This window comes from Telmatherina bonti (assembly GCF_933228915.1).
Source record: "Telmatherina bonti genome assembly, chromosome: 5".
NCBI lineage: Eukaryota > Metazoa > Chordata > Actinopteri > Atheriniformes > Telmatherinidae > Telmatherina > Telmatherina bonti.
Genome location: NC_136623.1, coordinates 14401971 through 14670582, shown reverse-complemented (window position 1 = coordinate 14670582; position 268612 = coordinate 14401971). Strand labels below are relative to the sequence as shown.

At 39.4% G+C, this 268612-nt stretch overlaps 4 protein-coding genes across 10 annotated transcripts in view; 2 read left to right on the top strand and 2 right to left on the bottom strand.

The window, feature by feature from the left end:
* Positions 1-17073, top strand: part of ago3a (argonaute RISC catalytic component 3a) — a 25909-nt gene extending 8836 nt beyond the window's left edge. The window contains exons 2-19 of one of the 3 annotated variants that reach the window (XM_079241201.1): positions 3319-3487; positions 3729-3849; positions 4071-4279; positions 5044-5180; positions 7739-7873; positions 8029-8116; positions 8398-8545; positions 8723-8842; positions 10217-10360; positions 11178-11311; positions 11834-12018; positions 12356-12515; positions 12681-12771; positions 12906-13100; positions 13297-13431; positions 15055-15156; positions 16256-16455; positions 16568-17073. In XM_079241201.1, the coding sequence (XP_079097327.1) occupies positions 3319-3487; positions 3729-3849; positions 4071-4279; positions 5044-5180; positions 7739-7873; positions 8029-8116; positions 8398-8545; positions 8723-8842; positions 10217-10360; positions 11178-11311; positions 11834-12018; positions 12356-12515; positions 12681-12771; positions 12906-13100; positions 13297-13431; positions 15055-15156; positions 16256-16455; positions 16568-16676 (2582 nt within the window). In that variant the 3' untranslated portion in view covers positions 16677-17073. Of the gene's footprint in view, positions 1-3315; positions 3488-3728; positions 3850-4070; positions 4280-5043; positions 5181-7738; positions 7874-8028; positions 8117-8397; positions 8546-8722; positions 8843-10216; positions 10361-11177; positions 11312-11833; positions 12019-12355; positions 12516-12680; positions 12772-12905; positions 13101-13296; positions 13432-15054; positions 15157-16255; positions 16456-16567 lie in introns of all 3 variants that reach the window. The other 2 variants (XM_079241202.1, XM_079241200.1) reach the window with 2 other exon arrangements.
* A 17603-nt stretch (positions 17074-34676) lies between these two features.
* LOC306755843 (uncharacterized protein) lies at positions 34677-42649 on the bottom strand. Of its 5 annotated transcripts, XM_079240396.1 has the most exons (7): positions 42638-42649; positions 42351-42431; positions 41825-41884; positions 40960-41325; positions 38961-39200; positions 37021-37120; positions 34677-36722 (listed from the first exon to the last, which is right to left on the bottom strand). In XM_079240396.1, the coding sequence occupies exons 3-7, from the start codon at positions 41874-41876 to the stop codon at positions 36662-36664; spliced, it is 819 nt and encodes a 272-aa protein (XP_079096522.1). In that variant the 5' UTR covers positions 41877-41884; positions 42351-42431; positions 42638-42649; the 3' UTR covers positions 34677-36661. The 5 variants fall into 5 exon arrangements, with proteins under 5 accessions (XP_079096522.1, XP_079096521.1, XP_079096523.1 ...); XM_079240395.1 differs by lacking the exon at positions 42638-42649 and having other exon boundaries at positions 42351-42596; XM_079240397.1 differs by lacking the exon at positions 42638-42649 and having other exon boundaries at positions 41825-41881; positions 42351-42596.
* A 30789-nt stretch (positions 42650-73438) lies between these two features.
* On the top strand, positions 73439-74431 carry LOC306756268 (free fatty acid receptor 2; the record flags this gene model as incomplete). Its single annotated transcript, XM_079240991.1, has 1 exon — positions 73439-74431. The coding sequence occupies one exon, from the start codon at positions 73439-73441 to the stop codon at positions 74429-74431; it is 993 nt and encodes a 330-aa protein (XP_079097117.1).
* Positions 74432-93732: 19301 nt separating this feature from the next.
* iglon5 (IgLON family member 5) lies at positions 93733-212375 on the bottom strand (the record flags this gene model as incomplete). Its single annotated transcript, XM_079240274.1, has 8 exons — positions 212268-212375; positions 117551-117629; positions 113469-113701; positions 112045-112164; positions 100333-100464; positions 99946-100066; positions 98485-98636; positions 93733-93836 (listed from the first exon to the last, which is right to left on the bottom strand). Exons 1-8 carry the CDS (start codon positions 212326-212328, stop codon positions 93733-93735), a joined length of 1002 nt encoding a protein of 333 aa, XP_079096400.1. The 5' UTR covers positions 212329-212375.
* Between the last annotated feature and the right edge of the window lie 56237 nt (positions 212376-268612).

Here is a 268612-nt window from a genome sequence, read left to right as displayed (position 1 = left end):
ACAGTTTTGTGGGTCATATTGATTCATTTATCGGTCAGATTTGTGAAATGGCTTTCTGAAAAATTAAGACTGTATATCTGTCTCTTCTGTAGTTTAAATGGAACGCAGCAGTTTTGTCAAAGAAACTGAATGTGATTCTCTTGAAGGTTGATAAGACACAAAATTGTATCCAATTGCTGATGGCATCCACTCATAAACAAAACGTGCTGGTCATTTTAGCAGCCATAAGACACTAACACACTGACTTTCCACGCTGTTGCTGCGGGAATCATCAGCCATAACAATTGAAGGCTGATTTTAGCTTGCGTGGTATGTATTGGAACACATTGAAGAGGAAAAGATAATTGTTTTTTTTCTTTTTAAGAATGGAACTTCAACTTTCCTCTCAAACCCTTTCTCTCCTGCTTTGGTAAATACTCAGATTTGTTATGTCTCTCTAAGAAGAGCTGGAGGAAATGAAAGGGAAGTTATTTGACATGTTTCCGAACCAGCAGAGCCAAGCTGGCTGTTCATAAAATGCGCTGACACACATCTGGGTGAGGTAATGTTGGTAGAATTGAAAAATCTCATTTTGTTGTCTCCCATATGGGTAATACTTAAAATCCCATCCGTGTTCTCAGGCAGCAGTAGATACTTTGGCTAAAAGCGAATTTTCTTAAGCAGCAGGTTTTTGGAATGGCCTGTTTTTCCAAAAGGAAAATCACATGCTTTTTTCTCAGGGGATTGAAGTATCTATTTTCTTGTTAAAATTCTGTTTAAGATTACACCAAATTGATGATCCTTGGACAAAATATTAGTTCTTCTATCTTTAGGTTTTCTAGATTCAGATTTGCATGAAGCCAGAAAATGTAGAAGGGAGTCCATTTAAATCATGCAGTGACAAGGCCTTGGTTATAATTATACCAAGACAAGTTTGTTTTTGATGTTTGTTTGCATCTTGTTTACACAAACCGTCGCTGCATGTGCGAGGTTGCATTGTGAAGAGGAGTTTACTTTAATGTGAACAGTTTCATGAAAATCACGTGATTTTGTTTGTGCTAAAGAATGCTAAGGAAAATAGCTGTGATGGTAATTTTCAGTAATATTAAAAATAACCTTTTTAAATAGACTATATAATACCACAGCTACAAATTTCTGGATATCTTTGTGTGGCGTTTGTACTAAAATATAACCGACTGTGTGTGTTCTTGTGGGTGGAATATCAGAACTTGCCTTTGGTGTGGTGGTTGTTTTTTTTCATACTTTTTCTTTGCTGTAAGAGCTAGTCATTGCTATTAGTAGGTACTTCATGCTGAATTCAGCAGCTGGATGCTCCTTTGTGTGATTCTTTGACTTTTGATTCTGTGACTCACATTGACTGTAGGCCAGCTGCAAGAAGCAAATGAAAGCTGGAAAATGCCAACCTGCCCAGTCTATAATCCTGTCGTTCCCTCTTATCCCAGTCTGGCATGCCAACGTAACCAGGGCCATCGCATCAAGGAAAAATGTCTTTTTATGACTAGTAATTTCTTGAAGGTTTTTTATTTGGGACTTGTGTGGCAGAAAAAGAGGTTTCATTGCAGTCTTGTTTCTTTAACTTTCTCTAATATCTGTCTGTCTTCTCTTGGTCACTGTTGTGTATCTTAAATTGGGCACACCTCAACCACACAAGTTGCACTAAAAGACCCGAGGGAATTACAGTAACAGAGTTAGCATGCATACAGTTTCTATGACTAAGCCAGCTGTTGCTGGTATGCCAGACTCTCCTCCGTCCTTTAGCATTTTATCCCAGCAGGCAATTTCAGTGGAGTAACGTCAACCCCTCAATCAGCCCTGTTATGTTTTACTCTGTAGTCCACCAGAGGAGAAACCCTTCACAACCCGGCTGTAAATAAACAAGCTTTTGTAATCTATCACCCCACACGCGGTTTCTGTTTTGTTGAGGGGAGATTTTTATGAACTTCCCCTTGGCAGAGCTCTTAACCTCTGGTTCACCTACACATCTGGTCCTCTGAGTCAAGTCTGCGATGAATCACGCTCAAGCATGACTCTAATTTATCAGTGACACATTCAGAGTGGTTTTTGAAGAGATCATTAAGACTGTGGCAACAATAAAGCAAAGAAGCGTCTTGGAAGTTGAAGCCGGGGGCATACACAAAGTACCACAAGCCAGACTAATGAATGAGTTTGACTTCAGTTTTTATGTAACAGTGTGTATTTCATAACCATCACAGAATGCTTTATGAGTGTAATCCAAACACTGCTTTGGCTAACCCTTTTTTTTTTTTTTTTTTTCCCCCACGTATAATGTGGAGTCAAGCCTCAGCAGACCCAAAAATAGCATCAACATGACTGTGCCACTTTAAGATGAAAAACTCACCATTTCTGGATTAAAGTGACTCATGTTGGAGACATCTCATGGTGTTTGTGCGATTGTGATCATTGTGTGGCAAATGTGTACAAATGTGTGGCCTTTGTCAACTACTACTTACTTACTAGTAATACACATACAAATATCATTTGTTATATCGTCTTAACCAAGAACAGATGTGCTGTTTTAGTATAAACTTAGTCTTTATGCACCTTAAAGTGTAAATTCCTTTCACGTCTAACTCCTCAGGGATTTTTTTTAACCCATAAGCACCCAGTGTGATACATGTGATACATACAGTTTCTGAGACATTTAAATCACTTTATAGCAAAAGTTTTTTTTTTTGTTTTTTTTCTTCTTCTACCCCGTAATACACAAAGTAGAAGACCCAAATAATTTGATCATATTACATGGTAATAAATAGTAAATACTCTTAGAAGAAAAAAAAAGTTTTTTTTTTCTCTTTTAAACGTTTTGGTTAAGGGACAAATAAGACCTCTTATGAAAAAAAAGACTTTTTTTTTTTTTTTTTTTTTTTTTTTAAAATGCAGGAGGCATATATATATAATATGTGTGTGTGTGTTGATTTGAAATGTCAGTATCTGATGTTTTTGTTGGCATTTCTGTCGTACAGACAACACTATCTTGACATTTGGAATTTCTGTGGTGTTTTTATCTACAGTCAAGCTCTTGTCAGCTTGTTTCGTGAACTTTTTTTCTTTTTCGTACACCTGTGTTGGCAGAGTTGTTGAAAGACAATATTATGCCCATTTTATGTTATAACATTTATTGTTTTTTTCTTTTTTGCTGAGTATTTTTTTTTTCTATCACACTTTTTGCTAAATTAGTTAAATTTTTAACTGAAGAAAGTGACCGTTAATCCTTGATTCACTGTGTTAAAACTATACCAATATGAGGTTGGTTTTTATTTAACTTTCTCCTCTTTATTTATTAATTTTTCTTAGCAGCCGTTGGGGCCCAGTCCCTATTCTCCATGCCTCGGCGGCCTGGCTATGGCACCATGGGGAAGCCAATCAAGCTGCTGGCCAATTGCTTCCAGGTGGAGATCCCAAAGATGGATGTCTACCTCTACGAGGTGGATATCAAGCCTGACAAGTGCCCACGGCGAGTCAACAGGTAGGGTGGCTCTCATATTACATTCTCATGTGTTACTTTTACATGAAGCCCAAAGTAGACAAGTAGGATTAATTCCAATATTGTGAAGCTTGTGGTGAAGGAACGAGTGCATAAGATTGTTGTGATTTGTTGATTTTTCTTTCTTTTTATTGAAACCGCTTAAAATTTCTTGACATCCTCAATGTTTTTTTGTTTTTTTTAAAAATCTAGCACAGCTAATCTGTTTATGTGCATGTTACAGGGAGGTGGTTGACTCTATGGTGCAGCACTTCAAGGTGACCATTTTTGGGGATCGGAGGCCAGTCTATGATGGGAAGAAGAGTCTGTACACAGCCAATCCACTGCCTGTGGCCCCCACAGGGGTGAGCTGGACAAAAACCTAAAACACTCACAGCCACAAATGTAGCACAAACATTCCTCTTCAATACATCTGGAATACAAACTATTTGCATGGTTTTTAGCGGCTTACAACCTGAAGCTAGAACTGCTCTACACCGAATGCGGAATAAAAACACACACATGTAAACCCACAGCCAATCAAACCAACCCCTACCTTACTGTTTGTACTCCTTTTGTCCCACAGGTGGACCTTGACGTCACCCTTCCAGGCGAAGGAGGGAAAGATCGACCCTTCAAAGTTTCCATCAAGTTTGTGTCTCTGGTCAGCTGGCACATGCTCCATGAGGTGCTGACTGGCCGCAGCATGCCTGAGCCTCTTGAACTGGACAAGCCTATCAGCACCAACCCTGTGCATGCAGTGGATGTCGTGCTGCGACACCTGCCCTCCATGAAGTGAGCAACTAAGGTTTTAAATTTGGGGGGGGGAGAAGGTTAATTTAGACCTGTAATGCAGGTTTTATTTGTAGATCAGTTGCAGATACTGTCTTTTTTATTAACCAATATCTGCAGTATCTGAAATTGCCTTTTTCAATCAGGTAATGTATTCGTCAACCATTGAATTATTTTCTCAGTTATCAACTCTGATTTTTCTCCGCCATCACCTCCCCCTCTATGAAGTCAGAAGACAAACTAATTTTAAAAGTGGTCCCTCTGATACTCTTTGTTACTACTGTTCTTTTGTTGTCATAGTAACACCAATATCAGCTCTCTGATCCTAACGGAAATCAAACCCATTTTATGTGGACTCTCACAAAGCACTGCTTCACCTTCCACACAATATCACTTCCTGAGGCTTGGCAAAAGACGCAAACACAATATCACCGCTGCTGTAATGAAAATCTCTTTCAAAGCTTTATGAAAAGGTGGTTTTTATCAACACCTGCCGTTTAGCTCTGCTCGCAGGTGCAGGAAGCACACTGTTGCATTGGCATCTTGACAGACTTTTTAGCCAAGGATTCACAAAGGAAAATGTGGCCTTCATGTCCTTTGTGGACAGTAATAAGAATTTGATGAGTCCAGATGATGTCACCACCACCTCATTCCTCTTCTGGAGTCTTAGACTGATGAAACCAGCTGGTTGTGAAAAACATACTGACTTATACACAGAAGTCAGGATGTCATTCGTTCACTAATAAAACCTGCTTCTCTCTGTGTAGGTACACTCCAGTAGGCCGATCCTTCTTCTCAGCTCCAGAGGGTTATGACCATCCTCTGGGAGGTGGGAGGGAGGTTTGGTTTGGCTTTCACCAGTCTGTGCGCCCTGCCATGTGGAAGATGATGCTCAACATTGATGGTGAGAAACAGATCTCGCTTCTTGCCAAGCTTTTCATTTTTGTTGCCAACTGCCTGAAACTCTAGAAAACAAAGTAAATTAGTCTTGCCATGTTTAAAAATATTTGCACAGAAATTGATTTTTTTTTTCTTTCTTTTTAGAAGTGGGGGAAAATGATTTCAATAATATAACAGATGCATTGGTTTTATTATCTTTGAAGAAAATAAATAGCTGGATTTAACGTAAATCTATGTGTTACACTTTTGTAAACGCTGCTGAGGTTTGCAGAAACAATCTCTGTGCTTTTTCTATCAGGAAATATATTTATCAACCATTCAATTATTTATTTTTTTTTTTTAATAGAATTGGAGCTTTTTTCTGTTGCCGGTCCTAACCTGTGGAATGAGCTCCCCCCCCACATTAGACAAGCTTCCTCACTGTTTTAAAACTTATCTTAAGACCCATTTTTATTCCTTTGCTTTTTACCCAGTGTGAGTCTGCTTCTGGTCAGTGTGCTATATTTTGGTCTTAATTTAGGTTTGATTGGTTTTATTTACTATTTATTCATTTTGTTTTATTTATTTATTTATTTTATTCCTTGTCTCATCTATTGTTTTATCATGTTATTTATTTGTATTGTCATTTGGCTGATGTACAGCACTTTCTCATAACTTTGGTTATTTTAAAGGGCTTTATAAATAAAGTTGAGTTGAGTTGTTGTAAAAAGGTAATAAATGGAAACGCCGTTCAAGATCTGATAAAAGACAAGGAGCTTATGCCCCTGTTTGATAACCTGGAATGTATGGTGATACAATAGCAGTTTTATCATTTTTAGGAAGTATGTGACAGAACTGAGAGGTTTTTTTTTTTTTGGTTTTTTTTTGGGGGTTTTTTTTGCCCCTGGAGGCCGAAAATACTGCTGTGGCATTAGAGAAAATGAGTGTGTAGTGAGAGAGATTGTGTGAGGAACAAGGCATGAAGGTGGGTGCTTGGCTGGATGGGAACGGTTGCTGTGGAGACAAAATGGTAGAGTGTATGTCTGAGTGTGTGTACGTATGCGAGTGCTTTGCCTGGGTGATTGCAGACTTGTGGGTGTTGCTGGGGTCAGAAGAGTAGCTCCACTGGGTATTTTCCTTGAGACGGCTTTTGTTTGGCTGAATGTTCGAAGCCTCCGAGTGTCTTTTGAGATTTTGCCTCTTAACTCTGATTCAGTACTCTGAATGTCTCGCTTTCTCATCCTTTTATAAATGAGTTGGCTACTACATAACTGCAACTTGGACTGATTGCAAAGCAATACAATATGGCTACATATGCCTTCAAAGCAATGTAAAAACCCCTTTTCAGGTTATTTTCTCCAAACCCTTGTTCCACAGGGTTTGCATCATGGGTATAAAAGCTTGTATAGCAAATAACGCTAATTTTAGGGAATTTGGACCTTTTTCCGTTCGACATTTACATGAGTGATTTAGTTATTTTAACACGAGTATTAAAAACTCGATGAAGGGCAAGCACAGTTGCAGCAGGAGTAATATCACTTCCTGTATGTCATGATTTAGTTTCATCGCGCACATCAGAGGCTCAGGAGTGTGTCTACAATACATCATCTGCTCTTTTGTTTAGCATCACTCATGCATGTGTATTTTAAGTGCTTACGGAGAAGCAGTATTTTTTTTTCTTTTTTTTTCTAACAGTCCAACAGCTGAAGCAGGTTACGCACTGAAACTTCCTGTGCCTCAGCTGTCTACTTTCATCATCTCTATTTTTGGATTTGTGTTATTTGCTTTCTCTCCTCACATGTTCTCTTACTCGCTTAAAATTTTTAATATGTTTAGCATCTCACCGAGCATACTTATTGTCTCTGTGTTTCTTTATTTTTCTTCTATTTGACAAAAACACATTATGGTTTACAAAAAGTAACTGAGTGGTGAGATTAGGAGACCCTCCACTCTTGACGAACAGCAATGTGTGTGTTCAGTGCTTCTTTGGCATTCATGGAGCATTGTTGGTTCATAGTCCTGCAAATGATTCAAGGCTATTTGTTCTGTGTTCTGAGTTGCATCTTGGTATCCATTAGGGATAGAAAAATTGAACTGAAAAATCAAATATCAAGATTTTTGCTTCGGTATTATAGCAGCAGAATGATGGTCTAGCTACTGTGTTGTTTTTTCCTAATTGAAATAAAAAAATAAAAATAAAAAAAAAATGAGCAAAAAGAAAAAGTTTTATACATTTTTTTTGTTTTTAATCAACAAAAATCAGCAAAATCGAAAAATTGTGAGAATCGCAGTTTAAATCGAATCGGCACCCAAAAAAAAATCGCAATCGAATCGGGACAGCATATTGTCACAGCCCTAGTATCCATGCAAATGATGTGACTGGACTTAAAATACCAATTTATAATTGTGCTTCTGCACAACTGCCAACAAACTAATGTTTGTGCCTGGTTAACTGTATTACTACCCAAAAACCTTTTGACCACATTTCTATTCAGGCAGATGGAAGTCTTTCTATAGGCATACATATATACATTTAAAATGTCTTTATTGTCTTAAATGACTCCGTCTTGCTTTGTCTTGCAGTCTCTGCCACCGCGTTCTACAAAGCCCAGCCAGTTATCCAGTTCATGTGTGAAGTACTGGATATCCACAACATCGACGAGCAGCCTCGCCCTCTCACAGACTCTCACCGAGTCAAATTCACCAAAGAAATCAAAGGTGGATTAAAGTTGTTTCTGCTTGTGGAAAAAATTGGGTTTAACCAAGATCAAAATATGTGTGGGTGGAGGGAGAGTCTGAGCACATGTCACAGCCGTTCACGCTCAGGCAGAAGTTTTTAATAGGGCTCCAACACGTTTTATATTATTCAATAGGTTTGAAGGTGGAGGTGACGCACTGTGGAACCATGAGGAGGAAGTACCGAGTTTGCAACGTGACCCGTCGGCCGGCGAGCCATCAAACGTGAGTCAGTCTCTGGTTGTGTGAGGGAACAGGACACCCCTGGCTGTGTGAGCGGATGGGAAGGGAGTGGTGAACACAGACCAAAGAGGAGGCAATCACCAATTCACCAAACGCACCAAAAAAAAGGCTGACTCATATGACAGCCATGCAGCCAGCATTAGTCATCCTTCACTGGAGTAGCCTAGTGTGTGGCTGTTGATCTATTACCGTGTTGGACTGGGATTGTATTTTAATACTATTGTAGCTGTCCTTTAAATATACATTACTATTTTTTGTTGCAGGTTCCCTTTGCAGTTGGAGAACGGTCAGACTGTGGAACGTACTGTAGCCCAATACTTTAGAGAGAAGTACAACCTGCAGCTCAAATACCCACATTTACCGTGTCTACAGGTGGGCCAGGAGCAAAAGCACACCTACCTGCCTCTAGAGGTGAGGAAGAGCAAGCATCCTCCCCACACAATGTCTGGCATCAACCATTTTATCACGTCAGCTGTAGTGTCCCATTTTTAGTGTTAAACTGAGCAGCTGTGGGGAAAGCTCTTGTATGCAGAAAGTCATTTACTGGCTTGATAAAAAATAATGAATATTGCTTTTGTCTCCTGGCAGGTGTGTAACATTGTAGCTGGCCAGCGGTGCATTAAAAAGCTGACAGATAATCAGACCTCCACAATGATTAAAGCCACAGCTCGCTCTGCACCTGACAGGCAAGAGGAGATCAGCAGGCTGGTGAGTCCTGAAGTCTCATTTGTTATCTAGTTCCCCAAAAGCTGGGATTGAATTTTATTTATTGAGATGACAGTAAATGGTAATTTAGTAAGATTTGTTCCTGAAGTTCCTATTGTCCTATAGTTGGACTTTGTGATTTCAGTATTGATTTAATTTCATTTCAAGATGTAATTTTTATTTGCTTTAATATTAAACAAGCATCTTTTTGGTTTTATTTTTGAGCCAAGAGGCAGTATTCTCAATTCTCTTTTCTGATATATTTAGTTACAAAAACAAAAATAATGAGGTTTGTACAGACATCTAGTTATTTTGACATATTTTGAATAAACTTTAAAGTTAAATAAACATAATTTCCAAACATGTTGAAAGAGGTGGGCAGAACCACAGCCAGTGATGGATGTCCCTTCAACATAAAAAAAAAACCCAAAAAAAACAGTCCCCGTTCACAAAAATGATTAACACTATAAAGCCCACATGTAGCATAAGATGATTTATAGAATATTTTAGCTGAAGTAAGTATTACTGTTGTAGAAATTCAGTGTCAGCTCTTTGCTGTGCTGTTCATCTGCATGTCATATTACTGTTTTTATAATCACCTCTCCCTCCTTCTTGTTTTCTGTTATTAACAGAAGCATGTCTGTGTGCTTCTCTGCCACATTTTGTCATTACACTGCAGACCTGCACAGGGTCATCAAAATGCCACAGTCGTAATGGCTTTAATGTGAATCTGCTCCACTGTGCACTGGCTTGTTTCTGGATACACTGGAAAAACTGCACACCAGCTGCCTCTGGCTACCATCAGATTAGCAGCACACATTTCATACCTGTTACCTTATTAAACTCTCTATCTCTTCACCAAGAAGCAAAATGGTTCAGCTCTAGTATAAGAAATCATTGTATCACTGTGTGTTTTCATGCACCATTGGCTGAAACTGGCAGGACAATGTGGGTGGAAAACAAGCTGATAAGCTGGTGTCTGTCAAGTACAAAATGAATTCTGTAATACATTTTGATATCATGGCAGCGAGGCTGACTAGGGTACTGACACCAAGCTTTTTGTTATGTGTCTGTAACTGATCCATCTTTTTGTAGCAACACAATACAAAATCTATGGCAATAGAAATGGTCCAATCGGACAGGTTCTCTTTAAGACTTGGCCAGTTTGCTTTGTTCTGCATTTTCTTTTTATAATTATAGATAAACTAAGCTGTTGAATAATGACCTTTTTGCTTGATGTCACACCTTATAAATTTCACTGTGGCTTTCAACAAAATAATATGGAAACAAATGAGCAGGCAAAGGAAAAGTTCTGGAGAACTTCTGCAAGGAGTTTTGGCTGTGTGCTTAATTTTTCTTTCTCTCTTTCCCCCGTAGGTGCGCAGTGCCAACTATGAAGCGGATCCTTTCGTGCAGGAATTCCAGTTCAAAGTGCGCGACGAGATGGCCCATGTGACGGGGCGAGTGCTACCCGCCCCCATGCTGCAGTACGGCGGCAGGGTGAGCACAGAGCACTTTATGGTACCCTTCTTTTAAATCACGCCCATTCTCTCTGTTTGTCTGACACGCTCTCCCCTTTGGCATACTTTTATTTCATCGTCTCTGTGGGGAAACTAACTCGCTGGCTTCTGTTTGTATTTTATGGTGTCTTTATTTGAAGTTTGCTTGTTTTTTGTTTTTTTTTTGTTTAGTTGAGTCTCAATAGTGCAACCTTTTATTCAAAATCATGTGTTCTTAAAAAATGTTAAAAAAATTTAAAAAAAGTGGCTAGTCTAGACGCTAAACATTTTGCCCCAAAATATTATTTTGAAGACAAAAGATTATCTAAATTATGATTGGGTTTCTTGCAAAAAAATTAATTATTAGAAATTGCAAAACAAATGTTTGATTATTAATTGTTTCCTCCTAAGTTGAGAAGCAATGTGTTCAAGAAGCAGCTTATTGAGACTAAAGCGCGACTGGCATTAACATCTGTTTATTGTCTTTGAGACACATCATACTGATTTGTACTTCTTAAAACTACATCAGTTATACAGAAAATGCTGCATATGACAGCCAAACTGCATCTTACATACTGTAGTCTGCAGAACATCTTGCACAACAAGATAACATTCAAGTTTCACACTGGGAAACTAGATTTTAAAATAGTTTTTGGCTTTGTGTGACTATGAATTTGTGTGCAGAAAATGTGCGGATGCATTGTGCATGTGTGTTTTTACTTGTGTTGTGTTCATGTTTTTTGGTTTTTTTTTTGCCTGTTTAAGCTTGAGTCATATATACATGAACGTTTCCCCTTGTAATCATAAGTACATGTGTTGAGGCTGCGATGTTGTTTCAGAACCGCACTGTAGCCACGCCCAGCCACGGGGTGTGGGACATGAGGGGAAAGCAGTTCCACACTGGGGTGGAGATCAAGATGTGGGCCATTGCTTGCTTCGCCACACAGAGGCAGTGTCGCGAAGAAATTCTCAAGTGAGATCATATTTAATATGACAAGTACAGGAAATGCGCTTCACCTTTCTTCAGTATTTAGACTTGGTGTTTATACTGGCAGTTTTTTTTTTTTTTAAGCTTAATCTTAGTTTTGCTAGTAAATACCAGAGGGACAGAGTATGTTCACAAACAAAGAGGACGAATGCAGCATTTTTATTTAAAGTTTAAAACTTCCTAATAGCTAGTGTTGCGTTATCAAAGGATTGGCATCAAACTATTACACTATTTACATTTCGGCTTGTCATACATCTCTCTTAAGCTAGAGTTTCAAGTATTCCAGCAGGATTTTTGAACTCTAAGGCCTCCAAAGTACAGTTGTGAGACACGGTGTCTGCATGAACACAAGATCTCAACTAAAAACATGACTGTAGATTTAAATTTCTAGTTTCACATGAGCTAGTCAGCCACAGAAAAGTTTCCTGTGCTTGGCAGGAGATGTGTATGTGCATTCGTGTTGCTCAGTGATTGTTTACCCGTTGCTCCCTTCCCTCCGTTCTGTAGGGGTTTCACTGATCAGTTGCGTAAAATCTCAAAGGATGCTGGGATGCCTATCCAAGGTCAACCATGTTTCTGCAAATACGCCCAGGGAGCGGACAGTGTCGAGCCCATGTTCAGACATCTGAAGAATACCTACGCTGGACTGCAGCTCATCATCGTCATCCTGCCGGGAAAGACTCCAGTCTATGGTTAGAAAGCTGTTTTTAAAAAAAAAAACAAAAACAAAAAGTAAACAAGCATCCTGCATTTCCGAGACATGCTTCCAAGAAGAAGAAATGATGCAATTTATTGTCCTCTTAAGTGTTTCATTGGGAAATATTGCACAAGGAATTATTTTCTTTAAGTATTGGATATTGTTGTTTGTTTATTTGTCACATGACACATTTAAACATGTTTAAATTAGATTTCTGTACAGGAGATGAATGGTATTCTGGGCTTCAGTACTGGAAAAAAAAATGGTATCGAAAAACTTGTACCAGTTTTATACTGAAGATTTTTTTTTTTTTCTTTCAAAACCACCCACAGCTGAGGTAAAGCGAGTGGGAGACACTCTTTTGGGCATGGCAACCCAATGTGTTCAAGTGAAGAATGTGGTGAAAACATCACCTCAGACACTCTCCAACCTCTGCCTGAAGATCAATGTGAAGCTGGGAGGCATTAACAACATCCTGGTGCCTCACCAACGGTTAGCCACCCCCTTGTCTCGACTTACTACATTTTGCAGTGATTCAGTAAAACTTGTTTGGAATCAATGAATCTTCTCAGTTTGTTTTAATTTCAGAAGGATATTGACCACAACCAGCATAGCCTCTGCATAAATGATAGAATGTCTTTGTCTCTAAATCCACAGACCATCAGTGTTTCAGCAGCCAGTTATCTTCTTGGGGGCAGATGTTACACATCCACCAGCCGGAGATGGGAAGAAACCTTCAATTGCAGCAGTTAGTTTTTTTTTGTTTTTTTTTTTATTTTATTTACACAAGTTAATTTTTGCATGTTGCCTCCTTGTTCAGACTTTCCTTTATTTTTATTTTTATTTTATTCTCTTCCATTTACCCTCACTTGTGTCTTTCAGGTGGTCGGCAGCATGGACGCCCACCCCAGCAGGTACTGCGCTACAGTGCGTGTCCAGAGACCCAGGCAGGAGGTTATCCAGGATCTGGCCTCTATGGTGCGAGAACTTCTAATCCAGTTCTACAAGTCAACCCGGTACAAACCCACCAGGATAATTTTCTACAGGGATGGAGTTTCAGAAGGCCAGTTCAGACAGGTCTGCTTCCTCTTTTTATCCTTGTTTAGTAAAACAGGTTTAGTTTAACGTCAGATAATCTCCAATATGGCTACATGAAATCCTTCAAACTTTTGCACATGGAATATTATTTATGTAGATTCTTTAAACTCTTTTTTTTTTTTTTTTTTTTTTTTAAGGAATGTCTAAGCAGAAATGTTTCCCTCCTCCTCCTCAGGTGCTGTATTATGAGCTGCTGGCCATCCGTGAGGCCTGTATCAGCCTGGAGAAGGAGTACCAGCCAGGCATTACTTACATTGTCGTGCAAAAACGCCACCACACACGCCTCTTCTGTGCCGACCGCAACGAGAGAGTAAGTCCCCAAAAAACACAAACAATAGCTCAATAGTGACTTTTGTATGACTAGATAAGGATCCTCATTAAAGCAGTGTTATGTTTTAGTCCATATTCTTTTAATGCATCTGTACTATTTTCAGGTTGTTTGTCCAACCAATTTGTGAGGGACAGATCATATTTTTACTTTAACTTAACAACTTTATGACAACTTAAACTTTCCATAATCCGTATCAGTGGGGTATATTTTAACAATGCTTTATGCTAATGTTGAATAAGATGAAAAGAATATATTTATATTCAATGAGGAAAAAAATTAAATTCACAGTGAGGGTTGAAGAAATGACGACACATAAATCTATTATTCATTCATTCATTCAGTCTATTATTTATTCAGTGAATGAAAATATTTGTTAAATGAATTATATGATATTCTTCAAGCCAAATTCTGTAACTTTTTGACCTTGAAACGTTGCATCCCGGACTTGTTCGATGACACAGTGACATCTGTCACGTGTATCTCTGGACCCGCTGCTACTCAGCAGCGTCCCGAGGCTGAGAAACCGTAATATACAACTTTTACATCTGGGACGCAACGTGGCGTTTCACTCCAGTTTAATAAGGAACTGGCCTTTTTAAACACGCAATTGCGCTGATTTAGCAAAGAAACGCAAGAAGATTAAAAGAGAGAAAGGGACAGACAAGAGTCATTATAAGATCATCTTTTGCTGGCTGTAGAAAGCTCACAAGTCGGGAAGGATGCAAGATGGATGCCAAATGGACCGTCAATCGGGGACACGTGACGGTGAAAATGGCAGTGGGTCTTTAAAGACCTCCTCCAAATGAAATCAATATTCATCCATTACTACCTTTTTAATAATGGAAAGTTGAAGAGTGACAAGCACAAAGCGAAGGAGTTGTGGAGAAGAGCTGTATGGTGATAGATGCAGCTGCCTCATTTGTTTTACTTAATTTGCATAGATATGAGTTTGTGCAGATGTAAACTTAACTTTTAAGACATAAAGGGGTTCATAGGTAGTTCAAAGCATGTTTTTCCTGGAATTTTTAGTTTTTTTTTTAATCGTTTAATCAATTCCAAAATAAAAGAAGAAATAACTATATAAAATGAGCCTGGAGAGGCATGGATATAAACTCCGTCTCTGGTTAGAGGAGTCAGAAAACTATTGGATAGTAATTCAAGATTATGATCTTTATTAGGATGATGAGAACTGAATGTGGGCTTCTTTAGTTACCTTTTGTTGTCGATTATTCAGTTCACCCCCATAACCTGTGTAATTACATTCGATTAAAGCATTAGGGCTCCACACAAAACCAATAGCTCTCGAGTGGCACTCAAGGCCTCCTGAATAAGACCAAGCCAGTAACAACCTTATTTTGTGCTCAGGCTCTTTGATACACAGCATTAAGCTCCCAAGTGCATTAGGATTTTAATTGGTTGTTTTGGAAAGCACTGAGTGAACTTCTGCTCGGGTTGCTTCAACCAATTTTTTAAACTTTTTTACTTCCTGTTTTACTGTATAATTTGGTGATTTAAAAGCCTTGTGTCGGATGTTTTTAATTATTTTCATGATCAAACATGGGCATCAGCTGGGAATAACTGACTCAAACTCTGCTTCGTCAGGTTGGACGTAGCGGAAACATTCCTGCTGGTACCACTGTGGACACGGACATCACGCATCCCTATGAGTTCGATTTTTACCTCTGCAGTCACGCTGGAATACAGGTCAGAGTGGCGTCTTATCTTTTTTGCCTCTGCTGCCCCCCCTCACCACATTTTTATTCTACTAAAATATTACCAGAGAGCCATGTGCTATTGCAGACCTCTATAGAAGGCGGTAATGACAAAAAAAAAAAAAAAAAAGCAGCTGCTTATTGGCTACATATTTCAGATTGAATAAAAATGTCAAGCTCTGGCTGTTAAAAAGGGTTTGCTGCAAACCTCTCTTCTCTTTGCAGCCCCACATCTTCCACCCCACCCACCTTTAGTTACAGCAAAGGGATGTTTTAATGCACCCATTGTTATTAATTCCTTCCCTCCTTTTGAGATCTAACAGTATTTAAACTGAGCCTACAAAATTCTGCAGCAGCACAGAAAGTTTCTTTTGCTCTGTTACATCCCCTGGGAGGGGTGCAACCTGACAACCACAGAGGGAGACAAGACAAGTATAGAGGGTTGTCACATTTATTTACAGGTCTTGGATATGGCAGGATTATGGAACCTGTGGGGGAGGATGGGACGTTAGGCTGTGCCAAAATCAAAGAAAACAGTTAAACAAAACGAGGCCTAACTCAGACTACCTGTAAACCAAAACAAAACCAAATAAACTCCTATCTAACTGATCTAATAACCAACTTGACCAAAACGTTTACAAGGGGTGGCAACAGCCTCTAGCCCTAGTGTGTCTATACAATGCTTTTCTACATGTGGAAATGTAAAGGGCGCCCCAACTTACCTGGTCCTCATGCCTCCCCACATACCTGTTCCACCACGCCATTAACAAACACAGGCAAAACAGAAGAGAGTGACGGCCTCCAGGTGCTGCTCTTTTAAAGGATGATCTCTAGTGCTGATTGGAGCATCTGAATTTGAACCAGCCAATAAAGCCCAGGCTAGGCAGATCTCCACTTCAGCTACTTGGAAACACCTGGGGATAACAGGGATGACAAGTTTATACAAGTGCAAGTGATGCACGTAACATGCTCTTAAATCACCATTATGTCCTTTGTTTTTTTTTTTAGTTTTTTTTTTTTACTACCAGAGTAAATTCTTGTTATCTTAGTAAAAAGATAAAACAATGAGATCTTTCCTTTCTGGCTCTCAGGGCACCAGCCGGCCCTCCCACTACCATGTACTGTGGGATGACAATTGTTTTACTGCTGACGAGTTCCAGCTGCTCACCTACCAGTTGTGCCACACCTACGTGCGCTGCACCCGCTCAGTCTCCATCCCCGCGCCAGCCTACTACGCACACCTGGTGGCCTTCCGTGCCCGCTACCATCTGGTGGACAAAGAGCATGACAGGTGAGATGTGGAAACCAGGCCTTTCTATGAAGGCTCGTACATTCTGTAAATGCTGATTTCATGCCATTATTGTTTGCCGTGCGTCACAGTTGACCTGTTCTCCTCTCCGCAGCGCTGAGGGCAGCCACGTGTCTGGTCAGAGTAACGGTCGAGACCCCCAGGCGCTGGCCAAAGCTGTTCAGATTCACCACGACACACTGAGGACCATGTACTTCGCCTGAGCGAACAACTACCCTCCCAAACCATTACCATCCTTAACACATTTACACACAGACATACACACACGAAAACCATGCACGCTGGGCTTGCCAGTCAAGGAGTCCTCATAGGTGCATGTCCCACGCCCCACATGCCCCGTCAAATCCGGACCTGACACTGTGCAGAGGGAAGCAGGGAGGAGGGAGGGGAGGAGGCACCCCCACACTGGACTGAAGATGCAAACGCTGCTTTAAAAAAAAAAAACACACAAAAGAGAAACTCAGCACTATTATGCAATATTAAACCAGCCAACTAGTTTATTTCCACCCTTATCAGGCCCCCTTTCAAAGCCCCTCCTGTCTGTTTTTCACTGTCTGTCTCCATGTGGCCAAATGGGTGTTTTTTTTTGTTTTGTTTTGTCCTTTGACTTCTCCCCTCCTTCAGCACAGTCTTTAATAGTCTGTTGTTCTGCTTCTTTTGCCATTTCTAGTACCTCAAGTCAGTTTGAGCAGCAGCACTTTTACATTCTTTTAGTTTTACTGTAGTTTGTCGGTAGTCCCTGAGATTTGAAACGAGGGAGAGATATGTTGAATTACTTTTGGAGTAAAGTTTCACGGACCACAGGTCCTCCCGGTTGCCACTTTTATTTTTCCTCTGTATTTCTGTCACTTTTCATCAACGTGTTAACTTGTGTGGAGCCACATGTTCTTTTGAGCACACTGCCATCTGTTGGCGACGAGGTATAAATGCCCCCTTATAGTCACAACGAGAATTTGTTGTCCTATAAGTTTTTAGATGAATTTCACTTACTTGTAACAGTCAGTTGTTATATTTTTAACTGGGGCTGTTTTATATTGGCTGATATACCAATTGCTGAACTGCAGCCATCTATGGAGTTTATTTAAGTATAACACTGTTTTATCCTCGGTTATGTTTGTTGTGTATTATGTGAAACATTTTAAGATTCTTCTTCTTTTTTTTAATTTTTTTTTTAATGAATTAACCATGTAAGCTTTCCTTTTTTAATCTTGGCAGTCACCATGCATCCATTTCTCTCAGTACTTCACCTTGCATTTCGCTCAGATGTTTGGAACAATAGATGAGTGGATGACTTCTATAGTTTCTTTTAGTGCAATAACCAGCTGAACGAAGGGAAGAGGATTTTAGGGGACTTAAATGACTGAAAAGTACAGTTACGGTTTTCATTTTGTAAGAGAAGAAAAGTTTCGCCACTTCTACGACACTTTCGTGCGAGTCGAATGAGCATTGTATTTTCGGAGTTCGGCCCTCGCTTGTAGGCAAAGAAAAAAAATGGTGCAACTGCGATTTTGTTCATTTTTCATGTTTTTACTTGAAGGATTTTTTTTTCTTTTTTAGCAGCCCTGTGGTGTCAGGCTATGATTGATTCCTGAATTCCTGATAATCAGTTTACTAATGAGGTTTTTATTTTAATTCCAGAAGAATTACTGGGCTTTTCACCTGAAAATGGCCATAAAGAGGTAGTATTCAAGTGCCTGGTGGAAACGTTTCATTGTAAGAAGGATATAATAATAATAATAATAATAATAATAAAAGAAGCTTGGAATAGGGGATCCGAAATGATCAAAAAGCTTCAACAAATGGATAAAGCGAGACTGTTTGAAGCAAGAAAGTTTCACCCGTTGCCTCTTATTCCTGTCAGCAACCGTAAACTGACTTTTTCTATACATCTCATTCAAATCAACCATGGATCAATATATTTATTCTATTCGCCCGAACAGCGGTGTTGGCTGTTGGCTTTTTTCGGAGCAGTCTTCTTGCGTCTGAGTTGTCTTTTTTGCTTCATTTGATCCAGACATGAATCCAGCTGCTACAATGTTTGTAACTCGCTGGCCGGGTACATGGGCACGGAGTTCGCCTCGCTATAAACAAACTGTTTTCTGCAACCCTTTTTTTTCTCTCAGTAGAAATCAGAAGGTGTGATTCCTGCCCTTGTAACTGGCCTGCAGTTGGGACTGGCTTCAATACTCGGCTGAGGAGTCAAGTGGATGACCAGCATTTTTGCAGCAGAAGCGGTGTTGTCGTGACGTGTTTATCAGGATTACGGTCGCCACGTAGCTCTCCTCCTCCGCTGATGACGTGAAGCTTGTTTTTTTTTTTTCCGGCGCGGGTTTTTACAAAAGTTATCTGCACTAATAGAAGCGTGTGTTTCGGGAATGAACACAGGCATGGTGCTACTCTGTCTGAAGAAGAAAATGTACCTGAGCCTCTGTGTATGAGACTCTGTATGAGCAGGTGGATAAAGTAAAGAAACAAACGGTAAACCTCACTAATCGAAGGACAGTAAAAGGTGCCTCTGCTGTAGTTGGTGAGGGGAGTTCTAGATTTGATTTCAGTCAGATCAGCTTAAATTTCAGATTTTGTTTGGCTTAGGTTGGCATTGAGAACTAAACTGTACAACGGTGGACGTTCCCTTGGACGGTGAGGTGCAGTCTAGGGTCCGGTCTCCAGTTGCACTCGTCTGCCTTTCACAGGCGAGCCTCCCAGTGCGGAGGCCAGTGGGTTTGAGCCTTCATTGTTTCACCAGTATCTGATAGCCTTTTAAAAAAAGCCAGATCAAAAGTATATTTGTATATTTTAAATTATGTAATACACACCACTTATTTTTGCTAACAGAAAAAAAAGTAGTTTAATTATTAATCTTAGTAATAAATGTATCATTATACGTAATGGCTAAAAAGATATAACAAAAGTTTATTATTGCAATTGACTGTTGATTTGTTCCTGTGTCACTGTATAACGTATAGTATATGTGTGAACAGTGTTGGGATTGTTAAAACTAGTGACGTGTGTTTGGACTGTCATACTGTTATTGATAGGGATGTGGACTTCAACCACCTCTTGCTTTGCTGTCTGGAAAAAAACAAAACATTTGCAAGTTGCTGAATGCTTCTTTCTCTCGTGGTTTTTGTGGATTCTCTCACAGGTAGAGGCTTATCGCAGTGGAGACAATGTAAATGTAATCTGAAAGTCTTTGGAGTTAGACTTTACAACATTATCGTGAGGACAAATGGAAGAGTCGGATGCTGTATTGAGCTCGGGTGCTCGAACGTTCTCAGTTTTCCTTCAGCTGGTGCTCCCTATCGATATGGGGTGATGGGGCAGAGTGCAAAGAAAACAGGCAAGTGGTTAGGAAAGTTTTGGCGATCTATTTCAGTCACACGTGATCAAGGAATAACACAACAAGAAGTAGTAGTTCTCCATTCCTTTTGTGTTAAATCCCTGAGGGATTTTGGTCAGATTGCAACTTCAGGCTGGCTTCTTTTTTTTTTTCCGAGCTGCTTTGCGAGCACACAAATCCAGAGAGTTGGCCTCCCAGTAAATCCACGGTGTGACAAAGCCAGTAATCTTATTTTCACTCCTGAACATTTACTCCCCTGTGCCAGAGGACTACATTCCACAGCTGTACAATTGCATCCAATCCCCCACAGGAGGTGTGAATAAGGTTAGAGCTAAAGGACAATTTAGTGGGCTCTATGATTAATTCGAGAATGTGTGTGTATTTTGGAAGGAATTTAAGCTTATCTGTGAAAGCTGTACATGGTAGGTTACGTTGAAAGTTGAATTAGGGTGTGTGTATGGGGGGGGGGGGGGGGGTTGATTGACTTGCTATATCTGTGCTGTCTGAAATGGATGTTCAGGTTGTGTAAAGTACACATGGAGGGCAGTTAAACACATGTTTACATAGCAGATGTGTTTGCTTGGCTTACATTTGAAATGTCATCGACGCAGCTTTGCAAATATCAGCTAGTAGTGACCTTACATAAGCAAGAGCGTTCTGCGCCCATGTAACTGAATGTCTGATTGGATGTGTAGTTATTACTTATTTGGCCTCCTATTTCTCTTCTCCAAACATTTTTGTTGCATACCAGAGGTAAAAATGTTTTGTTTGTTTTTTTCCCCCTCACACTCCTAGTAAAATGACCAGTTTGACACACTAGCAAACTTGACATGAATTTATGAAAGCTAAAGCAAGACGTGTTGCCCTCAGATTGACTTTAGAGAAAAAGGAAAAGGCTAAATTTACTGCAGGAGGCCGGCGTCCCCTTTTATAGATGGAAGTAAAGGCGTTTTACAGTTTTAGTAATTGATCAATCTTGCTGATTTTGGTTGCTTTGTTTGTACTGGAAGGTAGCAGAGGAGTGAAATAAAAGTCCACAGAAAGTGCCTTTCCTCTTGATGGTGCTGTAAATTGAAAATGTAAACTCGAAGAAATAGGATCTCCTGTTCAAAAACATGTCGCAATGCAACTATGGCTGTATTTTACACACACACACACACACAAACTCACTGTACATGTTTTAGAGATGGCAGCGCAAACGAGTTTCCTGTATTTAGCTGGTAAGCCGACATAGAAGTGGAATTTTTATGCCAAGTATGTGGTCGTAGTTGAGCTTTCGCTTTGTAGTGCATTTATTTGTCTTGGACCAATGGTGTTGTTGGTACAGTGGAATGTGGGTCTGGGTGGGTTTGCGGGGATCAGGCGCGCGCGGAGGGGGGGGCGGGGGGGGGGGGGCGGTGTTACGGGGCAGTCATATCTGACACTAGCGTGGTATGACACACCTCAGCCCATGAATGACAAACACGGCACAGCACTTTAGAGACTGCCACTCTCACTCAGACACATAGCCAAGAGGTTTTACTCTCTGTCCCTCCAGTCCCCCTTCTTCCTCCTGGTCAAGGAGGAGAGGATCCAAGCCTCAGAGTCAACAAGGAGTCGATGGGATGCACGTTGACAAACGATGCGATCGCTCATGAGAAGTGTGCCTCTTATTCTTTGAGATTTCGGCATTGACTTGGTTGAGTCGGCCTGCTCTGAGGTGGCATTTTCCTCTTTGGATCTGCCACTCGACATGTTGTCACAGCTCGGGCTGGGCATCGCAAGCAACAGTCACCTGCACATCCTGGATAGCTGACCTAATTTTTGGAGCAAGTGAAGGAAATCCAAACTTTTCATGCTTGCATACCAGTTTCACATTGAATAGCAGGTTTTTCGAGTGTTTGATAAAGTAGAAGAAAACAACAAATGGCCAAAAGTACTTAAAGCAGTCGCACAGTGAAGTGTCTTTTCTTGCAATACGCCATGTGGACAAGAGATGAACAGATCTGGTGTCAGAAGTGGGACTTTCTTCTCGATGCCCAGCCCTAGTCTCAGCCTATGGCATTCTTTCATCCTGCAATGCCCAGCCACGTGTCTTCGTCCCTTGTGGAGGGAGCACATGGCCAGCAGTTTCCCTTTCCTGAGCCATTTTGGCGTCGACTGAAAGCTGAGGACAGTCTGTAGTTCTGTGGGTACCTTTTCAGTCCAGGGTGTGAAATCTTTCTATTACAAGAAATCTAACAAAAACAAAAAAAAAAAACACTGCACCTCACTTACCTTGGTATGCTGCATATGTTATACTACATGAAAGAAAACTGCAAATTGCTTTTATTATTACATATAAATGCTTGAGTAATGCCTGATCGCGATATTCTTATACAGTAACTATTTTAGCCAGAATAGGTATACCTGTAAAAATATTCAGTTTTGTCTTAACACTTATTCGATTTTTGAGGAGTTGTTCTTGAGCCGACTTTTGTTGTCCTATTTAAATGTGTTGTTCTTTCAAGATAAAAAAAACAACAACATATATATATATATATATATATATATATATAGATAGATATATATATGAAATATATGCGGAATATTTTATGGTGTATTTATTGAGAGTGCGTTTAAGCGGCTGGAGTCTCCGCATCATTTTGCAGTATGGTGGGGGGGCGGAGCCAGGAGAAAGAGGCCTTTTTTTTTTCTCTCTTTAAGCGCCTCCCCCTTCATGTTGACGCCTTATTCTTAGACACGCAAGCACAACAACATGAAGGGGGTGCGATGCTGAACAGGAGGTGGATTTGACTAGTATTTCTCTGATATTACAAGTCAACTCTCAACTTCCTTTTTTTGAGATGCTTTACCCTCAACTTTGACTTTTTTTCTTTTTCTTTTTTTAAACCAACTGAGAGGGCCAAACCCCCCCAACCCCACCCCTTCCCACCCCCACTAGTTTGCAGCTCATCTCTCTGACGAAGGGAACCATTTCTGAATTACACTGAGTGTCGAAAAGCTGACTTTTTTTTTTTTTTCCATCCCAAGCTGCTAATTGGTACGCTAGCCATGTAAATTCCCCGAGCCAGTACAGGACGAGTGGAGTGGAGTGGGGGAAGGATGGAAAGATAATGGAAAGGCAAGTTTTTTTTGTGGGTTTTCTTTTGGATTATGTTGAGCTTAGCTTCTTTCCTCTTAAATAAATCATCTCCTATTGAGTTTTTATCTTTTTTTGTGCCAGAATATTTTACAGCAGGAACAGGTCTCATTCTGCAAGAGAAGACGCGCCTCAGCCTTAAGTATGTTCTTGCATAACCGTCAGAAATCTACGTGACCTTTGGAAAAGCCCTACTTGGGTAGCCTACCAAGAAAACTAGCCTGTGTACTTGATCTGTCCTGACTCTCAACCGGCATCCTCATCTCTTCTCACTTCTCATGTAAACCACTGACATTGTTAGAGAACCCAGTGAACTCTCTGTGGTGAAGCCTCTGGAAACTGCTCTGTGTCATTTATACTGATGTCAGAACAGAAACCGGGTCTGGGTCAAACGGCATTTGGAAACCATTCTTGACATTTGTTCTCACCAGTTGAGCAGTGCCTACTGCCTCAGGACAACTCTGATATCGGCCGCATTTAACTTCTGAGTGTGCTACTTGTGCTAATTCGACTACATTTTCACTTGAACTTGATTATCATGGTCTTGTCATTGATGGCAAATCCAAAGAGTATTTTCAGATACAGTTTGACCTGGGCCTTACAAGAACCTGAATGTTCCCAGCGTTCTGGATCATACAGACCTGTGCCTGTGTAATGAACCAAGGATGAAATGTGATGAACTGTTTTCTCATTTCCTTTTTTTTTTTTTTTTTTTTAAGCCCCTTCCTGTTGGTTTGTCCCTCAACCCATCGGATGATCAGAGACATGGACCTTTTGAGTGTTGTCCACCCTGTTCCAAAGCAAATAGGCCGTCAGTCCTTTTAACCAAATAATTTTTGGTCAAATAGATGTTTACTGTAATGTTTACTCCCATGGCCGATGTGTAACGCGCTCCTGCTTTTGCATTCCAGCAGATTTCAACCAAATATTGCAGAAGAGATTAGGCTCCCGATGCCGTTTATCACACACAGGGGTTTCGATGATCGATATTTGACAGTGGCCAAGGATTTAAAATACTTTATGTACTCAAATGTGCTCAAATTTGTCTTTTTTCATTGTAGCAATCTAAAGATCATGAGCTCTGATACCGCTGAGTGAGGCACCAGCAAACGGATGTATGTGGAAAAAGTCAACACAAGATGATCCATGTCTCAGTCTCTGTATTTTGCAAAAGGCTCTGTTGTACCAACAGCTCTATTCCTTTCAGTTTTAAATGTCTTTCTTTTGTAACTCTCCTATAGTTTGTTGGCCTTTTTAGTGTTGCTTTGCTTCAGTTTGAAGTGTATCTTTGACTAATACTTGCAATAAAATGCTTTGCTTTACTTTGGTTCCCTTTGTGAGTTGTCTGTGTTGTACCAAAAGTAGGCTCCAGAAGTGTTTCAGGTTTTGATACCTGAATAATTTATTTAGGAAAATATGCAATCATATAATAATGTTGAGCAGACACAGCCCTAAAATACATAAGAGGTTTAATTCAAATGTTGTCGTAAAAGAAATGATGAATCATACATTATTTGTTTTGCAATGTAAATTACAAATCCAGCTTTGGTACAATGTCCTGTGATAAACTGGTGACCTGTCCAGGGTGTACCCTGCTCCTCACCCAATGATTGCTTGGATCGGCTCCAGCTTCCCTGGAACCTTTAATTGGACAAAGTGGTCAAGAAAATGGATGATTGGCACAATAATAATGTTTTTACTGGTATAAAACATTATTATAATAATAGGATTGTTGGTATTTGACAGATGGGAAGATTCTCATGACAATTTTGTACACTCAAGGGTGCATTATATAACGAAGTGCTTCCATCTAATAAAACTAATGAAAACTTCCATTCAAGTTTATTATGATATGAAGTGAGTTTTTTTTTTTCTTTTTTCTTCAATTATCAGCCAAAATGATTAATTTATAGTGTTTTTCAAGAGGGTGATGAGTCCTGGAAGGAATAACCTCAGAGGGCCTGAAGAATCCTCTGACTAAATGCTGTTTCCTCACTCTGTTGTGTAGAGGGACATGTTCAGCAACTTTAGCATCATTCATCTCCGACCCCGCTCCAGAGTTATCCCCAGACCCAGCATCTCTGATGCCCCAAAACAGATTTGACTTTCCTGCAGACTGATAGACGATCTGCGACATGTTGGCGTAGACACTGAATTATCTTTGATATATTATAAAGTAGAATCTTCTCTGGCCTTTCCTGTGGAGAGTTTCTGTGTTTCCAGTCTAGTCTGGTGTCCAGCTGAACTCCCAGTTGTTTGTGGTCCCCCTACACCTCTTGTTTCAGTATGTAAATGGTGATTCATTTATTCCTCTTCTAGAAAATAAGTTCAACTAACCAAGTCTAAAAGAAACTCTGGGTTAATCTACTCTGAGCTGAGCAGCTCTGAGATTTTGGTTCCAGAACAGCTGCCATGAATTGGTTCAATCACTTCTAAGTATTGTGGAAGAAAAATAATTTTTCACTATCAGAAGTGCCTGGGTTATATGGTGGAGGTGCAGAGCAAAGCCCCGACCCGATACAGACCTGAATCTGGAGATTCGGAGACACGTCGAGCCACACACAGACAGAACGAAGAGTCTGAACTAATGCTTGAGATACAGTTGTTACATGAGGGATATTACACTCAGGATAAGTATCACAGAGTGAAAGATGCAGCTGTTCCTCCAGCCTCTCAGAGACTGAGGTTTATATAAATATGCCATAGACTCACAATCCTAATAGACACTTGTGTAATTTTTACACACCAAGAGCTACCCACTTTCCAACAAGCAGGTAGATTAGACATTTCTTAGATTATCATGTTATATTTTTCCTGACTTGGTGTCTTCAGAAGACAGAGATCACTCCATCACAAAACCCCTTATCTGATCTGATCTGACCAGGACTAGGTCACCGTATTCCCTCAGTAATTTCACACCACAGAATCTTCACCCAGAGTTGGAAAACTCAGCAAAAATCATTAATAGAGCAGCGATACCTGGATTCACCATGCCAGCCGCTTACAATAAGATGCTTGTCTTACCTAATGGGAGCATGAAACATTCTTATTGAAACATATGAACAAACGGTGTGGTACTTCATAAAGAAGGGAACACTAATGCTGCTGCTGCAAAGGAGAAGAAAGAAGCATGATGGAAGAAAACTGCTTCCTGAATCAATGTGGACGTAAGAATCCACTGGCCTGCAGGCTGAATATTTAACTTCAATAAACTGAATATTGATGGATAAAACTAAATCTTAGCTTTGTGTAGGTCGTGTATTGTACTAGATCATGAATGTACTTTTCTTTTATGTCTATTTCCCACTATGTTTACACAATAAACACTCTATGGCTGTTTATACATCTAGTGTCTTAAACCCCCAACTAGGGCTCATACAGTATTTACACACACATATTGTCAGCAGCAGTGTTCATTGTGGTAAAATTTGCTTTTAGGATGATGGTATGCAACTTGGCAAAGTGAATAATTTATCATTTCTATAAAGCAGTATAAATTATTGTCAATTCTGCAAATTGTAAAAGCAAACATATGGAAGAAAATTAAAATTAAAATGCTGGACTGATCATAGCAATAGTTATAAAAAAATAAAAAATAAAAAAAAAATCTGAATACTAAAATGACTGATACCTGCATTCTATCAAGTCCTCAGCAGAGGGAGACTCGCATGGTTGAAGTTTGATATCTTTCACATCTGAGAAGATGATCCTGCTTCTCTGTCTGATCTGATCTCAGTCTCACTCTCAAATCTGAACTCCTCTGCTACACAGCATGAGTCAGGTTATTAATTATGGTCCCATTTCAAGCAGACAAAGTGCTTTAGGGTAGGGCTTTTTAGTGATTAACTGACAGCAGGGGTGCCAAGGATTTTCCATCCTGCAACTTTTAGATGCATCCCTTCTTCAGCACACCTGAATAAAATGAGTGGCTTGTTACCAGGCCTCAGCAGAGCTGGATGACATGCAGATGAGGGAATTCAGCCATTTGATTCTGGTGTGTTGGAGAAGAGGTGCAATTGAAAGCTGCAGGATAGTGGAGCTTGAAGATCGGACTTTGACATCCATGACTTACAGGTATTCAATGAGAGTGAATGATTCTGAGTTTTTTTTGTCTTACCTACTACTTGTTTATCACCTCTGGTTAAACAAAAGAAGTGTGGGTGTTAAACACAGTCACATTCTTTTTCTTTGTTAAACTATAGAGTCAAGCATTGGTGGTAATTTATACCACAAGCTCATATCACTTCTGACATCAGCCACTTCACAGCTGATCAACATATCCTAAAATAAGAATAAACGGCACACTTTGACACTGAATGTGTGCACACAGCACAAACAACTTGGACAGGGAGCCAGAAGCGATTTATATCTGTCAACATCCAAAAGGAGACTATCCTGCAGAGCTCACTGGATCCCAGTAACCATTGCCTAAAAGCATTGGCAACAAATGGGACTAGTGTTCATGTGTATCTCACTGTAGCTTCAGTATAGCTGCAGGTGTTCTCGCTTATTTCACCTGATTGGTTTGCGCTGTTGTGTACAAACTGTTATTGATCTACATAGCCCTCCTTCCCCAGACTCAAATTATACCATTACTGTCAGGACATAAAGTTTGACCTCACATAATTCCCAACATGACAAACCTGAAAAGAGGTTAAACCAGTAGCTGAAAACGCCTGTCAAAACCCTTCCCATCTGTTTCATGTGTTTAATTTGCAAAGTTTATTTAGTAACCGATAGTCCTTTTTAGTCTCTTAAAGGCTCATGAGTCTGTCATGGTGAGGTATCATTAGTAAATTTGAGAGGATTTTTAATGAAATACCCTCTATAAATAGCTATTTCACAATCAGACATTTAGTTTAATTGTAGTTCATAAATTGATAAACTAATTCAACAGTATTCTGGTTTATATCCAACTACATCCATGTCCAACATTACAGAATGATCAGCTGGTAAATTTAAATAAAAAAACTAAAATAAGGAAAATTGCTTTGATAAAAAAAAAAACTGCACTGAATTTTTTGCCGAATTTCTCTGTCTTCTTTTAGCATGACTTTGGATTCTGAAAATAGAAAATGGAAAATTTATCACATCCAAAATGAGCAAATACAAAAAGTATCAGCTGAATATTTAAGTAGTATAAGTATAAGCTGAAAATTTAAATGAAAAACTCATTTAGAAACCCACCAGCATGCTCACTCCTTTGTTGGGGATAGAATCTATTTAAAAAGCCATTTAATTAACAAATCCTGTCTTATATACAAGGTTACACAAAGACACTGATTATAGTTACAGCGAGTGTGGAATTTGAAGCAACTTCTGATTGTTGAGCATCTGTACGCATCTGCTTATCAGGAACACTTCCCATATTTCTTCTCGTTAATACCATTATATCAACCCTTCTTTTACTGTTAAGTAAGCTTAAACTAGAAGAAGAATTTTGTTTTTCATCACTTAACATTTTAAAATTTTGCAGGGCACTGGGGAGTTATAAGCAGCATAATGAGAAAACAATAACCAACATGAGCCCAGCTCTGAGCTGCAACATCAGTTAAAAGAAAAATGGGACGTGACAGATTCTCTGACACCAGATGCTCTGCAGGGTGGGACTAAACACTGATTATGTTCGCATCCTAACTGTCAGTCCCTGAGCGGCGAGCCACATCCATTTGACAAAATGATGGTGTTCATTTCCGAACATCGTTTGAATAGGAGAGAGTCACTGTTTAGGCAAACAGATGTCCCTCCGAGGGCCCTAAATGCAGCTGTCACAGTTTCCCTCTGCCGGAAAACAACACATTTATCTCTCAGTTGTGTGTCCGAACCAACAGCTACGGCTAAACCGGCTCTGAAACCCGATTAGGATCTCCTCTGAATGTCAAAGCATTCAGGGCACCAGCGAAACGAACACATGGGAAAACCTAAGATGCTCTCCACACTGATGCAGGTAAGTTTAGTGTTCTCCAGGAAAAGATGGAGGAGGTAGCCAGCGAAGGGGACTCCATTGCCCTTCATGACCTGAACCCAGATAAGCTGTAGAATATAGATGATGTGTGTTTTCCCACCGCTGAGAAGCAGGACACATTAATGCCAATGTCAAAGGTTTGACAAGTGGTGTTTGTGTAACCTTAACCTAAAGGGGGGCGGATTGTAAAGCACTTAAAATAGCATCAGTTAATCTTCTCCCCTCTTGGGAGCATCAGAACAAGCTGAACGCTGACACCCCATTGCATTAAAAATGACAGGAGGTGTTGGCAAATAGGTGCCTATTTACCCAGACAGCAAGGATTTTTTGTATCCTATGAGATGTTTCTCCGGCTACCAGATCAATATTCCCCTTACCTCCATTTTTTATTTTATAGCATTCTTGTGATTTAGTGTTTATGACAGATTGTGGGCAACAATAAGATAGAGTCTAAATACAGAGTTCATAGAAATATGTTTTCTATTTTAAAAATAGGGTAAAGAATTCAAGCAGGAAAGGCATGGAAAGCTCCTGCTTTTACTCACACTTTCGCAGGAAAAATGAACACAATCGCTAACACCGCTGCACAAATGAAGGCAAACACTTTGGCTGCTATTTAAACAAAATACTTTCCAAAACAGCAACAAGTCTAATTCTTTCTGTTATCAGAGGATGTGTTTTTGGTCATTAATCAATATCAAAGGTTATTAATTCAGTCATGTTTTTTTGAGGCTATGCTTTGCTGAGTTGTTCATCCACCTCCCAGTCAGCATCATTGGGGACCTGTCATTTGTTAAAGCATTCGCCACGTTACATAACATCGCAAAGTCAAACTGACGCATCCCCAACTCAGACAATCACGCTTTATCATAATTACCAAAGCAGTGACATAACTACTTCTAATCACAATGAATACCAGCCGAAAGTGTGCGTCAGCTTTCATAACTATCTTAATCACCATTTCCGTGGATTAGTTTGCAAGCCAAATAAATATGCAAACAATTTGATAGCTGCTTTCAGAACTGCAGCTCAGTGAAACAGACAGCTACATGTATTGGACGTAAATTGTCTTCTCATTACATGTTGTTTTGACAGCAGATTTTATACAAACACGGCTGTGTTTTTTTTCTCTGCTTGGGTTCACTTTACTGTCTGCCCTTCTTTGTTTTCCTCTATTGCTTCCTGCCATCATCTCAGCGGGTTAGCTTGATTAGCTAATGATGATTAGGTGCATCTGTAATGCTTTGACCTTGTAGCTATAAAAGGAACGACTTGGAAATGAGGGATGGAAACACTCTGATGTCTCTGCCTGTTGTAGCTGCTGCAGCAGTTTTGTTTGCAATGTTTGGTTGTTTTGAACATTAAATCTCAAGGCTGTTGATGAGCCTGCTGCTGGGGGGAAATTATGCATAAATACTTTCTTTTGGAAAAACAAAACAAAACTGGAGCATTGAAAAATTAAAGGCTAAATGAAAAGCATGTGATGTTTTGTTTAAAACCAGAAAACTGGGTGTTGCTATGTTTGTCAAAGAAGTAATAAAAGCTCTAACCTCAGTTTATTTTTGCTGTAATATGAAATGTAACTCAGTGAAATGAAAATGAAGTATTAATTCATCCCAAAGGCAGAAAAAATCTTAAGTTTATCTTTAGTTCGATGAATTGTGGTTTGATGAGAAATGAATATAAAATCTAAAATGAGGACAATAATATGTTAAATAAGTGAATCTTGAATGTTTTACTTCCATTTCTTGTCTTAACAAATGTGTCTCGCAATTCCAATACTGACCAGAAGTGGGAATAGTTTCATAAGAAAAAACCTGGTTAGTTGAAGACGGTATGGAAAGCTCAGTTCTCTGTCGTGACTTGTGTGGACTGTGTAGAATAAAGGAAGTCAGAGTTTGTGTTAAACTGGATACATAAAGGCTGGGGGACATGTGGACATGGAGGTAGAGAATAGATCAGTCGTGATTGAGAGATTGAAAGGTTCTAAACTAATACTTTCTCACTTTTTTTCCCTTTGTTTTAACATAACTGGATGTTGCTGGATATTTTTCAACACTATCTCGAGTGTGACGTTTTCAATTTTCACCTGACCTCCCTCATTGCTTCTGTCAGGAGGGTGGATGATATAAAGGGAAAACAACTTGACTCCCGGGCTGCATAGCCCTGTCTCCTGTCCTGTAAATGACAAACGACCTGGTAGCACAGGGAATAATCAGACGTCAGCCTGCAGAAGAAAATCCACCAACAGCTGGAGGCTCCTTCTATAAGATTTGGCATATACTGGACACAGTCAGCAGTAAATATCTATTTAATAACACTAATATGTGATTGACTTATCCAGCGTTTATCTGCACTTTGTACAAGATTTCTCAAAAGTGGTTAAATAATCAAGAGTTTCACAAACTTATTATATTTTATGTAAATTAAAATAAAATTAGAGGAAATACTTTTACTTTCTTCATAGAAACTACATGAAAAATCTATATATGTCTTACTAGGAAATGTGTGCAAGCACTCAGCATTTTATACTGGATATTAACTTTTTACTTAACTGCATGAGTTATGCAATGCTGCATTCAATGCAGTCTTTAAATCATCAAACAGCAGCTGTGACTATTGCCTCTTTCTGGTCACACTGGTACCTTTATTTTCCTTTTGTTTGACTTTTCATCTACAAACATGAATAAGTATAGCTGTGTGAATAACTAGTCACTATTTTACATGCATGGGTCATGGATCAGTGAACTGCTCCGCACAAAAGGTACAGAGAGCAGAAGCATGTCTGAATGTTGGGTGTGTGTCTTTGCACAGCACTGTGAGCACACACAGTGACAAGATAATAATGAGCTGTCAGGGATCAGCAGGCAGTCCAGTTTTATTGACTGTTGGAAAGCTGACCATTTTGAACATTTCTTTCCAGTTATTAAACATTGTTTACTTGTCAATCACTGCACCAAGAATTGAAATGTATCTCCAAACAATCAGTTTTTTTCTTTTTACTGAAAGATTTGTTTGACAATGCTCACATTATAGCTAAATACTGTCCATTGCATCACTTCTGTGGTCAAGACAAAAATAACAGATTTAACTACCAAATGCATTTTCTTGAATTTTTAATGAGATATTCTTGGAGATCAGGGGATGAAGTCAGATCATTTTGATTCCTTGATACAGATAGGTTTATGATCAAATACGCGAAACTAATCACGAACCTGTCGGTTTTTTTGTTTTGTGTCGTTTAGGCAATGTAGTGATGATAACTACTTTACCTACTAACCATCAGCACATAAGATTTAAGCATGAGAGCGCTGATTGAAGCTCATGCACAGTGTTTAAGTAGAACAGGGATGACCAAGTCTGGTCCTCGACTTCTACTATCCTACGACTATACAAACTTTTAGATGCAACCCTTATCCATCACACCTGAATCAGATAATCAGCTTGTTTGCAGGCCTCTGAAGAGCTGAATGACATGCAGAAGAGGGATTTGAGCCATTTGATTCAGGGTATGTTGGATATGGGTTGCATCTAAAAATTGCAGTTCAGTAGATTTAGGGCACCCCTGAAGTAGAACCTTTTTTTCCTCAGTTGTAGCTCTTAACTATTATATTTTTGATTAAAGGCGAAAACATGAAATATGACTTTTTATTGTAGATTAAAAGAAAACAGAGACAATGATAAGATTGGAGAACTGGACTGTTATTGTGGTACAGAGACTCTCTCCAAGCCTGATCAATTCATCTTCACATACAACTAATCTTAAAAATGTAAAAATGACTGAAATACCACCAATGCGGCTAATAGAATGGTATTGAATGCAACCCAGTGCTCAGCTAACGCTGCTTCAACAGAGAGAATTGTTGGGCTGGTCCCTACAGATTTTTTACTGTGTATAAGTTGTTGCCAGACAAAAGATTTCATTCATTTTTTTGGAAAAAGCAAAAACAAACAAAAACATTTTTCCTGGGAAGATGCAATGCAAATAAAATTAGATTGTCTAATGAATATATGGTAATATGGCCTACAACATCCATGGTTGCTTTTTAAAAAAGCAGCATAAAAACCATAAAAAATAAAATAAAATTAAATGAAATGAAATAATAAAATAAAATAAACTCTAGTTAAATAGGTAGTTAATTGTTGGTCAATGCTCATTGTCGATCCATCTGGATGTCTTCCCATATACTTTCTTATCCATGTCCAGCCTGGACTTTGGAACTCCCAGGTTCTGTTTCATATAATGTACCACCTCAGCGCCTCCATCTCTCCACAGCCTGATGTGGGGCAGATGAATGCAGGGGAGCAAAGGGCAGGCGAATTTTAAAATAGGAACAAGACTAATAGCCTAGTGGTGAAAGGGATTTCAGCATGGATCCAGGTGAGGTAACCATCTGAGATATGCTCTGCATTCTTTCAAAGCTTTACTGCCAAAGCCCTAAAACCTGTACTCTGATAAGTCTGGTTTATTTGGTGCATTATTTGATACATCGCCTACATTTGCAACTGTGCAGGCTTATATGACATGGAGAAAGCCGCTGCATACCTACTCAGCCAACCTGATGAGAGTAGTGCTTTGTATTCCACACATCACTCAAAGTTTTCTTTCCATTTTCATAATATTTCATCATTGTCTGTTTCTCATCAGGAAATCACCTCAGGGAGCTGTGAGTCTTATCAGCAATTATTCTGACAGTTTACGGTGTTGCAGTATTATGGCATTTTTTTTTTTTTTTGAAAATGTACCAATTTCTTTTGTTATTTTGAAATATCCATATAGCAGTAATCAATCTTTGTCTAAAAGTCCCAGAGGCACACTTTAACAACTCAGCAGATGTTCCATTCGCTTTTCCTTCCACACCCAACTTGTCCTCCTCTTGACCTCTTTGGTTCTGTTTCCTCCATATGGTCCACTGTGGCTCTATGAAGCACAACCATAACACTGGAGGAGACTAGAAGGTTGGAGTGCGATATGATTTGTTGAAATAGATAATAATAGGTCCAATCTTATTATGCACACAAATCATGTGCCAAGAACACTTTGTTCACTTCAGAAGCAAAACAAAACTGTAATAAATAAGGAGGGAAGACAAAGATGTATTCCAAATATCACAAGTTGAATTGAGTGAAAATGTCATTGTAAAAATAACATTTTAATCTGCATTTAGTCTTTAAAGTGAATCCAAAAAGCCGACGATATGATGTAAAATACATGTCCAGCAAGTTAAAGTCTTTCAGCAGATAAGTTTAAAAGCAGTCGGCATCATATGCCGTGATAGAAACCTGGTAGACGCCAGTCAGGAGTTTAACAATGCATATGATCGGTGTATTGATCATATGATCAATGAGGAAATGACACTGATCCAAAATGCAAACACTGTTCAAAAATTGATACAATAACAATTTATAAAACACAATTTAACTTTGGAAATGGCTGCAATTTGAATTCCCCTCCCATGTCCTTTTCCATTTATTACTAGTGTAATTTTTATTCACATTGATTAATTTAAATATCTGAACTCAGTAGTAAAAATGTTAAATAATATTGTAGTTGCTGTCTTTGACATTGATGTAAATGCAAATGACTATTTCTAACTACCTATGATATCGTTTCATATTGATAGGTGGACCCTAAATTGAATTGAATCAAAATCAGATCATGGCTGGAGATATCAGCAAATATTGAACTGCTATCTCTTAACCCTTTAAAGCCTGACCAAAGAAGAGCTGGGAAGAAAAGTCTGATTTTTAAAATTTAAAGTTTTTATTTGGCCCTGAAACAAAACCTGAAAAACAAACAAAGAAAAAAAAAACCAACAACACATTTTTAGCATGTTTTTTTCTTTAACTATGTGATGAGTCAAAATTATTGTAACATTATGGCCTGCTTTCTGGTATTTGCCAAGAGACCAGTATCATCCAGTGCACAACAGGGTTCTGAGCAAAGTTTCTACCATAAAGTGATGAGAAATGTCTCAGAAACTGAATGTATCAAATATGATACATTTGGTTTTGTAGGGTTAAATTGATATCATGTTGTATCATGTTACTGGTGACTTGTAGATGCCAGGCTTTATTAGTGCATGGGAGTCATGCCAGAAATTTATTTTGCAGTTTAAAAAGAGACAGAAGAATATTCTGGTCTTCCTTTGCACATGCACTCATTGAAAATACTAAATTCACACCACAGTGTGCTCAGTGTATTTACACAAGTGAACACTTACTCCCCTTTTTAAACAGTGTCTATATATAGTATGATAAAAAGAGCAGAACATCAATCACAGCCTAAAATACATCAAATAAAAATCAGACTATAGATGAGGTGTTAATATTAAAAAAGTAGTCATCGTTTTTGCACATGTATGCTCTGGTATTCTTTGCTACTTGTACTCACACAGAAACTAAGAGGCTGTTTAAGACTTTAAAAAAACAAAGCTGAGTCCTACAAAAGGGCTTCTGTTCAAAAAACATCATGACAGCAGTGAACATATGTGCAAAGAGCAGACATTTCCTGGAATACTGTTGTTTTTGACAGAACAATCAATGATGGGTTCATTTGGCCTCAGTAAAGACGACGTGTTTGATACTGACAAAAGATATTTCACCAGGAGAACCAGCTGGGAAGCTTTGTAGATACATCTTGTTTTGAATTTGCTTTGCTGCTTTAGAGACCCGACAGCTTTATGTAAGTGATTCAGCTATGAAATCTAAATCGTACTACAGATCACTGCATAACAATGCAAAAACATCTATTCGAGAGTTAATGTTTCAATAGAGTCCATGAGCACCAAAAAATATCTAAAAAAAAAAAAAAAAAAATGGGATGAAAACAGAAGGTAATACAACAATGGTGAATCAAAGCCTTAATTCAACTCCCACTTAAAGAATATGGGTAATTTAGAATAGGCAGCACATGCATAAAAGCCCTCACACATTTCAAAGAGTTTTGCTTGTAGAAATGGGAGAAAATCTCAGCAGAGTCTAGTGGATAATTATACAAAATACCTGCAAGAAGCTATTTCTGTTTAAAACAAAAGAAAAAGCTTCTAAGATCAAGGGATTACTTACTTTTCCCGCAGAGGAAATGATATTTTTGTTCACTAAAAGACTGATGAAGGTTGTTTTCCTGATGAAGCTTCTGTAGAAAATCATTTTTCATTGTAGACATTGCTTCTCAGAGAGTCTGAAAAATTGCTACTCAGCTGCTTCATGTCCAGTCTTCAAGCTTTATTAGTCAAGACCCTTCAAGCTTGCTGCTTAGCTGCACAGTGTATGCATGAAGACACAGGACTAAACATTAACATTTATAGTGGGAGGGAATAAAATACAACCCATAACTCCATCTGGACAACCACATAACGGACCTTTCAAAGTGAAATTGACCTTCAAAATCTGTTCGCACGTTGCAGAATGAGTATATATCTGTCACATTACGCAGAGGGATTCCTGTATGTTTCGTTAAAATGCAAAGTGAATACAAGCTTACAAAACGAGTACTTTAAAATAAAAAAAAACAAAACAGCTTGAGGTGCAGCCAGCAGGAGGCAGTGGGAGGACACTGCTTTTGCTTCATAGCCACTCCCTGCTTTTTTTTTTTTTTTTTTTTTTTTTTTTTTTTTTTTTCCAGAGAGCAGTTCACTCTTCACATTGTTCCAGTACAGTGTAAGGTCACACAGCTCGCAGGACAGGAAGGTCCTCCATTGTAGTCCAGTCCATTTCCTGTTCTCCCCAGAGACCCCTGAGTAGCAGGTTAAGCCTTATTTTAGATGCCGTCATCCAAATGTTCGTGCAGCCTTTCTCCCCTGTGACCGCACCTCTGTCTCCTGAAAAGAAACATTCAATTTAGATCAAACAGCGGTGAAAAACTGAACAGACTCAAGTAAAAGGGACAATTGTTTTGTCAGCAGACACGGCTGAGCCTGTCATGTTGCATATCGCGTAGGAGGACACCGTGTTTTGCTGTTTCACTCAGTACCCTCAGCTTTTTTTTTTTTTCCTCTTGTCCTTTTCAAAGCAGCTACTACCAGTGTGCTGTTTTCTCACAGTGTTAGTGTTATCATCAGAGCATAGCCTGAAATGAGATTTGTGTCTTGACACAGTGTCTTTGTGCATTAACAGTACCTCCACAGAAGAAACGCCAGCACTCCTCCACACAGCAGCAGCAGCAGGACAAGACAGACTACAGCCACTGTCGTCCCTCTACCCTGAGTCTCACAAGGTGCTGTTAAGCCACAGAAAAGAGTGGGGAAAAACAAAAAAAACAAACAAACAATGACATAGTTGCTTCAAAAAGACCACAAAGGTCCATCGCAACAAGTCTGCACACTCTCAGCTGTTTGGAACAACATGAGATAAGACGAGGTATCCTAAAACACCCTGACCGTCTGAGAATCATCATGGCTCTTGGCAGATACGAGGAAGTGCATTTGTCTCGCCTGTTTAGCAGCAGCAGCAGTAGCAGTAGCGCCGCTAGTGATTTATCGATCACACTCTGGAAAATCCTTTATCAGTAAAACACTGCAGCAGATACAATACGCGGAACAAAGCTCAGATAGACGTACAGCTTGCTGTGAAAGGATCAAACTTCTGAATATGCATGACAGAAAACGAGAAGCTGAATTTAAATAGGATGCAAATAGGTATAGCCACCTTCCAGCTTGCTTCGTCAATTAATATTATACATTACCAAAACTTCATAATCTCACAAACGTATTGCTACTTTAATTATGCCGTAAAAACATTTTCTCATTTGCATGAAGCTGAATATGTTTTCTACAAATCCTGCACTATGCTGGAGGTTATTTGTGCATCTGGTCTTTTTATCTGTTGCTGCTCAGGGCTTCAATGTATTCCACAGCTTGTTTCTGACATTTCTCTGACTGCATTTTTGGTCTTGTTCAGGTAATATTCAACTTATTTATAAGGTGAAAACTGCAGGAACACAAAATAAACCAACCATCCACCACCCGTCAAACTTGTGGGTCATGTTACGACCCAGCTCACTGAGCTGAAACAAATGGAGACTGAACAATAAAGGTTTGTTATTAAACACAATGCTGAAGTAAAAGTCTTAACAAAAGAGCAACCATGAGCGTGGTGCACAGCAGCAAGAGTGGTGATCTCTCTGCAAACTGCAGTGGGTTTTAAACAAAGCTTTCGCAGGTGCAGAAAATGAAGCTGATGCTGAACTTGAAGACTGTTGCAACGCCACTGCAGAGCCAGGGAGGATGCAGAACAAAGCCAACGTCGTGAGTTAGGTGTTCTTTGGATGCAAATGTGGTTTTTATGTATCCATGGACACAAAAATACACATTTGCACACATTTTTTCTTTTTTAATTACATATAAAAAAACAAATCCATATCAGTCCCTTTAATTTTCTTTCTGAATAGATTTAGTCAGACATGTACATTGAAGGTGATCACAATGAATGTCGTGTTTTTGTTTCATTTAGCTTTTTCATTTCAGTTTATATTAATTCTTGTGTATTTAATATATTGCTTCTTATTTTATTGCTTATTGCTTATAATGCTTTTTGTTTCTAAATTTCTATTGCTTCTTATTTTAATGTTTTATGTAAAGTACTTTGAGTTGTCCATGTTGGAAGACTGAACCCTGGTCTCTCTACTGTCCTTTTACACTTTGATTTTAAGTGAACTTTGCTGTTTGGCCTGGTTGAGGTATCAAACGGAGCATTTTACTATTATTTTACTATATCAGGAAAACATCATTAATTTAAATATTGTCCAACTCCATGTCCAAAAGACACAACTGTGGCATCTTACAGAAGTTGCATGAAAATGATACTCTTTATTTATCTGCAGAAATAATCATCCATTTGTTTTGGGCTTGTTTCACAGTTTGCCCTCAGTGTGAGGTAAAATAGCTCAGAGAGCTGAAGGCAGCTTTTAACTGGGAAATAATCACAAAAAGACTTTTGTTTACACTACAATGTATTAATGGGCGCAGCTCCTCATAAAATAAATTAATTTAACTACAGAAAACAGTGTTTAAAGGTTTAGGATATTATTAATGTTCACACAGAAGCGCACTCGCTCGTACCTGCTGTGTATGTTGCAGAACTGTATCCCAGCTTGTTGCTCACCATGCAGGTGAAGTGGCCACAAATGGGAGTCATGGTCACGATTAATCTCGTTCCATCTTTGGAAACTTTTCCCACCGTCTGAGTGATGGCGTCTCTCTCGTGAAGCCAGCTAAAGCGGGGGTCCGTCCCCCAAGCCTCGCCACAAACCAGCACGGAGTGAGACACATTAATGCTGACGGATACATGATGAACTGCCTCTGCAATAACAGATGGACAGAGATGTGGTCAAATCTGAGTCTGCAGGTGAAACCTGCACGCTAGATTGAAACAAGAAATGTGAAGCGCTCAGCTGTGGCCGTCTATCTGTTTCAAAGTAAGAATAATTCTGCATGTTTGTCCAAGAGGGCCCAAGACAAAGAATCATGAGAGACATTTAATACAGTCAGAAGAAACTGGCTCAGGTACAGAGACGATAATGAGATCAGAGAGTTTAATGCTGGAGAAGAGGATGATGGAAAACCCTGGAAGCAGAGAGAGCAGAAGGAAGAGAAGCGCTGATGAACTCGTGCCATTATGGCCAACAGATCTGAGGAGAAACAGAAAAACTCGAACCTAAAACGAGACCGAAATCATCCAAAGGGACGGAAACAAAAGCAAGAATGGGAGAGCAAAGCCTTTAGGCAAATTTAATTTCAAGTGTTAAATTATTAAATTAGACATCCACCTTCAGAGGAAAACAATGTGTGCTGGAGTGAGATTAAAGCATATTCATTATACTTCTATTGATGTCGGACATAACACCACAGCAGCCAGATCATATCAGCCAAGGAGTATTTAACACACTTCCACTTTCATACCATCATTCGGAATAACATACATGCACATATGTGCAGAGACAGATTTTCTTTTTCATAAACAGCTGTTGCAGCATGTTGAACCTTCATGCAAGAACAGATTACACAAATTCACCAGCCACTACATTAAAACCACAAGTGATTGTGTGACGTGAGTGACATTGTTCTAATACAATGGTGTGCCATAGAAGCTACATCCTGGCACTTAAATGGACTTTACTGTGACACTTAACACCTGAAAGTGTTTGTACACAACCCAAAATCATTGTATTATAAAAGTACCTCCCTATAGCAAGCGCCTCCCCCAGCAGGACAGCACAGATCAGGTAAAAACTACTCAAGAAGGACACACCAAAGAGCCTGAGCCTGGCATCCAGACTCTAGATACCAATCTGATGGAATCTAATAACATCTGTGGGCAGCAAGCCCAGTTTATGAATACCCCACTCCACAACCCATAGAGCTGAAAGAACCAGAATACATTTTCCAGGACAAGTTGGGATTTATCCACACCTAGCTGGTTGCATTTTTTTGGTCATGTGGAGGATCTACTCAACATTATGTAGACTGTTGTTATGTTACAGCTGATCAGTCAACGTCTGTCATATTTCCCTTTTAAACGTGACTCTTGGCCTCTAACAGGCCCTGCATTTACCAACTCTTTATATTAAAACTGCAACTGCTGTTCAATCAGTATTGCTTATTCAATAGGCTTATTTTTGGAAGTACCAGACTGTCTAGTTTATAAAATTTACAAATCCCAGATTCACAGAAACCCAGAGGTTGCCTCTAATTTATTTATTTTACCAGATAAACCACAGCTTGAAAAGAATTCAATAGGGAATGTTTTCAGCTCTGCTCCTTAGTTTTGTTGCTCAGACTGTTTATTGAATGACTCTTGATATCTCTTAATTATATAATTATCAAAACCCCAAAGCTATAACATTCAAATATTGGTAGTTTATAAAAGAAAACATCTTGAAGCCATTCATTTTTCTTTTTTCATTAGTATATAGATAAAATTTCTAACAACAAAAAATCTCTTCCAAAGAAGAAAAAACTTCCTGGTATGAAAAGTCTTCATCTTTTTTTCTACCTTGGATGGTGTTACAATATGACTTCAAATAATTTATAATGACTTATCTCCCATGCTGTACTGTACCATATTCCCTGACGATGCATTGTGCAGCGGTCTTGGCTCCTGTGTGATCTGTCACAGTCACGGTGTACACACCGCCGTCCGCTCTGCTGTATCCATTAATCTGAAGTGTCGTCTCTTGCTGCTCCATGCTCATTCGGACGTTTGGCCTTGTACCAACACACTTCAGGCTCCTGCCAGGGCATGTGGCCAGTGTCACTCTCACCGGATCACTTCCAGTTTCAGGTTCCTGTTCCCAGGTTACCATGGAGATCTCTTTCATGGGTCCCAGCTCAATCTGGGCTTTCAGAACCAGGCTGGATCCGGGGATTACATGCACAGGCTGCTCGTTGATGACGTGCACTGACACAGACAGTAGCCCACATGGCACTAAGAACAGGGAATGGGAAACCAGTAAGGAGAATTATGTATAATGTGCGATCGCCTCACATCTATGTGTACGAACATACAGAATTTAGCTACTTTCTGTCAAGTTGTCAAGTGATGATTTATAATGCATGACAACCTTGGCCAATGTGATATCCATCAAGCCCCATCAGTATCCTAGAGTCTGTGTCAAAGCTTGGTAAGCCTGTGTGCATTCAATGCAAGAGCTATAAATCATGTGTCGACTTGATCGGCAAACTGTGGAGGAAGTGTAAATAATGCAAGTGTGGTTAGTAATGCAAGAGGTCGTTCACCAGAAGTGTTTTGTATGAACAGCGTGTAATGGTGCAATATCTGAGGCTGAGTTCTGTGTTCTGAGAAAATTAAAGCAAAAAAAAAAAAAGAAATTCCATTTTCTGTCTTTAGGTTAACAGATTTTTTTTGGTGTTTTATAACAAGTTATCAGGATGATGGTTACAACAACAACAACAACAAGCCTTACTCAAGAAAAACAGTGGGGCAATTCTCCAGCACAGGATACACTGCAGATCCATAGCACCTGCTGATGTAGAAAGAGAGCAGAGAAAGAAGAATTTGTCTATGACCTCAGCAGCAGCTCGCTCCTTTCCTCTGTATTTATGCAGCAGGGGTGCCGCAGTTGCAAGAAAAATAACACCTCAGGAGAAAATGCTAAATTAAAATGAGAGCACAAACCAGTCAAAGCAGCTTGCGCCACTATTAAAAAATGTAATCTAAAAAGTTCTGCTCATCCCTTTCTTCTCCTTTAATTCATTTGTGAAGTATCCGAGAACAACAGGATTGGCACCGCAGAAGTTGGAACAAAACATCGATGAGTCTGCAGCTAAAAAAGATTAACCCACTCAAGCGCAGCGGGAACAACACAACACACAGAGAAAATACTCACGACAGCTCAGGAACACAACCTGCATACATCAAATCTGGAATTTTTGGTGTTTTTCACATTTAACTTTACCAAGTCAAAGTCCATGAAAGTGAAAATCACCTACCTGTGCACAGTTGTGTCAAACTGAACAGAGTTCTCCACACTTTGTCCCCAGTTCTCAGCGTTTAAAGTCAAGTAGTTCAATCTGCAAGTAAAATTATGGCCTGAAATGAAGTAATACCTCCAAAGCACTTTCCATTACAACATTAGAAAGGTTTAAATTCAAACTAGAGTAAAGATACATAAATGTGGACCTTCCACTTGCTTGTCTGGGCTGTTACAGACAAGGAGAAGTTAGGTCTTGCTTTAGATCCTGTCTGTGTGTGTGTGTGTGTTCTACGTAGGCGTCACCTTGTTTTCAAATAGTTTCCTCCCCTCTGTACCCCCTCCCACCCTTCCTGAACTTTCAATACTTCTTTCTGCTTTGTGCTTTTAATAAGTGAACTTTTCCATTGTAAAAATCACTCCTCCTCCTTTCTCTGCCCCAGACTCCCAAGCGTGCGCTCCCTCAACAATGCAACATGTTCATTTCTGGACTTTCACACAGCTGTTGTTGTACTTTTTGCAAACAGAGATAAAGCACATTAGCATTCTTGTAAAGGAAAAGTCCAGCTTCATGAAATGGGCTTTTGTGCTTCAGGCTTCTTATCCAGAACAAACACTTTTTGCCCCGCAGACACAGAACATTGTCTGAGCTTTGCTTTGCAAAGAGCATTTATTACAGTGCGTGATTTTCTCTATTCTTAATTGTCCCTCGCCCGCAATTGAGAAACATCTTCAAACACGTAAAGGGGAAAACCAACAATCTTATTCCCTGGGAAATTTCTGAAGTCACACTGAAACTATATTTCAGCCTTATGTAACAACCTCAGCTGCTTGCAAGAAACAACATGATCAAACAATGGAAAGCTTCAGAATAGCCAATAAAACGACCTTGAGATGAGATTGTTTTTATAAGCTACACATACATTTTACACCGTGGTACCATAGAAGCATAATGGCATCACTTATTCAAAGGTTAGCACTGCAGTTTCTCACTTCAGGAGGCATGTCCTGGGGTTCAGATACAAGCGATTTAAAGCTGATTATAAATCCATTTGGGCTAGCAGAGGATTTTCAAATAATCATGAAAATCACAGCTGTGGATCCCACAGAGTTCACTGTCAACAAAGAAGTGCTGTTAGCTGGAATTATCCAGTGGGTGGCACTAATACAACAGCTGAAACCTATCTACACGCCTGGCCTTCATATCAGCAAACCTTATGTGGATTACTCTTTTTCCATATGCCAGATTAATGAGCATCAGGTTGTGGTTCACATTAGCATACCACTGAAAGATGAATAACTTCATCACAATGTTGACGCCTCGTCTGTATTTACTACAATCTAATCACAGCAGGGAACCAAGTTACAAATTAATATATAAAGAAAATACGGCTTATACTTTCTTAATTTATAAAACACAATCATTAAATAAAAAAAGTATTCATAAATCCAAAATGGACTTCTTTACCTAAGTGTGTGCTGGCTCTTTAAGAGAACAGGTGTGTTGTCGACAGGTGGTTCAAATACCGGAAGAAAGAACATAACTATGTAAACACAACCAATGCAAAGCCTTGTCACTGCTCAAAATGAAATTGAGAGAAGGAGGGAGTTGTTTTGGTAAGATTCACACAGCTTCTTATTTTTAAAAAAGAAAAAAAAAGAGTAAATAATGGAGTTGTAAACTGAGCCGAATAGCATACAAGCTAGCATGCTATTCTGTCAGATTGTGATCGCGTTTCTATAATGACTTAAATGGATCTATAAACAGCTAAAATGTGTTAAAATGACTAAATCTCTAAACGGATATTATTTTTCATATTAAAGTGAGTAATTTCTTTTCAGACCGGCCCGACTGACGACATGAAAAGACCTTTTCTCCTCGTCAGCCTGTTCCTGACAGGTAAAACTGTTTACTCCGTTTCATCTCCTCTTCATCATTCAAACAGCTTTCACTCGTCTCTGAGGAGTATCGGCAAAGTCTGTAGTGTGAGAAAAAAGATGAACAGGGCAGGGAAGTATCGCTGTACTATTCCAGGCACGTAAATAAAACAATTGCATTTCAGCTCTTAAACCTGTGCGGCTGCATTCCTGTCTGTGGAGACGGCTGGGTGACGTGCTGCCTTCAGGGCCTTCTTACAGCCTCTTTCATGACAATTTCAACATGTAACTCAGAATCACATTTTATTGTTAAACATTCTTATTACCTTAACATTCTTATTATCTTTCAGACTGCTAAAATAAAACTTAAACTTATGATAAAGCAGTACTACAGTCGTGTATAGATTACTCAAGAGCCCAAGTAGGCATTTTTCCCTTTGATAAATCCCAGCGATAAAAAACCAGATGCAAATATGTCAATAAGACGTACTGTAAAGAGATAGTCAACAGAGACTGAGAGCAAAAGTCCCACACAAAAACCATGTTCAAAATAGTTAACATAAGATACAAACTGACCAATATTGGACAGAAAATAAAAATACATAATGTCTCTAAAAAGAGAAAATTTTTAGACACAAAAATGAAGAAGGAGATGCAAAATGACCCAAAGGAGAATTACTATAAAATCTCACAACCAAAATGATAATTAAATAAGCAATTTTAAAATGTAAAACGAGACTAAGGGCCAGCAGTTATACAAAACATGTGTGAGATACTCAACAGGACACACACAATCACCCAGGTTGCACTGAGATGACATAGCCAGGGAATCATGCTTCATAATCAACCCAGCTATGACTAGTGTGCAGACTTGTATTTCTTTATTATTTCAGTTTTCCTATGGTCTAGCACCTAGGTTTAACTTTTCTTAGGATGTGCATGATTTTGAACTTTTTTCCTTGCCTTTTGGGTTCTGTCTGTCTGTCTGTGTGTGTGTCTCTGTCGACTATGCAATAATTACTATTATGAATAAGTCAGTAATGTCTTTTTTAAAAAAAAAAAATCTAAGTGTTTATGCTGCTGCAGAGAGATGAGCAAAGGAAATTAGCTCCAGGAATGTAAATTATATTTTAATTTGTTCATTAACTAAAGGCTGTTGTTCATGCATGAAAGATAATAATTAAAGTAATAATCAGCAACACTTTCAAATGATTAAATAATCATTTTGCTGCAGTTAAGATTATAAACAACAGTGATTCTACCGCCAGTGTCCATTAAAGCATTTTTTGCTTTATTGGCTCTAAATGTTTGTGGTGTCTCTCTTATGCGTTTCAATGGATGAATCCCTCATAATACCTCCGGTAAACACAGCTACATGTTATTTTAGGCCTTGTAGGCCTATATATACATTATATATCTATATGTAGTTACAAATCAACTGTTACTTACTAATATCTGAAACATAGTGATGACTTAAGTACTGCATATTTGATGTTTCCTCTTTTTGGGCAATCTAAAAATAATCCAACAGCACATGAAGGCATCAAGATTCTGCTGTGTCACTCTGTTTCTCACTCCTGACTTTACCCACATCACAAAGCACAAATAAAAGCACTTTTTCTGCCTTTAAATTTTTAAATCCATGTCTTTGTGGTCATTTTCTTCTGCTCTCCTGTGAAGGTCAGTCCAGTGAGACTGATCAGGACCATATTAATGTTGATTCACTGTAACTTATTGGGAAGAGCATTCGTTACTTGCTTGCCTTGTGTGCTAGTAAAAAAAAACAAAACAGTTTTGTTTCTCTTTCGGGCTTGACCTTTAATACCAACACAAGTGTCTTCACAAAAAAAAAACCCAACAGATTTTCCTCTTCACTTTACTTACTGTGCAGACTACAAATAAGCAAGAGCATGCAACACTTTAACGGCTGAATGCATAAAATCAATGCATCTTCACAACATAGATACCTAGAATTTCTTTCCAAGGGAAGACGGGAAATACAATCGTGACATGGCTTACTTTAAGTCGAACTATCAAAACACAAAACAGAAGTTTAACTTTGGATCACTTGCAATCTGAAAAACATGTTGCGACATCTATGAGGAAAGAAAGAGTGTGTACCTTTTTATTCTCAGGTTTTTGCCTCCTGAGCCCCGTCTTTGTATCTAAAGATTTTCTTCTGTGAAGTCATGGTGGATACACATATTTTAAGAGTACTTGAGTACTTTTTTTTTTTAAATTAGTAACTGAAATAAAGGGAATTGTTAAAGCTTCAAACTAACATGATGCACATTTTTACTAAAACAATCTTTTTCTTCTCTACTTAGTTCTTCTCCTTGCCAGTGTGAAAGCACAGGACCAGGTGCAGATCCAGTTCCAGACGGACGGGGTCCTGGCTCAAACTGGCTCTGAAGTAGCGTTCACGGTGCTGACTGTGTCTGATATCCTGTCCATGACGTGGACGTACCAGGGAGGAGTCACTCTGGGTTTGTGGGCTGGTGGAGTGCCCACAATAAACCCAGTGCCCCAGTTCCAGGGTAGAGTCACCATCTCTGCCAACCAGCTCCGTATTGAAGGCGCCCAGCTTCGAGATGCAGGGAGCTACACTGTGGCGGTGATCCCCTCTGCTACTACAGGCCTGTCCCCCAACTCCATATCAACACAGCTGAGAGTGTTTGGTGAGAGACAAAGAAGTGTGCTTGATCAGAGGGGAAGAGGAGGACGGGAGGGACGGTGGTGGCGGTGGTGAAGTGTGTGAAAGAGGGAAGTTCTGAGAGAAGTGATAATGTTAAGGAGGAACATAGGGGAGAGAAGAGGGAGGATTTGGGGAGTAACAGAATTAGTCTGGGAGGTATAATGAAATTAGTGACCCATAGAAGGCGAGGTAAGATTAATGAGAAAGGAGGAGGGGATGAAGCAAGTGGCTCAGGGCTTTATGCTAATTAAAACTCATTTGATATGCAGCACTCATGGTCTTAGATGTTTGATATTGTCTAAATGTGGTACTGCAGTTAGGAGACAGTACATTCTGCATTTGCATTCATTTATATTCCGTACTGTAATGGAACCGGAACAGCTGAGTGTCTCTTTATTTTCAGTAATCAGCCCACGCTGGAAAGATGACGTACAGCCACCCTCGTCCTTCCTAGCCCCAATGCTAATGGGGTGCTAGGGTGACCGAATTGTTTGAAGCACTAATCTATTGCTTAAATGTCGCATTTTCTCACCTTGTGACTGCTGCTTCTCATTATGGGACGGACAAGTCCTTGACCACAACTCTAAACCTCCATCTTATTCTCGATTTGAGCTGCTGCTTCAAGCCTAAAATCTGAAACCTTACTGCTGAGTCACAGGGAAGCAGATGTTTTGCAAAAGTGCAAGTAATTAGAGGTATTTAGTAGTAGCTCTAATGTTTTTGTTTGTTTGCTGTTGCTGCTGCGGTTCTCTCTTAGTCACTGCTCCCTCCTCCATCCATACGCCCCCTCTGCTCCCTGTCCAATTATTTAACTTAGGCCGCTCGCCAAGAGGCATCTCGGCTGCCGCTCACGCCGTCTGCCCTCTTATTCACCATCTGTGCTTCTATCTGAACACTGTCCCTTCTCAGTTCTCGCATGCTTTGATTACAACAAATTATCCTCAACAGAAACATCAAACTGCTCTCTATTGTTCTGTCACTCCAACTTGTGAAGTGTCCTCTCTCCGAAACTCTCAGGCTCCATTTCGGCTGCTGTAGTTACTTTAGAAACATTTTCTCTGTGATTCTGTTGTCGGAGCTCTGAGGTAAAATCTATTTTTTTTTTTGTGTTCTCTTTCTAGATGGAGTCGCTGGGATAAATCTGTCCGTGCCTTCAGTGGCAGTGGAGAATGGAAATGTGTCTCTGAGTTGTACATGGACTGCTGGGACGGAGATTACAGTCCAGTGGGGCAAAGGAGGCTCAAGCATCACTGCTGACTCCAGGATCACCATCTCAGGCGGCTCTCTGGTCATCAGCCCAGCCAGACGGGGTGATGCTGGGGAGTACACATGTACAGCCAGCAACCTCATCAGTGCCCAAACTGCTACAAAGAGCCTAACTGTCTACTGTGAGTTTACACTGACCGAGACAAGAGACAGCTAATCTGCTGTAACCATTGCAAATAGCAGTAGCTTATCTTCCTATCCACATTGCACTGCACACAGTGTGCTGAACTGGGCTTGCACAAGACATTTTCCTTCAAGCTTACAGAGCTGCTTCTGCCTCAGTCCTGATCACATCATTAATTCTGATATGGCCCTCACACAGCAGTGTCCCACACTAAAATATCACAGCCCTTTTAGAATAAAAAAAGGGTTCTTTGACCAAATCAAAAGCACAAGATATTAAATATGTTTGTCCTCATGTAAATGTAGGCCATATTAATATGGAGTTTCAATCACCATAACTGGTTGCAATTGTCCTCATTATCAAACTGATATCCTGCAGTTCTGCTGTCTAATTAAAATTGGCAAATTTAGAAGAAAATGAAGAATATAACATTAAAAAAATAGCTTACCTTTTTATTTATTAAAAAAAGGGACATATTATCAAAATTCAAGTTCACAGAACAGAAATATTGTGAATTTATTAAGACTGAAATATTGAAATTAAGTCTCCAGACAGCAGATTTTTTTTTTTTTTTTTTTAAAGTCCACTGCATTTGTTTGACATTACAGATAATCTGTCTGAGATGACATTTCTTGGTTTTTTATCTACTCAGAGTTTGAAACTGTGGTTAGATAGTTACATTTTTACCTCCAATGAGATAAATGTTGTTCAAGTATCTCTTAAAAATCTCTCCAAGCAGTTTTGTTGTTTTAGAATGAAATTCCATTGTTTTCCACTTTTTTACAAATGCAGTGATGAGAGAAGGTTTGCACTGATTGTTTCTGAAAAGTACCTGGACCTCATTCACGAGTCACCGTGGGTTGTTGGCGAGCTGCCTGAACAAGGCCCTTTGTTCCTCATAATTCACTTTGCTGGTCTATGGACAGTTCTCTTAACCTCGCACAACTTTCCCTCCAACATGCAGTGCAAGCACTGTAAGACCTCACCACCAGCTGAATTCCTTGTGCATTATGTCTGGTGAATTAACCACAAATGGACCTCTATAACTTATAAAACAAGAATAAATTACAATATGAAGTCTATGCTGAGCTACTGAGACTTATTGACCCAGGAGTAGGTTGACGCACCGCTTCGCCAGACTATAATAATTCATTTTCCACTCAGATTTGTTTAGTTGAAGGTTCAGTCATAATTTATTCCTTTGATCGTGTATAATATTATCTTTGTGGAAAACAAACAGCCTAAACTCACACTCTTGTGATCAAAAATCCTTTGCCCTTCTGGGCCAAACAGCAGATGACCCAGGGACATCTTTCCCTCATATACATATACACGTCACCTGCCCAGGTAACAATACAGCGCCCAGATAACGGCAACAAGGTGAATTATAGTCAAACAACTGGCTCCTATAAGCAGCGTCTACATGTCTTTATTCAGCCACTGTTTGGGATTGAAAATGCAAAACATCCCTTTAATACCTCTCAGATCCCACTGCTAATTAATGCTTGAGACATGTTGATCTAGCAGGTTTTTTAAGAGCAGTCATTGTGATCTTTAAATTTAAAAGCAAAATAGAAAGTGGACAGTTCTCTCATTAGCTGATTAAGATCAAACGGGGTTAACCACAGTGATTAAGCCTGATGAGGTATCTTAAGCCCCAGACCTCTACAACAGTAATACCCCTTTTAACATAACATGTAATTTGTCTATTATCACTGCTTTTTTTTTTTTTTTTTTAATTTAAATGATCATTGCTGTGAAATCTATGCTCTCTTGCTAACAAATGTCCTCTAATCATCAATGAACCAGATGGACCCGACACCCCTGTGCTGACTATCGACAAACCAAAAAACTGTTTGGGGGATGGGGACGTGTTGGTGGGACAGACGATACGTCTCACCTGTGCGTCGGACTCTCTGCCCCCTGCCCTCTTCTCATGGCAACGTAACGGACAGTCAGTCGCATCAGGCCAGCCAGACAGCGGCGTACTCAGCCTTCAGACTTTCTCAACCAGTGAGAGTGGCCAGTACGTGTGCACAGCTAGAAACAGCATCACTGTAGGCACATCGCAGCAGCGCACCGACGTGGCCATCGTAGGTGAGTTATGGTGCAAAGTGACCTCTCTGTGACTGATAATGATGACAGTTGGTTTTGGAGTCTGTTGCTATATCTGTCTTCAGGACAGCAGAGGGACAGAAAGTATCCTCAGAGATTGATCTGATGAGGATGTGGTCAAAGTCATTCAGTGACCCATTCTCCCTTTATTTTCCTTCTTTTACCCCCGTCTCTTTCTGTCTTTTATTACTTCATCATCCTTTTTTTAGAATCTTACCCCCCCCCCCCCCCCCCCCTCCCTTCGCCTTTATCTTGTTTTTCTTACCTTCCTTTTGTCTGTCTGAGCTCCAGACTCATTATCTTTATTAATTCTCTCCCCTATGACACCATTCTTTCTATTTCAGATGTATGTCTCGATGGAAGGGAAGTTGCTGGGATCGTGATTGGCTGTTTTCTGGCCACCATAATCATTGTGCTGCTCATCGTGTTTCTTGTTGTTCTTGTGCGAAGGAGGAAAAGTAAGTTTGTGTGAACACTGAACTTGTGTCTGTGTACTTTTTTTTAAGATTGAAATAATTGTCTTTTTCTAAAAAAAAACAACAAAAAACCAAACTCTTAAACTGACCTTTTTATGATTTTATTTCTAGTTTTAAAAAGCAGCACAGGCTTGTTTTAATGCATTATAGTCACATTTTGTTATTTTTCCCAGCACAACAAAGGAATACTGTGGTTGTTCTGAAGACGAATCCAAATCCTCTAGTAAGCTACTATACTGGTTCATTACAATTCATTATTGATTTTGTATTTGTCTTGTGATGGCTGTGAAGGTCTTTTCAAATTAACCCACATTATTCCATTTTTTTTTTCTTGCCCTTATTTTTACTTTCTCCCATCAAGCCTCCAGATCCACAATGTAATGCTGTGAGGAATTTGGACCAAGGTTCTCAACTGCCTCTCTATACACACCGCCAAGACCATTTATCCAGAACCCAACGTGGAAACAACTCACACACACAGCCACTGAATGGGCTGCATAATTCCAACACAGACCAACACAATGGCCAAACTCAAACAAATAGACTCCTAAACAATGCTATTCAGAACACCAATTCATATCCGCACAATGGCATCGACAACCCGGCTTTTACACACACCGACGCTCAGAATGGAAACCCATTCTTAAACACACAGCAGCCGCAAAATCCTAATGTTCTTATCCAAACCAGCCCTGGCCAGGGCGGCACCCAGCCACCAGCCGTTCAAGTCAGCCTCAACACGCTGCCGCACACTACACAGTCAAACAACAACGCACAAATGCCCACCATTCATGTCAATCTTAACTCATTTCCAACCAATGGCCAACAGGCTCAGCAAGACAGCTCATTTCCGTTTACTAATCCAGCCAATAGTACTGCTTTACAAATGCAACACAATCCAGCACACACAAGTCAGTCAAACCCCACAATGCAAAATGGTCAGTCCAATCCAAATGTCCCTCAGCTGGATGCTCACGTGAGCACCGATCATCAAGGCCCGTCTGGACGTATCCCAACAGGATATACGCACGTTAATAGTAATGTCACTTCTCAGAGAAATGCCAACACGCAGACATACCAGCAAGACCCACAGCCTCATAGGAGGTCTGATAGGAACTCGAGAACACATGAGGCCACTCCAAGCTCCACCCATAGGCAGATGCCTTGGGATCTGCTCAGAGGGACACCAGCATATCCCAGCGTTACCGTTCAAACACCACCTGAATTCACCTCTGACAGCACAGACTATACCACAGGTCACACTATTCGTCCTCCCTTACGAGAGGCAAGAACACAAAACAGATCTCAGCCTCGGAGTCAAACGGTTTCGCGCAGGAGAACACCGCCCAGATTTGATCCACCATCAACAGACACAGACACGTGGAGCCATTCAGCTCATCCTCAGGATCCCAATACTACCGCTGTTACACAGGCTGAGCCCTTACACCGCACACAGAGAAGCCCACATACACAAAGGGAAAGTGCTCCACGAGACATTAGAGGTAGCCAGAATGCCCTCAGGCGGGAAACAACTCACAGCAATAACCCCCAGGCACTGACTATCACGAGCCAGCAGGCTTCTGCAGGACACTCTGTTGTGCCACAAAGATCCACAGCACAACAGGGAGCAGCTGCACCACAGGGTGCAGATACAAGAGCTTTGGCTGATCCCAATCACCTTCAGCAGGCGCATATGGCCCAGCAACAAATAGCAGCACCGGTCCAAACACCACAAGGCCTGGGCACACACACACAGCCTGCCATGCATGTTGCCAGTCAGCCTCGCCTTGGGGCCACTGCAGCAGCATCACATCCTTCTGCCCAGCCTAATTCCAGTGACCTAACCCAGGCTGCGCTTAGAGCCCACACCGAGAGGGCTCAAGTATTTCAAAATCGAAGACAACAGACTCAGGCTGCGCTGCGTCATCCCGGTCCACAGCAGGCTCAAGCTCCAGCTGCCGGTGCTCAGCGCCCACCAACTCCCCCTCCTGTTATCCCCCTGGTACAATTCCAAGCCCTCCCCAAGGATCGAAACCAGCACAAATCTCCAGCTAGAGACCCACAGACGCACAAACGTAACATACCAGGAGGTCAGCAACACTTACAAGCACAACAGAGGCCTAGCCATCTCGCCACGATGCCAACCAATCATCATCACCTTCCTGGAAATGTTCACACGCATGTCAACGCACACAGGCATGGCCATGTTCATGCCCGCGGCCATGGGCATCCTGCCCATCTCACCCACCCATGGCAGGTGAGTGAGACACAGCGCGATACATTGAAATGGCAGCCAACAGATGCCATATGATAGAACTTATTGATAGAACTGATTTCTGGCGTGGAGCTCTCAGATGTGAAGCTGCTGTGTGGTGTGTCCTGTGTGTTATAAGCCTCCTTCTATCTGCAGTGACTCAAGAACAGATTGTACTTTAGTCTGTTGTGTGTTTGTCTTCAAAGATACTTGACACTTCCTTTTTAAGTTGATTTTTTTTTTGTGTTTGTTTGAATTGACAGCCACTCCAATGCCAAAAAAAAAAAAGAAAGCCAAAATAGCATCCATTCTTGAGTTCTTGCAGAACTGAAGCAGTGTTGTGAAGTAGCTCAGTGTGTCAGAGGTTCTGCCTCTTTTTCTGCATGACAAGTTGGCAATGAAGACCTTGTTGTGTCTTTCCAGCAACAAGCCCACAGAGGAAGACCAAGATGATGACGGATGTCAGCAGACTTTGCTCTTCAGCCGTCCCGCATGCACTGTCACAAACAAACAGCTGACAAACTTGATCCGATATTCCAACAAGCAGCACTGACTGCGCAGGGTTCTGCTGAAAACAACAGCTGTCATACCCTGGTATGTCAGTCCTAGTCAATAGTTTTTTTTTATTTTTATATTTTTTATAAAAAGAAGTGAACATGTCTGCCACAGGGAGATAAAAATGAAAGTTTCTGAATACAGTTCTACTTTCCTAAAAGGCTACAAAGGCTCTTACCCAAACTGAGCTAATTGAGCTAAATGATGCTTAAATTACTGAAGTCAAAATGCTTGTCCATCAGCAATATTTCTAAAAACACACGCATACACACACGTATTGCGCTGTTTTGACTTCGGAAGTGCCAGTCATATATCAAAATTTTCCCATAGCTTGCACAAAAAAGTGCAGTGATCAATGGCTCGGGACCAAGCTCACATCCTATCGGCCATTCATCAACAAAGCTAAACAACATTCCCTTGATAAATTGCACATGAGGCGGTTCCATGAATATCTGTGAGCACCTGAGCCAACAGTGACAGACAACAAGTGAAAAGAGACCTGCGGAACGCGGCCCTGGCAGCTGGGAACGGTGACGGCTATGAGGGAAGAAATTAGTAGTAGGGGTGGTCCTGATTTACTTGGAGCTATTTATTTTGTGTCTCCTGTTCGCAGATGCCTCCTATGACACTTCTCAATTAGGAGGATTTGCCTCAGTGCTGCTCTGAAACAACGCTCAGCTTACTATGATGGGGATCCCACAAATGGATGGGAGCTTATTAATTAAATGCTTTGATGGGACTTAAATGACTTGGAAAAATAATCACAGCACAAAGACCCAAGCTGCCACAGTTTCTGCTGAAATGATTCACTGGGTCAAAAGCATGTTTTTGCTACTTTTACAGATTATGTATTTATTGATTTATTAACTCAGGAATATGGATGGACCTTGTAGGCTGAACCAGCTGTTTCTGCTAGGTTGAAGCCAACGACGTTCTATTTTTTATTTTTTTTTTCTATATTGTCAGTCAAGACGAAGGCAGCATTGAAGAAAACCTTTGCCACAAAGTTGGAGTGATTTTATATTAGCTTTATCCATCTCTAAATGCATCTTCCAAATATGTCTAATGAAATGTACATGTAGTCCCAAATGAAAGCGCTTCTGTTTAAGTGACACAGTTTTAACTTCTAAAAGAAACAGACTGACGGATCAGATTTACAAACGGTGTCAGGAAATCAAAAGTATTGTAATTTTTGTGGGACTTGCTGAAAACAAGCAAGAGAAGACCAGAATAAACTATCCTTAAATATGATTATAAATAACCTTGAGCTCTATATTTAAAAACCAGTTAAACAAACACAAAACACGCCTGATGGCTCCAGCTAAACACCCGCAGCGTAAGATTTACTTATTTACTGCCATAAAAAACCCGTTTCTCTGGACGACTGGGCTTAACATGCACATGCAGCTGCTACAAACACATTGTTTATCTTTGCTACTTGTAAGGGATTTGTATTGTTTGGGGTTTATGAACTTTCTTTTTCAGATTGGATCAATAATAAAGATTTGGGCTTTTTTTTTTTTAATTTCTTTTTTTTTTTTTTGTGTGTTTTCATGCAGCCACAGAGGATTTTGATATCTGCCTGCTGTCACAGCAGGCTCACTTGTCTAGACTATTCACAAGAGAATGTGCACAACTTTATTTTTACTACTTTCAAAGAGAACGCAACCCTCCAAACATGGTATTTGTTATTTTTTTTTTTTTTCCTTTTTCAGTACAAAATTTCCCCTCAAGCGTGTTGACAGCAAGTCACTCCACAAAACCACCCATTTATTCTGGCGCTCCTGTGCGTCACAAAGCTGTTTGGAGTCTGAGCGTATTTCTGCTTGCTGTGTCTATAGTGCTAATTATTCATGGTGCCTGTGTACACCCGGTGCTGTTGTTGACTGTCTGCAGACAAATCTGTTACTCGGGCTTGTTGTGGAGGTACAGAGTGTGTTTGGATCACAGATCCATCCGTCTCCCAATCTCTTGCTCCCACTTTTACGTCACCTCTGATGAAGAGTCCTGCTGCTCACTATTGGAGACACTTCACGGTACTCTAGGACTGTAATGAGGCGAGATGGAGTGCACTTGAATACCCATAGCAGACAGGTTAGAAGCCTACCTGTTCCACATGAAAGCTGTGATTTATGAAAAGTTTGGAGCAGCTTTACAAATTAAGTACTTTGTATACTACTCTGTGCCGACTGTCTTTGCAGTGAAGTGTGTTGTTTATGGCTGAAGCAGCTGAAATGAAATTGCAAGACATTTTGTAGTGAAAAACACAACACGGTAAACCTCAAAAGCTGATGTGGCCACTTTTCCTGGGACAATTTGCATGCAAATCTGCGTGTGTTGCCTTAGTGCACTGATTTACTGTGACTGCCACAAGTAATTGTAAATGTTTACGCATCCCTTTGGAAGCATAAATTAAAGTAAAATGAAACTCATGTGCCCTGCATGTAAATAGGCTTTTTTTTTTTTTTTTTTAAGTTTACCTTTTTTTTTCTTTTGCATTAATGGATGCTGGTTTTGGTGGATGTCGACTTGCAAACTTTCCCTACTTAAGCATCTACAGATTCAGTACTGATTTGACTAAAAGAACTTTTAATATTGCAACATATCCAATATATCCTAATCCAATTTGAACTGAAATCCCCTTTAGCTCAGCAGAAACATAATTTCTCCTTTCCACGTCTTGACAGCATTTTACGGCTTGGAAATAATGCAGGCGATGCCGTGCAGCAGAATTAATAGAACAGAACAGAATTAAATGCAATCAATTAATACCATGTACATAAAAGAAAATATATAAATAACGATACTACTTTTTTTTTTTTTCCACAGCAGTGATGGTGCTTTTTCACTACAAGGAAAAGAAAAATAGCGTGTCAAGCAGCTCTTTTTAATTTATATTATCCCTGAAATGAACCCAAGACGTAATATGATTCAGTATCAATATTTTTAACCCTGGCTACCCTTTATACTCTGTGTAAAGCCACATTTTAATATAACTAAAATATGACATCTGATTAAACTGTACAAACAAGTGAACCTGAAGAATCCATTATGTATTTTAGAATAGATTGACTCGGCTCACTAGCTGTAAATTGTTCTGGATGAAAGTTTTTCAGTTGTAAATCATGCGGCAAAAGGCTCAGACTCGTGTCTCTTCTCCCACGAGGGGGCGCCACGTGAGAGGACTTTTGATGCCTATTGATTACTTTGAAACTTTAAAAAAAAAAAAAAAAACTTCCTCTAGGCCTTGACCATCTGTGTAACTTTGATGGTAAGTCCTGAAATTAAAATGCAACCCACAGGCAGAGTTAATTTTGTCAGTTGTCCAACTATGAATTAGTAACACACACACACACACACACACACACACACACACACACACACACACACACACACACACACACACACACACACACACACACACACACGTATAATAAATAAAAAATACGATCATGCAGTAGTAACGAGGAAACCCTCAGATGGCACTCTTTATTTCTTTTCCAAATGTTTAAAGGTGAGCTGCTGCCTTCAGGGATAGAAATCAAACACACTTCCTTCAAAGAGTTTTGTATTATTGTAATCTATTGTTAAAATGTTGAGAGTATCATGTTGAATTTGTTTTGTTCACCATGCTTTCCCTTTTAAATAATCTGTTGGATTCATGTTCTGCGGTGAAACATGTCAAATAAAGCTCAAATTATTGAGAAAATTCAGCATTTAAAGCCTTTCCAACAGATTATTTCAATGCAGTAAAATATCCATTTTTTAGAAGCAGAGTTGTAGAGCTAGAGATAACCCTAAATATAGGTAACATGTAACACAGTAGACTGAAAATAAATATGCACCAATGCATCCCCCCCTTTGCAACACTGACACCAACATTTACACCAATGAATGTCAAAGGAGCAGCTCATGCTTTAAAAAGCCAAACCGCAAAGAAAAAGTATGCAAAAGGTATTAAAGGGGGAAGTAGGTTTTTTTTCAAGGTGCAGAGCGTATAGCTAGGTTCTGAAACTGATTCAGGCGAGGAAAACTTGAATATCAGTAGAGGGAAGAGAGAAAGATGAGCTGACATGCAGGTCAATTTAGCAGGCTCCAGTAGGGAACAGTGAAACTTGTAGCATCATGATTATATGCATTCAATGTCGAGATACCAATAAAATGGGTTAAATGGGATTCTGCTTTTGTTTATTCAGATTTTTTTCCCCCTCTTTAGTTCCTTTTTGTTGAAGTTTACTAACTTTTTTTTTTTCTCATTTTTCGTTTATTACTTGAATGTCAGAGATTGTCATTGTGTCAGAGTGTTCCCTAAAAATATGAAATGGAGCGTTTGTCTGTTGACAGCGTGGCTGTCTCTAGCTGTCTGTCACAATGGCCAGAAATAATAATCACAGGTCCGAGTGTTGAGGTTAAAAATGTAACAGTAGCACACGCTGAAACTGCTCATGCAAGTCACACATTGGAAAAATTGGAGCGCATTAATTTTAGCAAGCATTTTTTATCGCAAACAATCTTGATTTTTTTAGAAAAAGGAAAAAAAAAAGAGGAAACTGCAATTATATTCTGTTTACTGTTGCATCTGCAAACACAGCAAACCTAATCATGTGTTGGACTGTACAACCATATTCCAGTGAACACAGACCCTCAACTACACATCCAGTCATACCAACCAGAGGTGACAGCTATCAGATGATCCATCCAGTAAAGGATCTGCAGCCAGGTTGCTTCATAGTCTGCTTACAGCTTATTCAATTTGTACTCTTCTCCAAGTTGTGTTAATAATTATGGGAAGAGAAGTTAGATTTTGTTTTATCTATCAGGTAAGCTCCATTCTTTTGACAGCTGGGGTGAGATTGGCAGCTGAATATTGCAAAGGGAGCATGATTAAACAAGCAGTCCGCTTTCTTTTCTGAGGCGCGTGTCATGCCTGCAGTAAAGGTTCATATAGCTTAAATCAAAAGACTGCCTGTGAGACTTTACACACCCTGTAGGACAGAAGTTAAACTTGGTTATTAGCTAGATCCTAATCCCACCCGCTGGATGGATTTCTGGTCATCTTTGCTGTTTGCTTTCAGACAAGCAAACACAATCACAATATGTCAAATGCTAAATTAAAGCGAGTTTTTACGTGTTTATTGACGTCTAACTGAAACAGAAAACAGGAAAAAAAGAAAAGAAAAGATCCTTCACACATGCTTATCAAAGAATCATGACAAAGATACAGTGTTTGTCTTTGGAGCAAGATGTGCCATATCTGCACTCTGTAAGCTCATGCACCGTAGATTGAAATGAATTCTGTCAACAGACTTCCTAGTGCACCTCATTGTGTATTTCTGTCTCCTGGTTGCTTGTTAGGATAGGAACTTCTTTAAACTGGCAGCACTGGTCAGGTTTTTGTGTACGTTTCTGCCTCCTTTTTAAATATTGTGACATGTTCATGTTTTCATGCTTATTTGCACGGACTATTTTTAAATTCCAAATATATCTTTTACACCCACTGGTGGAAATGAATCTGTTTTAAATTTATCTTAATTTTAAAAACCTACTGCAAATCTATGCTGAGTTTAATGTATTGGCAAGACTGTCACAGTATCTGTGTCGGGTAAGAACAACACACTGTCATTGGGGAAATATTTAATGCTTTTTATACAAGCAGCACATTTATAAAAAACACTGTACACTCAACAAATTGCATATATTAACATTTAAGACTTGGGATGTTATTGGATTTAAATACGACTGTGTTTTAAATCATTTACTAACTTGCAACAGTTATAATGGTCGAGGAGGTTATCTATTCCTTCATTAACACTTTTAGTGTCTTATCAGCTTATAATTATTGTCAAGTGTGAAATGCTGTTCAGAAATTAAAAATGGAGTTCAAATAAAGTGTTACTTAAAAAAAAAAAGTGCTTAAAAGTCTGCAAAGAGCTTAAAAGTTATGGTTGATTGATAGATGTGAATGCTTCATATCTTCATATGCTTGGTGCTTTTTTAAAAATGATCTGATGAAATATGAAATACTGCAGGTTTTTTTTTTAAAAATAATATAATGTGAGTAAACCTATTAGAGGAAATCTGAAAAGTCTACCTTGGTTGATAGTGTTTTATTCACATAGAAAAACAAAAATGGCCTTTTTTTTGCGCTTACTTTGCTTAATTACTTTACCCTACATTATTCACAGACACCACTTCAGGCTGTGCAAACCTGTGATGAGCTTTTGTAATTAATTCTGGCATTCAAGATGTAATGATTAGACAAAATAAATATCTGGTAAAAGCAATAACAATGTTTCAAGACAACTGGCCTCATTTGGTTTTGCTGTCTGAAGGAGCTCAGAGAGTATTTCTGCCTTCATTGTGCCATGTGACCTGATGCTAAGCAGGCCAGGAGTTAAATGGGACATTTCCAAAAATGGTTTTGGTTTTCAGTTCACATAAATAAAATTGCTGTCTCTTATGTATTATTGAAATGCTGTTGTCTAAAGGATTTTGAGGTTCCTTGGAAAGAGCCATTTTTGCTGACGTAAAATAAATGTTTTATTTTTTTGTCCGATCAGTTAAGAAAGACCTGAATAAGCACTTCAAGGCTGGAGACACTGTAATATAAATTGTTTTTTTTTATTTATCTATAAATTCTGCAGTGACAAGGCTTTAAAAGGGCACATACAGAGAACCTTGTAGGCCTTAGTCTTTTGTAAGCTAAATAAAAATGTCTGGTTTTTATAATATTGTATATTTGGCACCATCAGAGAGTTTCTATGTTGATCCTTCAATTAACTCAAAATAAATTAATTAAAACTGCTATGTTAAATATGTTTATATTAATCACCTTAAAAGCATGTTTTCTCATAAACACTGAATGGACTGTTTATGAGAAAATGGCTATTGACTTTCTGCTTTTTGTTTTTGCTTAGAAAGCATGACAAGCTTATTTGTGCAGCACATTTGAGTGATTCAAAGTGCTTTATAGAGACATTAAAACATCATCATGCAGCAGAAAATAAGAAGCATAATTTACAATTAAAAACAACAGATAAATGGTGGAGAAAGAACTTTAAATAAAAACAGTAATTTCTGGGATTGTGTGAACATATTTGCCCTATAACAGTAACAACAACAGACCCTTAAGCTGAAGCTCTGCACGGGACTATTTTTTCAATCTTGCATTGGGTCTCATGGGACACAAATGACCTGAGGGATCCCAGTCCCAATGCAGGACTCTACCTGAAGCATAAGTTAGTGGTAAAAGATGATGAATATTTGTAATCAGTTCAGGAATCGTTTGATTGTGGTACAAGGAAAACAAGGTAAAACATAATTTTCTAACAATAAAATAAAAGTTTTGCTTATATTGTTTGACTGATGGCTAAAAAAAGTCGTATTTTGTTAGAGAAAACCAACTTTGACACATTAGCATATTGATATGACGTTTTTAGCCCATCTCACCAATAAGCAGTTAAAGCAGCATCACTGGACTTTGGCAGATTTTCGCACGCTGGATCGCCTCATGAAGGCTATAATTGCACCCTGTTTTCTGAGCTCCCTCCAAACAGTAATTGCCAGTCTGATGTTGACTCACACTTTATCCCTTAGGCTGTCACTTTTTTTTTCCCTGCTACCTCCAATAATGTCGTCTTGTTTCTTTGCTGCATCGCGGTGTAATGCTTGAAATAGCCACTGTGTTGATATCCAGTTGCTGGCATGTGATGTGATGTTGTGCTTTAAATCTACATGCAGATGTAACATGATGCTCCACGCTGAACCAAAATGGTACAAAACTGCGGTTTCTCGGCAACGTAATGAATGTCAGTATTCCATCAAAAGCACAAAGTCGAAAGGTCAGAAGCTTATTATGTAGTATTACTTTTATCCGGCAGTCTCCCTACAGTCTATAAAGAGACATTATAAGGTGGAATTTTAGTGAATTGGATTTTAGTTTGAGTGTGTGTATTTTGCCCAAACAGATGAAAACATGCATGCACGCACAGACACACACACACACACACACACACACACACACACACACACACACACACACACACACACACACACACACACAAAGATCTAATTAGCAGTATTATAGCACTGTTCTTTAAAACAAACAAGTGGTTGTAGGTACATTGAAATTCTATTCATTAATGTCAACGATATGTTTTGCAAATTTATCATTTTTTAAAATTATTATTTTTTTCTTTTAAAAAACAACTATTAATATAATAAGATGTCAAAACTGTATTCAAATCCAAAAGTATTTTAATACAGGTTTTAATTTAGTTTAGTCCTAAACACTTTATGTAGTACATTTGCAGAAAACAAAGTATCTTGTTGTACTTTTAGGGGAATAAAGAACTGTCATTGTGATGGTACTTTTAAAGATACTACTGTTGTACCCGCAACATTGGGTAACTATTTGTACCCTGTATGGAGTTTATGTTTTTTTTTTGCACAAATTTAGATGCTGGCTGGATGAGAACCCACATTTGTTTTTATCCTTTTGTGTCTGTTATTTTGTTTTTGGTATGTTAGATTGCCTCTACTTTTTACCTGCAAATGTTGTTTAATTAGGACAAAAAATGGACCCCAAGGGTCAAATACTAGTACAACAGCAGAAGAGTACCCTACTGAGAATCCTTTGTATCCCTTAAGGCACAGGGAGGTACTTTATTTTCTTATTGTGTGGACTTAGTCCAAAATCATTATTGTATGAAGTCATTTAATGTTTTTAATGAAACCTGACCAATTTTTCATCTGTAATGGTGAAGTGTGCCCTCCAAAAAAGATATTCCTTAATTATGCATAAAAGTATTTTCTATGGCTTTAAAATCCAAAAGTCAAAATTTCTCCAGTGAAGAAAATCAAGCAATTAATTATTTTAAGTGCTACTGCTGTGAGGTCACCAGCAGCTGACTTCTGGTCTAAATGCTCCCAAACACATGGCAGATGTTTCCCTTGACAGTCATTAAAATTTCATTTCATATTAACAAAAAACTACAGCTGCCTTTCCAGCCTCCTTTGCATTTAACTGCCTAACAGAGGAGTTTTTTTTGTACATCTGTTGAGCAATTTCGTGCTCTGATCAGAGGAGATGTGACTTTTAAGTGAAATTGACAACAAAAGAATGAGTGTGATGCCTCCATCTTATGGCCCCGGCCCAAAGGGAAGTTCCTTTCATCTCGCCAATCACACACTGTTTGATAAAACCATCAATTCACCTCTTTGCCCACAAAATGAAGTGCATTTTAAATTATGTGCTTTTTTAAAAATCTTTTCAGACATTTTTAATCACATGATCCAAGCTTTCTTCTATGAGGATTGGCAGCTTTAGGCCATCCAGTGTGGTATATTTATTTCAAGTTAAGCTGTACATTGAAACATAAACCCTACAGCATTTTGTTTTTATGACTTTGAATCACACCTGAGTAACTGGAATAGATTTTGTGTGGAAGCCAGAACTAAAGCCTTGATGTTGTGAAGGATCTGGCTGTGTTGGAAATAAAAACTAACCAATTTTGAAAACCAATTTTTTAGCTGGTTTATGAACAAGTAAAATACATAATAGGCAGAGTTCAGCAGCTCCTGCAAGCAGTCAACAAGCCGTTTCTTGTTATGCATCTTTATAATTTTCCACTTTATTAAAAAGTGTGACTGAAGTGAACCAATTATTACTCTGGACACTCAAAAATGAAGACTTGGCCCCTTTCAAAACAAATCCGGCAGGCTTGTTATTAGCCATGCTTTTACAAATACTTTGCAATTTCCCGGCAACAACAACAACAAAAAAAAAATCCAATAAACTCCTGACTGGGTTTGTTGTACAGGTGTGTGGTTTGGCTTTGTTCCCAGTTGTACAAGAGCTTCCGCTCTGTCTTGGTGTATGTATTTAGCAGAGCACACACAATCACTGAAATATTAATTGCACATATTTCTCAAAGCGAAAAGGCAGTTTGAGGGTTGTCTTTTGGTGGTTCTGTGCAAAAGGCATTGATTTAATTATAATGAAAGTGATTAGTTGGTATGGGCAGGGTGCCAGGGATTGTAAAGCTATTTTATATCCTTGTCCTTTAAACCATTTTATTTCTTTTTCCCCACAAAGATCTCTGTCTTCCAACACTTGGTCTTTGGACTTGGGTCATTTTTAATTAGGCTGCCAGCAAAATGTACAGGATTATTTTTCCAACACAGCAAATTTTATTTCATGAAAAAGTCTAACCATGTCGGCCAGAAAAACACTCTTCAAATAGCAACATGGTTGCTCAGCAGCGACTGAACTCTTCTGTTGGGACGAGAGAATTATGTTGTCATTATTTTCCCTCTGCCACAAACACAAGGAATCTTAAAGGTTCATGCCCCGGATATTAACAGAGGGATTAACAAGGAGGCTTCTGGGATATGTGCGTCCGTAAAGCACAGAGCACCAATCTCTTCATTGTTGATATATCTCCTCGATGTAAGACACTTAGCTTTTTATTTTGAAAAGCTCTGAGGCATGATGGGAGTGTGCAGTCATTCTTTATGTGTAGTACACAACCTGTTAGTCCGCAGTCTTGCTTCAGACAGGTTGATGCTGTCTGATCTGGACCTGAATTTATGTACTGATAAGAAGAAGTGGAGTCTGCAAGATGTGGGTCAAATAAGTTTGTCTATCAGGTTTTTCTTTTTTTTTTTTTTTAAGGTGGGGAGGGGGTGTTTTGGATTTTGCAGGTGGGCCTATAAAGCATCTGTGTGTCTTGAAAAAGTATCTGATAACAAAACAAAAACAGATAAAATTAAACATATTATTTTAGGTTAGAATAATCAACAGCACCAAACATTTGGCCAATATGTTCAAATGTTATCAAAAGAAATTCAACTACATTTAATACATTAATTCATTAAATGGTACACTTAAAAGAAATATGCTGGAATTTTTTTTTCTTTAAGAAATATAGTGCATTTTTTATTTGATACCAGGATGTGAAGCAGTGTGTTGCATCATTTAGCTTTTATGATTTTGAAACAAGTCTCATTTTGATGTAAACAACAAGGAAGGACTGCAGATGAACCAATACATATGAACTTTTATTATTAACAAAGTGTGACATTTTGCTTTGTATGGAAAAAAGCAGAGTGATAACATCGACAATCTGTCAAATAAAAAACCCACAGAGTAAATCGTGTATGATTGATGATTGGTGAGAACCCATCCTGAGTCCATGCAGAGAAGGAGTCAACATGTCATGTCAGGTTTTGTGCTGCATGATGATTTCAGTCTTTTTTCTTTACTCATCTATAGATTTCCACTCATTTCTTTAAATCTTTGGACAATTTTATGCACAACATAGATGACAAAATACCCCATTTCTTTAGTTTTACATTGAGATTCAGATGAATCATTTCTCAATAATTCGTTGTCACCATTTAAACTAGTATGTCAGAAAAGGATAATTATCACTGCGTTTCCTCTGTGTGCTTTTTAAAAAATCCATCCGTGTTATTGACGTTCTCCCAAATAATTATTTGCAAATTTAGGTTTTTATTTTGCTCTGCAAAGCCGTTTCAGCCTTTTGCTGTTCCTCATTTATCCAACACAAAGTTTTTTGTTTAATTCTGTTTTGAAGTTCTTTTATACACTATTAAGGTTTCTAAACTTTGTAAGGTTTTAATTTACCTATGGATTTTAATGGAGTTTTATACATAAGTGTTTATTTTAGATATTGATTGATTTATTTATTTTTAAGGAATTTATAATTTGGGGGTTTGTCGTGCATCCACAGAAAGCTCTATTTGGAAGTCTTTTCAGTGAGGCACCCCTAACAGTGGCTGAATAAGCATCCATCTTGCATCCTGCTTGTACTCTGAGTTCTCTATTTATAGTAAAAGTCGCTACAATGTTAACATGTCCGATATCTTGCTCTGCCTTCTTTTCTTCTTATAATGTTCCTTGAATCAGCCACTGGGATTAAAACCAGTTTGGGGACATGTAGATCTCAGAACTAAAAAGTAAAATTAAACCAAAGTATTAAACTACAAACTAAAAGCAGATCATAAACAAATGAAGCCAGGGAGTATTTGACCTTAGAAGCTAATGACTAATGAAATGCTGGTGAGCATGGTAAAAAAAGAAAAAAAACATTTGGCTCAAATATAGCCCACATCTGCAGGTTTGTTTGGCCCATTCAGGCAAAACTTACAGTGTAGACTCTAATGATTCATTGTTTTTGAGCCAACAGGATGGCGACCGATGCAGGGGGAGTTCGCTGGTTAAATGGAGATGAAAGTATTTGCTGATGGGAAGAAGGATTACATAAAACAAAACAAGCATGGATCTGTCAAGGTTAACAAAAAAACCTCAAATGGTAGTAACAAAATCAGAATTTTGCACTTATGTGATTTAGGCTGTTTTAAAATTTAGTGTTAAGATTTAGTGTTTAAATGTTTGGTGCTCAACTAACATTTTCATCTGCAAATTAGTGTCTGCTGGAGGTGCCTCAACAATAAAGACACTCAGTATAAGAAAGTTAGAACGGCACAAACTCAATGGAATCATGTTTTAATTAGAAAATGATTTTATTATGAAGTTCTCTGTTGAACTCAAATGAGAGCCACATATCAGCTTTATTTATCATGTTGAGAAATGCTTTGTGCTACTCAGCAAAACTACTTTGATTTGTTTATTCCAATAATGTGATTTGAAGGGCCGTTCTGCATGCAGGTCATCCAGCTGATGGCCCAGCTAAATGAAAGCTCGGTGAGCTGCTTGGTTTCCCAGTAAATGGTGAAGACACCATTTGAGTGTGGCAAAACCACATGATCACCACATTTAGCTCCAAAGGAAATTGCTACTATTTATGTATATCATATACAGGCCTGTACATATTAAGATCACTTCTGGCCAACAAAATGTCATACCTGAGCCATAGTAACTCATCTTAGAACTAAATGTGTCTGCTGTCTGAGAAAATCTTATTTTTTATTATGTTAACTCCAGCTCTACAATCACCACACAAAGAAAGATGCAGAATTAAAGGAGGAATGACATCTTTCTGAGTGGACAGTAAACCAGTGAACATATGCAGTGTAATGAACGGGGCAGTCATTTTTCAGTCCAGCAGTTCATGAAGTCTTTCATAAGTTAGCATGACACCTGGAATCTGTTTCAATTTGTTGCTTTCTACAGTCACGGGCTGCTAACATTTCGCCAGGTGTCATCAATATGCAGCATGCACACATCAAATAGGATGTCCTTGCTAGGATCATCGGCGCATGGCGGTGCGGTTTGCATTTAACTTACTGCTTAGAGATGATCCTAGGAACAGACTGAAGTATAAAGGACATAAACAGATGAAGAAACTCAGCACGACATTGATGATGATGATGATGATGATGATGAGTGATTTTATTTTTAAACATATTTTAGGCAAACAATATCAGTAAATTAATGGGCAGACATACATTATCAGAAATAAATAAATAAAGCAAACATAACTTACATTTACATATTCAATTTACATATCTGATAAGGAGTAGGAGGAAGTACAAACTTATATTGTCCCACCTCCTTCCTAGTAAATCATTAATATTTAGTTACTTATTTTCCTATCAGTCTATTAATATTCATAATGATACATCATTATCCATAAAAATAATAATAACAGTACTTTATAATATTAGTAAGCATTGGCTTAGCAAAGCGTGAAATCTAAGAAAATCATTGAAATCAGAAGAACCAACATGAGAATAGAAATGTAAACTTTACAAAAACCCAGGAACCATGACAACCTTCTAATAAAAGTAACTTAGTCATACTTCCTCTCATTTCATTCAAAACTTTACATTTCTCCTTGTTTTATTTCTTTGTCTTACTGAAAAAAGTCCAAAAGTCTTCAGACTCACTTTTAATAAAAGCCTGAGAGATTCATACGGTTGTTACATTTATAATAATCAACTGGATTATTGTTAGACATTTGATTTCTACTCTTATGATCAGAATATATCTGTAGTCCATTAAGTTTACTGAGGGGGAGAAAACAAAGAGATTAAAAGTCAAAATTGCATGTGGTGCTTGTTTCTTCAACAAAAACTTTTTCAGTTAATTTCCTTCCTCTTTCTCTGAAAAGTCCAGGAAGCTGAGTCTTCATGCCGTTTACAGTAAATGCAGACAACGAAGCACACACTTGTGCAGGCTTTATTCCCTCACATGACCACCTTCAAACTCCTCCACTTGCCTTTTAAAAGGTTGCTGATAACACAGCGAAGTAGCTTGCATCTCTGCTGCTCATGCTTGTGCTCTTCAACAACAAAAGCAGCCTGACGCTCTGCTAATAATAGCCATGGCAACTGAACTTTAAACTGGCGTTTCCCAGCGAGCACTAAGCAAATTAACAGAGTAGTGAATGGTTTGTTTACAGGACAAAGTCATGCAACAACACGTGGAACTGGAGCGGCCTGTAGTACAATATTTTTCAATTAACAAAGCACATTTGTGAAGCTAATTTTCAGCCTCTCTACCTTTTTAAGTGTCCCGAGACTTTACAGGACACTAAAACAGCCCATTAAAAACCTCATTAATTTATTTCAGTTCTAGTTAGTCGCTCCATTAAGCATCACAGCTGCACCTTTCCTCAACCTCTGGACCACCAAAGAGGGATAGAAATAAAAATCAAGGGGGGGCAGTATCATTTTAGGAAAAATTAAAAATGAATTTATGATTTTTCTGAAATTTTTTCCCCCCTTTGAGTCAGTTTTGATCCTAAAAGTACAAAATGTTCATGATGCATTCACACCAATATTTCCCACAACTTCTCCTATATAAAGCCTGACTTTACTCCTGAAGTCTTCCCTCTGAAACTCAACAGTATCCATCTCAAACATGTCCCTGCTCTGTTTTTCTCTGTCACAAATACTCTTGCATCAGCTTTGTCTGAGTACATTCTGAGAGCTAAAAACAACGTGTTGGGGCTGTGGATGTGTTGCAGTTGTTCCACTACGTTTTCACGCTACTCAACCCACCCGTAGCTCCTGGGAAAATCCCTGGTTTCCCTTTGACACACACCTGCAACATATGCCTGCAATTCCAACCTTTGTTTTGCATAATTACAAGCATAAAAGACACATGAGAGCTCTTTTAAAGTTAAAGGTGACTGACACATAGTTTTACAGCGGCTATTCCCACTACTGCTGCAGCCATACAAATTTTATTAGCAGGGATGACTGTTTTTCAAACGGCATCGCTGTGTTGTACTCGTGTTTCCAGGGAGAGTCAGCCACAAAATTTCACTTCAGTACCTCTCACAGACCTCTTGTTTTCAACTTCAATTTTCACTTGCAGCTCAGTTATGACAGATTTAGGTAATATAACTATGAAGTTGAAAAAGGTCCTGGTTTGGTAGAAAGCACGTAACAAACCAAGTTCCCTGCCTTGTGTCTACATGAAATTTCACAATACGCCTCGTCACACCATCATCACATATTGCACATTTTTTAATGTAATATTATGTATACCAAAAGTTAAGATATTCAAGCACTAACACTTGGTTAAGTTCAGAGAAAGAATTGTAGCATATAATTACAGAAAACATAAAAATGTGATCAGGTAAGAATAATTCTTTAGGAGTTTGTTCAAGCTGTAATCATGACCTGCATTTAAGTTTCAACAGGAAGTGCCCTCTAGCAGCTGTATAAGAAAAGTGTCTGAGAGACTCGACAGCTTTGTAGTATTAGAAAAGTGAGAGTGACATCTTTCTATTAGACGTTGGGGACAAGCCAGTAAAACAACAATAAAACCTACAGACATCTTTGGACATAAAAAAAATAGTACAAAATTTTTATACAATGTCTTAACAGTAGAGCATCTGAAAATTGTAAATTAGTTTTAAATCTGTGTTTAGTTTCTGGGGTTATGTACGACCAACCTCCTCCTCATATGTGTAACTTTGTGTATACTCATGTGGCCTCTGCTGTCAGATCCAGTGGAATATCCTTTGCACCAGACTGTATAACAGCATTTTGCCGCAGTGTTCAATGTTAACGGACACTAATCAGGGAAACAGGTTACCAGTTGATGGTTATTAGCAGTCCCAGTCCAGCACTCACTGACACTGTATTCATGCTTCGTTTGACGATATACCTCTCGGATATGTTAATTTGTGCAATTTAACTTTGCTTGCACGTATATTTTATCATTGTTGTTGTTTGTGTTTGACTTTTATATTCACCCTGCCCTTGCAAAGGGAAGACAGATTACAAGTAGCGTGTAGCTTTAAGCTTGTATGCTGCATCAAATGCAAACACTGTATAAAAAAACTGTTCAATGCCCTTTTAAAAAGAGAAAAAAAAAGCCTTGATAAATGGGTTTACTTTGGCATTATCTCAAAAATCATCTTGGTCATTTTCAGATGGTAACTAGTTTATTTTTCTCACCTTCTTGGTAATTTAGCCTTTTCTCAACATAACCATCTCCTGTTAAAGATTATCACAGAGTAAGAAGCTTTGTTTTCTCAAGATGATGAAGATGAGCATCGAAACCGAGCGGTTAGCATCAAATGTAATTGGTAATTGTAGCAGTAAGTCAGAATCTATTAAAGTAGGCTAAGAGATGCACGTGCTTTACAGTTCACATCTCTGCAAGGGCTTTTCTTAATGTTTCCAAGGAAACATCTTTTAATTTCATCATGATTTTTGAAAAATGTTTCAAAATATCAACTTGATAAAGCAATTTTCATCTCAATATGTTGCGAAAGATAACCACTATGTTGAGATAATGATGTTACATTTTTTTTCCAACATGGCTGCTCATCATCTCTCAAGCCACATTAAGTATTCTGCATCCTGAATTTAGGTGAGTAATCTGTTTTCTAAGCTTTATCAAATGGTGGGCGAATATAAAACTGAATAAATAAAGACATGATTAGATAGTAAAGGTTGAAGGACCCATTGAACAAAACATGGTGGAGGTCTTCAGAGTTGTTCTGCAAGTATTCACAAATGTCACTTGTGAGAAATGGAAAAAAGTTTCAGTATTTTACCACTGACAGTGTTTCGTTTGGTGACAAATTGAGTATTTAATATATAATAATATATAAAACATAAGAAAAAATACTGATGAGGTAATATGTCTTTTATCAAATAATAACTGGATGATAGAAATAAGAAAAACTTTTAAATAGTTTGGAAAGCTCAGTCTTTGGCCCTTCTTCTTTTTTGGTTTGTTTTTATTGCGTTGTCGTGGCAAAAACTGATTACTAAATACGGAAATGCTTATTGACCAGACAGTATGTGTTTCAAGTCACATACTCCGTGTTATGTATAAGGCTTTCCGCGGACAGCATCAATGACAAAGTAATTCTCTGGCTCAGAAACCATTTCTGAAGATAAGAAAAGATTAAACATAGAACACAAAAGTGTAAAATGGGACTGTGTACATATGTCTCTTTGAATTTGTTCTCCGTCTCTTTCCCAAGGGCTGAATTGCCTCTGCCTTACGACTGAAGCAGGCTGTCCTGCAGTGATGATGAAATATCACCAAGCATTACAGACAATTTTGCGGTCAGATAGTATTTTTTTTCAAACTCGCTGATGTCACTCTGTAAAACCAGCCCTTACAGTGGAGCGCCCCAGCTTGCTTAATGCAGGCAGATTGACCAAAATTTATGCGAGGAATACGGAATCAATTTCAGACACAAGCACAATTTTATGTTTCTTCACACGTCTAGGGTGCAGAAGAACTTGACAGAGGGGTTTTTACATGATAGCAGTAGCAGCAGCAGCTGCAAGAAGTGACATAGTAAAGAGGATTAGTATCTAATATGGAGACAGGTCAGGCACAAGCAAAATAGCAAAGACCCACACATGGGAACTGAGTGTTTAAAGACTAAGCTCAAGTGAAACTAGCTCAGACTGATTACATACATTTAGCAACATCAAAAGAATTCTGTACACCCCTGAGTCACTGTTACTTCTAAAGCCTGTGTCTGGGACTTTGTAAAAGATTAACCAGGACTATTTGCATCTCATGCGTCACCTGTTTGAGACCAACTTGATCCTGTCTCTGGGATATTAGGTGATAATTGCAAAAAAAAAAAAAAAACTCCCCCAAAAAACCAAAACAAACTAATTTCTCAGAGTTTTTCAGATCCAGATGACTCAATGATAATGTAGAATGGAGCTCTAATCAGTCTCTTTTCTCTGAGCTGCAAGTAAGTCAGGGTTTATAATTTTTTATGACAATTATGACTATACAAACAGCAAGCCTCTGTTTAATAACCATATAGCTGGCTCTGCTGCCTTCATCACATGTTGTACAGGGAGGGACGCTTCTGACTACAGGTTGCATCTTTTATCTTGCTCAGTAGGTTTTCATGAAGAATCATTTGGCACGGATAACAAAATTTAATTACCTACAACCGGGAGGCGTTTGCAGAGACCAACTGCGACACACGTGCCGCAAAAAAGGCCAGTTGTTACCTGAGAAACCATGTTTGGTGAGTGTGGGAGCAGCAACTTCCCCTCTAATAATAATCCCCATTATCTACATCAAATGTTTAGATTATCATGTAAATAAGGGGATGCGCCAAACTACGCAGGTTGGAGCTGAAGGCTGGCGAGTTTAAGAGATCAAACAAGACAGCTGAGCAATCACCACAAGCTGGTGTGCCAAGAAACACACAATGGAGGTAAGCCACAATAACCTCTGTAAATCTTTTTAAATGGACTGAAACTAAAAACTTGAGGAGGTAGAGTGAAGATTTGGAAAGTTACTAACCGCCACTGCTGGACAAAGAGGAAATCTTTAGGTTGCTTGAGTAAGTGGTACTTCTTTAGTTTCATCACATTCCGCTGCGAGCCAGAAACAAAAACATACTTCCTCCTGCTCGGTGACGGAACTATAAAAGCTGAACCTCTGTCACACCTCTCTCATTTGATGCAGCTCTTAAATAACAAGGGTAAGAAACCAGCTTTCTTGATCTCACACAGCCGTTTTTCCCCCCCCCCCCACACTTATTTAAATAAACTTGGAAAGCATTATAAGGTGAGCAAATAGTAAAAGTGAGCTGTGATGCTCGGATGCATTCATTTTCCAGTAGTTAACTCATTAAGTTTATGAGGGTCATCGTTTTCACAGCATGTCTAGTAGTTGTGGATATACTAACAACAGGGGCTTGGAGTTAATGATAAAAGCTCTGTTCCATTGTATTTACAGCACGGTGCAAGCAATAACATAGCATTAGGTTCGTATACAAACTTGTGACTTCTCATTATAAGATAATGCACCACTTCTATAAATTCTGAAAAAGGAAAAGGAAAGAAATTAAGAGCCAATACAAGCGAAAACGCATTACAGTTTTATCTATTAATGCTTTCTATGGTCTTTCAGTTCATGTGCTAAAATTTAATGTATGGAAATTACAGCAGTGCATATTTAAATAAAGCATCCAATGAACTGTGGTTTGAAATACTTTGTGGTGCAGTGCAGTAATCATTCACCAGAGTAATATTTCTTTTTTTCTTTATCTGCAGAGCTCGGAGCCTTCAAGGAAACAATGAGTGTTGGATTATTGGTGAGGACAGGAAAGCCACGCTGTCTCATTTGGTTTGTTCCGTTCCACTGACCCAATAAGAAGCCTTCGTTTCTCGTGGTTCAGACTACACGACAGATCGAGCCTCTCTCTGCTCTAGTTTATTCATCCTGAAGAGTCACACACCAGGACACAACAGGACACATTTCAATCTCTGACTGATCTGAGTGACTTACCGAGCCAATACCATGGAGGAGTGCAGCACTGCTTTGTGTATCTCTGTCTACATCATTACCTTTGTGCTGGGATTCCCAGCAAACGTGCTTGCCTTCTACACTTTCAGCAGGAAGGTGAGGCAGAAACCCACACCGATTGACATCCTGCTCCTCAACCTGACCATCTCCGACCTCCTTTTTCTGCTCTTCCTGCCCTTCAAGATGCAGGAAGTGATGAACAACATGCTCTGGGACTTGCCCGACATCCTCTGCCCACTGTCTGGCTTTGTCTTCTACATGACCATCTACAACAGCACTTTCTTCCTCACTGCTGTCAGTGTTGAGCGCTATTTGGGGGTGGCATTCCCCATTCAGCACACGCTGAAGCGCCGACCTGTGTATGCTGTTTTTGCCAGCATTTTTTTCTGGATTTTCAGCTTCCTTCACCTGAGCATTGTGTATATTGTGCCCTTAATTGGCTCAGAAACCTCAAATTCAACCAACAACACAAGTGAAACCACAAAGAAGTGTTATAAAGATTTTACCGAGGCTCAGCTCAAGGTCCTCCTCCCTGTGCGTCTAGAGCTCTGCATAGTGCTTTTCTGTGTCCCTTTTCTTATTTGTAGCTTCTGCTACATCAACTTCATCAGGATCCTCTCTAAATTGCATCACATTGACCGGCGCCGGCGTCTCCGAGCTATTGGCATGGCTCTGGGAACATTGTTGGTGTTTGCTTTATGTTTTGGCCCGTACAATGTCTCGCATGTTGTGGGCATTATTACAGAGAAAAGTCCTGCCTGGAGAGACAAAGCCCTCCTGTGCAGCACCTTTAATGCTTGTCTAGATCCTATAATTTTCTACTTCTCCTCCTCTGCTGTGAGAGGAACGGTCGGCAGTGTGATGAAAGGGGTTAAAAGTCGCTTCAGCAGGTGCATGTTCTGTCACACGCTTCAGCCCTCCAAGGGGAGAATTAACAAGACTGCAAAAGATAAGGAGCACAAACAAGAGGAGATCAATACTATCTGAGCTGACTGGAAGGGAACTGTGAGCAGCTGCCTCTACTAATTTCTTCATCCATGCAAGCAGGAAATTAATGCCGTGTTCATGTTTTTACACGTGAGAAAAGGACTTGGCTGTATACACTGCTGTGTGTTTTTGCTTGACTCTCTGATGAACTTCCAATTAGAGACAACCGACTGTTTGCCTGAACAATCTTCACCAGTTTTAATGCAGTGTTCTGCATAAAGCTGCAGAGACAGGCCACTTTGAACTGTCACATAAAATAAAAAGGTATTTCGTGCATGAAAAGTAACAGGGTTTCATAAGAGCTGCTGTAATGCTGGAACATTTTGTGGGAACATGGTGGTAAGAAAATTAATTCTAAGCAACAGCCCTGGATGTCATCGCTTCACAGCAGTAGATTAAGCTTTTCTAACAACTTTAATGTCATTTAAACACACGATAAGTTGTTTATTTGCAACACAGAGTTCATTGTGCGTCAAAATAGTGGTGGAATAATGAAAATAGATTTCAAGATGTTGCAGATACCATGGCTTTATCTCATTTAAAAAGTGCAAAATTGAATGTTGCATTTGTTTTATTTATTGTTGTATCACATCATCCTGTACATATTTTCATTTTGAGTGTGTGTATTGATTTAGAATGTGAGATGTCTATGTTGCAGAAATCCTGGGTAACAAATGCAATGTATGAGAGCTTTAAGGAACATATGTAACACATTTGAAGTTACATCCTTTTACTAGGCATTGTATAAAATAACTAAAGGAAGACAAAGTGTGGAATTACATGTAACTGTCAACAGCATAAGTCCAGCCCGGCATATTATGGTCCATCCTCTGTTGTGGAACACCAGAGAAGATTGCTTTCACATGGGAAACAAAAAACACCTCAGCACCACTGATTACGTACACAATACTCTGCTGGTTGTCTTTTGATAAAAGGTCCAGAAAAAGTATGAAATGTCATATCAATCAATCAATCAATCAATCAATCAATCAATCAATCAATCAATCTATCTATCTATCTATCTATCTATCTATCTATCTATCTATCTATCTATCTATCTATCTATCTATCTATCTATCTATCTATCTATCTATCTATCTATCTATCTATCTATCTATCTATCTATCTATCTATCTATCTATCTATGACTCAGTACCTACTACCTACCACTGGAAGAATGATCCACACCATGTGTTATTATTATATTAGTGTTTAACAGAATATTTTTCTGAACATGTAATATTTGAAGTCTGATTGACAAATATTGTAATTTTATAAAGTGAAAAAGAAAACTTTTCCTTATGCAACATTTCCTTATGCCTATAAACAGAAATTTTTACATAATTTATGACTCAGGTTATTTTGTAAAGGTATTAGTGTGGTACAATTCCTGTGTGTTCATGTGAGGCTTCATGACGCAAGTGGAAGAAATACAAGTCTCTATGCAAACACCATTTTCATAGAATAATCTGATAACATATTTACGCAATTATTAAAATAATACATGAGTCAGGAAAGGGTTAATAACTGGGACTGATCTGATTGTCTGTGAATGACTACTCACTGCATTAGATGAATTTAGATGTCATAATCAGATCACTTGTATTATATAAGATCTAAATTATGTTTATGTTGCATCGTATTCATACAAGTTGTTTATGGAGATTTTGAGCAATAGGAATTTCATCGTTAAAAAAAAAGAAAAGCAAAACAACAATGTGGTAACAGTGTAGATCCATCATCATCCTTTAAATGTCAAAATCACATATGCCCTCGGCATAGTAGGCAGGACTAAATTTAAAGTGAACTTCCTCCAATATGTGCCTGAAGATCTCACTCCACATGCTGCAAACATAAACAATACCATCACACAAGCAAGTGCTGGCGTCGGATGTAATCCTGTTTTGTGAGGATTAGTCCCATACGGAGGTTGAGCTAATCACTGTATCTGTATGACAGGTGGATAGAAAATGCCATGAAACATTTGTTTTGACATACAAATGCCAGCAAATGACTCAGATGAGTGGGCTACCTGCCACTGATCCAATGAAATAAAATCAAAAACCCGCTAGTCAGCGTGGTGCTGCGATAAAAAGTTTAAGACATAATCAGCTTTGATGTGTTGAAAGAAATGAATCATGGCTTATGAGACATGTATGGGAAACTAAAGGAAAATATGTGTTCAATGAACAGGCATGTGGCTGAAAATGAAGAAAAACCTCCATCAAACATGACAGAGAAAAGGATCTTCGTATGTTACTTGATTGGGCGTAGATTTAAATGTAATTCATCCTGTTCTTCTTGTGACGTCTCTGGACTTGGTTTGCATGACGTTGTTTGTCAAAGAGGTGTGCTGTGCACCAAAGGTGCTTTTTATCTCCTCTCCTATTTCATTTTGTGTTTCCTGGAAGACTGTAATTGGTGATTGTTGACTTTTTCCTTACAGGAACAAGACAATAAGACACACACAGTCCCGTGTTGAGCTGGGTTGCACGTGTCTGTGTGTCCATCGTGTGTTTGCCAATGGCAGGAGGAAGCCTTGCAATTACAAGGCAGGCATCACTTTCCCTGCGCTCAGACATGTTTGAAGGCTGAAGAGTGACTGATAACACAAATGAGCCATGGCCCTTTAATAACTTCCTACCATTCTTTTTAAAACGTTTCCTGTCTCAGCTCCCAATAAAAACACAACATATCATCCTAGATAGGAACATAAAGATATTCTAGTATGTGCTGAACAGACTGGGAGTGGCAACTGGAAAGTAGAACAAGCACACGCACAACAAATAGAAAAGCCATCACCGATCACACCGTCTTATCACGTTATTGGGCATGGCAAAAATAAATCTGAGAGGCTGAACTGACTTTGGCAGATGGATGCTATCCTCCTCCCTGGGTGGAGAGGAGTTTAAACATTGACTGGAAAAATCATTAATTTCTTCAAGTATGCAGTACTGCAAGCGATCTGTTGCCTTGGACTGATCGATGTCTGAGCCACATTAACAGTCAAGTACGGCCACTGAGCAGGCAACATTTTACTTTGTGAGGTCATGCACTCTGTGCTCCATGCAGAGTGGGCCGTTTTGACCTACAAAACTCAAACATGTTGTTTATATAATTCAGAACTGCTACAGTTTGTTTACCCTGCAGATATGTTGAAACTCCCGCATTGATTGGTTAAATCTGAATATCTCAGAGACCATATATCTTTTATTATAACGTACTTGGATGGTAAAACATTTAAGATGAAGGCCTCGGTACATAAAATCCTGAAGAAGTTTAAATCAATAAATCTTATAACTCTGTAATGAAAAATGATTTAAAAGGCTGACAATTTAATAAAGAATGAAAAACCTGAACTTCATAATACAAATAGGTTTCCTCCTTAAAACCAACAGTGATACAAAACTACCAGCAAGTAGGTATATGATGACAGATGTAAAACAAAATGTTATTCTAGTCTCAAAGTAGATATGTTGCCATTTCCTATTCCTGTACACTGAAAGGTAGATATCTTGTACATGCGTAAATTAGTTCAATAGAGCAAGTGTTTACATGTTTTATTGACATATTTAGATTTCCTTTTTTTCTTTTTTTTACAGCTTTGTAAACTATACTATGACTGGTCATATGCTAATTTCTTATTAATCAACAAAATCCTGTCAACACAAGGCATTCTTTTCTTCCAATACCTTTGGTAAATTTACAAACAACGAAAAAAGTTCACAAATGAGCCAAAGCACCTTGCTTGACCTTTGGGAAATGAAATACTTGATTAGGTTAAACTAAATGGAGATATGTAAAAGAAAACCAAGCCTAAATGGCTGCCAAAACTGTACATATGCATATATTCATTAATTATCTGAACCACTTAGTCTGGGTTACACCCTGGACAGGTTGCTGGTCCATCACAGGGCCAATACAAAAACAACCTTTCACACTCACACTCACTCCTACGGGCAATTTAGAGTAATCGATTAATCTAACATGCAGGTCTTTGGACGGTGGGAGGAAGCTGGAGTACCCAGAGAGAACCCACGCATACATGTGGAGAACATGCAAACATGCAGCGCATGCGTATACAGTCATAAAACATAAAATGCCTGCAAATATACATCATATGTTTTCTTTAGATTCTAAAAACTAAAACAGAAATGCATTTTCTTGAGGACAAAATAAATATTTGAATGGGTAAATAAAAGAAATAAAAGACATATAACTCAAATGCAGACACTCAACTGTGTGAAAATCCCGGGAATATAATTGCTATTTTATTTAACTCATGGAGGCAAACTAGAGCTAGTCAGACATTTGACCTCCTTGCAACAAACTTTTTCCTAATGCTAGAAAAACTAACTTCATTGTTTTCCATTACTACAAAAAACCTGAAGCAAAACAAATTATATTATAATAAATGGACAGGAAATTACAGGTCAGCTCTACAAAGTTCCTGGGGATCCTAATTGATGATGAATTTCTTACTTTCAAACATCATATTGATGATGTGACCGAGCAGACAGCGTCCAGAGGACCACAAATATTGAATGAGCATGGTAGGAAATTGAAATTGAAATTTGTTCAAGAAAACCATAAAAATGCCGCTTTTATTATAGTAAATTTAATTCTGTGCAAACACTTGGCTATGTCAAGAAATTTGCCTATAAAGGATTCGATTTATTTTTTCCGTTGTGCTGAATTGTTCTGTTACATCTGACATTTATGTAAGTCTAATGTATGTAGACTGCTGGGATTATTTTTGTGTGTGTTAGATGTTTATGTTGTTGAAACAAAGCAACGAGTGGTTCGTATTCTGTCCATTACCATTTTATTTGACGAAAACTGCCCCCGATTTTAAACTTAAATAGTTTCCACGGAGTGTGACACTCCTACCACTGTAAAAATAAATGCTCACTTCAAATATTAGATTTCTGTGTGAATACACTAAACTAAATCCAAGCTAAGCTTATTAGGATTCAGATTTGAACCGGCAGGCAGGCAGATAGCAGGAGCGAGGCGGGATCTCCTCAAAGACATGGAGAAGTCAGGGTCTGGAGCAGTTTCCAAGAGGGGAACAACAATCGGCGAGGAGTGGGAGATTGACCAGATAGATAACATGTCATTGATGAAATGATGGAAAGCAGGTGCAGTCAAGGTTTCCATGGAGACAAGCACACCCAACACATAGATGGTGAGGCATATACCTCTAGAACTACATCCACTATTGCCCTTCTGCATAATGTGACTGAGAAACAACACTTCACAGCGCCATGACACCGTGTCACACATCAGCAACTGGTTATTAACACACTGGCCATTTTTTCCAGTACACCATAACCCAAGCAGTGAAGAATCACAAAGAATGAAAAGAAAGAGAGAAAGTGACAAAGCAAGATGTAAGACAAGAGTCAGAGAAGAAGAAACAGGATGCAAGAGGGATGTTGGATTAGCCTTCATTAGGAGGCACCAAAGAACAAGAATCTTCCAAAGTTCAGTGGTGAGATTTAAGGTATTTGCAACGGGGGAGTTGAAGGTTTAGAAAAAGTCTGTTGTAAATCTGTGGCAGCCCTGGCTTGACGTGAGATGAAGCTGTAGGGGTGAACTGCCATTTTCTTTCAGGATATTTTCTCCTGTTCATGTGAAGGAGGGAGTCTTTTTGAGAATGTTTTACTTTTTTGTTTCCATTCAGGGTTCAGGTTGCCCCTTTGGGTTTGAGGGCTTACTTTGGTTTGTTATTTCGGCCTTGATTCCCCCTGAAGTTTTTGCTTCACAGTTTTGCGAATTATTTAACTTAATGCAAATAAATTGTGGTGGATTGTCAGAAAGATGCCTGACTTTGATTTGAGGGCCTGGAAGGGAAAAAACCTTTTTTATGTTGCGCTCTTACGTCCCTGGATGGGATGAAACAAAATCTTTCATGTATTTCAGTCAGAAAAGCACCAATTAAAGTCCTGATGTTGTTGTTGGGTGAAGATAAAACGTGATCTTTGAGGAAATCTGAAAATCCATTCAGCTATTGAAAATCCTTCTGTTTGGCACTGTGAGTTGATGTAAAATGGACCAGGAGCAGAGTTTGTTCAGTGTTATGTGCTGTACACTTGCTACAGCAGTTATTATAAAAGCTAACAGCCTTAACAAGCAGAAGAACATAATGCTGCCATACTGGGAGAAAAACAAACCTATTTTTTTTTTAGCAATTACCTTGGTGACTTTAACATAGTCCACAATTTTCTATGTTTAAGACAAAAGAATGATTAATAGAAAACTTAAAAATGGAAACTATAAAAGCTATAAAAATAAAATCTATCTAAGCATTATATGCAGGAAATTAATTGATGTTGTCAGAGCAGTGGTCTCAGCAGGGTGGTCCTGCACTCCACATGAGAATGGTATGCCTGCTTTGATGGACTGCTATTTTTTTTTTTTTTTGTGGGGGGAGGCTAAAAATCATCAAAGAGCTACATATCTGGGCTCTGGCTGTCGGGCACCAGGAAACTGACTAGTTTGAAGAAATGGAGTTCGCTGAACAACCTGAAGACAGCAGGGCATTGTCAGCGGGGGGGGTTGGACAGGCTGCTGTGAGGGTTGTTGGAAAGTGGGGCGTCGCTGGTGACTGACGTGATCAATATCAACTGTTGCACTTTGGCAGGTCGGGGTGAGAGTACGGCTGAGGTGGGGCTGAGGAGAGAGACTCGTATGCAGGTCTTGGAGGACCTGGAGGTGAATTTGAGAGGCAAAAGGTGGAACTGGTTTATTGAATAAAGACAAAGCATCAAATGAGATCCATTCACTTAAACTGTGTAACTGCAGACAAATAACGATAACCAGAACGGATGTCAAACACTGGTCCTCCAGGGGCACGGTCAATTCAATTCTCAATTCAATTCACACAATTTATTTTTACAATGACACACACACACACACACACACACACACACACACACACACACACACACACACACACACAAACCTGCCACAAAAGGAACACCCTTTGAAGCGTCAAACTTGTAAAACAGTGGTCCCAGTACACCACCACATGACACATTGTATAGCATTGTCTTAATTGAAGCTTACTCAAATCAACACAACCCAGTAATACGGACAACCCACTGTGGGAGCTACATATAATGGGTTTCCTAGGACAGCTGTCCTGCAGGTTTAAAATGACTCCCCATTTTAAAACCCCATGATCTGTTAAAATAGATTAAGTTCTGCAAGCCTGTTATTGGCCTGTTATTTGAGTCTGGTGTTCTGAAACAGGGACAAAATGTAAAACCAGATCAAGGACCAGGTTTTAACATCAAGAAAACAGGAAAAAAGTTGTAGCCTCTTAAAATCCTTCCATTTTTGCCTAAAATAAGTTTGTTTTTGGGTGAAGGAGTTGCTGCATACCAACTTCTTTACTGGACAACGTTTATGGGGACCATGCTGATGTAACAGGAGCATTTTTGTTTCAGTATAATCTACTACTGGAGTACATTATGGCCTCAACGATGAATCGTCTTGGTGACTGGTCAGAAATAAGTGTTTACAGAAACTACAGTTATCATGGGGGCTTTGAGCGGTATACATCACTCACATTTTAAAGAATATTACCTTTCCAGTTGTGCATAACATGTGTAGGTACTTGGAAGGAAGACTGAGTAAAAAACATATTCATTAGTCATGTCCTGCCCATGAGACGTTTGGTACTAACGTGTTCATTGCAAGCTTGTTAATGAGTTTTTCATTCCAGTCGGGTGTGTTTAAGTATGGAAACTTATTTAGTGCAAAATTAGAATGCAGAGCAGTGGGTGCTGAGGACAAGAATTTAGAAACACTACAGAAGAAGTGGATTGATAGGAGGATATAAATAAAAACGTGGGACATAGAAGACTATTTTCCTTTTTGTCTGCACCTAAAACATAAAAATCACCACTTGAAAATAAAAGTTACAACAAAACTTTACATGACACAAAGCAAATAAAAAAAAAAAAGGAAGACATAGAAAATAATTAAATTAAGAGTAAAATGCATTAAAGGATGCATTATCGGTAGATATTCGGTGGAGGCAACATTGCTTTCAGGTAAAAATCAAAAGAAAGCATTTCTTCCACATGAAGGATTTCCACATAATAATTTGGCCATTCCTCCCTGCCTTGTTTTCTGGTGAGTTTCAATTCTCTGGGCTAGATCGATACAAGGCACAGCGAATGGTGCCGGGTGATTATTTCTAGATCTGTCATGAAACTGGTCAGGCAAAAAGATGAACTCTGAAGGAATTTCCCCGTCTTGAATTTTTATAGATTGGTCCTGGCCATTGGTTTTATGGTGATTCATGGCCCTCGTGGGGCCCAAGCTACGCTGTGCGAATCAGAAAATACAAATGAGACATAATTACCAGCGAGGCTACATCTCCCAAACACAGCAAACCTAATGAATTGTGGGCATGTTCATTTCTGAAACCAGCTATTTGTTTCTCACCCAAGATGAACAACTTGGTGCTGTTTCCCCACTCTGGGTCTTTCTGCAGGATGCCTCACCTCACAGTAATACCACCCAGAATCCTCCAGAGTTAGAGCAGGTTGATTTCTTTTACAAAAAGATCTGCCCCAGTGACTTTGGGATGAGCTGCTTTCCTGACTTCATTTTGAACCGCTGAACCTCGTACTTGAGGGATTTTAACTTTGAGATGACAGGACAGGGTTGCTGTTTTGCTGGGCATGACAGTGAAAGATGGAAGATACTGTCTAACCCTCGGCCCCTCTGGGGTCGCTGTCAGGGCGAAAGACACAACCATTAATATAATGTGTCATACAGGGAACTTTAAGTATAAATACTTTAAATGTGTATTGCTGGTGCCTGGGTGACAGCTGGATTGAGGTCAAAGTCAACTAAACTCCAACGACAGGGGAATTAAAATACAGACTTTTTTTCCTAAAATACATTTAAAAAGTTTAACGCAGACACTGAAAAGCAATGCCTGATTCTGACGTCTCTGGCAAAGATTGGATTTTTGGGACAGATCGTTAGGCCATGTCCGATGAAAGGATAATTAGTGCAGCTGATAAACAGCACAAAACAGATGCGAACAACTGCTGCATGGACAACAACGACTAAAAACCCACCATTGTCCGGAAACAGGACTCAGACTGACCATCTGTTTACAGTCATTAATGAAAATCAAACAAAACTGTGTTACAGATTTTCTTGGGAGGAATTTATGTTAAACACTTTGATAAAGTTCCGGTTTTGTTCATGACTTACATTTGGAAAGTTCAGCCCCTTATAGGAAGATTTTTTTTTTTAAAGCATCACAAAAGATATTCCTTCACCGGGCTGGATAAAAGTTTTTACTGAATATCATTTAAACTCCAAAGAGGATTAAAAATGACCGCTTTCTGTCAAGGTCCATGAGTTTGGTTTAGTTCTTGTTGAACTTCTGCTGTTGTCTGCTCTTTTGCTTCTGGTCTCAGTTATCTCTGATTGCTTTGTGTCGTGTTTCTTGTTTTTATTTTTAAGTTTGTTCCCCGTGTGGTAATCGGTTGAGTTTACTTCCTGCTCAGCTTTTGTCACATGTACTTCTTCTTAGTGATTAGTCCATCATTTTGTATGTTCCAGTTTTCATATGTTCATGTCCATTTCATCTTTTGCCACATTTGACTGTCATTCTGATGTCTTTCTTAGTGATGTTGTTCCTCGCCAGTCAGTCTTTCAGTCAGTTGTCTTAAGATTTGCCTTTTTGTTTAGTCTCTGGAACTTCCTGTATGTTTGATTAAACTATCTGCATCTAACATGTCTCAGTCTTCCATTTGCGTCCCTACATCTCGTCTTGTCTCATAATGCATCAAGTCACTTACATCTGACTGTGTTACAGTCTGGGTTTTCCACATAGATATTTATTGATGAGTTCTCTATAGGTACTCCGGCTTCCTCTCAGAGTGCAGAGACGTGCATGTTATGTAGATAGATCACTCAATCCTGGTCCTTAAGGTGTCCTGCAGGTTTTAGAGCTTTCCCTGCTGCAAATTCATGTATTGATGGCTTTAAATTTAGAATGGCGTAAAACACAAGTAACAACACAGCATTTTTTGACAACAGGCAAACGTAAGTAAAAAATCATTTCTCTGTAACTCTTGCATCTAAAGTTTAACCAACATTACGGCAATCAGCCTCACACACACTGTGGTCTGAGGTTGAGTTCTTTTAATAGGTCATCTCTCAGCAAAGACCTGAATTTGTGACTGATGGAAAAAATAGATTCAAGATGAGTTTGAAGTGCAAGCTGAGTATGACAGTTTACAGAAAGAGGAACAAACAACAAACCATAAGACGTGAAGGAAACTTCATGCAAAGAAAACATTTGCAGCATGTCCTGAATGTGCTGATATATTCCAAAACTCTTGTTTTGACTTTGGTTTGTTGATTTTTTCGTCTTTTTTGGGGGGGAAAACTGAATATAAATGTCCTGCATGCTCTAATGAGCAACTGTATAATGAATTCAAACATGTGCCCTTTGAGAGGAGAAATGCTAGGTGAAATTCTCATCATCAAACTAGAAAAAGAAACTTTGGAGTTTCAACTTGAAGAAAAAGTCTTCTGCATGGAATTTAGTTTAATGAAATTTCATTTGCTTAATGGAAACAGCCGTATCCACTAAGCAACATCATAATTGCAGTGATTTAAAGGGACATTGCTTTAGTTTATAGAACTAAAAATCAGGGACAGGTGGGACTAATGCAATGTTTAGCGATACTGCGAGCCAGTATTGTAACATGATATTCATTCATTCATTCATTCATTCATTTTCTAAACCGCTTAATCCAATTCAGGGTTGCGGGGAAGCTGGAGTCTATCCCAGCTGGCTTTGGGCGACAGGCAGGGTACACCCTGGACAGCTCGCCAGTCCATCGCAGGGCCATGTAACATGATATGTTAAACATAATCACAAATACATTTTACATTTCACACACTAATAACACACACAGACATCCACATGTCCAGTGGTTTTTACCCCGTTTCCGACATGGAAAGGAATATACTGTGCAAACTTGGTGTAGCGTAGGTTCAATTTCTGCAGTACTCTCAGTTTGACTTGAAATGTAAACAATTCAATTACTCATTTTTAAATAAAATGTTAATGTTACACTTTTAAAAATAGAGCCTTGAAATCAAGTGTTTGACTTTGTCAACATGTCTATCAGAGTGTTTTGTAATGTCTTATAAGATACTTTTTGAGGAAATTCAGTACTATGGCTAGGTGTTTCTACCAATCTATGGAGCCGCACCTTTGGCCTGCTGTCAGAACTAGAATAACAAGTGGCAGAATCGTCTGAGTCCATGCATGTCATGTGGTGCAGGAAGAATCTGTTTGCAACTATAGCATGGTGCTGTACATAAATAGCCATAATGCTAGCTGCAGTTAGCTTATACAGGTGAAGATCCTCATTCTGTGAATGAGGAAAAGGTTTAGTCACACTTCAGTCATTTTGTAGCTGCATTATGGCAAAGCATTTTGTGTAAAATTTGACTTTTTTTTTAATTTTTTAATTTTTTTTATCTTTGCTTTGTCGAGTCAAGTCAAATTAATTTCTACAGCACATTTAAAAACAGCCTCACTTCACAAAAGTTTCGCTCAGTTTTATAATTTAGTGTTTAATTTATATTTTTTAATAGATTCAAAACTGAATACTTTACCACCACACTTTAAATAAATACTGGATCATAACATATGATGAGGAGCTGTTTCTCAGGAGGAAGACCAGTTGTCTCCCAACGGGAATGTCGATGGATCCATTCCAGGCTTCCTCTGACTTGTGTCCTTGGGGAAGACACTGAACCCCACATTGCACCCTGATGTGTCTGTTGTTGTTGTTGTTGTGTGTGTGTGTGTGTGCGTGTGAGTAAATGTGACATGCAGTGTAAAGTGCTTTGACTGGAAAAGCACTATATAACTACAGTCAATATACTGTATGCTGTTAAACTGCATAACGTCGACAGTTATCCCATTTACTTTGACCGACTGCAGAATAACACTACAAGAGGAATGAATCAAAGTAAAATAACAGTGAAATGCTCTAACCTGCCAGTAAAGGATGGATGGGTGGACACATTTAATGCATCCACCCTCTTGCAGTGGTTAAGTACCATAAACTAATTCAAACACTCTACTGACTGCATTTATTGAGCCTTAATAATACTACTATTTACAGGAGTTTTTCATTCTTTTTGCAGACTTTGTACTACACATAATATTTCACATATTAGATTATTGGCAGAAAATTTCAGAAGAGTTTTCTCTCTGGATAAATATGCAGCTCAAAGTATGTTACCATAATTAATTAGAGTATATTTGCTCCGAAAGATGGTTTGCATGAATTTGATCCTTTGCAGGTGTGTTTAACTTACAGATGAGGAGACACAGATGTTTGTCTCTGACAGGAAGAGGAAAGTCCTCATGACTTTAAAACCATCCATTTGATGTGAGCTTTTTATCATGGTGTCTCATCAAACTAGATGTAGCAGTAAATATCAATGAAAAAAAGAGACAAATGTGCAAACAAAACAAAAAACTCAGACTATCTACTCAGAATGAAGGATTTACCTAACTCGCCTCTTTTCTCACCAAAACCTTGCTTCCAGCAACAAACCACACACGGTAAGTTTAATTAAAAACAAAACAGAGTTTTATTTTTTGTGTCCCTCCACTTGATATAATTTTAACTCCATGGATTTCGAAGAAAAAAAAAAAGACAACACTGATATGAAAGTAAATAAAAAACAAAAAGAAAACTAAATTCAGCAACCAAATGAATTAAAAGAAGTACAATCATCGGTTCATCGCACAGAACATCTGTCAGGGTATTGGATAAATGTTTTCGTGCTTTCATTCTGTTTTCTGTGTTTACATTGATAAAATCTCCAGACATAAATAAATGTCTATAACAGACGCCTTTAATCCAGCTGGGTGTTACGAATGAACCACACAACACTGGCCTGTGGAAAACCAGAGAATACACACACAAACACACAGATGCACACTAACTGCTTGCACTTGAGGCTCCTTGAACTGCTTATAGTTGAGCATAATGCACACTTCAACATACACCACTCATATATACACACACACACGCTATTTATATTAACGACAGCAGTGTGAGCAGACCTAGAGCACTATGACATTTTTACAGAATATCTACAAAAAGGACAGAGGATGGCAATTCCAAAGGAACCTAAGTGTGTGTGTGTGTGTGTGTGTGTGTGTGTGTGTGTGTGTGTGTGCTCAGAGATAAAGAGAGAGAGAAAACACCGAAGAGGAAGAAGAGACAGATGGGCTCCACATTCAACCCTAACCAAAGTCAGCTCATTCCTGCAGTTGTACATGGTGAATCTCTTCTAGTAAAGTCTGGTATTAGTTTCCAAATGAGACATTTTCTATTTCTGCACTCAGTAGCTATTTTTCTCTTGCGGCACATACGGCCCCTGACCAGTCCCTATAACACATCCTGTCACGTATCCCAGCTTCCAGTGCAACTTACACAACACTCTGTGGCATCTGTGGCTTCACCTCAGCCTGGCATCCCTTCTGTCTCATAACTACAGTATTAAACAGCACAAAAACACCAGTTGAGACTGTCACTCGTGAAAGACATCCAACTTTTTCCCCGTCAGTTCTCAGCACCACAACCGATATTTATTCATCAGTTGATTGACAGGGAAAATGCCAAGCGTGGGATAGTAATTCACAGAGGCCAAGAAATGGGGCTCTTTCTATGTTGGAGATGTGAGGTGGGCGACTTAATGACTAGGGGAGACGTGGTGGGCGAGACGCGTCCTTTGTGTTGTAGGGTCTGTGTGAATGTTGCTGTTGCTCAGCTGGTGGAGTGCAGCATGCTGTTAATTAGGCAGACGCTCCTGTTCTTAGAGAGGTAAGTGATTGACAAGACACCATCTGTAGCTGCAGTAAAGACGATGGCGAGACCCGCGGTTCTGTGGGCCAACATCGTCGAGGGCAAGCCGAGGTTTTAAATATATACAGAGCACCTGAAAAGATGCTGCTGCTCTTATCCAACTGCATTTAAATATGCATCTATCTATCTATCTATCTATCTATCTATCTATCTATCTATCTATCTATCTATCTATCTATCTATCTATCTATCTATCTATCTATCTATCTATCTATCTATCTATGACTCAGTGTCAAAATCAAGAGGATTTGTCTCATCACAATGCTGTCTAGCGTGCTGTAAACCAATGCATACATTAGCTTTGGTAATGAATCAGCACTGGAACTTAATACATTTGCAACATTGACTGCCCATGAGAGCTAAATGAGCCTGTAGATAGTTGGTAAACAATGGATAATTAGGATAATATATGGGAATTAGGGATGCTTTGCAATAAAGGACATGAGCAGGGGATTTGGAATAATAATAATCACATGTATAATTGTCACTCTAGTGTATCATATCCTTGTGGTATACTGGCTCTGGCGGTGAAATGTCTGCAATTTCTCGTAAATAAAACCTAATCTGTTACATATAATTTAATATTATTGTGCAGTGCACATACACCATACGCATATGTTTGCCAGATATAAGAAAAGCTATGACATTAACAATTGCTAATCTCCAAGTTAAATCTGTCAGGACGGATAAATTATTGAAAATACAGCGCACACTAAATTGTGCATGCAATGTTAAGGGGATCATGCACTTTTAACAGTGTATTTTGTTGCAAAACAAACAACAAATACCAGCCTGGATTGACTTGAAAAGAAATACAAATGATTAATTCTCCACTCTCTGGATCTGAGTCATGGCTCTGAACACATAGTTTACTGAGCTGACATTACAGCTTGCCCAAATAGTTGCAGAGAAGGGCTTAAAATCAATGTGCAATTAGGGGTGTCTTGTATCAGGCATGATGAATTATGCTCTCTGTTCTAAGGCTGCCTCATAGACACTTGATCAATCCAGATTCTGGGGCTTGGGATAAATTGCTCTATTCCAAAGCCATTCAGTCGAATGTATTGATTAACCATTGCCTTCTGAATTGAAAGTCTGTCCCTTCCTGTTCTAAGCAGGGAAGGTGCTGTAAGAAAGGGTACAGTTTGAGCCCGCTGACATATCAAACAAAGAGAGTAATACATTCACACCTTATCTGAGCCAGTTTATTGTAAATTTGCTTCTCTAAAATCTTGACTAAAATATGAACTGTACCCTTTTTACTGCAACCCTTCAGGTCAGTACTTTTCCTTGCACCTGAAAGAACTTCATACCTGGCAATTCTTGGTACAAGCACTGTCCTCTCCATGGCTGTAAAATGTTTAATATCTCAAAAGGTATATTAACAGGAGATGCAACTGTTAATTTAACACTTATTAATAAAACCTCACCAAAAGCACAAACTAAGGAAAGAGCAGCCATTTAAGTGCAATACTATACCATGTCCATGATGCTGGCATTAAATCTGTGCACTCCAAACCAATCTCATGGCATGTTGCTAACAAAGATTCTGTAAACAGATCAGCATAACCTTGAGCTACAGGAGCCAATCAACACTTTCTCATCAGGGTGCACCATATGCAATTAGGGGCTGTGGAATCGTCTTGTTTATATCACTGTAAACTCATTGAACCCCAGTTGGGGTGTTATTTACACACTCGAAATAGGCCAGACTGTGTTTGTGATCAAGGCTATGTTAATAATATTCATATTACATGGTGAAGACATAAATAGTGTGTGCAACACCTTCCCTTAGGGAAGACCACAGTGTTCAAGATTGGAAATGCAATATGAGCACTTGTCTGTCTTCTTCCTCTAAATGGAGAGTTCACTGTCTGGTTAGTGTCATCCCATCTCCCTTTTGGATTTGCATTGTCAGGGTATCCTCCCACAGGCCCGTTGGACTGGACGCTCTCTCAGTAGGAACCTCATCTACCCTAAAACTCTGCACCAGGGGGTATCTGGTGCCTTCTTGCCGACATACTCTTGTTGCGCCACAAGTCGTATACAGGACTGTGCAAAGGCTCTTACTTTAGCTGTTTAGATTTTTTATCACAACATAATTGCTGCTGCCATAAAAGTCATTAACTAGTAACATTAGCAACAAGGAGAACAGGGAGTCGTGCAAAGGATGCTGTGGCCTATTTAACTTTAGAATCAGCAATGGCTGAGGCTGAATGTCAGGGAAATGTGCACCAGTGTTCTCAGGAGAAATGCATTTTTAAAAGCAACTCATTTAGTTTAGGTTTCTCTTTTACTGGATCTTTAAACTTGCACAGCGCCGTACCTGCATCACTACCTCTGAAAAAATGTTGTATTAAAATACAGATTGTTTGTACAAATGCTCACATTCCCCTAAAACCACTCCACCGTTTCAAGTTATATTGCCCAATTTCCTCTCCCTTCAGACGTCTTACCAGCAAACCTGAAACACAACAAATCAGATTTTTTTCTCCAAGTCCACCCATCCACAATTATACCGACGTGCTATTTTCAAACCCACACTGACAAACATGACAGCATTTTACTTTCTTGCCCCCATTTGTCTTTTTTAATCTTTTTTTTGTTGCTTTTTTTCTTTTTTTTTTTACTTTATCAAGGACAGATTATGTACATACAGATGTTATATGCCACTGATAAACCCAGTGGGATGCTGACATTGAACAAGCAGCTTTTGAGAGACAAAAAAAAAAAAAAAAGAAAAACTGGCATGACAGACAGATATAGTGAGAGGATGGAAATGTGATTGCGGACAAAAGAAAAACCGAACAACTTGCTCTTGTGCTTCATTTGGAATCTATCGGTGTTTTAGGAGCAAACAAGATTCATGCATCATGGGGATTTTGTCACACAGATGATCCAAATTCATTCCAGAGAGCTTGACTTCTTTGATACAACATGTATTGTAGTACAAAGAGCCATTCAAACAGAGTGTCACCATCATTTTAAAGGACTGTACACAAGGAGAATACAACAGACTTACTTGATATGAGTTTGTTAATGGCAGATAATTTTAGATATTACACCACAGCTTTAACCATGACTGATATCTCTTGCACAGTAAAATTAGGGGTTATTGCTGGTTTGAAACAAAAAAAAAAGAATACAACACATTCAGACATTTGATCCCCTGTCAGGTCGCAGTAGACGGGGGTTCGGCCGGGGTGAAGTCATCCCTCCATGCAGGCTTCTCATGGCATGTTTGCATATAGTCGCTGCATCTTAGTGGTACAATGTTCTACAGGGGGGTGTTGAAACACAGGCTTTCCTCCGTCTGTTTGTGCTGTGGAGGAAAAGTGGCTGAATAATTGTGCCATGAGGGGGTTTTGTAGTGCTCATGCCTGCATGTCACAGGTACGCACTGGAGGGAGTAATGCCGCACCAAGGGGAGGTTGTCCTTGAAGAGGATTCCTGTCAGTGGTAGGATTGAGCTTGATTTATGGGGGGCATAACTGAGCGGCGGGAAGGACAGGTGGAGCCTGAGCTCCTTCACTTAGCCAGCCGCAGGTAATGGCTAATTACATCTTTATCTCCCTGTGGTCCGGCCGAACGGGAACCGACTTACAGACGCAACCAGAGACTGACATGGATCCAAATCATTTATCTAGCTGGTTGGAGAGGATGCACTATGACAAGTTGGACAAATGTGCTGTAAATGTGCGTTTGATGCAATTAACAGCATGACAAAGACAGTCAAATACATAAACTGCTTAAAATGATAAATTACATCACCAGTCACTGCCTCTGGAGTCAAATGAAATGATCCCTCAAAGACTTTCAAATATGTTTTTAAAAAGCTTGTCATGGCAAAATAGAGCACATCACTTTGAAAACTTTACACCATTTTTTTTCCACTGAAGTTGTTCAATGTGTGAGTAAAGTACAAAAAAACGATTTTTCCCCACGCACGGCTCTTTACCATCAGGATTTTGTTCCTTTTTTTTTTTTTTTCTCACATGGAATTAATATTCATAGTTATTCAAATACTTATTAACATCATCATCATCATCAGTAGTATTATTAACACCAAAAAAGTAAAAGCAGGTAATCTTGCAGAGTCAAACAGACACAGTGCAGGGAGGGAAGGAGTGTATGGACTCACAATAGGAACATCTCTAACCAGAACATGCTATCAACAAGCGACAAAGAGGATGGAGCCGCAGCTTTGAAACAGAAGATGTTGTTGTCAGTTGACAGTCACTTGCTGCTTCAGAAAGCTGGAGCGTAGTCGAGGCTTGGTGGGGATGTTGTTCGGCGCGAAGCAACTTGAAGTCGCCGCTGTGGCCTCTGAACTGCTTATATTTACACTGGGGGGGAAGAAGAGCGAAGGGAACGGGGTAGGGGTGTGACACAGCAGAGAACACTACAGCAATGCAATAGGGGACTAGACAGAGCACTTTGAACAGAGGGGGCTAAAAAGGCTTGGGTAGTGAGGGAGTCTACATGCGACACCTTAGTATAAACTCCCCCAAAATTACATAGGTGGTAGTTAAGATCGACACCATCACCACCACCTGTTTTTTTTTTCTTTTTATACATTTTGACATCATTCATAGCAGGTTCACTGCTACACAGTTAAGCTCATACATGTGTGTCAGTTGGTGTGTGTGTGTGTGTGTGTGTGATCAAAGGGTGATGCTTCACATGCCCACCAGTTGGACAAATTTCAGCAGGTCACATGACCGCCTGTATCACATTATAACTATCATATTCATAAATATCCACCAAAATACTGTGATTTCATGTGTAATTTCCATAAGGCAAACATTTTAGGTCAGTCAATAGTCTGTGTAGTATCTTACATACATGACCATCCAGGTGTTAGATTATCGATTTTCTCATTGATCACCAACACAGTCATAATATAATATACACTTTCTATTAACATAAACCTCGTGGTAATAATGAAAACACAAGGTCAGAGGGGGAGGGGGGGGTTGAGGGATGGGAGGGGGGGTATTTCACTACCAAGTCAGACAAATTCTGCAAGGCATTCTGTGAGACAATAAAAAGTAAAACAAAGAATAAAAAAGACAATTTGTACGGAAGAAATAGAGAAAAGGATATCAACAATGATTGACTTCGATATTGACTTGAGGATGCAAGGGTTCTGCAGAGGGGGCAGGGAGTCGTGTGTTTGATGCAATGATCAATGGCTCCAGGAATAATGCATATTCTTTTAGTTCACAGTGATGGGTTCATAATTAAAGAATTTCATTTCCTTTGTTTTCCTTCCGTAGTGGGGCAGAGAGGGAACGGAGGAAGAAGTCGGACTTTCGGGGATGTTTCAGGACGATTCCAAACAGAGCATGATCATTACACCTTTAGCAGAAGAACAGCAGAGAAGGAAACCCACGCACACATGGTGACACTCATTCCTGCATGTAAACCTGCCCCTCGCCCATGTAGGGCCCCCGGTCCTGGAGAGAAAAAAAAAAAAAAAAAAACAGAAAGAGAGGACAATGTAAAACCAGTTTTCACTTTTAAATTTTGCCTTGTTTTTATTTTTGCATCTAACGGCTTTGTTTTGGGACCTACTTGCATCAACCATCTATGTGATTATTTACCAATTATCTTAGCATGATCCTTACACAGAAGACACGATCTATTGCCATTCCAGATCTGTCACACAGACTCCAAAGCACAAACAGTCTGCTTTTGATGTTGTGCAGTCTCGTCTGCTGCAACTTAAACTGGTGCTGGATGCAGACAAATTTATATTCATGTTTATTTGCCTTAGGTGAACAGGCGCACTGTGAAGCACAACCTTAGCATCACAAGCTACCTAGGTTTTCTAATTAACAAGAATTTACTATTAAAACAGAACACAAAATCTGGCATCCAAAATTGAGTTGAAACTGGGTTTCTATTTCTGAAATAAATCCTGTTTCTCTCACAGTGTGAGGAACTGTCATGTGTCTTTAACCTTTTGGCATGATTTTGAATTATCATGACCTAGTTTACATGGAGACTTCAAACAAATCTTTACAATCTAAACTCTGTGTATTATTCTATTTGGAGTTTCATAACCGGTTTCAATTTTCTAATTCAGCACTGTGAAGTCTATGCTATACTGACTGGCTAACCTTAAACAGTGCCCTGGCTGACGTTAACAAAGCTCTGGCACTGGTTCATGCATATTTGCGGATTTGTTTTCAAAAGGCTCAAAGTCATTATAACCTGTGCTGTTGTGATCTCTACAAATTTACTGTCCTTCGCGTATTTCTTTCATTTTAACATGTTTACTACAGTAAATATAACCTGACTTTTTCAAATATTAAAATAATTTTGTAAATTGGCACAAAATCCTTAATAATGAAACCTTTTAAACACAAAAGCAAAAGAAAGTTAAAAACATCCCTGCTGTGAAAAGCACCCAATCCCAAGAAGCGCATCAGTATCTTGCCTGTAGATGGCACGTATTCATTCTTTTTAAGGGTTATAATGAATGCACGTCATCTACAGGTGAGATGCTCATACTGCACTTCTTGCTATGAGGTGCTTTTTTTATGGCAGGGGTGCAACACCATCTCCCTCTTTCTATGTCACTTCCTGTCAAATGGTTTTAGATGCAGTAGTAAAATTCTGACAGAAACCTCTCCAAAAGCCCAAACAGTGTATTTATTAGCGTGTCTTTATTTAATATTGGTTTCTACAATATTTTTATACATACCAATTTAAGGAGGGCTCTAACCTGCAACATGCTCTTTAATTTAATATATTCTCATACACTGCTATAAATGTTGTGAGTTAGAAGTGCTTATATGCTGTTGGCAGCATGTTTTTCCTCTAGATTTAGTAATTTTGTACAGGATCTAAGCAGCTATGAATATGTGCTAAGAATGGGCAGCTCATGGTAGGGTGTGACACATGTCACCACTAATAGCCATGCTACATATATTAAAGTTAGTTAGAAAACATTTAACCATCGATGGACAGTGGAGGTTTTGCATAAAGCAACACAAAATTGCAAACACAATGAAGCTATAAAGCACCAATATCTTTTTAAAATTTGAATAGTTTTCTTTGCGTGTCTTAAAATGTCATAATAATAAAGATTAAGTGTAGCAGTAATTTATGTGTTTTACTTGCAAAAGCTTGCAGAGCTTTCGTGAACATATTCTGAATTGTCATTTTAACTCAAACATGTTGCATTTTGACACACGTTAAAACGAATTATGCTCATAGACCGTATATGAAAGATCTTTTTATGTACAGTCTATGATCATGCTCCAGCCCATTTAGATTTGCCAGTAAAACAGCAAGACCAATAATATCCCAACCTAACTGATTTATCCTTGTTACACCACTGTTCGTAAATGTGAAGAGACCCATTGTGACAAATATATGACATAATGTTATATATTATTATAGTCTATTTGAAGTTACAAAGCCACAGAGTGGTGGAGGTTAACCCAATGACGGATTAATACCAGTATATGACACAGTTTAATGAGAATTGTGTTATAGACGTGTCAGTAGTGATAAGATGGTTGTGAGAACTCAAGGAATGGCCTAAAACTGCAAATAAATATTATACTAAAAAGCTGCAAACAGAGATAGGATTAAAAATACAGCTAAATAGTGAACCAAAACTGCAAATAATGAGAGCACATGCACTGGAAGTAACCTAATGTACATTGAAAATGACTCCTCAGGGCACTAAAACAGTGATTAACAAAACTGGGACAAACTTGTTGTGGTGACTCATGAAGCTGCTGCAACAGACTATTCATAAGTACTGCTAATAAAAGGGCTGAAATGTGTTTTTCAGTTTGTAGATGCAGACAGAACAGGATTTTAAAAAGCAAGACATCAGAGCTTTTTTTCATAAATGAAATGTTTTTTTTTTTTCAGAAATCACTGCATTATCATTTCTGTAAGCGGGTCAAAATTGTAAAAACAGCACATGCTATTATTCCAGGTCCTTTAGCAAGTTGTACTTTGGCCAGGAATCCTTGGTAGTTCTGAACACACCTCTGGTAGTTTGATTTTTGACCGCCCCTTAAGCGGAATTGTAAAAGTTTAAATGAGGCTGTTTTATTACATGGCAGTGACGTAACTTAAAGCCAGTCCAGCACGTGTACCTTTGTATCACAACTCAGAGAACGCTAACACAAGTGCTTAGCGTTAACTGTATCCAGTAAATCTCTGCTCTTTTCTCTCTCTGTCTACGTCTCAGCTGTTGAGATGATAGTTTTGCTGATGGTTGTCTTAAAGAACTCTGAGATAGTCTTCCTTCTTCATCCTTTCATGCACTTTCTTTCATTCGGAAGATGCTTATTTTGGGACACAGGCTTCAACTCTAGATAGAAATCTGTCTGTTTATAGAAATCCCCTTGACAGTCGACAATATCAGTGGCATTCCAGCAGCTTAGGTCAGACCATTGCCTTAGTGGTTCTTAAAGGGTACCTGACCTCCTTAACTTATTTCCTCTTAGCTGAGGGTAAGAGTCTTCGTCATGTGATTGGCAAAGCGGCAACACCTCAAAATCACTTGTATTTATAGCTGCTTGAACGGATGATATGAACAGCCATCATTTATGATCTCCTACTAGATCTTAAAAGACTCTAATGTAATAAATGAATAAAATAACCTACTTAAGTGGAGTTTAGTAAGTGTGTGTGTGTGTTTACAATTTTACTGCTGATTTTATTGGGTCAAAGGAAACTAAAAAGTTATATTACTCAGTGTTTTTTTTTATTAAACATATATTGTACAAACCTTCTGGCCATGAAAAAAACAAATATCATTTTAATTTTTATTTCTCTGGTGCCACAACTTCATGTTGTGGACAACTTGTAGAAATCTCAGTCTTTATCTGTACTGACAACCTAAACTAGTTAACATGAAAATGTAAATGCGTCTGTCCAGGAAGCAAAATAATAGCTATGACTTTGCACTGTTTAATCAGCAATATGTTCTGAGAGACTGGGCACTGGATAATACTTGAAAGGACAACTGTGAGCTTAATTAACCTTCAATCTTCCTGTTTTGTGCAGTATTGTAGTTACTAGATTAAGAAACATCTAACCTGGTGCCTTACACTGTAGCTATGATGTATAGCAAAAGCTAGAACAGATTACCCGTGGTCTGCGTAATGGACTCATTGACAGAAGGTAATTACAATAATGTACCTGTTTTGATACTGGGTTGCTGATGTTAAAATGCTACACGGGGCACCTTTAAAATGATGAACAAAAAGGTATAAAAGTGAGAAAATACAGTGAGGAGAGGCAATGAATATGGGGAACGGCATATGAACAGACATACCGCAAAAGTATTTGATTATGGTCAGATTTTCTGTGCCCTGTCCAGGACAGAAAGAGGTTTGTTGTGTTGTAATGATGGCAGGGGAAGAATAGTAGGGAGAAAGAAGGCAGAAGGACAGATGATGGAGAGATAGGCTGACAGAAGTGGCAGCAGTAGTGGAAAAAAAAAGAGTAGGAAGATGTATGGGTCTGACAGAGGAGTGAGTCATTGAAGGGAGACTGGTCTAAGATAATGGGGAAAGGAATGAAAGAAGAAAGGGGGATAGATGAAGGACTCACTTAAGATGGTAATGCCAAAAGCACTAAAGGGGGGGTGTACGGAGGGTTACGGGAAATGAAAGAGTAGGAAATTGCTCATTGGGGATGGTTAATGTGAATTGAGCTCTGGGAGAAATGAAAACTTCTTGGGATCCAGGACAGAGCAGAGCAACAGTGTGAAGGCAGGAGTGTGCGTGGACATGAGATGGAGGGTGAGAGTGTGAACGCTCAGAAGAGAAAAAGCTGAAATATGGGCAAGCAAAGCTTTAATGGGGCGGAGAATGAAGAAAATGGGAAAAGGGAGGGAGGGGAAGGCTGAGAAATTACTGTGCAGTGTGCAGATCAAAATCAGACTGGGTGAGGACGTTAGAGCAGTGACATTGCTTTCCTTTTTGGAGTAAAGCGTCCTGTCTGTTAGAACTCTTGATAGTCGCACGAGATAAAACACAAGTGCGTTTGCAAGTATGTGTGTTTGCAGACACGTGTGTACACTGCAGTGTTGTTCCCCTGCACACAGTGAGCTCTGTGATGACTTACGGAACAGCAGCATGCTGGCGTTGGAAGCACCCAGACGGTTCGAGGCAAAGCAAGTGTAGTTGCCAAAATGCTTCTCCGTCACATTGGTGAACAACAACACCGAGCGAGTTTTCTCATTCTTGATCCTCAAGGTGTTGTCAATCTCTACTGGCCTGGGTGGCAGCAACGTTGGTTCACAAGCAAAAGATGCAAAAATTGGAGAATAAAGTGGAGAAAAAAGATGAATAACACAACATAACATCATATCCAGAGACTCAAGCTCGCATAAGAGAATTTATTTCTCTGTTTCTTCAACGACAAACATGCAACTCAGTCCCCTCCAAACTCACCTTGTACTAATAATTAAACCTCACAGTTCATAAATATTAAGACATCCTATTGGGACTTATTAAACTCTATTAACAGTTCTCTCTGGTGGGTAAAGCCTTGTCTAAATACCTCTGTGTCTGGCTGTGCCTGTTGCCAACCTAACCCATGTATGTGTTCTGGGACCTTTTGGCAACTTCACAGGAGGAATTTATGTGCAGGTGATATAGAGGTAACACACAATAAGTCGTAAACAAGCAAATAATCCATTAAAGGTTTAAAAGGATGACAACCTTAGATAAACACCAATGTCAGAGCTGCACTGACGCCAACAAATTCCACATGCACGTCTGAATATTATCAGATGTTATATCAATTTATTGATTTTTAGTTGCTTAAATCTGTTTAATTTAGAAATATTCAACCCATGTAAAGCATTAAGAAAGCTTGTAATTTTATATCATCTCATCTCTAAATGAAGTGGTGTATCTTGCAGAGTTGAAGGCAAAAAGTGATTTAAGAAAGAGGATTATCTTAGTTTAACAACACTTTTTCTTTGTCAGACCTTTATGTTGTAAGATCTTGTATAGTCAAACTGGAGCAGCATAACGGATGTGTGGAAAACGATCTGATGGAAAAAATACCGAATACAGGAGAATACCACAGAATTCTACACACAACAGTATTCCATTTCTTCCAATAAATCCAGATCACTATGCAGCTGACATTGATTTATATTCTTCAAATGTATGAACAGACACCCTATAGTAAATGTGATATGTGTACAAGTAATACAAATTAGTTTTTTATAATTTGGCAATGGATGTTGGGTAATGCTGCTTTCTGTGTGCATCATACCATTACGGTCAAAGCAATTTCACTGAATAAATAGTTAATCAAACAATATTAACAATAGACTTTAAAATGGACTTGTGTTGTGTTGTTAAAACCCAAACAAGTTTATAGCATATTTTTTATATTTTTAATAATCACAACAAAAGGAATTTAGTCCCAAAAAGTTAATAATTCAGAGAAAAACCAAAACAAAACAGATATTTAAAAATACAGGTTTTCACTTAGATAAAAATGTCATTAAACCAGCTGGCATAGTATAACATTTTAACAAATGAACAATGAATGTGTTTGTGGTGTCACCTGTGGTCATCTCTGTACCACTCAAAGGAGGCTGGTGGGACCGCCATTGCGTCACAATGCAAGATGGCTGTCCTCCCCAGTTGGGCTGCCTTGTTTTGCATGTCTGTGATCATCGGAGGATCTGGAATGAAAAGGATAAAGACGCAGAGAAACAGGGGATTCAGTAATTAGTATACACCAGCTTTCACTAAAGAGCCAAGTCAGGTCTGACCAGATTTGCACACAAGGTTGAAAAAAAAAAACGCCTGCAGAGAAGAAAATTAAACTATATACATAATAATGCATGTACAGCATTTACATGCATTATTAATACATAATTATGCATATGAGGTTCAGGTGAATTATCACCACTGGGCTACTGTGTCTTGCACACGGAGGGGTACTTACAGTTCACTGTGACTCTGACCTTGCGTTGGTCAGGTGGAGCGACACCGTTGTTGGTGATGCATTCATAGTCCTCGGCCTGCTGCCTCTTGATCTCTGTAATGTCGAGGAACTCCCCCTCACTCACCAGCCCATCTAATTGCATAAAGGGTGAAGTCAAAGGTCACTTTAAATCAAATGCAAGGTGACATGGCCAACAGATTTATGGTTTACTATTTGCATGCAGCTGACTAACAAACTTATGGCTAAGTTAATTTAAGAGCCTGGGGAAGGCCAATATGCAGATAACAGCAAATGAAGCACTAATCAATTCTACTTTTTGATTAATGACATACAATGCTGAGTGATGTGGTGAAAATCAATATCATGGTAATTAAATCTGTAATGACAAAATGAAACAGTTAACCACAACAGAGTAAGTCGGTATACGATGACAGTGAATCATTGAAAAACCCCAATAAACATCTGTGATCAAGGAAAAATTGATCTTGTTTATTTTTTTTTCTCATACTGAGTTACTCAGTAAATACAATGAATAAGCAGGTAGTTTTCATACAGAAGCAAAATAAGTAAATACACCCTGACAAAAATCATCAAGCTATGCATCTATGTACTGTATGACATCCCTCTCCTTAGAGACACTTCACACCTCCTTCTGGGGGATCCCTTGGTGTTACCGAGCCAGAAAGAATACATAATTTGTCCAGCATGTTGTTGATGTTCCCGAGGTCTTGTCTCAGTTGGGCATGCTTGAAAAACCTCCAGTGGAAGGCGTGCATGATGCATCCTAATCAGATGCCCATAAACATTATCTGACTCCTATAAAAGAGGAGGAGCACCACTTCAGCTCCAAGCTAATCCCAGATTCTCAAGATCATTACACCATTTCTAAGGCTGAAGCCCATCATCCTCTAAAGGAAACTCATTTCAAGTATAAATAATCCATGAATTGCCAACTTTCAGTGTTTGAGTAGCCTCATTATTCTGAAAGCTGTGGTTTTAAAGGACTTTATGGAAAAACACCAAAATGTAAGTACTGATGTAGCTCTTGGTTCAAGAAAAAGGAAACAAACGAATTGATCATCTCCATCATATTATATAGCTCTTGTTGTACCGCCTGTGAACATCTGAAGGTACCAGGACTAGTTTTTGCACTTATTGTTGTTATTATTTATTTGCGTTTTGTGCATTGTGGGGAGGGGGTCCCATCATTTATATATATATTTTTTTACAAGTCTGAAAACATGCATTAGCAGGTAGCAGGTGAACACGAATGCAACAATGCACATTTTCTCTGCAAAACATTGCATTACCACATCATTTTACATAACAGTGATTACAATGCTTTGTCTAACTGGTGGAAGTGACACCGCTGTTTTTTATCGTGTCAGGGGAAATTCTGAGCTTTACTTCAAAGCTCTCGATGCAGCAGCGGGTCATGGCTAATTCGCCACATTACATGGTGAGAAAAATATTTGACTGTTATTTGATTTTGACAAACTCCCAGGTGCAGCAAAAAACCAAATTAGTCAGTCTCGCGCTTTTGCTCTTTTTCCTTGGGCGACTAACAGGCAGAAATCTCTTCAGAGGAGGAGAGTCGAGGGGATGGGCTAGAAATTATTGCTCCTTCATGTGAAGGGACTGGATGCTTGAGGTGTTATTGGCTTGACAGTGGCAGAGAGAGAAGAAGAATGAGATGGAGGGCGACCCCCCCCCCCCCCCCCCTCCCACCATCACCCTGCAAGCCTTAGCAGCCAGCCAGCTGTCTCACAGACTCCAAAACCATTAGCCTTTTTTTACCCTCCCCTTTAACCCATTAAAGAAGTCAGACTGTGGAACACAGTATAATAAATAATCTCACCACTAACAAGGAAATCCAGCACTTAAACTGCTGCTCACTTTTCTCATTTAAAGCCCCTCACTTAAGGAAAAAGAATAATCAAACACTCTCAAACACCAAAACCACCGTCAATCAGTATACCTTCACCTCAGCTCACAAACAATCTCCCGAGCAAGTTTAAGAGCAACACTAACATAAAGACGCACATACACACACACACAAAACAGACACTAAAAGCCACAATTATTCCTGTCAGAGATTAGCGCTGCACCTCTAATTGAAGATTATACTGGAGGATTATTAGTGCAGCTACTGAGCTGGAGACGATTACTTGCAGCTGCTGCGGTGTAGACTGAGCAAAAACCGCTAATCGCGGTGATGGCTGCTGGTGGCACCTGAGAGAGAGCAAGTGGGAGCTGGGCGACATGGTAAGGTGGGTGCAATGTTATTCACTCATTCCATTAGTCTGATAAATATAGCTCTCCTGTGACATCTCTGTCAAAGAGGCAGAGAACCCGACTCTGCCAGAGGGGGGGGAGCTGTGGTGACGCAAAGCGGAAAGAAAGATGGAATCAGACAACAAACACTGGAGAAATAACACACAAGGATTCAGATGACTTCCAAGAAATATAGAGGACAGTTGGAATGTAACATGAGAACAATTGAGCAGTAGACGATGCATTTCAGAAACACTGAAAGGTAATTTACCAGAGATACAAAGCCAGAGACTGAAGGAGATGCACTGATATAAGATGAAGGAAACACACTAAGTGGTGTCAAGCTGGTGTTTGATACGATCCATTCCTTCACTGACTTTTCACTGACACCTTCTGCAGAACGTATAATGTAAAATGACAGGCCTCTTACTCTCCAGCCTCTCAGATCTGCAGACCTGCATTGCATACCACGTTTTACTTTGGTTGGAGATCATATCTGAGCATAGCCAGCCTCTGGCACTCCCACAATGGCCGGTAAAATATAGTTCCATCAACCACTTACGGCTTTTGAAGGAGCCTGACTCCTGACCACCAGAGATAGTTGGATTGCACCTCAGATGAGAGGGGGAGTGTGAATGAAAAGTGATGAAAAAGGATGAGGAGTACAGACTTTTCCTGCAGTGAAACTGTGCCCCAGCAGCCGAGTCTCAGTGGATCATCAGGGCACTTGATTTCTGGTCTCCTCTTATCCATTTTCATTAGAAAAACTACAGTCACAGCAGAGAGGTCTGATGGCAGCTTGTAAGTGAGAAGGATGGAGAAGCATTTCTTCTGGGAGAAATTAACGGCAGAAATACGTGTTATTTGAGATGAAAGATGCAGGAGCTCCTCCGACCTGCTGAAAATCAGTCCAAAACATTTCATTTACGTATTTATCTTGTGTTCTTTCCTGCATTTATGCTCTTCCTAATAGAACCTGCACTGTGATGTATTTTTTATGCCTTCATAAATATTCCATGATAAGTATCATATTTTGTTCTTGTGACATGGCTCACCGCTTACATTTTGTGTTAAAGATGTATAATATAGTGAAATATAGTAAAATAAAAATATTTATTCATCTTAAAAGAAGCCTATGAAAAGATCAAGACCAGTAGTAAATTCATTCCACCAACAGTGTATTGTCTGTGCAGTCAAAGCGTGGTAAAGTTGGTGCTGTGCCTACTGTGATCCATTGTAGTCCAAAAGCACACTGGCCAACATGTTTTATTATCTAAGCATAGCCACTGCGGGTTATTTTGAGTTAATCCTACATACCATTCACAAGCTGGCTGATGTAAATATTAGCACAAAGTAATCCAGTGACGAAAGCAGCTGCCAGTAAACACTGTATTTACTACAGCACCATTTAGTGCTCACTAATATGATCAGCTCTTTTACAAAGTCAGTATAAGTTGGAAAACTGTATAAAATGCAAGTAAAAATAGAATATATTGACTTCCGAATCTCAGAAAATAACATTTAATTTGAAATACTGATGACATCCCAAATGTTTTAAATGAGACTTGTGAAAGGCTGATGCCAGATTTGACATTGGTTGCATGTCCTAAAAAAGTTGGTCCATGTCCATCCATCATCGTCTTTTTTTTAGTCTTTTATAAGGCACCAAATCTGTTTGATTAGTGGAAGGCCTAGTGCTTGTTCCAGAAAGGAGGTTATGTTGAAACTCTGAGTATGTCATCCCTGAGTTAAGGGAAACTTGGAGGAAAGTTTTATTCTGAGTCTGTTACCATGGTAACTGACTCCACAAATAGCCCTTTTCCATTGGTTTCAGCTTGTCTCAACTTAACTCGCCTTGGCTCGGTTTGTAGGGTTTCCCACTTGGCTTTTGTACCCGTTTACCGGTACTTTTTTTGTAACTCCTCAGCCCAGGTTCTAAGCGAGCTTAGTCGGGTTGTGTGTGACGTCGCCAGACTGCATGCCACTATTGGTCAGGGGCCAGGGTCAGGAAGTGATATCACTGGAAGAGCGACTCCAACTTGCAAGTTGTGACAAGCAATGGCGCAACACTGAGGTGGAGACATTTCTTTGCTTGGTTGCTGAGGAAAGGATTCAGAGGGAACTTGATGGAACAACACGGAATAAAAACATCTATCAAGAGCTTTCCGACTCAATGACTACGGGTAGCAACAGAGTTTTCAGCAGTGTCGAGAGAAGCAGAAAAACCTCAAAAGTGACAATCGGCAGATCAAGGACCACAATGGTTGGAGCGGATCAAACAGACGAGACTGAAAGTGGTTCCAACAAATGTATACAGTTTATGCTCAGCAGCCGGAGAGCCACAGACCAAGTAGCAAATTGCCTCTAGGTCCTGTGTTGTTCTAGAGCTTGTCGTGAACAACACATCACAGTGATTTCACACAAACCCCGCCCATTTTAGATCTGGTACTAAATTGTAATGGAAAAGAAACAGGACCAAGCTAAGACGAGTTGAGATGAAACTGCCGGTAAAACTGGTTGCGGGGCCTAAGCTTCAGTTCGGTTCTGTAAACTTGTCATAAATGTTAAATGTCTGAATGTCAAACCTTGGATGAGCTGACTTGAACCTTGAATTTCCCCCTTGGGGATGAATAAAGTATCTTTGATTTAATTTGATTTGTTAAGATAAGACAAGCTCATACTAATCAAAAAGAGGCAAAGGTAAACCTTCTCGTAGCCTGGTTCAAAATAAAGAAAACCTGCGTCTACCTGTCTCCTCCCACCTGAAGTCGGTGTCATTCATGGGTTGTCCGCATCACAGCCATTCAGGAGATTTAGAAGCTGAATAAATATATAATTATTTATGCAAGAAAATGATCTTTTTAGAACTCAAACAAATGTGTTATTTATTTCTTGATCAACATCTCATCCATCACAACCGTTTTGCAGTCATTCAGATTGTCCAGTTGTATCCAATACGGCACATTGTAGATATAAGATGATGTCCCAGCAATACTTTTTTTTTTTTACTTTGTCCTGCAAGGCTTTTATTTATTCATCCATTTTTTTGTAAAGTGGATCTTTATTTATCACCTTGGTACCTTGGCAACACAGAACATCTCAGAGAGACTACAATATGTTGAGTCACAAGGAAAGTCCTCACATGTCTAAAATCAGAATTCCATAAATGTGTGATAGGTAGAGATCTACTGTCAGCCTGTCTGGGTCCCAGCAGACAGTGTCTCCTCACTATCCATTTCCCCCTCCGGTAAAATAAATTTGTTTTAATCTATATTTGTCTGTAGCCTATACGCACCAGCTGTTCTGGAACTGAAAAGTCAGAGTTGATCATCTCAGAGTAAGTTTACCCAGATTTTCTTTTTTAGACTCAGCTGAACCTCCTTCTGGAAAAAAAAAACATACAAAAGAAAAAACTGAATAGCCGTCTTACTCTGCAGATATGAGAACTTACTTTAATAATTAATGTAGCAGTGGTTTAGCATTGTCTTTCTGAAATGTGTGAGGCCTTTCCTTGACTTCAAGAGTCCATGAGTACGAGGATTTGTGTTTCGCTATATTTTCAATTAAGAGTCCCACGACATGCCATGTTTCTAAACATCCACATTTCTCCACTACCTGAACAGTAACACGTTTCCACCACCTGACAGAAAAGCGATGATATTTAAGGGAAATCCTAATCTTTGTACTTTGAATGCACATTTCCACTTGAGTGAGGACTAAATGAGATCTATATGTTACCTTTCAGACGCTATGATGTAAAATGCTACATGGTTCCATGACAATACTATTTCGTCCAACAGCCAACAGAAATGCATTTGTTTACATGTCATCAAACAAATAACGTCTGATGAGTTTCCCTAATCCATCTCATGCTTCCAGCCCTCTCAGCTACTCACACTCAGTCACTTCAGAGGTGACATTATTTAAATGTGCGAAGGTCTTATAATGCATTCTGGCAGGGTGGTGCATCATTTCATCTGTCGCGCCAATGTAACTGTAGTACAAAGCAAGGCTTTGAACTCCTCCGGCCATAATTTCTGGCATTAAAAGCAGCTAGAATGATAGCCTTACTTCTAAGAAGCATAAATTTCCAGATGAAACTTGCAGTTATGAAAAAGCAAACAGTCTGGGCTCCCCTGCATGGTAAGTCCTAAAGTAAGACCCCCTTTGACAAGCATCACAGCATCAAAGTCCTTTTTGCAAAGCAGTTTTTCAGTTCTTGCTTGAGGGATTTTTGCTCCTTTTCCTGGATAAAGCTCTGAGTTCACTGAGCTTCTGGGCTCTTCTTGCTTGTACCAGTCTTTGGAGGTCTATCAATGGATTTTTGTTGATTTTTGAGAATCCAGAGCATGACTAGACTGATCCACTCACATGCGAAACAATCGTAGAGCCTTTCTGCGAATGAAATTTTTTCCGAAATAAACACTAGAGGCAATGCATGGCATATTAACCTTATTCCTCTGCATTATTTGTGTATGTATGTTGGAAGCTTGTTTTTAATGTTAACTTCCAAACTAATCAGGAATCTTGATAAAAGTTTATCACTTTATAATCTTCCAGAAAACCCTTAATCTTATTCTGGGTGTGAAACTGGACAGTGATTTTAATGAGGAAAGATCAGTGCAGTAGTTAAATTTAGTTTTTTCCAGCTGAGCCAACCGGCAAAGGCTAAACAGATTCTTTCGTGGCAGGATTTTGAAACAGGGATTCATGCTTTTATAACAACACGGCTCGATTACTGTAATGCTCTGTACTTTGGTGTCACACAAAAAGGTTTGTCCCGTCTGCAGTTGGTGCAAAATGCCATCTGTTGATGGGAACACGTAAAAGAGAGCATATTTATCCTGTTTAAGTCACACTGCACTGGCTGCCTGTTCTTTTTAGGATTCATTTTAAAATCCTTTTATTTGTTTTTAAGTCTTTAAATGACCTTGCACCACCCTACCTCTCTGAGCTGCTACACATGTACTCCCATTACCGGGCCCTCCGGTCATCAGATCAGATGTTCCTGGAGGTCCCGAGAACACGGAGGAAGCTCAGACGGGCCTTTTCTGTGATGTGACCAGCTCTGTGGAAATGTTTGCCATGCAGGTCAGACAGGCTTCATCAGTGTCCAGTTTTAAATCCCTCTTTTCATTAGCAATTTACCCAGAATGAGTTTGCTTTTATTGATTCTATTGTTTTTACTGGTTTCATTGTTTTATATTTTATGGTTTTATATTTTATTGTTTTCTGTTTTATTGTTTTAGGTTTTAATATTTTTATTACATTGTGGTCAGCACTTTGTACAGCAGTAACTGTTGGGAAGTGCTTTATAAATAAAGTTGCCTTGGCTTGCCTTGGACCAAGGCTTTCCATTCATTTTACAGAGCTCTCTAAGTTTGACTACAATACCTCAACTTGATATCCAGCGTTACAGTGTTACTTTATTTTGATTTTGCTAACAACAATGGTGACAAATTATAAGACAAGTGAAATCATCTTAAAGCTTAATTTTCCTTGGACTGACCAAACATCAGTTCTGCCTTTTTCTGCTGCAATTGTTGAAATTTATTTTTCTTTTGTCTTCGATCGCTGCTTTCCTGTCTCAAACCTCTGCAGTAAATTGAAACCTAGAAAAACAGATTTCATTTACAGCATCTTGGTTGCTGACTCCAGCTTTTCAATCTGCACATCACTGTTTAGAAATACCACAAAGCCCTATTTTGTAAACAACAAATCAAATAAATAAAGTACATATGCAAAAATGCTGTGTTATTATCCCATAACTGATTGTTTTGTTTGTATTAAACCACTTGCCATCTCCTCCCCATCATTACAGCCATCTATTCCCGATAAGTCTGGCAGGTTGCATGTTTTGTCCCTCTGTGGCTCAACTGATGGATGCCAGGCACAGCGAATGGGACAGTCAGATTATATCAGAGCTCTGGTGGCGATGAAGGAGCAGGAGGTGGTGTCTGTAAATAACAGTGCAGCACAGTGTCACCACTGCATGCAAGTAAAATCTCAAGTAGCTGTGGTGAAATTGCAAAGAGGTCATAGACTTTTAGCAGGTCCCTCTGACCTCAGAGCTGCTGCAGCTCCTCCTAATCCACAACCTTTAAAACCAACACAAACTCCTTTTCCAGCCAACTTACATTCACTCCGTCACTGCCCTTCCCTTCATTTTTTCCCTCTGCAGTCTCAGAGTAATGGGGACAGATGGCCGGCAGCTTCTTGCTGTTTCTTTGGGCTCGAAAACCCCTCCCCTATCTCCACTGCCCCTGGTCTCCTGCAACTGATGGCTTGGTTGCAGAGACTCCCACAGAATAGCAATGTGGGCCCTATCTCGTTTTCAGAGAGCTGAGGGGTTATGAGGGGGGTAGGGGAAAGCTGTGAGTTGGTGGGGGTGGTTAGAGAGGGAGGATTACTGCTGACAGAGGAGAAACGCTGTAGGCTTTCAAGTGAGGACAACTGCACAGAGTTTGTGATGTAAAGTTGTGTCTGTGTGTGTGTGTGTGTGTTTTCTGCAGGTGTGCATTCATGCATGCTTTCCTTTTCTCCTCTATGTTTTTGTGTATCTGGGAGTGTGTGATCTCTACTGGGTTTGTCCCTGCCTGAGGTACTGTACTGTACTGTACTGTGTAGGTTCACATACACTGGGCAGAGAAGGACATCGTGTGCAGGCAAACACTGGTTAGGAGGGGGGTGGGGGGGTGGGGTGGGGGGTGGGGGGTGGGGGGGGGGCACTTCTGAGTAAGCCGAAAGCTATCCTTTAATACAATTGTACAGTATATCTGTGCATTTACTGGGATGACAATATAATTACAGCATGCTGAGTACTTGTTCAGTCTGACCTACTGTATCTATTATTGCTGGTTTTTCTACTGCTGCTCAGCTGTCTTGCTGCTGTTGTACTGAAGCTACAAATCAACCAATGCACTGGATGGTAAAAACTGTTCTAACCTCAACTTTGGCGACACTAACTTTTAAAAAGTTGAACAATCTAAAATAGCACCCCTTATTTTCTTCCAGCTCCCTGTAAAATCCATCTCACAGATTTAATACCTCCCCCAAACATATTATGTAACTTTCTGGCACACACAGGCTGAAATTAAACACAATGAAGTTCTGTGTTGATGGTTCACACACTGGTCACAGAGCTTGAAGCTTAAAGTTTATCCCACCCAAGAAAGAAAAAGCAGAAACAGCAACATGATGAAAACAAAGCTTCAAGCAGCAAAAATCAGGGTCCAAACAGAATGTGAGGATTTTGGCTGTGATTGTCTGTTCATCATTTAGCATTTGAAAGCCAACACCCCATGATAAATGCAGAAATGACTATACTGCTGGCAAGTACAGCTTCTGTACTAGAGGTAATGGACAACTGAGGAGTTGTTTTTCTACACATCATATGTAGAAAAAGGTGAAATTTCTTTTGTTAAAGGGAAAATATATTTTTAAAAAAAAAATCACAATTTTTTTTTTTTTTTTTTTCTATCTTGGCAATAAATATTTAATAAATAAAATCTCGTTCAGTAAGTGGCTCAGATTTGTAGTGATTGTCTATGTCCCTGTTTCACCTGATGGGAGAAAAAACAAGCCTCTTCATCTCTTAGCATTTGTTTGGGTGCGCCAAAGTGCTAAAAGTCTGGCAAGGTTCAGCAGTGCAGCTTTAACTTCAGCTTCTTAAAGCAAACTGAACACAAAGGAATAGATTTTTATCAGGGTAATATGCAATAAAGGAATTTAGGTGGGATTTTTTGACTGGGGGTATGCAGGTAAGCCATTACGTTCTCTCTGCAATGCTAATTTAACAACCTGGGAGAGTTTCACACATGCCTTGTGATGGGAATGTAAATAAAAGAGCTACCAGTAACAAATGCCCAGTGTTGCGCCACAGTTGAGGGAAAAGTAAATATTTGAGAATTAAAGATCCAGTCAAGACATTACTTCGGTTTTGATACATGCTGGTGTAAGCTTTTAGCTATTTTCAAAGATTCAGAATCTGTGGAAGAGAGTACTGGAGGGAAGTAGTGTGTGTCACTCCATACTTAAAAACTTCTTGCACTGAAAAGACATGGAAATTCCAGAGGAAGCTGTAGGATTGACCTTTTATGACGATTTGACCAAAGAGTGACACAGAAACGTCATAATCACTGCAGGAAATTGTGTCAACATGTGAAGAAAACAATTGATATGTGCCTTTCACGTCTGATCAAAGAAACCTGAAGGCATTGCGATAAAGGTTCAGTTGCAGTTACACAGTCAATGTCAGTCAAGAGTCAAAATAAGTTTGAAGCATTTTTAAAAACTGAGGTTGCAGTGATGAAAACTTTGTCCCTGTTCAGTTGATGTGCTCGCAGAAAATTCCAGCTCTTTTGTGAGAATGAATCAAGATTGACATTTAGTTTTAGTCGGTAACATGGGATTAGATTTGTTAAATTCATAGAGACTGATTTATGAATGTTAAATAACCATTGTGGAATGAGAATTTAAAATTTCAGTCCAATTTCTTATGGCATGTAAAATCAAAATGGAATAAAATGTCCAAATTTAGGTAAACTTAGTATCCTAAATATTATAATAAAATATAGATTTATCATATATTACCATGTAGGAAATATCACATACAACTTTGTTTCAAATCAACTCATCCAAAGGACTTTGATATGTCAAAAATATCCTTTAAAAACTGTCCGTCTGATGAAGGAGAAAGAATAAGAATAACAATAAGAATCTGGCAGCTTTACTGTTCTCACAAATCAATATGTCTCGGAGAGAAAACATTTAAGGTTATCAAAGAGGAATATTCAGTAAATGTTTGCTTTTGTCTGCCAACCAGATGACAACTACAGCTATAAAAAGCCCTCAACTTTATAATCTCTGGAGGCCATGTAACGATTATTTCCCTGATTTACGACACTGATGACATAGATGTGAGCGTATATGGAATAAATTGTGTAATAATGAGATCAAACGGATGTGACTTCATCTATCAAACCACGTGTCCTGACCACCCTGAACCACCTTCTAACTTGCTGAAGCAAAAGAGGAAAAAAAAGCAACTGATTTAATGCCAAACGTGGCTGTTGGCATCGCGACGCTGGTTGACTGGGTGGATGAAGACAGATGCTGACGATTACTGGTGGCGCGGTGGGGATAATTACGTATAATGTGTGGTTATTTGGGACAAAACACTGGGACGCAGGGAAATGCAGGAGAATAAATTTAAGAAGGTGCGGACTAAACAGCTGGGTTTAAAAAGGATGACACTGGGACGAGGGATAAAAACACTGACGTGAGCCAAATGCTGATAAGACTGCAAGGTGGAGGAGAAAAAAAGCCTTTAACAGGCAGAACAGGGTTGTGGATGAATGTATACAGCCAGATAAAGGTGAACATGTGAACAAGAGATCTCTAAATCTGAAGACAAGCTAACAAGAGGGGGTAGCTTACATTTCTGGTCCTTCCAGGTGACAGTGGGCTCAGGTCGGCCGACTGCCAGACAATAAAGGTTTACATTCTCTCCCTCGTTCACCGACACGTTTTTCGAGATGTTGACGATTCTTGCCGGCACTGAAAAACAAGATCCCGCCATTAAAATTTGACCTCAAAATTACCTTTCCGTTTCATAAATTATTGATAAGGCATGGCCTTCCAGTTTATTAAGGCGTTAAGGTCTCTGCATTTCAGACAGACAGGCAATCAGCTGATTAATGATCTGTGCCTGAGTGCTTACTGAACTGTGCAACAATACACTTGACCATCTACTTAGAATGCACCAAATTCTAAATTGCTGCAAATGAGCGTTAAGACGCCCTCCTTCTGACATGTAATCCAATTTCATTGCTAAAGAAGGGGCATTTGTCAAGGTAGTTGGATCATTTTTCCACTTTTTTAGGGAAAAAGATCACCCTTGAATGCAGCTTTGTTTTCAGATCAAACTGCTGGTGTAGCATGCATGTAGTTAGTTAGAAAACATGATGGCGCTTTAATTCAAATAATCTATCACTGTTTTGAAGCTTGGTACTAAGTTGGCTTTTGTAGGATATCTACCACTGATACTGTAACTTGCTGTAATGAAGCCTTTTCAACAATAAAGCGCAGATTGGAGCGCTGCTCCTGCTTGAAACACTGACTTGAGGGTGTAATTAGTTTGTGTGATATCAAGCTTAGAATACAACTGTAGGCAACTTGAAATTGGGTATATGCTTAAGGATCTTTGCCAAGGTTTTCCACATGAAAGTGTTGAAAAATCTCAGCTAGAGAGGTATTCAACTTTGTATGAAACGTTCAGACAGTGATATTTTTTAGTTATTCTCAGATTCAGTTAAAACCTTGCAGTTTCCTCCTGCTTAGTGATTTCTTTTTTTTTTTTTTTTACTCCCCAACACAGTTAAATTGATGCAAAAAAATTGACACATCTAGGGAATAAATGTCTGAGATCTCACCAGTGGGCAGTCCTGCATCAATACTTCATGTCGCTCAAGATCAGTTAGACTTTCACTCACTTAGCTGCTGACTTGATGACTGAACCACAGTCATGGTCCTGGACTGACATTTATTTAGTCAGGCAGCTGGACAGCTCTCCTGTGTACCTCATCTACTCAACATACATCCACATTCATCTGACCCTCCTAACTTGATCACAGATCAAGTAGTATTTGCCTCAGAGAGGCCAACACAGCTTTCCATACCCCAAGTTATTTCATTTTGAAATGAGTAAATGCTAGTCTTTAATACTAGTTGCATTCACTCTCAGTTCTGCTTGCTACAGATGCACAAGTACAACAGGCCAAAGCTAATGGTTATAATGGAAACAGATTTATCATATAAACGATTCATAATGGAGTCCAGTCTGTTACAAGTCGGCCAGTGACCTTGGACGATGAGGTAGACATTAGCGATGCGAGGCTTGTTGTTGGCCTGGAAGGTGCAGGTGTAGGGTCCCTCGTCTGCTACTTGCACTTTCTCGATGTGAATGGAGAAATCGCTGTTGTTGCTGTTGACCAGCGTCACGCGCTTGTCTAGCGACCATTTATCTGTCCCCGTGAAAAGGATATTGGAGCGGTTCAGCCAGGCTTTGTGGGTCACCTCCTCGTCGATCCGACATCTGCAGGAAAACAGGAGGTGATTAACAGGGGAGATGTTTGGTTTACTTAATAACCTGATAAATGGTGTTGCCAAAACTTCATTATGACAAAGTGCATTATACACAGAGGCATGTGGGTGAAAAAACTAGGTCCATCTTTGTTTCTATGCATAGAAAATTATCTAATCTTATAAACGCATAATCTGAGAAAAATGTTATTTTGTTTTTTTAAATTATTGTGACTACAACAAATATGAAAACATTTGGGAAGCACAACAGATTTAATCTCCTCGGTCATTTTTACCTGATCTTTCCGGGTTATTTGTTATAGATGTGGCCTGTTTCCAAGCATAAAAAAAAACATGCTCCAACAATCAGTGGTCATTTAATCGCCTGAAACTAAAATGACTGATAAGTGCAAGACAGGAGAAGACTGGAAAGCACTTTTCAGGTATCTGCTTCTGGAGTTCAAAATGTAATTAAGAAATAGCCATTAACAGGAATGGTGGAGGTCAAAATGAGGTCTGGAAGACAGGAACACAGTAAATGGCTTCGAGGAATGCTAAAACTGCCAATCAACCCGTGTTTGACTGCAAAAGACCTTTGGGAAGATTTAATGCACTCTGCAATAGATATGCACGGCTCTAATGTGCAGCTCCACCTGCACAAAAACGTGACCTTTGTAGAAGTCACCACAAAGTTTGTGGTGACTTCTGAAGTTTAATCAGACATTTAAACAAACCAGATGCATTTTGGAAAGAAATCATTTGAAAAAACAACAAAAAAAACTTCTCAATATTCTTCATATTTAAATAAATACAGAAGTCCAGATCACATCGACACTGATGGTGGCAAATGAAATGTCATACAGCTGGAATCACGTTCTTTCCTCCATGCTAAAGATGCACAACGTCAAAGCTTTGCTTTACAGTTTTACTCAACCTACGTCTCGCTATTATCTTTTAAAACCAACCAGTCTTACCAAGAAGTTAATGTTACTTAACATGACATTGGACCAACATCACATAAAAAAAAAACCCATCAGATTACCAACAATAAGCCGCTTGCAGTCAATTTACTGATGTCCTTTTAAATGACTTTCAGGATAATATCAATATAAAAATGATGCATTCAGACTTATTCTACATATAACCGAGATTGTTTAATAATATAGTAGTAAATCCTTTATTTGTATATTTCTAAAATATCCTGAAACAACACCCTCCTGGTTTTCCTTTCCTTCCTCTGGCAACACCTGTTCTAGTCATCAAAATCCATTTCTTTTCCTGGTGCAGCCTTGGCTTCACATTTTACAGAACATCTTTCTTCACCAACATCAACACCCGTTATTGTTTTTGTTGCTATTGTTAAAGTTTTTGGGCTTTGTTGTGGACAACCTTTTATTTTTCAGCACACAAGGTGATCAGTCAGTGCGTTGTATTCTGTACGCATGAGGTGAATTTTACCGGTGGAGTGAAAAATGGATTCAGTGAAACTGAATCTTTGTGGAAGCTAACATCAGAGCTGGAGGCCTTCTGTCTAAATGACCTGAAAGTTTCAAAGTTGACTTTTACATGCTGTGATACTCATCACTCACAGTGTTCATAAGCACTAATCATAACACCCAAACATTTGCTTTTGATTTTTAAAGATTACAAAAAAATCTTCATTAAAATTTTGAATATGCCAGCCTTGACAGTATGCCCTCTGACAGTAAGATCATTTTTAATTACTTAGTTCATCTGCTCCAAAAACTGCCCAAACGTAGAGAATAAAGTGTTTTAAACAGCTTTGTTATGACTTTAAGTACGAGGTTTTGTTGAAAACTCTTCAGGTTAAATAAAAGAACAGACTTGAATTCTTTCCAAATAAAATCCTTTGTTGCCATTCAGATAAGATTATGTGAGCATGCTCTGCTCATTTAGTGGGAAACGCTGCGACTGCAAAGGTTATAGCGCACAATTCACCTAATTATCATTCTCATCAAGCCATCCAGTGACTCATGCGCTGAATCTGCATTTCTCTGCCTTTTCCTCCATTCAAATATTTTTGCAGTCTCTGTTTATTTGTCTTGAAGCTTGTGGGTGTTTTACAAGTGAGCCAACTTTTTAAAAATCATTAACACAGGTTGAGCAAAGAGGGTCATGTTACAGGGCATTTGCCAATACAAGTTTGCATTGCATAATTAAAGTTAATGGTAATAAAATAAGTCAAACACTAACCTTGTGTGCTCAAACACTCACTTTTCTTCTTTTTGCTGCCAAGCTTGAACTCTTTGCCAAACATGTCTTGAGTTCTTGGCTTGGCCACTAGATGTCCTTACACAGCTTCAACTTAGTGAGATGACATGTCTCCCAAATCTTCATGTTTAATTGATATGACCTGGATAAATATCTCTGAGACTGATCACTTGCCAAGTCAGTGGATGTGACAGCACAAAGCATAACAACTACACAACAAGTGAACTCCGAAGTGTTCAGCAAACAAGCTGCAAGGCACTGAGCTGATGTTAAGGTTGATACATGACCAAAAAAGCCAATAATTTCTTATAATATTGATTCATATTGCTTGTCTGTTGGTGGCTTGTGGACTTAAGAAAAGAGGTGGTAAAGTAAGAAATTCCTCCATTAAAAAAAAAGGGAGGAGGGAAAATCCATTATCTCTGTAAACATGCTTTAATAATCTATTTCTAAAATTAATCACTTCTGCACTGATGCTGTTGCTACAGGACCGAAAGCCCAGAGGAAATGAGCACCATATTAACATCAAATGTGTCTCTTCTTAATGGCCCGCATCAAAGCCAACACAACAGCATTGTCTCAAGCATAACAAAAGTATTTGTGCCACTTGGGTAAAAGTGATTTCACATAAAATGGAGTTTTATTTGTACATCTTTTTAGTCTTTTGTTTGACAGCTACGTGGCTGACTGGCACAGACTGCATTTAAACACACATCTGATTAGAAAACATGCAAATCAGAGAATCTTTAAAGCCATCAAACACACACTGTAATCAACTCTTGAAGCACATCACTCTTACATCCAGAAATAAAGAATGATGGCTGAGATGTAATCTTGCTGCACAGCTTTCCAAATATGAATTATCAAGAAGGAAACAAGTCACCTTGAGAGGAAAGATTTTACCACCAAAGTTTGGGCTTTTTTAAATGCAGTTGGATAAATCCTATATGTTTGACTTTACAGCATCAATAGCAAAGCTTTAAGTTATATGTGGTGGTGACAGTATAGATCCTGGACCTTTGATTTCCAACTTTGAGGGAGACTTGTTGATGTTGACAAATATTGACAGATTTGTTCCTGGCTTCAGAATAATGTGTTTGACTTTAGTGGACGGTGCACTGTTTTCTTTCAAGGAAAAAAAGATGAACTAAATGACAAATTTGTTCAGAGTTGTTGAGGTGATGTAGGTAATGTTGACTTTGGATTTTTTTTTCTTTCACGCAACCGAATGAATTTCCAACCCAGGTTATGTCCAGGGTGAAAACAAGTTGGCTGTTTTTCTGTTTGGTTGGGAGCCGGGAAAAAGCTTTGATTTCTATTTTATTACTCTGAGTTTGGTTGGAGTGGAAGTACACGGAGGAGGGCCAACTCCTCACTTTGACGAGCATTATAGCTACATGGTTTAATAAAGAAAAAAAAATGGTGATGGCAAAAAGGCTGGAAGACTCAATCACTATCTGACAGTTATCATTATTTAATTAGCCAAGATGGACAGAGATTCAAAATATGGTACGAGCCTAATTGAGGTTATGAGACAGAGAATTGGCAGTCAAACAAGTGTGACAGGTGGTGGAAGGGCAAACATGTTTTTCATGTAATCATTCGGTGCAGGTGTAGGATCAAGAGTTACCTCAAAGTGACACTTTCGCCTTCCAAAACTGTAATGTTGTCCGGCAGGTGTCCGAATTCTGCTCCGTGTACGCTGGACCCTGCCAAGAAAAATGAGAGAAGAGCACAATGAGCATCCAATAACGACACAAGGCACTCTACCGGTGCTCATCAATCTCAGCTCAGACGCTTGAAGAGCCACTGCCTCAACAAATCATTTGTGGCAGTGATGTGTCCGTCTGTCCTGTTTACCTGTTCCAAAGGGAAAGTAATAAATATACTAAACAAAGGAGTCAAAATGTCTGCACTGACCCTCATACTTGAATAATAATTCGGTTTTACCCTGCATTCTGGAGGTACGCGTGTTCATTGAACAGCACTGATAATGAGCCAAGGGAAGAGGATTCACGCGGAGTTGCCGGAGCGTGAAATGAAGGGACAGCCACGGTAACAGAAGGGATGCTCACGCTGCCTACCAATACACACGCACGCACATGAGCACACAGAACAGAAACGCATGCATACAAAAATACAAACATATACTGTATTACAAACTCACACATGCACAGACACACATCCTGAGAGCCATTAGGTGAAGAGGAAATACAAACTTGGCATCTGAGAGTGTCTAGCATGCTCAGGTAAAGGGGAAAAAAAAAGAAATGCAAACAATTAAAAGACCTTAAATGCGAGCAGTGATGTTGCATACTAATAAAACAGGCTGCAACTCCAGCGAGACATGCGACTATGTCCATCTAGTGCTGCTGAAACAAGACATCCAATACTCCAGCTTGTGTACTCCCATCATATTTGACAGTCTTTTCTTTCCTCTTCCTGCAAGATGACCTCAATATCTCAATAGGTTTTTTATGCTGTCTAGCCCTGAGGTTTAATAAATGGTGACTTTATGAAACGAAGCTGCTGCACCAAGGTGCTAAAAACCTCCTTTAGGTTTGTTAAGCAGCTGTGCAAAAGCAGGGGCACGGTTAAGCATGCCATATGAGAAGTTGCTAAGAGATGAAAGGTAAAGGTGATGGCAACGCACCATTAAACAGATGAAAAGGTGGGTTTTAAATTACAGAAGGTTTTTGAGAAATCAGGATGTCATTACAAAAGAATAATGAGACAGGCATTGTAATGCACATCATGTAAAAGGTTCTCAAACTGCAGCAGAAGTCCTGCAAACTATGTTAAAAAAATGTTTCATCATTTCTTTTCATGGCTGTATTTAAACCTCATTTACCATTTTAATAAATGGAAGATTGCTTTGCTTACTCTGTACTGGTTAAATTCTTACATGTGCATACATGTATCTGAGTCCTCTTTATTGCATGTGTTAACCATGGGAGATGCTGGGTGTGAATGTGTACGTTTGTGTGCTGACATATTGACAGGGAACAAGAAAAAAGGACAAACTAATGACGCTTCAAAAGAAAATTGGCCCAGAAAATCTCCCACTAAAAGCTGTAATCGCATTAATGGTTGCTGGTGCTTCGGCTGCCGCGCTATCTAGGCCGGCCAAGGATCCTAGAACTGGCTCCATCTCTAAAAGCCCTGGGGGAAGGGCACAGCACATTAGCCATTGTGTACAACATTAAAAAACTTTCAAAAGCTTCCGCTTACTGTGATTTCATTTTTTATTTTACTATGGAATAATAATATTTCATTGCTTTGCTCATGCTTCCTCTCTGAGTCTCCATCCTCATCTCAAGCTCTCAGCTGGTCCCTTTCAAATGCTCTCTACTTTACACAGCAGACTTTATTTAGGTTAATTCAATTCCATTTCAGAGCTCGAGGCCTGGAGACTTGTGTGACATGCTGTCATAAATACACACAACATATGCAATTACAGGGGCACACATAAAAAAAGGGATTCTCTATAACATAATTTGACACGGGGACACACACACACACACATAAAACATGCAGTTGTTTTGATTGAATGGATGATATACACCTACATTGAATCATCCAAACAACATTGCAAAGGTTACAAACCAGTGGGCAGCTATTCCCATTTCCCTACTCAATTCCCGTCTTCACAGCTCGATTGGCACCTTGCATTCTAAAACCTGTATCACCCAGTCTCCCCCTCCCAGATGCTGCACAATGTGATAACCAGGTCAACAAATTCCTCCTGAGCTTCCTTCTCTGTACTGAATTACAGGACAAATCACACAAAAGCTGGTTTGGATACATAAGAGATGAAAAAATGTATTGTGACATCAAACAACAACAACAACAAAAAAAATCCATTAAAATTTACCACTCAAAAAACAAAACAAATATTACTGCATCTGGAGGCTGAAATGTACACAGGGGAACACAGAGCCTGAGCGTTTTCCCACTTTTGTCGCTGTCTTTGAATGCATCAGTGAAACAGGACCAACATCTGCATTTCAGCGCCAGGAGACCTCCGCAGTCCTCAGACAAAGGTGCCCTCAGGCGTGTGGGGGGATTTATGCTCCTTTTTTCCCTGATTCCCCCGTAAAGCATTATGAGAGCAGCAGCTGTATTATCATCTTTATTAGCCTGGCAGATGGACTACTCTGTTTTGATACTGTAATCTGACTCATTGGGTATATACTGCTGGGATAAGCATATCAACTGCACATTGAAATTTTCCATACCTCCTTCACTTCAGGAAACAGATGCCTCTGAGCTACAGCCTTAAAGTTTTTGTAAATACTTGGCTCATGCAGGAAAGCCTGTTTGGCTTTTATATCTACACAGAATGTGTGAACCAAACTTGTGGGAAAGTTCTTGTATAGCTGCCTATCAGTACAAAAAAAATAGTTTTCTATCTTTCCTGCCCACCACTGCAGAAGGGCTTCATTGCTGCATTCAGAGCTTAGTTCAACCCATGATGATCCTGTCTGTTCAACGCAAAGACCCTCAACACAAAATACAACTTCATGCAACCTGCAATACTGATGTGATATGGCACAGACATCTGGTTTTCCAAGCAGGTGCAGATAAAATGTTTTACAAAAACATGTGAATTGTATGATGCTTCTAACAGAATATACATGGACTGATACAAGCATACTGATATTTACATGTACAATATCCATATTCTGTTTGAATCCTGGACTGTCTCACCAAAAAACGGTCATACACTTTAAAAGGGTCCTATTATGGTATTTGGAATTTTCTGAGCTTTCAACAGTGTTACAGTGTTGAATCCTCATCAGACATGTGAACGGCACTGTTTTTTATCACCTAAATGCATGTTTGAGTTTGAGTTCCAGCACTCTCGCCGTTCAGTTTCCATGGCGACGAAAAACGTGTCGTTTCAGAGATTTTTTTCTACTTGAAAATCCTTGTGACGTCCCGGGTAGTAAAGTTCGGTGATTGGTTACCTTCTACTGGTTAAAAAGGGCATGTACAAATACATCAGGCGGGTGGAAAACGTCGGATAAAGTTATTTCCAACGATGGCTGGTGAGTTTACCAAAGAGAGACATCCTGCTACATTCGTTGCTGTGGGTTGCTGTTTTCCACTTCGTTTTCAGGGTCTGATTCAGGTTCCAACATGTAGGGCTGTATGCTATGTGTTGACATTGTGTTTTGTTATTTTATTGAGTTCATATTAGCCTAATCCTTCTGTTTATGAGATGTTACAATGACAGCGAAAGCAGGTGCGGTGTGCGCTCCCGCTGTAGTACAGTGGCGGGAGGCGGGGCTTAATGAGGAAGAGTCTCAATCCACTCGTTTTGCCCACAGGCTGATCTGACAGCCTACGGAGAGGGTCGGTCTGAAGTAAATAAAGCGATTTGTGACAATAACTCGATCAATCCCAGCTCTTCTGGTCTCAGAAATAAAAATAAATTAGCCTGAAATGCACATAATAGTTCCACTTTAATATCATCAAAAATTGAGGTGGCTTCATTTTAAAAAGCTTCCTTTGTATCCTGGGATCCTGGAAATGTCCATTTGGAATATGCTCATGACATGAGTGAAAAAAACCCCCATCTTTTTCTTGAAAATCAAGTCATTCAGTACATTCAGGTAGTCGGCTTATCTTATGTTATTTGGCTACAGAAAATTACTTAACTGACACCTTAGCAACTGATTCGACCCCAGATCATACAATACCCCTCTCCCAACACACACACACACTAGTTGAGTAGACACAAGCCACCGTGCAGCAGCTCATCCACTGCCCATCTTACCCTGATGAGCTCATCACTCTGGAACAGGGTAAATCTGGGCTCCTAAACCAAATGACCTCTACTCATTACTCCAGAGTCCAATTTTTATGCTCTCTAGCAAATGGAAGACTTTAAAAAAAAAAAAAAAGAAAAAAAATCTGCCTTACTGATAAGTGGTTTTCTTAAGGCTACTCAGCTGTTACGTCTCAGTCCCTGGCGTTATCTCTGCAGCGTGTGTGGAAATGCTCTTCCTTTAATGTCAATTCCATGAGTTCTATTGTTGATTTTCTTCCACCAAATTCAAGTAATCTCTGATTACCATCATTTGAAATTTTCTCCCGGCCAGTTCTTCCGCAGAGATGATGGTTCACCAACCTTCTTTCAGGCTTTAATAATGCATTTTACAATTTCAGTAGTTTCAGGGAGAAACATAACAGTATCTGTCTGAAATCACTATGTACAAGAAATGCTTTCCTCAATTCTCTCAGAACAGCATTTTGTCTTAAAAAAAAAAAAGCACAAACAAACAGAGCTTTTTCTTCTCTTAGAAAAATATTTAGGAGGTGCTGGGAAGCCATTCCCAACACACAGACTGACACGTTTCTAGATATGAACCCAGCTGTGCAGAGCGATTATTACAAAAATAAAACCTGAAATCTGATCAATGCCATAATGCATTAAGTCAACACCAACAGGCATCTTAAGTCTCTGTTTGCCTTGAAGACATTTAGCTGAGGTTGATGAAAATAAATTGAAACAATGATAAAAAACAAACAAACAAAAAAAACCACTTTGTGGAACAGCTTTGACAAACAGTGTTTTCACTCAAGAACATTGCAGACTGACAGACTAATGGGAAAGCCGGCAATAAAATACCTTTATGGGTAATTAGTTATGAAGATACATGCTTACAGCCCCCATGGAATAAAAGAAATATTACATTTGCATCTACAGTAGTGAGTGGGAGTGTGGGGTGTAAAAGAAAATGTAATCATCGTATGGCTGAGTGACAGCATGTCTCCCAACGCTTATTCATCCCTTAAAAGCAATTAAATCAAATGTTTTCTAGCAAAACTAAACAGACACAATCAAACAACAAAATAACGAGGCCAAGCAGGAACCAGCAGTGTGCTGCTGCTGCATGGCCAGAAACATCACCTTCAAATGTCACTTTCTGTTTCTGGGTTTCTTTTGGCCGTATTGATCAATGTCTCAAATTCTCCTTTTCTATGCTTCCTCCTGGATTTGGCACGCAGGCTGAACTGCACCCACCAGGATGATTCAGGAGTCTTGGCCACTGACACTTCGGAAAGGAGGATGCTTGCCAGCAGAGGGGCTTAAACTACACGCTAAATGTGGAAAGACACACATTTACCACTTTAATGCTCTAAAACAGAACAAAAAATGGTAATAAAAATCTTTGACACCACAAGAAAAAAAGGACCGAGCTGAGTATGAAAGATAAAAAATACCACATATAGCCGAGCAGGAGTGTTGGTGGTAAACACTGCAGTAGCCCCCTCATGTTGGTGGCCACCAGCATATTGAATTTCCCTGCTCACTACTGTCTGTTGCAGATACCGTCTGGTCTGGCTGCTAGTATCTCTTGTCCTTGCAATGACCTGCTTTGCACACAAATGAAACCCTCACCTACATAACATACATGGAGAGGAACAAATACACAACATGAATACTATTCAAAAGACAACAGCCAGCTTGAGACTGGATTGAGCCTCCAGCTTTGATTTGACATTATGAATGAATAAAATTTCAGAGACATGCCTGAGACGGGTCTACTTAAAAGAAAAAAATAGGTTGGTTGCCTGTTATTTAGTAAACTACTCAATCCTAGTGTTACAAAACAGGCACATCCAAAACCGCATGTTGGTCATATGGAGAAACCTTTATCTGTTTCTGGACAAGATGCTAACACGATTTTCCTCATGTGGTCTACGTTTTTGTCTCTCCCACACTGTGTCTTTTGTCTGGTTAAATGTTGCTCGGTACCCATGAGGCATCCATTATGTGATTTGAATTCTCTTGACTTTTACATGCGACTGTTTGTAATTGCACTTGCTACTGGCAGACACTTATGAGCAGAGCCCTATTGAGCTCTACAACTTTAGCTTGCTAAGTCCTTGAAAGGCTGTCTTTGTACTGTTCATCTATTTAGTTTTTGCCCTTGACAGTCAAATAAACACATAGAGGAGGGAAAGCTGCTTCTGAAGCGTGCTTGGCATCGAGACGGATAAGACGCAGAGGCTATAATGAAACCCGTAACAATAATCCGTTTCAACTGGGGCTGCTATGGTTCAGAAATTGAAAAGAGAAGAAGAGCGGTACGGCACATGGTGGAAGGCAGAGGTGAAGATAGATAACTGGAGTGAGGTAAGTTCCTGAAAAGGAGAGTCACTGAGAATGAGGAAAAGCTGTAGCTGAAAGTGGAATTACAGGGTGTAGTAATGGTAACCGCAGCAATAGCAGCAAAGGTGGCTGCAGTGCTCCCATTAAGTAATAATAGTAGTATATAGGAATAAGAGAAGGAGCAACAGAGGAGCATTAATATGAAGAAGAGTAGACAAAGTACTGCTGGTTTAGTGCAAAGCAAAGGAAAGACACACCCGCATAATTAACACTGGCATACTGCAGCCAATTAAATATTTACAGAGGCCCTTCCCTGCGATACCTTGATGATGAAGAGAGGCAGCCCAAGGATTATCAGATGCTGGGAGCTGCAGGCAGGAGACAAGAGGTTGGGGATGAGGGATTAAACATTAACAGGCTCAGATATCCCTTTCTTTTCCTCGTCTGATCCCATTAACTCTGGTCGGCCCAAATCCAACCCCAAGTCCACCCCTCTTCCTGCACTCATCCTCCCTGTCCACTTCTCCTCCACTTTACCACTCACTCAGCCCCTCTACTCCCCCATTTATGAAATCCCACATTCCCCCTCCTGGCTGCTTCCACCCGCGGCACCACCTGTCAGGGACAGAGCAACAGGAGAGCAGGAAGAGAGTGATGGGCAAGTGGTGAGAAACCGCCTGGATGTCTCGCTCAAACGGCTCAACAAGATGGATATGCAGGTTGCTTGCTTTTCACAATTGCTGGTGAAGCAAAATGGATGTCGGCAGGATTCCACTTGACAGGAAATCCAAGAAATGTCAGAGTAGTCAGGGTGAATGAATTGTTTTGAATCTGTCTGGTAATATCACCCCCCCCCCCCACCCCCCCTCCTCATACAGCTAATATGTTTTTTTTTTTTTTTTTCCTGTTGAAGAAATTCAGTCAAATGACTTCAACAAGTACAGCTTATTTTGACACTTTAAGTGCTTTGTTGGGATCGTTTAGATGCATCAGTACGACAGGTCTGACATCTCGCTGCGCTTCGTTCAAGGTCATGTGATTCTTCAAATGAAGCCCAGACACGGCAGACTATTCAAGCAGACAAAGAACTGCAAACTCAGCTTGAGTTCACAAACAAAACAATCCGCAATTACAGAAACGCTGCTTATTACCTACTGGTGTCAAACTTCGCCTAAGCGAAGACGTGACATCTGCTCCTTTTTACGTTGTACACATGGCGCATCTTCAATTCTGCCTCAGGTTGCTCCCCTCCCTCCTCTCATCTCCCTCCTACCTGCTAATCCCTCTTCACACATCAATCAATAGAGCACTGCAGAGTGCACAGAGCCATACAGTACTCAATGCAGCAGTTGTACAACTTCAATGGGCAGCCACAGATCTTAACCACTGAATCAAGCTTGGCTGTAGAGAAAAGCCTGGTGCACTAAAACCAGGGACGAGCCCCACTCTGCTTTCTTTTAGCCCCTATTTTACTTGAACTGATGCCTAAACCCCTTAGCACTTTTGAAATCAATAAAGTAGTTAAACTGTTACTTCCTTTCCCAGTGAGTACACTCACACACACACGTGCCTGTCTTACACAAGACCCTGCAGACTGCCTTAAATACACCCCACACACTGGTAATTTGACAGATTTGTTGGGAGGTTTTGTCATTGCTTTAAAAGAGAAACATAAAATATGGAAGCACCCCAAGAAGCATCAGACATCCTCTGACAATAACGCATTTTTAAGGAACTAAAGGAAGAAAAAAAAAAAAAACCTCCTGCACATGACATCTAACAGCGGCATGTTGCCTTCAGTGACATCAAGAAGACATGGCAAGAGTGGACGCTTATATTAAGCTTGGGGAATTTGATGTGCATATTCTGTAGTAGCTTAGTTAATTCAAAGAGGATAAGAATTTTACTGATCATTTATTTACCTTTAAAGCAGCACAATGCAACCTTTTTACCCTAAAAATAGATATTTGATGGCACACTTACATTCATTATGTACATTTCTTAAGCATTCATTACCTAGAAGCATCCCACACCCTGTAAATGACACTTTACAATTATTTCTTTTTGGGATGTTTTTCCACTTTTTGTGTGGCCAATTTACCAAAATGATTTAAAAGGACATAACTGGAGGAAGATACTGACTTTTCCTCACTGGAGAGAGTCAGAGTACAGACTGGACGCAAGAAAGATGCCTGATTAGCTGTCAGTATGGGACGTGTCACGAAGAAAATCTGCTCATCTCAATAAGTTCAGTAGTGCTTCTTTAGAAACAGATGAACAGAATCCAGTCGATTAAAGGTTTTCTGAACTGAACAAGTTCAACACTTTTTAATGTTTTATCTATGTTGGGTTTCTTTTCTGCGCCTTCAGCATTGTGTGTGTAAAGACGTTAGTCATTGCTGGAATTAAATAGCCATTTCAGATTATTCATTGAGTATACTGAATAGAGTTTAGTTTTCTGTGGACTCCACTCTAATTTGGCTCGTTGGATTCATTGGTTTGAACAAAACTGACAATAACTGCCAGTAGCAGACATGAGACCCACCACTGCCATGATGACATTGGCTGAAAGGTCATCGGGACCTTTTAAAAAGACCAGTGTGGCAGTCAGGCAAGAATGGGAGTAAATCCCTCAGGCACACGCCTGCTTCAGCAAGACTTGCTTCAGCTCAGAAGAGATCAGGTGCAGGCGGCTAAATATAAGGGCAATGAATCCAGGGAGCGACAGCCGACTCAGAGGTATTCGGCACTGGGTCTGAGTGATGGAGCAGGAGACCGGAGGTGCCAACTGACTGGGGAGTGTGCTGGACCCTAAAGTGAAATGAGAAGCACTATTCTCAGATGAGTGTATAGGAAAGTGTGTATGCCTGTGTACAAGCGTGAGGGGGCTGCTGACCCAGCATATGTGTGTGTCTGAGAGCCTTTATTCTTGTCCCTTGCAGGGATCGGGATGTGACAGTGAGGAGATGGGGTGGATCCAACAACAGCAGGTACGCTAAGTACAGCGGAAACACCTCCTGCTCCTCTCTGGAGATGTTTACACAATATGCTTATTAACAGTTTTAGACCAGTTTTATCTTTCCATTTTCAGGATTTTGTGTTTTTTTTTCAGTAATTTCAGACTTTTTGTGTGAAGACTTCTTTTATCGGAACAAACTTTTAATATAAACTGTATTAACTTCTTAGTTACAATCTCTTCCTCTAGTAATGATATTCAGTTCTGGTATCCAAAAATGAGCATCACTCCTGATGTGACATATGCTCATAGCTTTCCCTTTCCCAGTATTTGCTAATGTATTGCTGAATTATCTTTTGATGACCTCGCAACGCTGACTGTAGAAAAGTTAATGTTTCAGTTTGCTTTGAGAGAAATTCTGCAACAAAGGGATAATACAGTCATTTGAAATGCACTTATGGATGAAACCCTTCAAATCTTACTGATCAGGAAGCCATTAGCCAATCACCGGTACATAGTACGGTCTGTGGGCTTTAACAATCAAATTATGGTTTGTCTTTCAGTGTTTTAGTTTCTAATATACTGTTCTGTTCATATCATCTAGGTTATTTAGTTATAAACTAAGTTTTACTGTTGGCATTCACTCTGGCCAGTCCTACATTTAAGTTCTTTCACCTTTAAATTCATGTTGTAATCATACATGGGATCAATAACTTTTGTACTTTTAGTTCAAATTTCTACATCACTTTTGCTTTTTTTTTGCTTCGTCAACTATAAAGTTAGCTTTAAAGAAAATGAAGAGCTTTTTATTTAGTAGTCCAAACCTCGACTACATTATCACATACTTTCCCATTTGAATTCAGGTTTATGCTGACCATTTATTTTGCCCTGTCTGAAGACAGATTACAGCACTGAGATTCTACAGTATGGTAAGATATTATGGTACACATTATGTTCAGGGGATTACTAAAACTTCCAGTTTTTACTGTAGAGATACTTACCTTGTTTGAAATAAAGCTACTGTCCAGTGTAACTTAATCTCCATGTAATCTGTTCATTTCACCACATCTTCATTGCATAGCTTCCTGATCTGAATGGACTTGCTTGTATGCATCATTTACATAGTCTCTTCAGACATTTAATATTCATCTCTTGTATTAATCTGGCTTTGTTCTGGATTTCTAAATTTGATCAGAAATCTTTCAAAAAAAGTCAACAGTACAGTGCGATCTAAAATTATGTTCAAGGTCAAAATGTTACTGAGATTAGCCCCAAGGTTAAAAATATAAACAATATAAACATCTTGCTTCAATGCTTGATGCAAGATTAAAATATTGATAGTTAAAAATTAAACAAGCAAAACACAAAAGTTGAGTCACTCCAAAGATTTGCGTACTCTCATGTATTTGTAGTCGTGTCTCAGAGCAGCAGCTTGATAGGAACACTTGTATGGACTGCATGTTTCAAGGTAATAACCTATAAACACTGATCTAAACAACAAAATCTTTGTCACAAAACACAATCAGATCTAAGATTGAAGCCACTGAACTGACCTAAATATATTCAATCAATTTCTTACATTTTGAGTCTTTAAATGAGCTCTGTCCAGAAGCTGTGGTAAGACTGAGCAAATGGGTCTATTTCCAGCCATGCCGTTAAGCTTCCAGCACAGCAGCGAAGCTTACCCTATAGTTTACACTTGTGCCTCTAAGAGGCTACAATAAAAACAGCAATTACCATCTGATGGTGACAGGAGACAAAGAAGTGTAATAGCGTGGGGGCTGTTATTTTTGATAGGACCATTGGCTGTAAAGTGTAGTCAAAAGGAATGAGGTATCAAAAAGTCAGTTGAGTGTTTGGGCAGTATGTGTGAAATGGATGACCAGGCAATACAAGCTGCCAGTGGTCATTTATGACACACTTGAAAAGTAGGTTTAATGAGAAAACAGAGTTTGAAGGGAGCTGGAGAATTACTGCCACTGTTGTTAATCTAGACATTAACTTAGACTGAAAGACCAAAAAAAATCTCGCAATTTAAATCAAAGACAAAATAATGCCTTGAAATTATATTCAGTAAATTTGGAACAAACTCTCGAGTCATTGTGGAGCTGCATAAAAGATTTCATTTAGCTTTTTGTTTCAAATTTTTTGGCACGCATAAGCCTTTACAGCACCAGCACTGACTTATTCATTTTACCACCACCATTCTTTCTTCTGATAATGACATATTTCTGTGGAAATATGCAAATATGTAATATACTCAAACAGAGCAATAAGACCAGTTAATTGTAATGACTGAATGGGGGGCAATTAGCCACTGTCTGAAGCAGCCAGGCTAATGAGGAATCTAAAATAAGTCCTTCTTTGTCTTTGCCATTTGCAAACAGCAAAACAAACAGCAAAGTCTGTCTGCAGCAAAGCATAGAGAATTACATTTTAGCACACTTCAAACTCAGTGAATGCAAAAATAACTGAGGGTACTCCTGTGTACCTATATGTTCTGCCTGATCAGGCAGGCATCCAGGAAATTGCATATCCATCAGTATATGTCCTGGCATCTGTGTCCGAGTGTCCATTTCGATGTGTGTTTGTTGCACCCAAAGTGGCATGCATGTTTTTTTATGCATGAGTGGGGGGATGATATGATCTGGACCACTGGGCTGCTAGTTCTGAGGTCCTGCTACTTGCACCACGAGGGGGTTGGTAAAAGAGTGAGGATGAAAGCAGGAGATCCACACACAGAGGAGAGGATGAAGATGCAAAGGGCAGGGAAAGAGGAGGAAAATAGTCTGAGGGCAGGAAGAGGGGGAAGGGGTGAGGGCCAGCACCCAGAGGAAAGGGCTGTGAGGATAATTCACAGCAGTAGTTCTTGCTGCAAAGAACAAACGGAATTACCTGGGGGAACAGAAATCAGCTAACACCTGCTGAGGAGGGAGCCCCTGTGGGAGGGAGAAGGAGGACTGTATGGTGCAGTGCACTAAGAGGCCTGTATGCACAGAAGTGAGTGTATGTTTGTGTGTGTGAGAGAAGGTGAGAATTAATGTGAATATGTCTATTTGCAAGCTTCTGCAACTCTATGTGCTGTGTGCACATTTTTGAATGTGTGTGTAAGTGTAGGAGTGTGCATTGCTACAGATGTGTTTACACATTTCCCCATGTTCGTGTGCAGTTGTATTCTACCCAGCTGTACCTAAAGTCATCCTTACAGCTGTGGAAAAGGTTCATTTGCATTCTGAACCTCAGCAGCTCTTGCCACTGTTGCCACATGGCAGTAACTCATCCCCACTGGATCCTACATATTTAGCTAGCTGTGCCAGTTACGGCTGGCTACAACTGTGCTGGAGAGCACATGGGGCGCATCTCAAACCTGCTCCATAAGCGCAGGCCTAACTCTGCAAGTTTCAGATGATCTTAGATGACGTTAATTTTCTTTGTGAGATATCTGGATCTCTAGGCAAGAGCGTACTCTTCTTCAACAAATCCCAAAGCTTCCCCGTCTTCCTCTCTGTATCCTTATCTAGCACTAGATGGAAGCCAGATGACATCCTGACTAGCTTTTGGCAACAACGGCGTGCCGCTGCTACTAAATTGCAGAAAAGCCCCCATTCCCTTGACAGCATGATAGTCTTGTTCATGTTCACTGGTTGCCCTCTCATCTTGATGAGAAAAGAGGCCCTCAGAGTTAAAAATATTCCAGACTTTGAAGACGTCTGCCCTCTTTCTCACCCTCCAGCCCCTGCTTTCATCCTGGGTGATGGTGCTTTTGGTATTTCTTTAGAGGCCAGTGCATTAGAAAGAAGCAATCAATAAAGAAGCCATTTAATCTTTGCAACTGAGCAAAACCGAGAGGAGTCCTGTACAATGTGCAGAAATAAAAAATACCCAGGATGAAAAACAGAGGGTTGAGTAGAGAGGCATATGTGAATTACTGTGTCGTTGCCTCTTTGAGGAGGAAATAAGCATGCAGCCAGTTACCTGGGGCAAATTTAAGCTGTGCGTTTATGTCAGCCCTGGTGGACTGAGCCACTTATGAATCTGCTGGCTCATGTTCCTGATGAAGCTGTTTTACCAAACCCTGGAGCTATTGAGAACTATGAAAGAATCAGGAGCATAACTAAAGCAGTGACAGAAGTAATGTGTAATTAAATACAATGCCAATTTGCCTTTCATTTATCTCTGCACATCAGTTTCATGTGTAATTTCTTCCTGCTTTTCTAGCAGAGAGGTTTGTATATCTCACATGAAGGAGGTCATTAATCTCCCAGCACACAGTAACAAGCATAAACATATTCCTAAGTCACCATAAGGTACTACAGGGTCGTCTCCTTGGAGCTGGTTGAGTTGGATTAATGCTCCTTCATGTGAAGCACTAAAAACAGTCTCTTTCCTCCTTTTTTTACATTGTTGTAAATTCAACTTAACAATTTAACTTGCACACACAAGAATGCAAATGTAGTCCATATGCATATACTGCCATACAGTACACCCACATGATATTATAATAGGTCATATACTTACATATTTCAGCCCACTGTTTCATTTTGTCAGCTGTGACAACAGTGTGAAAAACCTGAAGAATGATGTAATTCTTCAATGCCTTAGAGTTTATAGACCACAATGCACAAGGGAACAATGAGATGTCAAGATGTAGCTGCCTTCCTGTGACATAAAGTTAAATATTAATGATAAAACACACAGCTGACAGTCTGTGTCAAAAATGTCAAGGACTGTATAAGAATATTTGAGTATGACAATAATTCTTGTCCTCGTAAAAGTATATTCTTAGAATTGCTCCAAAATGTCGTAACCTTTGTGACGCGGAAAAAAAAATTATTATCCCTTAAAAGTTAAATGCTAAATGAACCTCATTTATAGCCTCAGCTTAGCTTAAAATATAGTGAAGATTGCGAGACAGCCTTTTTTATTTGCATGTAACTCATAATTATGAGAGAGTAAGTGAGCAGGTGACTGTGACGGAGCTTGGCTGCTTTTAAACACATTATTTCCACCCTTTTTACAACGTGTCTGATCATCTTTTCTCTATACGTACTGCATTAGCACCAGCTTCATCTGCAAATGACCTGAGAGAACATTATCCAGATGTTTATTCATGGCAATTACAGGCGTGTAAAGTAAAAAAAAAAAAAAAAAAAAAAAAAAGATTGCAAAAAGAAAAGAAAGAGAAAACTACAGAAAGTCATGAGTGTGTGGGACTTGGAACATTCAGACCCTCACTGGAAAAACTTTTTGATCAAAGACAAGATGCCGGAGAAGATTAGGTTATTTTCAAAGAAATAGCTATGGCACGATTCTTTAACATTTCTGCAACTCATCATCAATCTGTGATGTTCAGTGTGTTCTAGGAGTTACTTTGTGGTGAAGTCAATTTTTTCTCTGCTGTGCCCACTTTGCAGCAATCTAGTTCATCTCCTTTTGCAAAAGCGAAAGATTTCATGTACTTTCCACGTATTGGACTGTTAGCATGTGTAAAATAAAATGTCTCCTGCACTGTTAGGTTGTGTAACACTGACAGCAGGGTTAAGGTTTGCGTTTTTACATCTGATATCATTAGCATCTGATCATCCATGAGGTGACTTTAAAATGTTAAATGCTAAGGTGTTGTCCGACTCAAATTCTTCACTTTGTCATTTTCTTTTCTCTTTTTTCATTTGACTGCTGCCAAGACAAAGTTATCAGACTCTGATGCATTCTACAGAACACAATTTTTATATGCTTAGATGTTTACACTTTATCGTGATTCATAAAAATGGCAAACATACATAAAAACATGAACACTTAATTCCTTCTCTACTTTGCCATAATAACATATTTAGCTGATTTATCTCTACGGAGGTTATACTGTTACAGCAAATGAACAAACGTATGAATGAATGAGTACTTGATTGTCAGGCACAATAAAAATTTCTTCCAGTTCAACCCGTTCCAGAGTGGACAAACAACATATATAAACAGGATCAGGCAGACTGAGGCAGCAGCCACGTGCACAGTGGACCTTTCTCACAGATGAGGGAAAATATTGCAGCCTTGGAAGCCACATAAGCCGGACTAAATCCACAATAGCCAGTGTGCTGATGGCTACTGTGTGTCATGCAGTGCCTTAAAGCAAAATGCAGCTGTCATGTGATGTTTCAGGCTGGAACACAAAGTTGGGAAGTGCAGCTTCTCTGTGCACTGCAGGGCAGTGACATGTGCATTTTAAATATCAGTGTGGCATCAAAACAAGTTTGTTTCAGGCTATGTAAGCACTTCCTGCTGACATATCGCTCATGGAGATGCCTTTCAATCTAACTTAAAGATGCCAGTCAGTGCATCATGTTGACGTGTTTGTTGAGTTTATCCTGGTTTTCCTACTCATTGCTTATGTTTTTCTCAGAATCTGTTTGCTGAGATGTTATATTACTCCCATTTTTATTATTATAACGAATTTAACTCTTTGACCCATCAACTACAAACCGACATTAGTTAGCTGCTATCACTGCTGAGCATATATTTACACAAGGCTTTTACATTTTCCATGCCAGTACTTCTACATTGTGGATTATTTTGTTAGTTTTTCCCAAGTGAAGAGTCATTCTCAGCTCAGATAGTTTGGATTACATCTTCTGGACTCACTGCATTTAAAATTTCTTGTTTATGTTTTAAAAAACAGAAAAAAGAAAAACAATGTTTCAACACCTCAATGTGTGGGTGAAAATGTGTCACAAGAAGACCCTATTTGGCATGATTGACGGGTAATATTTAACAGTTGGTGGAATCGAGATCCATATGGGCTCTTGTGTTTGAGAATTAGTGCCATCTTAGCTAAGTTTACTCTTGCGTATTTATGATGTTGATTTTGCTGTTGGTAAAACCTAACAACAAAATCCTGACACAAACAGAGAAAGTGAAAGATTTCTGCATGGAAGATGTTTTCCCAAAAATATTTGATTTTAATACGTAAAACCTTTGCTTCCATGTAGCTGATAGGTAATGTAGTAAAAATCTACTGATATTCTGTAGCGAGTGAAAGAAGTTGTCAATCAGTATAAATCTTTATACAAAACATTATCTTCAAATTTAAAATGTGAAACGACTTTCTTTATTTGTACCTTTACTGCCATCTCAAATAACATCTGTGCAAACCTTCTTTTACCCACATCCCACCTACACAGCCTTCTTTTCCCTTCAAATCACTTTCACTACGCTCCTCATCCTCCCTCTCTTCTTATCTCCTCCCCTTCTTGTTCATCTCCTCTTCAGCAACACCACAGCTGATCTTCCCTTACGTCTAATTCGGTCACTTATCTAAGCATACAAGTTCCGCAAAGCTCCATGATCCCTGTCACCCGGCAGCCCTCGCGGGAATCCTGAGTCAGTACTGCAGATAGATGATGGTGTAAGAGCTGGTCAGAGGAAAAGGAGAAAGGTGCAAGGTAGGGGACCTGACAGAGAGATGGAGGGGGAGGAAGGGCGAGCTGGGGAATGCTGAGGCAGGAAACGAGGAGAAAAAATAAAAATGCAGTGAAAACACCGCTGGATGGGCAGGAAAAAAATCCATCTGCTCATGAAATTTTAGGTCCAGAACTATTAACTGCATTTAATCAGCTCTCGTCACCTGTCGTTGCAGATTTTTGCCAAACAAAGCAGAAACACCACAGAAGCAGGGGAGAAAACAGAACTGGGGGGTGATGGATATAAACGAAAAGAAAAAGATGTACAGAGAAAAAAAAAGGAAGGTGAATGAGAGACACAGCTCCCCAGATAAATACAGAGACAGGCAGAATGTCGATGTTAGAGATTTAGTACAGATGTGTCACACAAATCCTGATCTTTAGTCAAGACTCTGACAGGCACAAAGAACATCTCGCTGCCACGCAGAGACCCCCTGTTAGTCCTTCTCCTCCTCCTCTTCGTCATTTTCTCCCCCTCTTTGGCTCCTTTCCCCTCGAGCTTCTCCCTCTGTTGTTCCTTCTTCTCCGCCTCATTTCTCCATTTGCTTCACTCCATTCCCCCAATTTTTCTCTTCTCCTCTGCGTCATCTCTCACTTCACTCATTCTCTCACTGCACCCACTTGACTCTACTTTGACACTCACAGTCCACCTCTTTCCCTGCACCTCCCATCTTATGGTTTTACCCTTTTATTTAAAAAAAAACAACACATGCTTCATTAATACATGTTTCATTTTGCTGCTCCGTTGTCATCGTACTTGCAGCGCTTTCCTTCCTGTCCTTCTGTCTGCGCTGCTCTCTTGGTAGATATTTGCTCTCCATCGCCATTATTCTTTCCACTAATGAATTTTGGGCACTTTGCAGCCACAGATGGTGCAGCAGGCAGCCCCTGGTGGAGGGGCCCTGGCTTAACAAGCGGGAGAGAAAAGAAAGACAGAATGCTGCAGCAACAGACCGTCTGCCAACACCTCTTTTAAAAAGTAGATAGAAACCACCACATGTGGGAAGATGCTCTCACCACCGCATCCTCCTTTGCATGGAAATATGCGCACACTTCTGTTAGACAGCTGTTTCAATCACACACACACACACACACACACACACACAAGGCCCTTTTTTTTAACATTCCCTCCTTTTGCTCTTTTACCCACCACTCTCTCTTCCTCTTTTTTTCTTTTTCTTGGTGGCACTCTCTGGTTAATTGCAAATCCTTGTTCCTTTCTGGCAAGCTTAAAACCCTTTTCCCCGCGAGGAAGCCTTCGGGCAAGGAGAGCAACCCCCGAGTTTCTTTCCCCACCTTTTCAAAAAGCACTGCACCCTTATCTTCTTTCTTTTTTTTTCTTATTCAACTCACACACCTTGAAGGACTCCATGGTTAATTCATATTGCCAGTGGATACCTAGAGCATAAAAATACAAGCACAGGTAGAGGAGGCATATATATGGTGTGGGTTGATACTGGACTTTCTATAAATATTTGGTTTGCAAGAAGTCTGAATGAAATTATTTTAAAGCAACTTGTAATGAATTATGAGGATGGGCACTTTTTCAGTACGGGGACTGAATGGGCAGAAGTGGTGCAAACAAAGCTGCCCCTCTCAACCTTTGAATTCACGGTATGCTAAAACAATGCAAGTTATCACTGGTCTACATACTTACATGCAGACATGAAAAGAGGAAAAAAAGAGGGAAGTAAGTTCTGTTCACTCCTGTAAGATGCAGGTAACTGAAAGACTGCACACTGGTGTTCAACTATGATTATAGGACAAACCCAGGGGATGAAAATGTGATTATTTTGTCACACTGGTGATTGCTCGAGTTAACTATAAGATCAGCACAATGCTATGAACATTTATAACGGTGCACTGGACTCACTGCAGTTTTCTTAGATGATAAATGCTGCTAATGAGCACAAGGGAGCACAACAGTGCAGGAATAATCACAAAGATGACATAGGAGAGATACAAAAGCTAAGCCACACCGTTTCAGTTTTTTGTTTGATTTTTGATCACATTTAAAAAAAAAAAAAACGTTATATCCTCTGGGGTTTTACAGATACAGATTGTGAGATCTTACACCGTCTTCTCGAAAGCTCTTCCTTTTTTTTTTTTTTTTTAACATACCACTAAATGCCAAGTTACACATACTAAAGCACCTGCTGGCTTGCTACTGAAATGTCAATTGTGGCTCACTGCCATTAACAAGGACAAGAAAGGACACCGTGAGCCAAACATAACTGGAAATGTTTTATAGTAAAAATAATTAAGCATTTTTCAAAATGATTTTTTTTTTTACTTGTTATAAACTGAATCCTGTTTTCTTCTCACCCCAGATTCCACTCATGAAATGACAGGAGAAAATAGGAAAGAAAATGTCTCTGTGTAGGACCTTGGGTTGCCACAGAGAAGGAATTTAGCCAGCAGTGATTTTATGTGCCTCAACAGTGCTGTAAGAGCAATATCATTAGACTTTTTTTTTTCCTCAAGAGAAAGAAAGACTCACCAATATTTCTAATAGATTGCAATAGCAAAGCTCCGCACTACATTGAGCTTTGAGTTCCAGGAAGGGAGTTGGGACTTGGAATCACAGGGTAGGAACACCCAGCCACCAAGCACACTCTGAAGTCTGATGAGCTCTCAGAGGATCCCACTGAGAGTGCACTCATCTGGAGAGTCCTAGGAGGGGTGGTTTGATAACAGGGAACCTGTCTTGCAACAGCAACTGTCACATCCCAGGCAAGGCAGGCAGAGGCCTGCTCTGGTGAACAGAGAAAAAGGATGAGAGGCCCAGGTAACAGCAGGCACCCACACGCTTTAGGTGATCCCTCAGTGAAGCTGCGGGAAGAATGATGAAGGGTGGGAGGCCGGTGCCCGGAGGCCAATAAACCATCAACCTCTGCTGCACTGTACCGGCAATGAACCGAGCTGGAGAGAGCCTCAGTGTGACACACCAAAGGTCAAGCAAGAAAGCTTTGACATAAGTAATATATGACTGCTTTTACTGAGCATTTATTCTTTCATTCAACTGATCATTTTGCCATTAAATTACTGCAAGTCTTAGAAAAAAAAACTACTTACAGCTATTTATTTTGAATATTTTGATGGCATTTCATTTGAAAAGATTGCAGCTTTAAAACGTTGGAAACAAGTTCCATCATTTGTCACATTTACATTTGGGGGACATTTTGGCTTATCTCACCACATATGTCAGACTTTTCATGAGGGTCTGCAAGCTTCAATAAGCTCTGAATCAGGTTACCTGACACATAACTCCAACATCACTCTATAATAAATGGAGGTAATAAAGTAAATACAGTCATCAGAGAGAATGCACTCAGTACCTTCAGAAGTGACTGTCCCTATAGGGTCAGCATATCCAGAGGTAACACTAAATGATTTATGAATTCTGAGAGATTCAACTTGCTCAAAAAGCATTGCTCAACACTATTCTGTCTTAACCTCTATAGAGAGCTATGTATAGTACCATTGGGCATATAGGTTAATTATGCTTACTCAAGGGCGTCCCAGCTGCGGTGCCCTACAGAGATCTACCATTGTACATTTTAAGGCCAAGCAATCCCTCCCCGTAAAGCTTTCCTCTCTCCTTTTTTACCCGCTTTATCTTGCTCATCCTCCTTTTTTCTTGTCTTTCTCACCTCTGAAAACAAACGGCTTCATCATCAAAATCATCAGTCCCTTGGTTGCTTTCAGTCCCCCCAGGTGAGAGCTGTTCTCCCATGCTGAGGTCAGAGGATCAAGTCCACTTTCTACTCCCAAACTTGTTGGGTAACATCACCTTGATGTGCTTTGATACAGCTGACATGTAGGACAATGGACTTGTGTAGAAAGGCAGAAAAAAACTTAACTCAGGTTTTTTGTTTTGTTCTTTTTTTTTTTTTTAATTTGTCTTTTTATTTTTTTATTTTTAGGGAAATAACAGAGTGAATCTACATTTTTCAAATGATATATCTGCTCTCCAGGGTGTTACATGATTTTCTGTGAGGCTGTTGCACTCTATCACTGCCTGTGCTGAGACAGCAATGTGTTATGTAGAAACACATGCAAAATGATCACAGAACAGCAAATCTTTCTACAAAGCCTTGTTATGTCATTTCCATTTATTCAGTTCCCCAAAAGAAAACAGAGTAATAACTCTATGACTGCTTGTAATTGTTGTTCAAACAAGTTGAGTTAAACTTAGATGCAATCCTCTAAAATGCTATATGCTATACCATGACACTGCAAAAATGTAATATAATACATGTCTGTTTAAAATGAACATCGTATACATTTAATGCACTTAATGACATGCTGCGTGATGCAAGGTAGAGAGGTATAGATCCACCATGCTTACAGCTTACAACGACTGTGTAAGTGTCATGATTTAGCAACAATTTTAGCTGCAGTGTGTGTTTGGGATTTTACAACTAAGCAGCCTGCTTCAGCAAAATATGACCTCTGCTCTGTTCGCCCCATGTGTTCAGTTTGAACTGACCTGAGATCAGTCAGGGTGTTGTACAGAAACTCCCCGAGCAACGGAAAACAGCAAGCATGGCTTATATTCCTGTGATTCTTCGATCACATTTAATTCACATGTTTAATTTTTTCATGTGTGTTCTGCAGGGTGGTTACTAACATGCCTGTGATGTGACAAACTCAGAGAGTTTATTTCGGCCTTGCACAAACTTTAACAACATGAATTTAATCTATAGAAGAATAACTTAAAGTTTCTAACTATCAAGTTGCTTGATGCTATTTGTTTTCACAAACAGTCTCACACATGTCTTATCATGTGTAAGACCTCTTATCTATGTAATTTCTAAGTAGCTGTTGCTCTCAATCACTCTATCAAAAGCCATTTTTTGTGCATCCGGTAAAAAATGACTTCCCCAAAATATTTTATAATATAATAAAAATAATAATAAAAACACTGAATAATAAAATAAAAGTAGAAATACAGCTATTTTACAAATAAGTTAAGGTACATACTACCAGGGTTATATGTATGATGTTGGTCTCAAGAGGAAGCTTTGACATGTGAGATTACTATGAAGCATCATCCAAGATGCTTATTAATCTTGTGAATTTTTTCTTTATGGCTCTGAGAGCTCACTGAGTTTTACATTAATGAAGCAGTCTCTGCTTTCAACCAACTCCTTTGTTGTGTGATTTGATTGAAGTGGTGACATAAGAAAAGCTCTGAAGTGACCATGTGCCGTTCTCCTGTTTTTGTCACACTGATTGCTTGAGGTTTGAAATGTGTGTGTTGCCATGCGTTGGCTGGCAAGGCTTGAAAAGGCTTGTAGCCAAGCTCTTCTCATCAGTTTGTGCTTTGTGTTACGATAGGTGCTTCCTAGCGTGCACATAGCTTGTCTATACTGCACACATCTCATGCAGCTGTAGAGGGGGTCTTCTGATGAAGAGGTTAAGAGGTGAAGTTTTCTCATAGATATGTACTTAGGAATAATTTATAAGACTAAAAAAGTGACCTGGTTTAATATGTCTTGATTAAAGTCTTACATTGGGATGAGAATCCCAGCAATACCAGTGCAAAACTGGTATTGCACTGGCAAAGACAGTCACAAATAATATGCTGATAAATTCCACCTTCTAAGACAATGACAACAATAATATGAACTAAACCCTAAATGGAAATATCAATCTATCAATCTTTTTGCTTAGTGCTGCAAGAAAATGTCCAAGGTTTTCAAACATAGTTAACATTAAAAGAAACATCATCATTAAAAGAAAACAATACGTCTGTTCAAACAAAAAGAAAAGAAAAGAAAAACAGTGTTTTTCCTCACTGATATTACATAAAATGGGCAAGAAACAAAGAGAATTAGAGAATTTAGCATCTTCCATACTGATAAATCTGTATTGCCTCGTGATGTCTTCTTTCACCCCCCCCTTAATCTGAATCAGACTTACTTCAATCATGAAGACCCATAACTTCTTCATTTTCTCCTTTCTGCAGTATTAACACATCACACTCATACACTGACACTCCTATCTCTCTCTGCCAGAAGAACAAACAAATTGCCAAACAAATTTACTCAAACTTTTTTTCTTTTTCCAATTCATCTCTCATCAGTGCTCTTCCCATCTTTCTTTCTCCTTCTGTCCTTTTCTTATTCCGCAGCTTTCCACGGGTAGGCGGCGGTGCGGGGGAAACTGACAGCCATCATTGCATCGTTTGTCGGCTCGGCTGCTAATCTGCATGGCGTTAATAATTGATTGAAGGCTGCAACCAGAGATCTATGATGCCCTCTCCCCCCCCCACCCACCTCCTTCATTTTCCTTCGTTTCATCTTTTTAACTTTGTCTCTAAATATACTCCCTGTTCACCTCTTTCATGCCATTGAAATGCATTTTCTAGCATTTTTCCTCTTTCTTTTTCTCTCGTAATGAATCAACTAAACCACCCTAATTCTTTCCTGACACCCTGAGCCTCCTTTATACATACGCAAACAGACTCTGTGCCCTCCTCTTGCTCAGTGTGAACCCTTCACAACCCTGTTTCAACTTCTAATCCACCTATTCCATTTTTTAGAAGAGCCTTTTCAAGTTGTTCAGCTGTCACCACCTCATAAGGTAGCTTCGTGTATGCTTTCTTCAACAAACAACTGAACAATGCTGTGTCAATGCCTCGCCACCTGTCCTGCCATCAGCAGCAGCACGTTAGGCACATACAGCACACTCAAACACATGCAGTTTGTTATTTGACAACATAATCCTGCCATGCTGCTGCCTGTGATTTATGAGACTCAGTTAAAAGGATGTGAAGGTTTTCTTACCCCCTTTTCCTTTCTCTCACATTGTCTCTTTCTTTATATCTCTAAGGGTTGTGTGTGTCTGTTATAGAGAGGTGGTATATCTATATGAGGCGCCGGGTGAATCAAGTCACTTGAATACCCCAGTGATTCGTAGCCACAAGCAAAGTATCATCTGTCACCTGCCCGGAGCACACGTGCATAGAACTACTCACTAAAAGAAATGCATGAACTTACACACAACCCGAAAGGCGTACCAGTGGATCTCTCCGAAAGCTTGAAATTCATATCTTAAGCTGCATTATGTCTGCTGCCAGCTTAACACAAACTTTTAATCTATCCTAAAGTCTTTACTCTTAATTTTTCTTGATTAAAGATGTGAGGACATCCTTGTTGTTCCCTATAAAGAAGCAGATTATTAGAAGAGAAATTACATGCTCTGTTACATTTACCCTTAAGTGCATCTTATTAATTGCACTGTGAGAGTTCAGACATGTATGCTTCTCGATTTGACACTTCTGCAGTGGTAATCTGGCTAAATATGTCCAATATGTCACAGAAGTGTCTCTCTGGACTTGCCATCATCAGCATCAATCATACAGCTGCACAACAGATTTCACATGATGATGTAATCGATGATTTTGCATCAAAGAAGGCCGAAAAAGTCAGGTTTTAGATTGCACTTTAAACCTGCCCTTTCATGTGGTCAAGCACTGCCTGATAGCAATCCAATCACTCAAAGCACATTTTAATGCCAGGTGTAAACAGTATGAAAGACCCAGGCTGAAAAATCTGCTACAGTCTACAGCTTGTTACATACTCCATGAGAAGCAAGAACTAAGTTCTCGAGGCTGCAAGAACAAGAAAAAATACTCTTTTTCGTCAGGTCCATACATACTCCACAAGAAGCACGTCTGCAGCGGGGAGGGGTCACTGCGGGGGGCGATGTCTGCTTTTATGTGCAATGAACCAAGCAGGTTATGTGTTTCCAGGCGTCTTTTTGTTCAAGATAACTTAAAAGGTTACAGAGGGATTTTTATAAAAATTTCAAGAGTTGTTGGAAATGTGAAAATGAAGAATTGATTAAATTTTGGTGGTGATCTGGATCACCGTTTGGATCCAGGAATTGTTTAAAAGGATTCTTAAACATTGTGCTTGGTTGAGGTTTCCACTCTCCCCGAGCGCTTTTATAGTTTCATATTTAACGAGCAACTTCGTCCGCGGCAGGGCGGGTTGTGCACGCGGCTGGTTCCGAGTGTTTTAATGCCACATGTAAAAATGTTCGTACTTTCTCACCACCTCAATCAGCTGTTTTATCAAAACAATCCGTTTTACCTGCAACAGCATAAGCAGGTAAAAGTAGCAACTTCGCTTCATGCTTTCTCCGTGTTAACCACGCCCACCTCACATGTCCGACCAATCACACAATACTTCTCAGAGCCCAGAGAAGTTCTGCCAGCCCGATGTGTCGAGAAGTGTCTTCAAACGCGTCCGCGACAACAAATGACGTCATTTTCTTCTCGGAGCCTCGAGAACAGGAAAAAACTTCTCGCTTCTCGTGGAGTATGTAACAAACTTAAGTATTTAATTTAGATTATGTTAATTATTATTATCATATTTTATTCATTTATATTTTTGTGATGAACGATTTGTGCAATTTATATTGGCGTTTACATTGATTTACCAATGTTATTGTTTTATCTGTGCTACTTAATTTTTGCCTTTAAAATATATTTAATAAAATAACATAATATCCTTGTATTGTGTTTGGGTAAGCCGATGGGTGGTTCACCCAGGGTGCACAACTAGCCCGGACCGCCTCTGCACTCTCTACTCTACAACATCTGGGCATACTCCTGAAGAGACGACGGATGTTCTCCTAGGACATCTCCTCCCAGACTCGGATCAGGGCGTCAGTCAACTCCTGGGCAGCTTGTGTTGTGACGTGGCAGCGGTGGATGGAATGAGACATGATGTCCCAGAGGTGCTCGATTAGATTCAGGTCTGGTGAGCGAGTAGTCCATAGCATCACTGTCTCCCCTTTGCAGGAACTGCAGACACACTCCAGCCACAACAGGCTGAGCATCGTTATGCATCAGAAGTAACGGCTGTATGACACAAGCCCACATCAGCCTCTGTATGTCGATACCAGTGTTAGTCACATAAGTAATCAGTTGCATTAATAGTAACTTTATCCAAAAAGTAACTGAGTTAGTAACAGAGTTACAACATTTAAACAGAAACTAATTACTCAGGAAAATATATTGTAACTATTTCAATATCAAATATCTGAAACAAAACTGTCAGTTCAACTGCATGTTCATTTCTTTACAATAAACTCCATATTAGATCTAACTTGTGATTGAAATCGGTTTAAGATGAATAATAATTCTAACCAGAGCATATCTAATGGTACAAATTTACAGCTTACTGAAAGACGAAGTGAGATCCAGAGTTGTTGAGGATTTATTAGCAGGGAAATGTTGACTACTGTGGCTGAAAAAACAAACAAAAATAAAGTTATGAGCTTCTAAAAGTTGCCACATCCCATACTGACGCATGCTGTCTCCTTTACACACGGTAAACATTAAGAGAACCGTTTACTTTTAAGTCAGAATTTTTAATTAATCCTAAGCACAAAACTAACTATAAATCCTTTGAATTCCTGACATTAAATTTATCTCATCCAAAATGGAATTCAGAGAAACCGCTCCTTTTAGCATTAGTGTATCGCCCACCTGGACCTTACTCCGAGTTTCTGACCGAATTCTCTGATCTCTTGTCTGAGTTAGTGCTGACTACTGATAAGGTCATTGTACTAGGTGATTTTAATATTCATGTTGACGATGAAAATGATAGTTTAAACATTTCCTTTAGCTCTATTCTAAACTCAATTGGGTTTTCACAAAATGTCAATGGAGCCACTCACTCTCATGGTCATACTCTTGATCTTGTTCTAACATATGGTATTGAGACTGATAAGCTCAAAGTATTTCCTCAAAACCCTGTCTTGTCCGATCACTTCTTATTAACCTTTGAATTCACTTTATTTGATTACTCACTGACCAAAAATAAATTCTACTATAGTAGATGTTTATCAGACAATAATATTACAAAATTTAAACAATCAATTGAATCAATTTTTTCACATCTACCATGTGTTAGCATGACTGAGAGTCCCCCTTTAAGCCTTACTCCTGCTCAGATTGATCAACATGCTGATACTATAACAGCTTCAATGCGTACAACCTTGGATAATGTTGCTCCCCTAAAGAAGAAGAAATTAGGTAAGATTATGAAGGCTCCCTGGTTTAATTCCCAGCTTCGAGCTCTAAAACAGGCATCAAGGCATTTGGAAAACAGATGGCGTTCATCAGGACTAGAGGAGTCTCACTTAACCTGGAAAGAAAGTTTAATCGTATACAAAAAAGCCTTACGTACGGCAAGAACAACTTATTATTCATCATTGATAGAGGAAAACAAAAACAACCCTCGGTTTCTTTTCAGCACTGTAGCTAGGCTTACTAGGAGCCGGAGCACTGTGGAGCCATGTATTCCTTTCTCACTTAGCTGTGATGATTTCATGTATTTTTTCAGGAATAAAATTGACACTATTAGAGATCAAATTCACAATACTCTTCCTTCTACCTATAATGTTGAGCTTGTTGTGGTCTCCGAAGCATCCTTAGAACCAGGATCTGACTTGTGTCTAAATAGTTTCTGTCCTGTCCAACCCTCTGAATTAACTAAAATAATAGCTTCATCTAAACCATCCACCTGTATCTTAGACCCTCTCCCAACGAGCCTCTTTAAGGACATTTTCCCTTTAATTAATACATCACTACTAAATCTTATCAATATGTCTTTAGTGACAGGATATGTACCACAATCATTTAAAACTGCTGTCATCAAGCCTTTACTTAAAAAGCAATCTCTGGATCCAGAGGTGATAGCAAATTATAGACCTATATCTAACCTCCCGTTTATGTCCAAAATTCCGGAGAAAATAGTTTCCACTCAGCTACATGCCCACCTGAGCAGAAATAATTTATGCGAGGAGTTTCAGTCAGGATTTAGAGCTCATCATAGCACTGAGACAGCATTGGTGAAAGTTACTAATGACCTTCTTATGGCCTCAGACAAAGGACTTGTGTCCGTACTTATCTTGCTTGATCTTAGTGCTGCATTTGATACAGTCGATCATAACATTCTGTTACAAAGACTAGAACAGGTGATTGGAATTACAGGTACAGCGTTAAGCTGGTTTAAATCATATTTATCTGATAGACTTCAGTTCGTTCATGTAAATGACAAGTCCTCCTCCCAAACTACAGTAAGTCATGGAGTTCCTCAAGGTTCTGTACTTGGACCAATACTCTTCACGCTATATATGCTCCCTTTAGGCAAAATTATTAGACAGCATGGAATAAACTTTCATTGTTATGCAGATGATACTCAACTATACTTATCCTTTAAACCAGATGAAACAAATCAGCCCAATAGGCTACAAAATTGTCTCATAGACATAAAGACTTGGATGTCTAGAAATTTTCTCCTCTTAAACTCAGATAAGACTGAAGTAATTCTCGTTGGATCTGAAAAACTCAGAGCTAAATTTTCCGGTTTTGTAATGAACCTGGATGGCATTACTTTAGCTTCCAGTGCTACAGTGAGAAACCTTGGAGTAATATTTGACCCTGACCTGTCCTTTGGTCCACATATTAAGCAGGTTACTAAAACAGCCTTCTTTCATTTACGTAATATAGCCAAAATTAGGGACATTCTGTCTCGGAGTGATGCAGAAAAACTGGTTCACGCTTTTGTTACTTCGAGACTAGATTACTGTAACTCTCTATTACTGGGCTGTCCTAAATATGCCCTGAAAACCCTTCAGCTGATCCAGAATTCTGCAGCCAGAGTCCTGACCAGAACCAGCATGAGAGATCATATTTCTCCAGTTTTAGCCTCTCTTCATTGGCTGCCTGTTGAATCTAGAATAGAATTTAAAATCCTTCTCCTTACATATAAAGCCCTCCACAACCAGGCACCACTATATATCAAAGACCTCATTGTTCCTTATATACCAAGCAGAGTACTTCGTTCGCAGACTGCAGGCTTACTTGTGGTTCCTAGAGTCTCAAAGAGCCGAGCAGGAGGCAGAGCCTTTGGTTATCAGGCCCCTCTCTTATGGAATAAGCTCCCAGTTAGTGTTAGGGAAGCAGACACCCTCCCCACCTTTAAGACTAGGCTGAAGACTTATCTTTTTGATAAGTCCTATAGCTAGGGATGGTTAGCATCCCTTAGTTATGCTGCTATAGGTTTAGACTGCTGAGGGACATTTCCTGATACACTGAGCTTCTTTCTTTTTCTCTTTATCTCTTTCTTTTTCACTAATTTCAGAATTAAATTTCTAGCTAGCAGCAGCCCTGCACAGAATATATGCTAAGTAAACAACAATGATGGCGTGTGAGTGAAATAAAGTGTCCAAAAATGATAACGAACTAAACAGAGTAAAAAATGCAGTTTTGCAGCTAAAGCAAACCTTATTGTTCCTCCTAGTCTGAGTTTCTTTTAATCCCATTTCTCACCATCAGATAACTTTCATTTTCTGATAAAGGACAGCAGATTATTCTGTCTGCATGATCGCTTGAATTTTCTGATAACTCCAGAAATCAGATAATAATCAGGTTTTTGCTGTGCATGTAAATTGGCTCCATGTCTGATCTGTATGCCTTACACAACAATGTGACTGCTTATACACATTTTTTGTATGTGTCCATTAAATGTGTCATAAACAAACACAAAGATAAATAACTCAATGTTTAAGGCTTGTTTGCTATTAGGTTGCTAATATGGCAATAATTAATGGTACTAAATAAACAACAGATGTACAGTAAAGCCTTAAATGATTAATAACCCTATCAAAATTGGATTTATAGTGATTGATGGTTCACATTTAGGGTTATTCAGGATGGCAGTGACATGAGAGATAAATCATTGTAAGACATGTTAGATATGTCAATGCTTCATTTAACTCTTTCAGCTTTGTGTTATCTTTATATTTTTATAAAAGACCTTAATCACTCAAACCTTCTTTTGATAATCACAGCATTAAATGCCTCTCTTATTAGCTCACAGGCTTTTTACTCTTCCACTTCTGTGATCATCTCCAAGGCTGATGATGGACAGCTCTTGTGCCGTGACTACTTTTCACTCCACAGATTTAAGTTCAATGTCCAGCTGGGGGTCATGTGTGTCACGATACTGGTGCTGTTTCACCTAGGTGGGTCCTTGGTGTTGCATCAGGGGGCTGGTGGGACATTCGAGTAGATGCATGTGTCTGTGCGTGTGTGTCAGCGCTAGAGAGAGTAGAGACAGTTGGGTATGGGGTCTGCTTTGCTCTGGCCCATCTGGGATCTTCCCAAAGATGAGAGGAAACGAGGGGAGAACTTAAGCGTGGAGTTGGGTGGTTGAGAGAGAGTTTTGGGGGGAGTAGTGGAGGAAGTCCTGTGGACATGTCCTTGTCCCTGGGATGCTGCTCTCATCCCAGTCCAACAATGTGACTGCATACCTCTCCTGGAGGGATGTTTTTCTGCAGATTGCCTGATTTTTTTCCTTACACACTTTCATGCAGTGCTTTTTTACCATTTATTTTCTACTTTGAGATGGCCATACGGCCTACTGACTGACAGTAAAGGTCCAAAGCATGGCATTTCCGACACCCTGCTTGACCACATCGAAGGTATTCTTAAAGCTGAATGCTTCCCCTTTCTTATGTTAAAGTCTAATTACCTCTGTCCAGACAACTCAAATTTAATCTATTGCATCCTGACCACACACCTGATTCCTGGCGAGCTGAGCCTTAAGCTAGCTTTTTTGTGCCTGTCTTGGGAAGTGGAGTCCTTCTTGATTGGCATCTGTGGAGACCTGCTTAGTTAAGTGTCTGCCTTGAGACGTGGGTGTCAGAATTACTTAGATTCTTCAAGATGGCCTTGCTGGTCATACTTGGAGCTTTGAGAGTCCTTAGAAGAAAAAAAAAACCACTAACACCATTTTACTCAGTATTCTTTGTGACATATAGGGAGCCTAAATGTACTCAAAGTACATTTATGTTTTATTTTTGGGCAAAAATGTAGTTTTCCTTTGAAAAATTAAAGATTTGACTCATATATTGTGAGTTTTTCTTGGTTAGTATTGAGGCAGTAGTGCAGAAGAATCTTAATAATTAGCTACAATAAATCCCCACTTGTAGTCTGTTTCAAAATATTTGCGCTCAAGTTAGCAGATATGGGACAATATTTGAGTCAACCATTACACACTTCTGTTGCTGTCAGGGAATCCAAGTTAAATACAATCTGTCTTTTTTCTGTCTTGTGTTTTCTTCCTCATGGATACTTTAAAGCTACAACAGGAGGTCATACTGAGGGTTTATCTTTGACCCAGGGACCCCAGCAGAAAAAGAAAGCCTTGCTTTAATCTTACCCCATACCATCCATGTGCCTTCATGCTGCAACCTCCCACAGCTACACAGTCAATCTCAACCTTTCATATAGATGCCATATAAGTTCAGTCAGCAGTACAAACATTTTCTGAACTTGCAAACACATTTTTACCCTGAAGACACATCATTTCATAATGGTATCCTCATGCAGCCATCCACAGCAACGTAAACACATTTAGAGGAATCTTAGCAGCAGGAGGCATGGTGATGTGTGCTTTGAGGTGTGTTTTTTTCTGTGTATGTAACATTGAGTGTGTGTGTGTGTGTGTGTCGTAGAGTGTGATGTGCACAAGGGTCTGGCTGGGACTGGGACTGTGGCAGCAGACAATCTGCCCAGGCTGTTAGTCACGATGCTGTGATACCCCCAGCTCCCATGCGCTGCACGGGTCATTAAGAAGCATCAGCACAGCCGGAGGATGACCGCACACATACGCACACATGAACACACAAGGAAACATTGATACACATAACCACACTCAAATGTGACATCACTTGAGAGGAGTGGGGCCTGTCCTTTGCCACCATGGTAGTTAAAGGCGACTAAGAAACAGATACCACAAACTGTGTGCATAAAAACACATGACTCCCACCATCTTCTACAAGCGGAGTCAGTATGGGAAGAGCCAGCCAAATAGGAATCATCTATTCAATTACTTAATTAAATTCACAGCCCCGAAGGGCCAGGGAGACTCAAGAGGAGGCTAATTGAGAGGATGAGATCCTTGCTGCAACCTCAGTGTTGCTATGCATCCTCCTGACCCCTACCACCGTGTTTTATGCAGGCCAAGTGGAACAGCATGAGGACGGGGCCCAAGATATGATCTCCAGGCAAGACAGAGTCAGGCCAAGACGGGTCAGAGGTGGATGAATCAATGAGATAAGTGGATTAGAGTTGATTTCCGCTTTCATGGACTTAACTTTGAACCCAAGGTAGGGCCGCAACAGGACAGATAATTGTAAATGGCGAAGATTTAACTCCAAACCCCAAGAGTGACATTGCATGAAGAAAAGGGCGTTTTACAACCCCCTTTTTGGGCTTTAAATGTGCTGAAATATAGGCGCAATAAAAGATGATGCGAAATAATAGGGTCGAGTGTAGTGGTTTATCTGTCACCTTAGTGGGATGCTTTCCAACCTGAAGGGAAAAGTTGTTTCTTATAAGGGCAATAAATGAGGAGGGATTTTTTTTTTTAACTGCCTTTTAATTAAATTTTAATCAAGAGATAATTTTCCCTTTTGGAAACCATTTAGAAGAAGCAGACAGATAAAGCTGAGTAGAAGCTAAAAGAAGGAGTGCCATGGCCATGATGGATTAGATGTTTAAACCCTGCAGAGAGCCCATCACTGGTGTCTTGTTAAAATGTAATCGATCAGTTGATTTTCAATGACACTGCCAGCTCTTAGAAAAAAAAAGAAGTCACTATAAAAGGTGAAATTCAAGGAGGGCTGCCTCTATTCACCTGAGGATCGTCTCTAATGCTCCAAGAGACATAAGTCCCAGGGGTAAAACCTAATGCAAACACCACTGCTTTAACATCAGGTTAAACAGAGATTAGTCTTTGTAAATGTATCTATGCCCTAAGAATGAATACAATTAATCCGATAGTCCTCTGTGGATGGAACTAACACATTATTGTTGAAGTCAGCTGGTTAATGTCATCACCCCTGCACAACCAACACCTTCATTTGGCCACCAAAAATGGCCCGACCTTTAAACAAAGCTCACTACTCAATAAGACTTTATTACTTTATTGACTTCGCAGGCTTAGTAGTGCCAGAACTGTGCAGTAGACATTTTATCCTGAATGTCAGACTGCTGATGTCACAGTTGCCCGGGAAGCTGGACCCATCTTCATGAAACCACAGAGGCATGTAATCACCTAACCTCTCTTGCTTGGATCCACTCTGCTCTTTATGAGATGCTTGTTGGGATGAGCAGGCTGCATTCTTGCCTGAAGCCTGACCACAACATTAGATTCTCCTCACTGATGTGCTGCAATAAACGAAAACACCACCGGTAATCACATTATCATATTCACGCAGCAACTTACAGAGCAGTGGTGACTAGCTGTGAACTGGGGTGTTGCATCGGATTACATTTCAGCTGAATGTTTCCTGCTGTTACGGCTGGCTATTACTATTATCACTTTCCTTGCTAGGCAGGATAACAGCAGAGCAGCACATAAAGTGAAAATGTCACGGCAGTTTGAATGGGTACGAAGAGGTTTGGAGGGGGAGCGTGGTAAGAGGTTTCGGTGCATAGGGCAGAGTGTGTTTCTGACATGGTGTGAGACGAGGGGCATCGCACCATCCCCTGCTCATGAATAAGACATGGGCGGAAAGGCCTGCTGGGGCACCCGGTGTCCATTTGCCATTTGCACGCTTGGCCAAAGCCATGGAGGATGACTGGTGAGGGAGTGCGGTATGGAGCCGCTGTAGGAATAGCCATGGAGATGCAGGGTACACAGAAGGGGCTGCTGCATGCAGCTGTGCCATTTGTGAATTAAGGGTTTGAGGTCTACTACACCGTCATAATTAATGACTGCCTGCCCTGATTACATGGGCATGAACAGCACGTCAGCTTAATTGTATTTTTGAAAGGAAAGCATCTGGGATCCTGATTTATATGGTACTGGTGTCCTCCTGTGATTTAGTATATGGTTATAACACAAAATGCCCTCTGTTCCTGTTCTGTGTGTATCAGGCATGTGACAACTGTCATAGAAACACAATAACAGTGGGAAAATAGCTGCAGGGCATGATTTACTAATGCAACTCAGTATATCCTCAGTGCTTACTTTGGAGACAGATATTTGCCTTGATCATTTTCGAAGTTGGCCTTGAGCTCACAAACTGATGTCTTCTAATGATTTCCAATAACAACAAACATCTCACGGTCACACCGCTTACATGTTCAATAAGAAAAAAAGATCATTGAAAATTAAATGGGAATATCCAGGAAGCTTTTGGAATTAAACCAAAAAAAGAAAAGAAATCTTTATGACTGTTTTGTTTCCCTTTCTCTGGCTGAAAAGACAGAAACGGTTAAAGATTTTCATCAGAAACATATCTGAACTAAACCCCCCATTGGGATGTCAAGCTAACATTGATCTACAACCCTCCTTCCAGTGTTTTCCCCCTTTTTTTCTCCTCCTTTTCCACCCAACCAAAGAAGATGGGAATCAATAAAGAATCAAGGAAATGGCTGGAAAATAAGTTACTCAAGAAATGTTTCAAACTGAACTTTCACTTCAAAAGAAACCTCTAAAACCGGAGAAATGACAGACACACAAGTCACAGGAACTTTGAAGCCCAGTTGTTTGGACCTGAAGCAGCAAATTGAGGTGAAGAGTCAGAGGGAGGCTGCTAGCTGTTCAGATAGAGGATAAGAGGTCAAAGACACTACAGATGAATGGGACAAATAAGGGTTCTGCTGTTAACACAACCTGACACCAGGATAGAAAGGCTAAGTCTTGTTCAACATGACTGCTTCTGACTACTTATTGGACAAAAGCCTGTCAAAGAGGTCTAAAATGTTTCAGCTGGCAAGTTTGGCTTGCAGAGGAAGGTTGTGGAATCTGCACAACCTTCCTCTACTTCAATGTTAGACCTGCTTCCTCTCCTTAAGGCTCATTCAGATGTCAACAGATTACCTCGTGGACCCAGCCTTTAACCTCTAAACCAATGAGTTTCTTTCCTTGTGCTTTTAATAACCCTTTTAACTGTGCATTTCAGAAAGCAACAGGATTGAATAAAGAGAGCTGTTGACCACTGACCTTATGGCTCATTATGCCTGTTAGCAGAGTAACATGTCTGATGCCGCTACACTAGACCAAACAAATTAGGTAATAAGGAAGGCGAGGGACAGAAGACACCCAGCTGAGAGCTCTAGCCAAAACAGCTTAACGTGGACATTGAGTTGAGAAACAGCTGGGGCCTCATACTAAAATATCTCTTATATAATGAAGTGTGCAAGGTGAGACTATTTGTAGGAAAGTCTAGGATTGATTGGGGCTGTCTAGACAAACCTGCAGAAAAACAAACTGTAGTACAGCAGTCTGCAAACCAACATCCTCTGGTTCAATAAATAGTTTAGTTTTTCAATGAGCGTGTACAAAAATAAAAGTTTGGCTCAGTGTGCAAACAGCTGATTAGAAAAATAAGATATAAAGTCCTCCAATTGAACCTGGAAATCTTGCTCCATTGCTGTGCAGCATAAGATGACATGAGACTAAATGAAAAGAGATAACCACGGTGAAGTGAGTCTTGGACATTTATTATGTAACAGATATGAGATCACACTACACTGGTACTACACACTCAAGGAAGAGGACTCAGAGTGGTACAAAACGGGTGTTTGTATCAGACAGCTTTTAATTAGAGCCGAGAGAAAAACTTCTAGGACCGGGAGCTGGCTCAGCGGGGAATGGGTTTGGCCAAGCTTGTGTCAAGCAGCAACATGAAACATCTCAAGAAACAATCGGGAGAGAAAAGAAGAGCAAGAGATTCAGGTGATAATTGCAAACAAGTTAGAAAAGGGTAAACGGCTGTTGGAGGATTGATGGAGTAGATGAAGGTGTCAGACAGTGAAGAGTCTAAGAACAGCAGGAGGGAGAACTTTGGCACAGTGTGTAATTAAAAGCCTTTTGAGTGTGTCATGTAACAGAAGAAGGAAGTGGAAGGGAATAGACTGAAGCAGGGAGGCACACAGGTGGGGGTTTAGTGACAGTGGAGTTGGTGATGTGGCATTGTAATTGACTGGCAGACAGCTTGGCCGAGCTGATCTCTGCACTCTGAGGCACTTTACTGGTGTGTATGAGTGAGTGTGTGTGCTGTAAGAAAGAAAAAAAAAAGATCATCAGATTTGTTCATTCCCTTGGAAAGGCCAGAGGCAGGACAGGGTAAAAGGGTAGGAAAAATTGGGCTTTTCTAAGTCAGACCAGGGAAGAACAAAGGTAAACAAGGGGATACATGGAGCAAAGGAAAGAGAAAATGTGGTACAGGGAGTGTGGAGCTGAAACATCGGGAGAGAATCACGGAAAACAAGCACAGAAAGAAAAAGATGGACTCATGGGAGGATTAGGAGCTGAAAGCAGTGGAGAAAAAAAAAAAAAGAAAAGAAAAACTCATTTACAGAAGCCAGTCAGAGGCATCTTCAAAGTTTTGGAGTCGATCACAGAATGTTAAGTTGGCCAGCTAGATCCTGGCAAACTTTCACAGGTTCACAAAAGGAGCAAGATATCTCTCCTCAGTCAGGTGGCTCAGAAAGCAGAGACATTACATGTTCTCACAAAAAACACATGTTGAAGATGAACTCACACCAGTCTTGTCAAATTATGACGAAACAGTTCAGAAACCACCTTGACATTTTCAAACGCAAAATGCAGAAAGGTTGTCAGGTTGTTTTTAACCTTTTCCAAAAATGAGAGAAGAATTTAAGTGCTATAACAGAGTGGACGTTAATGCAAGGTGAAGCCTAGGTCTATGATGAAAATGGTATAAAAAAAAGAAAAAATTACTCTTTATATTAGGGTTGTGCGACATGATCAAAATCTCATATCCGGATATAGCTCATTTTATATCCCCATAACGATATACATAACAATATAAAATTGTTTATAATTTTGTGTTTGGCAACGGCAGCAGTGATCTCTTTCCATCTGGGGGAATAATGGTCGTATGACGTTTCACAGGTAAATGCCCGTTGCAGCGTTTGCGTCTAAAGTTTATTATGAGCGCTTTCCCACCACTTGACCACGGCTTTTGCTCGTTGACTCTATTCTTTATTTCGTATTCTTTATCATGATTCTTCTTGTGATAAAAAGCGTTAGTTGTGTCGGAGTCCGTTGTTGGGACTCTGAGCTAGTCTGCTGTCGGTTCTACGGCGGTCCTTTTACATCCAAACCACATTCATGCAACAGAAATTTCTCCTCTTTTATGAAGCTAATCAGTTTTGGTTGGCAAGTCATCATTTGGTGAATTACCCTGCTCTGAAACGCGTCTGCTGCCGTCTTTCTTCATGTTTGGATATTTCTTGCAGCGTGCATGTCGTAAAGCACATCTTGATGGAAAGTACCTTATTGTGTCGTAAACGAAAGAGCCTCATATGAAATGATAGACATGTTCTATTGTCCAAACAATATATATTGTCATATCACCCAGCCCTACCTTATATTACCTAAATTTTCTCACTTAACCTTGTTCTCATGCCTCAGCAGTCCTTGTCAGGAAGGACTACTTGGTTAAGTATTCCAAATAGCCTATCTCAGTTGAAATGTTTGAGTTCACCTTTAAAAATAGTGCCAGCAAGCAGGAATGCATTCCACACTTCACCTTCACCTTGTAAACCATTTGCCAAGTGTGCAAACTTCAAATCCATTGGGATCAAGTAGAGGAGAATGTTGTCAATGAAATGTCTTTAAAAAAATAGTCTACACTTTGCTTTCATGTGAAAAAAAAAACTTCATCTTTTAAAGTCATGGATGCTATGGGATTGTGCCTGGATGTGTCAGTCACAGTCATTTTGAAGTGCATGCTGAAAGAGAGCTTGAGAGAGAAAGAAACACCAACAGAGAGAAGTGTAACAAGACGGCGATGAGTGGGGAGAAGAACAAAAAAAAAAAAAAAAAAGTGAGGTGAAAGAACGAGACACTGCGAGTGTAAGCCAAAGCAACCGAGAGCGACGAAGCGATAGAAAAGAAAAAAAGCTTAGATGTTTGTCGCAGTCACATTGCAAAAATCTCCAGAGAGGAGATGAGGTGAAGGGAGAGGTGAGGAGATGGTGAGGAAAAGCGATATTAATATTGCACTAAGTCAAGCAAGACTTAGATGTGAAAATGGCCTCCAGTTGGTTCGCCAGTACTATTGCCAAGCTATCAGCCTGTCCCCTTCAGGCAAATTCTCTGCAAGACATACAGACACTCATATTCAGGGAAAGAAGACAGAAAAAAAAGAAAAAAAAAACTTCTTGCGGCAGATAATCAAGCTGCAGTTGCATGGTGCTGCACATGTAATGTGTTTTTCCATGCTAGGGGTTATAATTCAGGACTAAAAGATTCTCAGGCACTTATCAAGCCTTGGTCACTCCCCCTGTCAAGATTACAGGTGAGACATTGATAAATCTTCCATGAAACCAGCTCAAAAGTGAGCAGAATAATTCCATAAGTCTGAAAGGAGGAGGGAAATTGGACAGAGAATTTCAATGGGAGGGAGAAAGTCAGAAAACAGACACGGGAAGAAACGAGCAACAAGCTGTCTGTCTCCAGACACCCTTGACCTACATGTCAAGCCTTGAGGCTGAGCCATTTCCCTTCAACAGGGCGGTACATTTTGGCAGCAGATGCTTTTGATGTCAATCCCTCGTCTTCGATGAGTTTAAACAAACTATTCCAGCTGAAAGGGGAGCATGAGGAAGACTGATATACAGATCATAGGAGAGATTAAATTCAAGCTTTCAAATAAAGGAGGGGAATAAGATATGTTTTTTTTATGAAACATGGTGTTGAACTGAACGCAGAGCAAAAACTTGCCCCCAAACAACAGCACTACTCTTGAACCATGACTGTTTACCACCTCCCCAACCCGACCCTTCAACAATCCTCCTGCCCACCTCCCAGAGGCCGCCCATTCTCTCTGTAACTTTCCCCTTTTCAGTGCCAGAAACTGGAGCTTGTTGCTATAGAAACAGCCTTGTATTGGAAGGGAGGGGGGGGAAATCTCTGCCGCATTGCTCGACTTGGAAGAGTGTTTTGTATGTGTGAGTGTGTATGTATAGATACTCCATGAATGGCTGCGTAATCAGGCAGTTGTGAAGACAGAACGCTATGTGTGTCTCTATGAACATTTGGAAAAAAAAAAGAAGGAAACAGAAAGGTAAAAGATCTGCGTGTATATTAGTCACACTTAAATGTCTGTTGTGAAGTCAATCATGAAATGTCCACCACCTGTCTTTGTATGCTCCATACTTCTGATCAAGTCCATCCTCTGCCATACCCATTCCCTGTCCATCAGTGTGTATCATTAATGTAAATTACACAGGAAAACTGATTGGTGATATCACTTACATTTGCTGGATGCATGGCAAGGCCGTTACACACCACAGCCTGTTTAAAGCCTTTCAGCCAACCCCATGATTGCTGTAGTGGAATTGAATCTGTTCAATTTGCTTCTGGATTCCAAAGACCGAACAGTCTTTACCACTGGCAGGGCCCTTTTCCCCAACCTCTCTGGATCAGCCCCTCCAGTAGCGGAGGTGACATTTTGTATTAGACCGTCAGACGAAGGTTATATGGAGCTTTGGTTTGTGCCCCCCTGATTCTCATTCAGGCCCATACTTGGCTCCTTTGCCTCTACAGCCTCTGAGCAGCCTGGCAGTCCCCATCCTCTATTGATCCCACAATCTCATCAAGCATGTTTCCTGAAGATGCAATTTCCAACACATCAACACACAGGGCTGGGGCACTTTGTTGTGGCCGCACCCGCCGTGTCATTGATCTAGTTTGCTGCTTGCACACAGGTTCCCCCGTCTCCTCCTCCGGTTCTGCCATTATTGCACCGCAGCCTGCATTGCTGCGAGTGAGCCCACATCAAAACAGCCACTCCCCGCCCAACGACGCCACACGAAACATACCTCTCCGCCCTCTCTCCGACTCTGTCAACATCAAATCACTGTTCATCTTCCATCACTGCCCTCACTTTTGACTGAATGAGGTTCAGAGGAGCGGTGAACCACTGTGCACTGACAGCACACACAATGCATATTATCACACACAAAATGTGCATGCAAGCACACTCACGCTAACATTCTGGTATATGACCCCCATCAAAGCTGTGGCAGTAAAGGCCAAAATTGACTCAATGGGGAGGTTGATGGGTGTCCTCGTTTTGAGAAAAAGAAAAAATAACTAAGTCACACTTGATCAAACACATGCACATACAGTAGCTCTAAACCCACCCTTTGCTTTTTAAATGTACACCAGACAAAACCTTAAGCTTTCTCTATATAGTTGCTTTTTTAAACACTTAATCCATCTAATATCTATGTCTTTTACATGGTTATTGGTACTCCCACAGAAATCTGCACATATATACACAAATATGAACAAACTGCATCTTTTGGCCTTTCAGTAGTGAGGTCACGCTAGTCTAAGCCTACACCTCTGGGCCTCAGAGACCTCATCCAATTCCTGCCTCTTCCCACTCCTTCTCATATGTCTCCTCCCCTCTTGCACTTTGTAATCCGCTTCTATTTTTCTTCATATAATCTTGTCATAAATGCTTTTTAGATATGACTAACACATCCTCCCGTCCATTCCTTTTTCTCCTTTCTTCCACTCCTTTCTCGCCTTCTGTCTTTAATTACTGAGGCAATCTCATTTACCAGTTCTCCTCAGCTTGTTTATCCCTCCCAGTTTGAATATTTAAATTGATTTATTTCTCTACTTTACATTCGTGAAGAAAAGGGGAAAATGCAAAACCGAATAGTGGAGGATTTAAATTGAGTGGGTCAGTGGCTTTAGGATAAATGATTAAATAAGCAACAAACATTGCAGACAGCAGAGACTAAAAACATGACATGCTCGCGCTGCCCCCTCAACACGCACCGCCCTCCGTCCTTACCATTTCTTACGTGAGCCCCCATAATGGTTCTCACAACTGTCTGTCACAGTCACTTTTGGCAGGAAGATAACATACAGACTTTGCAGGAACCAGCCTTTAAGACACCAGTGTCAGTATTTTATTTTTCAGAGTCTGCAATTACATCACCCGGCATTTTATGAGCCTCACCTTGAGTGAAAGCATGAAAGCAGGTAAGAGCTCAAACATATTTTTTTAGGCACTCACAAGACAGTTGGGGTCAATGCATGCCTTTCCGATTGACTTGCTATTGCTGGATGCCCTCCTAACTGATGGTACAAAGCTCTAGATGAGACAGCAGAGATGTCTTTCATGTATGCAGATTTCATAGCTTCTGATTATTGTTTTTCTTTCAAAATGAAATATAACGGAGCCTAAAACTATGATGTGCTCTGCTTTTATGTACATTACTGACAGCATTAATTGTCCATAAAAGGAAACTGGAGTCACACAGTGTCGAACTCTGTCCAGTTTCTAATCTGAGAATTATCTGCCATAATGCTTGCATCGGTGGCCCATCATCAAAGAATGGCATGGTTGACACATTTGGCAATCAGCACAGAACTCGTCGGGAAGCCGTTCTGATTACCCAGTGGGGGTAATGACATTTCTGAGTGCAATTAATCACATGTTGAGCAACACTTTTCTTGGAAGAGGTAAATCTTAGAAGATGTATCACAGTCATTTAAAAAAAAAAAACAAGACACAAGCTTTTCTCAGCTTGTATTTCATTTACATGCCATTACCTGAAGGTAGGAGTGGCAAACACAAGTGGGTTCTGTTTCGAAGAATACATTGACCTTGTCTCTCTTTGCTTATGAAACAGAAATTAGAAAAGCCTCCACTGTCTGACCAATCCTTCCAAGTGTCTCGTTGCTGTGCTCCTCTTGGTTTTAATCAGTAAAAGGATGGGACTTGCTGGCTTGTCTGAGGTAATCAACATCAGGGGCCATAAAGCGATGCTAATTGAATGGTCTCCTCATTGTCATGCACAAGGGGTATCTCTTCTCACTCCCTTCTTTCTCTTTCCACTCTAACCCTCCCACCCCTTTTTCTCTTGTATGCCTCTCATACAAGTCCCTTGGAGACCCTCCATCGCCGGCGCTGGCTTTTTCCCACCGACAGCTCTAAGAAAACAGGCCTTGTCTGAAGTGGATGTGGGAGCTGCAGAGAGTTTAGCCGTAGTTAGGATCCAAATTTGAGAGAAGGGGTGCTGAAGACAGGGGGTAATTAGAGAAAAATTTATGAACATTTAGAGAAAAGCAATTTTTACTCACAGTATGTGTTTTCTGTGAAACAATCAATTAGAAACACACACAGACACACACACAGTGACAATACTTTACATTGAGTTTAACTTTAATCTTAAAGGTTGATGAGTATATGAGGCTGCAAAAGTTGCACTCGTGAGGAATTCCACTTTAGCGTTACATAAAAACAGTGACACCACTGACTATTTTAAGTGTTCTTTCCTTGCACTGGCCTCTCACTCAGACCCACAATGTGAATATCGAAGACAAGCAAGGACCGTGACGAAGAGCATTGGCTAGAACAAAAGGCTTCCTCTATGAAAGGAATTAGGGTTACATCACGTACCAGGTTATGATGCCACAGCAATGACTCACATTTAAGTAAATATTGTGGGAGGATTTGTTTTTCCTAAGACGTCATTCGAAAAATTCATGTAGTTGCATAACAAGTTAACCTGAACACGTAGCATTGCTCACACTTGGATTACTCTCTTATGCATATGGAAGTAACCCACATAGAGGCTCATCCCTTCGGGCAATGATGGCAGGGGCATGTCATATGGGAACAGAAGCACGTCACTTGTAAGTCTGCAAAGCCAGCCAATCAAAGGCAGCACCCACGGCGACAGAACAGAAACCATACAGCAGAGAAGCTGCCTGTGTGACGAACAGTGGCTCAACCAGTGAGAGTATAGCATGCTGCTGACAATTGATTTTCTTTTGTGTGTGCCCATTTTCACCTGGAAATGCAACAACACTGTAATCACTCCCCACACCAACGCCACCCACATGCCCACACCCTCCCCCCTTTCCCAAAGCAGCTGCTGCTCAGACTGCCATCTGGAGAGAGGCTGACCACCGCTTATCAGCCCCTGGCTCATCACACAGCTGGCACTGTGGCACAGAGACAGACGAAAAAAGGGACGTTAATAAAAAGGGAAAGCGATGTAGCTGCAGGGATATACAGAAGGGGGCAAAGGGGATAAAGAGCAAGAAGGCAAGAGATGCCCCCCAACGCCGCCACCCACCATCCAAAAAACAAGTTAAATGAGTGTCCAATTAGCATAGAGGGCATAAACCATGATATGTTGGAAAAGGAGCTTGTGTGAGAAATAGTACTAAATAAACAAATATATAAAAGAACCTCTGATAGAGGAATGCTGAGGTTGGGCAAGTTCAACTAAACCAATGTACCTGTCCTTTATGCCTCACCCACTGTCTTTCATGGCATCCTTGCAGCAGCTATTGATCTGAAAAAGACAAACAAACCCACTCGGTTCCTGGAGAGGCAGTCCATTCTGACTCCATTGATGATGTTGATGTTCGCTCACTCTTTCATTGCAAATGATTCGCTTATCAATGAGGGAAGCATACTTTGTGGACAACCTTCTCGACTGCTCTCTAGCATCTTGGACAATACCTGCACATGTGTCGGGAAGGTGGGAAACTCCAGAGTCTCAGTGGCGTCCTCTCCTCCCCTATGCTGTAATGAGATTTCATGTTACTGTGAGTCACTATGTCAGTCAGCCCTGTCAGGAAGTGTTTCTGTCAGACAGTCTGTGTCTATCAGGTAATGTGCAATGTGAGTTAAATGGTACGCACACCAATGTATATCTGCCTTTCATTTATTACAAAGTGCTATTCTAAGACGCTGGTGCAACATTAAACCGGCTCTGTTTTTCTTTTTTTTTTTACCACCAAAGTAATCAAACCTTGTTTGTGAGTCTATGGACCTCTATTTGTTGGAACTCTGCTTCAGTTCTCCTTCTTGTCTCCTCCATATTTACATCAATGCGCTGCTGGAATGCTTGCATAGCACATTAAGACCCAGTTTCACTCCTGCAGGATTTCATGATTGGATCAGTGAGTAGGACTGGCGAGAAATTATACGTTTCATATGCTCAGCGAGTCTTATTTCCATGATTCAATCATCCAACTTGGCTCTAAATTGATCCTCCAGTGCCGGGATCTCCTACTGGGCCTGCAGCTGTGGGAGCATGTTGAGACTCCGTGGGCTAGAGAATCTCGCAGGAGAAGGTTAGCCAGCACCAGGTGTACTCTGACTTCCTCCTGAGAATCTAACTGGCTTGTTCACTTCCTCTCTACTCCTGGCCTTAATTACAAAATTCAACTGGTCATTTGGATAATAACTCACACTGCCTGTTTCAATTCAGGTTTTAAGTCTTGAAGACTTCTCGTAATGAGATAATAATTAAACTGTATCTGAACTTGCATTTCCCCCCTTCTCCCTAGATGAGTGCCATTATTGCTTCTGTTGGTTACAGTAGATCAGAGAGCTACTGATTGTTGCTGTTCCCTCCTGTCTTAGAGGCAAAGTCTAAACCGACTTGGTGAGAGACGGCAAAGCAACCAAATTAAATCAGCCGATTTATTTTCCTGTGCCGGTCCCTATTGTATCTTTGTTCCAGTTTGCTTCCCTTCCAGAGTCTGATGGGAAAGAGGGAAAACAAAAAGGAGCAGCAGCAGCAGCTTTATTCTTCTTCCCTCTAAAGAGATTATAAGTGTCTGCAAAATAACTTCAAGGGAAATGCATGGAATTGGCTTTTTTTTCTCCTCATATCAGCCTGCAGCCATGAGCTTGACACGGCTCCCAGGGAGACAAAATGGTTTCAGACGTCTCGCCACACACAGAGTTTTAGCTGACATAAGCCAGACTTGTCAAAGCATGTTCTCCAAGCCACCATAATCATCAGGATGTTCTCATAGATTGTTAGCCTGAATCCAGTGAACTGGTCGTTGCTGAAAGAGGACAGTTGACTAGCAAAGGCAAAGGTCAATGCGTAGGACTGGGCTTGACCGCTAAGCAGCAAAAGATGATTTACAGTCATCCCTTTAATTAGTGCGTTCAAGCATGTTAATACTCCTGCTATGCAGACTGGAGCTGCGTTATTACACATGCAGTGGTAGGGCGGCGATGCTAATGAACTGCAGACATGATTTACGAGATGTGTAAGGGTGTTTTATGAGTTAGAGTGAGTTTAAAGCTTAACTATGAAGCCCCGAGTTTTATGATGCTTACTGTTATTGATTATTGATGCTTCCTGTATCCCGGATGTGCAGTCCACTACCTATCCCGAAATGCTACCGCTATCTCCTGGGAATTACTTTCCCAACAGAAAGAGACCAAACAACCTCCACATGTGCTAAAATTTCTGCCTCTGTATGCATGCACGGTCTCTGAAATCTTTGAAAGTCAGCGGTATCGCTTACTCCCACATTCCCTCTGTCCCGTGACACTCATTTCTGCTCGGTGGAAGTTCTAATGAGTTTTTGGCACAGCTGATGCAGGAGGCGCTGATATTAAAAAAGTCTTTGATACCAGGTGGTGAATTGCTCTATGTAAAAAATACAGGAATATAATTGTCCTCAGAAGAAACTTATCCAGCTGTATATACAAATAAAGCTGAGTTATTTCTTGTCTATTTTAGCATTTCAAATGAAACAGACTGTTTCGTGTTTAAATATATGTCCGTGAGCTGTATTTATAGAAAAATATATGGGTCATAGCTGAATGTTGTCTTTCCTTTGTAGGTGGGAAGTATTAGTTTAAATATTTTGCCATCTGATAAAACACCAAAGTTGTCTAAATAAAACGCTTTAATTTGACTTTTATTTAAATAAACAAAACCAAATATTGTCAATACTGCTTTCTTTAATCTCTTTTTTTTTTTTTTAACAATATTATCATATCATTTTTGTTTATGAAGTCAAGTTTAATGCAGGGTGAAATTTGAAACACCTTTTGTTTAAAGAAGGGATCTCAGACTATATATGCTTCCCAAACTCAACATACCTGACTCAAGCATTTGGATCAGTTCAATTTGAATCAGGTGTGTTGGAGCAGGGAAGCATCTAAAACCTCTAGAAGAGTGGCCTTCGGGCCAGTAGATCCCTGTTTTAGAGCATGTGCATTAGTAAGCTTTAGGTTTTTATCTTTGAGGTTCTGTAACTGCTACACTAGCTGCATTTCCAGTGAAGTTTTTCCTCTAAATAAAAGCCATATTTGTAAGTTTCAAAAACCAACAATTGCAATTTGCAAGTGTTTCCATTGGACAGTATTCAGCACACAAACTTCATTCTGCTAACAGGAATGTATGAGAATTGCAGATTAAGGCAATGTGGCTGCATCGTGCTATTTTGGGGTTTTCTACTTGTTGCGGGGAATTTGCCCTGCTTTTCAAAGCCTTTCTTCCTTTCCAAATTACTTGTAAATCTCTGACATATCTGACCCCTATGTCATGTCTGAGGACCCATAAACGAAAAGAAAGTGTTTCCATTCCACTTTTGTGAGGTAATTCTGTATGAAAATATCAGACAAAACACATCACAAGAGCATAAAAACTTTTTTTTGGCAATATTTGAGTTTTTCAAAATGTAGGTGTTTCCATAAGCTTTGTTTTTTTTTTGCTATATTTAGGTTTTGCACATTTCTGGGGAAAATGTAAACACAGCCAATGTCACTGATTTAATGGCATGAGCTGAAATATATGCAGTTTTTGTTTGTATTTTAGAAGTATATGTCTGCGTCATCACACAAGTAATAACTGTGTATTGCATGTGTTCTTACTGTGACCTTAAATTGTGCCCTTGACATTACGTTTTTATGCTCTGTTCTGATTGCAGCCTTAGTATCTGTTAAGTATCTGCTGAAGTGTTGACTTCCATCACCGAAGACATTCCTTTCACCACATTACTTTGCCTCCGATCTCATTGTGTGAGAGTATATGTAGTTTCCAGGACCTAACTCCAACACTTTCCCTCTTTGTGGTATTCCTACAGACAGACTTCTCGGCAGCATCTTCACAGAGATGAATGTGCAAACAGATGTCAGAGAGAAGTCCTGAGCCCAATTTTTTTTGTTTTGCAGAACTAAGCTCCTAAACAGAGATGACAATGCAGTTAACTTTACAGATCACAGAAACAGATTCATATAAATGGCTAAAAAATTCAAGAGGATCACATTCCTTTGTCAGTGACAAAATAAGATTATGGATCCAGGCCAGTAAAAGAGTGGATCGAGGTCCCATGAATCCCAAAGGTAGCAATGTTACTCAAAAAAAAAAATAAAATAAAAAAAAATCTATTTTTATATCACTGATCTCTTTAAACAGCAGAGCATGAATATACTTATCTCAGGATTAGCCTGCCTGCACATGTTATTTTATTTAAAAAAAACAAAACAAAACAAGGTATTTAATTACTGAGTTAACAAAATAAATTTCATAACCAGAAAAAGTACACATTTTTTATAATCCTTTGGCTGTTTATAGCAGTTGTGCTTCTTGTAATGTTTGTAAGCAAGAACCTGGCATCGGTCTTATTCGGTGGATTCAGTTGCATCTCACTGCTGTTTAAATAAATGAAAGCAATCTTTACAAATTTCCAACTCACAGGTTCATTATTTATCATAATGAACTCATTACACAATTTATTTTACTTTGTTCCAAAATGGTTCCAGTGGATGAAGTTTATAAATTAAACTTACTAATGTGAGCAAAGGTATGAAAAATAAGCATAAGTGAATTTGTGTTCATATCTCCAGAAGCTAAACTTGTTAAAGTGTCCTTTCACAAGACGCTAAATGGCATGATGCACCCATTGGCAAGCTTGCACCCTGAACGGCGACTCTGAAGCGCAGGCACCTGAAAGCATGGGTGCGAATGGGAGAATGAGCACAGATCATTTATTTCATCAAACTGTGAACAAGTGTACATTATCAGGTTGGAAAGATGATGTAATCAAAGCCCAGTTAGTCTGAAGAGCTATATTGTGTGACCCTCATTTGGTTGACATAGTTGAGCTCTTTGCAAGTGAAACCATTGTTCTCCTGCTTGCTTGTGATTCTTAGGTTTCGCCACATAACTGAGAGACTTGAAGTAACATCTATTGGCTGATTAACGAGAAGTAAAATAATGACAATACATTATTATAACTGGGCTACATGTAAGCTGAAACATATAAATTATATTTCACAGGACCATACTGTTATAAAAATGATTTATCTGTTCATCTTTGGAGACATGCATGTGTCAACATGCATTTAAAATACTGAGCCGTCATGAGTCACAGTTATTGATACTGCAACATTGGACACTATTATTGTGGATCAGCGTTGCCACTTCTGGGTAATTATTAGCCAATTTGTAATAAAATGAATAGATGGTGCTACTATGATAAGCATCACCATAGTCACAAGGATAATAGGGATTTTCAACACAACAAAGAAGTACATTAGCTTGGACATAAATCTTGACACAACAGTCCTTTTTGTATGCAGATGAACTCTTGTCAGAATGAGGGAAATGGGGATATTGCTAATTATAGTTATTAAATGCATGTCTGTCAGTATTCGCTTGCTAGGAGGCGAACATGATGGGCTTACTGACTTATACAGAGAAACCACTTAATTTGCTAATTATCTGAACAGCCCGTCCACTTACACTGCTTCCAGAAAACATGCATCCTAGAGTGAGACAACGTGTCCTTCACTTTCACAAAAGGTCCTGAACCAGCTTTTAGCGCATGCAGCCCATTCTGTCAAATCACACTTAGAAAATTTTAATATTACTCAGAGTGAGATATGAAGTGTTGTTTCTATTTGATTGGGGGGGGGGGGGGGGGGTAAAAATGCATAGTGGCGAGCCACTCGCTCTGAGGACATGGACAGAAAAACTGTCAATATGAGCGACAGCCTGAGAGCCTCAGCCAACGCATGATCGCCTCCACATACCCACTTCAAAGTGAAAGGTCAAACTAGACAGATATCCTGACAGAATTCTTAAAGTCGTCACAATCATAACTCATAACTAAGTATAATTTAGGGAAGACAACAACGGCAGCGGCTGAAATTAGCGGCTAATGAAAGAGGCCCTGGAGGTGTGGTGAAGAGGGAGTGATGTTGAAGTTATGGGACATTTGATGGGGTGAGAGTTAAAACAGAAAGGAAAGAGGAGAAAAAAGCCACTCACTTTATGTGTGTCTCTGTCTCTTACTGTTTTTCTCACACGCCAAACATAAACACACTTGCACCACACGCTCGTATTAAACAAGTCAACGAAAGAGGTCCCAAAGCTGCTCTGGGTGCTGCCCGTCAGTGACAATTACACCCAATGATCTTTGACCTCCCCCTTGCCACTCCACGTTACTGGTTGCCTTTTCACAGACACTAATTTTTCTGGGAGCTACACTGTAATCAAAGATATAAAACTATCAGCACTGACACACATGCTGCGTTTTCTTTTATGCTTTCTCTTTTTTTTATTTGTTTTTATAGCTTGATTGTTCCTTAAACGAGTTTTTAGCAAATTAACTTCTGTCACAGGCGCTCACCTCTTAATGCCAAAGCATAATTTCAAATGTAACAGAATAGAAAAGAAAATGATTATTTTACATGCATGCGCCCCAGTAATTAGTAATCTGAGCAGAATGTGGAGACATAGGGAAGCAGAAACCTTGTTTGAATGCTGCTGAGTGACTACGAAGAAGAGCTCATGCCGCTATTAGATCTTCTCACAGTTGTGGCTGTTTTATGTAGTTATTTTCCTGCTCTCTATCATGTCCATCATTGCAACATCACCCTAAATGTAGCACTCTGACATGCATGCGAATTGGCTAATTTGCTGCCTCTTCTTATTTCCCCCCAGACTCATTTGTGAGGCCTGGCGTCTGCTGAACACGAGCTGGATGCACACCAGCAGGTTCACAGTCAATTAAACAAAACACAATGCTACGGTGATGAATAGAAAGCAAATGGATCTGACAATAATTTGCGCCCTTGTAAAACCACGAGTGGAACTTTGCCTCTGAAACGATCTATGATTCTGTTATCGCTACAGAGAGACACAAACAGAAACGGGATAGAGAAAGAGAGATCCCATGGAGCTGCTAGCATCAGCATTCAACTTGTGTAACAGCCAGCTAGTTATGAAAAGCCTGCATGTGTGTGGGTGTTCTGCTTTTAGTCAAGTGCAAACATTTTAGCCTTAAGAGGGAGACCTGCCGGAGTCCACTGCCAATATGAATGCACCATCAACACCCACGCTTTTCACAGTGACTCAAGCCGACAACTCATGCATATGAACACTGCAAACACACACACCAAACAAGTTCTCCACATGCATTTACTCAGTGCTCTCATGTGCATTTAAATATGTTTCCACATTATACAAATATGTGAACTTGGAAAATTATACAGCAGGGTAATTAAGCTGTTACACCACTGCACACCGTGCAGAGCACTGGAGGCAATGTGAAGCTCATCGGAGTTGAAAATGTTACCACTGAGGGACATTACATCACCCAAAGACAGCAATGATGTTGCCTGAGAGCCTAATAGCCAATTTCCTAATAAAGCACCTGGACGTAATAAGTTCTGTCTTCATATTTCACTTATCGTCACATCCAAAAACACAGTAAGGGGTTGCACGAGTTATAAAATCTCTGAGCTCTATCTAAAAACAGCTTATGTGAACATTTTCCACGATGCTTTAATGTAATATAGTTATATCTAAGGAGGCTACTTGGTGAGTTGGAAAAAAATGGTCTCTTTACTATACCACAAAGACTATTGAGCAAGTCCTCCATCTTTATGGGTTGGACTTGTTTCCCATCAGATTGGTAGCTGGATATTTTGGAGGCAGGGTGAGGACCTCAGACTCATTGTCGTGCAGCTTTCTGATTATAAATGTTTTGTTTGCATATGCACCTGTGCAATAATGGAAAGCCAGTGATTCAAAAAGTTGCCAACTTATAAACTGTGTCATTTGGTGAGTGTTCAGACCCCTTTGGTTACCTTTATTTTTCTCTTAAAGTGACTGGCACCAAATGTAACGCCCTTTTTCCCCTTCCAGCTGCAGTCACAACAGGACATGTTTATCCGCGTGCCACTCCCATACTGACAAGGAATCATGCATACACAAAGTTACCTCTGGCTCATCTGCCATTGTTTACAGTCAGACATTAATGTCCATTAATGTAGACAAAAACATAAATGTGCTTCTGTAACATGCCCTGGACTGTATTTAAAATAGGACTGGGCACCTTTATACATTATTAGAACTTTAAGGCATGGATAAATTAATGCTAACAATTATTTTATCATACGTTAATGCAATTTTCAGCCTGTTGCTCCCTGTGTCTGACTACCCAGACAAACCGCAGGTGGTACTGGCCAAAATGGTCGTCCTTTTGCATCTCAGCCACTGAGAGCACCTGTGTGTGCTGCGACAGCGCTCACCAACAGGTGTGTGTCGACATCTCACACAAGGGCATGAGCACGTACTTGAAGAAATCCTGTCCCTGACATACTGTGACCGTATTAAAGAATTACCAAGTACATTTTAAATATTTTAATTTTAAGAGTTTAGGTTTTAAAAGTTGCTGAACAACTTTTATACAGACTAAAGCTGTCATTGCTTGATCCCACTGCTTTTTAATGGTTATAATGGGAATTTAAAAAATAAAAGGTAAATTGTTGTTTAAATGAATACTTGAACAAGTTTGGAGCAGTTTTCTTCTTTTTCTCTTGAAAAAAACTTCCTTCCTCACACTGTATTAAATCTGAGATTGCAGTCCTCCTTTTTGTCTGTTCCAGCAGGAAACACCAGATGGCTGAAATTCACTGAGATATGATTTCCTCTGTGTTAAAAAGGAAGAGAGTTTCACGCAGTTCAGAAATGTATCCAGCTGAATTGTTACCTTCTAAATAATACATTAATAAAATTGCATGATTTTTGTAATAAAATTGATTTTTTTCAAATATTTCAGTTGAGATTTGCAAGAAATGTTTTATCAAAAGACTTTTTTTTTTTTTAACAAATGACTCATTCAATCATTCCAAGCCAAACATTTCTGGATGTGTGTTCATATAGAGGTGCTTATTGTTTAAATGTTTTCAATGAACCAGTTTTAAACTAGCACTGGCTATTGTGTGTAACAGTGTGATGAATCACTATAACAAATTTTAATTTTTGCAAAACGCTAAGTAAAAACAAAATCCGACTTAATGACACTAAACTAAAAGAAAATATTTTACATTTTATAAGCTTATTGTTACAGTTAAGGTTAAAAGAATTCTGCTAAATTGTCTTTGGTGGAAGTAATTTTTTGCCATGTGCACCAGTGAACCTTCACTCAGAAATGGAAACCAGAAATGTGGTCCCTGGTTTAGGATGCAGGTTCTCCTACAGCAGCTGCACTCTAACAAGGTGAGCATTGTTCCCCAGTTTACCTGTAATTGACTTAAAATTGACTGATTCTACATGTATACAAGTCTTCCTTCATTCTCACTCAGTCATTACCTTGTTTTTGCCCATGGTTGTCTGTCTGTTTGTTTGTTAGCAACTTTATGAAAAAAATTGATTTTTATTTTTTCTGAGATGAATTCTTGGTCTTAATAAGATTCCATTAGATTTAGGGAGTTATCAGAAATAATCTGTGGTCTTAGTTTTAAAAGACTGCACGATAAAGGTGGAAATGATATCCTTTGTGGAGGTCTGTGTTCTCCGAGTGCTTTTCTAGTTAGCATTATTTTAATTTATTATGTTCAATAATGTTTTGAAAATAATCATAAAAATCAATACATATGCAATTCAATTATTCTAATTTCTCTTTGGAATTAAATGAAGTCTTTTATTTCTGTTTAATTGCCAGCATGTTTACATGATGTAAACATATCAGTGTATCAGTTTGGCCATAACTGAACATTTGAATTGTATCCAAAGATGTTTATTATACAAATATTTTACAAAATCAAAACCCTCAAAAGCGGACCCAGTTAAACCAGTTTAAGGCTGAATAAAATTAACTGACGCAAGTTAAAATAGCTTCATGAAAAGTTTAATTTTCTCTTCTGGGTTTAAATCTTTTTGTGAAAATAGCATAAGAGCACAATATTACAGTCAATCGTCTATTAACACTGCTCCATTCACTTGTTTCTTTTGTCAGACTGTGAAATGTGTCAGAAATTATGGCTAACAAAGCCGCCCATTAGGACCCTCTCTCAAATCTTGAGACTGTCACTTTGCTTGAATGGATTTAATAATGAATAATGGTAATTGCTTGGAATCAAATATGTTCACATTACATTTATGTAATAAATATAGACTTAAAGTGAAAAATCTGACTTGAAACAGGAAAAATAGTCAGGATTTACTTTTCTTTTGAAATGTGGAACTTTCTTTTGCAGGGCCTCTATTATAGTTGGGCAATCAATTCAAAAGATGATAATAGGCATGCTTGGCTTTCATAAGCCCTGGGTCAGTGGCGTTTTATGATGATATGACAGAAAATAAAAGTGGTTGGATGAATTCTAAAGTGAATGGTGATATATGATCTACTCACATCCAGAACAATATAGAAAATCTTAACTGTAAAGAACTTTAGAGTAGTGCCTGCCACAGACCCAAAACTTACTGCAAACAATTCAGCTGTTTGATGATGGCAGAAGGCAAATTTTCTGCTCGAGTACAGTTGATCGCCTGACCTAAAAATGACCGAACTATATTTCACATGCCCGAGATAAAACTATGTTGGAAGAAGGGCAATCGAAGAATCACTAAAGTGATGCTCATGCACTTCTTTTCAGGCAGACATTTACACTATATCAAAACCTGAAAAAGAGGGCTTCATTTATGAAACAGCTACAATTCCTAAACCTTTATCCAGTTTGATGTGCTAGATAAAGGTTTATCTTGAAAGAAACTTATCTTGAAAGAAAGTTTGCAAGTTAAATATGTAAATATTATATCTAAAGATAACATAAATATATTTTGGTAAAATGATAAAACTACAGAATCCTGCAGATATTTGTGAGCCCAACTTCTTCCCTCTTTGAAGCTTACACAGTCTTCTTGAGTCCTTCCAAGTAAGCACTTTAGGAGTTTGTGTCAATCAGCATTAATCTCCTTTAATCAGAAATTGGAACAGCTTTCTGCTGGGCCAGTTGGGAGATAACAACTGCAGCAACAAAAAAAAAAAAAAAAAAAAAAAACATCAAATCTTGCACCATGACTTGTAAAATTCCTCATTTCATAAGTACGGTAAGAGACAAATCTGATTAACCAAACTAATGAGTTCATTTAAATGCAGAGTATTCCTGTCATGCTCCAAACCGTGTAGCTGACGCCATCATTCACAGGTCACTTGCAATATGTACGACACAGAAAGAAATTTCCGCCATATTGCCCAGTAATGAGAACGATGGTGATTCTGGGCTTTCGTGTGTGTGTGTGTGCGCGCTCTGTCGTCCGCCATCCGTAGCTGTGAAGGTCACAACGGCATGGCAACACAACCAACAAAACCACTCACCCCGTCACAGCCACGAGCAGGAGATGTTGCTGGTCCCCATTACAGATCACCTCCTCACTGATTAATTAGGCTCATTCTGCTAATTGAAAGTCACCCCTCACCCACTGTTCTGCCATGAGACTGAGAGCAGACTGTGATGATGCCGCTCAAGAGTGGTGAGCCACTGACCTGCCACACTTTATTAAATCAACAAGTGACTGGCACATTGTGCTCACAGTTCTTCTTCCTGGTCCTTCCCTCCCTCTCTTTCAGTGGTCATGACAGCTCCCCCTTTTTTTTTTTTTTTTTTTTTACAGTTCCTCCCATGAATGACAGCCAACCCACACAGGCTGCAGTGGGAGCAATTGGTGTAACAAGCCAATTAACTAATTAAGGTCTCATTTGGAGGCCTAACGAGGAACATGGACACTCATTTGTGTGAATAAACAGCCATTTTTCCTTTTCTTTTTTATTTAAAAATGTATTTGAATATCTTAAATTCATGTGCCTTTGCACAGAGGTCATTAAATGAAAAACAAAATAACACAAAGTGTACACAGTCTTCTGCCAACGGACGCCTTCTCACGTATGCATGAAGGGAGGAAGCAGACAGTGCAATATGGTGATTCATTTATTTTAATGATACTGCTGACATCAGCCAAGTGAAGGAATGGATCAGATCTGTCTTTTCGCAATGGGGAGAAGAGAAGCTCTTAGCCTTCTGACTGGCAGCCGACGTAGCCTAATAGCATGGCAGCACACCAAACTGTAAACACACCCGAGCTGAATGGTTACTGATTCTCCTGTCGTCCAGTATCAATCTAGATCAAGAGACATGACGCCTATTGATCTTCCAGCTTGCTGTACAGCTTTGATGAAAATGCTCTATGAATTAGGGCCGCGTGATGGAAAACCTGAATGCGTAATGTGCTCCGCCTTGCATATCGGATGGCGAATATGCAAAAACATCAAATTACAGGAACTGGCACTGACGCTCATGCAAGAGCATCTAAAGAGCACAACGCTGAAAATCCTTCTGCAGCTACGGTGCCAGCTGAATTTGTAAAGGGGGATTGATTTGGAAAATTAGACCATATTGACTCAATAATCGGGGAAATTAGTCAATCCTTGGAAAAAATCACACCCCTATTAAAATAAAAGCTGTTATAAGGAACGCGCGCACAGTTGCACAGCAGTCGTTCATTAAAGATACATTTTTGTACTTTTCTCTTTGAAACTCTTGATCACTTAATATTTGAAGAGTTTCATCCCAAAGTCTTATCTATTTTAGATGAGAATATAATTATCTGAAATGTGTGATTAAGTATCATAGTTTTCAGTCTTGACTGATTGATTTGTTTTAATTCTGCTCCTTTAATAAATCTGGAAGATACATGTCTCTCCTTAATGATTTCTAATCTCATGTCATGAGGTTACTTCCGAGTTTCATGAACTTGAGTATATTTGGATTTTGTACTGCCTGACTGGAATAACATGATACCTGAAGGCTGCAGAGTAATGAGGGATTATGGAAGTGTGTGTCGATGGGTAAATGGTATATGACAAAACCTATTCTGGTTAAAATGAGTCATCTGGTGCAAAAATGATGTGTGCAAAGCTTTCATGTCTTCAAAAAAGAATGAGGTCCTTTCAAGACAAGCACACAATGATCACCCAGCCTGCCCTACAAAGCTGAAACAGACATCAAGCTCAATATCCCAATGTGTGTGTTATTAAGTGTTGGGTGTAAATCTTCATGCCTCAGAATCAACACTGGCAACAACTGTGACTCTGATCAAGTCTGTGGCTAATCCCTTATGACTGAGCCTTCAATATGGCCTACAAATAGCAGGGAACAAGACAAAGAGAAATGGATGTGTGTGTGTGTGTGTGTGTGTGTGTGTGTGTGTGTGTGTGTGTGTGTGTGTGTGTGTGTGTGTGTGTGTGTGCATGGAAGCATGTGCATTTTGTCACTTGTGTTTGTGTTCACAAACCAATAGATGTGCAGAAGGAAGCCGAACTGAAGAATGAAAGAGGGAACAAGGGGAAGATAGATAGAGAGGTAGACACATGAGGGATGGGAGGAGAATTAGAAAATTGGATGGAGATAAAAAGAAAAGTCTGAACAAGAGAGCAAACATGGGAGCGTCATGTCTAATTCTGGATAAGTGTGAGGAGAAGAAAAACGTGGGGTGCAAAAATATCAGTTATGATCGCAAGGAAGGGTGAGAGCGTCCAGGTAACCTGGGTCGTTGATGATTACGATGACAAAAGGGGTGGAGCAGGACAAAAAGAGCTGAGGGTTGACTCTTTTTTTTTTTTTTTTTGTCTCTCTTTATTTTCTGCTGGGAGTCAGCAGGTTCGGCTTTGGACCGCGGGTGAGTGGATCGATGTTAGTTTCAACAGCCTGAATACTCTCCTCCATCTTTGACAAGCTCCATGCTGCCATGTTAGACCACTGGGATGGAGCATGGAGGCCGCAACACGAGAGAATACAGACGAGTGAGCACAACAGTGATGGAGTGCAAAGGCCATTAACCCCCCTGCGACCAACATTAATAAGTACTCTATATTTTTATTCGGTCATTTCTGAAAGGCAAGACAGCAACTTTTAGCTGGTGCGTGTCCTGCCGCTAACAGATTTGCTCACTACAGGGTTAGTTAACCCAGATTTACAAAGTCATTTCAGTCAAGCATGACTATTATGTAATGCTAAAAAGTGTCCGGCTGTGGATTGCACACTTTAAAGTTAGTTGGCTGCATTAAGTGTTCAAATGGAAGATTAAACATGCATAACTAAAGGCCACAGAAGAGAAACACACACACGTACAGAGTAGCTATTAATTTTAATCTATACCAGCAACTGTACATGCAATGTTAATGTTAAGCATTGATGTCCTTATTTTCTCTACAATCACATTTAAGGACTTTTTATCTAATGCAGTTTGATGAACTGTTAGTCAATACAAGAAAAAAAAAATAGCCTTGAAAACAAATGTCTGCATTTTGGAACTGACCCAGTTCATTCAAGCCTGCAGATGGGATTTTGAGCCACCTATTGAGAAGCCCCAGCATGAAGTAACCCCTTGGATCCATTCATACAATGGTGCAAAAAGAGAGTGCGCAAGAAAGTCTAAAAGACTGCAGATAAGTCACAAAAAGTGTGAGTGAGCATGTAACAGTGACAATGCATTTCAAGAAGGCCCTTAACCTGGCCCACTCAGGCAGTACTAACTCGCTAATGTGCACTGTATGAAAAATGTAAGTGGCTTAAATTGCATTAGATTAAGGCAGCCTTGAAGCAAATAAGTGACAGACTAAAACAATAAGTCTCAATGGGAGTAGGACCAGAAAGGAGAAAAAGCATGTGGCATTCGTCCCCAGGTCTGCTGCTGGTGCTGCCACACCGCCGACAGTGAGCCAGGTGTGGGAGATTTAATGCTTGTTACCTCATCTTCTGCCTGAATATTGAGGTAAATTACAATCATATAATCTCAAATGTGGTTTAGAAACTTTTAATTTTATCAATGCGCCGTAGCACTGCAGCAGTTTGTGTCACAATGGTGCCATGTGACCACAGCACACCTGAAAATAGATCAAATTGCTGCATTGCATTTTTCTTCCTACAGCTTCTAGTTTCCTGCAGTGCCAGGTAGAACTGTACTTGCTTTACAGCAAATCAGAGTTTTCTTTCTCCCCAGCAGTGTCCCTTGATCCCAAACTATTCACTAAGACTTAGAGCAGAACTTCAGAAATGAAGGATTTGCTTCTCTACACATTTTGTGGGTATTATTGCAATATATTCCATCATCTGCCCTGCCCCACTCATCTCAGGTATGCAGAAGCAGCGGGTCCCTCCATCAGATAAATAATTAGAAATTCATCAGCGGTGTAGAATGAGATCAGAAATATAAAATGTGCTAAGCGGATTTCAGAACACTAATGTAAATCCTCGGTTTATGTGTTACGCCGTGACAGACGGCACACACATTTTCCACGAGAATCACTTGAAATGATCTCCAGCAGCGACAAAGCAAGAAAAAAAAAAAAATTACAGCATTAAGCGGCTGATAACTGACGAGAATGAAAGGTTCATCAACGAAATGGAGAACACTGGGTGAACTACTCTCAGCAAAGACACAAAATTAACTTATTGAACAGTTTATCACAAATTTAGGAGTAAGGCTTTTTGAAATTCATCACTAATGTATTTTGCAGCAGCTCATTAATTTAGCTCGCAGAAAAGTCTCGACTTTTTTCCGCTTTTTTTTTTTTTTTTTACTTTTGTGATCATTCAACCACAAAAATGTCAAGTATAAATTTGAATGAATTTACAGTGATATCATATTAAGCAAAAGCAGGAGGGAAAGAAGAAGGATCAGTAAAGTAGGCCAAGTGTGGTTGGTTGCTCCTGCTCACCTTCAGGCTCTGTGTATTTAGGTGGAAGCTCATAAAACGGTACAACGGAAGCCCAGGGCCAGTTAAAGATTTCTTATCTACAGACAAAAACAAAGCTTTGCCATCAAAATAACACTTGTGTTACATGCAAGGCGTGTTGTTGCAGCATAATGGGTTATGCCCTGCAAGGATGAAATGCATTCAAAGAAAAGTGACAGTGATATGAAGGATTTGACGAAAAAAAGAATACAGCTGTCATTAAAATATATCCTTTTGGAATACAGCTGCAGATGTTACTTTCAGGTTTGGTCACTATATTTATTTCAAAGATTCACTGAAAATGAATAAATCTAATGAGTCCATTTATTAAAAAAAAGATTGATTCATCAAATAGATTTAGAGTCGCACGTGCTGCTATTTATCTGAGTTTTTATGTCCTGCTCATAGACTAAACAACACAATAAGTTAATTGGACCAGATAAAATGAAAAGGATTTGAGCATTGTCATTTTTTTTTTTTTTTCAAAGTGGAACGGCTTTAGCTTGGTTCACTGGCCAGTCCCCCTTGATGGTTTGAAATGATCCTTTGCTAATGATCTCCACATAATGGTGTGAAAGACAAAACTGATTACACCCTGTCTACTCTAGTTGTCACAAGGACACGTTTCCCGTCTCCCCCTTTAGCTTCTGATTCTTCTCATTTCCTCTTGATGCTTCATAAATGGATCTTTACAGTTTCTGCCGTTCTCCACCTGTTCCACAGATGTCCTTTTGCAGTCACATGATCTTCACACCCAGCTGCACACCTGCTTTTAATTTCCACGCTAAAGCACATCTGTCACTACCAAGGTATACAGCAACATGCATCACAAAGTTTAACCACTGCTGAACAAACTGGGAGAGAAAAATACTAATTATTTTCCATTTTAAATGAGATGGTTCGTAAAGATAAATACCAGTGGCGCTAATTGTCCTGGTGAGTGTCATTAAATCATTGCCGATGAGGAGGGCACAATGAGATGTCATTATTAAAAGAGGCTGTGACTCTTCAAAAGGTGAAAGCAATGACAGCATTAACTTAGTCTCATATGTCAATTTGAGGAATATTACAGGATTAGTTTTTCCCCCTCCACTTCTCTTTTCAGTCATTGTTTTAATTCGCATTATCTTTCAGCAACGCTGGGTTTTTATGAGGTTTGTAAGATTACCAAGACAAGAGAGTTCATTTACGCTCATTTTACATACGTAAATAAGTGCATCCGTTTCAAATTGGGTCAAATGTCACTGCTTACATACTCCTTATGTCTCCTTTACTTTGACATGGTGTTCAGGCGGTACATCTGTTAGAGGCTATACAGAGGTCAGAAAAAAAAATTCCAACTTGACCCTTTTCGAACTTAAGAAGTTTGTTTTGTTTGTTGTAATGACAATTTGTTCTGTTTTAAAGTTTGATTTTTTTATGTTCAAAATAATTTAAAAAAAAAAATAAATAAATAAAAAAAATAAAAAACAATCATGAATGGTCACTTCAAGTTGTCAAGCAGACTTCAAGGTAAGAAAGGAAAAGAAACCATCTACAGCAACAGTGGCCCCCTGAAACCTCATAAAAATACAAAGTAATTTCAAAATAAAGGCTCAAAGATTGGTCAATGGCTGGATTTTCTTAGATCAGTCTCAGCTGAAATATAACTCCCTACTGAAGGTAATTCTACTTCTGGTACATCATAACAACATTGACGCTCATGACCTAATCATGTCAACATTTGTCAGTCTTGCTTGGGACGTTACACTCCAGTCTCTCAGGTAAAGATCACTACTTCAATCCCATCCTGTTCTATATTTTTCTGAATCTTTTCACTTTTCTTCTTTCAGGATTATTAACATTTCTATGTGCTCAGGCTTAGAGTTAGGACTTAAAAGTGTTCCAGTTGTCAAACTGAACACAGATCCTACTTCTTTGCAATAAAAAAAGAAAAGAAAAACTGCGATAGAGTTTATAATTTGCTTCACACTCTGAGTGAAGATAAAGATTTGACACTTCTTCCTCAATATTCCCCTGACTGGCAGCAAATAAAATAGGGTGTTTTTTATTCTTCCTCTGCTGATAATGTCTGGTTTCTAAAAATGCAGTTTTACTTGACAAAAGCTGATGTTAGCATATTATGCTAGCTGGATGGTGCAGATATGGTTTTTCTGCAAAGCCATTTTGTGGACACTGTCTGGTTTACTTCAACTTCTTTGTACTTTCAGAAATGATTTAGAATCTTCCAAATCCACATCTCTCTTCATCAAAGATTTGATAATTTAATATACAAGGTTAGGTTCTGATGCTAAAAAATGCACAGTCTGGGTTTGAAAACTACTCAAAGTTTGGGATCTGTTGCTTGTGATTCCCTGATTTTACACAATGCCACCCAACTCAAAACAAGTGCCTCCTGAAATGTCATCATTTCACAATGCTGGAAGCCTGGAAGCATCATAGATGTATGAACATTTGTTCCTATTTAACAGGTTTTTTTTTTTATAAGACCAGTGTGCCTACACAAACTGAAGGAGATGCACTGTGATAGTTTTCTTGTCAGGGTTCAGTGATATAATTATCATCTCACTGTTGTGTACTGTCCAAGCAGAGAATAAATTAGATACAAAAGAAAATGATTAAGCTGAATATGGAAATCATTTAACAATTGTACGTGTAAAAGCAGGAATTTATTAATGAAAAAAACAAACAAACAAACAGTTACCGTCATGCTCATATGGCCAATTATGTCTGTACATGAACCAAGCACCGCCTGTGTTGTCAGTCAGTTAGCTGCTATTGTAAATAGGTTTGCTTGTTTGAGATCGCATGATGAGTTTTACTACTCTTGCATAGCTTTGATCAGAGTTAAAATGAGTTAGATGTGGTTGTGTTCATACAACTCATCATATTTATCGTCATGTACAGAACTCACCACTCCCATCTACTCACACTAATTTGGCAAATTAATAAATCTGGCCACCAGATTTCAGCATTTTATGATCAAATACTCCCTGATCTACATTAAAAGAAACTGGACAGGGTTAGATTGCACTGTATTAATTAGGTAGTCCTCTGGTGTAAAGACACTAAAAACTTATCCTTTCAAAAAGGTAACATGTTAAAGGTGGAGTATGTAAGATTTTCAATATTTTCAAAATAAGTTAACTAAAAAAATAACTACAACCATAATTAGATAGTTTTTTTTTTTAAACATGTAGGTTCCAGTCTGTCCATGTTTGATGTGTTATTAAATTACAAGTTTAATTAATGACAAAGACCCTTCTTAAATGTTTGCCTACCAGTAAAAAAAAAAAAAAAAAGTACTTTTTGTCATTTGTCATTAATCAAACTTGTAATTTAATAACGCATCAAATATGGACAGACTGGAACCTACATGTTAAAAAAAAAACTATCTAGTTATGATTGTAGTTATTTTATTAGTTAATTTATTTTGAAAATATTGAAAATCTTACATACTCCACCTTTAAATGAGCAAATCATAAACCATTTCTAAATTTAAAGCACTTAATGTATTTATTTTTTTTCCAGTGGAACTATTGTTAGCAATCACAGGGAAAAAGGATCCCACCCAAGATTCTTTTTCCCTGTGTACGAGCACCTAAGTGAAAAAAAAGCATAAAAAAAGAACATATTTTCTCAATACAAAAAGCTTTCCTATGAGATTAGAACTGCTGTGCCAAGTTAATTTAAGGTACAGTGTTACTATCAGAGTTGCCCTGTGTCTTACAACCTTTAAACCATGCTTGAAAACACTTCACTCTTTTTCACGTCAGCACTGCCACAAGCTGAGCACATCTCTCAGCACTCATCTAATTATGGAGGTCAGTCAGCACCGCAGAAGAAGGAGAAAAACTTGACAGATTTGCATTCATGTCATGAGTGGAGTTCAGATCATTTGCAAAGCCATCAACTGGATGTCCTTTCATATCCAAATTCTCTGCTGTCCTATCACTCCCACACACTGGGGATCTTAATGATGGCTCTCTTATTTGCAGTTATTTCAGGAAATTCAATGACTTACTTGCCAGGGTCATGAGCAAAATGAACAAGACAAGCATCTTTGAAGATTATGATAATGGAAACGGAGGGCAAAATTGGAATTGTTTTAAAATTCACCAGCATGTTCCACATCTTATTATCCTTCCACTTGGCAGCCAACAATTTTCAAAAGCGTGATAAAAATACACATTAGATATATTCACTGCAACTGCTGTGTAGCAGAGTTTTATGGTCTGTGTAGTTTGGCATTTCAGAAGGAGAAAAATAAACATTCTCCACAGTGAAAACTAAAAGACACGGATCAGAGATCTACACAGAAGATGGATGCTACTCCATCCACAAAATAATCATTAGGATTTACTCAGCTCAGCAGATGAAATGCAGTCCTACATCATATAATTTGCTGCTGCTGGCTTTTGATGCTAAATGCTATATTCACTTATACTGAAAAGAAAATTGAAACCTTCCATTCTTCATAGGAGACAGACTATTCACTCCTTGATACATCACTGAACTAAGGACCAGATGGTGCAGACTAAAACACGCTTTAAGAGGGAGGATGTTGTTTCAAGAGGAAAACTCATGCAAATCAGGTCTTCAGTGAAGCTGTTGACTCATGCAATTTCACAGTGTTTACCAATAACAAATTGGAATGGAACATTAATAGTGCTTTCTGTGCAAAACCCCGGATAAGACTAAATGTTCAGAGAAATGTGTTATTACAGATGACCTCAGAAGTGAAATGCTACATTAGCAAATTATGAAAGGTTTAGTAAGTGTCCCGCATATAATCACTGGGAAGGAAAAGGACACAGCGACCCCAGAAAACACACACACACATTAAGAAAATGTCAGCCATGGCCTTTGATCTGTTAGAACCAAATAAGAACTGACTAAAACATATGCAATTACATCAGCAAGGGAACATCTAAGACCGCATGTCCAATGGTGTCACAGACTGTGTGCCTCAATACAAAATTATTCATCTCATTCTGCACCTGCTGTTTCTTTGGGTCATTTTTCTGCAGCAACTAATTGGAAGTGCACAGAAAAAAAAACATAGTTTGCATACTTGTGACATTGTTTAAGCTCAGAAACAAGGAATCCTATTTAAGTGAAATCATGGTGGCTGGCAAAGGTCTGGCCACCCATGCTTCCAACTCCTCCGATGATGAATAGCAAGGAGGCTAAAAGATGATCTGAACAGAGACCTAAGTGTCCTTTATGGTCAGTACTAGGGAGGTAAATCTAAATCAGAGCCAGCTAAATCTTCCTGATGGTCTTTTCTCAGTCAGACAAGGCTTTTCATTTTCCTTTCTAACAATCCCAAGAGCAGTTCTTTTTTTTCAAACTTTTCATGATTTGCTGCCAGACATCAACTTGACCTCCATGTTTCCGGTTAACTGACATTTTCTAATTACACTGCAGATGAGGGAACAGCCAACTGAGAACACTTTGTAATATATTAAAAGACTTTTCTTGCTTTTTGGGCTTTGTGAGTCATATGGGCTCCTGCTGGGTGGAGCCTGCAGCCGTTAACCTGAGCTAAAGGTGTCAAAGTTTAAAGTCTTGAACTATCAAGTCACCTGACTGTGGCTCTAAACAAGCTACAGGCTAAGCTAAATAGATATGAGAGCTCAAGTTTCTTTTTGGTAAATATCAAAACGACTGTGCACAAAATGCTATCTTGTAAATCGAGTGATTTACTCGCTTTGTCTTTTAATAGTGATGCTTAAACTTTTGAAAACGACTTTAAACAAAAAAAAGCACGTCTAAATGTGATGGTCTTGTAATCCCCTCCTCCATCCTGTTTGTTGTGCTGGACATCTGGAGTGCAGCAGCAGTTAAAGGACACAACAGACTGCAGGAAAGACTGGTGGGCGTATATCACATAGAGGCATGAGGCAAGCAGGTGCTGTGAAGTGTGAGGCTCTGCCCTCCCAGGTGATGATCAAAGACGGCCCTAACTACCAGTGATGACCGTGGCTGCTGGCCAGACCAAATGCACAATGCGGGTAACGATGTCAGCTGTATGACGATGACGCCAGCCAGAAAAGTACTATTGCTGGCACTGCAGCACATTGACACAGAAACTGAATAATGTCTCATCAATTATCCATGGAATCTTTTGTCTTTGCTTTAGCTAACCTTCCCTCATTTAGCCAGTAATGACTGTGCTTTGGTTGCACTTTTGAAAGAGGTTTTCATATCTGGGAATTGCTCAGAACATGACATTAGAGAGAGAGAGAATATGTCCCTCCAGCCAGCAAGCCAAGATAATCTTAATGACGTCTTGTGGGATCTTGGGCGATCCGGAGGGATCCACTGTGAGTTCTTGCAGTGCTATGGAGCTTTCTGATAACTTCTGCTATTAACCCCTCTTTCACAGAATTAAACTCATGATTAAAAAAAAAAAAGTCTTAAAGCAATTATCTATCATGTCCAATTATAAAGCCATAGGTCTCCAGCAGACCTTTTTTTTCCACAATGGATGTCACTGAGACAGCTTTGCCAAGAGAATCGTATAGACAAAAACGTAAAAAGGAAAAAAGAAAAAAAGTTTTTCTGCATAAAAGGGAGCCGTCATGGTGCCCCAGTGCTCTGGCCTGAAAAAGTGGCCCTGTGGAGCACATAAGAAAAGACCATTCATTGAATTGATGGCCTGGGCTCGATCTGTCGTCCTAACTGCCCTCACATAAAGGAACATTATGTCACTTCAGTCTATAACCAGTGTTACAGTGCTAAACTAAATCCCAGGCAAATCCTCTTCTATCACAGCCTCACACATGCAGAAAAAGCATTAGAAGATCAACCCATTAGCCTCAAATACAACTAATCACATATTGCTTAATTATCAGATACTAGAATTTAACAAGATAACCTAAATATCCATTTGTTTAAAATTTGCATGATAAACTGACAAAAAATTAGCTGATCAGATCAAAAGTAATGTAAGTTACTCTGTTATAGAAGAAATTTACTAGTGCAGACATCTAATACACAACATAAACAAATAAATAAATGCTGCAGATACATGGTGCAGGTTACTGTATGAAACCATTAATCACATATTTCAGAGCAAGGCAAATTACATCATAGATCATCAGGACTCCTGGGTTGGCTCTGCAGCAGTCGTCTTTATCCTCTGCCATCTTTCTTCTTTAAATGTTAAACCAGTTGCATCCTCTTCTCTGTCTATATTGTCCCTTTCAGTCTAAAACAGTTTGTCCTTGATTTTAGTCTTTGATTAAACAAATAGATTTAGAGCAAAAAAAAATTCTGTTGATGGTTCAGATACTTTCAGGCTGAATTAAGCCAAATCAGCAAAAAGTATAGCAAACAGATAATTTCAACCAGTTTAAATATGTCATTACTGAACCGCATTGAAAAAAAGTGAAATGACTATTTGTATCCTATGATGTATGCAATAAATTACATAGAAAATTAAATCATAATTTATTGAAAATTGTAGTATCAGTAACCTATGGTAATTACTACCTTCTTTCTCAGAAATGAAGCTGTTAGAGTGGTGCTGTGGATAGCAGAGCCCGATTTAACGGTGGGGGGGAGTGGCAAAGATGCATCCTCTGGGATCATGTATCCTGCAGTGTGTCTTTTGAACACACTGACATTAAAACATTCTGAAATGATATATTGTGTAGCTGGTGTGAATATTAATAAAAAATCTAAAAGGCAGTTAAAGCTTAGACTCACATCAAAATGTGCAACAGTAATGTTGGTTCAGATGGGAAAAATTCATTTCAGTCCATAAAATTGAGGCACACGGTTTGAGTGAAATGTGTCACCCAGACAACATTATATGGTAATATTTCCAGTGCAAAAGTCCAGCAACTTCTACCATGACCATCATTCACATAATATCTATTTATATGACCATGTAGTATTTAATGTGCCAAATCTAAAGCATGAAACAAAACAAGCCATGTAGTTCAATAGTTTCTTTGTGAAATGAATACATTTTACACAGTGTGCTGTTTCTATCGTTTTGAGACTATATTATAGATAAGCAGATGTACATTTAGGCTTCATTGCAGTCTTAGCATGATAAGATCAAGTGAACATCCACCACAGCATTTAATGGGCGCAAACTTTTCCTTTGTCACTGCATTTTACCCATGTGGAAAATATTGCCTGGACAAATGTTTGCTAGGGGTGACCTGAAATGACCACTGACCAAGAAGAAAATCTGGCTTTGGCGTTCAAACCTAATGAGGTGTTTACATAAATCTGTCCAGTATGATTAGCAGAAGAGGCACTGGATTATCTGGTATGTTGCGCTATGAGGCGTCACTTCCTCTCTTTGGTTCACTACATGATACACTGGCTTTACAGCAAACAAAACGCTCCAGGGTTCACATGCGATAGTACAGAGACCCAACTTTGTTTCTGTGGTCCGAGCCAGAGCGTGAATGTGGATTCGCACTGTTACAAACAAACCGTGCTATCCGCGGAGGTAGACCAGGATTAGCTTAAACAGGGTTAATTTAAACAGAATGTGCCCCTAAATATGCCACAGCTGGGAAGTTAACAAATCTGATTAGTAGATCACAACTGAACCAACACTGAATCTGGAATAAAAACAAACTGACTGGCAGATTTAAGAGCTGTTTTAGGCATCAAAGTCAGTTACAGTTACAGTACAGCAGTTGCACTAAAATTAGACTAAAACTCAGAGATTTAGATTACTCAATCAAGACTAAAACTAAATGGCAATTTCTGGAAATCTGTCAAAACTAACCCTAAATGCCAGGATGGATGTTTTTCTTTGAAGAAAAGGAACCTGTTACGGTGTGTTCAGACCAAACGCTCGACACTGGTCACTAAACTGCCACTTTTGGGTCCGACGCCCAAAACGCTCCCAACGCTCCTGCCGCGTCTGCCGCTTGTGTCTGGAGCGAGTGGCAAATGCGGCGGAAAAGAGAGGAGGGAGGCGGCGCTTTCCTTCCGGTCAGTTTGAATGATGGAACGCGTGTTCCGCGCAGAACGCCGACGCCCAAAACGCGAGAAAACTCGACGCCCCCTTGCCGCGCCTCCCCATAGACTTTACATGGAAACCTGTCGCACTTGATGCTCAAAGTGCGTTTGGTCTGAACATCCCGTTAGTGGCTTTAACGTTGTGGCTGCTGCATATTTCAGTGTTTTTAAGCACACAGCATATGGGGAGCAAATGCACACATCCATTCTGTATGGTCAAGTGGTAATGTATGCTCTCTAAGTTTCTAAGTACTTTAGCTATTAAATTCCATTAGTAGAACCAGCATTCTGCACTTTTCCATTTTACCTAAAGATGTATTGATGGCAGTGCTGCACTGTCTACATTATGTGGTAATAGAACACCATAGCCACACTGGGGTGTTTTCCATTGCTATGTATGATATTCCCTTTAAAACATCAAAAGATCAATGCTTGCAGGGACACAACTTTGTGCAGCCTGGAGCCTTGCTAAAAGGTTCAGTGTCTCATCTGAAGACAAAAGTGGCATCCCAGAGGACTCACCTTATATCAGAGAGCAGGGAACCCCACCTTCCATGCAAAACACACACCCACACACACTGCGTCATAGGTATGAACAGTATCGTCATGCAGTCAATCCACTGCTGGGAAATCAGCACAGCTCCTAGAAGTTGCCCTGCCTCTTCTTCTTTTTTTGTCACTTGTGATTTAAGCAGAGTTAATTGACTTCCTGTAACTAAGGGTTCTTCCACTGTGGTTCTACAGCCTTACTATTGGGTGAGCTTGCAGCCTGATAGTAGGAGGTGAATGTCATGCTTTCCTTGGGACGATCAATTCAAGCGATCAGATATCAGACACCTGAGGGATTGCTCTAACCACAGATCACTTGTGCCCAAACTCGTGCAGGAACACACACAATTGATACACATTGTCGACTATGCCGCATGCATGCACTCAGCTGCAAAAATTCCACACAAGCATGAGCTAAACCACATTTGGGGCGAAGAACGAGAGCTTGTCAAAAGACAGACACGCTGAGCCGAAAGCTTTTTCCTCCCAAAAAAATTCTGTCTTTCTCCTATTTCAGCCTATTATATTATCTGCATGTCAGCTTGATGAGACGACTTCCATGTTGATAAGACCCTCTGTTCCAACTGCAACTGCTGCGCTTGTCACATCCTCAGTGACTGAAAATTGCATATACCTTGCTCAAGGTCACAGACATTGGTTTTCACTCTGAGACAGAAGGAGCCAGACGTGCAACTCCCACTACGTCTTTGCTTGATTTCAAATTGCCTCCATGAGAGGCTGTGGCCAGTGGGGGGACACTGGTACAACCAACTACCATTTTGTATTTGCCTGTATAAGTCATTGACAACACAATCAGTGATGGTAAACATGCAGTTCACCCTCCCTGGGAGCGATGATGACAATCATTTTGTTAGCAGATCATCAGCCTCTAACCAAGAGGGATAACAGCAACTGCCTTGTAAACCTCAGAGAGAGTGTTGTTTACAAAGATAGGCTGCACCGCAGTATATGCACTGCTTTGAATACACACTAGGCTCGAGGATGACGTTCACTGTGGAGACTGACTGCCTCATTTGTCTAAATAACGCTATTGTCATCCCCCTTTCCGTTGCTCCTATCCATCAGTGGTTGGTTTCAAGACAGCTAGCAGTTCTCTTTTCTTTTTTTTTTTTTTTTTTTACCCTTCCAGCTTTGTCAATATATTCAGTAATATTACATGAGCCCAGCATATACCTCTGTATCTGTTTCTCACCTTTTTCTTTGACTATTTCTGTGATTCTTTCTCATCCTTATTGTGAAATGTAAGGCTGTCTTTTCAACTTTGCCCACCTCATTATCTCCCTTCACCAAGCTCTTTTTCCCATAACTCATTTGCACTTCTCTCCTCCAAGGCTGACAATACTCCTCAGCGTTTCCACCATCAGCAAAGAGTTTCCCTTCGACACCGCCGTGACTTTTCATCTCTACTTGAACAAATACTCCTATTAGTCATCTTTCATTCTTCTCTGTATTTTCTGCCCAAGCCTTATTTTTTCTTTCCCTTCTACACAGGACTCTTCAAAAACACACTGAGAGTTGATCAAACCCCAGGCTTAGGCACCCAGGAAAGCTACAGTGGACAGACATGTTTTCCTACTCAGTTGCAATGCTAATCTGCCTGGGGAATCACACCAAATAGAGACGCTCTTATGTTTCATTTGTTTAAAGGAAACATGACTAATAGTTCGTGCAGGAGACTCGTCATTAAACGGCAATAGCTGACTGCAACTGGAGCTGTTCTGAGAATTCAGCCTCGGGTCAACATAGATGACGCATTTATTGGACAGTGCTGTTAAAACGCACTCAGGCTAGCTCTAAAGACAGATATTAAGGTTAATTTGCTAGAGTTTTGAGATAATTTGGTGGTCGGGGTAACACTGGTGAGTAAGAAGCACTGCAGTGATCCCGCCTGCTAAATCAATCCCAATCCGAGTATGTCTTTTTAACTCTTCTCACTACGCTGCCAACGTATTGAACTGGCATCTTCGTGCATGCTGGTTTAATCAAATCAAAATCCATCATGGGAATAAGATTATGTGCTCATTTGTACAATTGCAAAGCATTCCCATCACGGAAATATGCTAAAATCACTTACTAAAACCGTACTCTAGCTCAGTTTGACCCTTTTAAAAAGTTTGAATTATATTCATGGAGGAAATCACATTAAAGTTTTGTTTAAGAGTTACTACTAGGAAGAAAAAAATGTAAAAAGCAGCTTCTGCTCAAGCACAATAGTAGTGTGAAAAAGCAGGTCATGTCATTCTGTCTGAACTGTGGGATTGTGTCACACAGTCAAACACAATTACACTGAACAGAGAATGAAAGGGTAGAGAGTTTTGGAGTGCTTTGGAAGATGCATAATTTTTGCTTTCCCTCATTATCTTTCCCTCTGAGGAGAAATGGGCTTAGGAATTCAATCAGCTTTGGACAACCAAAGCTGTATGTGATCCAGCTCCGCCTTGGTGTCTGTGTCTTGCGTACACAAGTGAGAAGAAGACAACAAAAAAGATCAAACAAAGCCAAAAGGAAAAAAGAAAGAAAAAAGACACTAAACCAGCAGAGTGTAACATAATGCAGTGTTCTATAAAAAATAAAAAAAATAAAAGAAAAAAAAAAGAAAGCCGAAGAAGGCCCGGCTCAGTGCATATAAATTACTCTTTGAAGATATAGAAACAAAATTAAACCTACAAAACTTCTTTATAAGACCATGTCGTCTCGCCATCTGGCTCAAGCACTTCAATCTCTGTAACACCTTTATGCCGCCGTCTGAACACAAATGAGTGCTAGTGGTATTGATCCGGTCGTATACTCCTTTTATTATCTTTTCCCCCCAACCAAAGGCGGCTATCCGCTTTGATAGCACTACTGTTGTAGAAAAGCATAAATTCTCAAGCCCATTTACTGTGAGGGGGTGTATAAATGGATATGAAATCATGCCATGAAAAGCCAACATGGCATGGTGGGGAATTTTATCCTGAGCTCATTAGTTAAAGCATGTTTCCTCTTTTGCTTGTAGCGGTGCGTATTATTGTTTTCTGTCTTGTTCCCAGATTTTCTTTTTTTTCTTTTTTTTTTTAAAAAGGGCCTTTTATCAGAAACGTTATGTTGAGCTTATTGTCCTTCATGCATATTATTTGGCAAACTAGCCGTGGGAGAAATCAAGCCTGGCTTTTCACTTGTCATACAAACAGAGAGCCAAAGCGGGCATAAGGAAGAGGGTCCTGAAGTCTCCCCATGCTTTGTGACAAGAGGGCAGCTGTGTGTCAGGAAGACCAGGGTAAACAGGACTGTGTGGAGTCACAGAGCTTCCTTGATCAAAGGCCTCTCTCTCAGCTTGCTGTCAGTTTCTAACGTCCTCTCTGTTGCTTCTCTGTCCAGCTTTACTGGCTGGCAGAATGACTGGCAGTGGCACTGGACTAATGTAGATGGAGGATTGTCCAAGAAGCCTCGTCTGAAGCCAATGAAAGCAACATATTGTTACATGTAATCAGTTTGTGTGAAAGTCTGAAGGTGCTGCAGGTGGGAATTTCCAATCCCGGCTACCCCATGGTGCCTTTAAGATCCACTGTTGCCCTTTAAGATTCTAAGAAAAAGCTGCAAAGTTAAGAGATGGTCCAACAGGGGAAGCAGCCCCTGTTGTTTTTCTTTGAATGTTTCTCCACACCTGCTCACACACCTCCATCTCCTCTCTCCACTATGTCTGAAAACCTGCACACGAGGGGAAAAAAAGCCCTGCAGAGCATTGTTTCAACATGAATGCTAATAAGATTCACCACAAGGAGGAATTTCTCTCTTAGTTTTCTTTCCTCGTGAATGTGCCAGGCCTCTGGGGACCGCTACCGTATGCATACATTAAATTACACTACACTGATAACCATGGAAAGGTACATGTGTGCTTTTGCATGCATATGTGCAAGGAAAAAAACATGCATAAAAAGTCCTGTTCTTCCACCTTACTATGTTTTACCACCTCCTCCATTTATGTGTGTATTTCACCAGAGCTCCAATTAGGAACTTACATTCTGCTACTGTTACAGCTCGGGCCTGGTGTGCATATCTTACCCTCTTTCCCACATGGTGGGATCGCAGTGAGCTGATGCGTGACTGCTCATGATTGAGCCCCCTTTAGTTAACAGGTGCTATCATCTCTGCAAACCTTTACTGGCGCCTCACACTTCGAGCCCCTACGAAAGGCGTAAAAGATGAGCAAATGTATAAATTATCTGATCACAAAGAGAGGTGTTCCGTGAAATCCTAGAATGAATGAAAATTGAAAGTAGACTTTTACACTACAGGATAAAGAAAAAAAAAAAGGTTATTTTCTTGAATTCTGTAGGCAATTCTTGGTGACATCCGGCTCTGCTGGCACATAATCAGTTGCGAGACATGAAATTGACACCGCATTTTGTTGAATTAAGCCGCTTTAAATAATCCATATTATTGTAAACTCGTTTATCCTCAGTTTTTGTTCAAGTCAAACAAGAGGCATGTATTATCCCAATGGAATCTCATATCAGAGGGTTTTTTCTTTTGTTTATTGGCCCATAAGAAAACATTGGAGCAATCTCATAATAAAGGCAAAGCCTACTGTGAAATAGCTCCCATTGCATAACTGATTACCTTTCAATAAGTTTGTGTTCATAAGAGGATGTCAACAGCTACAACTAAGTCTCCCACACTCAAGTAAGACATTGTTCATTGAAATGTTGATCTTTATAGCCTTTTGCTCAGTCTAATCCATTGTCCACTTAAAGTGATTTCTTATGTTCCAAATTTTGTCCCACACAGCAACAGAAGCATTTAAATCTGATCCTTTGAAATCCTGAATTGTAAAACGGAAATCTAGATAAACGTTTATACATTCAAATTCCTAGTAAGACTAGGCTAAATATGCAAATTTTTCACGATGAGGCGACCAGATCCAAGAGGAAATATTTATTCTGCTGCAGTTTAGACAGTAGAGATCATATTACAATTTGAATGTTGCTGGTTTAATTCCAATTTTCCCCAGTGAACATGACAAAGCTTCTGTTGGCATGATAGAAAAACCCTGCACGTCTCCCTGATGTGTTAGTCGCTTGTAAGTCAATTTGGATAAAAGCATCAGCTAAATTAGTTTACTCCAAGCAAGGTGTTCTGGAGTTCAGGAGCAGCCATTTCTTTGGGAAATTGTTCCTTTTTACCGCAGCTTTCATCAACTATAAAACACATCTAATCTAAATGGGAACAAAAACACACTACTTTGAACCAACAAGAGTTTTGAGGGTTTTCACTTTATTGTCGACTCCTTCTTCAAAATAATCCAGAAACAATCAAAAAGCACCTTCATTTATCAGGGAGATAAATCTTGGCTTGTAATTAGAAGCAGTAAAGTGCAGGAGTCTCAATAAATCTCCCAAGATAGCTGGCTAGTAGCAGGACAAGGTTTAAGAACTCCTTTTCTCTACGTCCTCCTTATCACTCTTGCCACTTCGCTACAGCATCCTACTCTAGGTTTTGCCTTCACCTCCCTGCAAATCACAGTCTTTGCACCTGTAACCTCTGTGTGAGGGATGATTACACCTTCCGAAGCAGAAATTGGACCTGAGAGTTTGGCCCTGACCTCCTTTGCACTCCTCCATCTTCTTCTATTATGCCTATGAGGTGGAAATGGCGAAACAACAGCTTAACAGCGGCGTACACCTGTAGAATCACAAAGGTGAGTAAATGGGATGAATATTTGCTGGATGGAGTGCATCGAAACCAAGCATCATGTAGAGACGCGCACCTGTACTTTGGCTTTGATAAATACATGGAACGTGCTACCTCCCCTCTGCTTCCAAAACTCCACAATCCAATGCTCAAAGGCCAAATGACAGATGATGAAGCGTGATTCTCAACATGCAGCATCTCCCACAGAGTCAGCCACAAGCTCAGTTTTCTCACAAGGCGAACCTGTAAATACTTCCTGAGCTTCCCCAGTTGTACTGTTGGCAAACAGCAGAGCAGAGACAGAGAAAGAAGGAAACAGCAAGGAGAAATTGGGGTTAAGGGCACAAACACACACACACACACACACACACACACACACACACAAAGTAGGAAAAAGATGTGATGGATTGAAAAGAAGAATATGGGTGGTTTGAAAAGAGACGAGATATCGTAGTGGTAGGGGAGGGCTAAGAGAAGTAGGGAGGGGGATACAGAAAAAGCAACACACTTTCCCAGCTTATTTACACGTAGCTGCTGGTATGACAGGTAATTTGGGCAAATTCTCCACAGAGCTTGCAGCAGACGGCGAGGGGATAAAGACGAAAGGGGAGAGCAAAAGAGAGAAAAAAGGGGAAGGATGAGAGAGGGAGGGAATGACAGAACAAGCACTGAAGGAGACGTGTGCAGACTACCTGACACGGTCTGAGTTAGGTCTGCGAGCAAGATAGCAAATGAGTTTCCAGATTCCAATCAGAGGAGAGGAGAGGAGAGGAGAGGAGAGGAGAGGAGAGGAGAGGAGAGGAGAGGAGAGGGACAACAGGCGGGGGTGAGGAGCTGGAAGCATGAGGGTGTGTTCAGAGGAGGCGAAGGAGGGTAAAACACAGGCGGAAGTCATCCTGTTGACAGAGTCTGATCATTTTATTTATCTTCAGCAAGGAGGAAATATCAAAAGCACTTTTTAATTCAATTCCTCTTTTCCCGTTGAGGCTGAAAGATCAAGCAGAAGGCAGGAATGACTGAGGCAAAAGGAATCAGGGAAAAAATATATCAAGATCTCTCAATTTATTCAGGCTCTGATTTATGCACTTGTTTTTGTAACTTGCGCTTTGTGTGTGTGCGCATGAGTGTATGTGACTCTGTGTGCATTTCTGTAGCTGCACTCCGAGGCAAAGCAAGTCTGTATTTATAGAAAGTTCATATTCCTGTTCGGCACATGACTGTCAGTGCTCAGACCCAATTAGAAAATACTTGTTAATGGAACTAAAGCTCTCATCCCTGCTTCTGCCTCCATGGTGTAACTATATTCTCCCTGGATGACAGAGGCAAACATAACAAGGTGTTTGCCTCTGTGACTGGGTGCCCACTATGAAGTGGGATGTGCATGTTGAACTGGACCCTCTACTAGCTTTTATACTTCTTGCGGTGACTCATGCTTAGGAGGAGGAGCGCTTATCCTGTGGCGACCTTTTCACCCAGCAGATCATCATTTTGTGCTCAAACCCTCTGGCATCACAAACGTGACCTGTCCTCTTGGCACACACAGTCAGATGCTGCATACACATCTGTGTACACTCTCCTTCATGTTTACATCTTCTGGTTTGCTTCTAGGATTCCAAAAATCACGTGGATTTAGAGTAAAAATAGACCTGCACGATGGCTTTATGCGCATGCACATTTAAAGATGTACATACACACACTCTATCCTTCTATGTCAAAAGCCTGCACCCCTGTTGAACGCCATCTGCCCCCCAAACAGCTCCATGCAGGGCTGTGCACGCAGCTCTAAATGCAATAACACAGTTTAAAACTCAGCCAGAGTGGAGGAGCAACAGAAGTCTGGCGTAAGAACAACAGATGGTTTGAGAGAGGGACAGAGATGTAGAAAGAGACGTAACATGAGAAATGGAAGTGAGGAAAAACACACACAGACACAGAAGAAGTAGCACCAAGGTTGAGTTAGGGGAGGAAATAAAGGAGTCAGGACAGGATGTCCACTTCTGGTGCCTGCTGCAGATTCCAAAAGAGGGCGCGTAAAATCGGAATGACATGAGGGTGGTTTGGATGATGCTGGGTTGAAGAATGGAAGTAATGAAATGAAATCAAAGTGAGAAAAAGGATTACCTCCTTTGCTTCAGTGGAGTCTGTAATTATAGAAAAAAATACTGTGTGACTTGCTGCGGCAACAGAGCGCAACAGTGCTGCAGAGAACTGAGTCTTATGCTGAGAATTAGCAGTGATAAAGATGGAGATAACAATGAGACGCTGGGGAGGAAAGATTCTGTTGATTATCAGTGTTGATGATAACAGTGTTGGTGGTTATCATAATGAAGGTGGCGGGGATCAAAAAGTGGAATAATGTCTTGATATGACAAAAAAAAGATGACTTGATTAAAATTGCTACTGATGCCTGGGATGATAGTGATATTTTGTTGGCACAGTTTCAATCACAGATACCAGATTTGACGTATTCTGCCATAATTCATGGCTGTAGCTGTTATTCATCGTGTTATTTCTTTTCGGGTTTTTTTTTTTTTCATGATATTTTTCACAGTCCCTCACATGATTTCATGAATATTCATCTGCCAATGGGGGATCGCTTCTGGTGTCCCTAAATTTCTTTTATTTCAAATTAACTACTAACACTAAAAATCCAATTAGGCCTATATGGTTCAGTTATACCAAGAGAAGAAAAGCTTTTAAGCTTTTCCACCTTCTTCTCCCTCAGCAGATGAAGACACTACCCAACTCTTGCTACACATACTGATGAGCTGTCCACTCTCCAAGCAGAGGCTAAGTTTACCATCAGATGTGAAATACAAGCTAATGTGACTGTCTTTCATATTGTTATAAATTATATCAAATAATCAAATTTATTATAATGCCATCTTGTGGTCAGACTTGGAGAAATAAAGCTTTTACAATGTACAAGTGGAATGACTTCATGAGGATCGGATATATTTATACTGGGATATCTGTATGAGACTACCATGTGACATGAAAGCATAGTTTTAGGATATGTCTAATATGTTTCCTTTGACACTAGTGACAAAATATTGAAGTCTCCTCAAATTTTTGTGTTATTTAAACAGTGTTACAAAACTTCCCGCATAGAAGCTCCATGCTTCTGACTGGTTTTGATGACACTGTGACATTTATGATGTGGATATCTGAAGCTGTTTTTGCACATATTATTGTAGGGAAAAAAGGAAGCGAGAAAAGGACAGAGAAGGAGAGAAGACAAGAGTCAATGTGGCACTCATTTTTAATAGAGAGAGCCTGAGATGAGACAAAAAAAAGTGCTAAATGGATGTTGAATTAGCCATTATTACAGACACCTCAGTGAAACTGTCTGCCAAAGTTCACCAGTGGAACTTTAAAATTTCCATCATTGTCTGACTTTAATAACACTTACTGGCAGACTCAACTGGTGGCTTGTTTTAGTCCTAATCAAATTATAGACTTACACATTTTGTGTTCGAATAAAGGCATTTATCTGTTTTATTATTATCATTAATCTGTTTTGCTTTAATTTCCTTGTTGGGGTATGGAGATAGGAATCCTCTACAATGTAAATCCAGACCTCAGGCTTTATTGGGCTCATATAAAATCTATATCTGCGATATTTACTCTTTTAGCAGCAAAAAAAGCTGATAAGTAAAATAGTGCACAGTGAATATAATGTTTTGAAAAGGCCTTAAATAACACAAGTTTACGTTAAACACAATAATCTAAGATAAACTAGCAAGAGCAAGTATGCTTTTTTCTAGCCCTGATAATATTTTAATGTCAACATTTACATATCATAGCTTTAAGATGCACATATTCCAGTCTGATTGTCTACCTGGAAGCTTCAAGCAGTTAGCACAATACTTGTGTAAACAAAGCTTTGATTAACTGGTATTTGCTGTGACCCCAATCTTAGAAAAGCTAAGGCAGAACCTAACTCTGTGTTGCTTTACACAGGTAATGTGAGGAAGGTCATTCGTCAACCCAGTGTAATTAAGTGAGTGGCTTGAAAATGCGCCTTTAGGATACCATTAACCCATGCTAGCCGAACAAGGCTGAGCAAACACAATCCAAATACACCAGCAAACACACATCTCTGGCTAGAATGAGGGGGCGAGCAGAAAGGAAAATCCATTTCATGAATATTGGATTTCATTATGAGGGTGAAAAAACAGCTTTGCAGTGGATCATTCTTTAATGACCCCAAAGTCCACATGCATGAATCTTTTAGCAGTGTCTGCCTGTTTGATATAGAGAAAAGAATAAAGAAAAAAAGACAGCTGAGAGTCATTTTTAAGTGGATTTTGATGAACCATGAGACGATCTGGGATGAGCACTTCAGCCACAGCCTCAGACAATCTGCCAGACAGGTAGGTCATCCTGTTGCAGACTCAAAAAGAGGCCAACGAGGTTCCATTCTCGGACACACGAGTCTGCATAGAAGAAATGACACCTTCCGGGTTTAGAATTAAAGGGTACAAGGCAGACAAATGGCCTGATATATTTTGTGGATGCTTGAGGCTGGGCTTATTTCTTTTCCAGGCATTTATTTCCAAATGACAGAAAAAAAGCTTCCTGCTGAGAGCTTCTTCTTTCCTCCGAACTGATCCTCACCGATAAGCCAAGGGATCTGATTTTTTGCTTTTTTTTTCCCCCTCTCCAATCCACAGCTTGGTCTGTCGCTTGCAATTTACAAACAACTCACCTTTCTAGCTGAGGCTGAAAACACACAGAAGGATCCAGCAAATGCAAAAGGGTGATTTGTATGCAACTCAAAACCAACGCACCTACATTTTCTTTGTCTTGTTTCTGAACAGGAGGCTGTCATATGAAGGATTTGATCTATTTTCTTGTACAAAGTCGCCTCTCATGTGTTTCAGACAACATAAGCAATTACAAAAACCACTGTTAAGCAATGAACAGATCATCAATATTTGGGACTCTGCAGTTTATATTATGATTTTATGATTATATAAAAGCAGATCTGAATAACATGATGCAACCAAGAATATCTGAAAGGGGACTGGTAGGATCAAAAAGCGAATATTTGAAAAGTTCAAAAGGTTCAAGCTTATACAGCAAAATGCAACGTATTATTTAACACACTATTAATCACTTTACTGTATTTTGGTGTTTCTGCAGTTTGAGGAAAAGCTTGTGTTCCCCTACTTTGAGCTATACGTGGAGTCAGCAACCTCAGCTCATGATGCAGGTGTGGTAACACAGGCATGAAATTAATGTTGCGACCAACGTGGCAGGGCTAATAAATAAAACAACCGACTACAGCCAGACACAGCCCTCCATATGGTACGTTTCTGTCTCAATCTGCCTTCATCCATCCTTTGCACAAAGCACAGTCCATCTCAGGAGTGGCCTCCCCCCTCCCAAAGCTCTCCTCTCTTCTCACCTGCCACTTCCTCTGTGGAAGAGCCATTACAAGTGTGGCTTCCTGCTGCTCTTATTCCAAACAGGATTCATGCATTCTGAAGATTTGTTGCCTCAACGATACATTAAATGACATTTTCATCTCTACAACATGGAGTACCATCATTGATGGGAAGTGCATGAACCTGTGTAAAAATGCCGAAGAAGAAAATGAGAAAATGATCTTATCTTATCTTATCTTATCTTATCTTATCTTATCTTATCTTATCTTATCTTATCTTATCTTATCTTATACATTATTATTTGCTGTTATGTCTTGGTGCAAATGTTGCCAATATTTTCCCCTCAATACACACACATGACTGATTTATCATGCCAGCATCCCTTTAAATAAAATAAAATGCCAAAAAATAAAATAAAATTAAAAAAAAGCAAAATGTTTGTTTCTATTTTCAGCATAATTTTGCTGATTTTGAGTTCTGTTAAATGACGGGTCAGTCATATAATTCATGTTTTTTGTGTATCAGTAACATTATACTAAGTAGTAATCCATCTATTAATAATACTAATTTAGGTTCTTCCTTAAATGCATGCTTTTCATATAACTTTAGCTAAAAAGGTCAGGCTGGCTATGACTAAATGCTAAACTCAAAGCCATGAGAAAGCTCATCTATTTTTATGAATAAATAATCCACAACTATCACTGTTTATCCGAGCAAACATCCTTGATACGCAGCTGTTCAACAACAAGAAATACTTGCACTATCATCAAAAAAGTAATTCATTTTGGTAAAAGCTGAATAATAGTTTATGTCTTTTGAGGCAGAGCTTGATGTACAACATCCGCTTTTGACCACAAAATTAACTTCAAATTCTATTGCTTTATTATTTATAAAATATTAATAAAAAGATTTAGAGTTTTAAGATTTTTTTTAATTGAAGCCAGACAACATAAGTCATTTTAAAGAAATGTGGTGACAACCAATGAAAAACAATTAAATGAAACAAACCGACTTCATACTATAATGGAGATAAGAACGGTCAGAAGTAACACTGTGTTTGATAACTAACACTGGTAAGGCCAGGCAAGTTTACTTGTATTCAATTCAACAGCATGGTGATTCAAAGTGTTTCACAGAGACATTAAAACATCAGAACATAAGAAGCAGAAAGTCTTATAAAAAAGAGGAAAGAAAGGAAGAAAAGAAAAAACATTAGAGAAAAAAGAAACTATTAAAACATGATGAAAGATTTTCTATCACCTTTGTAAGAAGTAATGTACCTACATTTCAGCTCTGTGGGGCAAAACATTTTGTGTGGCTGCCATTACAAATCATGTAATATCTCAAATTAAAGGTTGAAGGTCTGGACAAGGATCCTTTGGACCCACTGAGGGATCACTGCACCGTGGACATCTGACCAGAGATCCTATTTTCTGATATTTCTATGCACCTTTTTTCTACACCGGGGAAATTCACAAAGCCTGGAGGCATACACGCCTGGATGCCCAGTTGGACTTCAAAGCTGGATTTGTCAGTGAAATGAAGGTGATGAAGACTCTAATGGATGTTCTGGTTTTATACTGCTGGTTGTACTAACGGTTTAAGTTTTATTCTCCATTGACATAGATGAATTGATATAATCTGGACTCCACTAGGCAGCCAACATTGGGCCTCACAACTGCATATGAGTGCAGTTGTGAGGCCAATGTTGGCTTTTAGTTGTGGTCTTTGGTAGCTCTTTTCATGTAAATGTAAATGGATGCATTTGAATTGTGAATCCGGGTATCAGGTTTGCAAAAGCAAGTTACTTTAAAAAAAAACAAAAAAAACAACTAGTTTAAACTTATTTTATAAACACACTGTTGAGTCACTTTCCTGACAAAACGGCTGTTTTTTTCATACTGGTCAAGAAGGTCAGGTACCTTTTTGCCAGTCAGTAGGAGCAGCTGTGATGGGGTGACAACACATGCATCTTTTTTTATAGTTCATAGCTCATGCTAAACTCAAAACAGTTTTAAATGCATGCATGCATTTACTGCAACACTCCTGCATAACCAGTTCATTCACTTTGCTTTTTCAATACAGTTTTTCTTTGAAATTCATTTGGGAATAAAACTGCGTGTTAACCACTGCGAGGCTGGACAAATTGGTCAAATAATAGAGCAAAAAAACACCCCAGTATTATGGTTGTACTGGCGTAGTATGAGGTCGGGCAGGGAATCAGCTTATTATATAAACTTTGTGGTGTTATGAATATATGTTAATTGAAATGAAAGTAAAAAAAATACCATTAAGGAAAAGTGCCCAAGTCTATACAGGTTTCAAGACTGTTTACTGCTGTAATGCTGAAAACTGTCACAACTCCTTGATGTGAAATGATCAGAAAAGTATGTCTGCCAACTTCATCCCCTTTGATGGAATGAGCATACCAGGAAAAAGCACATCAATATCAGTGCACATTCCCAATAAGTTTTCTGCAGAGGGGTTATACACTACAGGGTGCATCACAGCAGGAAAGCCACCGCTTTTATCAAAGGTTGTAAAGATGTGGTATCTTCCCAAGGTAATCAGGGCAGACACAGCAGGTTGACAGCTCTGATGGTACTTTTTACCACATATGTCCATATCCCTGTAGGCATCAAGTTGCCCCAGAAAAAAAAGAGCAAACAGATGGCCTTGGGATGTGTGCTCGTGTCTTGAAGTGTGAGCTGAGAACAGGAAGTTGCAATGGGTGAGTGGGCACAGTCAGAAGGCCTGTGGGCTCCCCAGGGCTGAGCACTAAGCACAGAGCACAAACTGGCTGGGATATTATAAATGTGGCACAACTGTAATGCAAAGCCATTCGCTTCCCTGTTTGCTGTGTAATTGCTGTCCTCTAAATTGAAATGTCGCTTTTTCAAAGGTGCCATATTTCAAAGCGCAGCCAGTCTATAGAGTTAACCATTCATGTTGTGCCATGTTTACTTTCAGCTCGTATAAAAGCATACCTTTGCTCATTTAGAAGCCTTCGAGAAGAAGAAAACACTCCTGACAACAGATGTATATATTTCAGCAGCGAGCACAAATGAGGCATTAAATGACGGGCATTGGCTGAAGTGCTTCTGGTTAGTGCACAAAACCAAACATATTTATTCAAGTGCATCATGATCAGTATAAGAAAACTTGACAGACAAAACACGTTTCAATTAAGTCCAACGTACACTGGCTGGCCAAAAGAAAAGCACAAGGTCACACACTAATATTTCATTGGACCGCCTTTAGCTTTGATTACTGCAATCGCCGTGGCATTGTTTCAATGACCTTCTGCAATGTCACAAGATTTATTTCCATCCAGTGTTGAATGACTTTTTCTTCACCAGTATTTGTATTGATGATGGGAGAGTCCAACACACACAGCCTTCTCCAGCACATCCTGATAAGTTTAAATGGGGTTCAGGCCTAGAATGATGTCTCATGCATCCTTGAGACACTAGCGATAAATCCTGGCATTGTCATTTTGGGATAAGCCCGAGTCATCCGAGAAAAAAAAAAAAAAAAAGAAGACAGTAATTGAATATTTTATTCAGTATATTCATGTAGTCAGCTGACTTCATTCTTTGGGCACATAATGTTGCTGAACATAGATCGGACCAGCTGCAGGTTCCCCAGATCACAGCGCTGTCCCCACAGGCTTGTACCACCAGGCACGATGTCTGCATCACTTCATCTGCTTCTCGTCTTACCCTGATGTGCCCATCACTCTGGAACAGGGTGAATCTGGACTCGTCAGACCACATTTCCCCCTGGACGATGATGGTTCCCCACTATCCTTTTTAATAATGCGCTAGACCATTCTTAGCCCAGTTTTAGTAGTTTCTGCAATCTCCATGTCTTTTCTTTAACAGACTAAGATCTTTCCCACAACCGCAGGATGTGTCTTTCCACATGGTTGTGTAAGCAATGAGAAGCTACTGGTTGCATCTGTTGGGGTTGAATAATTTGTTGCCAGCTGAAAGATAATCATCCATTTGGTAATTATCCAACAGGAAGCTTGTACACATTTGCTCATCCAGGTAGCAACTTTCTTTTTTTGTTTCATTTTTGCAGTGTATTACTGAATGCCATTACTTAAACTGTCTGAAATAATCAGACCTTAAGGCAAGTGTTCACCCACCATCATAACTCTTCACATAAAATTCACCATGCAAAACCAGTCTGGTAAAGGAAAATCAATAGCACCAGGAGAAGCAGCATAAGTCCTTCCAACATTTTTGGATTAATAAACGCTTCAAAGGCATAAATGAAAATGCTATTTTTTTTTCCCCCCAGAAACTTTTCCCACTGCGGCGGATTAGCTATCTTTCTTTTTCTTTTTTTCTGTCAAAAGAAAATCTTAATAGAAGCAGAGTGTCAATATGGCTTGATCATGATGGATTCAAGTGTGGATCAATCACGTCGGCCTGATTGAGAAAACACCTGCACAGCCTGCCCAGCATTTGTCATGTCACATTTACCAGCCTCCCTGTACCATACAAATCAATTCTGATTACAGCTGTCAAATCCAAAATAACAAACAAAGGTAGGTGAAGGTTTGATAAAGCAGATGTTTACAATACATGAAGCTTAATAACAAGCGTTGAATTGGACTGTTTATCTTCTATGATCCAGATGCTGCATCTCCGCGTCAGATTAAGATCTTCGGTGTGGGCCTGATATGAGCCTGATAATGATTTTTTTCTCGTTGTATTTTATCTTTAACCCACACATGTTTTCAAGCATCTAATCACATTATCACTCAGAATACAACAGCATTTCTCAACATGATTTTAAAACGTTTTCATCTCAGCTTTTATGCTGCCGCAGGAATGGTTTTGCTTTAAAAGGATCTGTCATATTTAAATCAGCAGTTGCTGCTGCAGCTTTTCCTAAAGTGCAGAAGTTGTTGTCAGGAACAGATATTGACTTGTCAGCAAATATATGTTGTATTAGAGTACTGTTTCCTAACATTAAGCAGCTAATTGCCCTTTTCTGACACCTTCATTATTTCTTAATGAAATCGGAGGTCTGCTGGCCAGATAAAGGTCACATCGATACAGCCAGTGAACCCTTGATGGGTAGAGAGTAAGATGTTTGGACGCTGTGACCAAATGATTTCACAGAGTCATTTCTGAAGGAAGAACTGCTGCAATGCCTGCTTTTTATGTGTTGAACCTATTTGGAGCTTTCAACTCTGCATTTGATCGTGCATCAAACATATTAACCGTGCAGCCTTCAAGATCTGGCCATTATTTTCAGTGATACATTCACAGCCGCTTTAGATCTGCAGCGACTGCAGCGGCTCAAAGTAAACAGCGGGTGAAAATGGACGGCATGATGACAAATTCTAATTCATGCTGCAACTTTGGGATGATATTTTCCATTAAAATGAGAACAGTTTGCCATATTCCATTTTATTTATTGCTGCTGAAAAACAAAAGGGGATAAAAGGTAATTGGCTTGAGTATTTAAAGTGTACCACAGCCCTGAAATGTCAATAGAAACTGATTTTTTGAGGAGGAATTAGGATGCCACGACGACACCCTGAGAATAACTTAACAAATGAGATATTTTTATTTCTCCGCATTCCTTAATGAATAAAGAATCAAAGCATATTTTAAAAGCACACTGTATCCTTGAAATGTCTAAAATAATCTAAGTCAGGTAATGTGCACAGGTCCAGAGACTAATGGAGTTCTGCACACTGCAAAACTGGGAAGACCAGCAAAGACTGTTAGTGTTATCCAACTCCACATCTAATTAGTGAAATACAACAATACAGCAGCTTCCTCTTCCAAACCCAATTAAAGGTCCCTCACAGTGCAAACGTCTGATGGAATCTCACCCAACATCCCAATTACCACAATGGGACCACACCATCAGAAATATGATGTTTCCTTCCAGTGCCATTCCTGTCATCTTTTGCTTCTAAATGTGTGTTACAATTTGTTGCTTATACATTACCTGGAAAGGGAAATGAAATATGTTCAAGTTGCTATGGAACTTTACCTGCAAGTCTATTTATGGGCTGTCACAGTCAAATACTGCCTAACAGAGTCTCTTCTGTCAGAATGTCATGCTAACATGGACACTTTATTAAAAGAACTCCCACTGGCACCCTCACAGCAGGAGCCAGAGACACGTGCTGCCATTAAACAACAGAACTGTGACATATCTCTTCCTAATTATGCGGGTTTCCCAAAAAAGCAAAACCAAAGCATATAATGTTGGTGTATGATTGCCATGTGTGTTGGTAGTCTGACAGATTATCTAAGTACAATGACGCATGTAACATGTGGACTGTTGACAAACTCCAAATGACTTTTTATGTGTGCACACTGCATGAGCATCTTGTTAGAGGTATGCTGTCTTGCTGGAATGACTCCCTAACCAGCTGCACATCGCATTAGCAACAGCTCCTTAATGCCGCAATATCACACAACAAGTGACCCTGAAACTGTTTCACTACTCCCACTCATGCAGCAATATGACCAAACTCAGTTTTCATTGGCAGGATAAACCTGCCATGTTTTTTTATTCCACCTAATCATCTGCCTGCAAAATCAATCCATCTCGATCGCCGCCTGTTGCGGGTCTTTGCACCCCTCCTCCCCTCCCTCCCTCACACCATCTGTCTCTCTCCCCTCGCTCCCTCCCAGCAGCGCTCCTTCAATCATTTTTTCCATAACTCCTCCATCTCTCTGGCCTGTCCATCCTCGTGAGCTTCCTCTGTTTTTTTTTTTGGATTTTTTTTAACGCCCTTGGCATTTCTGCTCCGTGCATCAAACATGCGTAACATGTTGCAAACATGGCATCTAACGTGCATCCTGGGCGAGCAGGTTTTTATGACAACGTGAGAACACATCAGCTGATGATTGGCACTGACGGTAGCCACGCCTGATTCGCGGCGACACGTTAGCAGTTTCAGCTGTTGAGCGGCTCATTATCATTTAGAACTGCTTGCTGCACAAACTACACACCCACATAGTCTGTCGCTTACTCCTGACAGGAATTAGAATTAAGTGAAAGTCAGGAAGCGAGAGAATCTTATAGTCATTGTTATATAGTGCCAAAGTCTCAGAGTACAGGCTCTCATATGGCTTTTTTTTTTTTTTTTGTTCCCATGGAGGACAATGTTGGTATGTGGTGCTCGTTAGCACGCCCTGTGTCTCTTTTCCACCCCTCACTCATGCCTCCTCTCTCTGTCTATTAAAGTCTGGGACACAATTATCCCCATTCTCTACTGGTCTCTTTCACCCTCCATCTCTCTCAGAGCTCACTCTGAATGAGAGTCTGGAACACAATTACCCCTGTTCTTTCTCTCTTTCTTGCACTTTATCCATCCCTCCCGCTCTCTGTCTCCCTTTCCATCTCTTATGGCTTCAGGAGAAGTCTGTGAAGGGAGCAGCTGCTGAAATATTTATTGATCTGTTTTCCTCAGTTTTATTTATTTCCCTCTCTTGCCTTTTGCTCTTCCATCCCCGCCACATGGACCCAGCAACACCTCCAGCGCCGTGAGATGTCAGAGGCGCGAGAGAGGCTGAAAATCCACAATGTAAAACTGTTATTTAGCATTTGTTGCACCCAGTGGTTTTACCTGTGTAAACAAAATGAGAGGCATAAGCGTGGGATGCAGGCTGGAAATGTGAGAACAACTGGAGAATCAACAGCTGCGGCGTAGATTGAGCTGTGAGACAGGTGGGTCGTTCAACAAATTTCGATGCCAGCATCTGCTGCAGGGGGGTTGTTGACAGGAAACACAGAGGTGCTGCACTTGAGTCAGTGTAAAGACGTTATACACAACTCTAGGCTATTGAAGTTGTAGTAGTCATGGTAACAATGCCCCGAGCAATTCCAATTACAATGGTAACAACGTAAGTACTGAACTAAATGGATTCACAGTTTAATCTGATGTTATCTCCTCGTAATTTAGGCACTTCTGAGCTATCGCGTGTCTCTGATGGTAAATATCAGCACAGTTAGATGGAAGTTTTGAGGTTTCTCCAAACACCAAGCGAATCGCTAGTAGTTTGAAATAAATGTTTTGCTTCAGCCTTCTGATGTGGCGCATTTTATTAAAATTACACAGAAAAATTAGGGATCCCACACACACATGTGGGATGGCACACAGTGGGATGCAAAAAGAAAACACATGCACACACACACACACACACACACAGCTAAGTCCCATCACCAGACATAGCCTGCATTAGCGCCTAAGCCTTTCCCATTGATTTGCCGGAGAGCGCCTTGTCTTTTGGTAATGAGGACAGGGAAAAAAGCAGGACCCTCGTCCCTCCCGGCTCCCCAAGGACAAGCCGGTCGCACTAATCTGAATTGTGTTTCGAATGATGCTAACTCCCTCGTACAAAAAAAAGGATGAAGGAAGAAGAAAAGAAAGAAGAAAATAATACAGCGCTCTCTCTCTTACTCTCTCTCTCTCCCTCAAACATTTATTCCTTGTAAATGTTAACATCTGCACATAACCAAACAAAAAAACATCTCTTTTTCATTCTCTCCCCCCTCTCTCAGCAGATAGCTTAATCTGCAGTGCAGACTGAAGCTTCGGAAGCCAAATGGACAAAACCTGCACTGAGACTTACTTAACTTTTTTTTTTTTTTTTTAAAGCAAATCCTTTGAGAAAAGAGATCAATAGGAGAATTAATATCCACACTAATGTGTACTCTATATACACTAAAGATGTCCCTTCCATCGATTTACCACTTGCTCCTTTAGAAAGGAAATTGCTGAAAATTTATCTTCCCAGCAGCCCAAGTGAAGGAACAGTTCCACAGTGCGTGCATACATGTTTCTTTTGATTTGATAACTGTCCGTATGTCCATCTGTGAGCTGATCTGAGTCCACGAGCCGCTGCTTGTTCCTGTTCCTACAGCCACTCTGCTCCTTCTTCAACAATCCCTCCCTTGCGCTAAATAAAACATAGCCCTTTTTCATTTGTTACAGCGAGAACCCAAAGCTCATGTTCATAATCGCACCCAGACCGGTGAAGGTCTTTAAGCACAAGGAAGATGAGGAAAGGTTGTAACTGAGCGAATTACAACAGTGATTAAACACGGTATAACTACCTGTCCCAAGCTGAAAGCAGTCACACCGACTTTCCGTTACACTGAACTCCATATATTAAAACTGTAATTATAATTGCAAACAAGCCTTGCTGTAATCATTATTTATGGCACTGCCAATGTGTAATTGCCAGCCTCCTAAAATCAATGCATGAGGCCTGATAAAATGTTTATCAAATCAGCAGGAGAAATCTGAAGGGTATGAACATGGTGCTGTCTACCAGTCATCCGCTGCAGGACTGAAGTTAACCATCCTCGAAGCTTTTGAACCCGTGACCTAGCTGTCACCTCTCTGACACAAAAGCTGCTAACGCCACGAAGGCAAGGTTCAGCTTAAGTCTGACAGATCACAAGGTTATCACCTCTGAGGTTATTCATCTCTGTCTGAACAATAATTGCAAATGCAACAAAAGCAAAAAAGACATCTGCGAACACAATTATCTGTCAAGTTTTCTCAGCGCTGCTTCTTTTGATTGGAAGCCAAATCCTGTAGAAAGTCTTCTGGCTGACCCAACTTATATTACAGTTTATTTTTTTGTCTTACTCACACTGTCTTGTGTTTCTATTTATTACATGGCTCAAACAAAGTTTTCCACTTCAGACAAAGCCTAAAATGATTTTGTATTTTTTTTATAGCCCTTTATGTGGATCTGCACCATCCTGAAATCCAATGAAATTCAATGAAAATACCACAAGAGCATACCAGCCCGAATGTTTTCAATGCTTTGCTTTAGCAAGGGAGTTGACACTTCATGATGTCTGTTTCTCTTCTAAATGAATAAATAACAACTTTACTCAGATGACTGAAGGGGTCGTGGGCAACGGTGACTCCCTCAAGAACATTTTTTTTCGCATCCAAAACGTTGCTGCTGCATAAAGATTGGAAAATCTCATCTCTGGTCTGGTCTCTGTCACGCTGACCGAAATGCTTTGACACCTTAACTGTTGCCATGGTCACCATTATCCCTATACCGTTCTTTCTTCTTCTGCTTTAATGTATTTTTTTAGAATAATATGTATTCTGAGGAATGTTCCAAACAGCCCATAAAATAACAAATATTAATGCAAAATTAACCATTATGGATCAATGATTGTTACTTATTCTCACTTAAGAAGATTAAATCTTAGAATATGACAGCTTTAACCTCATCAGCACTGGAATGGAAAATTTCTGCATTCTCTGTATGTGTGCACAAACTGATAGGGACTCTGCAAACACGCCTGTTTCCAAATACAGGCATGAAATCAGTCTCAAGAACTGTGCATAATACGAATTCTGCTTAAATGATGATTTTTGTGAGTTGATACTGAAGTCATAAAATTGTGATTTCACTAGAACAAAGTGAGATTCTGGAAATCCTATACGTCACCGTAAATCAAGTTTACACAATCTAAACGGTCAGATTTTTATCTCCAATTCCTGACATGTATCTCCGTCTGACATTATATAGACTTCCACTTTATTGTTTTTATGTTGCATGAAACATGAAAACAATCATGGCTCGTTCCTCACATAGTTTGCATTTATTTAAAGCCTTTTTTGTGCATGTCCTTTGCAATTAATGATATGCCATTACAAGATGCGATATACGAGTAACCACTAGGGCAGAGTAGGGACTAATTTGACCAGATTTAATGTCACAGGGTTAACAGCAACAGAAATAATAGAAGAGTGTGAGGACAGGGCAGAGTGAGCTTGGTTTAGGGCAGAGAGGGCAACTACTGTCCTCATGGGCTGCAGTCTTGTAGGTTTAAGAATTTTTCCTGCTCAAACAAACCGGATTCAACTCAACAGCTTGTTGTGAACCTGTTGACAAATATCTTGACCCATTTATTCAGAATGTCATTCATTCAGATGTGCTGCAGCAGGAAGGATAGACCTTTCGCGAACCTGGTTTAGCGGTCTTACATTCCATCTATGATACGACTGTTGTTGGTTTTTTTCTTCCGTGATCTCAAAATTATCTAAATACTAAGCTATGTGTATGTGGAAAACTGCACTCATAAGGTAGCCACTGACTAACACAAACACAAGGGTAAAAAGTAAGTTCATTCTCTGCCTTAGTGCAACCTTGAAAACTGACTTTATGAGATTTTAGCTGGACGAGCATGCTCAAATGCATTTAAAAGTCCAGCTTTGCACCAGCACAATGAGAAAGGTTTTCTCAGGTAAACTTGCAGACTGGCACATAAATATGTGACAGGATTCCATGTTTCTGAAAACAGATTATACAATAATCTAGAATGCCTTAAAAATATATTAAAGGATCTGTAAAAGTTTGGTAAATTGCCTGAATATGTTACAGCTAAGCTGTCCTGCAACTGCGACATAAATACTAATGTAGGCAGGCTATACATCCACTCCAGCCGAGGTTTCCCTGGTTTTTCACTGGAGCTTTAAAGCCAGAAGGCCGTCGTAGTTTCTGCTGCAGGTTATTTTCTCCAGTGTTTAGAATAGGCAAATTCATTTATCTACAAATACAATGAAACTTTACGACATCCAAAAGAGAGAGGGACATTTTATCAACTTGTTTTCTATCCAGCTTAATACAAGGTTGAAGAATTAGTGCAACAACAAGTAAAATATAAGGTTAAAAGAAATGAAAAGGTTGGACAGGGTTGTTGTTTAATAAATGTCGCTGCTAAAATATATGTTAACCTCTATGCATGCACGCATAAGGCTTTTTCTTTATCTGTTGAAATAGTATCACTAAGGTACTCATCCCTTTAACTGTTTCTGCAAGTCGGGCAAACAGTCCAAGTGTTCATATTTTATCATTTACTTGGGGAAAATTCTGAACCCAGGTGAATGGAAGGAATAGTTTCTCATATCAGAGATCACATGGCATCCCATGAGAATGAAGGCATTGACAGTTTACTCATGTATACACACAGAGCTGTGTGGAAACAGGGCGTTAACCCAGTGTCACTATCATACCATCAGAATCAATACAAATGAATGAGCATTCCTCTTCTCAAGTACACCTAATTCATTTAGGTTTAACCACATTTTAATTTAAACATAAAGTCATCTAATGAGGTGTGAATTTTAATTTTCAGCTACACCAGCTGTTTCTGCAACCGAAGCTGCAGTCTTTAAGTTGTTTTGAGGTAACATCTCCTTGTGTGACGAACAGATTTATTGTGAGAGGCTGAAGGCAGTGCAACACTTGCCACCTTATGACAACAAGAGACATAAAAAAAGGGGAAACCTTAGGGAAAAATGTTCAGACCCCAGCCACTCTCCATTCTGTTTTATACTTCCAACCCATGTCCCTGGGTCTCTTAAAACCACATCCAAGCTCTCTCAGTCCGACACTTGCAGATAAATAAAATCTGCCAAAATGGCAGAGCAATCTGAGCCAAACATGGAGAACAACACCACACAGAAGCCACGGATTTCAAAGGGAGGGAGAAAAAAAAGCAGAGGCCCCTCCAGAATAGGCGCGCAAGGCATCTGTTGATGCTGGCATCTCCCTTCTCTTCATCCCTAAGCCAAGACTGGTGATCCAGTTGAGCATGTGTGTTTATGCATTTATGTGTGTGTGAGGGAGCAGGAAAGAAGGAGGACGGCTGCATGCTAACATGTGCAATGTGCATTGACCCCACTTGGCCCCCATATGTTGCCGAAACAAGAGTGATGGCGGGCTACAAAGCGACTCTGCTTGTTTTCACCTGTGTTCCTGCCCTGAACTGTTCCTCTCACCAGAACCTCCATCATGCTGGTACAAAAACCCATCTGTTGACCTGTTTGAAGCACAACATTTACAGCAATAACTATATACAGTGCAGTGTAAAAGATGAAACCCCTTAAGGGCATCAATAGATGTCTGTAAGGCAGAAGTCTCTTCGAAAGATATCTTGTTTTTACAACCTTAACTGGGGTTTTTCTAACCTACAGAAATCCTTTGAGCAGAGGGTAAACAATTTAACTACACGTGGAGGTGTGTTTGGATACATTCCAGCCTTAATGTTCTGTCAATGATCTGTTTTCAGTAATAAAACAGTTTTTGAGTAATTGCAGATGGCTTGTGAGCCAGGAATAGGCCAATATTTTACTGTATGTATGAATGGGCGCTTTGCCGTCCACATAGAGATATGGTACCAATACATTTTAAGTAAAACGGGGAAAAGAATGAGGAAGGGAAATGTATGATGGTATGCCAAGACCTGGACATCACATCCATGGAGTGGTTTTTTTGCATTTAGATGCCAAGTCTGTGGGAAACCTTTGAATAGCTTAATGGTGTTTTGAGATGCAGTAAAATGCTCTGGTTGGCATGCTATTGTGTTTGGAAACACATTTTTAACATTTCTACAATAACAGACTCCTCTCTTCAAACATATTTCTGTTATGTGTGTTGTGAATGTCTAAATGTTTGTGAACTAAAGGATAAAATATCTTAAATAAATTCATTAAATCTGGCATAGCTAGTGCAGTCATTTAGGGGAATATGTCGTCTTCATCATTAAACACACAATAACAACTCACACACAATCTGCTAAACAATGGTAGTAAAGCATTTAAGCGGCTGCATTGCACACGCCTGACTCTCAGAGGCACAGATATAAAGGATTGTTCCACTGCTGCATGATTTATCAAGCAGTGAACGGTGGCTTTTTAACAGTCATGTTCTTCCTCTATAATGTATGCTTCGCACCTTGAGAAAGATGGACATTTTTAGGACCCACAGCCATCCACGGCAGTGGGCGGTATCCCTCTCAAAGATGAATCTGATTCACATGTGCTGCAATGTTCACGACTCACATCAATAGCCAATCATTCCTCAACTGCACCTCTGATGATTGGTCACACTTTCATATCACAAAGCCCACAGATTACAAATTTAGGGGGCTGAAACCTGAAATGAGCACCAGTGTGGCTGCAGGGCTGCACTGTGTGTTGCCGAGCCCATTGTGTTTACGCGCTGTGTACTTCCTGCAGGGCTGCCCGTCTGCTCCCTGCCTGGAGTGGAGAAAGTGCATGCTGTGGGAAGCCAACCATGACCAGCTGGGCTCTTCTTGCCCACAAGGAGCTGCAGGAGCGGCAGGGTAAAGCCCGTCTGCATCTGCAGGTTGTTAACCTCCCAACTTATTGCACTGACACATCAATTATTGTTATTAAGGACCAGAGTAATTTATTTATATAGTGATTTCCCACTGGACTAAGGCTGGACTAATTGAGACAGGTGTGAGTATTTGTGTGTGTGCATGCTAGATGGGCAGAGAGGATGAAAAGCATGATGAAAGTATATGGGACATCCCATGTTATAGAGGGTAAATCTGTAGATGGCATGATGACACAAAAGAGGATTTTAAAATGCTGACTGATTGTTACTTCCAAAAGACAACCAAAAGATGAAAAAAAAAAGTCTGTTTGTGTTAGTTCAATTCACCTGGTTGTCAAAGTTTTACACTTTAAACTGCTTTAACCGGAAGCATTTTAGAGCTGGTAAAGAAAGTGCGCTTGTCTCTTTAATGCAACTGAAAAGAAGATGTTTTATGCCGCTGGTAAAACAGGGAATTAAGGCTTGACTACCCAGACAGTTCATGCTAGACCTTTCCAGTCCTCCAAACTGTCCACCTTTCACCATCCATCTTCAGGTCTCTACAGACCTTGGTTTTCAAATCGCTGTATTGTCACTGCATTGCTTCGACCTACACTCCTGTTAACTCCAAATACCCCCCTTCCCCCTCCTTCACACACGCATACAATATCGAAATGCGTCGCGCGCATTGGGGATGCGAACCCATTCAAGTCACGTAAAGGAATGTTCACAGTGTGTTTCTTTTTTCTTTCCTCCCCCTCTTCTGTAGTAAACATCTTAACATGCACCACTCGATGCTCACACTAAGTGAGCCACGAGGTTTGCTCGGGGATGAACCCTTGCGCTGCGCTCACGTGCACGCGCTCTCGCTCAAAGTGAGCGCGCGGGTCCTTCTTATTTGTTTTTTTGCATCTCGTAGAAAAGCGCAGGAGCGTCGTGGCTCAACAGACGCGAGTGATTCACATGCAGGTAGACACCCTACTTCCTCATCATTAGTATTCACCTCCACAACCAAACATACAAAATAATAATAATAATAATAAAAAAAATAAATAAATAAAAAAAAAGCTGGGAAAAAATGACAGGAAAGGCAAAGGACAGCAAGACGCGTCAACACAAGAAGCTGGTCAGAACTTACCGTTTGACAACAGAACCAGCATCAAACCAGCGAATGCGTTCCGCAAGAGAGAGCAGCCCATGATGGAGTTCTGATTGATTTTCTGCTGTGTTTTTCTTTCCCCCCTAAATGCCACGATATTCCAGCCTTATGGAACCGCTGAGGGAGATGAGTTTATAAAAAAAAAAGACGAGCAGGTGGATGAATGTCAGCCGCAATAGTCCTGCGATTCTACATGTGAGTTGCCAAAAAACATCAGACTTGACTTTTCCCTCGGATGACTTCCGTCACAGAGAGACTGACAGGGATGCTGAGCTTCCCAGCCTGGATTGTCTAAATCAGAAAAATACAGGACTAATAATCCAGACACTTAGTTTGTCTCTCAGTGCTTTGAAGAACAGACATTTGTTCAGAAAATGCATGAGAAGCAAATATATAAAGGAAGAGAAAAAAACATCTAATGAAGCCGTCCTGTACCCAAATGATAAGTCAGGTTCTTCTTTTTTTTTTTTTTTTTTTTTTTGGTGAAGAAGGGGATGGGGCGGGGATGGGTGGGCTCCGTGCGTCCTGACCCAAAATGAGTCCGGTCCGTATGTCTCTGTTGGTATGCAGCGCGTCTCTTCGCTCCGCACGCGGCGCGTCGCAAGCAGCAGCAGCAGCGGCAGCGTTGGATGCGAGGCGCACAGGAAAGAGCATGATTGACAGTTCAAGGAGGGCCTCGTTCTCCCAATCACGGGCCCTAAGGAAGGAGGCGGGACGCACGATCGCGCTGATGTCCCGCCGACCAAGTAGCTTCACCGGCCAATCGAAGGCGCTCGGTGGGCGGGGCAGAGCGCGAGGCGAAGCGCGGCGCGGTGATAATGCAATGTGATTTATAGCCAGTTTGGTGCTGCTGCAGTACTCCGGGAAAGCAGCCCACTGAGGGGACAGGCAGGCGTAGTAAGCACAGCCTGAGAGGTGGATTATGGAGCAGGTTATAGTTGCAGGCTCTGGATAGTGCTGGATGTGAACAGAGTCATGACGGATAGATTTGGTTCTCATTTGCATCTTTGGCACAGCTGATGAAAGGAAAAAAAAAAAAAAGAAGGATGTGAATAAGAAAACAGCACACAAAGCCACAGAAATGTGTAGGCTGGGTGCACTGGGTTATATCTGTAACCATCTGACTAACCCATTCAGGCACTTTGAATGTATGCAGAAACTATAATGAACCATTTGTAAGTATGTTCGACTCTTTGTGCCTTAAAAGCATAAAAGCCAGTTGCTTTCTGTAAAGATGTAAGAGGGCGTTGTGAGCAAGAAGTCTTTCTTAAACGCTTGACACCAGAAACAGGCAGGAAGCTGTGAAACATGGACAACTTTGACCTGACAAATTCCTATGCACAATTTATCCAGAGAGTTTCTGCAGCTCATTACAGTCATACTACACCTCATCATCGCCATGGCTGCCTGAACAGAAAACATACAATCACGCAGTGACCTTTGTCCTTTTTTTTTTTTTTTAACATTTACAGTTTCTCTGAAATGACTATTTCCATATTAGTTGATCTTTTGTTTAATTTTTATGGTCTGCTTTGTGTATTTGTTTTGTTTTTTTGTTCCCTATTATTCCCAGAATAACCAATTAATTCTTTATTACTGCTGAGTGTATGAGTAATGTAGCAGTGCTGGCTGGTTCATGGTGTTTGGACAAAATTAGAATAAATACAGTAGGGGATAAACGAACTGCATGTGTGCCTTTGATGAAAGTTTAGAGGAAGATGAGTAGGCCACTCATAGGAAGAAAAGGGACTGATTAGTGAGTTAGAGATTGAAAGTCGAGCATTAGTTATTTACAGTGAGGCGTTTGTTTGTAAATCATTGTTGTTAATTAGATCTGACAAGGCAGAGTAAATAAGGAGACAATCAGGTTTATGATGTCGTCCGCTGTGCCATTTATTCCCTTATGTCACTTTCTTTTTTAATTTTTTTTTATATATAACTGCTGTCTTTTATATTAATATGTGACATCACAGTGATGTATATTTACTGATAAAATGCCAGTTTTATACGTGCAAAAACAGCAACAGGATAAAAAGAGTAGGATGGTCTCTGGTCAATGGAAAGCTGATATCAAAATGGGCTTATTCACCATTTACTGTATGCTGTTTGTACCAACAGCTATGTCAGACCCAGTATGGTACGCTGTTCTTCTAACCAGCATGTCCTCCTCTGCCGCTTTGTTTGTGAGAGCTGTTTAGTATTTGCCCTGAAATGCCGCAGGACCCTCATTGTACGGCTTCCACATTAACACAGAAACATTGCCTCTCTCTGTGACGCTCAGAACTCTCAACTTTAAGACGCAAACAAAAGATGTGGCGTTTGCATTCTTCATTAGCTTCATTAATGGTTTTCATGAATGCAATCAGTGATTCAGCTGGGTTCAGTTGTACCTGCAGATATTATTTATGCACCTGTCACATGTCGCGGCTTGTTTGTGATCTGTTTCTGCTGGTAATTCCATACAAGAAGAAACACCTGGAAAAATGTTGACATACATTTGCATTTTGACTCAGATTTCACAAAGCCAATTACCCTCAGACCTCGCCAGCTCCCATCAAGCTGCATGACAACCTGAGCGCTGTGGGAGCAAGCACAGAGGTATGCTTCTTAATTCTGGTCAGACTGACTTGAAGCAGCAAAAGGAAATTGTGATGAATTTTCTTTTCGTCACTCTGTCTTAAAAGGAGACCAAAGTATTTTTTAAAAAAAACTAGACTCTCTATCGAGAACTCTGAGCTGGAGAACAAAAGGGACCTTATAAGTGTTTTTATAAGAGTTTTAATTCCTCTTTGCTTCCGCCGTGAAAGTTACAGTGCTAAAAGTTAAGCTTATGAAATGTAGGCACAATGTTAAATAAAACATGCACACAGTGCATGCATTTACTGGCTTTTTTATGACGATCCTAGAGGCTGTGGTGTCACTAAACAGCACAGTGGAACAAAAGGTTGTTGGAGGTCTGAATGACTGATACTGAAAAAAAAAAACAAAAAACAGTTAAGGTTTTTATTGCAAATTATGTTTTTTTTTCTCCAAGCAAGTCATGTGTTGTTGTGCCCAGGCCGTTTACTGAAACAAATGCTAAATTTCTTCTCATTTTATGACCTGTGCTGTGTGAAGTATGAGCAGCAAACTAAAGAGAAGATTTACACCGATGTGCACAGCAGAAAAACAGAAGAAAAACACCACAGGCTCGTTTTTATGTAAGAACAAAAAAATCTCCAACCAACCCGGTGCTTAAAAGGAGCTTATTTTTCTAAATGGGAGGAAACTTGTGTTCAAGAAACAAAGACAAATTATTCTCCACTGACAATGCCGTTAACGGCTGGGATCAATAGAAATGGACTGGGTAAAGTTTTATATCATTTTAATTCAGATACTCAGTGAAATGATGTCATAAATTTTCTATTGATATATATCTTTTCTTTTTAGATCTGTGTATAGTTTGTCCCCTTGAGGGCAACTCTGCAGAAAAGAACATGAGCAATCATATTAACCCTGCATCAATGTGCAGCATTGCAATGAGCACCGAGCTGGAACTGAGGGCTCCTGCAGACTTGAAGAGCCTGCAGAGACTAAAGAGAGTCACTATGATAACTTGCAAAGACCAGTAGTGTACTCTCATTTTCAGACCAAATGTTGCAGGAAGACACTTTATAGTGGAGTGAGTAAATAGAGAGAGTAGAGTTTAGTAAGGAATGAATGCAGGTGAGAGAGTGGAGCCAGCTGAGTGTATGTGTAAGGTTAGAAACAAGTACTCACTTGGTAATTTCACTGAAGGCAAAATAATGTAAAAGACCAAAGGTGGTTACAGAAACTCTGTATGGGGGAATGCTTAAAGCTGTTGGAATACAAGGAACAAAGTAGTTTCTGCAGAAATGAAAAAGTCTTCTTACTCTCCCGCTCGTGGAGGAATTTTGGTTAAAGAGGGAGACTTCATCTTCTTCCAAGGTAATGCTAATCACAGTAGTGATAACAAAGCTTTGACCTTTTACAGACTTTCTTTTACCATCATTCCCTAATTTCTCTTTAATTATTTATTTTAACTGCAGAAACTAATTGTCGTAACAAAATTCTGACTTAATCTCAGTCATCTCGCAGAAATGTTACACGGTGACCCTCTCTATGACTCCTTATTTCAGTGATTGTCCATTTTCTGGTAGTTATTCTTGTACGGAGCTAACAAGCTTCACAGTGTTGTCATGGTGCTACTGAAGTGAACTAAAGATTCTTTCATTTCTCTTTCAGCTGTATTCTGAGTCTCAGAGTCACAAACTTCATGTAGACACACAGACGTACTGACGTTTGGATACACTTGATGAAAATATCTGTACCTGCCACAAGAACATAAAACAATCTCTTCAAGGCCTGGTGGAACAGAAGAAACATGATTTTAATAGTTTTTAAACAAGATTAGAGCATTTTTTTAATGTATGCTCAGAAGCTCAAAGCAAAAGGAGTTGAAGAGGAATCCAGTGTATCATACCTTTAGGTTGCAGCTTTTCCTAATCTTGTAGAAAGTGTGTGTGATTAGAATAATATTTTTTTAAGAAATCAGGTTTTCCATCCATACGATCAGATGCCATGACCTCCACTAAGCAACTTCCTTGCCGTGTAGAAAACTGACAAAGACAAAAATAAGACAAACAATAAGATAACAGTCTCCTCAGTTCATGACGCAGTTTAAAAAATAAATGTTCACAATGTGTTGTTGCAATCCCAAGCTTACCAGACAAAAGGCGGAGGGGGTTTGCAAACGGTAAGCCAACAAATAAATGAGTAAGAAGCAATATTTATTCATAAGTGGATGATCCGTGACAAATAAGATGGATAAAGGTAATAAAACACAAACTGCAATGAAGGTGAAGTTACACAGGCCAGATGAACAAGGTATAAACCAAAAGACTGCCAATCTAGAGACACACAAGCAGCTTCAAAGATTCAAAAGCTGCCACCAAAGTCTACAGCAGACTCCACCGAAAAACCGCATCTAAAACATTCCACCAAAACACTTCACAGGTTTACAACCAACCCACAGTGAGGCAAACTGAGCAAACAACACCCAGCTGTCCAGACTGTTGTCAGCCAGCCTGCTCGGGCCGACGAGCTGGGACCAACTGGGCAGGGAGACGAAGCAGACAATTCTGGTCCAGGGATGTAACAGCCAGCCAACTACAAGAAAGGAGCAGTACATCCAGTCACAGGATGGGATCAGCGCAGCCGTCCAGCAGTAAAGACGCAATCACACAGTCAGGTTTGCCTCTTGTGGCTGAGGAAACTGTAATGAAGTTCATTTTAGATCTAGAAGAGCAAGAATACTTTCTAAATAGATTTGTTTGTATAAATGTCAGAAAGCCAAATCATAGCTATGCTTTTCCTGATAAAATGTACAAACAAAAACCACGTATAAAGAGTCAATAAAAGAAAACCTTTTCTACAGACTCCCAACAAAATTCATCATTAGTGGGTTAAAGAAAACACATCTAAAGAAGAGTGATACAGTTTGAAAATCAATCTTAAACTTTTGACCATACTGAGCAAATATAAGTCTGGAGGGGAGAAATGGCACAATTTCACCTTTTCCAACTGTTGCATTTGGAGATGGATCAATCATGCTTCAGCTTTGTGTGGCAGCCACCGCACAGAATGCTCCACGGCTGGAGGAAAACACATTCTGGTTGCAAGCGTCTTTCCATCTGTGAAACAAAAAAAAAAAAAAGAAGAAAACATTGAAAACAGTTTTAATCCTAAAATCCTCCCTAAAGGTGATCCACATCAGAGGTCTCCAAATATGTTTTCTATCAACCAAAGACTTCATTTTATAAAGCTTTAAGAGTTTCTGATCTTAATGTGCATCATGAAAAGGTCAGGCATCTCAGGTAATTTGAAAAAGCTTTGCTTTGGAGCTCCAAAGTTAAAAATAAAGATGGTGGAGAGCCTTTTAGTGTATTTTCTCCTCATACAAGGAACAATCCAGGAAACTGCAGGTCTGCTTCAGCGCTTTTTCTTTTAAATCAAATCTTGAGTCTTATTTGGTTGCTACTGCATTTAACTGATTGAAGTGAGTTTGAGGACTTTAATAACTTTACTGTAGTGTACCTTTTATATTCTCTGCAAAGCACTTTCAATCATCTTGCTGTTGAATTATGCTGTATAACTGAATTTGCTTTGCCTTGCCTAAAAAAATCTAAAGAAAATATATACCAACACATAAAATGATGCTTTGATAAAAATATAAAATGAAGCTGCTATCTAAACATAAAAAGGAAGTAAAATTATTAATAAATGATGTAAAAAAATTGGCTGGATGGGCAACAGGTGGCATGAGATTTTACAAAACTAGAAGTCTTTTGAAGGATATATAGATTGAAAAAAATCTCCCATAAATAAGAACAGAAAGAATCAAAGCTTTCTGTGAGAAATGTCTACAAGCTGTGATATTTCCCAAAGGGGTTTTGCAGTCCTGGCCACGCCGGATATCCACTTTTTCCTCAGGTCCTTTGTCCCTTTCATAAATAGGCTAATCTTTTACTCACTTTACTGTTCATATCTGCCGCTTTGCTGAATGCATTTCATCAGGGGCCATATACAGTATTATTAGTGACCCAACATGTAAACTGGGTTCAGCTCTTGGTTTTTAGCGTCAGGAACAAGATTGCCCTTGGTACCAGATCGTGTACCCGCTCTTCCCGGTTCTATGTTTCTGAGACAGAGTAGTATGTACAGTTATGATAGTGATAATTCGTCCTCATTAGAGGATGTTTCTGATTTAAATTTAAACTATTTCCAGTTTCCTGACTATGAATCTCGAAAGGGGTTGAGTGATATGGATCCTGACAATAATATTTTTAAAAATATTAACAATAATTGTGCATACTACACTAACACAACTTTTAATGAAACTATTACACTGGATAACAAGCTATCAATAGTCCATTTTAATAGCAGAAGTCTTTATAAAAAATTTTGAAAGTATCAAAGACTATTTGTCCCAATTCAAATCACCTTTTAATATAATAGCAGTCTCAGAAACATGGATAAACATGGATAAAGGTATGGACTTTACGATGAACGGCTATGAAATGTTTTGTATGAACAGAAAGAATAGGAATGGAGGGGGTGTGGCTTTATATATTGACGAAGCTATTAGTTGTAAAATTATAGACAATATGTCTATGGCTGTGGAGGATGTATTTGAATGTATAACTGTGGAAATTGTGCTACAAAAAAGGAGAAGAATTCTTGTAAGCTGTGTTTACAGGGCCCCAGGTTCAGATATTAATCTTTTTAAAGACTGGATCGAGCGGCTATTCGATAAAAAAAATTAACAAAGAAATTATATTATGTGGAGACTACAATGTAGACCTTTTAAATAAAAATAATCACAAAATTACGGAGGACTTCACTGATATGATGTTTAGTAATAATTTTTATCCATTAATTTTAAGACCAACCAGAATAACAGCACATAGTGCGACTTTAATTGATAATATTTTTACTAATATATTAGATAATAAAATTCATAGTGGATTGTTGTTAAACGATATCAGTGATCATCTTCCAGTGTTTATGGTGTACAATGTTAACTGCAAAGCAATCAGGGATGATGGTGTCAATTACTATAGGATTAAAACTGAGCAATCACTAATTAACCTAAAGAATGACTTAGCATCTTATGATTGGAACTTTATTTATGAGGAGCTAGATGTGAACACAGCTTACAATTCTTTCAGTGAAATATTCAGTTTATTATATGAAAAGAATTGCCCACTTAGAAAATGTAGAAAGAAAAATAACTCAAAAACTCCTTGGATCACAAAGGGACTGTTAAATGCATGCAAAAAGAAAAATAATTTACATAAACAGTTTCTTAAGCACAGAACAAGTGAAACGGAGCTGAAATATAAACTATATAAAAACAAGCTAACAAGTATTTTAAGAGAAAGTAAAAAGGCTTATTATACTAAATTACTCAACAGTAAAAGGAGCGATATTCATGGTTTGTGGAATATACTAAAAAGTATAATTGGTGGTGGTTCTAAAAGTTCATGTTATCCAGAGTTTTTTATGGAGAATGGGAATGTTATAGCTAACAAGGAGGAAATTGTTGAGAAATTTAATAATTTTTTTGTAAATATAGGACCTGAACTAGCTGGAAAAATCCCAACTGATAGTGAACCTGTGTGTAATTTAATAGAAACAAATATAAACTCAATGTTCCTCACCCCTACTGACGAGAAGGAAGTCTTAGAGGCAATACGAAAATGTAGTAATAAAACATCTCAGGATTTTAATGGGATCGACATGAGAACAATTAGGAATGTTGCAGAGGCTGTAGTTAAACCATTTACACATATATGCAACTTATCATTTGAGCATGGACAATTTCCTTCTCAAATGAAAATTGCAAAAGTAGTTCCATTATTTAAAGCAGGTGATAAACACACCTTTACAAACTACCGTCCTGTCTCTCTCTTACCACAGTTTTCAAAAATACTAGAAAAACTATTTAATTCAAGATTACATACTTTTATTGAAAAAAATAAATTGCTCTCTAATAGCCAATATGGTTTTAGACAAAATCGATCAACATCACTTGCCTTAATTGAATTAGTGGAGGAAATCACAAGGTATATTGACAACAATAAATTTATTATGGGAATTTTTATTGATTTACAAAAGGCTTTTGATACCATTGATCATAGCATATTACTAGATAAATTGGAAAAATATGGCATTAGAGGACTACCACATAGATGGATAGGGAGTTATCTGAGGGACAGGCGTCAGTTTGTCCAGGTTGAACAGTATAAATCTAATTGTAAGAATATAAAGTGTGGTGTGCCTCAGGGCTCTATTCTCGGGCCAACATTATTTTTACTTTACATTAATGATATTTGTAAAATATCTGAAATAATGAAATTTATACTTTTTGCAGATAATACAAATATTTTATGTTCAGGGCATGACCTGGAGAAACTTCTGAAAGATGTTAATGAAGAAATCTATAAATTAAAAAACTGGTTTACTATAAATAAGCTGTCATTGAATGTAAAAAAGACGAAGCTTATACTGTTTGGTAACCGGAAAAAGGATATGCCAATACAAATAACCATACAAAATACAGTAATAGAAAGAGTACAGCAAATTGTGTTTTTAGGTGTGGTTATTGATGAAAAGATGTCTTGGAAACCCCATATCTGTTACTTGCGCTCAAAAGTTGCCAAGTGTGTGGGTGTGATGAAGCGATGTAGTCTGATACTGAATCAGAGTGCTTTGCTTATCCTTTACCATTCCTTCATAATGTCATATTTAAATTACTGTATCGAAGTGTGGGGAAATTGTTACAAATCAAATTTGTTACCATTGATCATTCTCCAAAAAAGAGCCATTAGAGTTGTTCATAAAGTTAAATATAATGATCACACCAACCCACTTTTTCTTAACACATTTAACTTAAAATTACATGATGTGGTAAATTATAAAATGGCACAAATCATGTACAGAGCATCAACAAATTCTCTGCCTGTCAATATTCAAAATTTATTTCAAGATAGAGATGCTCATCATGCATATAATTTGAGAGGAAGTCATAAACTATATCAGACAAAAGTAAGGACAACTCTAAAGGCTATGTGTATTTCTGTGAGGGGAGTCACTCTATGGAACAACTTATCTGAGGAAATGAAAACTTGTAAAAATCTTTTGTTGTTTAAAAGGAAGGTAATGAGTGAGTACCAGGAGGAGATGAGGCAGTGAAAACTTCATGGCCAGGCACATGCACCGAGTGTCAAATTTCTGTCTATGTATTATGTGTTAGAAGTGTATTACCTGATTATGTTTGCTGTGTAAAACACATGGTTGATAACAACATGTTAAAATGTATTGAAGTCATGTGATCGGGAAGAGCGGGGGGCGGTCGGGAGTGCGTTGGGCCTGTCTTTGTCATTGTCTTGTCTTGTCTTGTCTGTGTTGATTATTGTGTAAATTTTGTAATTTTGTTTTGTGTTATGCTGCGTGGTGTGTGAAGGGGGTGGACTAAAATAAGCATTGCTTCTCCCATCCCCCTTTTCAAACCAAAATTGTAAAAAAAATTTTTGTAAAATTGTTTTTGTAAAATTGTTTTTGCAAATTGTGAATTTGGTTTGAAACAAATGAATAAACAAACAAACAAACAAGGAAGAAAGTTATGTTGAAAACCTAACCTGCTGAAGGCAGATGTAGGGACTTATCAAAGTTTATCAAAGACAAACCTTAAGACCATGTGTACAAAGGCATGGAGACAGCATAGCAGACAAAAACTGAAGAAAAGGTAGGAAAATGTAACGTTCAAAAACAAATCCAGAATCTCTAAACAGCTAAAAAAAAAAAAAAAAAAAACAGGCAATAAACTAAGGAAAACTATGTCAAACAATTGATTGCTTCAGTACAAAGACAATCTGACAAAGAACAAACTAAACCGTGGAATTTGAAATTTATTGGGAAGGCAAGAAGTAACAAAACCGATAGGTGAGCAGCAATCACCTAACACTCAGGTGCAGAAGAAAATCTTCTGAAATATACACGGAAAAATAACCTTGAATGTCTAAAACTGGTAGTAAAGTAAATTAATAGAATGAAAATTCAAAACTTTAAAAGCAAACTTAGTTTCATGGACATTTATTCCACAACAAGAGATTATTAGAGCCTCTCGATTTTTTTTTATCTGTTAATACACCAAAAAAATGAATACTATGATGTCAGATGTTGGCAACTCAACTGAAAGGACAAACACAGAAGGACACCTTACCGAGCATGTTTAGAGAACGGGACAGTTTATGCAAACATGGCTGACTTGGAGTGCGTCTGGCTGGGGGGACGTGTCCCTGAAGTGTCTGCTTGAGAGCAACCAGTTGGGCTGAAACACCCCAGCAGCCTGTTTAGTATGGTAATGTATGGAGATGTGGGCACAGGCACTTTTTCCCCTCTTTCCCCATGCTCCGACTTTAAGCCCCCAACATTAATTGGCATGGCAGAGACGGCAGTCACTTGGTTGTAATCACTGTCCCTCTGAGAACCCCACTGAGTAGGATTGAAGTAGAGCGGGATGGGGGGGTGGGGGGCAAGGGAGTGCCTTTGGTCTCAAAAGGCTTGTCCTCTGAATTATGTTATCCCAAGAGGTGCAAGGAAGCAGAAAGACAGGAGGGAAAAGCAAGACAGGAGGATATGGATCAATCAGAAAAAAGGAAGACTGAAGCTGGAGAGGAAATTGTGATGTGAGCTTCCTGCTGCCAGAGAAATCGAGGATGACAGATGGACAAAAGGAAAAAAACTGGGAAGAAACCTGAGTTCCATGTAGGGGATTACTGATGAAGATTGGATAGTTGGATCTGTGAGAAAAGCTGCAAGGAGAAGGAGGTTAGGGTGTTCAACTGGGAGTACTGTGTCGGTAGAGAATGACAAAAGATGGCTGACATTAAAGCTGTACCTATAATGTAATTTCAACCAGGTTGAAATATCATTTTATGTTTCAAGAGACCGGAGACATAAAATCCTAAGATTTCTCAGTTCAAAGGGTCTGGCGTCAGTCCCGCTTTGTTAAATATACTCATTGCACACTGTTATTAACATGTCTCTGTGGGTTTTTCAAGGAACAAGGTGATTGAGTCCATTCCGAGAAACAGGTTAACATTTGTGTTCTGGTACATAGTTTTCCATTATCTCCCTCATGAACAACCCTTGAAGGATCAGCGGCTGATTATTAAAATCACCATACTATTTTGGCTCCAACGTCTGCAGTTGTCAGTAAAATTGTTTATCTTTTACTTCATGATGAGTTTCAGTATAATAAGGGTTAAAAAAAGATGTTGCTGACTATACATTTAGCTTTTAAAATCTTAAAATGCATTCATTGTGATTGAGGTACTTTATACTGTCATACATAACCCTAAGTTTAAAATTCTTCTCCTCACAAATAAAGCTCTCCATGACCAAGTTCCATTGTATATAAAAGAATATAGTTTCTTATATTCCAATTAGAGCACTTCGCTCTCAGACTGCAGGTTTACTGGTGGTTCCCAGAGTCTCAAAGAGTATTATGGGAGGAAGGGCCTTTAGCTATCAGGCTCTTCTCTTATGGAACCAGCACCCACCGTGGGTTCGGGAGGCTGACTCCCTCCACACCTTTAAGATCAAGCTGATAACCTTCCTTTTTCATGATTCTTATAGTTAGGAAATGAGCATCTCCTGAGTTGGAGTCTGCATGTATGTGACCCAACTGTCCAGGTTATGCTCATTGCTCTTATAGTTATGGGTAGTCTAGCCTTCCATTACTTATGTAGCAATGAGGACCTCACCTGATGCACTGAGAAGTACCTCGGTCCATTTCTCTAATGTATTAATGTATACATATATGCCAGTATTGCCATCTCTAACTTATTTCTCCTTTTTCTGCAGGTCCTCCTGAATAAGTGTGGTTGTACATGTTGATCTGTCTTTCCTGTCCTCTCCACCCCAACTAGTTGAGGCAGATGGCTGCCCTCCCTGAGCCGGGTTCTGCCGGAGGTTTCCTTCCTATGTTAAAAGAGAGTTTTTTCCTTCCCACTGTTGCCGCATGCATGCTCAGGATGGGAGATTGGATCGAATTCATGACTCGATGCAATCAGTTGGTTTCTATTGTAGGATATGTATGAATTGGCTTGAAATGATGTGTATGTTGATTGGTGTATGTGACAACATTGTTGTGAAGTGGTGCTATACAAATAAAGCTGAATACGTACAAAAAACCCATTTCAGTCTCCAAAAACATTTTGTCCACATTTCTCTGAATTGTAAAATGGTTATGTTTTACATTTTGTGCAAAGTTGCACCAAAGACCATGTCACCACAGAGCCAGGCTAAATCACCATTTGGCCTAATAGTGTAATGAATCTTTTATTATTCCACTTTCCACTGTTACACACACAAAATATGATCATTTTGAAAAAAAAAAACACACATGGTTTAACTTAAGGATAAAAACACCTGATTAGCCTTAAAAGTTCATTATATGTGGTTCCAAGTTGGCAATGCATTGTTTAAAAACTGCTCAGTACAAAGCAACATGGCAACTGGCAAATTTTTTCACCTTCACATTTGCTAATGTAACAAGATATGTTGCATAACTGGGCAACACTGTACCTCTTGAAACTTTTTTTTATTTTGGGCTGAAATGTTAACTATATTTGTAAGATATTTAAATAGAATAGCAAAGCAGGACTAGCAACTCTGGTGCAAGAAGCAGAGTCTAAAATGGAAATAAAAGACTTTAAAAGGATGGAAAACACGAATCAGGAGGACATTTGATGTTTAGTGAGTAAAAATATGTTTAAAAAATGTGCAGCCACGAACCTGGGTGCCAAACCATTAGTGAAAAGCCTTCAAATCACCCACAACGAAATGGTAGAGTCAGTCGTGGCCTTACCTGAAAAGTCATCACCTATACATCCAACTGTCAAATGTGAGTTTAGTTTCTTTTTATCCTCTGTTGGGAGGATACTCATGTTTTTATGCTGTCAACCTTAAAAATTGAGAGAAAAAGTCTGAAAGGAACAAACATTGTGTTCTAACTAAAAAATACATTTCCAAGCTACAGCTATTATTTGGTTTAAAACCACAACTAACAACGGTTATTAGGAGAGATGACCAATATTATCACAGATATTAGCTGCAACCGATATGAGTTACCAACATCATTGTCTGATATCAGCATTAAAATGCAATATTGGAAATTAATACAAAACTTTGAAAAAATATGCACAAATTGTAGATCAAGCTATTCAGCTGCTAATTCCAAACTACTAAATATTAGAGATATTTTGTTGGTTTGGCACAGCTAAGTCCAAAGAATATCAGTATTGGTTGATACTGGTATTAGGAAATTAAGAATTGGACAAAATCAGTATATTGAATATTGCTGAAAACAAAAAGCCTTTTGAACATACCTCGTTATTAGTGCTCCTTAGAAGTTGATGCTGTTGCATCCAGCTTTGAGCACACAATTGTTTTCACTGCTGATTGCTGCCGCTCCTATGCACCATGCTTGTAAAGTACCTTGAGATTGAATAAACTGCTTTTGAAACTGAGATGCAAAAGGCCAAGCAAAGAATACAGAAATGGAAAATGAGGAAAATAAGTTTAAATATGAGTAAAAAGATTTTTTATTTTGAGTCAAAATCTTCATGTTCTTAGCTAAGGCTGTTAATTGTTGAACTGCATAATAAGTGTGTGGATGGGAGTAGGTGTGCTCATGCAAATAAATGTGGTTTCCCCGTGGGTGGGGAATGATGGATAGTAAATGATGAAACAAGACATGGGAAGAGTCTCCTTTTAAGAAGTGAATGGAGCCTGAGCACGTCAGAGAGCTTGGCCTTCAAGCCAGATCAAAGCCACGAGCTGAGCACTAATACATGTTGGAATTTAATCATGTCTGCTGCCAAACACTATCTCTCCTCCTTTCCCCCCCCTCTGTTCGATGGCTTTCAAAATGCATCTACAATTTTTCCTTTGTTTTATTTCTCCGCTCTTTGCAATTTTCCACCATTGAAATGGTCTTACTTTCTAGATCCAAGTCACTGGCATGTGTTATTGAAGTACAATGACACCAGAACATCAACGTAATTGCCATACTAGGGGATACTGAAGTCACACCAGATGGTCAGGTTTCATGTCACACCAATACATTAGCCTACTTAGCATCTGCAGTTCGCCCTCTGGCCATCACACGACTTTAGCTGCAAACTTATGTTTTCTTTCTGTCCAATAATACATTTTTCCTCTCAATCCTCAATCCATCTTTCACTAATTAACATATTCTTAATGATAGCCCTTCAGAATAGTTCATTATGCCATTAATCATCAACATATCCTGTTGATCCGAGACACAAAAACCCAGAACTTTTGAGTGGCGGGAAGAAAACAAAATGCTTCTTTATCATCAAGACAGCTTTTGCATCAATATGTATCCATAACTGCTGCATTTTAAGCAGCGAATCATTAATCAATGGTGAATTTGTGGGGATTATTGAACTGAATATTGAATATTTAGTGAATATCGGCGAGGGTATGAAGCACTTTACTGAGAGATGCTCTGAGAATTGGTAGTCTGAAGCTGACAAAAATATGGCATTGATGAATAACTAGTTTCTGAAGGTGAATATCAATCATGGATTAGCATCCCAAGTGCTGCAGTTTAAAGCTTTAAGCATGTCTGCTTATGACTGGCTCACACATCATCTTAGCCACTTCCGACTTCCCTAATGGATTCTCTGCCCCAGTCGTCTGTGTCGCTCTGTCTCTTTTATCCTTTTTTCATTAAACCATATGAAGTGAATAACCACTTCTCTCCACCTGTCTTTGAATTTTTTTTTTTGTACTTTCTAACCTCTTTTTTCATTTCCGTCTCTCTCCCATTATGACACTTTCCCATCTCCAGACGACTATTTGTCTCACTCGCTCTTACTTCGGTGTTACTTCAGTTTCCGCCTCCCCAGCTTGATGCAGCAGTAATGAGTGGAGCTTGAGGTGGAGCTGGCCTGAGGTGAGCAGGAGAAAAGCAGGGAGGTTAATGAGGATGGAAACCTTGTTTTTTGCCCGTGGTAAAGATAGGGTTGATGAATGAACAAGGTCAGGGACAAACAGATAGTTCTCACCGTTGCAAAAGCAAATCTAGCACACTCATTCAAGTCTAAAGACGAGACCATCAGCTCAGGACAAAGTTAGAATATGGTGAGCATTTGTTAGAATTAAGAACAGTAATTTCATGCTATGTTGTTTATGTTTCTGTTACCAACTGCTTTAAAAAATGTAATTTGCACTTATTTCAGGCTTATATTGATAGCTTTATCAACCCAAATAAAATTAATCACTTTCTATTTCAATATAGTGGAGACACTCACAAAACGTCTTTTATGTCTTAACTGTCTTGTCAAGGATGCTTTAGTTAAGAAAAATTAAAAATCAAACATGGACTACAATGTCAAACACACAAAGCAGCCCACACAGTTCATCAGCTTTGCACAGAGGAGTGAATTGTGCTATTGAGATTCTCATTCATATGAAAGACCACTTGGGAGAGATAACACTCTTGAAGAATAGGACAAGGAAATAATAAATTAACAACAAAATTAAACAGATGTTTGACTGAAAAAATGCAAAATCAATTTCAGACAAGTCATTCTCTGAACATTAGCTCTTTTTTTTTTACTTAGAAAGAAAAAACAATTAAGAAAAAAAAAATTCACACCCTAAATATGACCTTGAAATAACTCGACCAGCTTTTCTCATTTTGTATGCCCAGAGCTCCACTTCATCCCCACTTCTCAACTCTTCACTGGCCAGCAACAAAAAAGCCAAAACACCGACATAAAAGCCACAACACAAAACCTGCAAAGGATGTGAAGATGTTTTTTTTTTTGTTTTTTTTTTTCTTATTTTTCTTAATTAAAATTGCATATAATGGACAAAATATTTGGGGGGTGGAGGGATTGGGGAAGTGAGTAAAATACTTGTTAAGTGTTAAATGTTATGCTGATATATCCTCACTACACTCTATATATCTATGATTTTTGCATATTTTCATCATGTCCCCATGATGACCATAAAACTATTCTATTCTATTCTATTCTATTCTATTCTATTCTATTCTATTCTATTCTAATGCTCTTAATCTTATTGTTATGGCTGTATTCACTATTGCCTATATGGTGGTCACGCCGTTTTCTAGGGGTGTCAAAATATCCAGTCAGTAATGCTCCCAAAATCACCCACAATGCATCTTGACAAGTAGTGAGCATCAATGGTTACTAAACAGGTCAATAGAGACAACAATGCATTGTGGGAGCTCAAGATTATGGCAGCTACATGAACATCAAAGCAGATTACAAAAAAAAATGTTCACGATTCATTTTGTATCTCTTTTTATTTAATAAATATGCAACAAAGAAAGAATAAAATACTTGCGAAGAATAAAGATACGTAGAAAGAATTAAAAATTTTCATAAGTTTAGATTGGATGTGGAACGGCATCTTCAAGTGTGTTGTGGTTGCCATAGCAACAGTCGGTAGTCGCGTGATCTGCGATGAGGAGAACATAGCCAGCTTTGTGTATGAATTGCCAATAGAAAGAGTGCACTATATAGTGCGTTCTATATTATAGCCATATATAAGTAATTGGAGTGTGAACATTCAGACTCAGCCATCATCTTATTTGGTTGTAACCGTCGCCTTTTGATGATTTCACCATGCTGTTGTGCCCTGCGCTCTGTATTGTGTGTGTATCAATGGCACCTGAGATGCCAGATGCACAGAGTCTGCATAGATCTTTTAAACTTCGACTAAAACATTTTAATAAATATACCTAGAGAAACTGAAAGTAAGATTCATCCCAATATTTTCCTTATCATCCATCACGCAAAGAATAAAAGAGCTGCACAATATCTTGCAATATCATCTTAAAAACACTGGTACATAGTGTTCCTTTATTTTATTTTTTTACATTATTACAAATATTATTAACTGTGATGTGTGAATATCATTACTGGGTTTGCTCCTTTACCATCAGCTGTCCGATGACCCAGGGAAAAGTGATGAAGAGGAGTAGAGGAGTTGTTTATGGGGGAGGGAGCGCTTGCCAGTGGAAAGCGGCTTTGCCAAAGAAATAAGCATGCATCTTTCAGGGCATAATTGATCATTACAATAAGAAAAAGTTAACAATGAAGCCATATTTTCATTTTAGACATTTCTTTCTAGTTGTGGTCTGCAGACTGCAGCAGTGTCTCTTAACAAATAAGACTGTTAGTTGAACTGACGCAACTTTGCTGCCTAGAGCAGCTGAAAAGAATCATAAATAAACAGAAGCTGTTTCTGGAATTATAAAAATGCAAAAATATTTACTGAACTTAAACAAAAATCACACATCATAATTATTTAACAAGATGGAACATTTTCCAAGTTTATCTCCAAACTGACGGATTTGTTATTTATAAAAATAAAAAGTAACCAGCATAACTTCCATTGCAGCTTTTGTGTTCAGGTTGGAGTCAGTGTGATGTGACACTTCAGGGGCACCAAAGAAAACATCCATCAAGAAAACTACGCAAACTTTCGGACAATCTTTGGCTACTTTCGGTAAATAACTCCCTGCCGTTAGCCCTTCAGAAATCTACCCGAGAGACAGATCTCAACCCCTACTGTGTTCAGTGAGAAACAAAAGCAAGACTTTCACAACATGGAGATGTGAATGAGGAGGGCACATATCTTGAGCTTTGCATCCCAGGTGAAAACTGTTTACTGCGTTCCTTCTAATCTTTCTTATGTTTTGCCGTTTTGTTTTTTGTTTTTTTTTTAAATACAGACATAGCTTATCTACAATACTGGTAATTTTGCCAGAAGACATTTCTGTGATAAAGCTGGGATTTTAGGGATGCAGACCAGGTAGTTGTGAATGAATTGAAAACAACTGCAGGCATACATGTAAATTATTGAAGAATTCAGCTGTGTTAAACCACAGCATGAAGAGTGTGAAAGGAATAAACAGATTTTAAAGAACTGTCATGAATATGCTTATACAGCATATTTTTCATTCTTTACTTATCACATGCTTGGTTTAGAGGCCTTTACATGCACGCTTTCTCATGTTTCATTTTCAAACTAAACTAAACTCTGGAATATGTGTTTTAAATAAACAAAAGAGTGGGGTCCTGACAAAGCATCGGTATGTATCAAGCTGGAAAAAAACCCCAAAACATTTTAGCTATTTGGCTTATGCCTTCCTGCACTATTTAAGAAGTTTTTGGTTTTTTTTTTTTACTTTTTTTATTTTATTTATTCAACCTACCTTAAGAGCAGCGAAAACACTGCACATGCCTCATGTTAGAGCAGGGGTGTCCTGCTCCAGTCTTTAAAAGCCACAATCCTGCAGGTTTTTTGGTTGTTTCCCTGATATAACAGACCTGATTCAAATTAACATACTCTCCTCCACAGGTTATTACGTAGCTCTGCCCAATCATGTTTACCCATTAATATGATTCAGATGTGCTGCAGCAGGAAAGATCCAAGACAGCAGGATAGTGGACCGACTTTGGACACCCCTAGCTTGGGGTGAGCAGAATGAGCCAAACACAGGAAAGCAGACGAGACACATACAAAGGCTTTGAAATAGTAAGAAAATTTGAATCCAATACAGATCTTTGTGTTCCAGATCATATTTAACAGTCTTTTGCATGTCATTTGAACATGACTGCTTACTGAACTGGTAAGCAAAAACACTCCTAACCATTTTGTATGCATCATGAGTTGCAAAAGCCATCATATTCTGAAATGACTTTGGAGATTAGATTGAGACACAGACAAGTCTGAAGTGGTAGATATTGCAGCAAGCTTGTGGATGAAGACGACAACATTTGCTCAGCTATACAGGAAAAGACAATAAACACTTGCAGGTGAGCTTCTGCTCTTACAGCAGCTATAGTGCTGCGAGAGTGCTGCAGGTTTATGAGGCAGCGCTCTGTGCATGTGTCAGCAAAAAGCCACATGCAATCTAATATCTGTGACCTCCCTCATGTCACAGAGTGATGTTCCAGATGAAAGTCAGATCTAGCACCACATACTGAAGTGACATAAATTGAATTTGAAAACTGAAATTGGGAATCCTTTGTGTTCAGAGAGCCCTGAAAAAAAGCCCAGTTTGAGTGATGCATGTTTTCACATAGTGAAAACCAGTTGATAAAAGCCTTTAAACTTCAATGTTTGCATAAAGCATGTCATGTTTTTCTAAATCTTAAGTAGTAAATACAATTATTTCTTTCTGGATGGTTCCTGAGTGCTTTTATATTATTATTTAGTTCAAGTAATGTAGTGTGATGATTAAAGTATGTTTTACTTATGATTTCTCTTCCATCATATGGAAAATAAAAAGAGCAAAAACATGTAAATTGGTATTATAAAGTGGAAAAATGTTTTTATATTGTTCTTGACAGTGCAGCTTCAAAGCTGTTTGAGATTTTTGACGTTGTCAGTTTCACCTCCGATGTCCGGCCACCTCTAAGTGAAATCTATTTTTCATCTTTTTTTCCTCTTGCTTCCTCTTGAATCCCACACATGCTCTCATTCCTATTTCATTGGTCTCAAAGACAAATCAGTCTTTCTCATTCCTTACAGATTGATTCAGCATTTCTTATTTTTCTTGCAACTGCAGACTGCGTCCAGTCCTACTCAAATCTATTTTTGCTCTTTTATTACCTATCTCATTCTATACCTATCCTGTTCTGTGCTCCCTGCAACTCATTACAAACTAGGCTCCTTTGCTATTTTTCTACTTTGAAACCTTGTAAAACTTTGAAACCAGTTGCAGAACAATGTCTTGACTGAAAGTGGTTGGCATTGTTCAGCTTCTGTGCTGCAGACTCATTGCCCTGCGTGCACATCACGTTGGCAGCTATCAGCTCATTATCAGAGCATTGACACAGAGTGGTGTGAAGACAGATTTCAAGTCAAAATGTTTGCATCAAAGTATGATTCACCAGTAATACTGATGTACACTGATGCCTTTTATATGTAATTTACTTTTATGTCCACATGTGAGTCAATTCAACTCTCACATCTGTCATGAAAACAGGTTGCATGCCTTGTGTTTTACCAGCTGTTGTGCTGCAGTTAACAAAACCGCATGTCTGTAATGGGCAACAACAGTGGCAGTTAATTCACAATTAATCAATGACATGCATACAGAAAGCCTCACTGCATATTTAGATGGAATTCTTTTGTTAAATGAGTATGTATAAGTGACAGAACTGCTCTGGCAGCAGACTAACTTATTACATTTATCAACTGGGCAAGCCAAAGAACTGTGCCCACAGGGACGCAGCTGAGCTGTGGTGATTTTGACACAGTAAACAGATTACCAGTCAGAATCACAAAGAGCACATTCAAGTCATGTGACACCCCAAGGGGCAGTGAAGTTCTATGTAAATTTCGTACTACAGTCCAAGTGAGTTTTCAGCTGTAGCAACAATAGCAGAAAGTCATTTACTTAGCAGGACTTTAATATTCTATTAAATAAGTCATAAAGAAAAAAGTGTCTATCTATCTATCTATCTATCTATCTATCTATCTATCTATCTATCTATCTATCTATCTATCTATCTATCTATCTATCTATCTATCTATCTATCTATCTATCTATCTATTCATCTATCCATCCATCCATCCATTCAATTCAATTCAGCTTTATTTGTATAGCACCACTTCACAACAATGTTGTCACAGGGCACTTTACATACACCAATCAACATACACATCCCATCCATCCATCCATCTGTGTGTTTGTAAGTGTATTTTTCCTCTCCTCTTCCCTGTAGCCGGTAAAAAACGTATTCTTGAGCCGCTTTTTACATTTGATCATGCTTGGAAATCGCTTCATTACTTTTGATGTTTCATTGCTTTCAATGATCATTCAGTTCATTCCGCGACTTCCCTCCGCTAACTGAGATGCAAAAACTTTTTGAAGTTGCACAGCTGTGGAAATGTGCTCTATTTAAAACCTAACTCAAATGATAAATTCTTTCTCTTATTTAAGAAAAGGAAATGTATTCCATGAGTAATTTGTTTATTACTTTGTAAATAATTTGGGTCGTTTAAAGCTGAATCACATATTTAAATGTTTAGATTTAACTGAGACATTAGCTTTTATTATGTCCACACTAAATGGTTTCACATCTCATGATCTATTGTGAAGGTATTATAGAGTAGCCAAGCAATGAATTATATTTTATAAACTCTTCTATCAGATTATAGATATCGGATTATAAACTGTGCTCTCGGATCATAATTCAATCACACGGATGTATACAAACAATGTTAAAAATGGTAGATGGCTAACACATGAACAAACTAAACTCATCCAAGATAACAAGTGCTTTAAAACAAGTTTTTCATTCATTGACTCATACGCAATTCATTATATTTATTTATTCATTTCATTTTCTATGCGGCTTATTCTAATTCAGGGATGCAGGAAACTCGAACCTATCCCAAGATTTGAGCAAGTGAGAGAAAGGGTACACCCTGGGCAGGTTACCAGTCCATCGGAGCGCCAGCATAGAAAGACAAGGACTTTATAAGCTGTCAAATACTGTGAAAACAGCATTTATGGCAACATTAAAAGCAACCTAGACCATGTAAATGTATACCTACCAACAAGGCTGGTGTATTTAGCAGAATATACTGTTGTGCTGCCTATGGTCAAAAACAACACTGTCTTAAGGAAAATGAATTGAATCAGAGAGCTGAGCAACCACTCGCTCACTCTCTCAGACCTAGGGAGAATTTTAAGTGACCAATTAACCTAACATGCAACTCTCTGGATGGTGCCAGGAAGTCAAAGTACCTGGAGAGAACGTACAGATACATGGGGAGTACATGCAAACTCCACATTTATTTTCTTCACAGCAAATTGTGAATAAAGTGTGTTCACATAGATTTGGACCAAATCTCTCTTTTCAGAGAACAAGGTAAAAAAAAAAAAAAAAAAAGTGGACAGTTTTTCTTTAACTGATCAGGGATGCAGTGAGCCTAGTGTACCTTATATCAAATCTGTAACCAATCTATTAGTTTTCAGAGGTTTTGGTTAAAGAAAAACCTGTAAATGTATTTTTGTAAGCAAACAGATAAATGTCTGTAACTAATCCTGTTTTGAAGCTGGCCTCATCACCTCAGGTTTCTTCAGGCTGTTATGGTTGTTGAGTTGGATGTGCAGTGCAAGTAAAACTATAGATATGAATCTGTGTTATAACGTGGTCCTGCACCCAGAACTGTTGTTTGAATGCTTCATGGATTCTTGGAGATGCCCAACTTTAAATACAAACTTCAGGAAATGAAGCGTTTCCTGAGCTGAGAAAAGGCTACTTGAAGAGATTTTTTTAGGGGAAGTACTTAAAGTTTTGCTCAAAAGAGCCACCAGTACCACAGAAAGTGAATCTGATCTAAGTTCAAATATTTGCTCCCTTGCATGCCACATAACTGAGAAGTTCTATGTTTGAGGTTCACTACAGTACAGAGAGCAGCCAATAAACACTTACTGCTGTGTTATTTTAGCCTACTAGGTTGAAATGTATTATCTGTTGCACAGCTTGCCATTTTTTAAGTGTCTACAGCTATAAATGTAACCAGAATCTATATTTAAGGACCACTGTGAGACATCATCCAAAGTATGCATGTAAGTTGATGAGTTTGATTTAAAAGGCTATAGAAGTACAATCATAGCTGGGTCCATATCCATTACAATCGAATATCCATTATGGTTTCATTATATTCTTAAAAATATAGGCAACTTTTAGTCCTCTTCATGTAAATATGATTTGTAAGTGCACTGAAATGAGCACAGGATTTGCTGTTTAACAGCGGGCCTCTTAGACACCGTGCAACAGGCCTGACTGCTATAAACCTTCTAGACTAAAAACAGGCTGAAGACTGTGGGCAAAAGGACTGGTGTATTCCTTCAATTTCAGAGTAAGATAACTTGAGTTGAGAGACAGACTCCGTGGCTATGCCAAGCGCTTTGTAGCAACACATGGAGCAAGGAAGCTAAAAGGAAATCTTGCCAAACATGTAAGCACCATATTGACTTTGGTTTGCAGCTTAATAAAAAATCCAATGCATTTCCGACAGATGCCATATGCGGTTACCTCTAGCTGCTTTTCCAAACATTGAAGGCCAACCTTTTAAAAGGTCTTTTAAGACTGTTTAAATCAGCCAAATAGATAATTTACAATGGAAAATGAGCACTTTCTGTGAAGAAACTCATCTCCTGACTGATTAAACGGCACTAAATATGGCATAATATTTGCTTTGTTGCTGTTTCCTTATGTAATAAATGCCTATACATGAACATTGGAGGGCAAGTATTGATTTCTTCAGCTTAACCCTCAACCTATGTCAGAGAAGCAACTAAATACTGTGCACATGAATGAGTTGGGATTTCATCCTTCTCTTTGACGCTTGTTTCTCAGTTTTAAGCCAGTGAGCTGTTGCTTGGAAACAGTTTATTCCTGAAGGTGAACTCCTGAATATGTGATTGATAGGAAAAGAATAGCAAAACCACCTTTTTGTTTGACAGCTCGAGATGTATACAAAAACATATACGCTCATCATCACTATAACCCTCTCGTCGGTTTGTGGATGTAAAACAATTTTAAAACAAGCTGCAGTCAGCTGTTTGTGCAGTGCAATCACACGGGCATATGCAGGTAGATTTATCCTTCAAAACTCAGCAACATCCCCTACAATGTGGCCGTCTCCAGTGTATAAGCAGAGACCTATAATCAATCTGTGCCATTCTGCATTTTCTTAGAAGGTTTCCCCGGGATTTGTAAGAAATATGTAAGAAATAGAGAGAGCAGGAATGAGGGCAGGAATTTTGCAGTGAAGCAGAGACTCCCATAAATGCAATAATTTTTTTTGCATAGAATAGAATTATTTAGAGTGTTACAATGGTGAATTGTAATGCATTAAAGCTGCCTAAAAACAGATAAAGCATTTTCTAAGAGTTAACTCAGGGCTTTTACCAAGGATTATTTTTGGTTGATTGAGATGCTATGGGGAATGGAATATATAATTAAATATTTGATTGTTCATAGGGCTGCCGTTCATTTTGCAGCATGTGTCTCAACTCATTTGCCACGGTCAATCAATAGACATTTAAGCAGCCATATACAGGATATGCTATCCTGTCAGTGTCACAGTTCTGGCACATTTGCTTTTCACTTGGACTGATTCCCAGTGAAATCATTAATCAAAGTAGGACCGTCACCAGCATCTCTGCATGATTATCACATTCCGCCGTAATTAATGTATTGATTGTAGACACTGCCAAGCTTCTCTGCAATTTGTGTAAAATTTGCTCATCCCCTCTGCCCTGCCCCTGCTAACTTCTCCTACATATACCTCCCTGGTTTGTCCAGTAATTAAACACATCCTAGCCTGAGAAAACATGAGGGAACATTTGTCAATGCACTTTGAGTGAAGCACTTAAGTGCTGATGTGGCTTTATGACGGTGTCAATTAGTGATACATCACCTGCTCCTCAACTTGTCCGTCCCTGTCCCTGTGCATCTCAGTCACTCACCGGATATCCATCTATCTCTCTGCCCCTCAAGCTTTCTCTTTCAACTCCACTGACCTTCCTCAATATTGTTCATGCTCGCTGCACATTGATCATGTCTAATCAGATGTTCTGTCCCAAGTTTTAGGTGGTACTTTTTAAACTGCAGTTTTTTTCTTTTTCCACTCGAATCATGTGGAACAGTGGAAATGACTGCTGAGAATGGATGCTTTGTCTTCTTTGATAGAGTTATCATGACAGGCCAGCAGATGTTGTTATACGATAGTTCACTGAAATTTCTGATGCAAACAGATTTGCAACTCAGCATGAATCTCATTATCATGCATTTGCAAAATTGCTTCACCTTCAAGATAATCTATTTTGGCATTGGACCATAGTGGTGGGACACCTGTTAGGAGCAGCAGTTTGAAACAAAGTCACTGTGTAAAAAGGTAATGATGGTGTTATTACAATAGTTTTAGTAAAAATGAGAAAGTAAGTATATTTAAAAATGGGTCCAGATAGACAACTCATTCACCCAGTGAGCACTGTGGGCTCCTTTGACTAGACGAAAGGTAGAGTACACACAAAAGACCATCTCAGGTTTAACACAATAAACCTAAAGGCATAGTTTTGAACTTTGGGAGGAAAATGGACCAACTTGGGGAAAATTCATGCAGACTCAAGGAAAACATGCAAACTCTACACGCCAAGGCTGCAGAAAAACCATGCCGTATATGAACAAGTAAAGATCTGCGGTGATGTCCTACATGAGGCCATCTGCCTAAAAATAACCATAAGAGTTCCTTTCAACAAAGAATTCTCTTTAACCCAAAATAGTTCAAAAAGAAAAAAAAGGATAGATGTTCATAAATCAGCTGAGTGAAAGCTTATGTTTCATATTTCACACCAAAGGTAAAAAAAAAAATCTTTCAAAATGTTCACCTGAAGGATTTTTTTAATTGTAAAAGAAGCTAAAAAATGTAAGAAAGTTGGCATTAGTGACTGGTAAACAGTTGTGGGAAACATTCATTAGAATGTAACAATACTTCGGTAGTGACAGAAAGAACAAGATCATGAATACAGGAGGCTTAAGCATGTTTCCTCTGCAGGGTGGCTGGGCTCTTCCTTAGAGACAGGATGAAAAGCTAGGTCATCCAGGTGGGGCTTCTCCGCATTGAGAGGAAGCAGTTCACATGGCTCGGACATCTGGGTAGGATGCCTCCTGGACACCTCCCTGGTGAGGTGTTCTGGGAGGAGACCCCAGGGAAGACCCAGGATTTGCTGGAGGGACTATATTTCATGGCGGGCCTGGGAATGCCTTGGATCTACCCCCAAAGAGCTAGCAAATGTAGCTGGGGAGAGGGAAGTCTGGGCTTCTTTGCTTTGGCTGTTTCGCCCAGATTTTGATCAAATATGAGAACTTCTGTCTCAAAAGGAATAAGAAACAAGTTGTTAGATTCTTAGGGGACTCAAGAGTTTTTTTTTGTTTTTTTTTTGACAGATTCATCACGATGTGGAGAAAGGGATCATTTAGCTATTGGAGCTTTTAATTTAAAAAAAAAAAATGCCGGCAATTATTAGCCCAAGTTATAATGGTTTGGCAGAGGTCTGCACTGAGTGCTTTTAGTGTATCAATACTTAAAATAAAATCATCCATCTATCCATTTTTGATACCTGCTTCAGGGTTATGAGGGGGTTGGAGTCTATGCCCACCAGCTGGTGAGAGAGCGAGTACACCCTGGAAAGACTGCCTGCCCATTGCAAGGCTTAAAGCGGTTCTCAGCACCGAAATATAAATGAAGGCATCAGATTTGTTTTCCATGGCCCAATCTGAAACTTCATGAGACTTTCCACAAAGTTTAGTTGCCAAGGCAACTGTTACACCATCAATTTCTCGCTCTGCTATGAGCATGATAATGTACCACGTCATTGTGCAACAAAGAGTTTCTGTTAGTTACTACATGCCACAACAGATTAACAGTCTCAAGCTTTGGCTGCGAGTCAGTAACAGCAGTTACTTGTCCGTTCAGGAAACAGTCTTTTTTTTTTTTTTTTTTTTTTTTTTTTTGTTGTATGAAATACAGAATATTACAAAAATACAGTCACTTAAAGAAATTTTGTAATGGGTTGCTGATGATTACTTACACATGCGACAGGAAAACTCCATCATCCATCGTTCATAGTTCATATTAACACAGGTTTTGTGTTGTAGCCCATGTACAGTTTATATTTAGCTGTAGTGAATTCTAAAGTGTAATGTCCAGCATGGGTAAAAAAAGTGAGAAATTCATGCTCTTTTTTTTTAAAAAAGAGAAACAGTGACAAAATAAAAACAAAGGGCGAGACTCCATAAGTCATTTATTATTAATTATTCCCTTTGCCCTAGTCAAACAAGTAACATTTTTATTCAACAAATGGTTCTAAGATGCTGAAACACAGACTGGCTGAATATGTGTCAAGCAGAATTATCTTCCTTATTTATTTATTTCTTTTGTCTGTGCTTTCAAGTGACCGCTGGGATTCACAGCTTGATTCATTGTGAAATGTGCAACGCTTTGATCTGCATCAACTGCGAGCTAAACTTGGGGAAAGAAAAGCAAATGGCGTTTTATAGCACGAAGAAATGCATCAAGGAAAAGCCTTCACTGAGATTGTGCTGCTGAGTTCATGTGGAAAAGGGATTTTAGATTTTTCTTGATGCAGGATTAGATCTGGGGTTGATTTATGGTGGGGTTTCTGGGCAAAACTCCGTTGTATAAACAACTGGAGGGAAACACTGATCAATGTAAATTGGTGTGTGAATGGGCACTGTGACCTTTGGAAAACTCCTCCATGGGAAAGTGCAGCCTGTTCACAGATCTTGTTCTGTCTCCCCCCCCCCCCCCCCCACCCTCCCCCCAGTGCTTTTAAAAAGGCACTGCCACAGCAGAAGTGATCTGCTCTGTCTTCTGGGGGGAAAAAAGACAAAAAAAAAGGGGACAATTTAACTTCTTCAAACTTCTCTGAATGTTTTTTTTTCTTTAAGAATTCACAACATGAGGTCTTGACAAACTAAAATCGCAGCTAAGAATTCAACTTGGGATTAAAAGGATGATGAGATGAGCTCCATGTGTGAAAAGTGGTGTTGGCAGAGGGCAGCACACAAAGTTGGCTCCTGTTTTTTTTTACCCCAAACATTCATGGCTCACATTGTGAAAAGCTTCTCGGAGGAAAAGCAAGCAAAAATATCAAAACTTTCCTCAAGGCTTTTCTGTCAGACGTGCTCTTTTGTAGACATTTGACTGTTGTTGTCAGAGCTCTACTGATTGTGCTGTGACAGAAACAATGATTGAAACTGGCATAATATTTCCAGGAGAAATATAAATTGCTCCTTATACTGCAGTGGGTTTATATAACCCTCTTTTGAATATGCATTCAGTTTTATGAAAGTTCAAAACATTATTTCAAGGTTTTTCACTAAAGCACGTGTGCTTGTTAACTAAAACCTTTGCAAACTTGTCAAATGCTTTCCAAACACCACTTATTTCATGACCCATGTCCCTTCAATCCATCAGATTACTCGTAACTTGAGTTTGATTCATTCCCGTCTCTCCCAGGCCACACTTCTGGAAATTGGTCTGAGCTGCTAACTAATGCCCTGAAGGAACAACATGCACCTGTAAACCCAGACTGCAGCAGGTGTCAGACGCTGATCCCTCCCTAAGGAAGCCAAACGTGTCCATATCCCCACAGTTAAGATTGGCTCAGAGAGTGGAGGAGTATAATTCTGGCTTCAGGCACTTCTTCTGGGCGGCTGCTTGCTTCCAAAAGCTTAGCTTCAAGATACACTGCTGGTGTTCCATCCAAGTCGGACATGTTTCCCTGCTAGGCTCGGTTCCCTGGTAAATCCGCCTTGTATTTCCATGGAGGGTGTCGCTTCCATATGCACAGATGCCTGGTGATACATCCAGTGTTGTACTAATCTGTGTTAATAGTTTAGAAATTATGTGTTTAATTAGTTAAAACAGTATAGAAATATAACAATTATGGTAAAAATCAAGTGTTTAGAGTTGAAAAAGCATATTTTATTTTTATTAATCAAGTGGAAAGAAAATATTTTTCAACCCTGAAAATTATTAGATGCAGGTTTGCATGTATTGTTGCAGTCGTTAGTCAAGTTTTCTGCTTCATTTTAAAGGTTTGTTTTTCTAGTGTGCCTTATCCTGCTTTACCTCTTGTGCTCATCTTGTTCTCTCCTTTGTGATAGTCTTGACTGGTCCCATCTGTGTCTAGTTTCTCAATGAACCTTTTGTGTATAAACTCTATTTTCTCCTTTGTTTCTTTGTTTTGATTGTACTTTGCAGTTACTTTATCCAGCTTTGCATTTTGTTGGATCTGACTCCCCTTGTCTTTGTCTTACAGCAAATTTAGTTTGGTTACGTAAAATCATTCCGTTTTGCAACATTCAGTGGGGTCATGCACTGTGTTTGGGTTTAAAATCATACAAAACAAACAACCAAGCTAAGTACCTTGCAACATACTGTATTTAATATCTTTCTCCTATTTTACTGATATTACAACGGTCACTATGAGTTTTGCTCTCCAATAAAATTCTTTTTTGTTTTTTTTTTGGGGTATTTTTATCCATAGGCGTTTTTAGCGCATTTTTGGGGGTGTTGAAGCACCTCTAGACTGAAGCAAAGCACCCCTCAAATCTGATTTGTCTTTGTTTTTCTTTTAGTGTATGCATTTTTTAAAATAAGAAACAAAATAAACTATAAAAGTCTATAAACTATACACTACCTGGTTTAAAAAGTAATATTTTAACACCCTACACACACACACACACACACACACACACCCTCCCACCCCCCGGCCGTGGTAATGGTTTAATCTATTGATCTATTCTCCCACCTTCCCCGACTCAGACAGGGAGAAATCTTAGGGCTCTCTGCTGATAATGTGCTGCCTGAGTTGTTGAACCGTGATGGTGTATGTGTCTGGCTTTAACCGGGATTTGTTGCCCAATGCTTAACTTCTACTTAATACCAACACATGTTTTATGATCACCAGTCCTCCTGATTGTTCCTGTGCTTAAACTTAGGTTACTCTTTATGTGTGTTGAGGTAGGATTTAGCCAACGTTTTTCTAGCTAATGTTACAGGTGTTAAGAACCACTGTCCTGTTTGAACGAATGAGAGATTCTAGTTGCTTTATCATTTGCATTGTTTAAAAAAGACAGTGCTAATAATGGCAAGCTAACTGGATGCCCAACAACATTATAAATCCTGCGGCTGTGTCTGCGTGTGTGTACAGCCTCATCATGTATCATGTAAGAGTATATCAATTTTATTATCACTTAATAAATCTAAAACACATTGTTTGTGAGTTTACCAAAGAGAGACATCCTGCTGCATTCGTTGCTGTGAGTTGCTGTTTTCCACTTCGTTTTCAGGGTCTGATTCAGGTTCCAACATGTAGGGCTGATGCTATGTGTTGACATTGTATTTTGTTTTTTTTTTATTGAGTTCATATAAGCCTAATCCTTCTGTTTATGAGATGTTACAATGACGGCAAAAGCAGTTGCTTGCGCGCTCCCGATGTAGTGCAGTGGAGGTGGGGCTTAATGCGGAAGAGTCTCAATCCACTCGTTTTGCCCACAGGCTGATCTGACAGCCTACGGAGAGGGTCGGTCTGAAGTAAATAAAGAGATTTGTGACAATAACTCGATCAATCCCAGCCCTTCTGGTCTCAGAAATAAAAATAAATTAGCCTGAAATGCACATAATAGTTCCACTTTAATCAAAGTGGACCCAAAGAATTGCATCATAATGCCAGTAGCACTTTATTTAATTACTTATGTACAAACAAACACTCATCATTTTTATGTCCAGTTTAAAAATGATATATGCTTACCTTCTGTAAATAGTTGTTGTTGTAAAATTAGCAATTACATTTTTTTTCACATTATTTCTCAAAGGCTATTGAAATGATGGCCAATGCAGATGTATTTTATAACCTGTGATATAACCGTGACTGACTCACAGACTGTGTGCTGACCCTAAATCCAGCACATCATGCCTTCTTTCAAGCTTTTATGGATGTCCTAGATTGTGATTAGTACCATAACTATCAAGGTGACTCATTCTAGAAAATACTTTCCAAAGCATCGAAGGAAAAAACAAGTTTAATTTTTCATCCTAGGTTTTGAAAGTGCTGACTGAAACTAAGCCTTTGAAGGTCTCTGTCAATAAAATGGAAAACATAAAAACTTTGGTTTACAGTAAACTAAATACATAATTGAAACAGCCTTCATCTGGAGAATAACATATGTCAGCACAAACACACTACATGACTCCTTCTTTGAAAAACTTACTTTCAACCTTGAAGTCACTGCATGTTTGGAAGCATACAATCTAACAGCGAAAAGAGCTGACAATGTGGGAACATAGAGAGCTCTTGACCTGAGCTGTCATGTAATAGCTCATGTGTTATACCCACCACATGGAGATGCTGGCAGGAATTGATAAGATATATTGTCACCCATTCAACAATTACATTATTAAGATCTGAATTCACTGTTGCGTTCACCATCCCTTATGGGAATAGTGGCAACATCTGGTTTGGATGTCTGTTGAAATGTTTCAGGAATCACCTGCTGGGAGGAGGGTCCAGGGAGTACCCGAACACACCAGATGGATGAAATTTTGTGTGGGATTGCCTAAAGATGCTCTCAGATGAACTGGAAGAAGTGGCCAGGGAAAGGAAAAGTCTGGGTTTCCCTGTTTTCACTGATACGCCTGTGGAAGAAAGTGGATAAGCAATGAATTTTGACAATAATGCGCACACAAAAAGAATTAATTAGACAGCAAAACTCTTCTGTACCAAAAGATTGGAACATTTTTCTTTTAACATTTGTCAAGGGAATGCATACTACCCATAGTTTGCTGTGAGTGTTGAAACTTTTCTGGCTGAAGCCAAAGGTGGGGTGAACAACTGTGCAGGTGCACTGATTGCTAAATTTTTGCATCAGTTTCACACCAAGTAAATTCAGAGCAGGTATTTGCCAATACCAACTCTTTGCTGATGCTTTTTGAAATTTTGTGATCATTTAAGGATTTTGCCTTCAATCATCTGACATGATTGTTTTGTTATAAAACCCAGAACAAAGATTTTTGCCAAATAAAAGATTTTTCATTGACAAACTGAATGGCAGAAATTTAATTTTAAGCCTTTTCTCTTTGTAAAAAATTTAAAAATAACACATTTAACAATATCAAATCAAATCAAACTTTATTTGTATAGCACCTTTTATACAAAAGCATATCAAAGTGCTTAACAACATAAAAGTAAAAAACAGCTTCACACTTAAAAAACACACGTTACCTACACAAGCACACAACCCAACCCTTCTCCTGACCATTTATGCCAAAATAAAAACTAATAACTTCAGTATTCTATCTCTAAATCTGGCTTCCATATTTGGCTCCATATGATAAAACAAAATAAATTTGATTTTCTTTCATATATAAAGAGAATTCATTCAGTCATTTTCTATTCTGCCTTGTAGGGTCGCAAGGAGCTGGAGTCTATCCCAGCAATCATCCGGGGTGCATCCTGGACAGGTTGCCAGTCCATCACAGGGCAGTTTTCTAGTTTGGCCTTATGTTCGTGTACAAAAAAAAAGCAAAAGAAAAACATAAATAGATAAATAAAAAACCTTAATTATGGAACAACATATGTTTTTCTTGTTTCCGTCTTGTTTTAGTTATTTTCTTAAAAAGAATCCATGAGAATTTAGTATATTCCAGTTCTGACTCATTTTGCATCTGGTTTAAATGTTGTGGGTGGGGATTTTTACCTTTTCCTGATAATGGTAGGGAACATATTTTAGCAGCTCTCACAAACAAACTTTACTTCCTCTACAGGAGTGAACACAATACATGGCCTTCTAACACCATGATGAGTCAGTCTGAGCTTATTTAAACACATTTATATTCACTATTATCACTCACTCTCACAGGAGTACTTTACTGTAGTTGTTACATCTGCATACACTGAAGGGAGATGTACTTAGCACAAACGCTCGCCTGATGAGCGTTAGTGTCTTCTGCATAGTGCATTGAAGATTTAGTCATCCATTAAGGTGTGGGTAAAGGTTCTAATTGTCTCCAGTGTAAATGACAGCTATGCTTTTGCATCCTTACCACTAATATGTAGAAGCATCTTTCTGGTAAGCCAGCAAAGTATGAAAATTCCTGATGGTTGAGTCAGATGGGAAATAGATATACATGACTAAATAAAGTTATAATTTTATGGCAAATTTCATTTTTAATTTACTATCATGGATATTTATCTAATATTTCCTACTTGTTTCTTTTTATTTTGTTTTTATTTTACTTGAATTTGTGGGAAAAAATCTTTTTGGCTAAGAAAGTACCATGAGTTTAACTAAGTTTATAAAGTTCATCAACTAAAACAGATTGGGCAGCATATACATTATTATTATTAAGTGAGCACTTAGATTTTGACCACATAAGCAACACATCCAGGAAGGGTTAATCCTGGGCACTAAGGATTTACACTGAACATAGCTATTTAACTGGTTTCTGTTACTCTGACCCAAAGTTACTTATCATGCATTCAATGCTTTTCCTTTTAACTTTATGCTTCAATGCATTATGGTGGATACACTATTACACTATGATGCAGTTAACTATATAAGACAATGAGCCGAGTTTGATGGAGAGCAGCAACATATTTGAGTGTAATGAACACGGATGCCTGCAATCAAAGAGAAGCTATATTCCTTCTGTTTCTCTAAGGATTTTTTGGGCTCCACTCCACTGGCCTTTATCTGAGAATAGCTTGACAGAAAAAGGAGACATGACAAGTAGCAAAGGGCTCCAGGCCTGGATTGAAGCGAGAGCTGATGTACATGGTGTGGCTGCTCAACCAGTCACCAAACCAAAGAGCTACAGTCTTAATTAAAGGTACCAATATACCCCTGCAGCCAGGTGTAGTTAAAAAAAAATGTTTGATTTTGTTTTATTGAATGTATTATTTCTTTGAATGTGATTTGTTGGTTTAATTTTCAAAACAAGAACCAACTTAAATGGTCAAGATGTGTTGCAAGAGTACTGGTGTTACTCCTAATGACCTTAAGCACTTGTTTAAAAGGCTCTCCTTTTAAACAGTATTTTAAATGGTCATCGCGCAACATTTTTTGTCATTTGCTGCATAAAATTTATGTCTGCATTTGTGTATGTGCATAAATGCAGACATAAATTACGTTTTAAAATTACATCAGCTATTAATCAGACACATTTGCACAAGCAAAGAATTTTAGATTTGTTTGAAAAGATCATGTGTAAAATGGTAAGGAGGGGACATGGCAGTCTGCTACCCTGAAACTACAGCTGCTGGTAAGGGACAAATATCACCAACGATTCGTAAGAGAGACTTCCTACCCTGGCAAGTTGCAAGTTCCGTTGTCATTTACAAAAATGGAGGACCATTTATATGCAGCAGCAGCAGCAGCACATGAGCTGTTTTCAGCATCACCAAGAAAGCGCAAGGTGAAAGGAGCTCAAGAAGGATAAAAACTTTAAAAGAGACCCTGAAGTTGCCAGCGCTCTCCTCAACAAGTCAATTCAGTTTTCTTAAGACAGACTTGCTTTGTACTTTAGCCAGCATGACAATAGATTGGCTAAATACACCAGCTTCATTGGTACGGAGGTATATATTTACATGGTCTAGGTTGCTTATAAAGTTACTGTAAATGCCGTTTTCACAGTAAATGACAATTCATAAAGTCTTCCCAATGGAGTTTAGTCACCAGAGGAGCATAGCTGCATTTTTCTTTATGTGTAGTGTATGTAATGAATGTGAGCGTGAATAATTGTTTGTCTTTCTATGTTGGCCCTGTAATGGACTGGCAACATGTCCAGGGTGTACACTGCCTCTCACCCATTGATTGCTGGGATAGGCTCCAGCTTTCCTGCGACCCTTAAAAGGACTAAGCAGTTAAGAAACTGAATGAATGAATGTTGTGTCTGTGTTGTTATTTGTGAACTTATTGAATAGCAGAAGTTGCAATTATGTTTTCAATAAATCATCTCTGGAGTTCAAATATCTGAGAGTCTTTTTCACAAGTGAGCGAAGGATGGAGCATGAGACCAACAGGTGGATCGGTGCGGCGTCTGCAGTAATGCAGACTCTGCGCCGGTCTATAGTGGTGAAGAAGGAGTTGAGCCAGAAGGCAAAGCTCTCGATTTACCAGTCGATCTATGTTCTTACCCTCACATATGGTCATGAGTTGTGGATTGAGATCTCGCATACAGGCAGCTAAAATAAGTTTCCTCTGCTAGGTGGCCGGGTGAGGAGCTCAGTCATCCGGGAGGGGCTCAGAGTAGAGCCGCTGCTCCTCTGCATCGAGAGGAACCAGTTGAGGTGGCTCAGGCATCTGGTCAGGATGCCTTCTGGACGCCTCCCTGGTGAGGTGTTCCAGGCACGTCCCTCTGGGAGGAGACCCCGGGGAAGACCCAGGACACACTGGAGGGATTATATCTCTCAGTTGGCCTGGGAACGCCTCGGGATCCCCCCCGCAGAGTTGCCAAATGTGGCTGGGGAGAGGAAAGCCTGGGCTTCCCTGCTTAGGCTGCTGCCTCCGCGACCCGACCCCGGATAAGCGGCAGTAGATGGATGGATGAATGGATTTCTAATTTCTACCGTCTTTTCCTGATTCATAGTGGCAGTCTTGATAGTGTAGCTAGATGAATTTTGTATGCCATTTGTGGTTTGTTCCATATTATGTTTAGTGTGGTGGTACACTGTCTAGGAAAACAAATTGCCCAACAGGGACATTAAAGTTTTACTGTGGAACTGAGAAACCACTCACAGCCTTACTAAATCTGGCTGCATAGACAAGCTGATGGTCTGGCAGCAACGGAATTGGATGAAGTATACACTTATACATACTATGAATGCACACAACACTCAAAATACCTTTTTCACTATGCCAATGCTGACTATTCTGTGTACATAAATGAATAAAAGAATAAATGTATTACATTTCAAGGTGAGCTTGACATAAAACAGAAAGTGGGAGCTTTTGAAAGTTTAAAAACTTTCCATTTTCACCGTTTGCTGAGCTCAGGCCATCTGACTATAGCTCAACATTGACAACACAGGTGACACATTAACAGCTCTGAAGTATATTTCACTGCAATCTGAGCTTTTGTAATAAATTAAAGTGACCTGCAAGGCTATTGTGAAGCCTCGCCTAAACGTCACACACTGTCAGCAACGCACAAAATGACATACAATGCCCTGAGCAAAAAAGAGAAGAAGAGACGTTAAATGAAAGAAAAAATAGGCTGCCTGACATGCAAGGCATGAAGCCTTTGTAGTCAGAACAAAATGTCTCTTGGTGCAGCAGAGATGGAGGCGAAAAAGGTCTTCTCAAAACAGAGATAGACAGATTAAGTAGCATTTTTGACAGACCAAACTCTCTGCAGGGACACATACAGTTGCAAAACAAACAAAAAAAAAAAAAAAAAAAAGAAAAGATGTATTGTACCAAACCCATTGGTCAACAAACTATTTTGACACTTGGTTTGCAGAAAATTCTTCTCCAACTGGATCAGTAAATTAGGTTAGAAGAGGTGTAGTTTTTCATGCTTAAGCTGTAAAAGTGCACGCTTGAGCCCCAATAAGTATTTTAATCTCACTGTTGATGCTGAATACAAATTGAGCCGTGATTAGCTTTAATACTTTGCAGAGCTTTGTCCTCAACATCACAATAAAATGATGAAAGGGAACATTTCAGGTTGTAAGTCGCTCGGCAAGCAATCATTCAGCCTCCTGATAATAAACTGAAGCTCAAGAAGGGGTTATGTGGTGTTACTGGCAGAAAAAGAAGTGTGGCATATGGCCTGGGTTTGAAGCTTGCCATCAAAAGAAGAAAAAAGAAAGTACAAATAAAAATGGGGAATTGCTTGAATAATAAAGCAGTGCCTATATGCCTGAGTATGAGTGACTTTCTGGCATTCCACTCTGCTGAATTGACTTTGTCTTTTTATGACCCAACTTTATTTCACATCCTGACAGGGAAGCTGAATATCAAAGATTCAGGGGTAATTACTTTGGTACAGATATATCTTTAAGTAGCCAAGATAAGACTGAATTCATGAAAAAAAGAAAAAGAACAGTTTTCTCACTGTTTTTTTTTTTTTTTTTTTTTTTTTTTGTTAGGTGCAAGTCAAGCAGTTATGAAAACATTTGACTTCAACCTCTACAGACACATACAGCACACCAGTTGTGTGGAAAACTGCTTTGATGGGTAATGTAAAACTTTATTAATGCTGATGTTGATGTTAAAACACACCACAAAGTAGCTCCAAACATGGGCAACATGAGGCCCATTTAAAGTGCAAATTGTTTGTGAGAAATTCACGAATGTTTGGACAGTGATGCCTTTGTCTTTGTTACCTCATGACTCTGAACAACTGACCACAAGATAGCTTTTATTCACAGAACGGAGCATTTAATCCCTTTTCATGGCTATAATGAAGGTGAAAACAGCCCAGACAGGTTATGCTCTTGATAAGAGAGTAACAAGTATGAAAGCATCATCTCCTGACCCATCAGTTCTCTTGGAAAATTGTCTACCCATTTTTAGAACATCTTAGAGAGGACAGCTAAGGAGAGAAAGAGCTTTTTGGGGTAAATGCATCTTTGGATGAAGAAATAAAACCTTGTCTTTGACCACTTTGAGGTAAGTTTTCCTGTTGTTTTTTTATACTGTCTGTTGAATTAATACTGTATAATTCTCACAAAAGGATGCATTAAAGCTGGAGTAGGTAATGTTGGGGAGCTAGCAGGATCTGAAAGTAGCACCCTGTCTTGGCTCCTGCCCCTCTGGTTTTGCTCCTTGTGTGATCCAAGGCTTTTTTCTTTCCTTCACCAAGGAGGTTATGTTTTCACTAGCATTTATCTGTTTGTGTTCAAGATAATGCAAAACGTTCTGGATGGATTTTAAATAAATTTTTAAGGAGTTGTTGAAAATGGGAAAAGGGAGAACAGATTTAATTTTGGTGGTGATCCGGATCACTGTTTGAACCCAAGAATTTTTTAACGGCCGTAAACGGAGGGGTCTAACTATATTTCTTATTGTTTATGATTACAAAATGTACAGACTGCTATCAGGACAAGAAACAACTTCACCCATAGAAAAAAAAAATGTCTCTAAACAAAATTACCCAACCCCAGCTTTAACAGTCGGCTTGTATTTCTCCCTGAGTTTTGCTGTAATGATATGTTGGAATGAATGATTATGTCTTGTTAAGTTGTGTCTGCTTGTCCATAGTAACGCAGGCAGGCTGCTCAGCAGGTCTTTTCCATGGTAGGGATTGGTCAGATGCTACAAACACCACTCCTTCGATGTCAGCGTGCGCTGATCGAGATGGAAAACCCTGCGTTCAGTTTGGGTTGATCACCAACTTCATAGTTCAACCTATCAGGTATGCCTGGGTAAGTCAAGCCAGGTAACGGAGAAATACCCCAGCTATGTTGTAGGACAGGTATCAGTTGTCAGCTCCAAAGATAAACCTCTGATTCCAGTAGTTTCCCATGTATTCCTCACATATACCCAAATAAATAAATATTTAGTAAAGTACTTCCATATCACAGCTGATATGTGAATGGGGCTGTCATGTTTAGAATCTAATTATGGGAGAAAACACTGCTGTCTGTTGAACCCCATTTTTCTATCCTATAGCAGCTGACTGGCCCAGTGCTATAACTCGGTATTAATCAGGAGATAATGTGCCTATTTATTTATTTGTTTATTCTAAGCCTTTAAATATCAGATGTTTTCTGGGGTGTGACTAATTTATTCACCTGGCATGATTGTCTACAGCAGTACCAAGCTGTTTGAGCGAGAGTTACTGAGAGATTTATCGAGCTGTAGACGCTGCTTTTTGTTTTGATTTATGACTGTTAGGTTTTTTTTATTTTTAGGGGGGGAAAGTAAGTAAAATATTCTTCACAAAAACCAATTTTGTGTTTAGTGGCTTGTTGAAATCAGTTTTCTGTTCAGTGTTTGTGGATTTTTTTCTTTTTCAAAATTTGACTCAAATGACCTCAAGAGATCATACAGTCTGACTTTTCTGTACAATACTAATGAACACTCTGAAAAATGGTTTCAAAATGGACTTTAGATTCAATTTAGGTAAATGATCTAAAATAAACTGGTGTGAATTTTGAATAACAGTAGACAATAATTAGATAACTTACATCTTCAATATATTCATAGTTGGTTTGGATTTTGGATTTAGCCAGTGTGCTAACCAGTGTTAGCATTATATCATGATTTGATATATTTTGAAAGAATATCTTTTGACTCTTTTTACAGGACATCAGACATCCTTTCCTGTGTCCCGTCCAAGACACAAGACAGGATGTAAAATGGTTGCTCTGTTGAACACCTTATTTTGTACACTGCTCGTTGAACTTAGAGCATAAAGTTCCCCGATGAGTGTTTTTGAGTTGATATGTGTTGAACACTGACGAGTGAGTGGAAAAAAGCAACATGCTGGTCAGCAGAAAATAAGGGAGAAGAAGCAACTTTATCAGCATGCACACATGCATTGCTGCACTTGCTGATCTTTCAGACTCCTTTCTAGAAAGCTGGCAGGGTGATCCTCACAACAAATCCAGAACAAATGTTGACATTTGTGTTCTCACTTTCTGCTCCTCCTGTATCAGAACATTTCAGCTTAAGTGTGAAACAGCTATAGCTTATGTTGTTTTTCTCCTAATTTGACTCATTTGGATGCATAGTTAACTGTACCTCATCCGTTATTCCACTCTGCCATTCTGAGTGCTGTAACTATAAATACACAGCAGCATTGCTTGTATGTTTTATCCGCCAGGTTTTCTGTCCTTTTACTGTTTTTCTCTCTGCTTCATCTTCCTTTTGCTCTGTACTGCTGTGCAGCAGAATATGAACATACAAAAATAACCACACTTTAGCTCACATAGTTCCCTTTTTCTGACAGATGGCAGTGAAAGCAGGAGCCCAGCTGTGCCATTCTCACTCCTCCAGCTTGACTTTAGTCAGCCTCTAGACCACTGCAGTATTAACCTGCTCGACTGTGGTGAAGATAGACTGAGGTCCACATACTTACTTTGCGCTAAACTGTTTGACTTTCACTCTGCTTTCCAGGGCTGTCCATTTCAGGGATTCAGTCTCCAGCCCATGACTTTGTTTCTGTCTGAGTGCATTTAGGGGAAGCAAGGAAGACAGTTCTATTGAAATGGCTGACTAGCACAGCAGCAGCCACCAAGCAGTTTTGTCACACATCAGTGCCTGCTCTCAGTGCTGCATGGTATTAAAGTGCATGAGAAAACTTGTGGATAAATGTCCTTGTATTATAGGCCAAAAAAATGCAAGAGCAGGGAATTGATTGGTACAGAAAGTACTAACTGTGTATTAGCTCCAAATACATTTTGTCGTGAACTTTCAAAATTGACAATTTATACCTGAACAAATCCTTTGGGTCATAAGAAATTCACAGCAACGTGCCTTATTTAAATAATCTCTCATTGTATCAGTGTGTTGGGAAAGGCTTATCAAGCATTGCTTTCTCCGCTTGAGCAAGTGTAGGCACTCAGCTGATATTCTCCATCTTGCCTTTGTTGAATGAAGTCCAGTACTTGCTGGCAGTTCCTTCCATGCTACTTCTGGGAAAAACATCTGGCTCTTGCTGGCATTCTGAATGCTCAGTTGTGTTCACCAGCCACTCGGATTGTTTGGCTTCCCATCATTTCACAGTGGGCGAGAGGCTTTCCTTATCTCCTGGGAACTGAGTATACCCACCCAGTTTAATATGCAGGAGTGCGTTATATGTCAGTCATCGGTACAGATGAGCAAACCATAACTGTGGGGAATCCAGACATGCAGATGTGACTGAACGCTGATAATGCAGAAGTTATAATGAATTCATTTTCCTTCATCATTTTATTTAATATTAACATAAATGACGTTGCCCAACCTATTTGAAACTGTCACATCTTCTACTGAGAGTGCAGAATTTTCTAAATTTACCCCTCTGCCACGTTCTTGTTCAGCACTGCAAAAAGCAAAGCAAAATGCCTTCATTGATTCCTCTGCTAGCTGCCTTCATTTTTCATGGCACAAGGAAGATTAAAACAGTAGATGTGGCAGATTCCCTGTGGATTAAAACCACCACTGAGCTCTGCAATTATTACAAATCATTCGATACGCCCCGGAGGAATTAGTCCCATGTGAATGGAACTTTTCCTCTTTGTTATCGACAACATTTCATGTTTTTGTCATTATTCTTTCTCAATCACATTCATGTGTCAGTTTGGAATATGCACACCTTTCAGTCCTTTGTTTTTATCCCTCTGCGCTGTATGATTTTATCTGAATATTTTCTAGTTTTGACTGAGTTGAAACAGGAAAATCTAGGAATCAGTTCAGGGCTGAAACATAAACTCTTAAAATCATCTGGAAATGTATTACAAATTAGTGCTCTAGACAGTTACATAGCATAGTTACATATTATATTTATTATAATTTCCAGTCGGTCTTAATGCTTTTTCTTTAAATGCCATGCAGTACAAAGTTACAACTACACTATGAACACTGTAATTAATAGACATTTTCACCCAAATCATTATTTTTACATGTTTTGACTCCAAACCAGATAAACCTGAATGTTAATTTAATTTAATTAATTTAATTTTCAGGGTGGTAGTCGTTTGTTTAATGAAAAACACAGTCAAAGTGATGAATACCTTATATTAACTTCTGCATAATTAACAGGCAACCTTTCATAAAATGTGATGTGATGATAAAATCAATCTAGTACAGTCAAAAGTGGATGCAACACTCTTGAAATACCTTGAAGCATTGATGCATGAGTTCTACATGATCACTGGGTTTCTTGTTCAAAGTTAACAAAGCTGCAAAAATAAGTTCCAATGAATGGTAAAAGCCACAAACTGAATGGAAAAAGAGTTGAAAGGCAGCAGCACGAAACCATTATCCTTCAGTTCTCTGGTATTTCAGACCTGCAAGTTTCCTCAAGCGTCCGCAAGCAAGTGGCGTCAAATGATCAGAGAAGTGTTAAAAAAGGGTGAAAAATGGCTACCACTTTATAGATTCACAACCTGAAGAGGCAGGAATGGGCTAAGAAATCTATAAAGACACATTTTTCAAGATTTTTTTCTTTTTTTTCTTTTGGTAGATGAATGAGTGATCAGACAGACATGCGTCCACAATCATGTGGATCCATAAAGCAAAGCCTGAAATATGATTAAGTCATAATATATATGTTTATATATGTATGAAGAGCTCATCTGGTCCTCAGGAATACAGTTTGCTCAGTAACTCTGCATGTATCGTATTTGGAATGAAGTGGCACATAAAAGAAAGCATTTACTTTCATCCCAGTAAACTAGAGGAACTCTTCTCTGCTAACGTTTAGATCTGCACAGAACTCTGTGATCTATAAAAGTGACACTCCTTGTGTAAAAACTTAAAACTTCTGTAAAGGATTTTTGTAATTAATAAATCCAAATGCACTCTCTCATCTTTTGCGATGCTGTAAACTGTGTCTCCCACACACATGTTACCTTCGTAATTATGCATTTTAAACGAAACCCTGTGGGCTTTAAATAGCTTTTTTTTCTAGTGAGGGATGTAAATTTTCTCTACAATCAGTCTTTCAATATATATGGGCATGGGTTTTAATTAATGATCACTGTGGGTCAAATATTTGACATATGTGGGTGTGATTTTGTGATGAAGACAAATTGATGACTTGGGATTTTAATAAATGTCATACAGATAAGGGATACTGAGGGTTATACATAACAAACACCCGGACTCCTTTTCCCCATTGCTGCAGAACCCAAACTGCTGCACCTCCCTGGGTGATCCTGGTAGAGACTATCGGTGGGTTAATGGGCCTTGTCCATCCCCTCTTTTCTCCCCCTATCCGGCTCTATACACCCATCCCGCAACCATTCCTTCTCCCACAGCCCACTCTCTTCCCTGATCTGGCTGCACATATCCCCAGGACACACTCCACTGGTCCTCCTGGCTCTATTCATTTCATGCCCTTCACTCCACAGGCCACAAATCTCTCTTTCATTCTTTTGCCATCTTTCCCTGTGTACACTATTGGAACCTGCTTGATGTACATCGCTCCATTTTCCTCACCCAAGATGTCAGTTCCTATCAGAGCTTCGTTTGTATCTTCTTCACACCACTTTTCTTTTTCATTGTTTTTATTTCTGGTTTTTTTCATCTTTTACTAATTTTCTCCCTTATTTCCCGCACAAGCCTTTCTATTTCGTTCCAAATCCAATAATGTGCTTTATTGGTGTGGTGTGTAACTCATTGCATATTCCTCATGGTTGAGGTGTAGCACATTCAAATAAAATGTAGAACCTGTCATGCAGAAACATTACAGAGCATAAATATTTATTCTCTACTCTTCACTGCTGCTGCCTCCATCTTCATCTGTTCCTTTCCTTCCTCCCTCTTCCTCACTCTCTCTTTTCTCTATTTTCTCCATAATTTCTTTGACTGCTCTTGTTCTAACCTGCGCTGGGTGAGGTCCAAGTCTGTGCCTGTGCTCACCCGCTGAGGAAAAGGCCCTTGTTTATCAAAGAAAAACACTTCTGAAAAATTGATCTGCCATATCAAAGACCTCGCTTCTGTATGAAGAAAAAAAAAATCCATTTCTGTGGCGCAAGCCAGACCAAACAACCATAAAGCTGATATGTCTTAGACAGTCCCTGAGGGACTGGTAGAAAAACCACATTTAAGCAGACTACAATAGTATTGTGGTGGTAAGAAATGATAAACAATCATCTTTTTGCATGTATTATTTCACATATCTCTCTAATTATCTCTTCATTTTCACGGTGGCCTTTGAGGGGCAGCACCCCCTGCAGAGGATCTTAGGGAAAATAGGAATTATGTTCACTGACAATAAGACAAAATTGGTCTTTTTGATTGCATTGTGCCCAGAAGCTTAAATTTTTCAGAGGAAAAAACAACTCATCACCACAGCTTAACTAAAATCTGTATTGAGTTAATTTGCTCATTAAGCTTGAAACACACAAACAAAGAATTCTTAACAATTACAACACCAAAAGGCTTCGTGTCACAGCAGGAATTACACTGTTCATCGCTTATCTTCCTCTTTCTTTATGACTCATACGGTCTCCCTGTTCTTCTCTCCTTCCTGTAGTTACCAACATCCAAACTTCCTTCTTTGTTACCATGTTCACCAAAGCTGACAGTCATTTCATATTAAAGCATGCACCTTTAGCTCACACAGACATTCCTTCTGACCTTGAACAACCTTCTGACCCTTTGTCTTATAAACACTGTGATTCCAACACTTCCAGGTGTCTCACACATTGGAATCAGCTGGTTGACACTGTCTGTCGTCATGTCTGGGCCTTGAGTGACAGGAAACCGCTTCCTGGTAGAAATAAAGCCCACTGAAGTCGAGCATAGGTCCTCCAACGCCTGGAGCTCTGAATCAGCACTAGGATGAGCGCGACAGGACATCAATCATAGCTGCTGTTTGTCAGCCTTTTTTCTTCCCTTCTGTGTATTTCTCTGCAAGATCAGTGCAGGTCCTACAAATGAATGGTGAGGGGATAGAAGCTGAATGGCAATGGTGAGATCTTAAAGGATGTTAGTGGACTGGCTGATCAAGCTTGTTAGTTTGATTAGAAATGGAATTGTGATTTGACTGTGTGGAAATGCCTTTTGTATTGTTTGCACACGGGTGACTGATTTCCTCTCCTATAAATAAGCCCAGCAGAGCTTTCACCTCACATATACCGACGGAATGTATGTGTGCACGACTGTCAAGGTATTTATGATGCTGCTCCATGTATGTGTGCAAGTGGAAGAGTGAGTGCATCAAGATTAAGGATGTTTGCGCTCTGATGCATCTATGTTTTCTCTGGCATTTCTCTTCTACCTGTCCTTGTTACATGACTGCTGCCTGTAGCTGGCACCACCTACAAGCCTGCTGTAATTAAAGTGTTTGATCTCCCTTCCTTCCCCGTCGAGACACACATTTCCAGACCAGCAAACACCACGCTATTGCCACCGTGATCAATGACTGAAGGAGAGGCGAGAGCCACAAACTGACAGTGCAGAGATTGAACAAGGGGGTGCGAGGTACTGGAAGAGGGCGGTAGGTTGGGGGAGGGGGAGGAAGAGGAGGTTAGTTAAGAGGAAGACTGAATGGGACAGAGGTGAAGTGAAAGCTGATGAAATAAGTTGAAGAATGTACAAGCTCTTTCTTGGACTGCACATTTGGAAGAAAAAAAGAAAAAAAAACATCAAATTCTCATTACTGGTAGCTGCAATGCTCACATTACAAGAGGTCACATTTTTCCAAGAGAGACAAGTGTTTTGCGCACCCCCCCCCCCCCCCCCCCCCCCCCCACAGACAGGGGAACAATTTATTTGCTATATAAACTCCATTCCAACACAAATCAAATGTTGTGTAAAGGAAATCACATTTTAATTTAAGAAGCGCCTGAGTAGCAGCCTGCTAGAAAAGTAAATTATGTAGTGTAGAAAGAGCTGCGTCCACATGTACTGCAATTTTTACTTGCATTAGTCAGTTAAAAAAAAAAGATTTGCAGTCCATGCTTTAAGACTAAAGCTTAGCTGACACACATTAAAAAAATGTTATGTGGGTTTTATGTTACCCTTGTGGCACACAAAATTGATTTTTCTGAGCTATACTTATTCAGCTGCATCCACAAAGAGATGATCTAGTGACATTCATACAGCACACAGCTCATGTATGCACACTTGCACTCTTATCCAAACACTGACAAAAACACGCAGGTATAACAAGAACAACATGTAGAGAGCCACGCACCTGACCGTGTGGGTGTCGAGAGTAGCAGCAACAGCCGAAAGCAAGTTCATAAAAATCCAGTGAAAAGATTAGATTTCAGGTAGCAAAAGGCAAACAAACACACCTTCACAAAATACATGCTTTTAAATACGTTTCTGCAACAAAGTACAGCAGCAAATCCCAGCTTGTTCAAGTCATTTTCAACTTCAAGTCATTTTATTTGTCCCTAATGGGAGCATTTGTTTACAGTCAGGTCTTCTAGACATTACAATAACAAACAATAAGAAGTCACTAACATACACCAAACATGACTATCCAATGACATCATCAATAAAAACAAGGAATAAAAGCCATTATAATTAGATTTTTTTTAAAAAAGCAAACAAAATTATTCATTCATTATCTTAACCGCTTAGTCCGATGAAGGGTCTCGGGGAAGCTGGAGCCTTTCCCAGCAGGCTTTGGGCAAAAGGCAGAGTACACCCTGGACAGCTCGCCAGTCCATTGCAGGGCCACACAGAGACAAACACCCACTCATGCTTACACTCACACCTACAGGCAATTTAGAGTAACCAATTAACCTAACAGGGCCAGATTAAAAGTGCACACAGGTACTGTGTGCACAAGCCCCTTGGCCCAGAATGTTCCAGGGTCCCCGTTCCACACCATAACATTGTGGAAATTGGGAATTATGAAACGACATTTCTAACATCTCTCAGCCAGTGGTACCAATAGCAATACACTAGATACTGTGGTGTAACTATCTGGCTTTTATGTACATTATGTTTCATGTCCAAACTGCTGGTATATACCCTACATTGGCCCCGAGAGGGTGTGGGCCCCTGGGCCTGTGCCCATAATGTCCACTGGATAATCTGGCCTTGAGTAACATGCATGTCTTTGGATGGTGGGAGGAAGCCAGAGTACCCAGGGAGAACATGCAAACTCCATACAGAAAGGCTTCTGTCCAAGCCTCGCCCCAGCCGAGGATTGAACCAGCAACCTTGTTGCTGTGAGGTCAAAGTGCCAACCATGCCACCATGCAAAATCCTCCTTCAATAAATAAAAATACACAAGATGAGAACACTAAAAAAGGATAGAAATACTTCACACAATATGATTATTCATTAAAATTATCAAAAAATGCTATATTATCAAAGAATACCGTTGAAAATGCTGCACTGAAATGGCTAAAGAGAAGCCAGAGCTGAAAAGCTTGTAATCCAGGCATGTCCTTTGTGGTTGTCTCTGCCAGTCTTGTCTGATCCTCCTCCCCCAGCCAGATACAGTAGGAATAAAGCGTGCTCTGGCCACGAAGTGGAAAGTCCAATCATAGCTTCAGAAGATGATCTGAAGGGAGCTGCTTTAAAGCCACATGTGATGTGGAAGAGAGAATAACAATGGCAGCCAGTGAACACAGCAGTGTTAGTGCTGCTGAGGAAAACTGTCCCAGAAATGTCACATTAGCAATACATGTTTTTAATTCCTCTAAAGTTTTTTACAGCTTCGACTTTTCCTCATCTTGAATCTTGACCTTACCATCCTAGTTCAAATAATTCCCTCTCAAAATGTTCAAAGCTTTTAATCTGGTCCTGGTTTTTATTGAAGACCAGATTAAAGTAAAAATGCAGAAATGGGTTTCTGAAGCCGAGACAAACCAGCATGTGTACCAGAGTTTTTATAATGTTATCTTTGAACCATAACCGTGACCTTTGTCTAACTGTTTCTGTCACATTCTCCACAAAACATTGAAAAAGATGTAACTAAATAAAACACAACTGCAAACACTCATGTTTTAAGACAGGGTAAAACAAGAGATCTTGGTTCAAAATAATAAAATAGTTTATTGATTTCATTTAAAAAAGATGCTTATTTTGATCTATTTTGGATCAGATTTTGATGCCTTCTTTTCCTTGCTTTGCAAATAAACCTCTGCAATGTCACAACATTTATTTCCAACCAGAGGGCATAAGAGTTGCATTAATTTTCTAGCTATGATCTTTCATTGAAGATGAACGATACAGACTGCTACTGAACAGACAAACTGCTACCTGAAGTCTTCTTCAGCACCTCTCATATATTCTCAGGGCACAGAGCCTGGACTCTGACTAATCCTGCACACCTAAAGAAATGCTAACACTATAACAAATTCATATTCTAAATCTTTATTTTAGAACAATTAATCTATTTTGTGAAAAGGCGTTTAAATCAACATATTGTTGAAACAAACAGTGTGCTGTTCAGACTGTACAAGTGTTGTGTTCATCATTGGGCTTGTGACTAATCTGTGTTTCTCTCTTTCAGCTGATTGGCCAACCAGTCTGGCCGAGATAAGTCCTGTGGGAAGTGTCCTTGGGCTACTGTAACAGGGTAGCCGGGGCATGTTAAAAATGAATAAAGAAAATAAAAACAGGTAAAAAAAAAAAAAAAAAAAAAGGGTCCTCCCGGCCACCTTGGTTCTTTTAAAAATCAGGGGGAGCAGAGTCAACCACACTAAATCTCAATAAAAAACAGTTTAATAAAAACAAGATAAAAGATTAAAAAAAGTTAAAAGGTTAAAATATTAAGATATTAAAACCCCAGTCCTTTAAAATGTCCTTTAAAATGTCCACTGTGCGGCTTGGGGTGGCCCTCCTCTCTGCAGCGACGGATCCAGTCTTCAGCCTTCCATTCGTCGACATCACGTCCCAGGACCTGCAGAGAGGAGCATACATGGCAGTCTACATGCTTAAGAGGGGAACCCTCCTGCCTGGCCCTGTAGCCAGCCTCTCCCTCTGGACCCTGAACTAAGCCATCTATACTCACGCTTGGTCCTGGGCCAGGAGTATCCATAGGTCCAGAGCGGCTGCTGCACTTCAGGCTCCGCCTCGCCGCCACCACCAAGCCGCAGTGGGACCAGTCGTCACTGGCCCATCAGCGGTCCCTTTCTCATCGTCATCATCGTCGCCATCGTCATCGTCGCCATCATCATTGCCATCATCGTCGTCATCTTCTTCCATTTCCTGGAGCTCTGTCTCCTTCCTTGTCCTGCTCCTCTCCTGCTTTTCTTCTGTTTCTCTCCTTCTCACATCTTTTGCTTCAATCACTCAGGTGTTCCCACTTAACAATTAAGGGTGAGGTTGAAAGGCCTCAGGGTGGGGGGGAATTAAACATTAGAAAATTAATGTTTACTAACTGATGTAGTTAGTAAACAAACTACATAAGTAAAAAACACATGCAATAAAACTATTTCATTTAAAAACCACTGCTTTGACCCAGTCACACTACCACCTTTCCTCGACCCATTTGGTTTCTTTGGGTTTTTGAGTTGGGTGTCTCTGGCAGTTTTGGTTCTTTCAGCTTGGTTTGACTTCTGGTTTGAGGAGCAAGGCAAATCCTACAGCCAGCAGCTTGGCTGATTGTGGTCTGCTCCCCTGTTTTGTTCATTTTGGCCAGTGCTCTCTTCTCCTTTATTATTTATTGTGGTTATATTAAATCTATTCTTTAAGCATTGCTGCTTTGGTGGCTGTTGTACTGTATATGTTGTGGTCTCTTCATGTTGAGGCATGTGTTTTTTCTTAGTCAGTCTTTTCTTCTATGTTGTATTGAAAAGAAAGAAAAAAAAAACGTCATCATATCTAAACCCTTTAACATCAAGGCCGGTGCACTCTTTGCCATTTAAGAAAGAATTTCTTTTAACCCTTTAGAAAAGGTTAATGGCAACAATGAGTCCACCAAAGGACTTTCTTTATTTTATTTTATTTTATTTTATTTTATTTTACTTTATGTTATTTTATTTTATTTTATTTTACTTTATGTTATTTTATTTTATTTTATTACCCTAATGTATATTTTATTGAGAAGAATTTTTTTAATGTGTTCTGACCACACATGCAAACTCACCTCAGTCGGAGACCATTTTACAAACCCAACATTTAATCACAGGATTAGGAGGTAACTCTGACAGCTTGGGGTTTTTTTCAGTAGTATTACTATTTCAAATAAAAGCCAGACATGTTGGTCAGGTGAACATTTTTCCAAAGTGAACATTATAGAAGTACAGTTTGTCAATCACCATCCTGTAAAGGCAAAGACCAGGCCTTTCAGGATAATATGCTCTGGACAGATGAATCAAAGTTGTTCAAAAAAAGAACCCAAACCCACTGTGAAGCATGGCGGTGGAAATGAATTCTGCATAATATCAAAGAGTGCTAGGGCTATGGAATCGCGGAGTCAAAGCCCAGATTTAAATCCCACTGAAACGTTGTGAGGGGATTTGGAGCAGGCAGTACATGCAAGAAAAGCCTTCAAACATCTTGCAACCAAAAGTATTTCACAGGAAGAAAGGTCAAAACTTCCATTAAGTTCATGTCAGAGACAAGTGTACAAATATGTAAAACTGCTGCAGTGCAAGTGATTTATGCTGTAAGGTCTAATGCAACCTTCTGAGGTAAAGGGTGTTATTACATACATAGGCCTTTTTTTCATTTCAAGGAACTTTCAAATTAATTGTTTGCTTTTCCAGATTTGTTAACATAACCAGGGATTTCTAAGCTTAATTCTGAGTGATGTTTGGTTTAAATAGCAAATATGGCTTCAGTTCAAAGTGTTAAATCTGCATTGAAGTATGCTTTGCAGGGTTTGCGCTCACTTTTTTACTGCTGCATTGCTGCAACTCTGTTTCCAAAAGTGTGTAAATGTTAACAAAACATAGACTACTAAAATATAACATTGCAGAGCAACAAAAATATGGTAATATTAGATGTTGCACCGGCTGTGTTGCATGGATCCACATCTTACTGCAGGATATGCAAAATGTGGTTTAGCTTTGTCCAGCTGAAATAAGCACTGTCTTTCCTAAAAAATATTGTTGTCTGGTTGTAACATGTTATTCCTTATATAGTGCGTGTATTGACTGTATATTCCAGCATTAATGATATCTTAATTGCTTTGCCTTCTCTGATGTTTGCCGTCGTGTCATGGACACTTGCTTCTGAACCGTTGCTGATAACAATAACAACCAGATGGTCTCTCTCTCTCTCCCGTTTAGCCCAGAGGATGTGGAGCCCTGAAATTTGTATTTTTCTGACCACAAAATTGCTCTGCACTTTATCTAAGTTCATTTTAAATAACCTCAGAGAAGGCGGGAGTATTTATAAGTCTTGTTTAATATGTATTTTTCTTTACATGCCCACTTGCATTTGTGAATGTACTGATGAAATGTGTTTACCGACACGGTTTTCAAAAGGGCTCCTGAAAATTTGTTCATGAGGGTCATGTGTCCCCCTCCCTCCCCCACCTGCAATTTCACTTTGAGAGAAATGATTGCAAAATTGTTGAGCTACATAATCGTGTAGTTCTTTACAGGACAGCGAAACTGTCCTCATTTTTCCTACAGATGCCTTTGAGTGCGAATGTAAATAATCCATTTCAGAAAGAGACATAACTTTTGCAGTTGCAACATTTGAATAGTTGACTTAGCTCTTTGCATCAGTTTTTATTTTTAGTTTGGCTTCATGTGGTAATAAATCATCATGTTCAAACGGCGTCTTCTTTGGGAAAGTATTTTTAGTAAGTGCACTCTCATCACTATTTTCTGTAACAACTGTGCACATGTCTACACTTTGTTCAGACGCAGCTCCCTCCTCCATTGCCACTTCCACCTGACATTTCCATGTTGTATCTTTTGTGTTTTTGTGTGTTTAACATATGCATTTCCTCTACCAGGAGAATCTTGGGTCATCAAAGTTGCTCTAACCACCTTTTCATGAAACAGAACTGCAAACTGAAATGTAATCTATATACAGTTTGTCAGCTTGTTAGACGTTAAGGTCAGTACATTTGCTCCTGTTTTGGTTTCAATTCAAAGAGGCATCAGAAACCAAAGAAACACCGGCACACTGAGCTGCAGGTGGGCTAAGCAAACTGCTTGTTGGCAGGCTCCTTCTCAGCAGCGAGCTGATGGCGTTTGATGTATTTCTCACTTTTTAAAAAAAACTTCTTTGCACACAAAAATACGCACACACCGAAAAACCCACAGGACAAACAGAGGGCATAAGCAGACCTGCTCAGACCCAAGTCATGTACCTGCCTAGTAGATTCCCTGACATCTGTCTTCTCCTCTAATATACACTCAGGCATACACACACACACACAAACCTCCGTCTGGCCCCATCCACCTCTGTTTTCGCCCCTTTCCTCAAGTCAGCCAGCCAGCCCTCCCATATCCACATTCCCATTCTCCCCAACTCTGTGGCTGGCCGACCTTGGAGCAGCGAGGACAGATCAGAGACAGACAGGGAGGGAGAAGAAGCCACTATTCATCTTCTGTCGGCATGCCAGCCTGGCCAAACAAGCTTGGGGAAACAATGCCTAGCAAGGGAGAGCTGCGAGCATCACAGGCTGAGTGGCACGATCCGTCAAATTACCTGAGCTCTGTGGACTGTAGCCCCATATTGAGAGGCTGGCTGCGGGCTTGTGACTGAGCACGCACACACATGCACACACTTGTACCAACACACACACCAGTCCCTTACAGCAACATGGGATCGCAGTCTTCTCCATGACATTTATTTTTGGCAAAGTGTTGTTTCTCTGTTCTTGATGCCTTAATGCTTTTGACCTTGTCTTACCCCAGAGTCCCTAAACGACTTTCTTCTTCACGCTACTCCTTCAAAAATCTCAGACGGTTTTAGCTTTGTCTTTTTTTTTTGCTGAATTCACAAGGGAGTTGCAGCTTTCCATTTTCCCTCCTCCCTTCTCTTTTGTGCCTGTTTAAATTAAGCTAATTCATTTTTTGCCACTCCCCCCATCTTGCATCATCCCAGTCAGTTCTTCTCACCCTTTCTGTCATCTCATATCATCCTCTGCAGATAGTCCTCCATTTTATGGGGCTTTTTATCAGTATCGTTGTTGTTATTAATATACAAAATGACACATATTTAGATTCACCACATTTTTTTACCAGTAATCAGTTTAAAAATCAGCGCAGTGTCAGGAACAGAATTGTCAAGTTGTTTGGAGGGGAGTACACTAGTCTGCAGTAGATTTATGTTTTAAGGGAGGCTCAGAAGGCGGAGAAGAAAGAGATATTACATTTGAGAAATATAGTGCTCTACAAAACTACCCTAAGCACATAGGATTAGACAGAATAAAGAGGCTCAAAGTCATGATACTGTTCTTTATGACTCATTGATGAGTTATACTTCAAAAAGAACCAGTTGAATGAATGGTTACGTAGTGGTTGATGGTTTTCAGTTTTTGAAAACCTCTAAATTCAAAGAAAAGAGTTAAATAAAACTGTTATCAGTCAGTTATTTTCTTGGTTGTCATTTGGTGTCAGTAATATATATTTTATCCTACATTTTCCCAGGCATTCACCCTGATTAAACAATCCTGAGTAGAGTTTCTGTGGCTTTGGTTTGTGATGTCAGGATAGCTAACAGAAAACAATGGCAGAAGGTCGTTACATTTTACTAGCTCAGAAGTCGATATTTTATCAACCCAGCAAGAATACTGGAGAGCATAAAAAAGGAACAGAAGGAAGTAGAATTTTACACAAGTTTGCTCCAAGGCCTAAATCTGGCCACAAACAATTTATGAAGGATATGAGAAAATGAAAAGTGCAGCTCCCCCCCCCCCCCCCCCCCCCCCCCCCCACACCCCCATTTTAGGGTAAGACAGTTTTGGCCTTGATAGCTTCTATACAGTTGCATATTTTCTGGTTTGTGACTTAAGCCCTTATAAAGTGTGTAAAATGTGTTGCTTCACAGAAAAGATTTGATTTATGGCAACAATAGATTTTCCTTTTGATTCAAAAGGATGAACGTGGTAGTGGCTAACACTGTGGCCTCACAGCAAAAAGGTCGCTAGTTCAAGCCTCGGCTGAGGCTCAGGAGGAAGAGCAGTTGTCTTTCAGCTGGAAAGCTGGGAGATTGATTCCAGGTTTCCCCTGACTATGTGCCAAAGTGTCCTTGGGCAAGACACTGAACCCCAAGTTGGCCTACGATGTACCAATCTGAGTAGGAGTGTGTGTTCTCACTCACATGTAAGTCGCTTTGGATAAAACCGTCTGCTACGGTAGAAAATAATAGAAAAGGTTCAAACTGTGGCCTTTCTGTGTGAAGTTTGCATGTTCTCCTTGGTATGCATGGGTTCTCTCCGGGTACTCCAGCTTTCATCCCACCGTCAAAAGACATGCATGTTAGGTTAATTTGTTATTCTAAATTGTCCCTGGTTGTTTGTCTCTCTTTGTTTGCCGTGCGATGAACAGGCAACCTGTTCTGAGTGTACCTTGCCCCTCGCACAATGACTGCTGGGATATGCTCCAGCTTGCCCACAACCCTTAATTAGACCAAGCAGTTAAGAAATCACTGACCAGCATGACCAATGAACAAAAGCCACATAAAGAACCTCCAGTGAATATCATTAAATATCAGACAATATCTACTATTTTATAACTTAACGTCTATAACGTCTGTAGACATGGACTTTAACCCTCTGGGGACGAAGGGTATTTTAGAGAAATAAACCTCACCTGACTTTTTTTTAGTTTAAATGCTAATAAACACAACCTTTCAATGCCCCATAATGTCCTATAACTTGTTTTGTTTTTGTTTTTTTTTTCAATTGAAATATCATAAACTGCTATGTAAATGAGGCTCCTTTGCTTGAAATAAAGAGTATTATAATTTTGAAGCTTGACTAAAGGTACTGAAGGGGACTGAAGCACCGCAGCGTTCTGAAATCACTGTGAGCTGCACACACTGTATCTGTTACCAAGTTATACATCTGTTACGATGCCATCGTGTTGTTTATGTTGTAATCATAAACTACTTGAGTAATGCAAATGTTTGTTTGAGCAATTACGCATGGTATGCGTGCGTAAAAGCTGTTGTTTTCATAATTTATCGACCTTGTAAATACAGAAGGCAGCTATCCGACTGCTAATGACAACGATGCATAGTGATTGATACTGTTTGGAGGCGTTTCCTGAGGCATCGTCTGCTCTGATTGGACAAAAACGTGTCATGTGCCAAAGACAAAGGCTCTGATTGGAACACCTATTTTGACACAACACTGTATCACCTATGAATGGGCTACAGTGATGCCGGAACTACCGTCTGAAAGCCCTGAGTCTCCCGATGAAGAGAAAAATTGAATTTCTATCTTTTATAGTTTGAAAGCTATGCTCGATTAAACACAACATGGTCCCTGACATCGCCGACGATGCCGGCGTCCCCAGAGTGTTAAAGACTACATGCAACCACACAGGATGGTAAGACTGAAAAAACCCATTGGGTTGCTGCATTTTGTTTTATGTTGGACTGACTTTCTAATCAGAAATGCTTAGATATTTCTTGCTGGAGAATCTGGTCTGCCAAACGGGCCTGCACCTGGTAGATTCATTTTATAACTCATCAACAATGTTAACCTCTGATTTAAAGCTCCAGATTAAAATGAGCACCGGATCACACCTGGCAACACTACTCGTTCCTGAATGGTTGGACAAGGAGTCATTCAGTATGTGAAGTGAACCATGGTGGATGGCCACTTGAATAGAAATGACAACAATGGAATAATCCAAACTAACTAGAGGCTAGACTGGCACAGTCCCTGTGACACAGGGAACAGCTGGGGGTATCCCTGCTCCCCTTCCCTGCTTTTCATGCAGCAGCAATCACAGATGGGATATTTTTTTTGAAGGGAAGCCACAGTCAAGGACCTCGGGGATCCCAGCCAGAGCACTGTGCCGCACAGTAGCTATCTGACTTCTAGAGCTTGATTGGAAAACACTTGGTTTGGGTGTGGCATTTGGTTGCAACAGATGATTCACACATGCTCACACTGCAGCACTTCACAGTGCCACTGGCAGGCTAGATGGATGAATGTTTGGGGAATGAGAAAGAGGCTTTGCTGATTTATGCTGTGGAGTGCCACTAGAGACCTGAATCAGCAAGATGAGAGATGCTGCATGTCTCTGTAATAAATAACTCCTCTTCAGGTTAGTGTCTTCACCAACAGAAGAAAAGAAGAACCTTCTGGCGGCCTTTGCCCTCAAACATGTGGAGTGGGCGTGATTTTTTTTCCTAATGAAAACTGATCTTGGAGGACTGCTGATGACTTGACAGTAGTTATAACAACTTTATTGATCCTATAAATTGCAGTTGAAGGGTTGAGTACATTTATCACATGGTTTGGATGAAGATGGTTGAGGAGAAAGAAGAAAGAATTCTCTTGAAATCCCTCCAAGGTGACGTGAAAATCAAACAAAGCTCTGTTGTTTCCATTAATGTATGGCTTGCAAGAAGTGC

Excerpts from the sequence above, each read along its gene's own strand:
- LOC306755843 (XM_079240396.1), bottom strand. The coding sequence starts at position 41,876 with ATGGATCTGCAGTGTATCCTGTGCTGGAGAATTGCCCCACTGTTTTTC. Across the intron at positions 41,326-41,824 it reads TGCCCCACTGTTTTTCTTGA|TGCCATGTGGGCTACTGTCT; the intron begins GTAAGGCTTGTT and ends CCCTGTTCTTAG. Across the intron at positions 36,723-37,020 it reads CTGGCGTTTCTTCTGTGGAG|GAGACAGAGGTGCGGTCACA; the intron begins GTACTGTTAATG and ends GTTTCTTTTCAG.